At 42.6% G+C, this 237990-nt stretch overlaps 6 protein-coding genes across 17 annotated transcripts; 4 read left to right on the forward strand and 2 right to left on the reverse strand.

Annotated features, from left to right (window-relative positions):
* Positions 1–10529: 10529 nt before the first annotated feature.
* Positions 10530–131673, reverse strand: LOC107385003 (plexin-A2). Of its 3 annotated transcripts, XM_054731852.2 has the most exons (33): positions 131323–131673; positions 130743–130897; positions 108247–109597; positions 105794–105976; positions 76496–76630; positions 62687–62787; positions 56711–56834; positions 56111–56264; positions 55556–55652; positions 45366–45480; positions 43993–44193; positions 43285–43381; positions 41215–41414; positions 39595–39746; positions 37597–37714; positions 36688–36824; positions 35089–35256; positions 31419–31512; positions 29861–30100; positions 29038–29181; positions 28401–28635; positions 28019–28161; positions 26781–27049; positions 23791–23857; positions 23315–23461; positions 21434–21593; positions 20705–20808; positions 16403–16499; positions 15413–15612; positions 14326–14495; positions 13434–13646; positions 11755–11905; positions 10530–10826 (listed from the first exon to the last, which is right to left on the reverse strand). In XM_054731852.2, exons 3-33 carry the CDS (start codon positions 109468–109470, stop codon positions 10731–10733), a joined length of 5736 nt encoding a protein of 1911 aa, XP_054587827.2. In that variant the 5' UTR covers positions 109471–109597; positions 130743–130897; positions 131323–131673; the 3' UTR covers positions 10530–10730. The 3 variants fall into 3 exon arrangements, with proteins under 3 accessions (XP_054587827.2, XP_015814047.3, XP_070405598.1); XM_015958561.3 differs by lacking the exon at positions 130743–130897; XM_070549497.1 differs by lacking the exon at positions 131323–131673 and having other exon boundaries at positions 130743–131315.
* Positions 131674–181887: 50214 nt separating this feature from the next.
* On the reverse strand, positions 181888–184878 carry ora2 (olfactory receptor class A related 2). Its single transcript, XM_054731871.2, is given in 2 exon segments — positions 181888–183407; positions 183410–184878. Coding segments are annotated over 2 exon segments (963 nt in total). The 5' UTR covers positions 183738–184878; the 3' UTR covers positions 181888–182772.
* A 2192-nt stretch (positions 184879–187070) lies between these two features.
* On the forward strand, positions 187071–188038 carry LOC107385001 (olfactory receptor class A-like protein 1). The gene has a single exon (XM_015958559.3). The coding sequence runs from the start codon at positions 187071–187073 to the stop codon at positions 188010–188012; it is 942 nt and encodes a 313-aa protein (XP_015814045.3). The 3' UTR covers positions 188013–188038.
* A 799-nt stretch (positions 188039–188837) lies between these two features.
* Positions 188838–201311, forward strand: phtf1 (putative homeodomain transcription factor 1). Of its 2 annotated transcripts, XM_070549499.1 has the most exons (18): positions 188838–189055; positions 189206–189306; positions 190707–190763; positions 190843–190912; positions 191144–191302; positions 191535–191715; positions 193556–193676; positions 195834–196025; positions 196130–196360; positions 196543–196671; positions 197323–197592; positions 198244–198375; positions 198451–198537; positions 198682–198837; positions 198926–199021; positions 199100–199225; positions 199304–199356; positions 201147–201272. In XM_070549499.1, exons 2-17 carry the CDS (start codon positions 189277–189279, stop codon positions 199319–199321), a joined length of 2055 nt encoding a protein of 684 aa, XP_070405600.1. In that variant the 5' UTR covers positions 188838–189055; positions 189206–189276; the 3' UTR covers positions 199322–199356; positions 201147–201272. The 2 variants fall into 2 exon arrangements, with proteins under 2 accessions (XP_070405600.1, XP_070405599.1); XM_070549498.1 differs by lacking the exon at positions 199304–199356 and having other exon boundaries at positions 201147–201311.
* An 815-nt stretch (positions 201312–202126) lies between these two features.
* Positions 202127–218099, forward strand: pfkfb2b (6-phosphofructo-2-kinase/fructose-2,6-biphosphatase 2b). 7 transcript variants are annotated; one of them, XM_015958555.3, is made up of 17 exons: positions 202127–202294; positions 202585–202713; positions 203212–203337; positions 205748–205844; positions 209235–209301; positions 209442–209516; positions 209809–209865; positions 209937–210061; positions 210139–210346; positions 210608–210754; positions 211456–211560; positions 211708–211837; positions 211930–211992; positions 212071–212135; positions 215739–215906; positions 217349–217371; positions 217797–218099. In XM_015958555.3, the coding sequence occupies exons 2-17, from the start codon at positions 202626–202628 to the stop codon at positions 217864–217866; spliced, it is 1614 nt and encodes a 537-aa protein (XP_015814041.3). In that variant the 5' UTR covers positions 202127–202294; positions 202585–202625; the 3' UTR covers positions 217867–218099. The 7 variants fall into 7 exon arrangements, with proteins under 7 accessions (XP_015814041.3, XP_015814042.3, XP_015814043.3 ...); XM_015958556.3 differs by having other exon boundaries at positions 202135–202294; positions 202613–202713; XM_015958557.3 differs by having other exon boundaries at positions 202150–202294; positions 202625–202713.
* An 8507-nt stretch (positions 218100–226606) lies between these two features.
* yod1 (YOD1 deubiquitinase) lies at positions 226607–237307 on the forward strand. 3 transcript variants are annotated; one of them, XM_054731928.2, is made up of 4 exons: positions 226623–226702; positions 229928–230059; positions 233251–233459; positions 234599–237307. In XM_054731928.2, exons 2-4 carry the CDS (start codon positions 230025–230027, stop codon positions 235291–235293), a joined length of 939 nt encoding a protein of 312 aa, XP_054587903.1. In that variant the 5' UTR covers positions 226623–226702; positions 229928–230024; the 3' UTR covers positions 235294–237307. The 3 variants fall into 3 exon arrangements, with proteins under 3 accessions (XP_015814036.2, XP_054587903.1, XP_070405602.1); XM_015958550.3 differs by lacking the exon at positions 229928–230059 and having other exon boundaries at positions 226607–226702; XM_070549501.1 differs by lacking the exon at positions 226623–226702 and having other exon boundaries at positions 228946–230059.
* Positions 237308–237990: the final 683 nt, after the last annotated feature.

Raw genomic sequence — 237990 nt, forward strand, 5'->3', positions numbered from 1 at the left:
TGTCCAGGATTATAACTACTTGTAAAATACTACTGATCACAGTATTATAATATCAAGTAATAACATTGTCATTTCACAGATTGATTGAACATTGGGCTCACATTATTATTGGTAATAACAAAGTTGTTTAATTATGCGTTTATCAAGAGAATTCTTTGTCTTCGTCTTGAGCTGTAACAGAGGTGAATCAGTTCAGATGATCAGAGTGCATGAAAGACCTTGGCCAATATCTCATGTAGATTAGCCTGTGTCAGAGACTTTATGTCTCTGCTTGAGCAGACACAGCAGATCATGACCTTTAGGTCAAAAACAGGACATTCATGATGCTACACTATTAGCCAGTCAGGAAATAAGACTAAATCCTGCCGTCTGAAACTCAACTCTGATGTGGCTCACTTATTTTTCCTTAAACAGTCACACCACAGCTTTTTTACCCAAAGCACAATGCACAAGGTACTCATTCCTACCAGAGACTGCAGCAAATGCATTTAAAATGTGAGTAAAGTTGATATTTAGAATGGTTACAGCCCATGGTTACATTTGGACTAACGGTTAGCTCATCAATGCCAAAGGACATAGATGCTGTTATTTCTAAACAGAGGCTGAAAGTTTCTAAACTGATAAAGTACATGTTTGAAAATTGTGCCCAATATGCTTCAAAATGGTGAAAATATAATGTTCAAAAACAGTTTCAGTTCTGCTTTCCTTTAATCTGACACAACTTGGCATGTTTGTACCGTGTCTGAAATAACTGGTGTTGTTTTTGAGTGATTTTTGCAAATTACAATTAGCCTTATATATGTTTGTGGAATATTAGGCCACAGCAATATGCTAGTGTGGAAAGTTAAATGGCTCTAGCTGTTTCTCATGAAAAAATTTACATGGATCTGGAATTCATCATTAGTTTGTTCTGATCTAATCTAGTCATTCAGATATTTATGGGACAGTAGCTGAAATCAGGTGTATCTCAAGAATCTGAGTTTTGCTATTGTATTAGTCATCGAACTAATAAATTATTTCAAGAACCGTGTAAAATCTCAGCAAGTGAGAAATTACTGTTTTTAAACAGATTTTTAATACATGGATGGAAAGTGCTTTTCATTGAAGTTTGTCTCTGAGATTTTTGAGTTGGTAGAAAAATATTTTATGAGCCGAAAAAAATGTTTATGTTTGGATCAAAAAGAAAAACAACAAGTGGTGTGAGTCTGTGATTCTGTTAACACAACTGAAGATGTTTTAGTGATAGGAACACATTTGGAACAAAAAAAGATTATGACTGATGGGAATCATCAGTTAGTTTGACCTTAAAGGGGACAGAACCCACCTGTTGCGTCATTTTGTGCTGCCACGTGGGTCTCTACTGCCTCTATAAACATCCCAAACTTCCCAAGAAAACGTCTCCATCCATTTTCTGTCAGTGCCTAATTTTAGGAATTATGTGTCTAAAACAGGCTGTTTTCCCTATTGGTGATGTCATAAGCAGGGCCATTTTAAAACAGCTTTATTTGAAATGGGATAGAATAGACTTTATTGATCCCACAGTGGGAAATTCACTTGTTACAGCAGCACCAACACTTACAGAATAATTTGAAGAAAAATAACAAAAGTATATACACATAGTACACAATTGTAACCTTCGACCACTAAAAACCACAAATAAAAATAAAACTTGGACTCCAGAGCTATGCAGCATACTGTAAGGACACAAACATCATTTGTAAATCTGGTATTGCACAGGTATTGAACACATACTGTTATTGTGTAACAGGATAATGCCAGTACCAGTTTAACTGGGAAGTTATACAATCTTACTGCAGAGGGGATGAATGACCTACGGTAGCGTTCTGTTTCACATCTTGGTTGTCTCTGTCTGCCTTAGAAGGAGCTGTCCATGGTCTCCACAGCCGAATGCAGTGGGTGGGAGTTTCATTCATTTATTTTTTAACAATGGAGCTGATCTTCCCACGTCTTCTCAACTGAATCCATGGGCATCCCATAACCGAGCTATCTTGTTCAGACTCTTCCTGTCTGAGCTAGAGCTGCCTGCACCCCAACAAACCACATCAGAGTGGATAACAGAGCCAACAACAGAGTGAAAAAAGGATTTTAGATGGGAATTAACTCCCTCAGCCTCCTCAGGATGTGGAGGAGGCTTTGGTCCTTCTTCTTGAACCACCTCTCACATTGCTCTTCGCTCCTCCCCGCTGCCAGAGAAGCAGAGGCTCGACTTCAAACTCCTCCTGGAAATCAGAGTTTCTCAGCTTATAGCAGCCCTGTGCAGATGATGGGTGGGAGTTGCCAGTTCCAGAAATGTTTTCTTAAAGTGACAGAACTCTGAACTGCCTCATTCTGGAAGGTACTGAAAATGTCTAGAATAAAACTTCACAAATCTGTTTATGCGAGAGGGATTTAGTACAAATTACTCCATGAACATGTTTCTATTGACCGTAGAACTATTATGATAAATGCAATTTTACAGCACTTTTCTGCAGTAGCTCAAAAGTTTGAGTGGGCTTTCAAGTACTCAGAAGGTTGCAGGTTTCGATCCCGGCTCTGGACAGAGAATTCTGCTGTTGTGTCCTTGGGCAAAAAACTTAACCCGCCTTGCCTGCTGGTGGTGTTCAGAGGGACCGATGGTGCCTGTGCTCGGCAGCCTCACCTCTGTCAGTGCGCACCAGGGTAGCTGTGGCCGCAATGTAGCTCATCCCCATGAGTGTGTGAATGGGTGTGAATGGATGAATGATGGATGTAGTTTTAAGGTGCTTTGGAGTCCTCTGACTCTGTAAATTGCTATTCAAGTGCGGGTTATTTATTATTTACCATCTATCATTTCTGAGTCAGAGGACTCCTATGATCATTATAACTAACGTAATGTAAAGGTCAAAAGTCACTTTTAAAATATATGTTCTATTAGTTAGAAATAATACTTTTGAAATACTTCAGTTCTACATGTTCTAAATGAAACAGTGGCAGCCTTTTCTTCTAGCTTTGTTTTTCTGCTGTTCCAGCAGCATTTGGTTTTCATTCTGTCTGAGACGCCCAGCTGTCAGAGCTTACCAGTAATGCATCATTTCTCAGAGCTGTCTGAACAGGAAGTAGTAAAACAGCAACTTGGTTCTTTGGAGAAAAAAAGCATGTATTTTGCTCTGAGTTATTCATTTACATTTTGTTTTAATAGAATAATTAATTTGTGGGTAAAATCACAAGAACACCTTTTTTTAGGGGGACAGTTTTATTTATTTGTCCAAGCAATATAACTACAAACACATTGTAATGCTGAATTTATGGAGCTTTAAAAATGGGAGCCATAAATCCCATAAAACTCAGTGACTGGCTACGTAGGAGGGTGTCTGACTTAAAGTGATTTCATGAGTGCAGAGCGGGAAGCTGAGAAGGAGGTAAAGTTGAGGAGGAGGAGGAGGAGGAGGAGGAGGAGGAGGGGATAACGTTTCAAACAGCAGAAGATGTTTGTTCCCTTTTGGTGCTGAGCAGCCAGTGCCCTTCAAGTGAACAGAAAAAAGGAGGGAGCAAAACAAAGGAACCTACCAGACCAATGAAATCATCTCTTCTCAAAACAAAATGTGCTTGAGGGACGTCCCTGTGTGGGTTTGCTGTACGGTCTGAAGGTTCGGTTTGGCTTTGCTTTATGCAGGCACCATGACCTGCAGGAATGCAGTCAGGCACGCACGCCTGTGCACGCTTGCACACACACACACACACACACACACACACACACACACACACACACACACACACAAGCTAACAACACTCTCCTTTGGGTAACTGCATTTGGTTTTTCGGCTTTCTCACATTTGCTTTACCTTAAATTAAAAATAAAAATAGGTGTTTCTCATTTTTCTTTGTTTCCAGGGCATCTTTGCTGTAACACGTTTGGCCAGAAGATGGCATTAGTGAGCTGCTGTGCAGCTCAGATCCACAGACAAGGTATTTTAATTCAAGTTCATTTTTTCATCAGTGTCATTCAGTGTTGCTTTTCCATTTGAACATATTCAAACAACAAAGCTGTTGCTCTCATTTGGTGGCCGATTAAGGTCATTTCAACCATAAATGGAAGAATTGTAAAGCTACTTTTGGAGAATGAAAGACAAATTGTGAAGAATGTTCCTGAGTCCACCTGTGATCAGATGTTACTGACAGATGTGATTTATTTTATCAAGTAGCTTATTAGATTTTTCTTCACACGGCAGCCGCAAACGAAACGTTGCAGGTAAATAAAACCTTTCTGTGGTTTAAAAAGAACTAAAAGATGTAACTGAGTTACCATTTGGCAAAGTAATTTGTAACTACAACTGATGACTTTTTTCAAAGTAACGTTCCCAACACTGCTTATTGCACCTTAAAGCTCAAAAACTAAAAGTCAGTTGAGGTGAGGGATTTTTTTCCAATATAATATCAGTTGCGTTTAATCCACTGAAGATGGAGACCTCTATTTTTGACCCCTTTCTTCATAATTACTATAGCACACAATGCACTTGCCGCTACGGCCAGGTACAAGGGCTGGACAAAAAATAGGGGAAATCAGCAACGTTTCAGAATAAGGCTCAAGAGTTTAAAACTCACACTGCTGCAATAATTCAAAGCTTGGATCAAAGGGAAGTGATTAAAAGGAAAAATCCCCAGTTGTTCACTTTTAGTAAATATACATTAATTTGTTCCCATCTTCAAATCTGGTTTCTTAGATTAAACTAATCATTTCTTTAATCATCGGAGCTTGTGTTCAGGGTTGTGTAATGTCCTTCATTTTAGCACGTGATAAAATAATAGCCCCGTTCTGAGGAAGAGCCACATCTGCATTTTATACATTTATTCATGTAAATAGAAAGTCCAAGGACTTTTCACTTCTGCATTCGTTCCACAGATCAGCCCACAGCCTGAATTATTCTTAAAGATGCAAGCTTTGTGCATGAGAACATTTTCTTCTTGAATCAAATGTTTTGCTCAAGAGACAGAAGCTGAAGATATCTTCAGTGAAGAAAAATAAATGGGTGATTTCTCAGAAATAAGTTGTCACACAGTTTTACTCAACATCTCGTTTTTATAATGTAGTCACGGCGGCCTTGGGTCAGGGTGGGATAAAATATGAAATCTGCCACGACTGGAAGGATAAAATTATTTCCGACGGGTGTAGTAGCCCAATAAACCTGTCTGATTTCCTCCTACCAGTCTATCAGGAGCCTGTCCTGCAGACACCTCAGCTGTCAGTTGAAATGTCCTGAGTCCTAATGATCCTTCTTCCTGTGCGTGTGTGTGTGTGCTGGAAAAGGAAGCGAGTGGGAATACTGAGTGTTGGTTCTCTGACAAGTAAAGAGTGGAGAGAGGCAAGACGAGGGGTTAGAGACTGGCAGCTGTACAGAAGACTCTTCAACACTGTTGACACCCTACCTGGATCTGACAGGTCATATGGGTGGGGGAGTCCTGGCGGTTCGGACAGCCCTTCTGACCTCCACCCTCTTCTGCTCTTCTTGCCACAGAACCCGAGGGTTGCGCATGAATTATGGATTCGAGATCCTTATGGTTAGTGTTCAGCTGTGCTTATATGCAGCTTGCACGCTGTACCTAATGTTGTCACGGTGTGAGCTCCTGTTTATCACATGCTTTTATTTACACTTTCCACAAAATCTTTGTTGTTTCACAAGGTCATCTGTCCCCTTTTTTAGATTTTCATCTCTTTTGGGTGTTTTTTAATGTTGGTGCACTGCAAAAACTGATTTTCAAGAAAGTGAAAAGGATTTAGACGTTTGATCTAATTTTGAGTCTTTGGGTAAAAAATGAAATAAGGTAAATGTTCTTGAATATAATTCTCAAAACTGGCAAATGAATCTACTGTTGGATTTATTTAAAGAACAGGTTCACTAATGATCCACTTTTTACAATTATTTTTTCAGTCAGTCTGATTTTCAGTTGAAGGCTGAATGTGACAATACTCTTCTACCCCTATTTCCTGTATTAGCCGCTGACAGAAATCAGACAGAAAAAGCCACACACAGATCTATGTCAAACTATAAATTTGCATTCATGGACTCACCCAACTTGACTTGCGACCGGGAAGGATTACATTGAATTTTGCGTCTTGGCTATAGTAGAAGCTAACCGTTAGCATTAGCAAGTCCACAATATGGCAGAACTCCTTCAGGCTTGTGAACATCAACTTTTCTGAGCGAAGGGATTTCGTCCTGGAGTTGCATTGCTGTAACGCTTCGATCACACCGAGCACAGCACGAATGCGGTCCAGTTTCTGTGCGGCTTCCAGATGAACCGCCATTCACACTGACTGCAGTTCATGTACTTTACGTCTTCGGAAATCTGCTCCCACAAGAGCACCAAATGATTAGAATTTTTACAGAATACATTTAAAAATATTCATGTAAAAATAAGAGTCATACACAGTAAACTGATAACACTTAATAATAAAACAAAAGCCAGAAAAACGATCCAAAACCTGTTTTGTTTTGAATTAAACTGGATGTGTTTTACTAAATATCTCACTTCCTGTCTGGCTCATATAATTTCTTTAACTTCATGACAATCCGAATGCGGCGCCTGGATAAAACAGACTCCATGCAGAAAATCTTCACCGAGATCCACACCACAGCCGATGTGAATGCTCTGATTGGACTCAATGATTTTTGGTCTGTGTGAAATCTGTACAAAACTGGACTGCATTCATTCTCAATTCAGCGTGAACGAGGCCTTAGCCAATTAGACACAAGATGATATCATGGATAATATTGAGTTGGACTCCAAATCCTGCTATTTATGTTTATGTTTATTCATTTGGCAGACGCTTTTATCCAAAGCGAATTACAATTTATAACCTATAGGGCATGTTGTGATCTGTGGGGAAACCGGAGTACCCGGAGGAAACCCACGCATGCATGGGGAGAACACGCAACTCCACGCTGAAAGGCCGCAGCCGAGTTTCAAACCTGCAACCTTCGTGCTGCGAGGCAACAGTGCTAACAACTGCGGCACCATGCAGATGTGTTTTTTCCCAGCACATCTCCAGCTAAAGTCTACTTGCTGAAACAGGAACAAGGGAGCTTCCCACAAGTAATGACTCACAAGGATTCCTTGTGACCACTGAAAATTTTTGGGGGGAAAAAATGAAAGAATTTTATTTAAGAATTCTAGCCAAGCAACTTTAGCTTCAACCTTTGGTTATTTTTTTTAATTTAAATTTTATTTTTTACCAAAACCAAAACAAAAGTTGATTCGTCATAATATTAAATGCTACTGCCATTATTTCAATTAGTGCTGTTTTTCCAAATGAAATTTTAATTTTTTTAGATGAAATATAAGATGAAATGTCTAGAAACAAGGCCTTTTTTATAAATTTTTTTTACATGAAAATCATTTGTTGCAGTGAATATTCACACGAGTCGTTTATAATGACTAGAACGCGTATTTGAGATGAGAACTAGCCGACGCTCATCCACAGCAGTGAAGCTGTGTTTGAAAAATGAAAATCCTGATTTCCCACATGGAGACGAAACCACTTGGTCACCATCCAGTCACTGTGTACGTTTGTCTTGCCTCCCGAGCAAGATCAACAAAATGGAAGACTGTTCCTTAAAGGCTTTACTTGTGTTTGGCCTGGAAATACAATGCCCTTTTCTTGCCGACGGATTTACAGGAATCCAACACATGTGCATTTAAATCCTGCCAAATGCACTAATAAATCTGCCAAATGTGAAGAAATTTAAAAAGCATTTTGTCTTTTTTTTAATTTACATAAAAATAGGATCATACGTTTTCAGGAAATTCTCTAAAAATATAAGCCAAAGAGTTCAAATGAAGGCAACCGGACTTCTGTCTGACTTTTGTCAATTCTGACTAGAATATGGGAGTCAAGCCACTGCCTGTTGTTGCTTAACAAGCTGAAATTACCCATGAATCCCCTTCCTCCTTACCCCAGAGAAGTCATTAATGTCATTAAGTTTTATGATTGTTTTGATTAGTGTGACCTACACTGAAACTCTTTTGTAATAGGTTTAGAGCAACATTTTAGGTGCCGGAAAGGTGAAATTCAATTCAATTGAATTCAAAAATACTTTATTAATCCCAGGGGGAAATTGATTAAATCTGAGGCCTAAAAATGTTGTTATATGAATTTAAATTTAACGCAAGGAAAATAGTACAAATTAGAAACCTACATAGTCATTTGGTATTTGCTAACACCTTTATTTGGTCTTGTATTAAACCGGTAATGTATTCTCCATAATTGGTGGCATCACTGGCGTTTCAATATAATTTGTGTGTGTGTGTGTGTGTGTGTGTGTGTGTGTGTGTGTGTGTGTGTGTGTGTGTGTGTGTGTGTGTATGTGTGTGTGTGTGTGTGTTTAATTGAGTTTAACATGAGCTTTAATGGCTGAATGATAGATTTACTCCTGAGATTTCAGGTCATCTCTGACATCTTGCATTTAAAGGCTTTCTTGTGAAAACTCAATAAGAGTTTGAGAATTAAATTAGCATGCTAATTGTCCGCTAACATGGTAACAATGGATTATCCCGTTATGTGTGGCAGGGTTAAAGTTTGCTAGCCTCCAACTGCATCAGTGGAAGACGTTCAAACAGAAATAGCAAAATATAAAATATATTGCAAAATATAAATAATTTTTTTTGTTTTTTACACTTTTTGTTGTACAATAACTTAGCAAATAATCATAAATAAATCAAAGCAAAATTCTTTGTCATCAGCTGCTTATTTAATGTATAACAACAGTAAAAATTGAATCTTTTACTTGCAAAATAGGAGTGTTTTTATATACAGTATTTGTACAGTTATATATAGTTTAAAAACATTACAGTTTGAACATCTGACTGTTTATTGCACAACACATTTATAAATTATCAAACCACAAATGAAACAGATAAGTTTTGTATTTTAACACTTAACATGAAATGCATTTCTTTAAAACTTTCTCTTCTTTTATAATAACACGAGTCAAGGTCCTGTGAGGAGTTTAATAACTCCACGAATACTGACCTGGTCACATCAGCAGCGCTACGGATGACTCAGAGCTTAAGCTTGTGATGAATCGGACTGAAGCACACAAAAGCCTCCCTCCGTCATCACTCTGTTAGGTGAAAAGATCAAAACAAAAAACCCTGAATAGGTGTGACATTAAGACAGATATTTTCTTTTCTACGATGATGATAAAATTTTAAGGTTCAAAAATGGCACCGTAACTACAGCAGCATAAAGACATGAAGCCAGGTCAGACATTGCAATGTGAAAATAAAACATGGAATACCTATACATGTATGATGAAACACAAGAACCGTCTATGTAAAGCAACAACAGCGGCGTGATGCAACAAACGCATTTATCGAGGACCAAAAACCAGATACATATTTAGTTAAATAAACATCCACTCTGTTTACAAAATGTAAGAAACACTTCCTTTACAGTAAACTACAGCTCCTTTTTGGTCTTAAACCAAAATCCTTAATTATCTTCCTTAGATTTGATTTCCAGGCCATGCTTAAGTTAGATGTATTGAGGAAATCAATAAACTATCAAGGCTTTGGTCCAACTTAATCCATCCAGATTACTTCATAGGAGCTGCAGGTGTTCCTAATATTTTGCACACCGGGTATATTTCAAGTATTAAGCTGGAGGTAAACAATAGCTGATGAGATGGAAGGGAGGGGGGGTGAGTGGGGTTTGGCTAATCTGATCCACAATAACGCTTATAACATCATTAATCATGCGTTCTGCTACAGCTCAATTTGGGCTCCACTTATCTGTGAATGGCTGAATTAGTGGTCCATAGATCACCGTGGAAGTGTCCCATCTCAAATGAGATCTCTTCCCTACAATGGCATGTTTTATTAATCGCCTTGACAGGAGCGTTTAACTTGGATAAAACACGAGATGCATTATATTTGGCACTAAGAGCCAGTAAGTGGGCCCAAAGTAACTCTTCGAATGTTTAAAATTAGAAGTCCGTGATCTGGATTATTAAACGCCTCGTCGGTGGCGAAGTTTACTACTTTCTAAAGCTAAAGGTACAGGTGATCAGGCCTCTTAAAGCCCCAAAAGAAACATGTTACACCAACAAGATCTCTTCTGCAAATTGCTGCAAACAGTGATATGTGGTGAGAATAAGTGTCTGATGTACAAAAAAGGTACTTTGAATCTCATCTGTCCAGATGTTTTGTCCCATTAAATTCGGTCCTCCGGTGACTTTTTCACGTTCTTTTTTAAGTGCAGCTTTCTCCTGAGCTCCAGCCATGCCTCACACACACTTAGTAAAAGCATCAACTACAAAGACAAACCATTGCTCGGTGGAAAGGAGCTGGCAGTAAATTCTGCAACCATTATGTCCCCAGTCCTTTTTTCACTCCTCTCCATTGGGAGTGTTTTAGAGGCTGAATGTTGGTTTCTTTTACAAAAATAAAAATAAAATTTAAAAATGTCAAGTTGGTTTCATAAGTCAGGCTTTGGGACATTCTGCTGTTTGATGTGTGTTGTGGTTTGTGTATGTACATTTGTATTCATGTAATTATGCATGTGTGTGGGTGGATATTGTCTGTCTGTTCACACAGTAGGTCCATTTTCTCTAAAGTCTGTGTGTGTGTGTGTGTGTGTGTGTGTGTGTGTGTGTGTGTGTGTGTGTGTGTGTGTGTGTGTGTGTGTGTGTGCGTGTGCATGTGCATGTGTGTTTATTTGCGTAAGCTGTATTATTGTTTTTTTGGTGTGAATCTCAGCTCTCTGCAGACATGGCTAAGATGATCTGTTCCACTTTATAGGCCAGCTTCTGCCTCTGGGCCTGCTCGTCCTGCTCCAGAGCCTCAGTGATCTGAAACAGAAAAACAAATGTCACATATGTTGGACAGTTAAACCAAAGTGAGGAGTTCTTTTGTGAATCGGCTGTGGGAATAGCACCAGTTGCACCAGTTTTTTTTATATATATTACAGAAATTTGATGTGCAATCCACTGAAATGATCACATCTAATGGCAGGAGTCCCAAACAAGTTAGCCTAGTTTAATGATGTTTTAAATGTAGTCCTACATTTGTAAGAATTTGTTTATTGTCTAAACTAATTGCAAGCATTTCTCGACTGTTGGTTGAAATCTGAAAATACCTTAAAGCTCAGAGAATTTATAGTTTGTATTTTGGAGTATCTGATCATTTAGAAGCCACCCTGAGTACAACTTACAAGACATTCATTCCTACTAGAGACCACTGAAAAATGCATCAATTAAACAAGTGATCCACACCTTTATTGAAAACCCACTCTCAGTCGGCCATTGCTCCTTGAGTGGATTTGCCTTTACAAGCTGAAGTAGACAAGCTGTCACCAGAGACATCTCTGCAATGGTAGTGAGACCCACCAGAACATGTCTACATCCCCTGCTGTCCTGGTGGACAATTACTTTGCAACGCTGACACATCAACAAAAATGTATAAAAGGAAAACACCTCAGTCATTATGTGCTTGTGTGAATGCAAACTAAACTCAGCTTTCCAATCAACTTTGTTCATAACAGTTTGAACAAGTGGGCAACTCAGTTTACCACAATCCGTTAAGTTCAAAAGAAAACAGGAAACTTCAAATTGCCAAACCCAGTTTGGAAGTGTTAGAGCCGTGCTGTGGGTGATGGTCCTCGCAGTTTTAAACTAAGCAAAGCAAAATGTTCAAGTGTTTACAGACAAACACCTATTTATTATATGCAAATGGAAGATAAAGCCCATTAAATCCTGCTTTGTGTGGACGAACCCTCACCTCTTGGCTGTACTTGCTGACGTACGCGTAGATCTCATGGAGGGCACTGAGCACATTGAACTCACTGGAGTGGAGGCGAGCCTGTTCAGCCAGATAGGCATTCATATCCTGATCACTGATGGCAGGTAGGCGGCTGATGTCAGCGTAGTATCTGAGAGGACACACACACACACACACACCATCGGTGTCAAGGATAGTCATGTGTGTCAAAGCTTCTGATCTCATTGTGAGTCAGCTGGTTGTTGTTGAAAAGTCAAAGGTTATTCAGTGTTTAAGCTGCAATAGCAAATCTGCAAAACAAGCTAGCTTTTAAATGCAAATACAGTCACAGAACACTCGCTACTCCTGTCAACTATCATCATTAGGCCACAACTGCAGTATACCGGAACCCGCATTGCTAGAGGAAACGAGGTAGGACTAAACACCAGTCGCCGTTTTCAACATCCAAACGTCTTATTGTTCATGACGTCAAATGGTGTTTTTCTTTTTGGGACTCTGGTAGCTTGTCCTAAAGCTGAAGTGGTAGCAGTCGACTGTTTCTCCTTCTCTAATATTATTGAGCAGAGAGCTTCTCACACCAGTGGTGATTTGTTGTTAAATATGCGAGTAATGAATAGAGGTCCAAGGTGAATGCAGAAGTGCGGTGGTTTGGATGGTCCAATCGTTGGTTTTGGACTGAGCCGTGTTATAGGAGGAGGTCTTTAGGCAAATGCAAGAAACTCCCCCAAATATTTATAGCTACACTGTGTTAGAATGTTGTTAAAAGGATACTTTGCAACTTTTTCTTATTTTTAGATCATTTTCTTGAGCCAGTATGTGCTAAAATGACCCTTTACAGCAGGGCTATTCAATTCTGGGTCTTGAGGTCTGGTATCCAGCACGTTTTGGTGATTTCTGTAGTCCAACACACTACATTCAGTGTTTGAATCACCTGTGCAGCAGCTCATCAGGCTCTGCAGAAGCCTGTTAATCGCCTGCTGCTGGAAATCAGGTGTGTTGAAGCAGAGTTAAAACCAAAATGGTGCTGGATACCAGCCCTCAAGGCTCAGAATTGAATAGCCCTGCTTTGCAGGGTTAATGAAAGGCCACCCCGCCCCTATCGCCCCCGTGGCCAGAATATTCCACTTGCAACTTCAGACTGGTGGGCCGCTCTGTTGGGATTTTAAAAATGGAGCTGACATACCTGACATTTCCTGCATGTTTTAGATCATGAACACAGCTGATGTGTTTAATTTAGTGATGAATCACTCCTGTAGACACTAATGAAGGCTGGGAGACATTTCAGCTGTTAGATCAAGGTGTTAGAAAGACGAACACACAACAAAGAGAGATGTTTTGCTTTCTGCTCTACAAGCAAACACTAGGGGGTGCTAAAAGCAAGCCAAAACTGCCTAGTTCCCCTTTAAGAGGCATGAAAAAATGTTTTAAGCTAGCTTGTTTAGCAGATTTGCAATTCTGGCTTTAAAAACATCCATACATCAGAGGTGTTTGTGTGGAAAAATATAAAATAAATGTGTCATTCATGAGTTAAACCATTTATTAATGTTAATATTGTTCAAATAGAGATCATGCTCTTCTATATGGAGATATACATTGTCAAAGAAAAAAACATAATTTTATTACTAAAAGCATAAACCTTATTGGTCACACATTTGTCTTGTGTGATTTCAGACACACACCTTTCTACCCAGCTTTTGTAATGTGGTATGTCCTTGGCGTAGAGGAGCTTGGTGGATGGGGAGTCTTTGCCCAATCGGTGTTCGGACGTTGAGCAGGAGTCCATGAAGGTTTGAGCCACCACAGAGAGACAGGCATCTGTGATGCTGCTTTTATGGATGTCGAATACAAACTGGGGATTCTTGATTACGTTCACCCAGAAGCGCAGCGGGAGGCTGAAAACAGAAATATAAACATTTCAGGCTGCGGATGTTTACTGCAAAACACAAATGTTTATTTTCAGTTTGTAGTCGATTCATCTTACTGGAAAAATAATAATAGCCAAGATGAGTCAAGTAGCTGAGAATGGAGATGTGAACAGTGTTTACTAAGAAATGTCAAGATTCTTGCTTAAATCTGCTGAATTTCAGACGTCAGTCATTTTTATATCTCATTGGTAGATTGGCTCACATTTTAGGTGAAGACGAAATCACAGGGTTTCGGTGTTGAGGTTTAAGATTTTAGGACTTTGAAGATTTTCCTTTTATCTCTGTAACATTTGCTGGTGCTTTTCTCTGCTCTTCAGGTTATTTAGCACCTTGCACATCTGTCCTTCATCTGCTGATCAGCCAGCTGCTTCTGCTTTCAGTGTAGAAATAATCTGCCTCTAAGCCTGCATTATAAGTCCTTCTACACCACAATGTTGTATAATATTTTAATTGAAACCCCCAAAAAATTCTGCATCAACATGCATGTAAAAATTCTACTTTTAGACATAATTATGTATTGTTAACATAGTGAAGTAGACATTCAAATGCCCATTTTTCTTCAGAATATTGGAGTTTTCCAAATCAAAAGTTATGTTTTATTTCACAACTTATAACAAAACACACAGAAATCATAGATGGTTCTCACCAGTTGCTCTTCCACGTGTGGCGAACATCCATGTCATGGATGCCATGCCTGTCAGCCTGATCATCCAGGAAGTCGAACATGTATTTGATGGCGAGAGGCAGGGCGGTGCCCCGACACACGGTGCTGAATAGAGTCTCAAACAGGTCGTCCACAAACTTCTGCAGAGTGCCCTGAAGAAGAAATCAGTGGAAACAGAACATCTTTGTACGTCTGGTTCCAGATTGTTGTTGTTCTAGGATCATTTTCAGTTACGGATAAACAAAGTTTGCATCCAAGATGTTTTTCCCTGGTGGAAAATGTTTGATGGTTCTAAAAAAGGCTAGAAAATGTCCACTGACTGTTTTATCTTAGTCATTTTTCTTTTGGTGCACAGCTTACATTGAGTTACATCATGGTGTTTAACATGATGATGTTGATTCTCAATATCTCTACATCTATCAAACCCTCCTGCTGAGCGATGATGTAAACGTTTGACACCGCTGGTTTATTAACAAAACAAGCCTCCACCAACTTTAAGATTCATCACTTTTCCCACATTTTATCATTCTTGGAACGTTTCTTTAATTCCACATGGATGCTGCACAACAAAATCCCCGCAATCCAATTTTCAAATCACATTTTCTCACATTAATATGTTCGGGAGTCTTTAAAGAGCAAGTCACCCACGGATAAAATGTTTTGCTGATAAACTACATAAATGAGTGTGTGATTGTGCTGTAAACACATAGTAGTCAATAACTTGGCACTTTACTGCTTCTTAGTTAAAATTAAATTATTCTGCCTACAACTATGAGTGCTGTGCCATCTTCAGGTAAAAACTCTTTACTACATTTGAATTTAAATCTGCCATCGCTATTGGCTAAGAGGTACCCTTTGACGTTAGCTGGTACCATATGTCACAATGCCTGTGTGTGTATTTGTTAGTGGCTCCGCCCTCTTTGTCTGCCAGGCAATGCCTCCTTGTAGCACGTTTTTCAAACAAGAAATGGGAGTGGAGCTAGACTCTGATAGGAGGTGACTTGCTCTTTAACGTTCTGTCCAAGGCTTCGTTATTCAATTTCTAATTAAGTAAATTCTTATGTGTCACCTTTGTTGCCAGTAGTCTCGTCAGGTAGATCTCAGACACCATCTTGCTGCCCCGTTCACCCTCCTTCTGGTCCCCGTGATCGTGGTTTTTGACCAAGTGCCAAACTTTGACGCCGCTCTCCATGTCAGGAGTGAGCATGGGCACTCTGGAGTGGGGGCTGTCGGGGCTGGTGGGGGTGGAGCGGAATGGGACATCCACACCTTGTTTTCAAATTTGAGAAATAATCATTTTAAGCCGGTTTTCTTGTAACTCTTAAGTCAAATAAAATAAGCCCTTTTTTCTTCTTCATACATCTGAAATTGTATGTCTTTCATAAACATACGGATGACGTCTCGTTTAAAGACTCATTTTTATCTGATTGCGTTTTAGCGCTAGGGTCATTTGAATTGCCCTAACATTATGGTTTTAACTATTCTTCTTTTTAACCCAGATGCTTGATTTTATTTTGTCCGACATTTGTTTTTTTATCGATTAGTCTTATTCCGATACATCTTATCTGTAATAGTGTTTGCTTGATATTTTATGATTTTATGTTTTTATCCTGCTTTTATGCCCATGTACTGGGAATGTTTTTCTTTTAATGATGTTGTTCAGCACCTTCGGCTTCCGATAATGTTGTAGAAGGTGCTATACAAATAAAATTTGATTGATTTGATTGATTGACTGTCTTCATTGCAGAAGAGCAGGTTTGACACACGTTTAGACTTCGTAATCTGCTTCTGTCATTATTTCATTGGTTGTCATAGTAACGCCTCAGTCATATATGCATTCTCACCGAGCTTAATTCACTATTTCACGTTTCAGCTCTTCTCATCTGAGAAAGACTATATGTTTGATGCTTTTACTTCAAACTGCAGTTTCTGAGATGCTTTTTATTAAAAGCTAAATTGGGATGATTAAACCCTACAGTTTTCCCTAAGAAAATGTGAGGCAATGATCTGAAGAGTAGGATTAATATTAAGGTGCTTGAATTTCTTCCACAGCTCTGACCGTATCTGCTGATGCTGCGTGGGAAGCTGGCCGAGGAAGGGATGATGAAAGAAGACATCTGTTTGGGTACCAAGGCCACCACACAGCGGTCAGACACCTGAGAGACAAGAGGTGCAGAAATACTAGTCAAAATAATCATGGCAGGAATTTAGATTATTAATTTAGAAAATAAATTAATATTTTGCCTAAATGTAGAAAAAGTGTTTAAAACATGAATGAGTCTGACAATCGTTTGGTACGGTCTTGCTGAGATGCAGGTCTAATTTGTTAGATTTTAAAAGTGCTTCTGGTGAAAAAGATCCTTGAATTGATTCTGCACTCTGTGTGTGTGTGTGTGTGCGCGCACGCGTGTGCGCGTAAAGCAGTTCCAGCATAATGGTGAAGGCAGTAACAATGTCTAGAGGCCGAGTCATCCAAAGCATGAGGCGAAAATGCTGCTGCTGCTTTGTACAAACCACATATTTAGTTTACACCAAATCCATCTGAGCAACACAACACTATTACATCTCCCATATGAAAATAAAATGAAAGCGTAACGTTACTGATCTCATTTGAAGGTAAAGCAAATGTGCAGCCTTTTAGTGTCAAAGCATGGTTTTGCTGCCGGAATATGCAAAAGATTTTTATGTCCTCCTTTGTCTGAATTTCAATAAAACCTTTGATGAAATGTCAGCTGTCTGAAGAAGCATGAAGCTGATCCAGTTGTGTGACAAAAGATCTAAGAGTCCATGTAGGTTTGACTGAAACTGATTTACTACAACCTTGTGCAAAGTTAGGTCTTACTTAAATGTCACTATGTATCACTCAGATGAAATGCGCCAAGGAAAAAGAGGATAGTTAGACTTTTGCCTCTGACATGATGGTGTGATGCTCAGTTTTGTCTCCTTTTCATTTTTACTCATTTGTGAGCTATAAAAGTGATGCGTCTGAAATCAAAAGGCAAAGTTTGGTGACACTGATGTGGGAAAGTATGGATTTTCAAAGCAGATCTTATGAAAAGCATCTTTTAGTCTGAGCTAAAGAATGTAAAACACACGAGGACGGGAACCAGTTCATGCTTTCATCACTTTAAACCAAAACAAGCCACATGTGTCAATTAAAATGATTTACTGGGTCCTGATTATCTAGCCTGGCCTGCCAGACTCGTCCTCTGTTTAGTTCTGCACAGAGAAAGGGTCTGGGAACTCTCCTATTCAAATAACCCCACCCCCCTGAGAATTCTAACGGAGCCAATCAGCGCTGAGTAGTATTCGTCACACACCATAACGCCGAGTTTGTCATAAACATGGCGACTGAAGCGGAGTTTGCTGCGGCTCTTTTCTCTGTTCTAAATGACTTGGACACGTCTTTAAAACAACAAGTAGAAGCCCTAAAAGCCTTTCTTATAAAGAAAGATGTTTGTGCCGTCGCCCGGCACCATTTTTAACTACAGCTAAAATACTACAGCATCGCAGACGTCGCACACAGCGACGGTCAGTTTCTCATAAACAACGAAGACAGCGGCAGAGTTTGCTGTGGCTCTTTCCTCTGTTCTAAATGCCTTGTCATGTCTTTAAAACAACAAGTAGAAGCTCTAAAAGTATTTCTTCAAAAATGTTACAAACCCTGAAGTTATTTAGGCGTTGTGGTAGAGGGGTAACACAAAAACTGGTGCGGAGAAAGAGGGGAGTGTAAATAAAATGTATTTTTATTAACAAGGGCAAACACAATCACTCAGTCCTTGACTGGAAAATACAAAACGCAAAATATATTCGGATGTAACTAACGAAGGCAACGGAGAAAACTCAAAACACCTGAGACAAATGGTCTCAGGGAAAAAAACACAAGAATATCGGTGCTAACAAACAAAAGAAAAATGCCAGAACTAACTAACTAAAACACATCTCGACGGCTATTTCTATTCTAAATATTACTACTAACGAAACTTAAAGTGCGCTCTAAAGCGGAAAAACAAACTGAAATTCAAGCACTATGGCAGACAAAACGGGATCACTAAACGAAAATGACTAATAATTACTCGAATGTTACACAAAAGGAACGATCTATCTTAACTACCACGCTTATCCAAGTTCTTTACCGAATTTCGCCAAATCTAAACCATATGTCACAAAGATCAAAACTGAGGAGAAAAAGACAGGGTGTTAAGCTGTCAATCTCTCCACGAGAACTGAAGCTGCAGTCCTTTTAAACCATCTGTCCTCATTAGTTAATGGTTTGCAGCCGGGACAGCAAAGGTGGGTAGAGGTGGAGGCCAGCCTGATGAAGGACCTGTCCAAGGTCCTGAACAGCATGGAGGGAGCAGGACTGGGCCATTCAAGGTGCGGGAGCCCATGATCCGTAACAAAAATAAATAAATAAATAAATAAATAAGATGTTTGCGCCATTGCCAGATGCCTTTTTTTACTACAGCTAATAAACTACAGCGTTGCTTGGTACGGTTGGCATTTCCGTCTTTTTTCTGATTGGTTATTTTTGAGCTGCCTAGTCCCGCCCCTCAAGTGCCTCTCTGCCTGTGAGTTACCAGACTCTTTCTCTGTGCAGAATTAAACAGAGGACGAGTCTGGCAGGCCAGGCTAGTGATTGTCACCAGGTGCTTTGCTTGTGGCTCATTTCTGCTTCTCCCACGGGGACAGCTGTTTGTAGATCAGGTCACTTTCCTCACCCGCAGAAATCAGGTGAATCTGGATGGCGTGGTGGATTTCTGAATTTTAGGACTACGTAATAAATTCTGTGCTGCCTTTAAGCTTTTGTTACAAAGATAACATTTGATGGTGGCCGGGTTTTGTTTGACAAGTCTGCTAAAGCTGATATTTGTGAAATTTTGCAAATGAAATAATTTTGAACATTTTAAAAACATAAAATACAATTTTGTTTGGCAAATTCTTCTTTTTTTATCATAACTTGTTAATTTTAAACATTCCTTTAAACAATCTATTTTTATGTTATTGGTAACTTTAAGTCCGTTTCTACTATTGGAACTCACGAGTAGTTTTACCAGACCTTCGCAACTTGTGTTTCCATTTCAACGTGCTAGCCCGAGACGACCATTTTCCAGGCCACTTCAGGAACCAGTGGAGTACCTGAACTGGGGTATGTACCCAGAAAGGCCTGGTAGGATTTGTCTGTCTGACTTGTGGTTAACAAGTCATGCTGATTGGTTGTAACTCAGTAGGAAATGGCATCACCAAACATCCAATTTGTCATTTTTGAAGAGTTGCCGGTGAAGTGGAATGTAACGAAAATAAAATAAGTAGTGTTCATGCTGCTTTAAAATCACACACACACACACACACACACACACACACACACACACACACACACACACACACACACACACACACACACACACACACACACACACACACGCATACGCACACGCACAAACGCACGCACGCACGCACACACACACACACACACACACACACACACACACATGCAATGTCGTAATTCACAGCACTTGTGGTCTCACTCAGTACTTCTTCTGGTCATTTTACGTCACACAGCTACTCTCCCTATTCCCCAAATGGATAAAATTACAGCAAACTTTGAGATAATAAAAATTTTAACGTTAATAAATGGGCTGCAGTAGCTCAGCAGGTAGAGTGGGTTGTCCAGCAATCGGAAGGTTGCAAGTTTGATCCCGGCTCTGACCAGAGAATGCTTCTGTTATGCCCTTGGGCAAGACACTTAACCAAGCTTGCCTGCTGGTGGTGGTTGGAGGGACCGGTGGCGCCAGTGCTCGGTAGCCTCGCCTCTGTCAGTGCGCCCCAGGGCAGCCTTAGCTACATGGTAGCTCACCCCCACCAGCGTGTGAATGAGTGTGTGTGAATGAGTGAATGACGGATTGTGTTGTAAAGCACCTTGGGGGACTGTAGAACCCTAAGAAGGCGTTATACAAATGCATCACCATGATGATGTCTGTGTATACCTTTTGGTGCTGATCAGTGACATCACGCACTGCTGAGACAGTGGCGATATGCTGACGTCTTACCAAAGACATACTGCTACTTTAGCTGCGTCTTGACCAGGACTCCTTTAAAAATGAGGTTTTTAACTCAGTGGGACCTTCCTGGTTAAATAAAGAATACATTTTTAAAAGTCCTGAAAAGGCCGTTTTTGAGATGCAGAGGACAAGAGGACTGAGCAGCGGTCATGTTTCCCTTTCGCAGAAATTTCCCAGAACTCCCATATTGGAAATTGGGCTACTAGGCATCGTTCAGTGTTCTTACAGTAAAAATTGGAAATAATGTGCAAACTCCACCGACAATCACAAAAATCCCTTGTGCTGCTTCATTTACTCACCTGGTAGTGCATGAGGGTGTTGAGTCTCTTCCAGTCGCCTTCGATCTTCGTTGTGATGTCCTCATCCTGCAGGACCACACGAGCTGTTCTTCCCTGCCGCCACTCTGGAGAAAAGAGAAGCCAGCTGTGAATGTGTGGTATTGTAGGTAATGTTTAGACCCGGCCTGTCCGACACATATTTTCTCATGTCTGATATGGATTGTTTGTCTGCACTACCCACGAGGTTACGTTATCCTGTTTTATTCTTTAAAGAGTTGTCAAGCGTGGCCGACAGAATGTCACCAAGGTTGCATCTCGTCCTTGAGAATTACACATTTTTATCCTATGAGCTGAACAAAAATGACAGCGTGTTTCCTAAAGTGATCCGAACCAACAGAACTCCAAACACCCTTCACCCAAAAACCCCCCAAGGTGTAAAAGCCCAAAGCAGTATCAGCCACGACCAACAAGGTGCCTGATTTTCTCCCTTTGACGGTGAATGCCACCTGAATTTGTGCCGTGTCATTCAGTGTGCTGACGTGTGGTGGGTGTAAGCCTGGGTGGAGGTGTTCTGTCAGAAAGGCTTACTGTCATTCATGGGGTGTTGCAAACTGGTGTGGTGTGGAGTTCTCTGCTGATGTCGAACATCTTTGCTTATTTGTATTCGCATGGTCACTGTGAGGTGAACCTTTCCCACTTGTCATTACTCCAACAGGTAATGTGTCACAGCTGATTGTCATCCATGCTCACCCAGGTCCATGTATGTGGCTCGAGGTCGCTGGGAACATGGCGTGTTCTTGTACACCGTATCCAGGATCTTCTCCTTCACCTGAGTAATGGTGTCACAGTTGAGCACCTTGACAGGGATTTCTGGGCTGTTCTCGTTGTCGGGGTTCACACAGCTCAGCGTCTGGAGATCCCGAATGAAAAGAAGAAGGGAGCAGGAAAAAAAAGAGAGAGAAGTGAGCCCGAGAGGTGTTGCTTGGGAGGCCCTTTCATTACCTGCTCCTCACCAAACTGTCCTGGTGGAGAGCATCTTGGCTTGAAATGTAATTTCACACCTCCAGGATGTGGCTGTGCTGCTCTGGCAGGAGCATTAAACAAGTAATGAGACAGCGCCTCTCACACTCTCCGACACGGCGATCAGAGAGGTGTCATCTTGTCGCTGACTGGCTCTGCTCTGCAGCCAAAGCCAGAGGGAACACTTACTCTGATGCTGCGGGAGAAACCCAGCCAGCTCCGTTTTAATGGAAACACAAGACTAAAACATGTCGTTGGTATGCCACTTGACTGGGCTGATTAGCATACACAAAATTAGCTATTTGGCAGACTGAGTATTCTTAATTATTTTTAAGACATTAAATATATTGAGCTGTGTTTTTTCCTGTAGATTTTGAGCATCCAGATTTGATCATTAATCACCGGATGGGTGATGACGAAAAGCCAAATTCTGGACCGGTATGATGTCGCTGTGATGATCTGTCTGGGGGGTTCTGCTGGATGATTGGAGTGATCACTTTTGATCTAGAATGAACCATCTTCAATTAACTGGAAGTTATTTCCTAAATGATGAAACACTGTCTGTCTTGATGGCACAAAGATTTAACTACTACATGAGTAACCTTGGTGATGTAGCACCTGTAGTTTGGTTCCTATGATCTAAATCATAACATCATTATGGTCATTTATAGATTTTTCCTTTGGTTTAACGAAAACACATTAAGAAAGTGCCGTCCGCAGGGCTATTCAGTTCTGGGCTTGGAGGAACGGTATCCAGCATGTTTTAGTTTTAACCCTGTTTCAGCACATGTGATATCAGCAGGTGATTAACAGGCTTCCACAGAGCCTGATGAGCTGCTGCACACGATGATTTATTTGGCAGAAGCTTTTATCTAAAGTGAAGTACAATTGTTCCTATACCTATAGGGCATGTTGTGATCTGTGGGGGAAGCCGGAGTACCCTTAGGAAGCCCACGCATGCATGGGGGGAACACGCAACTCCACGCAGAAAGACTGCAGTCGGGTTTCAATCCTGCAACCTTCTTGCTGCAAGGCAACAGTGCAAACAGCTGCACCACCATGCAGCCCACTGAATCAAACAAAGGTTAGGGGAAACTTCTAAGTTATGCATTTATTTACAACATTTTTCTACAGATGAAGCTCTCTGACCTTTTTGAGTTTAAGAAGGTTGGATTTTTAATTTAATTGAAAGGAAGGAATTAAAAGCTTTAAATATAACTTTAAAGTTGATCATTTACGGTACAAACAGACGTTTGCAAAAACAAAGGTTGACACGAATCAACTGCAGCTTCATTAGACATTTTAAAACTCTGTTTAGATCTATAAAAATAGAAATCTGTGCATATGTTTAAATTTTGTTTAGAACAGTTAAACTGATTCCTAAGCGAGAACCTGAGCATTGCTTCTCTAAATTCATAATGACTTTATTTATATATATATATATATATATATATATATATATATATATATATATATATATATATATATATATATATATATACATAATTTTTTTTTTTTTTTTTTTTTTTTTACAAAACTACAAATAAATGAGTACAGACCAGATTTGGGTCTGTATATTTTCATTTTTCATTTCTGCTTTTTTTGACTCACCAGAGTCTTGTACTCAATCTGCTGGCGGATGAGTTTGTCCTCACTGAGGGAATATCTCGCCTCCCCGGTGATGGAGTCTATGGGTCCCTTTTCCATTTGCTGTTTGATGGCACAGAACAGCATGAAGAGAGGCTCGCCAGCACACTCCTGTAGTTTAAAACGGAAACTCAGGAAATGGATCAAAATGTAGGAGAAAAGAGAGAAAAGATCCCTACCCATCAGCAGATGCACACACATTCATAGCGTAGAAGATCACACAACTAGATGCTCACATATAGCAAGATATCTGCTTGGTGTGCATGAAAAGCATCAGTATTAGACATTTAACGTTACAACTAAGGTCTACAACACGAGAATACCCAGCGATCTATTTAAGAATCAATGCTAATTGCTTTTTTGCCATTAAACAGCACACTGACACCTGTAGCAAAGTAGCGAAAGAAGCTTTAAAAAGTAGGGGCCAAGCTTTATTTTACCTTGAGAAATTTGTGGAGCAAGAAGGCAAACCAATTTGTCAGCATCTTCTCTGCCACCGACTCCGTTCTGCAAGAGAGAGAGGCGTGCTCATTTGTTATTGAGATGTCCCACAGAGAGTCAGAGTACTCTGATTACTTTTTTGTAATTTTAGACTTTGAAGAGCCTGACAGAGTTGAAAGGAAAAGACCCAAAATCAGAAGTTAACAAGATTCTCACTCAGCTGCATGGCCTCAGAAGACAGACGGACTGACTGACACACACACACACACACACACACACACACACACACACACACACACACACACACACTTTTCTGTAAGCAAAGTGCCACAAGTGAACAGCATATTTGGGTCATGACATAATTATTCAGATTAAATGGTCACTTTAAGTTGCTCATGCTGGTGTTTTTGTAGCATCTGTGCTTTGCTACTTCACATTAGCATAGAATTAACAGATTTTATGATTTACTGTCATATTTTATTTAAAATGCTGTAAAACATTAGATTCAAACAGCTTTTTTCTTAAATCTAACCTAAAGCATGCAGGATCTTCTTAGATTCCTTTTGTCTTCCCTTGCTAGCCGTTCTACCACAACCTGTAATGACTCAGCAGGTGACAGGATCCTTTTGAACATTTCCATTTTTGATGCATGAAGCAGGATCTGACTAACACGTTTCCACACTGGCTCCCATGGGAACTCATTCTTACATAAAATAAGTGTGCTTTCATTTGAGACGGCATTTTTACACACACACACACACACACACACACACACACACACACACACACACACACACCCCTCCCCCCAGAAAAATGTGGAAAAAATCTGATAAAACATTCAGCAGGCTGGTCTTAGCGTAGGACCAAAAAAATCTATTGCCTGATAACTAGAGGTGGAGGAAGGAGGGGAGGAGGCAAAAGCATGGAAAAGGAGGAGAGGTGATGGGCAAAAAAATGTGAGCTCCAGCTGAATTCTTCATGAGGGGCAAACAGAAGATAAGTCAGACTGACAACGACTCTGCTGCCGATGCACTCACTCTTCCCCATTAGGTTCTCTTCCTCTGCCAGTCCCTCCCACTCTCTATCACTTTAACACGGCTGTCTTTCTCCTGTCTGCTCAGCCACCCTGTTTCTGAGACTCCTAACCATGCTCCTAACCAGTGTTTCACACGGCTGCACAAAACAACGCTGAGAAGAGGTGGACTTCCCTTCACTGGCCTACTTACTCGGCCATCGCAAGTGTGGTAACCGGGCTGGCAAGAACAATGCACAGAGGAATTATCTATGCCAAAAGATAAGCAGTGCTGATCACAACCAGTTGGGATTCTGCCAGAGAACTTCTCAGGTTTCACTTCTGTCAGTGCAGAGAAAAAAGCATGCTGTACCGTAGCAGCGGCACAATATTTAGCCCTGCAGGTTGGTCTAGCATGCTCTACTGTAGACTCACCAGGCCTACAATTGGCTCTGCTGAGTGTAGGACAGTCCAATTACAGCGCTCTGTTTGTAGAGAGACGTTGGGTGGGCTTTGCACCACCAGCAGTTATTTTTATTTACAAATAAAGGAGGGCTTGCCAGGCTACTACAGAACAGCACATTATTTGAAATGTGTACAAACCTTTAGCTTTAGCAGTGCAGCTGACTCTAACATTCAGTAGAGTGTTGCTTTTTACAACTTTGCAAATAATTTATAGTGAGAATGTGTATTTTTGACCAACTACTAACCCTTTACTAACCCATTCTTCATGAGCTCCTAAGAACAAAACGCATTTACTAATTTGTAACAAAGAGTCACAAAACTTTCGCCATCCATAAATGTTGTTTTACACTTTTGTCAGAAAAGGCTACAATGCCTTCTCCGGGTCAGAGATGAGGTCCTGCCCCAGGTGGAGGAGTTTGAGTATCTCTGGTTAAATATCTTCTTGTTCACAAGTGAGGGAAAGACGGAGCGTGAGATCAAAAGTCGGATTGCTGCTGCGTCTGCAGTGATGCGGGCGTTGTACCGGTCTGTCGTGGTGAAGAGAGAGCTGAGCCATAAGTCGAACCTCTCGATTTACCGGTCGATCTACTTTCCTACCCTCACCATGGTCACAAGCTTTGAGTAGGGACCGAAAGAACGAAATTGCGGATAAAAGCGACCGGAATGAGTTTTATCCACAGGGCGGCTGGGCTCTACCTCAGAGATAGGGTGAGAAGCTTGGTCAACTAGGAGGGGCTCGGAGTAGATTCGCTGCTTCTCCTAATCGAGAGGAGCCAACTGGGGTGGCTGGGGCATCTGGTCAGGATGCCACCTGGACGCCTCCCTGGTGAGGTTTTCTGGGCACATCCAACTGGGATAAGACCTAAAGGAAGACCCAGGACATGCTGGAGGGACTATGTCTCTCAGTTGGCCAGGGAATGCCTTGGGATTCCCCCAGAGGAGCTGGCAAAAAGGAAGTCTGGGCCTCCCTGCTTAAGCTGCTGCCCCCGCACACACATTTACATCTTCCCTCGTTGCCAGTGATGAGAGGGAGTCTGACGTGCTTGTCATTTTGCTGGAGTTACTCATTCAAAAATTGTGCTCACAGGGATTTTTCACTCTAACTGCCATCTGTTGGTGAGGTTTTAAACAAACACAAAATTACTGCTTGCTTGCAGTGATTTAGCTATGTACTGCCCCCCATCGCCTGGGAAAATACACACCGTCTCTTAAAAAGAACATTGAGAATGAGGGGTGGCCATGGCTGACCAGGGAGAGCAGTTGTCCTGTGATCCAAAGGTCTTAGGTTTGAAAACCCAGTCCTGGTGGTGGCAGGCCATGTGTTGAAGCATCCTTGGGCAAGATGCTAAACCCCAAAGCCCCCCCCACCCCCACCCCCACCCACCCACCCCCACCCCACCCCGGTGCAATAGAATCTGATACAAGCCAGGGCACTACAAATACTGAGGAAAACAATTTCCCCAAGGGAATCAAAAAAGTATAAAATGGTCATATTTAGTGAGTGAATTATACCTTCGAAGGAGCAGTTTCGGGTGGTTCTTGCTCTCCAGGTTGCGCTCTATAAGATCTGATAGCAGGTGTTTGAGGATGTCTGTGGCATACTCTAGTCGTCCTTGCAGGGCGGTCATGATGAGAGAAGCCATGTAGCCACGGTCACGCATGGAGAACGAACGCTGCAGCTCCAGCGTACGGATGAATGTCAACAGGAAAAGCTTATTATTCACCAGCTGAGCAAACTGCTTCAAGGCTTTCTCCACGCTCGCCTGTCCGCATCCTGGCACCTACAAGCATCATAGGGTTTTGCACACACAAAGATGCACACATTCATTAGGTAGTGCTTGCAGAAGGATGAGTCATAACAGTTGAAAATAGAAAGAAATATGCACAAAAAATTCTCATACACTGTCTGAAGAGCAAAGTGTAAAATCGAAGGCAAGTGGCTACATGCACTGAGCTCAAGCTGGACTCCTGACTCATTCGGACTTTCCATGAAAATAATTTTCAATAATGAAGGACCGTACTGAGAACAGTGGTGTGTCCAGGCCTTTCAAAATGGGGTGGCCCAGGTGGGGCCCTTGTTTTTCATGGGTGGCATGGCTATGCTTTTTTCTTCATTTATTTCTACTAACGAACTTGTGAGCTCCACATTGTGCCATTTATTCTGCTTCTCCTTCTTCTAACTGTTTTGTAGTGGTTAGCTAGCTATTCCTGGTGCATTACCACCACCAAATGGAGTGGGACTGGGATTCAAAATATGACATGAAAAAAAGGCTAAAGAATAAAAATAATACACAAATGATCTTTAGGCCTGAGGTTTGAAACCGATGTTAAAGGTATCTGCTGCCACCTACTCTTTGGGAATATTACCCCAAGCATTTGCTAATGTAAAGTCTATTTAAATGGAACTCAGTGGGGTGGCACCTGTGGTGGCCAATCACATTTTAGGGTGGCATGTGCTACCCCAGGCCACTTTCTGGACACCCCCCTGACTGAGAATAAGCTCCAATTAATAATAACAATAATAAATGTGAATTATGATCTCAATAATGGCTGATTAACTAGACTTTACATCACACACCATTTTTGATTTTGGGATCAATCATTTCAGATTTTCAGCTATTGTAGAGACCCTGAAACAAAGCAATCTCAAATGATACACTCTTCACTCTGATCTGTTCGGTTTGGGGTGTTTTGGGAGGTTTGAGCTCAAAATCCCGAAAGATGAGTGTTGCAGTGCCTCTAAGGCTCACCTCCAGCTCCCTCAGCACAGGGTGATCATCAATGCCAGGGAACAGGACCCTCATAGCATAAGTGCGATAGTCCAGAAAGGGAATACCGGCTCTGTCCAGATCGCTGGTTAGCTCGTTGATGTCTGTCTGTAGCTCTGCAAAGGCTTTACATAGGAGGGGCGGGGTAAATATTCTGCCTGATATACATGGTTCCAAAAGCTTCCCTGTAAACTATGCTATGCATGAAGCAGTGACATCTAGTGGGATAAATGGTAGATAGCATGCAACAACTCGCATATAAAGAAGAAAATGACAACTTGGCGATATGCAGCAGTTATGCAAGCTCTGGTCAGATATTCTTGAAACACAGCTGGAGATGAGAAGGTTAACTTGCAACTCTTACCTTCTTTACACTCGAGAGCCACTCTGGACTCCAGATTGTCCATCTGCATCTGCAAGCGCTTTAGAGTGAGGTCGTTCTCATGTGACTTTCGTCTATAGGCTAGCAGGACGATGATAACGATGATGAGGAGCAGCCCCCCTCCTGCTGCTATGCTGAAGATAGCAGGGAGAGTGAGCAAGCTGTCTGATCGGATGTGAACCTCTCCCGGAGAGATGTGGAGTCCACCTACTTGAACCTGAATGATGAGAATAAGGGTGGACACAATGTTGAGTAGTGAAAATATTCAAAGATAGAGGGTTTAAGAGGGTCAAACATCTCATTTGCCTTAATACTCAATTCTATTTTATTGAGTTTTTTATTGGGCTTTTTGCCAGGATGCCCGTCAATAATTCTTGAGGACAATGCTGTAATAGGGGAACCTAGCAGACCATGAGTGAGAGACAATGACAGAAAGTCAGTGACAAGCTGAAAGCCCATCAGTGACCCAAAATCACTGTGACGTCAAGACAAACGTTGACCTACAGACGGTGACCCACATTCATGCAGACACACACACACACACACACACACACACACACACACACACACAAATTCAGCAGAACAGAAAAACAGGCAGTTAGTTAGGCTTGATACTTACTAGGACTTTGTGTTGCCCTGTGAGGTTCGGGGGCTCGCAGAGTAACTGAGTGTCAGAAACGGTAAGGGAGCAGGGCCGATCTCCAATCAGAACCGTGTAATTGAGCCTGGCTCCACCAGAGGCTGATGGCACCAAATTACGGCCCTGCAACACAGTGAAGGTAGCTGGTATTTCATGCTGTTCCACCATGACAAATGCTTTATAAAGTGACATTTCGTGTAGTGGTGTTTGTGTTCAGGTAGAAAATCCTCACAAAAAAAAAAAAAAAAAAAAAAAGAGTGGTTTAGCGATTTTTCCTGTTCGGAAGTGTTAAATCACATTAGATGTGTAGGTATTTAATTACATCACTGGATATTTCAAACGTATTCATTAGTACGGCAATCAGTTAACAGGGCGGTCCTCCATACATCACTGAAGACAACGCAAATATGTCCATTTTCGACATAAATGACTTAAGTACCTCTATCTGGTCGTCTCAAAGAAAAGCCCAAGTCTAAATCATCCAAAGGGGATGCTAAAGCTGATTGAAGCAAGCGCCGTTTCTGAGCTGATGCTATCTTTCCCGTTTTTCTTTGTCGCAGCTTTGGAGCAAAGCATGCCCAACAAATGTAGAGTGCTGGGATTGGCAAGACACAAAACCGATCAGGTCAACGGTGGACCCGCTGAGGCTACAATGGACCGTGGTTAAAACGACCTGCAGTGCAAAATGCTACGGCTGGTCTGGATTTTTTTGCCAGAACTCTGCCTTATTTTAGGGGACTTTTAAATATTTTCTTTAACATTTTGCTGTTTTGAAGCAGTGCCCCAGAGTGCTCCAACTTACTTTGAGAATGATGGGAGCTCCAGGTTTCTGCTCCAGCACACCTGAGAGGCTGAGAGGCTCCAGGTAAGGATTGGGGTAGTAGACAAAGCCTGTGTTGTTATAGGTGAGCAGAGCTTGGACATTATTGAAGATGAAACCAAATTCATCCACATGTTTCATCGTGTCCTGGTCCATGCTGTACTCTGCCTTCAGAGACGGTGCAAAGCAGCTGATGGTGGTTGTGTTCAACACTTTGCACACCTAAAAAGGAATCAAATCAGGTGTCCTTGTGTTATTTCACAATGCATACCTGCACAACCAGAGGCAGTGCAAGAGAATTCATTATTTAACCATATTCATGAATCTTCTTGTTGAATCGTTTCATAAATCTTGTTTTTTTATGAATATAATAGAAGCTTTTACTTGTTCTGACGAAGGCCAGTGTGGCTGAAACTAGTAGACGTGTTTTATTTGATTAGCCGTGGAACATTAAAGGCTTTTTGACTATTATCATCCTCCTGAGTGCCTCAGTTCCTTTTCTTTTTTCCTTTTTTGTAAAGACAAAAGCTTAATTTAAAAATCACTTAAGATGATTTTTTTTCTCTGAGATCCATTTGAAGTTCCTAATGTTTTCTCTTTCAAAATGGCAAAAGAACATCATTTCATCCACATGTTTTCATCAGTTCCCATTTTTTGTATTGATTTTGGTGGATTGAGAGGAAATCAAAGGCCTTCAGGAAGTGCTCTCTCCTCTAGTAAAACTCTGAGTAGTCAGAAACTTGAGATGAGGGTGCCTGAAGTTTTGCCATCAGGGCTGCGACACTTCAGTCCAATCAATCACTTCCAGGAGCTCAGACAGGCCGTCTGAGGCACGTAAATCATTCCCTAAAACTTAGTTTTTCAGTTTTTAAAACGTCCTCTTCAAAGGAACCACTCATCTCCTTTTTAAAAGCAGATTCTCTGAATAAAAAAAACTGAGTTTAACATGCAGGCCAAATGTGATAATAATCTTCTACCCCTATTTCGGGCAATAGCTTCTGATAGAAGCTAACATTCATGGACTCACCCATCTTGACTCTCGACAGGGAAGGCTGTTGTTGGTTTAGCATCCAGGAAACAGCAGACATTGTCTCGGCTAGTAGAAGCTAACATTAGCATTAGCAACTCCACCATACAGCAGAACTCCTTCAGGTTTGTGTTATTTGTGAAGATAAACGTCAACGTTGCAGAGCAGTGTTGTGTTGCTGTTAGCCAATCAGAGGAGAGATGTCCAAACATGGGAAAATAAGAGTCCAAATCTTGCCGTCTGAAACTACTTTTAGCTCCAGCTGACTTCTACGTCCTCAAACAGGTGCACTAGAGCTTTGTTTCCCCAGAAGATGACTTACAAGGATTTAGTCCCACTAGAGACCACCGCAAATGTATTAAAAATATGAGTAAAGTTGACCTTTAACCTTTTCTTTTGTCAGCCTTTTTTTAGTGTACCTTCAAGATAAATGATGCACACTAAAGCACAATTTGTTTAAAACAAATTCAATTATTTTTACCACTTTGTTAAAGTTGAAGTTAATTCTCTTACATTGACTGACTCGCGGCCGGCGTATTTGACGCGAACCCGAGGTTCCTGAACCACATCCAGGTTTGTCCCAGTCACTGTCAGGGTGGTGTGTCCACTGTTTGGAGAGAAACATGCATTGAAATTACCATTCAGATCTTTTAAGCAACTGCTGAGTTCTTCGTATGGTGCTTCAAAGAATCCTGGATTTCTTGTAACATAATTTAAGAACTCTTGTGCAACAGCTTTGCAGGCTTTCTACAGACTTTCAAGGTTTTCTTTGAACACTCGTAGATGCTTTTGCCCAGTTTCCTTGTACTTAACAATTTTTTATTTGTTTGTTAAGCCACCTAACAGAGACCTTCCAAACCAAAGGGACAATAACCTCCAATAACAACAGTTTTCAATAGTAACTTTAGAGACTTAGAAAGGTGCAAGGAGAATATTTTAATGCATCTAGAAAACAACACAAAACTAAGTTTGGAACAAATAAAATATTAAACTTTTTTTGACTCTACAGGGTGAAGGACAAAATCCTCGTGACATAAATCAGGGCACGTGTCCGATTTTTGCAGGATTTCTTTTAGTCATTTCATAAAATCATTTCATTTAGATTTATTTCTTTGACTGCCAGTTATATTGCAACCTTGCTATTTTATGCAAATCAAATTAGCAAATCTTTTAAAGTAATAATAAAACTTGAACCTAGAGCTATAACATTGATCTCAGTCAGTGTTGGGTTACAAACTTGACCGGTTTCATATCTGACAATCTGCAGCCCTCTGCTGACCCAAAACCACACTAGATAGTTTTGTGGAGTGGGTAGGCGCTCTATGGGGGCAGTCTTTACCTGCATTACGGCTGTTAGCTGTAATGTTAGCAGTTAGCTTTTTCAGTTTGCTGGTCAGTAAAAAGAAGAAGAAAAAGAAGGTTTTTCTGTTGGCATCATGGTGGAGCCTGGAAGTAAAAGTATGACTAATGTTTTTGGAGGCAAATCGTGGATCATGGGCTGATGGTGACCTGGCTTTGTTAATACTGAACTCATAAGTAATAATATTTTTTGTCCAACAGTGTGGATCTTTTTACTTTGTGGTTTATAATAGTATTAGTTGGCTCATGCTAGTGTTAGCTTGTTGTTGGTGTTAGCTACAGCAGGGTTGTTTATGACAATTGTTATTTGGTTTTCAGCCAGTAGGGCAGCGATGCTGGAAACTGCTCTATGTTACTTTAAAATCAACAAAAGACGTGGCAGTTTAATGTCACTCTATAGATGCAATTCTGAAAAAGCTCTCAAAAACATTCTAAAAACCATGTATGGACAAAAGTTGGATAAGACACCAAACCAAATCAACCTTTGGGTTTGATACATTTGACAAATAGATTGCCCACAATTATGCAGCTTAAATAAGTAAAATATACATGTCTCCTAAAATAATCTGCTACCAAATATCAAATATTAACTGAAACACGTTCAGAAAGCCTGCAAACATGAATTAAATGGTTCATGTAAGATTGGCTCATTAGGAGCGAACATAAAGAGGTGAAAGATGTCTTAAGACTTGTACACGCTACTCTGTTCCAGATTACCATCGGCTACAGCGTGCACACAAAAAGCAAACTAAACTCCACACAGCATGCACAAGAATACAAGTTGCTTTTTTCCCCTCATCAGGATTTAATTAGAGCGGCAACTACTGAGAGAACAATCTTTTTCATCAACGTTTTCCGGAGAATTTGCATTAAAGCACGTTTGAGGAGGTATAGCTGGTAGCTCGTCTTTTGTTATTGGGCAGAAGAGGCAGATGAAACAAAAACCAGCTGGCTGCTGTTTTAAATTCACCCAGGACCGTGAGACTGCAGCATGAATACAGGTGCTGCTTGTTTGCTTATCTGTGCTAGATGTGATTAGAATAAACAACACTCAGATTTTTCATAACCTGCACTGCATAGAGCATGTTGCAAGGCAGAAGGTAGAAAAGAAAAAGAAAAGAAAAGAAAAGAAAAGAAAAGAAAAGAAAAGAAAAGAAAAGAAAAGAAAAGAAAAGAAAAGAAAAGAAAAGAAAAGAAAAGAGGGAAAATGCTGCTTTAAAAACTGTCCAGGCTAGTGGGACTGACACGGAGCCAATCCTTCTCTTCTCACACTTCAAAGGCTACCTAAGCTTGTAGGGCCTCATGGTGGGAATGCACATTCACGATGAGGGCTCTTGATTGCAGCTCCACAAAGCTTCTCCTGTCACTCGGCTGAGGGCCAAGGTGTCTCCGAACTTTAATCTCCTGGGACGCTGTGCTAGCTAATCCCAGCCAAACCTGAATTAAGTGACATCTTTTTATCATGGTGAGTGTAGGTAGGGCACTGCTCAGCTGTTGTTTGTTTTACAGTAATATTAATATGAAACCAATGAGCAGTTTTAAAGATTTTTGTGCAACACAGCTTCTATTCAAAACAGCATTATCTCCAGTCAGTTAGTCGAGAGGTTCATGAAATGTACACGGAAAATGCAGTCGGATCACTAACTTGTTGATCCAGCAACACTAGCATCACTTTTGCAAGGCAGTGTATTTCTTTAAATTCCCCTTTTCAAAAATATCTTAGTTTTTAATTTTTGAGAATATTTTGCGATCATAGCAGACGTAAACCCTCAGACGCTTTAGATCTACAGACAAAGCAGAAATCCAAATCTCAGAAGGCACCATCTAAAAGTGGAAACAACGTGCTGCATTTTAACACTGCTGTAACAAATTAGGAAAACGGAATAGCTTAAAACATTTTTTCATGCCTCTTAACATCATTCTAACATCACTATAACCATGTTGTGGAGATTAAAAGACACAAAACAAATAATAAAGTGGTTCTCTTGCATTTGTCTACAAAACTCTACCAATAACACGTTTCGGACCGAAAGCAGCTGTTGGACCATCTGTTGTCGGTCTCACTGAACCACTGAACTTCCCACGGTCCTCCATTCATCACACACTCACGTATTTAGCTACAGAACACCACTGGAGTGTGAGGTTCTCCGCTCAACAATATCAGAGAAGGAGAAACTGCCAGCTATTACCACTTCAACTTTAGGACAAACTACCAGAGTCCCAAAAAGAAAAACACCATTTGAAGTCACGGACAACAAAAGACGTTTGGACCTAGAAAACGGCGACTGGTGTTCAGTGCTCCCTCGTTTTGTCTGACATCGCAGGGTTCTGGATCTGGGAGAAGCATCTCGTGGAAGATACCCGAGGGGAGGGAGGAATGTTTTGTGACCGCTTTCAAAACCTAGCTTGTTTGCAGATTCGTTATAACGGCTTTAGTAACTGTCGTTGACCACCACTTAGTCATTCCACATCCAAGAAATGTTTTTCAGCAAAGACGTCAACAATGTGGGGAACTACTACCACCTTTAAGACCATCTCCCTAGATTTATGATTCCGGCTAAGTTTCTTTCATAAATGCACACCTCTAGCTGTATAACAAAGCTAAAAACCATAGTTTTAGAATTATAATTCTGAAATTATGTTGTTTATCTATAAATAAGACCGACTTGTCCAAAGAAATGTCATCACCTCTGCATCAGTCTAGTTACATTAGCAGATGCCTTTCCCTTTTTTGGAATTCTAAAAAAAATCATCCATAATTCCTGAAAGGGGGAAAACTCTGGATTGCTGCTTTAATAGGAAGTTTTTAGTGATGCTAAGTTACCTCGCAATGCTCCAGAGGGGTTCGATGCGCTGAACCGTGGGGTCTTCGATGTACTCAAAGGCCAAACTTCCTGGAGCTGTGGCCTGGTCGACACTCAGACCGACCTGCACAGGTCCCGCTCCCGTCACAGAGGGAGCAGAGAAGCACACGATCTCAGACATGCTCCTCCTGGTAGATGTACCAAAAAAAGTAAGTTATTTGTGTTCATGATCCCAGCTATCCTCTCACTGCTGCAGCAGCAAACTCCTACTGTTAACCACATGAAGAGGGAGGATTCATCACAGTCTGGCCCATCGTCTCATTTCTTACAGATGTTTTAGTGATGAAAATTGTAATTAGTATGCTGGTTAATGATGTCTGGCCTTAGATACCCAACTGCTATTATATGAGCAATTTAAATAGATTTCTATAAATACACGGGAACTAAATCTACTGCCGAGTTTCACCACTTCCTCAAGAATCATTACTTTTTAAAGTAACCTGTGGGCATTTCATTCTGAAGTGCACTTTTCCTTTTTTTAATAAAATGGTCTAGGATAAGTTTAACTATTTATTGTGCAATTTGCTTTTGGTGTGTTGTAGCTGGGAGCTTTCTACAGCTGAATGAAGATAAGACTGAGATCCTCATCAGTGCCCCAGACAAGCTGGTTTCCAAAGTCAGAGACTCCCTTGGTCAGCTTGCTTTCCACACCAAACCTTCCGTCAGGAATCTTGGCGTGACCTTTGACCCAGCTCTCACCCTGGATTCTCATGTCAGTTCTCTTGTTTGCTCTTCCTTCTTCCATCTCAGGAACATTGCTAAGCTGAGTCCCATCCTGTCCTGCTCTGAACTTGAGACAGTTCTCCACACCTTCATCTCCTCACGCTTAGACTACTGTAACTCTCTTTTCACGTGTCTGAGCAGAACCTCCCTGAACCGTCTACAGGTGGTTCACAATGCCTGTGCTCGGCTTCTGACCAAGTCCTCCAAATACACCCACATCACCCCGCTTCTCCTCCAGCTTCACTGGCTGCCAGTCAACTTCAGGGTTCATTTCAAGATCCTGGTTCTGGTCTATAGGGCCTTACATGGACAAGTACCATCTTACATTGGTGATCTTCTTAGTCCCTACACTCCCAGCAGGTCCTTGAGGTCCAGTGATCAAAGCCTTCTGGTTGTGCAGCGCACCAGGCTAAAGACCAAAGGTGACAGATCATTTGCTGCTGTGGCCCCCAGACTCTGGAACTCTCCCACTGAGCCTGAGATCAGAGGACTCAGTGGACTCCTTTAAAAAGCAGCTGAAGACTCATTTGTTCAAGCTGGATTTTGTATGATCTTCTTCACCACTCTCTTTATTCTGCTCTCCCCACCTATTCCACCTTCCTCAGGATCCACCGATTTCCTTCTTTCCTATTCACTCTCTCTCTTTCTTAACATTTTGTTTTTTAATCACAATAGTCTATTTTTTGCTCATTTTAAATATATTTTAACCATTTTCTAAATTATTTTTTATATTTTTACATTTTTTGTTCTTGTGAAGCGCCTCGTGATTTTTTCTTGAGAGGCGCCCTAGGAATGATACTTTCTTCTTATTGTTTACTGAAAATGCCTAAACTCACCTGTACAGCTCACATGTCTGATTCCCGAAGTACACATTAACAGTGCTCCCTGCACTCAGATTCTCCCCAACGATGGTGACCTTAGTGCCTCCAGATGCAGGCCCTCTGCTCGGGGTGAGAGCCAACATGGTAGGGGTCTGAAACAAATTAAAACTCATTATTTCATCCCATAATAGTCAAAGAAAGAGTACAGAACGTCTTTTAAATTAGGGTTGGGATCTCTCTGTGGATCCCATAGAATTAAATGAAAAATCCAACCCAATACAAGCAATGGCATTTTAATCACTAGTATTCTTAGAAAATGGGGGGAAAAAAATCATAAATGGATCATTCTTTAGTCATTGTTACTGAAACAAAATGTCACAAAATAACAAAAACAAACACAAACAAGTTATAAATCACAAACACAACAATATACTACAAAAGAAAACAAACATCTCTAGCATCCCCAACCCACCCTGGGCCCTGTTGTGACTCTAGTTGCAGTAGATCTCACACAGTGAGAAAAGAAACATACAGTGGGTATGGAAAGTATTCAGAAGACTTTTCACTTATTTTGTATTGCAATCTATTAAATTCATTATTCTCCTCATTAATGTTCACACAGCACCCCATACGGACAGAACATTTTACTAAGGAATAAACAAATGTACTGTTTAAAAAAGTGTTTCCTGCAACTATTTTATTGTAAAATGTTGTTTAATTTGCCAAACAATGACAATAACTTCCAAAATGAACAAAGATTTCAACTCTGTTATCTACGATCTGTTTAGAGATTATTATTATTATTGTTTATTTATTTATTTATTTATTTTTACTGGGGGCTGCATTTTCAGCCAAGATGCTAAAAAACATGCTAACATTGTTTACTTCACAACAAACGGACAGAAGTGTTTTGTATTGAATTACCACAAACGAGTAGAGCTGGGAGGACTGAGTGCTCAGCTCTGGTCTGCATTCACCGACACACAGCTTAACCGGACCTGGAGCACTTCCATCAGGAGCCGCAGCCATCTTGCACACAATCCTGTCCAAAACAAAATCATTTTTGTTATCACCCACGAGCGTGGGGAATGTAAATCACGCTAAAGCCTAGAAGTGAAATCCAGTCAAACACACACAGAAGCATGGCTGTATGGTATTTATCACGAGCGGCGCCGGTGGAGGACGGCCTCTTTGGTGGCTGTGATTGAAGTGGACTTTCATATAAGTTGCGGGTCAAAACAAGGCGCCATCTTTCTTCCTAATGGAAAACCTATAACAGCAATATAACTCAAATGATAAACTACCCTCCCCACCTCAAACAGACCTGCCACCCACCATTACCCCCGCTACCATGACAACACAGCGGTGTCTTCAGTAAATCAGCATCGCATGTCAGGTCAATAAGATAAAGCATGTCATGTACAAGTCATTATAGCAACTGACCCCGCGCTCAAATGAATGGTTGGAACATCTGTAATGCCATGTTTTTGAAGCACGCTGAGCTGAATGAATGACATAAAAAACCTACAACTCCCAAACACAGTAAAAGCACCCAGTCGTTCCAGCCCAACCCTTCTGTTCATAGATCACGTGGCTTTTCCCATTTACTGCTGGCATGTTTTTTATTTTTGTTTTATTATTTACAAGGATATAAATAAAGTCCCTGCAGCCTAAGTCCAATCGCATTACATGCCTGTGAGAGAAACACATGGCTGACAGATTGTCCCTTCAGTCAGCGACACGCAGCGCATTTCAATTACAGCTGTGCCGACAGCCTCGTAACGACGACACAGAGACCGTCTGTTTCTTGCTTTGTGTACGGCTGCATCAGAGCACCGGGAAGCCTCACAAAATCCTGCCACCTGATGAGGACTCTGTCAGGATCTGATCACAGACGGAACACGATGTTGGCTTAGTGTGTTTGGCGAGGACTTGCATGTGTCTTATTTGTTGTGTGTGCTTACGTACATAATAACTGATGCGCAGGTAAGAATGTGAGTCTTAGGGCAGACGAGGAGTAGCCTAGAAATCTAGACAAACCGTAGTTGTGGTAAAAGATTTAGCTCTGCAGGTTGTACAACCAATCCTCCATTGTAGCCTCAGCAGGTTTGCCTCTGGCCCGAGCGGTTTTGTCCTGCCAATCATAATGCTCTGTTTGCAGAAAGACATTGAGAGGGCTTAGCACCACTATCGCAAAGCTTTTTTTTTACGATGACAGCAGAGCTGCGACAGAGCAAAGCAGCAAAGGCAGCGGCTCAGGAACGGCTCTTGTTTAAAATGGCTTTGGAATGAACTTTGAATGATTTAGACTAGGGCTTCTCTTTGTAACATGAGCAGAGGGCGTATGTACGGTGATTTCCGTGCATGCATCACATTGATTGTTGCTCTGATCCACGTTCCACTGATGTAGAAAAGCACTTTGTTCTTGGGCATGAATTACATCTCACATGAAGATGATAGCCTTTCACCTCTTTAAAGATAAATAAAGCCAGTAGTTTAAACTACACATGTTGTTTTTAGTATGTCTACTACTCCTAATCTAGTAACAGCAAAACTCTAATCTAGAATTGGAACTAATCTGATAGAGAACATGAACTTGAAAACTTGGGTCAGACCCAAACGCAGAAGCACTGATGCTGGGCGGTAAAAACATGCGGCGTGTTTTCGTAACACCTGACGTGTTCTGACAAAATCTGTGTTAAAGCAGAGCTAAGAAACGGATCAGGAACACTAACTCGTCCCAGTTGGATAATTGGTGGATGATCTATGGTAATTGGAGATGGTGATGAGGAATGAACGTCTTACTCATTGCTCGCTGGCCGCGCTGCATCGGTAACGTAAACCGCTTTGTAACAATGGAGAAAGTAATTGCTAATACATTACTGTAAACACTAATTTAGTCGCTTATAAAGAGTCTCTTACTGCTCTGCTATAATGTAGCCATCCTCTTGTGGGGTGCACGACACTCCTGCCACGTCCACGTTACCCTCAAGCTCGGAAAAGGACAGTCCAAGGTTCAGACCCTGGATGGTGACGAGTGTGCCCCCCTCCACAGGACCAGCCACTGGACTCACCTATAGTGGAAGGAAAATACAGTGATGAATACACATTTAACGCGATTTTAATTGTGCAAAGAGTTTGGATCTCTGCTATCATTTAGTATTACGATTTTTAAACCTGCTTCTAGTGATTTCAATGTTTGCAAAACACCAAAATGTTAGTAGCTATATGCTTCTGAATCTGAAGAAACCTTTAACAGGAAGCACAGTAGGTGCATGCAAAGGCATAACTGGTATTCTGACTGAGTTTAGTAGAAAAAAAGGCAAACCTTGACATTGACTCTAATTCAAAATAAACTTCACTGAATAATGCAGTGACTCACAAAACCTTGAAAAACTTCTCCACAGCTCTTTTCAATAGGAAGTTAAACCATGCCAGCAGGTGCATTCGGACCTACAGAGCTGATCAGGAGCAATGCCGGAGCAACTCAGTCAGCTCTGAAGCAGTGCTTGCTGGTTGATTCATTCTGCTGCAGATCCTTCAGAAACACTAATAATGTGACGGGGACATCAAAGGCTCCCGGCTCTTTGAAGTGGAAGAGCCTTGCATCTCTGTGCATGACCCACTGTGTTCATTCAAGAGAATGAACACGGGTTTGGGACATAAAAGATCCATCACTTCTTTCTAAACAGACTGAATTCGTTTAGCTGTCAAGAACTTCAGGTGTTCAGCTGGCATGGATGAAAATGTTAGACGGTCTCAGGTAAACAGACATCTGGCTGGGAAAGCAGGAGTTGGCCAGGGGAAAAATGTGTTTCTCATCTCAGAGGCTACTCTGCATCTGTGACGACGTGATCTGGCTGGCATTTCTGATGAGGTACTTTGACTTTGGAGACAACCTTTTCCTTTTTTTAAATGTAGCCTCTACATTTCCAAAGCAAGACTTGGAGTGTGTGTTTAATAAAAACAAATGTGGTTTATAATCTCCAAGAAACGTTTGATTTAAAAGAATATAGGGAAATTATTGCGAAAATGTTTATGTTCTCCAACTTTTGACTAATGCAAATTATACCAAATAAGACTGAAAACTCACGAGGAACCTGCAGGAGATACTTGAATGGATTCATTTTCAGTTCCATTCCAGAATTGACAAAGATTCTCGGATGAGAAATGAAACGTCTTCAAGAAACCAAAGAAATCCAGTTGCCTTCATTTGAACCCTTTGGATTACAGTGACCTGGATGACTGAGAACCTTCACCAGCATAACGTACTTATAGTTTTTACTTTTTGAACAAAAAGCTGTAATCTAATAATTTAGGGTTTTGCTCAGTTTGAGATGTATGAAACTATATTGGAGAAATATAAACTGGAATTATCTTGTGCAGGCCACTGGAAGGCAGTTACAGAGAACATGTTGTAAGGTCATTATGTTGGCGTGACAAAGGTTGGGAAAAGTCATGTAAACAACTAGATTGATGTTAAAAATCTTACAACTCAGTGTCAACACTGAAAGTTTCAAAGGTAACAGCTAAAGAGCACACCTCTGTGATGCGAGGGTTGGTACACTTGACGCTGCTGGCAGAAAGGTCGAGCCACCGGCTAGCGTAAGGCGAGATGGGGGAGCAGTGCTGCTTCATGGTGCATCGACCTTCACCGCTGCACCAACCACACTGGAACTTCCTCTCTGCCCGCAAACACATGCCGCAGCTGTCTCGCTGAGCGCTGCACTTGTACAGATGAACTGCAATAAAGAAAACAAAATGATGCATTTAAAGGTAATATTAGGTAAGACGTGCTTTTTCTTTTTCAGAAAGCTTCTAAAACGTATGAAAATCATAAATATGATTCTTACCAGCAGGTAGTACTATTGTACTTCAGCTAAAACTACATACACATAAAAAAAGGCTAAAATTTACAGTTACAAAAAAAAACATTCATCTTGTGAGTTCAATAAAATGCAAGGTGGTGGTGTCCTTTTATAAGGAGCCTGTCGAAGCCCATTTAAAGCAAACTACACAACTCTATTCATGGCTGCACTCTTCAGAGCTAAGTATGCAACGGCTGTTATTATCCCATTTATTTTATGTTCTTATAAAACAAAATTTAAAAATGACACTTATCACCTGCAGTACTTCAATCGTCAACCAGAACGCAGGGGAATTGTATGGAACTGAATGCAGCAGCTATTTGAGGAATCTACTAATCCTGTTAAAGAGGTAGGGGTGTTCAGATTGTGTTTTTTTTGCTCCCGATCTGATTCGAAGTCATTTGATTTTGAGAATCTTTCAATCCCAAGTCCCATCTTTTGTACGTTCTTTCTGTGTTTGGCTTCAATTTCCATTTCTGGTTCTTTTTTAAACACAAATAAGGTTTTTCTTTACCTTGCTGACGTTTCGTTTGCGGCTGCAAACATCTTTAGAGCTGACGCTGATGGTGGCGTCACTTCCTACTCCGTTTATCCGCAGGCAGCAGAGGACGTTGTCGCCCTCTGCTGCCCGCTCTCCCCTCTCCGATGATGCAGTCCCATGCGCGATCCAGTAAGTAAACTCCATCGTCTCTGTTCATGGTCCCACATCCACGTCTCCTTATCTCTATAGCTTCCTGCTGCCCGTGGATAAATGGAGTAGGAAGCGACGCCACCATCAGCGTCAGCTCTGAAGATGTTTGCAGCCACAAACGAAACGTCAGCAAGGTAAAGAAAAACCGTATTTGTGTTTAAAAAGAACCAAAAATGTAACCCCAAGTCCCCATCTGAAACTTTCCAGGAAAGCATTAAAATGACAAGAAAAGGGGAAACACTTCAAAGTTTCACTTTCACTTGTTGAGGAAGTACATTTATAACAAAATGTGTTAATGTTATGAATATATTTAAAAGTAGTGGCACATTCCCGTGACCATGTAGGCAAGAGACTCAAAGGCCGGCAGGCTAACTTTTCCCTGCACAACACCTGTGGCGGCCATGCAGCTCGGGTGCTGCAGGAGACTGAGAAACCCACACATTTAGCAGTTTGTCTGCAATTTATCTTTATTAACATATCTGTCACTGTGAGCTGGCTCTGTGCTTTTGTCCGAGTTGCCGCTGTGAACTGGGACTCTTAATGGTAAACTGGGACTTAATGGAGACTGGTGATTTGCTTTGTTGATGCCTAAAGGAAAAAACCAAAAGAGAAAGAAACCGTTGTTTAAAAAAAAGTAATAGGTTAAATCCAATCTTTTCCACCGGATTCCAATGCTTTTAAAGTCACGTGATCAAGCCCGATATCTGGTCACATCTGGTCGGATCACAGCATCCCTAGGTCAAGCTAGTTGTATCAAATATGACACAAAAGGCATTAAAGGAGAAAAGGCCTCTATAAAATCTTATTTATTTTGCTCAGTGACTGAGAATAAAAGATGGGATCCAGGTAAGAAATCATAACGATTAAAGATTTACCCTTCACCCCTCTGGGAAACACAAGTGATTTGGTGCTTTTGATGATACTGCCTACTATTGTGGACTTTCTCTTGAGGCCTTTTTGGAAACCTTGAAGTGCTCTCTATAAACTGTCTATTGCCTGTGGATTGAGTGCTTTACACTCCTTTGGCTTGGCAGTGATGGATGGCAGAGGCACCTTTAATCTTCTCCGGATTGTCGATGATGAAGTTGCCATTCCATACGATGGAGAGGTCTACTGCCAGGTCACTGATCTTCACACCCTCGTACATGTACTGAAAAGAAGAGAGATCAAGAGATTGTACTAAAAGTGGAAGCCAAAATAAAGGAGGAGAGAGATGGAGGACGGAATGCATAAAAGGATACGGAGAGAAACAGAGTGGAGAAAACGAGAGGATGAAAGGGCAGCAGAGACACGATGCTTTTAACCATCTGTCATTTTCTGCTACGCTTGTCTGCTCCTCTCCTCTTTGACATGTAGGGACGCAAACTCTGGCTGGGGTGACAAATCATCCACATCTGAGGAAAATGGCCTTTTCATGCATTGTCACAGTGCAGCAATATATGCCATACTTTGGAATCTAACCTATCATTTGCATTTTTGTTTAAAATAAATAAAAAGTATTCCAAGGAATCTTTTGTGTTCCTCTCAAATTAATTTGTCTCAGAAAATCCAGTATTCCAGATAAAAATAGCATTTTATTCTCATGCTTCCCATTTTTCCTCAGCGTGTTCCCTTCCCTTTACTTCCTTGTCCATATGATGAACACCTAAGGCCTAATTCACCCATGCTGATTCACTCTAAACAGCTTGACTGCACGGCGTGCGGGCTTTGCACCTCGGCTGACAGCTGTGAGACTCCTGGTGAGAGTGTCTGCGGTCATACCGAGCTGTTCTGGCACTGCACGCTGGTGCTGTTGAAGCGCAGCGCTGTGACACGATGGCTGACACCTTGAACGTTAACCACACACTCGTAGCCTCGCTGGCCCGACTGAGGCTGGGGGAGGTTTCGAGCCCTCAGGGTAATTGGTCGAACTTCACCAGCCGGTATGAGAATTTCACCAGAGTTGAGGAGCTGAGGGCAATCCTGTAAATTAATAAACAAGATTACTACACATTAAAATTTCACACTCATTCTAAAAACCAAGGATCAGCAAACTGTAGCGTTAAAAATAACTCATTTTTGTCATATTTTCATACACATCCATCTGCCTGTGCTCATTTATGTAAAAGAAGGAATAAGGCAAAAGTAGAGCAGGGATTAAACGGGCAAAACGGGCAAACGCAATCTAAATATAATCTGCATTTATGTGGTCGGCTATCCACTGCAAAAATCTAAAATAGATTTTATTAAAGACACATGACAATGTTTTGTTGTTATTTCTAAGCAGGGCTATTTCAGTTCTGGAAACCTTTATTTTCAGAATGGCATCAAAATTCCCTGAAACCCATCAGCTGATTTACCATAATGGCAGCTCTCTGAGGCCTTTCACCGATTTTATTTAATGACCATCTGATTTTTTATTTTTTGTTCATCGTCAGGACAGTGCAGACGGTTGTCTAATTTTCAGAAAAATTATAAAAAATTATTATTGTAAAACAGGTATAGGGAACCCTGGTCCTCGAGGGCCGGTATCCTGCACGTCTTTGCTCCAACACTTCCGATTCAGTGGTTAATTCACCTGTTCTGCAGCTCATCAAGCTCTGCAGAAGCTTGCTAATCACCTGCTGATTGAAATCAGGAGTGAGGATGCAGGGTTGAAACTAAAATTTGCTGGATAGTGGCCCTTGATGGACCAGGGTTCCCCACCCCTGCAGCAAAACTTCTCTTAAATCAGAAAATACCCACATGTCTTTTTATTTTTATTTTTTTAAGGTGGACAACATAGATGTAAATTAGTCTGGTAAATTTTGTATTTTTTACATACTCAAATAAAGATGCTCTTATTTTACAACAAAGTAACAAAATCAGGGCACAATATGGTTTATTCATTAAAGATCTAAATTTGATGCTCAAAGTTTTGTCAAGCTTTTTTAAAATGTAGACATCTTATCTCGGATTTCTTTATTTAGCCGACTTTAGCTTTCAGCTCCAACCCTCCCTGTCCTCGTTCCACCTCTCAGTCACAAGCACGCTTGTAAGCCTTTAATCCTGTTGATTCTTTGTTCTGGAGCTCTGTTTTCTTTGTTCTGTTTAGGCAACAATGTCACATATCAGCAGGTCAGTTGAGTTCTTGAGGTGTTTCTATGCTGATTTACCTCTGACCCGTTGACTCTGCCCTCCTGGAAAGAACAGCTGCTTGGGTCGTGGGTGCAAAGGTTTCTGTATTTACACCAATGGCAGCGAAAAGTGCTGTTCACACACGACAAACACCTGCAGGAAGAAATAAAGATGTGACTGCAACCTGAACTGTTTCGATCAGGTCACATACATGTTTTATTGGAACAGTGTGGAGCAGTGCTACATCAGCATCTTATAGAGGATTATAATTTATGAATGGATCGTGTCAGTTTGCTTTAACAAGAAAAATGTCATCGGTTTATGTAGCCAGAACTAGAGCTGCCTTTTTGTGATGACAATATTTGATCACGAGAAAACAGGTCTGTAAAATGTATCAATTTTGGCTCTGAAAGATGACAAAAGCATGACTGATTAAAAAGGTTCTTGGAAATACTCCTCATATAGTCAAACTTGCATTCATCTTGTGGTTTTGGGGACCTTATTTTAGACGTGAAAAAGACAGAAGGAGGGCAAAACACACTGGTCAGTCATGAACCCCATAGACGCTGGCATGGTTTCCAGAAGAATTTTTCCATGCAGACCGTTTTCCAAGCTTTAGGTATTTCAAAGATCATCAGTGTTGATTTTCCTGATATAAATTAGTACCCACAGTCTCTAAGTTGTGAACTCTGGAAATGTTTTGGGTGATCCATAATCAGAAAACTTCTGACATGAAAAATACGCTTTCAAAACATTTGCTATTGGTGGTCACAATAAATGTATTCATTCAACAGACTCAACAATATCAGGGAAAACGTGCACCCAGGCAGGGTGGCGATTTAACACTTTAGGACATTTAGTTTTTAACACTTTAAGCTTTTATTTTAAAACATGTTTCAGTGGTTCTTGAGCCATAAGCTTAAGTAACGCCACATTGAACTGTAGCACTCTGCTGATCAAAAACTGAGCTTAACAGTTTTGTGGTGAGAAGGGTATCGCTGCAGACCCGGAGACCGCAGATCCAGGCTTGTATTGTTTTTGAGAAGGCGCCACCTACTGTTTGATAGCGTAGGCTAAGCTAGGAGCTAACTTAGCTTAGTGGAAATGACTGGTCTGAACTACACCTTTAGTTAGATTATATCTTTCACACTTTGACAAATTAAACAAAGCATTAAATTAATTGTGGATTATGTGAAAGAAAAAGAATAGGCCAACTTTTTCAGAAAAGTATGAAATAGTTATTAATTTTTGAAAGAAACAAACCTGTTACTTTAGGCTACAGCTTTTTTTATTACACAAAGGTAAAGGTTGAAGAAAGGAGCTCTGTTCAAATAGTAATAGTGATGTTAATGTACATATAGTGACTTGTGTTTGCTGCAGAACATCACAGTTCACACTGAGATAGCTATACAAAAGTGTTTTCAACTTTGTGCTCAATACCTTTCTTTTCTCTGCAGATTTACACATGCATAGGCGTCATTTTAACCGGGGACGCCGGGGACATGTCCCCGGCAAAATTTGTGATTGGCAGCTGTGTCCCCCCCACTTTCAAAAAAGCCTGCCTTTATTGTCCCCAGCAATTTTTAAACCCCACTCAAGTGTATGGTTATTGTCCCCAGCAATTCTGAAAACAAACTGACGCCCTTGTACACATGTAACATGATTTAAAGGCATGTTTTGAATCTACAGTTGCAATTAAACACTCATCCTTTAGAGGACGCTGTCTCAAAAACAATACAAGCCTGAATGAGCGGTCGGCCGGAATCTGCGGTCTCTGGGTCTGCAGCCATTCACTATTGGGTTGGGCTAGGAACACTAGAACCTTCTTTATGGCAAAAGCTGTTTAATGTACCAGTGGCTAATATAAAGGCTGGCAGTCTGCTTTTTTTTAGTTTGCTGACCGTCAATAAAAAGTGCAAGGGAGCTGAAGGAGGCTACAAACTCCCAGACAGATGTTGACCTGGCTTTGTTGCATCTGGACTTGTAAGTAATATAATGTTTTGTTCAACAGTGTGGATCTGTGGACATCATGGCTTCTTTTAGCATCAGACGGCTTATGCTGGTGATAGCTGGTTGTCAGCACAGCGACAGCAGGCTGGGGAAGGATTATGGCAGTTGTAATTCTGCTTTCAACCAATAGGACGGAAAAACTGAAAACATATTTAGTATCACTTTCATTCCCGAGCTCAGCCCTAGCTGCAGCTCAGCACTCCCCAGAGGGATGGGTCTAATGTGGAGATGAATTTCACCAGTGTGTGAGGACTAATGGGTCTTTAACTTTAAGAATAGGAATAAATGCAACACACTTTTTTCCTGCTGAATAAGTGTTTGTGTTGAATAAGTGTTACTTACAATGTGCTTTACATAATATTTCTTATTTCTGAAGGTCATGAGAGAATGCATGTAGTAGTCCTTTGTTATGTGTCACATGTCCAATGCTGGATCATGTGAAAACAGATCTGGGTTGGGAGTGATAACTGAATAATAGAAGGGAAGAGTTGTGCAACATCCGTGGCTCTGATTCAATCGCCTGCAGCAAATGGTCAATTGTGGATTAGAGTTGCTCTTAAATAACCTCACTGGACTCGATGTAATCACATTTTAAACATCAAACACCGAGGCTGTGCAACAGAGATGACTGATGCATATCAGTGTACACCAACAGAAGAATTAAAGAGATTGAAAGGCGGGTGCATGAAGGGGTGTGGATCCATGCTTTACTCTTCTGAATAAAAAATGTGTATGTATTTAATAGGATACATCCACAAGGGAGCCATAAAACTAATCACATCACTCTGGTGCTTATAGCTCAGAATGAGCATCAGAGTGATGTTACTGGTTAGGGTGCGGCATAATTAAATGTTGATATTAATTAGCTGTCCTAAGCTAGTATGGACTTAAAATGACTGCTGGTGTGTAGGAAAATTAAAAATTAGGGGGGGAGGGGGGGGGGGGGGGTACAGTAGAGCTGGACCAGCAGGGTGCTGCAAACACTGGATAATTAATTACAGAGGCTGGTGTGGTACTGAGGTGATGGTAGGAGGTGGGGAGGTGAGAAAAGGGGTGCAGTGTTTGGAGCATGTTTGGTCTAAAATATTAATCACACCAGTACACAGGGTCAGCTGCAGCTGATGGAGGCCATACTGATGTGGAGCAGACATGATGAGCTCCCAACTCTGTCTCTGCATTGGTTTAATGTGTATATATTGGAGCTCTTGTGTTTCAGCTAAAGTGATTTGTGAGAAAATGAATGTGTATACTCAATGAAGTAATGTCCTGGGCTTAGTTATGAGTGTTGTATCATTTAAATGTTTTAATTTAATGTAATGCTGGATCCAAGTCAGGGGTAGTCTATATGTAAGCAACCAGGTCACGTTTCAGTACTAACGACCAAAATAGGTCTCCATTTGCTGGCTTTTGTTTAATTACTTTTATAGAAATTTGAGGAACTTCAGATTGCACCAATGCCTTTTAAAAATGATGCTGTTCATTAATCTTCAGCTAGGGCCGGAAAGATGTATAAGCGACCATAAAGAAGCTGGGATGAGGATCAGCACCTCCAGGTTTGGAGGACTTCAGGTATCTGAGGTATATGAGTGAGGTAGGTGGGGATTGGTAAACAGTTTGGTGCAACATCTGCTGTGATGCAGACACTGTACTGATCTGTTGCAGTGTTATAAGGCAAAGCTGTCGATTTACCAATCAATCTATATCCCCGAGCAGTGGGTATTGACCAAAGAAACAAGATCACAAACACTAGCGGCTGAAAAGGGCTTTCGTCACAAAGTGGCTCTTCTTCTTTCAAGGCAAGTCAAAAGCTCAGCTTCTGCTTCTCTACACCAAAAGGAGTCAGCTAGAGTAGCTTAGGCATGTGGCGTGGACGGATTCTGGATGCCTTCCCTAAGAGTTGTCTCAATTATATCCCAGTTGGAGGAGACCTCGGGGCAGAACCAGGACTCAGTTGGCCTGGGATGTCCCATGGCTGAAGGAAATTGCTAGAATATGGAAGGCTGAGGATTTCTGCTTAAGCTGTGGATGGATGGATGGATGGATGGATGGATGGATGGATGGATGGATTTTAGGAGTGAATAGAAACTAGTTGAAGTGATGCTCGACCACTTTGGGGTTTTGTTAGGCTACAGTGATGTCTTACCATAAGAAGGTTGCAAGTTTGAATCCTGGCTTATACCTTTGTACATATAGTTTTATGTTCTCCCAGTGCATGCGTGGGTATTCTCCAGTTTTTTTCTCCAACAGATACAAAAATAAACATTAGATTAACTGGCAATTTCAAATTAGCTGCGAGTGTGTGTGCAAAATTATCTGCCACCATGTCCGTCTCATGATGGGCGACGTCCAAGCTGTACCTGTCTCTCACCAGTTGATGACTGGAGATGGATACCAGTAACCCTGAATAGAAAGTAGATGGATTGAATTTTGTCTGTTGCTGAATTCTTTTTTTGAAATTTTCTGTATAACTGAAGGAATTTAAAGCAGACAAATGCAGCTAATTGACATTTTGCCTAATAAGATCCACCTGTAAATGTTATTCACAAAGAAAGAGTCTTGTCATAGTTTACTGGTGTGATTAATACAGTTGACATTTGCAAAACGACTTGCAGTCTAAACAGCTTCCGTGCCCAGTTAGAGAGTTTATATTGGTTGCCATTTAAATAAAGTGCTCTTTAATTTACTTGATTTTACCTACCCTGGAGGCACTGAAAAAGGACAAAAATATAGAGCGTCATGTGTTTTGCAAACACAAATCTTCAGCAGAGTCCTTTAAGACAAATTTGGGGTCAGAAGAGGGTTTGTGAATCTAATTCTTATCTATTTAGCAGCCCTTAAAGATTGCCAGCCCACACGGAGCAGCTTCCTCATCTGCATATGTATGAGGGCTGCAACTGATAATGAAATTTATTGCTGTATAATCCAACAATGATTTTCTATCTTAATCACTTCATTTTCATTGAAAATGTTACGGCACAAATAATAAAAGTCCAAGCTCAAATGTCTCCTTTAATCACGCTCGAGCTTCTCTGCAGCACTCGTGCTTTTCACTCGATCACAGATAACTGTGTGTTGAGTCTCAATGAGCTCACGAAAGTTTTTAGCAGGATGCGGTTGTTTTAACAAGTAAAAACAAGCGATGTTTGCACATTAAGTATTCACAAATGAGTTGACGGAAATAAAGTATACCTCCTTTAATATGGAGCTATATTTTATGTGAATGGCAGATAATACAAGCATATCTGGCGGTAAGATAAATTGGTGAGTGGTGTTAAAATAACCCTTTTCTGATGTCTGACTCTTTAAGCAGAAGCCATTTTTATTCATCTTCAAGGAAATTTCCTAATTTTTAAATTCCAAAAAGAAAATCAAAGCTACAAGTTTTTGGCACAAACATTTAAAGTCAAAGCACAAATCATTATGAAGATGTTTGTAGCCATTTAGTGTAAAGAGATGCATGTGTCTGTTAAAACTGATTTTAATTTAAAAAGCTAAGAAATTACATTTTTCTGAAACATTTAATTTTTATATTTTATTATAATTTCTTTAAAAGCGTAAAAATTCATTATCACCAGTTCTGCCTCAAGGCCAGAAATGGAGTGAAGTTCAAATATGTGCTAAAAAAATGAGAATTAGAAATATTTTCTTGCTATTCACAAAAGTTTTAGAATTTCTCAAAATAACATTTTACATTTTAGAAATATAATTTCCCATGGTCAACTTTACTCATATTTATAATATATTTGCAGTGGTCGTTCTCTGGGGAATAAAAGAACATTATAGCGCCTCTCAAGATAAAAATTACTAGGCACTTCACAAGAACAAAAAAATAAATAAAATAGGAAAAAAGATTTTTTTAAATGATTAAAAAATAAGTTTTAAATGACAAAAAATAAAAAATTGTGATTTAAAATGTAGACGATGGGAGGGAGAAAAATTAATAGGAAAGAGGGAAATCATGGATCCCAGGAAAAGCGGAATAAGAGCAGAATAAGGAGAGGGTGGTGATGAAGGTCCTACCAAAGCCTGAACAAGTGGGTTTTCAGCTGCTTTTTAAAGGAGTCCACTGATCTCAGGTTCAGGAGGAGAGAGGTCCAGAGTCTGGGGGCCACAGCAGCAAATGATCTGTCACCTTTGGTCTTTAGCCTGGGGTGCTGCATAACCAGTAGGCTTTGGTCACTGGACCTCAGGGACCTGCTGGGGGTGTAGGGACTGAGAAGATCACCAATGTATGATGGTGCTTGTCCATGTAAGGCACTAAAGACCAGGGGTCTCATTTATCAAACATTGCGTAGAATCCTTACTAAACCCGTACTTAAGCTCAGCAAAACAAAATGTACTTACGCCAAGTAGGTTGTAGCGGAAATCCACATTTTTATCCTCAGATTAACTGTTTGCATTCACACGAAGGAGAACATAACTATTTTCACAAAGTTTTTCCTCTCACATTTAGCAGAAGAAAATAAAATGGGGAATTTGAAACTGGCCCGCAGTTGAGCATTCTGGTTAACTCCTACATTTTTCTCCCAGGAACGTAAATTTTACCAAGTGACTTGTTAAGCCGGACATTATCAGGACTTGGTCTGTCTTACTTCAACCTGCCAAAAACGGACTCTTCCCCAAGTCCGGGTGCTTGTAAAACTTCTCAAGGGTCATTCTGGAAGATTCCAGGATCTAGCCTTTAACAAAACCCTGGTATTTTTCTGTTTATCTATAATCAAAGAAGGTGTTTAGGTTGTTCACCCTTAAAATAGAAATCAAGGTGCTCTAAGTTAAAATCTTATCAGCCACAGACCTTTAACTGTTTGTTTTGTGTTTTCTTTTATGTTAAACCTCTGTCATTTGGTGTTTCTCCCGTTAAAATTCATGCTAATGGTAAAACTGTTCAGTTTTAAGACATGAATTTTATTCTTTCCTGTTTAAAGTAATACTTTGATGCTAAAGTAATACTTTTGAGGCTTTATGTGAATAACTGTGTTAAATTGTGATCATGGACTTTCCATCTTGGAGAAGGTTTATTTGGAAGAGCCACATTGCCCTCCAGTGGTTTCTGAGTGAGATACAGGTGGGCGTGCCCAAAAGGTTATTTAAGCATCCATCCAAACCTTGTGAAAAAGGAACAAAGGACGCCTTAAGCACACCCCTGCGGGCTGTTTTCCATCTGGCCCAGCAGAACCCGGCACTTTATAGTACTTAGCTCTCAAAAGTCACGGTAAAAACTTAGAAGCAACTCCATTGTTTTGTTTGGACTTCCTACGTGAAACCGGAAGTCTGCATTTTCGTCGAGTTTTCATATTAAGAGCAAGAGCAATTTGGAACAGTTTGATGATTCGCCTCCGCTTGGAATAATTTAGGGCCCATGATCTGAATTCCACGTTTCGAGGCCGCTGAAGTGAAGGAACCTAAAGTCCAGCCACACCCGGGGAATGAGATTCTCCTGAACCACAGACACCGTTGGCCTAAGATGAGGTGCCAAAAAGTCCTACAGCTCCTGAAAGCCTCATTCAAGCTTCTGGACTGGCTGAATCAGCCCACAGGACACCTTTTTACGCGACGGGAAAAGTTCTGTGAAGCATCTCATCTGGCTGACTTTTGTGCTAAGCCCAATTAGTGAATTCAGATTGGTCCATTTCTTTATGGCGTGTTTTTATTTCGATCCCAGATTCACGTTAGCCTTCAAGATCCCCTTTCTTCTTCTGCCATAACGAGCCCCCTGACCACACTCACACACACACAAACACACACCCTCCTGTATTCCTATACCCATAGGAACGCGCGCACACACACACACACACACACACACACACACACACTCACTTGTTCTCCTTACAGAAGCTATTCCTAATAATCCTATGTGTCACCAAATTTCCACTTTTATTACAGACTAGTTATGTCATGGCACTGCCATAAAGCCTTGTGTTTATCCACTTACTTATTCTCATGCATGAAACAATAAGCTGTGTTTGGTTCTCTTTATCAAGTGTCACATCTGATGTTTGTAATAAATTCACAAAACTTAAATCATGCCTGATTATTGCCTAGCGATCTTGAGAATCGCCGGCGCATTCTGACAAGAATTCAGCTTTCAGATTAAAATGTGGTGTTAACTTTGAGACTGATTACATTGAGAAGATATAAATATTAAATCCAGTGCCCCAGTTCACACAGGCAAAACTGGGTGGTGTCCCAATTAATTAATATAAGATCATAAACAAGCTAAATCTACATCACATTTGAAATATAGATATAAATCTATATGCATCGCTACAAGGTTTGTGATCAATCAAACATGGAGTACGCACAGTTGCACGCAATCTCCGCTTCATGAATCAGAAACTATCTAGAAATGTTCTCATCTGCTTTTTAGTCACATCCGGCCCTCACCACACCCACTTACTGCCATAAATAGTCAATGCAAAGTGCCTTGTGGATCTCATGCATATACATAAGCCGGCTGTTGCAGCGCTCTGCCAATGACATGGCGACCGCAGATAAAGGCAGTTCAAGGAAGCGCAATTTCACACAAGCAGAAGTTGAGGTACCTGTGGGTGAGGTGGAGAAATAAAAGGCAGTGCTTTTGCAAAACAAATAAGAGAAAATCCACAGAGTGGCGCAGCGTTGCTGAAGCCGTCAATGTTGTGAGTTCTTCAGAGAGATCTGTGGCGGATATAAAAAAATGATCCAATCGGGATTCAATCCCCAGACTCCCTGGTGAAAGTCACGTGTGCTAACCAGTCACCCAAACGGAGATCTCCCTCGTCCAAGTAGCCAGGGCGCATGATCAATCGAGTCACAGTGACAGGACGCACACACTGTCACAGACGCATGACATTCTGTCTCAATCTGTCCCCCTGCTGATATTCTGCTTTCCGTATTCTGTGCTTCAGGCTGTGTGAGTGTGCGCGCATGTGCGTGTGCGCGTGTGTGTGTGCGTGTGTGTGGGGGGGGGGGGGGGTCTTGTTCCATGTGAAAACGAAGCAGTACAAGTGATAATGCTGCAGGATTTCATAATTTTATCCTTCTCAGCAGCAGCACTGCAGGTGCTCTCCATGTCCAAAATGTGCGTAAGCCAGGTCCTTAGTCAACTTAAAGTTGCGTACATTTTTCCGCTAAGTTTTCTTTCATAAATCCCAAAGTTTGCATGGAAAGTTGCTTACGCAGTTTTCCGACCCCGTTTTGTGCGTAAGCAAGCTTGATAAATGAGGCCCCAGAACCAGGATCTTAAAATGAACCCTGAAGTTGACTGACAGCCAGTGAAGCTGGAGGACAAGCGGATTGATGTGGGCGTGTTTGGAGGACTTGGTCAGATGCCGATCACAAGTATTCTGAACCACCTGTTGACGGTTCAGGGAGGTTCTGCTCAGACAAGTGAAACGAGAGTTGTGCACCTGTTTGAGGACATTGTTCAGCTGGAGAAGAAAATGGCGGCAGATGACAGGATTTGGAGTTGTATTTCCTAATATTTTTACATCTGACCCCTGACTGGCTATCAACACAACTACCACTGACTTTGTTTGCTCTGCAACGTTGATGTTTTATATCCACAATTAACACAAGCCTGGAGGAGTTTTGCTGTGTGGTGGAGTTGCTAATGCTAACAGTTCAGTTTCTACTAGCTGAGACGTCCTCTGCTGTTTCCTGGACGCTAAACCAACAAAAGCCTTCCCCGTCGTGAGTCAAGATGGGTGAGTCCATGAATGTTAAGTGACAGTGTGACGTAGATCTGTCAGGCTTTTTAAATCCTAGAGTCAGAAGCTAATGCAGGAGATAGGTGTAGGAGACTATTGTCATGTTCAGCCTGCATGAAACACTCAGAGCGACTGATTATAATCAGAAATAAAAATCAAATGTTTTTTTCAGTGAAGCTGACCTTTAAATCCTGTAATTGGGTAGGACATTTGTAAAAAGTTATGATCTCTAAATGAACACAGATGTGCACAAAAAAAATCAGAAAACTGTTGTTAGGCATTGTCAAATATGTAATCAGTGAGCCTAGAAGCTGCCACTTAAACTGGAGTAGAAACAAACAGGCCGCGACAAATGCTTCATGTTGATTTAAATGAAAGCTGACAGATAAATTGAATTCAGAGGTTATCTAACAGAACAGTCTTAAGTGGGGTTGTGAGCATCAGTACATCATTGCCCTAAATTAAGTTGTGCTTCTCCATCTATTGAACAAATCAGTGGTGGTGGGAGGGGTGGGGGGTGCTGAACTCACATTTTATGCGTGCTGCAGTTGTAGAACTTCACCTCTGTGCTGGCAACCGTTTGACCCGTCTCGTTTGAATTCAGACGAAGCTCAACACTGGCCCAGTCTGAGAGGAGAGCCGACAGAGACGGAAAGCTTAGTTAGGAGTGAAAAGAATGAAAATAACAGGTTAAAGGGGGAGAGAGGGAGAAAAACTGGTACAAAAGACAGGTAGAAGGACACAATCAGATGAATCTGAGAGCCACAACGACAAGAGGGGAAAAAAGAACTCAGAATGAGGACAGAAATGTTAATACTTTTATCATTTTCCTGTAAAGAGCCACCTGTGTCTGAGTTCATGGAAGGTCACATTGCTGCTGTTGTGAGAAAAGCTTCAGTCAGAAACTTCAAATGACGGATTACTGTATACAGTAGTAGGAATTTCTACGGCTCCCTGTACTCAACCCTCTAGCTGGATAAAAAATGTGGGAACTAAATTAAATAAAAATAGAAATGTCTGCTATTATCATCAACTTCTAAAATGTATCATATTTGATGGTTTTCGGGCCTGATTCCCATACTCACCTTGTCCTTCTGGTATCCGAGGAACCTCCTTCCCAGCTGGTGAAAGACACATGACCCTGTTCCCGTTGACATGACCCTCGGCTTGAGCCTGCTGGCCGAACGAGCAGGTAATTCCAGCAGAAAGGTCGGGAACGTTGTTCACCTCCAGCAGCAGCTGAAAGAAAAGAGCATGATGATGTTGAGATGTTGCGCTGCTGGTGTGGAAAAATAACAGCCTGGATGTAAATGACCTCATATTCTGCAATTGAGCTAAAGGACTCATTTGGATAAATGGTATAGTGAGAGATGTGCTTAGTTGTGTTTTAGTGCACGGACATTTTCCAATCTTTGTGCAAAGCTGTGCAGATCAGCCTCTGGCTCCAGCAGCAGATTTGCAACACATCACATTAGTCTCCCTTCACCAAATACAGATAAACGAAAACAAACACGGCGGATTCCCCACAGGGAGGGCCAGCCTCCTGTTTCGTTTCACTTCTCACAGATCTAATCTCTCCCAGGCTTACCCTCGCAGAAGACGGGGCTACTCAAGGTGATTGCTCATGGACACTACAGCACTGTGAGTGACAAAGCAATGATCTGTGGAATGATAAGCAGACTCACTGGGACGCTGTGTGCCGATACAGCGATGCTGTCTGGGTGAGCAATAACCTTCACACAGCAATCAATGTCGGTGGCAAAACGGAAACTCTCGTCCGCACGAGGACATCGATCCCTTCTCGAACACCTGTGACAAAATGAAAGAAATCATGACAAATCATTTGTAGTTTTTATTAATCATCTTAGATCAAGACAAAGAAATTGTTTGAAGAGGGCCTACTCTAGCCATACTCTAGAGAAAACTCTTCCACTAGCTTTGTTTGCTTTGCAACACTGATGTTTTATCTCTACAAACAACACCAGCTGAAGTTCTGCTGTTTGGCGGAGTTGTTAATGCTAACAGTTAGCACTGCTAGCACACACAGCCTTCCCTGTCGCAAGCCAAGATGGATGATTCCACAAAGGCTAAGGGTGTTTCTCAATGTCAAGGAACCTTGCATTGATGTCTTGGCCCTGCCCCGGTTGCCTAGGAGATACGTAATCAGGAGCCGCCAAGACGTGTTCCAATCGGTTCCGATGTTCATGCTCTACCGAGGCGTGTGTTCTCCGTTTGTTAGCCGTTTAGCTAGCTGAGCAAGGACACACGGGAGGTGTATTGTAGCCTAGCCTTAGTCAAAAATTACACACAATACACCACGGTATTTTCAAAAAGATGGCGGATCAGAAGCCACAGGCTACTTCGGGGACAATTTTCAAGTTTTAAAGTAAGTCAGCTAATTTAAAATGTTTTTTTAGATCCAAAGAAGTTATCTATTGTTGGTTAGTTGCTTAGTAGTTGCAGCTTCGGTGGCTAGCGGGTAGTAATTCGCTTATATTTTTAATTTAATAAACAGACGCAATTTAAAAGGTAAAAGCCTCGTTATGTATTTACATTGAAAGTAATACATATAAAATATGTTATCTCCCATGACGTTACGTGACCGCCGTCGAAACCGCGGTCACGTGCAAGTCTGTTCCATTTAATCGTTTTCTTTAACCAAGGAAGGATAGTGTCCTTGTAAGCAAGGCGTCTGGCCTCGCCTTTTCAGTGTGACATAGATCTGCGAGGCTTTTTCTGACAGAGGAACAGAGGGGGGCTGGTTAGCTCCATAGAGGGGTTTCTGCGCCCAGCTCTCGCATGACGATTCATGGACATTACAAATAATCTCTCTCTCTCTCTCTCTCTCTCTCTCTCTCTCTCTCTCTCTCTCTCTCTCTCTCTCTCTCTCTCTCTCTCTCTCTCTCTCTCTCTCTCTCTCTCTCTCTGTGTGTGTGTGTGTGTCGTCCTTTAAGGTAATATGGGATAAATCTAAATTACCTATCAGATACTTTATTAATCCCAGAGGGAAATTAGAGTTTCAGTGCACACAATTCTGAGATCAGACATACATACAGGCATAGAAACATGACAAGAATTGGTGACTGTGGTCATTCGCAACCCGAGTCACGCTACCTTAATAGAGGTCAGAGGGTTTACATGAGGAATGGGTCAGGTGAAAGAAAAAAGGCACTTCAGAGTTACCCTCCACAGGGAGGGCAGCTTTGCGATGAGAAAAACACCTCAGACAGAAATGCAACAGACTTCAGACATCACACAACATAAGTGACCACTAGCTGGGGAGGTAGGGTTGGGGACTCTCCTCACATCGGTGCATGCAGCCATGATGAGCAGCACTCGTCACCTCCATTTGGACAGGGGGGGGGGGGGGGGTAGTTGGGTTTAGAAAGCACAGTGACTCCTGGAAACGATTCAATAGCCTTCACCAGTCGCAGTCCCGCCCAGGCTGGGATAGGGAGACAGAGTTGCCATGGCGACGGCAGCATTCCACATTTCTTCTGAAGGGGAGTATTCACTTCAGCCTCACAGGCTCAAGAGCACCAGATTCAGATAAGAACTTGTTTTGGGGCCAGACAGAGATCATTTCCTCGCTGCCTTAAAGTTCCGTTGGTCCTCATCCCCTCTAAATCCAATAATGGCGTAATTAATCTATCCCAATCCGTGCTGATCTGTCAACTCTATCCTTGATGGCATCAACCTTCTGTGCCAGAGTCTGAATCTCAGTCAAAGTTCCAAGCTTACGACTCATCTCGACAATTATATGCGTTTGTGCATTCACAGTATGGTGTAATCCATCCCTGAGCTCTGGGACTGAGCCAATATTCCTCGACAGCTCATTAAATTTCTGGTAAGCCAGGTAACCACTCAGGCCGAAAAGCAAGAAACCTGACACCAACACCATGTCTTCAGAATCCTCTACAGACCGTTGAGAGAGGCAGATCAGGTTCCACTGTTTCCAGGAGTCCATGATATGCCCAGCTGGCTCTGTCCCAGAGGGGCATCCAGGAACCCCTTCTCCCGTTCTCATCGTTGAAAAAAAAAAATTTCAATCGTGTTGAGAGACCAACTGACCAGATCCATTTTTAATCATTTCCAGCTTCCATAAAAAATGCAGAAGCGCTGCACACCCAAAGACAGACAAAGAGCCTTGGGATAAGATACGGAGGAGAAGAGAGGAGGAAAAAAGTGTTTGTACTCTCCAAGAGCCAGAAGAAGAATGACCACATAAAGGCCAGCCTGAACATGCATCTGTGGCCAGAGCTTTTGTCACGGTCTGCCCTGATCATTCCTAATAACAATCAATATGCTGCAGTTGTCTCAGGTTTGTGTTCACAGGTGGGAGTGTCTGAGAGCCAGCTGTGCCTGAGCTCCCTGATCAGAGGGCCAGGGGATATTTAAGGAGTGGTGTGACACAACTCCAGTGCCGGTTGATACTCTCACCTTGGGTAACTACTAGCCAGCCACAGTCTTAGTCTGCATGCTCCAGCTTTAATCTTTTGTCTGCCTGTTCCAGTCTCAGTCTTGATCTGCTTGTTGTCGAGTCCTGAAAGTTCCTGCTCGTCTGTCTTCAGAACGAACCTACCGTCGCCTGGAGTTGTCTACCAAGGTCACATCGCTCAAGATCCGCTGGCCTCTGCTCTCCACCATCCACTTGTCCTGCCTGCCTCACAGCTTGTCTCACTGCCAACCTTCGAGCCTGCTTCACAGCTTGCCTCACTGCCAACCTTCGAGCCTGATTCACAGCTTGCCTCACTGCCAACCTTCGAGCCTGCTTCACAGCCTGCCTCACTGCCAGCTTTCGAGCCTGCTCCACAGCCTGCCTCACTGCCAACCTTTGAGCCTGCTCCACAGCCTGCCTCACTGCCAACCTTTGAGACTGCTTCACAGCCTGCCTCACTGCCAGCCTTCGAGCCTGCTCCACAGCCTGCCTCACTGCCAACCTTTGAGCCTGCTCCACAGCCTGCCTCACTGCCAACCTTTGAGCCTGCTTCACAGCCTGCCTCACTGCCAGCCTTCGAGCCTGCTTCGCAGCCTGCCTCACTGCCAGCCTTCGAGCCTGCCTCTCAGCCGCCTCACAGTCTGCCTCCCAACCTGCTTCCCAGTCTTGTCCTGGATCTGAACTCCTGCCATTCGTCCATTCCCACCTGGTCCCAAAGATCCAGTCCATCCTTACCAGTCCTGGTCATCAACCGTAAGAATAACCTCCAACAACAAATCATATTCTTGATTCTCTGGTTTCGGGTTTATCTTATATCTATCTGCTTCTCGTTTTAGATTCCGGTTCATCCTGTTCCCGTTTGGAGCAGCACCCTTAGTTTACTCACCTTTCTTAATAAAAATTATTATATTAATTTTACTTACCCCGTCTCCGTAGTGTGATTCTTTCATGTCTTGGGTAAAACATCTTCCCCATAAACATGACAGCCTTCTTCTCTTTCCATCGCTCCTTTTCTGCTCCACCTTTCCTGGTCCATCTAGGTCAATTTTGCCTCTGGAGCCAAAAGTGTGGTGGTGCTGTAGCCACTCTGGGGTGGTGGGTGTCTGCTGCACTTTGCCAGACCCCGACAAAGTGAGAGGAGGGGGTGTCTTTGTGCCCAGTTTGCTCCGTTTGTGCGAGCATTAGGACAGCAGATGCCCTGATGAGCTAAATGACGGATTGCTCATTTAGATATTACGCACGTCATGACCGGCAATCACTGAGCTGGCCTGTTTAACGGCCAGGCCACCGGGAAATCTCCCGTTTCTCCCGATTACCAGTCCGCCACTGAAGAGATTTGTGTTAAGTTAGAAATGTGGGCGCAATTTTAATTACTTGTTGAGTCTAACTGCTTCTGTAGTACTATTATACCATATTGACTATCATTTTGCAGGAATTTGTTCTAAATCCTGTGTTAGTTGAAGAATAAGCCTAAATCCTTTTTAATTTCGCCACCAACAAAAGGATTTTGCATGTTAATGAGACTTTTTTAAATTACAGAGCCACTGTTATATATATAAAAAAACTTCAAATCCTAGATCTCCAAAAAGCAATTAAAAGCAAGAAGTGATTGGGTTTTCTGCGCAGCAGGACCTCGGCGTGATGTTGTAGGAGACAAGAGCAAATGTAAAAGCACTGCTGGGGAGGGCAAACCTCAAGCAATTTGTTCAGTTCAACAGATGGGGATTAGCTGCAAAGATACTTTCTTTTTTAGCTCCACTGATGCAGATGTTTCATCTACTCATGCTAAAGTGGAAACAGCCTGAGTGTCTGCTGTAAAGCTGACCTGTAAGAGCAAACTTTGGGAATATTCTAGCTTGTTCTCTGAATGTGAAGTATTATCAGTGAGGAAGGACGGCATTTAAAGCGAGCTCGGAAGCAGCTGAGGGGGAGGCTTATCCTCAGAGGCCTCTGCTGTAATTACAGCTCAGAATAAAGGTGAATTGGAAACCCAGCGGCAGCTGTTGCTGGCGTGGCTCCTTGAGGTGGACCCTAGCCACAGGAATACAGGCAGTCACCGTCTGACCGCTCATCGTGTGAAGTGCCAGAGAAAAAAGCACCTTTCATCTCTTTCTTTGCCTTTTTATTTTTCATCTCTTTCATTGGCTGTGTTTTGTCTGATCAAACCATTTGTTCCCTTTCCCTTTAGGCTTTTTTACATGTTCACAAACACCCCCTACCCACTCTCAGATAGGTGCTTTAGGACAATTCACCATGGGTGGGAAAGTGAGATCCTGAAAGCAGTCAGTATGACAGTGTGAGAGTCATTCAACGAGCTGAAAAAGACCCAAATCTGGATTTAATAGGACAGAAAAACAAAGTAGCTTTGCTCTGCAGTGTGAGGGATCATGAGTCTTTTGTGGTAACTGAAGGAACAGAAGCCCTCCTATTCACAGATAAGTGTACGTCGTTTATTCAAATAGAGTGTAATGAGACTCTGACAGCGTGCTCTCCAAAAATACAGCAAATCTTTAATGAGGCAATTTAGATTTTAAAACTTGCCCTTTTTCTGCACACTATCCTCCCGCTTCGATCAAATTAAAAGCTGCAATTTAAATAATGCTGATCAGCATTGAGATATTGCTCACCAACCTGCAGACGTTAAATGGTGAGACAGGGATACCTCTCTGGCTGAGGTCAGCTTCAAACACAGTGGCTGGTGCAGAAACACGGGCTTTTAATATTCTGAATCCCTTTGCTCCATATTGTGGTGTTATTCAAGCTAACCTAGGGGTCAGATAATTAAGACGGAGGAGATGAAGCAGGTCCAAAAGTTTCTGCAGGTGTGTGGAGGTGCAGCTACGCTCGCAGTGACTGCAAGGCTAATCCCTCCCTTTTCCATTAACACCCGTCGTCCCCTCGCTCAGCAGACAATAAAATCTGGTGGTCATGCAGCTTCTGTTATCCAAAGGGTGCTACTTAGAGGGGATCACAAAGTCCTGCAACCACTTACAGTTTTTTTTTTTTTTTTTTTTTTTTACTGTCCCTCCAAATGTTGATAACGGTTCAGCTCCAGGAAGAACAACATCAGTTATATTACTGCTCAGATCAGAGAAGCTTAAACTGACTCAGCTTTCTGTCCACGGTTTGGTAAACAGTGAAGTAATGGTTTTAATCTACTTTTTTTTAGTAGGTTTTAGTCTACTTTGATGTGTGTACCAGAATATGAAGGCAACAGACTCACATGTTGTACAGGACACACCAGCCACAGTGGGGGTCACCAGAGCTGAGGCACTCGGCACACGTAGCATGCTGCTCACAGGCCTCCACGGGAACCTGGACCACCTGAGTCAGACAAACGACACAATTCCAACAATTCAATACAAATCAAAAGATTTTCTCATGAACATTCAGCTTCAGCACCTTCTGGTGTTTAAAATGACTACATTTAGAGTTTGGAGCATTTTTTTTAAGTACAACTCAACTCTTTCTTATTCATTATCCATTTTATGTTATTTTTTCGGGAAAATTTCATTTTCCTAAAAGGCCATCTTGACTCTCAGATATGCAAACGTTTCTTTTCATGCAAAATACATGTATTATTTGTCGCTCTGTGTCACACCCTGCCAGGAGCCATTTCATCATACTCGACCCGGTCGTGAGACCGCCCAGGCTCTTTGCAGATTACAGCAGGGAAGGAGAAGGGCCTCTGATTATGCCATCAAGTTCCGGACCCTTTCTGGAACCAGCCAGCCCTACGTGATGCCTTTTTGGAAGGACTAAATAATGATTTAAAGGACTGTTTGGCTCTACTTGATCTCCCTACAGATCTAGACGACCTCATTGCTCTGGTCATTAAGTTAGACAAGAGATGACAGGAGGAGAGAGTGGGGCGGCTCCATCAATCGGCCGGTGGGTTGGAGTACTGAACCTGGGATCGTCGGTTTTGGCCGTCAGCCGCCTGTCTCAACATTCACGCCAACACACTGTCCCACGTCATCCACCAAGACAGACAAACCCATGGAACTCAGCCGAACCCGTCTCTTGCCAGAAGAATGACAGCAACAGTGGAGGCTGGGCCTGTGCATGTACTGTGGCCAGGCTGGTCACCTTGTGGGGAACTGTCCTGTCAACAGGAGAACACTCCAGACCCAGAAGACTATTGTGAGTCAAATCACTTTTTGTCAGTAAAACGAGTGAATCCTGTGGTTACCTTAACCAGTTCAGACAAGACTGTTAGACAAACTGTTTTAAACGATTCTGGATTCCGGATGCCAACTTGATGGATACATCCCTTGCAGCACAACTGAAGCTTCAGTTACAGACTCTCGAGAAGCCCCTTCAGGCTACTGCTGTGGATGGTCGCCTCTTGTGCTCGGTATCATGACAGACTCCTCCGGCGCTGCTTACCTTCCCAGACCAGTACACTGAGTCCATCGTTTTCCTGGTTTCCTCCTTCCCTCTACACCCGGTGATATTGGGGTTCCCATGGCTGGAGAAACATGGTCCGGTCATCGACTGGGCTACAGGCTCCATTAGCTCCTGGACTTGTCGCTGTTTGGAGAACACATCAGGTCAGTCAGCCACGGCTGCTATTTTGGACACGGATTATCCTTGCTTGTCTTCTGTCCCAGACTGTTATCACAAACTCAAGGAAATTTTTAGCAAGTCCAGGGCCACTTCATTTCCTCCACATCGTCCTTATGATTGCTCTATCGACCTGCTACCAGGGTCGACACCACCCAGGGGTCATCTCTATTCTATCTCCAGCCCCGAACACCAGGCCATGAAAGACTATGTGGACTCTGTACTTAAGGCTGGCCTCATCCGTTCATCATCCTCTCCTGCAGGAGCGGGGTTCTTTGTAACAAAGAAAGACAAGACCCTGCGCCCTGCATAGACTATCGAGGACTCAACGACATTACAGTCAAGAACAGGTACCCCCTCCCGTTGATGTCTACTGCATTTGAGATGTTACAGGGTGCTAAGATTTTCACTAAACTTGATCTGTGAAATGCTTACCATCTGGTTATGATACAGGAGGGGGATGAGTGGAAGACTGCCTTCAGTACACCTACTGAACAATATGAATATTCAGTCAAGCCTTTTGGTCTTGTTAATGCACCCTCTGTGTTTCAGGCCCTAATGATGTGCTTCGTGGCATGCTGAATGTGTTTGTATTTGTTTACTTGGATGATATCCTTGTGTTTTCTCCTGATGAGCAGACCCAGAGAGTGCATGTTCGCCAGGTACTCCATCGTCTCCTCCACAACCAGCTTGTTAAGGCTGAAAAGTGTGAGTTTCATGTCTTTTCTGTGTCTTTCCTTGGTCCTTTGATGGGGTAGGTCAGAGCCCAGATGGACCCCGCTAAGGTGGCAGCTGTTAAAGCTTGGTCAGTACCCACCTCCAGGAGGGAGGTTCAGCAGTTCCTTGGCTTTGCCAACTTTTACAAGAAGTTCATTTGTGGCTTCAGCACCATTGCAGCCCCTCTGCATTCCCTGACCTCACCGGCTTCCAGGTTTGTCTGGTCTCCTCAAGCAGAGGCAGCCTTTCGTAGGTTGAAAGACTGTTTTGTTTCTGCACCTATCCTCATCTTGCCAGATCCCACTCTTCAGTTCGTGGTGGAGGTGGATGCTTCAGCCACGGCGGTTGGCGCAGTCCTCTCGCAGCGGCCAGCCAAGAATGGCCGCATCCATCCCTGTGCCTACTTATCCCACAAGCTGTCACCTGCGGAGACGAATTACGACATGGGAGACTGAGAGCTACTCGCCATCAAGATGGCACTGGAGGAGTGGCAACATAGGTTTGAGGGCTCCTAGCAGCCTTTTTTGGTTTGGACGGACCACAAGAACCTCAAATACCTTAGGAGTGCCAAGAGGCTCAACCCACGCCAAGCCAGATGGCTCTGTTATTGACACGTTTTAACTTTACTGTTTCCTATTGTCCAGGGTCCAAGAACCAGAAGCCAGACGCCCTCTCCCGCTTGGACGAACCTACCTCATCGGCTCCAGAACCACCTGCTAGTGTCCTTCCTCCTTCCTGTGTTGTTGGGGCCATAACCTGGGGAGTAGAGGAGAAGGTGAGACAGGCCATCACCGGGACCCAAACCCCAGTCGGTTGTCCTCAAGGGCTGCTTTTTGTTCCCCCTGACCACCGCTCAGAGGTTATCCACTGGGCTCATGCCTCTGGTTTTGCTTGCCATCCTGGGGTACGAAGAACTCTCTTCCTGGTTAAGCAACGTTTCTGGTGGCCTGCTATGGAGAAGGAGGTCAGTGAATACGTGGCTGCTTGCTCAGTTTGCTCCAGATACAAGTTGTCTTCCAAGCCCTCTGCCGGTCTGCTTCAGCCACTCCCTGTCCCGCATCGTCCCTGGTCCCACATCTCGTTGGACTTAGTTACCGGGTTACCAGTGTCCAGAAGTAACACTGTAGTACTCACAGTGGTGGACAGATTCTCCAAGATGGCTCACTTCATCCCATTACCCAAAGTACCCTCTGCCAAGGAGACAGCCGAGGTCATGCTCTCGCAGGTGTTCAGGATACATGGGTTCCCCACCGACATAGTGTCCGACCGAGGTCCGCAATTTGTCTCACGGTTCTCGAAGGCTTTCTGCTCCCTGCTGGGTGCCACCGTGAGCTTGTCTTCCAGATACCACCCCCAGTCCAATGGGCAGTCGGAGCGGATTAACCAAGTATTGGAGATGGTCTTACGCATTCTGGCTGCAGGCCGGCCTGCCACTTGGAGCTCTCAACTGATCTGGGTGGAGTACGCTCACAACACGCTTCCCAGCTCCTCCACAGGTTTGTCCCCTTTTGGCTACCAGCCTCCCTTGTTCCCTTCTCAGGAGCAGGATGTCCAAGTGCCCTCAGCCCTGGCTCTTATTCGCAGATGCTGCACCACCTGGGCCAGAGCTCGTCGCACCCTGCTTCTGAGGTCGAGGCAACATAAGGACGCTGCGGACTATCGACGTTCTCCTGCGCCGGTCTACAGGGAGGGTCAGAGAGTCTGGCTGTCGACGTGAGACCTTCCCCTGCGTCTGAACTCATGTAAGCTCGCCCCTAGGTTTGTTGGCCCTTTTCCTGTGTCCAAGGTTATTAAACCTGTGACTGTGAGGCTCCGACTCCCCAGGTCCATGCGTTGTCACCCTGCTTTTCATGTCAGTAGGCTCAAGCCTGCTCCTGTGAGTCCCTTGGTTCCTGCTGCCCCCCCCCCCACCCCCCCCACCCCTCCCGGTTCATTGGTGGTCAGCTTATCTATACCGTGCGCCACCTGTTGGATGTCCAGCAGCGCGGCTGTGGGCACCAGTTTTTGGTGGACTGGGAGGGTTATGGCCCTGAGCAGTGCCAGTGGGTGGCAGCCCGTGATGTCTTGGATTCCTCTCTTATTTGGGACTTCTACGCCCGCCGTGCTGCTCTCCCTGTTCTGTTGGGGGCTGGACGTTGAAGGGGAGGGTTCTGTCACACCCTGCCAGGAGCCCAGCTCTTTGTTTCCTGTTTTACTTTGACATCCTCCTCTCTCCTCTGTGTCACTTCCTGTCCTTCGTTAACTAGATTCATTCCAGCTGTGTTCACTTGTATTTAACCTCTCTGTTCTCCTTTTCAGTTGCCAGTTTGTTGTTGTCTTCTAGATCTTCATTCCAGCTGTGATATTCATAGTAAATACAAAATGCAGTTTTAAGATTAAATTGTATTTATTAATAGGAGAAACATTTAAACAGAAAACTGAAAAAAAATTATTAGCCCTTAACTTAATTACTGTTTGTAACCACATATAAGATGGATGGACCCTCCACGCCATCACCTGTAGATTTCTGGAGAGCTGAACAGAAGCCCAGCTGTCATCTTGACCACACCACACATCTCGACACTCCCGGAAAATACAAAAATACAACTGAGAGTAGGGCTGTGAGGGTAGGAGGGATGTTTGACATCCATCAAACTGATGTAGCTACAAGCTAACTGAGCTAACATGGAGCTAGCAGAGATTGGCAGGCACTTTTAGCCAGAAAACCGTGGCTGAGCGACCCTGCGTCCCTCTGCCTTCTAGGCTGTAACAATTTTAGGCCACGGCTGAAGCCTTCCCTGGAGTAATCAGGAGGGCAAGCTGCTAGCGCCGACAGCTCATCTGCTACCTGTCAATCAAAATGACACATTCCTAATAATTAGTATTTTAAATTACCCCCCTAAGGTTTAGAACCAGGCTCTAACCATGTTTATTTCTGTTGTGAAGTGGACATTTTTAATGTGAGAGTCAATAGAAACTTGCTCCCTCTGGAGTCAGCCCCTAGTGGATGAGGGGTGAACTGCAATTTTAGTCACTTTGGCATTGGCTTCACTTTTGGCAGGCGAGGTTTGTCTCTTGGTTGTAACCCTTGATGGCAATAACTCCAATCAAGCACTTGTGATAACGGTGGAGGAGCTGTTTTTCTCACTCTTCTGTGCTGAATTGTTATTATTTGGTTTAATTGGAAGGTTTTTGAACATGAACCTTTGGTTTGTGTGGGTTTTTTGTGGAGCCATTTAGAAAATTACTTGCTAGTGGGTGATGGTGAAACAGAAATGCAAAGCAGCTTCATGACCATCACACTACCACCACCGTGCTTGACTGCTGGTGTGATGTCCTTTTCTGAAGTGCATAGTTACTGCAGATGTAAACCCTTTCTGTTTGCATTTCTTTAGAAGAAAGCCTGGTGTGTTGCTTCCTGAGATAGTTGAGCTTACTTTACTTTAACAGACATGTTCTCTGGAACTTCCTAATTCCATAAAAATAATCAGACCTGAATGTGGCTAGAACAGTTCAGAGTCCAGCTTACCAAATTATGACAGCTCACTCGTATGTTTAACCAAGGGGAAAACCATTTTCCCAGATGGTTTGAACTGCATTTTTTCCTATAACAGATGGCATCATCAAAATAAAAAAAAACTTTCATATTTACTCATTTTTTCCTTTTTGGCTTTTATTAAAACTTGATTACTTTATCTAAAAATATTTAAGTGAGAAAAAAGCAAAACAAAAGGGATGAAAACTTTTTCACATCTGAGTATTCGTTCACTTATAGCACAAAGCTACATTTATTTAAAAGTGACTTTCCCTGCTAATTAAACTGGTTTTTGTGATGTGACTTTGTGGCTCTTACATCTTTTTCTGTTCGAGGAAATGAATCAATCTTATTTTGATGGACACTTTTGCGGCATTGCATTTGCACGACTAAATTATAAAGATGTATGGTTTATGTCTTTTTTCAGCACGTACAGGAACAAAGGCCATTCTGACAGGGAGACAAGCACTTTACTACTGCTGCTGCCCCCTCCTTGAATAAATGACTGGTAAGGCATAAACTCTCCATTAGCTGTCGTAAGATTCGCACCACCCTTGCACACCAAACCCGTCAAAGCAGCAACCTGAGCTTGGCCATTTTCTACTTGGTTATTATTCTAGGTCTGTACATATGATGCAAGCAATTTCCTGATGTAAGCAATCACAAATGAAGAGTGGATTATGGATTAGAGTGTCTCCGGTGCTCTTGATAGCATAAGTGGGTGCTCTCTCAGGTCTGTGTTGGCAAAATGGATTATCTGTTGCTCCCTACAAATAACTTTCTTTTTTTTTCCAAGCAGTTCAAACCCGCTCGGTGCATTCCATTAGCAAAATGATTTTGCAGCAGGGGAGGGGCATGGGGCTCTAATCCATGAAGTGTTCTTCTAAACCAACATCATGGCTCTGTGTACGGAAAGCAGCGTGACCTTTACAAGGGGAGAGCTATGGATCTGCTTGATGTTGACTTCCATGGAATAAAATGTGATGCTTGCTTTGCACATCAGACTTGATTTGTTTGGCGGAACTGAGCGGATGATCAGCTGCATTCAAAAGTGATCAGAAGAGTCATCTTTAGGTGTGGTCTGAGTTTAACTGGAGTGTGTGCCTTCAGCTATCATTTAGTATGAATGTCTTAGCAGAAGGCAACAGCTGCTTCTTTAAAGATCCTTTATCTTTATTTTTCTGAGTTATGTTAACACATCACAGAATACATCAGCATTTATGTAAGTGCTTATTCTTGATGACATTTATTAAATCAGGTATATTTGTGACCGCTTCTAAGACAAAAACTAAAATAATCTAATGTTTTTCATGCTTTACGTCGGCGCTTGTAAGATCTTTGCTCTAAATCCTTTTTCAGTGCTCCCTGGATGAGCACATAAGATGTGGCTCTATTCTAATTCATCCATTTGTGACATCACAAAATGGGATGTTTATAAGGATGCAAAAGGTGAGTTTTGCATACTATGTCTTCTTTAAGGGAATGATAAAATATATAAGATAAGTTTGCCAAATTTGAGACTTGGTAAGTATCAGAATGTTTTTTTTATATCGTGATTGGATAAATATTTTATATTCCAGGTATACTAAAAATCTTAATCTAAACAGAAAACTGCTGCCCTTGTTCTATTTCTGCCTCAAAACACAATGCATACATGTGAATCCTTGTCTTTCTACATTAGCTGTTCTATAAATTCACCCCTCATTCATATTTAATTCACTGTATCTGTTTATTCAAATGTCTGGTTAAATCATTCATCACTACGGGAAATGTTTGAAATTCAGCAGGATTGTATTTTTCCGTCTGCTGATCGGCTTAAATAAATATGAACAAACAGAAATCAGTTGCTTTAAAAAGATAAAATCTCTGTTTACCTGCTGCTGAATGTCTACAAGTGCTGTCAGTAATAGCTGGGAAGGTTTGTTATTACATCTACTATTCAAGCTTTGGGAATTTAAAAAAACTAAATCATTTAAAACATCTGGAGCACCATTAAACTAATGTGTAACTAACTTTTAGATTTAAAACATATATGGACAGATGCTGTCATCTATCTGCTTTTGAAAAATCCTCCAGTATTGCATCATGTGAAAGCTAAATCTCCCCAAAGACGGAGGATACCATGTTTTATTTAAAAAGTGTGCCTAAAAGTGATGACACCTCAACTCAACATGCAAAGTTGCAGCTCAGATGCAAATCTTTATAATCTATATAATTTAACATACAGTGATTGTGCAAAGAACTTCTACTGCTTTCACAAGGGCAAGGACCTGCTGGTGTGGCAAATCAAGTGCACTTTAACAAATTATTGTCAGAAAATTTGAACCACTCTGAAATAAAGGTGTTTGCTGGCTGGATGTGTTGGCAATGCCAAGAAAAGACATCACAATTGCTTGTAAAGGAGAAGCCGTTGCTATCACTCTGAGAAGGGTTGGAGGCCATTTCAAAGCACTTTAAAGTCCATCATTGTACTTTTAAAGAGATTATTCACAAGTGGGAGACATTAAAGACCGCATCCAATCATCTTAGTTGTGAGAAGTTCCCATTAAGGTCAGATTGTGAAGAGAAAATTACAAAAAATCAACTTACCTGCCAGACTCGACAGACCACAGTTAACCCTCTCAGGCTCAAAATAAGTTTTGATAAAAGGATGAACGACTAAGTCCTTCGGGGATACTCATGAGTTAAAAAATGCTCATGAAATGCGTATGTGGAGTAACCAGGTAGATAGATTTTAATGTTGCAAATCTGCAATGCCTGCCTCTAGAGGGTTATTCATGTTGAATGTTGAAGTTCAGTTAGATAAACACTGAAAAAACATGGTGCGTTTGGAAGCATCACCAGAGAAAATTATTTGTCTCTCAAATAGTAACACAACCGCAAAGCTTGGTAAATGGCCTGTATTTAAAAAGCAACTCCCCAAGGTGCTTTACAATAACCTGTCATTCACATCTTCACGCCCTGGTGATGATGAGCTACACTGTAGCCATAGCTTCCCTGAGGCACACTGACAGAGGCGAGGATGTTGCCAAGTGAGCCAAGGAGAAGGAAATCAAGTCCACCTTGAGATCAAACTCCTGAAACTGCAGTTTGAGGGCTAAAGCTGAAAATCGAATCTGTATGGATATAACGTTGGTGTGAATTCAACAGTAATTGTTTACTCATCCTGCAGAATACAACTTCAGTGACACAATTAGCTTTATCTAATATGAACTTACACTAATGGTTTTGATTTTACTGTTTATTTAAAAATGTGATCATCTGTCAGCTAAAACATAGTTAACACGTAAGTGATGACAAAATATACAAGGCAACAGGTAGCGTGAAACAAAGATGTGCATAGCAGAGATTTAGAGCGATAATTTAGCGTTTTACAGAGTGGCACTTTGAGAGATTGCCCTGCAAAAACCTTGCAGCAGCTTCCTGTCTTCTCTGAGGTTTAAAGCCTCAGCCATCGCTTCACTGGCAGAAGAATAAAACTCTGAGTTATGTGTTTGGATTCTAAGCATTTCTGTTCTTAGAAATGATCAAACTAAAGGCACACAGGGAGGGGGAAAAGACTGCTGCAAATTACCTGTTTTATATCACTAATGGTCCTGAATGATGTTCTGGTGAAAACACTCATGACCACACACACACATGCGCGGATTCTCTCCCTTTTATTTTATTTTGCCTCACTTGTCATCGCCATGCTAACCCTGCGTGTTTTACTTAGCGGGAGACAGAGGAGCTCATTGTCATTCCAGAAAGGTTGGCTGATCTCAGCCAAATCTGTCGGTGCCTCGTTCCTCATTTCGCATCATTCTGATATTGTGTGGCTCCAATGAATCTGATGAATCTCTCATCCCTGGGATCTACCAGAAATGTGGGAAATCTGCAAGTGAAGTCCTCTCTCTTGGGAAACTCCTTACCAGAGCTGCAGGGAAGTCTGAGGGGACGGCTCAGCGCACATGGAGATGGAGACAGAAAGAGGAAGGCTTGACTCTCCTCAAAACTCATGAAGCTGTGCTAATATTGAGAGGGAAAAGCTCGGTCAAGCTGGGATGGGTTTTCTGCTCAGTTATTGCACACCGCTCAAGGAGATGTGAGTGGAGAGTGGCTGATGATCTCCTTGAAGGAAGCTCACGTCTCTCCTTGAACAACTCATCAATAAGTGATGCCCTGTCTCTTCCAGTCGATCACAGGCAGAAGTGCAGCCTTGATTTGTTTCAGAAAACACTACCCAACACAAACCGTCTCTATTCTCCGTAAGCTTTTTAACTTTTTAAAGATAGATGTATTTCATAGTAATTTGTCATGCTCCCAAACAGCCTGTGTTAGTCTATTATGGCTTTCAAGAATGCAGACCAGTGTCACATTCATTGGCCTTCCAGATTTTTCTCTTTCCTTATGCCTTGTTCACACCGAGTGCAACGTATGCAGTCTTGTTTACGTACAGCATCCAGACAGGCTGCCAGTTTGGATGCTAAACATCTCCACAGATCTGCTCCCACAAGAGCACAAAATGATTAGAAATTTGACACCTTCAAAAATATAGCTGAAAAAATAACGTGAACTATCATACACTGTGGACTGGTCTACTTGTCGTTTTTACCAGATGCACCTCCCTGTTTTGCGTCTCACTTCCTGTCTGGCTCATTTTGTTTCTTTAACTTCATAACGAACCGCATGCGGCATCCAGAAAAAATGGACACCACGTGGAAACTTTCTAGAGCTCCGGATCAGGATCTGCACAGCACCACAGCAGGTGTGAATGCTCTGATTGGACTCAATGATTTTTGGTCCATACGGAAACTGGGCCCCATCTGTTGTGCATTCGGTGTGAAACGGGCTTCAGTATGGTGTGTTAGTCAAAATAAAGTTGATATTGTTGTGTCCGTTTACCATTGGCACACTTAAACTAGCTCAAACACCCAAAGAAAAACGAGCTGATCCAGTCAAGATAAGGAACTGGACTCTTGTTGAGGCCCATTTCATAGGCTACATTCACACTGCAGGCCAAAGTGCATCAAATCAGGGTTTTTTTTTTCTCCCATATGCGACCTATATATACCGTTTTTTCTGGACTATAAGCCGCTACTTTTTCCCACGCTTTGAACCATGCAGCTCATAATGAGGTGCGCTTTAGTCAACCAGAAAGGATGGATGCTAGAAAGTCTAATGAAGGAATGGTTAAAGGAGTGTTACAGAAAGCGCCCAGGAGGATTTTTTTCAAACTAAAATGGCGCTGCTTATTTACCCAGCTTCACCCGGGGATGATGACAGCAACACGGAGAGCGACACTGACATCGCCACAGTAAAGGTATGTGACGAAACTCTTCTGAGGCTGTTCAACTCCGACACTGAAGAAGAAGATGACTTCAGTGGTTTCAGTGCGCAGGAGGATGATGAATAAACTAATCAATAGCTTTTCTGTTTTGTTTGATACTGATCAGTTCAGTTACGTTCAGTTAAACTACGTTTTCAATTCAGTAGATATTTGTGGCTTTTAGCCCGGTGCGGCTTACATTGAAGTGCGCTCTATAGTCCGGAACTTACGGTATTTTTGTGCTACTCAAGGGGGCAGGGTTGGGTTTTTCCATGAGAGCAGAGTGTAGCATAAAGGTTGACGCGTCCGCGAGGTTCGCACGGCTCCATGCGGAAAAGTTGCATCATTTTAACAACCATGCCCCTCCACCGCGCCTCCGCACGGCCCAAACTTTCCGCACTGCGCACCTAGGAAATTTTCTAACCACGCGGACGGTCGAGGCAGAAAAACATGGCGGACTGGCAAGAACTAGTATGGCTGATTCAGCTCTCAGAGATCACCGTGATCAACATGTTGTTAATAATTCTTGGAGAGAAATAGCTCGCACTGTCGGAAAAGACGAGGACGCTGTTAAAAAATGCTGGAGTGCCATGTTGTAAACAACAGTAATTTTAACTTCTACTATGGTGTTGTGTTGGATGCATGCCGTAGAGCTCCATGCTGCCCTGTTCAGCTTGGGAGAATATTGGCTCACCGCAGAGACGAGCCGCATGAACCATAAACGCTGTAAGTTGTGAAGCGCGTTCCATCCGCGAGCCGCATCGCCAAGTGGAAAGTGAATGCGTCAAGCATAAACCAAGCTTAAGAAAGGGAGAGCATGCCTAAAGGTCATCAGTGTGCTAAAGGTCAACTGTGTGCTTTCCAAACGGGGAATTTCTCCATGTGCGTCTTCTTGATGTCTTCTATGCAAGCGGGTCGCTTTGGGGTCGTGAAACTTTCACACTGGAGAGTGTTTGCTGTCGCATTTTAGTTATCATGTGAACAACCACACAAAAAAATCTGATTTAGTCAAAAATTGCAATTGAGCATTAAAACCTGCAGTGTGTCCTAAAGTGGTAGCAACCGGCTGTTGCTCCTTCTCTGATGTCATTGAGCTGCAAACCTCTCACACTAGTGGTGTTCTGTTGCTAAATACATAAGTGCGTAATAAGTGGAGGACCCAGGGGAGTGCTGCGGTTCAGCCAGAACGATAAATGGGTGGTCCAGGGATGTAAGAAAATATCAATATGGCAATATATTGTGATTTTTTTTCCTGCGATATTACATCGATGTTCATAAGCTGTGTGTTGAATTTTTGGAAGAATTCACGTGCAAACGTTTGCGCATTTTCTTTTCTTTTGGTGCAATTCAAACGCCAACCGCTAGGTAGCAGCAGTGTGCAATGGGTTTTGTTTCCACCACTGAAATGAAATGTAAATCCCTCTATCATGGTTAGGTATATACAGATACCTCATGTTACGTATCAGTTTGGACAGTTCAAAAATTTACAGTTTTTTAAATGTTCCTACAATTAATTCAGTCAAAAGAAATCGCAATATATCGTGATATATCGTACCGTCTCCCCTGTATCGTGATATGTATCATATCGCCAGAATTTCACCAATACACATCTCTAGTCTAATAGTCACTTTCAACTTTACAAAAAATGTATAGCTATGCTATTTTATAATGATAAGAGGCATGAAAAAACGCTTTAAGCCAATTTGTTTTCCAAATTTGCCATTGTAGCCTTAAGTCTGCTTTATTAGTCTATTTTCGGTCAAATCATAAGGACTCCAACATGCTTCTCCTGGGATCCAAAAGAACCGGTTAAGGGCGGTTTAGCTGGATCACTTTTGGTGACGGACCGAAATAAGGTGTTTAAATGTTATAACTGACACAGCTTCAGGTCTCCCGGTGCCGTTTTCTCCTCCATCCGGTGACTCTAGTACATTCCAGCAGTTTGAAAACAAATGAAAACAGTGATATTCCTTATTTTTTTGGCCGCACTGAAACCTAATCGCATTTCACAGTGGCGTGGCGCTCTGCCAAAATAATCACTTGATGGGAGTTGAAAGTGATTACCACTGTTCCCTCTTATCTGCAGTGAGTTCAAAGAGAGTCTCGTCCAGCTACAACAACTGTTCACGTCTGTGAGGCTGGGCCAAGTGACGAATAGAGGGGGGAAACAGCCTTCGGAGGCTTTCTACGGTCTGTGTGGCTGGAGTACTTACAAAAGAGACACGTAATGTCAGTCGATTCGCTTGGATAAGTAATTAGAGCAGTAGTCCACCGCCTTACACACGCCCTACATATTAAACAAACCAATTTGAAGACAATGTGAGTTGGTCTCCCCATGAGTTTTGTGATAAATCAGGACAAATCTGGTTTTATTCCAAATTAATTGCGTACATTTATTAGTCATGTTGCAACATTTTAAAATGTCTTGTTTTTATTTGCACACAAATACTATATGAATAATTGTTTGTGCAGAACAAGGGCTGATGTGTAATGGGCTGTAGTCTGATGATTTAATCCAAACAATTTTTAAAAAAACAAGTTCTTTGTATTTTTTGTAACTGAAAAGTTTAAGCAATGCTTATTTTTGTTTTTCAAAACCCTATGCAAGAAAAACAAACAAAAAATATGAACCAAATTCCCATACAGTAAATTTTGATGTTGAACATCGTTCAGCTCCAGATTTTCACACCAGCACATCGCCATCTTGCTCAAGGACACATCAGTATGCTGAATGCTTGATTTCAAAAGCTATTTCAGCTTCCTTTCAGATTAATGCAGTGACTCACTTCGTGAAGTGCCTTGAGATGACTCTTGTCGTGATCTGGCGCAATATAAATAAACCAAATTGAATCCTTTAACCACTTGTCCTATCACCACCCAGCTGTGTGTCTCTTGACAACTCCACCAAAACGAGGGTGTTTCCTCACCTGATTGTCAGACATGACATAGAGAGAGTTCCTGTCCAGGGAAAAGGCCATGTCCCGGAGGACGTTGCTGCTGTCCTTCATCACAGTCAGTGTCTCATATAGCACTCCTCCATCCAGAGCTCCATCCACCCTGATCTGCAGAGACGACAGAGATGAAGAGACACTTTATATCACATAGGAAGTGCTGACTCTGCAGTTCAATTGGTCGTCTACCGTTTCTCTTTCATTTTTTATTGGCAAAGAATTAGTTAAATGCTAACTGTAAAAAAAAAAACCTCTATTTCTTCCACTTTTTATCACCAAATGTTTTTTTTTATTTGACTTTCAGCACACAAAACCAGGCAAGCACAAATTTTGATGCCAGGAACACGCTTATGTTCGAATAGGCGGAAGAGTAATTTCAGGTTTTGTGTGAAAATACGTCCAGGACTACAAATCACCAAATTGACGTCATACTAGTCACGGAGAAAAGTTCTATGAACTTCAAATCCTTCCCTCAGGAGGAAGACCCACCACACATCTGATCATGTGGTAAGTAGCAGCTATGCTAGGAGAGAAGAGATTCTGTGGTGATGTCATATACGTGACGTACCGACGTCTGACTTGTAGGCATGCTAAGTACAAACGTTTACAAGCTGATGAATCTCAAACTGGCGTGGTCGAAACACACATCATTAGGTTTCATTTAAATTGAAGTACAACGTCGGTGTGATCCAGGGCGTAAGGCTAAGCGGATTAGAAAACAGCTCTTTAAGTCCCGTTGACTTGCATTCATTTCTTTGTTCTTCCGGGGACCCGTGAGCCGACAGGAAAGGGAGACTTAGGCTCCCTCTTCTGCTTTGAGAAAGATTTGGTCTTCTGTTATTGTCTGTTTGCACATTCATGCGTTATGGAGCTGTGCAGTAGTTCTGCAGGGGTCTTGATGAGCGCCAGATGTATCGGGGATATTGATGAGTCAAAGCAAGTTATTTTTTCAACAGTCAAACTGCTCTACTCAACTTTGACCCTCACGCAGCCCTGAGGTTGAAGCTGGGACGCTTGGGTTTAAAAACATCTATGCTGAGCCCTTTGCTGTAAATCTCTCACAGAAATCTTTTGGGGCTCATTAAAAGCAAAAATAACAAATGCCCACTGGTGATGCGTTTTCAATTTTTTGTTTCCACCTTAACAAATAATGTGAACTATTTCAACAGAGCGCAAAAAACATGTTTTCCTTTGCACAAAAGTGTCTCACTGGTGTAGGAGGCAAACGCAATAATTAGTGCTACTCACTACAAAATGAAAGTGTTTAAACATGTTATCAATTTGGCACAATGACAGACTTCTTTGAATGTCTCTGACTTGAGTGTGTGTTTGTTCTACTTGTGCAGGGATGTAAACTGTAGAATAAATGAATAACACCACACTGAATTTAAGTCAGAAAATGCAAAACAAGGGAGAAAAGTATGACTAAAACAAACAGTAGCTTGGGAAAAAGGCAATCCTCATCAACAAAGTCTTTTTTAATTGAATTGAAGCTATGCTGAAGCAAGCAGAAGCTCGATTGAAATTCCGCTAAAAGTGGATCATTACTCATGTGATGCAATTATAGTAAAGCTGAATTAATTTTCCAATCATAAAAATTAAAAAAATGCAGGATTATGAAAACCTAGAGGGGAGAATTGTGTGAGTGTTTCTGAGATTGTCTGCGTGACTATGCCACACTCCTCTGTGCATCAGCGCCCAAATCAAATCTGACAGAAGATCTTGAACGTGTGCCAGGTCTGGCTCGTGCATGGTGGCGGGCAGAGCCTCGGCGTTCCCTCAGAGGGGACAGTCAATCAATAAAAACTGATTACATTTTTGGATCCCCTAGGCGCCAAAACTTCATCAATCAGGGCTCCACCTTCCAGGCAGCTGTGCTTCTCCAACAGTAACAGTCAGGAATGACAAACGGAGCAGAACAGGGTTGGTTCATGTGGGAAGGAGGGAACTTTAAGGGATGAGGCAACAGTGTGGCTCATTTCCCACAGGTCGTCTGTGAAATTTTAAATGCACAGTGTTCTCTTTAAATAGATTTATCTCTGGATTAAAGAACACTGAATGCTACTCTTTCTCATCTCCTTTTCCCCCTAACCCTTGTAGCGTCTAGCAATGGTCAGTTTAGGTACAGCCTGACCTTTCACCATCTTTTCAACATCTGGTCAGAAAGAAGACACAACATTGCATGTGTTCCCTTTAAATGAGCAGGCCTTCATACCAGCTGGGATTCACAGACTCCGCAAGTCTGAAAGATAAACAATCACTTTCTTTCCCAAGGTCCCATCTGTCTGCCTCCACAGAAGAAAGAACTCCAGCTAGAATCAGTTGTTACATTCAAGAATGATTTCCTAAATCAATATGAACTTCTTCTATGACTAATAATCTAGATTATCATTAAATAAACTTTTGTTTATTACTACTTATAGTAATTATAGTAAAGTGAAATGCTTCATTAATCTGTGCACAGTGAATGGATGTTATATTATGTGTGTCTACTAGAACCTGCCATGTGTTCAACATGTTTTGACGACAAGGTACTCACACCTGCATCCATGCAATAACAAGTACGGTTAAGTTAGACTCCAACACATAACTTGTTTCTTTTACAAGTCAGGACATCCGATATCAAAGAAGGTGTGTTTCTGAGTTGTCTTGGTAAAACATCTCCAAACTTGTCAGCCTCTGATTGGCTGTGCAAATCATAACAGCTAAACCTTAAAACTAGATCACTCTGAGAGATTCAACAGTTCTAGAATCGCTCAGACCGGCCACCTGTAGTAAACTTCTTTAACCATCAAAGGTTTTGACACATCGTCAAAACCTTTTTGCACCTTCCTGCATAAACAAAGGTAAGATTATTAGACACCTTAAGAGTCCGCCAGACGCACGGTTCCATCCAGCCGTTGTGACCCGAGACATCTCTGGACTGAAGAGTTGGTACCACGGTATTCTACAACCCTCCGGTGCCAACGGTCAGCCGACCCCTGTGACCTTCGGATCCACTAAGAGGGTCTCCCCAAGACGGATGAAGTAGACATGACAGATTGCGTCTGAATGTTCTTCTGATGATAACAACTTCATAGTTTATAGCAAACCAAATTCTTTTCATCAGAACTCAGCTTATTTTGATAAGGAAGCTGTGACTGACACCACACACACACACACATAGGTTCCTTCCTCACGTTTAGCTACATCCACCCGCAGTAAATGCTTAATTAATTAGTCATGTTTTAAGTTGTTTGTAAAATAAATTCTTACTTTTATAAACCTGACTCTTTCTTGAAGTAACTCAAAGTGTGGTTGATCACTGAAAAAGCAAAGAACCTAGATCTTCTGAACTAAATCCTAGAATCTTCTGATTAATTACAGTAAAGAACCTAGCAGGTTAATATTTTATAATTATACAGAGCATTGCATCTTCCTGGTTATAACAAATAAAATCATCAAATTTGCCTCCGCTACACCCTGTACCAAAATCCCACTCGCTAACAGACCGTTTTCATTGTGTTTGTATTCCCACAGTTCTCTGTTCGAGAATACCACAAATAGAAACCAGAGATCGTGTGCATGTCTCTTGTGAAACTATGTTTATGAAAACCAAACACAGCCACAGAGAGGGGGTGGGGGTGTTGTGTGATTTTAGTTTGGTATATCGAGACAGCTCAGGGGCCAGAGATGCAGGAATGGGCTCAGATGAACGCTGACCCGTCATGAGTGATCCGCGGAGTTTGATTTCAGTCCATTTAAAAGTGTTTTTATCATCTGAAGACTAACTGACCAGGTGGAAGCCCTCTGGGAGTACAAGGTCCTCAATCTCCTCCAAAGTCCAACAGCTTCATAATGAGAGTAAGGCGGGTTTAATTAGTTTTATAATGAGCCTGCTTGTTGAAGGTGACACACCGAGGTACACACCAGATGCCTGCACACGCAGGCTTGCAAACAAAAATAAATTAAACTGAAGACTTGTTTGCACTTTCTTGAATTCTTTGTGCATAATCCTGCAAAATAATTTAGAGTGTAGTTATTGGAAGCATAATGGCCATTGTCACCATGTTGGAAGGAAGTTTAGATTGAAACAGATTTCATTCTCATTCGCCTGGGGGGATGTCAGTTTATCTGTTTACTATCCACACCTGCAAACTTGGAAGGTGTGAAATGGATGACTAGTATTAATCTGCTTTAGTGCTGCAGAAATGTTGAAACATGAAATTATCCCATCACGTCTTTGTACTACAGCCTCCTCAAATCTTCCGGTGCCCAGATCAGTAAACAAGTAAGGCTGTAGCATATTGGTGGCCATTTCTTAACAAAAAGTAAGTATTTATGTTGCCAATATTAAGATTCAACAGCATTAAATGCTGTCTGTTGTTGTCAAATGCCGACCTCAACTCCCCAAAAATAAATAAATAAAAACCATGATGATCCTTGGGAAACATCTTTGAAGGCTGAAAAAAGGCAAATCTAAGAAAGTCCTCGGCTGAAAACTGTGTTTTTACTGGTGGTGTTGTTTGATTTGGCAAACTTTTAGCTCAGAACTGTAGCAGTGCTCCTGTAGGGTCTGACGATGTATTTATCTACTTATCAACTTACTTTGCATGACTCGTCTTTGTCATCTAGAATCTTCTTGTGCCGATTCATATCTGGCAACAGCCGTGAAACTAACGGAAAAGCAATGAGACGGTAATTCTGTTTAGAAAAATGGACTGCAGTACCCACATTTGACCACAGCATGTCATTCTTACTCCATTTTTACATATCGCACCTTTTAGGTAAACAGCTGTTTACATACATAGATCTGATCAATATTAAAACATGCCTGCAGTTAAAACCCAGTGGAACTGAGGGAGGAAATAAAGACGACTTGAATTTTTCAGCTTCTTTGAAGATGTTTTACCTCTTACCTGAGAAACTGAGGATTACCAAGCTTTCAGTCTGTGGTGAGATCTTCATTAATGCAAGCAAAGTCTGCAAATCAAACCCAAATCCTCCCTTCACTGATCTTTCATGTCCAAAATACGAACAACCCTGTCGTCTTATTCTTAAGATGGAAGTGGATAGCAGAATCTTGGCCTGAAGGCTTTGCTGTAGTGTCCATGCAATGTGTTTTTTACTCTGCTTGTTTTTATGAGTTCAAAAGTTCAAGCAATGGCTTGAAAGATGAGTCAAAAGATTAAAATGAGGGAGAAAGTCTGAGGTTTCAGCTTTCCAGAATTTACACCACTTCTCCAGAAATGGGATAAAACAAATATTGTGTGCCAACCCAGGAACACTGACCCAATGACTCTCCAGAAGGAGGATCAGGGTTTGTATAAGAAAACTACCTCACGTTAATGAAGCTCTAACTGCAGGCTAAAAGACATTTTTCACTCTACGCGTTTCTTCTTGACATAAAAATGTCATCAGATGATAAGAAAAACATCCTAAAGAAGATTAAAAAAATGTTTTTTGAACGGTTAAAGTTCCTCACTCACACTGATCGTTGGGATGTTTGACTGACTTGGTACTGAATACAAAAGCTCAAGGAATCATCCACATGTATGGGTTGCAGTTGTTTCCTTTTGACATTTTAAACAAAAGGCAAAGTACTTTTTCAAAAAGAAAAGTAATTCGAACTGCTTCAGGATGCATTTTTTTTTACCTATAATTGAATTGAGTTTATGCCAGATTTGTTAGGTTTTTGTTTAAGCGTTCAGATAAAAGCTTTTTTCTTCCCTCATGTAAGAGAGAAACTACACATTTCCTTCTTTACGTGTTTGTGTGAACTCAGATTTCCTCTCATTTCATCTCTTCTTCCCAGCGTTGTACAGCTGACAAGGAAATATTTAATATTTAACCCGCGATGTAAACCAATACCAGTGGTATCCGCTCTGCTTCTTTAGTTATCTTGCAGGACTTGTGGTGGTTGTAAACAACGCAGCTTAGCTTGGCTTCCGTAAACACTAATGCAACCTGAGCCTGCGTTTAACAAAAACCGCTTCTTTTCTCATGAATAGGTTTGCATCTTGGCCACGCTCTAATCCCATGAGAGCCAACGAAAACAAGAAGTGACTTCTTAGATGTCATTTGGGTTGAGCCGGGTGGCTCTGTTGTACAGCTGCCAGAGCCTCTATGAGGAAATCACCTACCAAAATGTGTCTCCAGTGACTGTTTACATCTGGGACTAATGGGAAGCGATGGTTTTAAAGCAAAACAGGAGTTTGCATGTTAAAGTCTGGAGTTTGATTAACGTTACTGGTCATTATGTTTAATAGGAGATGGTGAGTGTTCGTATCCCGTATGACCAGCCAGTGTGTGCCAGTTAACCTAAGCACACAGATGATAACCCAGGAGGCAAAGAGCAATCTGTTCAGTGAATCCTTCCCAATCTGCCACACTGAGAAGGTTTCGTCTGCAGAATGCTGAATCAAAAAGAAAATGTTCAACAAAAGTTTTGGTTTTTATGAAAAAAACACACAATTAGTCATCCATTTCCTCCAGTGATTAAACTTTAGCACAACAAAGCTTTCAGCGCTACAAGGTAAAGGCAAGACTACTTAGACCAGAAGTCTATATATCCAGCTCATAAACCGAGACAGACTTTCATGCAGACTTCAGAGAGATCGCTTTCAGGCCTGGCTCTGTATGATGACACGAACCCCGCAGCGACATAAGGGCCCAACAACTGTTCACCTTTAAGGTTGAGTGGCTGTGCATATGGTCCGATTGAGGGTGACAGCTGAAGAGAGTGTGCATTGATTAACCCATAAATTCATCATGCCTCTGTGAATGTTAAAGAGGCAAAGTGAGGTGGAGCTGCAGCAAGCATTTAATGACCGAAGAGAGCATCCCTGATGCACAGATGTGTATCGCAGGACTCCACAAAGAGAGCCATATTGATTGTTGCTATGAGAGATGACATGTGTTGGTGAACAATGATTAACAACTGGACAAGGGCAGGAGAGGTGAAGTCACTAGTGTGTGTGTGTGTGTGTGTGTGTGTGTGTGTGTGTGTGTGTGTGTGTGTGTGTGTGTGTGTGTGTGTGTAAGCCAGTTCTGACTGAATTTTCTGTTCTAAGCTTTCAGCTGCATGGCAAGCCTCCATTTCTCCAACTTGACCAGTCTTCTCTCCATCTGTGTGTGTGTGTGACGTCTAATCTCCCTCCTCGAGGACACGGTTTCCTGCTCTCCATTTCCTGTCCTCCTCCGTGTGGCTTCTTCCCCTACAGTCATTCCCATTGTTTGTCAGGTTCCCATGGCCCACCAACAAAAGCAGAGGGAGGAGGACAGTGGAACAATTCATGGCACCCGTATGGTCTTAATTTTCCTGACCGCAGTGCAGTCTCTGAGCTCTTGTGTATTTCCATTTGTGTGAGCAAACAGACGGAGGAAAAAAAGTGAGGGAAAAGAGGACAAAGAGTTGGAGGGAAAGATGAAGCAGCTCAATGAAAGTCTGCCAGGAAATGCAGAGTGACGGACACCTCCCTGTGTTATCACAAAATTGCCTCTCTTAATACCTTTTACTATTTGGGCTGCACTAAGACACGGAATGACAATCCACTCTGCAGACCCTGGGCTCATGCGGTTATGAAAATCCTTCCAGTTTAGACCGAAACACACCTACTCAGCTTCTCCCCTCCTTAGAAACCCAATTTTAGTGATTCCAATCACCAAATCAAATCTCCTTTTCTCCGGGACCCTTTACAAACCACGACTTAGAAAAGTTCAACTCATTTAGCCAGGCACTGGAGAATTTCTGCTCTCGCTTAACACTCCCAATAAGCTGTAATGAATTCACTATTTGCTCATGGACGTATTTGACTTGGGCTTTATTTGCTGTTAGCTTAACATTTCCAGCCTTTTCCCGGGGAAAATGGTTGCGGAGCAGCTGGAGCCACTGAAGTAATCCGACGGCTCATTTTTGTATTGTTCAACACCACTCCTCACTTCATAATTACAGCCTTCAAACCATATATACTGTACCAGAACTGCAGGTTGATATCTTACAGTAGCTAATTAGTAAGACACAACTAGATGATTAAAAAAAAACTGTCTAGATGCACCTAGTTCTGATTTGTGATCAGCCTGAAGATTAATTCTTCTGTTGCGCAACAAGAGTTCATGCTAAAGGGCAGCAACAGTCTTATCATTTAAGGTCACCTGAACTTAAATGTGCACCATAAACCACAATATCACTGATCACAAGAAACGTTTTAGCTCCAGTTTGCACAATTTCTTCAAAAGTGCTGGCTTTATCAGAGGAGCATCCAGTTCCACTCTTTTTAGTGTTGAAGTACGTCTGAGCAGAATTGTGGACTGCAGAAAATCAATTCCACTCAGCAGCTGTAATGTGTTTGAAGCTGCCACGGGGCTTCCAGTACAAATGCACTATGTCATTTTGCAGTGCTTGCTGCTTATTTGCATGCCTGCTTCATCTCGGCTAAAATCATCTGTCCTACATAGAAAAAGTGAGAATTACAGATGTCAGGAAATAGTACATAATAAATTATACACATGCAACATATGCAGCCATTATATGTTGCAATGCTGCAGTGAAATATAAAGCTCCATTTAGACATGCAGTCTCCAATAACACGACAGCAAATACACATGATTTCATTTCCGAATGGCTCCAGTGGCAACACTATGAATTACAGATCTAAACAGCAGTTACATTAACAAATATGCACAAACATTTAGTGGTGAGTTTAATTTGCTTCACACCAAACATAAGGAATAAATGCTCTTTGTTTGTATCCATCCCATTTATGTAAACATATAGTCTGACCAAATCCATAGACAGAGCTCAGTCATTGGGAGAATGTTCATTTCAATTTCAGTTATCCCAGAGGGAAATTAGAGTTGTCTTCCTAACAGGACCAATCAGAGCAATAATCAACATTATTCATTGCTACAGAAATCGGTCAACGGGGCAGTCTGCCATACACCGTCGAAGAAAAAGAAGCAAATACTTCCTTTTTTTAAATAAAGGACTTCAGTACCTCTATCTGCTCAAAGAAAAGCTCAAGTCTAAATCGTCCAAAGTTGATTCCAAACCTGTTTCAAACAAACACTGTTCCTGTGCCGCTGCCATGTTAGTAGGTTTCCTCTGTCGCAGGTCTGGTGCTAAGTCCGCCCAACGTCTCTCTACAAAGAGTGAGTGGCAGACTGGCCATCGGAAGCATGTGGACAACACCCAGTGGCCTGACGGGTGAGGTGGTTCTGAATATCCGCCATATTATGCATCCATTAATCTAGTTTCAACCTGTTAATTGTAACTGAAGTACCTAATTTTTCTAGTTATTCAGTAGATGATGTCATGACTTATGTAACTGAGAACACGATGTGGCAATAATATTAGTATTCATAAATGCGCAACACAATAGCACCATTATGAAAGCATGCAATCACTCAGTCACGTTCTGTCCTGTTTACTTCGATTCAGGGTCATTCAGGAGGCTGATGCCTGAATAACAGGAGTCATTGGGTGAGAGGGGGACAGGTCCATCATGGACACTCAGGGTAGACATCCACAGACCAAAGCAAACAACAGTTTAGAATCACCACCAAACATGACAAAGGGCCAACATCGAGGCTCATTGTCTTTAATTTAAATAATTATGTCACTGGTCACTTTTCTATAGTAAAAGTGAAACTTTAAATTAGAGTATGGTGCAAAAGTCCATTTGTGTCAATCGTTTAGCTCAGACTGCGAGACCATCTAAAGCAGGGGTGTGAAATTCCAGGCCTGGAGGGCCGGTGTCCAGCATGTTTTAGTGGCTTCTCTGCTCCAACACACTTGATTCAGTGGTTGAATCACCTGTGCAGAAGCTCATCAGGCTCTGCTAATTAGCTGCTGACTGAAACCAGGTGTGTTAAAACTAAAACGTGCTGGATACCGGGCCTCCAGGCCCGGAATTGAATGCCCCAGATCTAAAGGCTCAGGAACCCTTTGCAGGTGTTCTAGTTTCATTAGCCGATTAGAGTGTAACACTTTGAGTCTAGAATATTGAACCTTTTATATTCTAAGTATCTCAGATTTTGAATGTGGGGTTTTCATAAGCTGTAAGCCATAATCATCACAGTTAAAACAAACACAGGCCTGAAATATCTGGCTTTGCATCTAATGAGTCTCTCATATTAGTTCCACCTTAGAATTGCTGACACATATGAACTTTTGCACCCTTTTGAATGAATTTACTTATTTTAGAGTTAAACTTTTATATCAGCTCATTAACTGAATTTATTAATTTCATTTTCTTGTTTGAATTGTTTCTTTTTTGTTTAGTTTTTTTAGTTTGATTCAACTAAAAATTATGCCTCTCCCTGGGCTGTCACCTTACCGTGGTGGAGGGGTTTGAGTGTCTCAATGATCCTAGGAGCTAAGTTGTCTGAGGCTTTATGCCTCTGGAATGGTCACCAATGGCAAAGATGTCCTAGGTGAGGGATCAGACAAAGAGCAGCCCGAAGACCTCTTATGATGAATTATATAAATGGAAACCATGCTCCCTCGCCCGGACATGGGTCACCAGGGCCCCCCTCTGGAGCCAAGCCTGGAGGTGGGGCGCGTTGGCGAGCGCTTGGTGGCCGGGCTTTCACCCATGGAACCCGGCCGGGCACAGCCCGAAGAGGAAACGTGGGTTCCCCTTCCCATGGGCTCACCACTTGTGGGAGGGGTCAAAGGGGTCAGGTGCAGTGTGTGACGGGTGGTAAACGAGGGCAGGGACCTTGGCGGTCTGATCCTCGGCTACAGAAGCTGGCTCTTGGCACATGGAATGTCACCTCTCTGGTGGGGAAGGAGCCTGAGTTGCTGTGTGAGGTTGAGAGGTTCCGACTAGATATAGTAAGACTCACCTCAATGCATGGCTCTGGCTCTGGAACCAGTTTCCTTGAGAGGGGTTGGACTTTCTACTACTCTGGAGTAGCTCCCACTGAGAGGTGCGGAGCAGGGGTGGGCATACTAGTTGCCCCCAATCTTGGTGCCTGTACATTGAGGTTTACCCCAATGAATGAGAGGGTAGCCTCCCTCGGCCTACATGTGGGGGGACGGGTTCTGACTGTGGTCTGTGCTTATGCACCAAACTACAGTTCAGACTACCCACCCTTTTTGGAGACCTTGGAGGGGGTGCTGGGAAGCGCTCCTTCCGGTGACTCCCTTGTTCTGCTGGGGGACTTTAATGCTCATGTGGGCAACGACAGTGAGACCTGGAGAGGTGTGGTTGGGAGGAACAGCCCCCCTGATCTGAATTCGCATGGTGTTGTGTTATTGGACTTCTGTATCAATCATGGATTGTCCATAATGAACACCATGTTCAGACAGAAAGGTAAATGGTATGTGCTCTTGGCACCAGGATACCTTAGGTCGCAGCTCGATGGTCGACTTGTTGTTGTTTCATCTGACCTGCGGCCGCATGTCTTGGACACTAGGGTGAAGAGATGGGCGGAGCTGTCAACTGACCACTACCTGGTGGTGAGTTGGCTCAGATGGTGGGGGAGGATGCCGGTCAGACCAGGCAGGCCCAAACGTATCGCGAGGGTCTGTTGGGAATGTCTGGCAGAGTATCCTGTCAGAAGGAGCTTCAATTCCCACCTCCAGCAGAACTTCCAAAATGTTCTGGGGGAGGTGGGGGACATTGAGTCTGAATGGACCCTGTTCCATGCCTCCATTGTTGAGGCGGCCGACCGGAGCTGTGGTCGCAGGATCATCGGTGCCTGACGTGGTGGCAACCCCCGAACCCGCTGGTGGACACCGGCGGTTAGGGATGCTGTCAAGCTGAAGAAAGAGTTCTATCAGGTCTTTTTGGCCTGTGGGAGTCCAGAGGCAGCTGACGGGTACCGGCAGTCCAAGCGGAACACGGCTCGGGTGGTCGCCGGGGCAAAACCCGGGCATGGGAGTGGTTCAGTGAGACCATGGAGCAAGACTTCCGTACAACTTCGAGGAGATTCTGGTCCACCATCCGGCGCCTCAGGGGGGAAAGCAGTGCGCTAACAACACTATCTATAGTGGGGACGGTGTGCTGCTGACCTCTACTCAGGACGTTGTGGATCTGTGGGCAGAATACTTCGAAGACCTCCTCAATCCCACCGACACATCTTCCAGTGAGGAAGTAGAGTCTGGGGACTTTGAGTTGGCCTCTCAAATCTCGTGTGCTGAGGTCACTGAGGTGGTTAAAAAGCTCCTCTGTGGCAAGGCTCCAGGGGTGAATGAGATGCGCACGGAATTCCTTAAGGCTCTGGATGTTGTGTGGCTGTGTTGGCTGACACGGCTCTGCAATTTCGCGTGGACACCAGGGGCAGTTCCACTGGACTGGCAGACCGGGGTGGTGGTTCCCCTATTTAAAAAGGGCGACCGCAGGGTGTGTTCCAACTGCAGGGGGATCACACTCTTGAGCCTTCCTGGTAAGGTCTATTCAGGGGTTCTGGAGAGGAGGGTCCATCGGATTGTTGAACCTCAGATTCAGGAGGAGCAATGTGGTTTTTGTCCTGGCCGTGGAACACTGGACCAGCTCCATACCCTTAGGGGGATCCTGGAGGGTGCATGGGAATTTGCCCAACCAGTCTATATGTGTTTCATGGATTTGGAGAAGACGCCTGACCGCATCCCTCGGGGGTCCCTGTGGAGGGGTACTCCGGGAGTATGGGGTATCAGGCCCTCTGATATGGGCTGCTAGGTCCCTGTATGACCGGTGACAGAGCTTGGACCGCATTGCCGGCAGTTGGTTGGGCTCGTTCCCAGCGTGAGTTGGACTCTGCCAAGGCTGCCCTTTGTCACCGATTCTGTTCATAACCTTAATGGACAGGATTTCTAGGCGCAGCCAAGGTGCGGAGGTTATCCGTTTTGGTGGCCTGAGGATCAGGTTTCTGTTTTTAGCAGATGATGTGGTCCTGTTGGCTTCATCAGAACGTGATCTTCAGCTTTTGCTGGAGCGGTTCGTAGCCAAGTGTGAAGCAGCTGGGATGAGAATCAGCACCTCTAAATCTGAGACCATGGTCTTGATTCGGAAAAGGGTAGAATGCCTTCTCCGGGTCAGGGATGAGGTCCTGCCCCAAGTGGAGGAGTTTAAGTATCTCAGGGTAGGGGTGGGCAAAATAAATTATATAAGGTAGAAACGATATAAAATTGGGTAATGATAGAGTTTTTGGCTGTATCACAATACCCCAATATCGCGATAACACATGACGTCACTAAGATGTGCACCCTGCTGTCATTGGGGCAGCAGAATGGCAGTGACTGCAAGCTTGGAGTTTGTGGAGGAGGAGGCGTATATGCCTCAAGTGGCATATATTTGCCACATGAGGATATTTAAAAGCATGTCATTTTGACATATATAAACAGAAGAAAAAATATATTGCAATATAGATTTGAGGCCATATCGCCCAGCCCAATCTCGGGGTCTTGTTCACAAGTGTGAGAAAACTGGAGCGTGAGATCAATAGGCGGATTGGTGCTGCATCTGCAGTGATGCGGGCGTTGTACCGGTCTGTCGTGGTGAAGAGAGAGCTGAGTCAGAAGGCGAAGCTCTCGATTTACGGATCGATCTACGTTCCTACCCTCACCTATGGCCATGAGCTTTGGGTAGTGACCGAAAGAACGAGATTGCGGATACATGCGGCCGAAATGAGTTTTCTCCGAAGAGTGGCTGGGCTCTCCCTTAGAGATAGGGTGAGAAGCTCGGTCATCCGGGAGGGGCTCGGAGTAGACCCACTGCTCCTCCAAATCGAGAGGAGCCAGTTGAGGGTGAAATGGGAGCGTGGTAAGATGGCGCCGGTGTGCATGGCTTGCCGTCTGTCACTACCAGTGTTTTGTTTGGTTGTTTTTATTTTATTGACTATTGTAGGAAATGCCAACTCTCTCTTGGTATATGATCGCCTAACCCTACTGGATCTCCGACCTTCTGTCAAAAGCTGGGCAAAATGGAACCAAGCTGGACATAAAACTCTGCCCCCGCTAATATCGGAGATCCCGGCTCACCTGTGCCGTGTTCCAGATCCACCACCCCGGCATAAGTGCCGTCGCCGGGGTCGCCGGGCCGGCTTCCTGGTGAAGATGAAAGCTTCTTTAGGCTATTCTCACAAGCCCTTATTTAGAAAACAAGGAGCGGTGCCAAACATCTGCTTCTCTCGGCGATCGTTGGATCCTGTCTGTGCCTGGCTGGTACCTGTCTTCGGCCTGGATGGGACGTCCCAGCCTCGAAAACCCTGCTCTCCTCGTCCCCGCCGGCGTGGTGTGAATCCGCAAAACCTGCGGCCTCTGTGTCGGGCTTCTATGGCGGCTAGCGACGGGGACCCGCCGCTTACTGCCAGGTTTGGCCTGGTAAATGCTAGGTCGCTAGCGAATAAAACATTTATTTTGAAGGATTTTTTTACATCCCGAGGACTGGATTTTCTCTGTGTCTGCGAGACGTGGCTGAGCGCCGGTGAGTGCAGCATCTTCTCAGATCTTCTACCTGGCGATTGCTGCTATTTTAATGCCCCGCGTTTGTTGGGCCGAGGAGGAGGAATAGCCACTATTTTTAAAAGTCATTTTAGATGTAAACAGCTACCAACCCCGTCGCTTACCAGCTTTGAACTGTCTGTGTTTGAGCTGGGCTGCTCTCACACAGTGTTGTGTGCGGTGGTTTATCGGCCTCCTAAATACAATAAGGACTTTTTGGATGATTTTGCTGATTTTTTGGCTGAATTCATGCCAAAATATGATCGTATTCTTATTGTTGGGGATTTTAATATTCACGTGTGTTGCCCTGATATGCCCATGGCGAGGGGCTTTTTAAACCTTATTGATTCGTTTAATCTGGTGCAATGTGTGGCAGGTCCCACACATGAACGTGGACACACACTTGATCTTGTTTTATCTCATGGCTTCCCTAGTTTTAACATAGAGATTTGTGATGCTGTGTTTTCTGACCACAGTCCTGTGTTGTTTGAAGTTCCTCTTGTATGTGCCTCAGTTAAACCTCGCGCTGTTGCTCAGTGCAGACGTGTTTTTAACTCCTCCACTGCTGAGCACTTTTCAACAGTCTTTAACCAGATTTGTCAGATCCCGGATTTTTTATGCAGCCAGACTGATGATCTGAGCTCTTGGTTTTATTCCACCTGTCGGACTGCTTTGGACACTGTGGCTCCATTAAAAACCAGGCGGCCTAAAACCAAATGTGAGCCCTGGCTGAACGAAATGACCCGAGCTGTCAGACGCGACTGCCGTCGAGCTGAACGCAAATGGAAAAAGGACAAACTACAGGTGTCATTTCAGATGCTGAAGGACTGTTGGCGTCAATATCAAAGAACTGTGAAAGAGGCCAAAAGAAAACACTTTTCGGACATTATTTTGTCTAACTGCCACAACCCGCGAGTGTTATTCAAAACTATTAACTCTGTTCTTAGTGCACCATATGCTGACTCTATTGAGCCCTCATTAGAAGCATGTGAAAATTTGTTACTCTTCTTTATTGAGAAGGTCTCCTCCACAAGGGCTCAAATCTGTCCTTGTGCTCATGACCCCTCAGTCGTTGTTTCCTGCTCTGCTGTCTTTGACAGGTTTGAGCCTGTGACTCTGTCATCTCTACAGGAGACTGTTGGTCATCTTAAGCCTGCAGGGTCTCCAAATGATGCTGTTCCTCCTCGACTTTTAAAAGAGGTGATACCTACAGTTGGTCCTCTGGTTCTTGAGCTGGTAAACCATAGTCTGAGGTCAGGCGTTGTCCCTAAAGATTTTAAACATGCAGTAGTCAAACCCCTGATTAAAAAACCTGCTCTTGATCCGCAGGATCTTGCGAATTACAGGCCTATCTCCAAACTACCGTTTCTTTCTAAAATTCTTGAAAAGGTAGTTCATAGCCAAATATTGGCCTTCCTGGAAAAGCAAAATGTATTAGAGGTTTTCCAATCTGGTTTTAAACCCTTTCACAGCACTGAATCAGCCCTTTTAAAAGTTTTTAATGACATATACTTAGCTACTGATGCTGGGGACTGTGTTGTTCTTGTGCTTTTAGATTTGACAGCTGCTTTTGATACTGTGGATCATGCTGTTTTATTCTCTCGTTTAGAGCACTGGGTGGGCATTAGCGGCACAGCTCTGGAGTGGTTCAGGTCCTATTTGGCGGGGCGAACTTTTTGTGTCAGTCTCGGTGACTATGTGTCGTCCTCCGCTCCGCTCTTGTGTGGTGTCCCGCAGGGCTCAGTTCTAGGCCCCCTCCTCTTCTCTTTGTATCTTCTTCCTCTCGGTTCTATATTGAGAAAGCATGGCATTGCTTTCCACTTGTATGCTGACGACTGTCAGATCTATGTCCCTCTAAAGAAAAAAGGCAGAAACCTCATACAGCCATTACTACAGTGTCTTGACGACATAAAGGCTTGGATGTCTGTGAATTTTTTAAAATTCAATGATAAAAAGACTGAGGTGATGATTTTTGGTAGTCCTACTGAGACACCCAATGTGTTTGTAGATTCCTTGGCCCAGTTTGTTAAACCAACTGTCACCAACTTGGGGGTCAAAGTGGACTGTGATCTGAAGTTTGAACATCAGATTAAGGCGGTGGTAAAATCTGGCTTCTTTCACCTCAGGCAGCTGGCAAAAATAAAGCCAATTCTTTCACGGCAGCACTTTGAGACAGTGATCCACGCCTTTGTAACCACTCGGCTGGATTACTGTAACGCACTCTACATTGGGGTCAGTGCATCATGTATTAGTCAGCTACAGAGAGTGCAAAATGCCGCAGCTCGTCTTTTAACTGGCACTCGAAAGTTTGAGCACATTTCCCCTGTTTTAGCTTCACTTCACTGGCTGCCCATTTCTTTTAGGATTCATTTTAAAATTCTTTTATTTGCTTTTAAAGGTCTTCATGGCCTTGCCCCCTCTTATCTCTCTGATCTGATACAGCCTTACACTCCCTCCCGCTCTCTCAGGTCTGCTGATCAGCTGCTCCTGATTGTACCCAGGACTGAGCGTAAATTTAGAGGAGATCGTGCTTTTGCTGTTGCAGCCCCAAAACTGTGGAACGAACTTCCTTTAGAGATAAGACAGGCCAGTTCCTTATCTGCTTTTAAGGCACTCCTGAAAACACACCTCTTTACCCTGGCTTTTAATACCTTGTGAGATGTTGGTTTCTATTTTTTATTTTATTTTAGCTGTTTTAGGTGATTCAAATGCGGTTTTATCAAGTTTTATCAAGTTTTTATTTTTAATATAGGGCTAGTTTAATTTTATGTATCATGTGTTTTATTTATCTTTGCTGTTTTCTTTCTAGTCAATTGTTTTAATGTACTTTCTGTACAGCACTTTGTTCCTGTGCTGGGTCTTGTAAAGTGCTTTATAAATAAACTGGATTGGATTGGATTGGAGGTGGCTCGGGCATCTGGTCAGGATGCCTCCTGGACGCTTCCCTGGAGAGGTTTTCCGGGCACGTCCAACTGGGAGGAGACCTAAAGGTAGACCCAGGACACGCTGGAGGGACTATGTCTCTCACCTGGCCAGGGAATGCTTTGGGATTCCCTCGGAGGAGCTGGTCCAAGTGGCTGGGGAGAGGGAAGTCTGGACCTCTCACCTCAGGCTACTGCCCCCGTGACCCGACTCCGGATAAGCGGATGAAAATGGATGGATGGATGGATGGATAAAAATTATGACATGACATTTGATTGAATCGTTTCAAATTATTAAATTTATTTTAGTAATTTATTAAAACATGTTAAAAACAAATTGAACAAATGTGAAAGTCTTTAAGCCAGATTTGATTTCCCTGTTTTTCTCTCCTTCATCATCAAAGAAAATGTGATGGATGACAGCTGTTTTTGTTTTTTCATTGTAGGATTTATGGTTTGCATGTTTATGTCCAACATCTGTGAGAATTATAAGAACATTAGTTGTCGCAAAAATGTAGAAAAACAAAGAAACCACATAGATTTGACCCCAGTCAAAGCCATGCATTACACCTGAGTATTACCTCGAACACAAAAAGATTGCAAGCCAAACTTGTCTTCTCTATGAAAACAAGTCAGTGATGATGGTTGTTAGTCTCCCATGGTCATATTGGATGAGCCCATTTATTCTTCTGTAGTTTATTTGATTCCACACAAGATAATAAGAACTATTTATAAAGATATTACAGCCTAAACCAGTTACAGAAATGGCAGCATGATTGTTTCTGTGCTCCAGCTCCAAAGTAGCACATCGGAGACAGAAAATGGCATAATGACCAAGTCACAATGACTCAGAACGTTAACGCTATCTTCATGGATCAATGTTGGTCAATGTCATCACTTTGCCTGCAGCACATTAACATATGCCTAGCATGAGTTATTTTCTTCTTTTGTGTTTATTTAAATACACTAAAGCAGTTACAGAGGTTACAGAATAAGCTAACTGAATAGTGAGTTGTGTTTTGGTGGTTTTGATGCTTGTTTTAGGGCTCAGGTGCAGTTTCTGTCATGTTCGCTCAGACCTTTATCCAGAGCATCCAGCTTTTCTCAGATACGCACCAGTGTTGCAATTTCTTGTAAAAACTTTGATGCAACCGTGCTTATTGAAATGCTAATTTTGGATGCCTTTTTGCCTTTTGCTCAAAAAATGGATTCTGTGCCACAGAAACCTGGATGCCCTTGAGAGTGGAACAACAAGGATCAGTGAAGGATAAAGAGTTTTACCTGGATGTTTATCTCCAAAGAGCAAAAGCCTCCTTTTGGTCTGAGTACAGAGTTACCCAGCAGGGTCACACCACTCTGCCCCCATTATCCACTTAAGGTAACAAAGCGGAGGCCTGTGATGACAGAAATGCCCTTTTATATCAGGAACACAAGCAGCCCAATCAGGCATCATTGATGAGCACATCCATATGCTGCACAATGAGTGAGACTGTTGCCTAGCCTCATGACCTTTCACCTTGTTGACACCCTTTCAGTGGCAGACCTGACCTTTGCTACTGGTGATCTGCTGATGGCATGTGCAGCCATGACCCATTTCCACCAAGCCTGTCCATTTGGGTGTGATGGAATAGGATTGGAGAGGTGACCCCGTGCTCCTAAGAGGCTCCTGGGAGTCTGAGATCATGGCTGCTCGTTCAGTCAGTGTAATGACTGGAACTCTGGCCTTTAGATGCTCCGAACTCAGCTGCAGTCATGATGGATGTTTTGTTCTGCTCACACAAACCCTACAGCTCACTTGCTGCACACATGCAAAAACATATCTTTCTCCAGAGGTTTCTTCTCTTTCCTTTTGTTCGTTCATCCTAAATGTTTTTTCTCATGGACTGTCTTCCTTCCTCTGTATTTGTTTCCCTTCTTTTCCTTTGACCCCTCAGTATGTCTCTACCCCACCGGTTCTCTTTACTCCTTTTCTTCCTTTCTTACTGTCAGGCCATCTTGTCTAATTCCCCAGTGGCTCCTCAAATGAAAAAAGCTGCAGTGATGCTATCTGTGCCCCCAGTCTGGACCTGTGTGTGTGTGTGTGTGTGTGTGTGTGTGTGTGTGTGTGTGTGTGTGTGTGTGTGTGTGTGTGTGTGTGTGTGTGTGTGTGTGTGTGTGTGTGTGTGAGGGTGTGTGTGTGTGTGTGTGTGTGTGTGTGTGTGTGTGTGTGTGTGTGTGTGTGTGTGTGTGTGTGTGAGGGTGTGTGTCGGATAGATTGCTCCTCATAAGACTCAGGCCCTCAGGCTATTGTCACAACAGCCCTCTGACACATTTCCCATGTCAGCTGTGTGCACTAAGCAGAGCCACAAGTCCTCCCAAGTCGGTTCACTTAGATCGGACTTCAACAGGAACGTGATCACAATAAATCTTTACAGATTGTACTTGAAATGACCGTGATGGACAGTGAGCTGGACCACCTGCATGGATCTCACAGAGATGTCATCCTTGCATGCCTTCAAGGAACAAAAGGACATTTTTTTAAGTTTAAAGAGCAAATTGCAGGTAAAAAAAAATTCTAATTCATATAAAATGCTGTCCAAAAATACTATTTGAAATGCTTAATGTGGATATTTGGTTTTAAAACAGCAGTTTTCTAGTAGAAAGTGACCTTTCTCAGCAAATCATCTAACAAGGCTCTTTTTTCTAAATGTGAACCTCTGACCTAACCAAAGAGAGTTAGAAGCTAGGCTGCCTCAGCTCAGTGTGGAGATTGGCTTGTTGTAGGGTAAAGAGGTCATGTGATCCAGTCAGTGTGTGTGTTTACTAGTGTTGGATTGTGTTCATGTTGATAAACTAGAGTGTGTGAAGGCTACACCAACTCCAGCCTGTCTGGACATCGAGTCCACGGGTTTCCAGATCAGAGGAACAACGCCTCTATCTCCATGCCGACTTCTGTAGCCCACATCGGTCGGTACCGGGTCAGGGAGGTCCGCACTGGACTACAGAGATCCGTGGCGAGGTTTAAAAAATTAAATGCGGATTTCTGGAGCTCAGATCACCATCAGAACCAGGTCAGAACCGACCACCAGAAAAGATGTGTGGCTCAGTGGGCCAGTCGAGCTGGTTTATGAGTTGGAACCGGATCAGAACCGCCACCTGGACCACCAGGAGAGGATGCACAGCTTTAAACAATACCATCTCGACTGGCTCGCTGGTGTTTGGGTTGGATCCAGCTCACAGAAGTCCGCATGAGCTCCAGAGCCGAACGACAGGCGTCTCTCTCAGCTCAGAGGGCCACCCGGGCGAGCTTTCTGGGTTGGAACCGGATCCGAACTGCCACGGACCTCTAAGGAAGGATCATATGCAGCTTTTAAAAATATTAGCTCTACTGGCTCGCTGGTGTCTGGGTTGCATTCAGCTCAGAGAAGCCCTCATGAGCTCCAGAACCGGATCACACTAGTCACTAGACTAGGTCTCTCTCTCTCTAAGCACTAAACTACGTTACGTGAACCAATATTAACGAGTATGAGACCGCTGACAGATGTTCATTAGTATTAATATTATATTAACTGACCGATACTATTTTAATTGTCTGGTACATGATAGTAATCTGTACTATATTTTGATGTTAGCACACGAGTTTACGCTAGCATCGTTAATTATATTTTTCTCTGGATTTAGCTAACAGGACTCCCTCAGCTGACATCACTTGGTTTGCCCCCCCCCCCCCCCCCCCCCCCCACACACACACACACACACACACAAAATAACTTTCTCAAAAAAATTACTCTAAAAGCCTAAACAATTTATGTTGTTGTAAAAAAATGATTAAAATGAGTTTCTATTATGTTTATCTAAACATTGGTTCATGGGAGTCTCTAACCTGAAATTTGCTCTTTAAGCTAAAGCTTTAAAATTGATCTCAGTGATTGTTGAGTTAGATTATAAACTTGACCAGTTTCATATTTGACACCAATCTGCAGTCCTCTGCTGATCAAAAATTGCACTTGATAGTATCGTCACCTTATCGTGGTGGAGGAGTTTGAGTGCCCTAATGATCCTAGGAGCTATGTTGTCTGGGGCACTTTGTGCCCCTGGTAGGGTCTCCCATGACAAATTGGTCTTAGGTGAAGGGTGATACAAAGAACGGTTCACAGAATCTTTCATGGAAGTAAATTCAAAGAGTCGGAGTACCTGGCCCAGAGGGTTATCGGGGTCCCACCCTGGAGCCAGGCCTGGGGTTGGGGCCCGTGAGCGAACGCCTGGTGGCCGGGCTTTCGCCCATGGGGCCCGGCCAGGCCCAGCCAGAACCGGATTCATGGGCTCATCCAACTGTGGACCCACCACCCGCAGGAGGAACATGAAGGATCTGGTGCAATGTGGATCGGGTGGCAGACCAAGGCGGGAGCCTTGGCGGTCCGATCCACGGACAAGAACACTGGTTCGTGGGACATGGAACATCACCTCTCTGGCGGGGAAGGAGCAGGAGCTTGTGGCAGAGGTTGAGCAGTACCGGCTAGATATAGTCGGACTCACCTCGACACATAGTATTGGCTCTGGAACCCAAGTCCTTGAGAGGGGTTGGACACTCTCCTTTGCTGGAGTTGCTCCAGGTAAGAGGCGGAGGGCTGGGGTTCGCTTTTTGTTAGCCCCAAGACTCTCTGCCTGTGTGCTGGGGTTCACCCCGGGGGAAGAGAGGGTAGCTTCCATGCGCCTTTGGGTCGGGGAACGGGTCCTGACTGTTGTTTGTGCTTATGGGCCAAATATCATTTCAGAGTACCCACCCTTTTTGGAGTCCCTGGGACGAGTGCTAGATAGTGCTCCATCAGAGGAATCCATTGTCATGCTGGGGGACTTCAATGCTCACGTGGGCAATGACAGCATGACCTGGAGGGGTGTAACTGGGAGGAACGGCCCGCCTGAACTGAACTCGAGTGGTGTTTCATTATTGGACTTCTGTGCAAGCCACAGTTTGGCCATAAGGAACACCATGTTCGAACATAAGGATGCCCATCGGTACACTTGGTACCAGGGCAGCCTAGGTCGCAGGTTGATGACTACTTTGTAGTCATATCATCTGAACTGCGGCCGTATGTTTTGGATACCCGAGTGAAGAAAGGAGCGGAGCTGTCAACTGATCACCGCCTGGTGGTGAGTTGGATCAGATGGCAGGGGAAGATGCCGCGTAGACCTGGCACACCCAAACGCATAGTGAGGGTCTGCTGGGAACGCCTGGCAGAAGAAACTGTTAAGACGGTCTTCAACTCCCACCTCCGGCAGAGCTTTGACCACGTCCCGAGAGCAGTGGGGGACATTGACTCTGAGTGGGCCTTGTTCCACTCTATGATTGTTGAGGTGGCTGTTGCTAGCTGTGGTCGCAAGGTGGCCGGTGCCAGTTGTGGAGGCAATCCCCATACCCGCTGGTGGACACCGGAGGTTTGGGGAGCCGTCAGGCTGAAGAAGGAGGCCTACAGGGCGTGGCTGGTCTGTGGGTCTTCGGAGACAGCAGACAGGTACCGGATAGCCAAGCGGGGTGCAGCAGTGGCAGTTGCCGAGGCAAAATCTTGGGCGTGGGAGGAGTTTGGTGAGGCCATGGAGAAAGACTTTCGATCGGCTCCAAAGAGGTTCTGGCAAACTGTCCGGCACCTCAGGAGAGGAAGGCAGCAACTCGCTCACACTGTTTACAGTGGGGATGGGGAGCTGCTGACGTCAACTGGGGCTATAGTCGGACGGTGGAAGGAATACTTTGAGGAGCTCTTCAATCCCACCTATGCACATTCCAAGGAGGAACCAGAGCCGGGAGACCTGGGGATGGACTGTCCAATCTCGGGGGCGGAAATTGCTGAGGTAGTCAAACAACTACACAGCGGCGGAGCCCCGGGGGCAGATGAGATTCGTCCTGGGTATCTCAAGGCTATGGATGTTGTAGAGCTGTCATGGTTGACACATCTCTGCAACATTGCATGGTCATCGGGGGCAGTTCCTGTGAAGTAACAGACCAAGGTGGTGGTCCCCATCTTTAAGAAGGGTGACCTGAGGGTGTGTTCCAACTATAGGGGGATCACACTCCTCAGCCTCCCTGGAAAGGTCTACTCCAAGGTACTGGAGAGGAGGGTCCGATCGATAGTTGAATCTCAGACTGAAGAGGAGCAATGTGGTTTTCGTCCTGGCCGTGGAACTGTGGACCAGCTCTATACCCTTGCAAGGGTGATCAAGGGGGCATGGGAGTTTGCCCAACCAATCCACATGTGTTTTGTGGATTTGGAGAAGGCTTATGACCGTGTCCCCAAGGGCACCCTGTGGGGGATGCTTCAGGAGTATGGGGTGGGTGGCTTTCTGTTAAGGGCCATTCAGTCCCTTTACCAGAGGAGCGTGAATTTGGTCCGCATAGACGGTAGAAAGTCGGACCTGTTCCCAGTGAGGGTTGGACTCCGCCAGGGCTGCCCTTTGTCACCAGTTCTGTTCATTACCTTTATGGACAGAATTTCTAGGCACAGCCGTGGTGTGGAGTGTGTCAAGTTTGGTGGCAGGAGAATCTCGTCTCTGCTTTTTGCGGATGATGTGGTCCTCCTAGCTTCATCCAGCTCTGACCTTCAGCTCTTGCTGGGTAGGTTCGCAGCCGAGTGTGAAGCGGCTGGGATGAGGATCAGCACCTCCAAATCTGAGACCATGGTTCTCGACCGGAAAAGGGTGGCTTGCCAACTCCGGGTCGGGGAGAGGTCATACCTCAAGTGGAGGAGTTTAAGTATCTCTGGGTCTTGTTCACGAGTGAGGGTAGGAGGGATCGGGAGATTGACAGGCGGATGGTTCAGCATCTGCACTGATGCGGACGTTGAGCCGATCTGTCGTGGTGAAGACGGAGCTGAGCCAGAAAGCCAGGCTCTCGATTTACTGGTCGATCTACGTCCCAATCCTCACCTATGGCCTTGAGTTTTGGGTAATGACCCAAAGAACGAGATCGCGGATACAAGCGGCCGAAATTAGTTTCCTCCGTAAGGTGGCTGGGCTCAGCCTTAGAGATAGGGTGAGGAGCTTGGAGATTCGGGAGGGACTCGGAGTAGAACCGCTGCTCCTCCGGATCGAAAGGAGCCAGTTGAGGTGGTTTGGGCATCTGGTCAGGATGCCTCCTGGACGCCTCCCCGGGGAGGTGTTTCGGGCATGTCCTGCCGGCAGGAGGCCCCCGGGTCGACCCAGGACACGCTGGAGAGGTTACCTCTCCAATCTGGTCCGGGAACGCCTTGGGGTCCTGCCGGAGGAGCTGGTGGAGAAGGCCGGGGAGAGGATGGTCTGGAGCTCCCTAGCTGGGATGCTGCCCCCGCGACCCGGACCCGGATAAGTGGAGGAAGACGAAGACAACGACAACGACGAGTATTGTGGAGCAGGTAGGTGCTCTATAGGGGAAGCTCTTCACCTGCTTTACGGCTGTTAGCTGTAATGCTATCGGTTAGCATTTGTAGTTTGCCGATCGTCAAAAAAAAGCACAAGAAGTAGAAAAAGAAGTTTGCTTTTTCTGTTGGCATCATGGTAAATAGCTTGTATTTGTATAGCACCTTGCTTCACAACACAATCAGTCATTCACCCATTCAGTCATGGTGGGGATGAGCTACGACGCAGCCACAGCTGGCCTGGTGCGCACTGACGGAGGCGAAGCCACTGGCATCACTGGTCCTGGAAAATCTGTGTGTGTGTGTGTGTGTGTGTGTGTGTGTGTGTGTGTGTGTGTGTGTGTGTGTGTGTGTGTGTGTGTGTGTGTGTTTGTGTGTGTTGGCTTAACCATCACAGTTATCCATACATCCATTGTCTGAACCTACATGTCCATGTAGGGTCGCGGGGGGAGCTGGTACCTATCTCCAGCAGTCAATGGGCAATCAGGCGGGGTGCACCCTGGACAGAGTGCCAGTCCATCGCAGGGCAATCACAATAATCCTTTTGAATTAAGTAGTTTCCTGATCATAATTTATTTTTAAACAAATTAGTCACATATTCTAACATGCAAACAAAAAAACAGTCTTTAAATTAATTCTAGCGTTAGTTGCTAAGAAGTGCATTAGTGTTCGGGGATTCTGAGTATTATTACTTCCTTAATCATCAGAGAAAGGCTGGAAGCCAGGGCTTAGCTCAGGATTTTAGGGTGATTAAATGAGCAACACAAACATTTTTAACTCTTAAAATAAATATTTTTTTCTGTTGAGATTTGTGACAAAAATGACTAAATTGTTATTTTAACAGAAAACTGGAGAATTGTGCAAATGATTTTCTTTTAGGTTTGATTAAAGACAAAGTTCCTTCATTTTTTCCAGAACATCTGCAGTGGTCTCCAGTATAAAGGCATGCCATGTGGGGGTCCAATGCTCTGGCGCTCCTGTTTCAAGAAGTAAACGGGAACTGGAGCACAAGACGGCAGGATTTCTTGAAATGTGGACATCTCTCCTCTGGCTAACAGCAACATGGCTCTACCACTGACTCCATTTGCTCTGCAACGTTGATGTTTTATCTCCACAAATAACTCAAGCCTGGAGGAGTTCTGCTGTGAAAGTTACGATTGGAAACACTGGATTGGAGCACAAATGGAACACCTGTCTCGTATCTTTTAACAATAAAAGGTAAAATATTAAACACACAGTATAATGCTCTATTTTTCAGAAGTAGTTCTTTGAATTATTTAAAATGCATATAATGGGGCCAAAGGTGATTAATGCTCAGTTCCTTTAAATACAAATGAGCTAAAAGAACGTGTGTGTACTGAGCTCAAGTGGTCATGAATGGGGATTTACATCCATTTGTGTTCTAAAAGCAGCTGCACAAAATGCAGCTGCACATGATTACTGTTCCTTTTGTGCAAATGCATAATGTCCCAACGTGATCACTGAGTTATACTTAACAAAGTCAGTTATGCTAATTAGATAATATTTGAGCTTATTATTGCTTTAATTACAGTTAATGGATTAAGGATCATCGGAACATCAGAGAATAGGAGACACAAAAGTGGCTCCAGATTATGTCTCGTTTGAGGGCATCTCCACGACGACAAAGGTTTCACATGTTGTAAAAATGTTCTAAAGAGGCAAAGCAGCAAAAATCATTTGTCATGTGACAAACACTTTGAAAACGCTGCCTAAAATGAACTGGGATGGAATTTTTGACCTCAATGACGATGTGAAAGTGCAGGTTTAAAGACACGGTCTAAGGTCTGAGCCTTCACAACAGACAGAGTAGATTCTGTGTTTTTGTGCAATCCTTTCATGGTCTGTCTCTCCTACATCTTGAGACTTTATGAAAGTGCACTGCTGAGTCACTGGTGTGTAGATTTAATCTTAGAGTGTCAGAGCTTTGATGTCAGTGCTTCAGATTCACAACGAAACTCATTATTGTTTCATGGACACCATGCAACCCACGGGCACCCAAAAAGTTTTTTAGTTTTAATCAGATTACAAGGCGAAAAAGGAAAGAAGCAAAAGTTTTGGAAATCACAATATTGATATCATTTATAAAACACCCACACTTTAATTAGCTTTTCAGTGGTACTCATGGTCATCACTAGAATTAGACAGGAGTCCATAAATTATTTCTAACACAGAGGTAGACCAAAAATAAAATCATTGCCACTTAAATTAATAAAGGCTTGTTAGTTACGTTGTTTGTTTGTTTTTATGAGAAAATTTAGCAGTGATCTGGAATGAAAGGAAACCAAAAATCCCAGGTAATGACTTGTTTGAAAAACAAATGTTGTCTAAAACCATCAGAAACTCATAAAATTTTCACAACTCTAAGTGGTACCTCTTAAAAATAACTAACTTTTATAGAGACAGTATTTAGTTTTTACCATCAGTCTCTGGAAATATCCACAGAAATGTTGTTTCTTTGTGTTGCTTTGTAACATATGACCATAAATATTGGGTCTAAAATACATGGAAGCAGGTCCAAATTTCTGGGCGACGCTATTGTAGATGTCATGTTTCCTTCTAAGGAACGCCATGAGGACAAAACACATTTACTGATTTGTAACAGTTACAAAACTTTCGACATTCCTAAACTTGTTTTACACGTTGACCTCTTCAATCGTTGCCGGTGATGAAAGGGAGTCTGATGTGCCTGTCGTTTTGCTGGAGGTTGCGCTCCCAGGGATTTTTTTACCCTGACATCTATCTGATGATAAGGTCTTACTCAAACTCAAAAATACTGCTTGCTTGCAGGAATTTGGGTATGTACTGCCCCCCATCGCCATGGAAAATACTTATTGTCACTTTAAAGGTGAACAAACGGGAACTGTGCTAAACGATGAATCAAAGAATCAAGCAATTATTAGAGAGATGAAAATGGTTTTAGAACTTTAAAGACCTGATTCATTTTCAGTAAATCTGCTCTTTTCTAGTAGGGATGAATGCCTCATGAGTCATTTTATGTGGAGAAAAAGCTCTGGTGCTCCAAGAAGTTTGTTTGGAGAAGTGTGTGTGTGTGTGGGGGGGGGGGGGGGGGGGGTTGGATGATTAAGAAGTCTTACTTATTAACATTCATGAAATGCAAACGTCTTACTCCTGATTGACTAACAAAGGTTCAACTCTTCAGCTGCCTTTGCCTCTGCAACGGTGATATTTTATCTCCACAAATAACACAAGCTTGGATGCGATTTTCCATGTTGTGGAGTTGCTAGCCTCTACCAGACAAGACACACTCTGCTCTCTCCTGGTCACTAAAGCAGGTGTACACTGTTCAACTTTTACAGTCGTATTTAGCTCCATCTCAAACTGTACGACTTCCTCTCAGAGCACAGCTTATGAGTCACGTTGTCACACTGTACGACCCAAAGCTTGAATTGAAAAACACAGCATGCAGGTGGCTTGTTGATGCCACAATTCTAACCTGAAAATGTGCTGAATATAGTCATTTTACACCACACGTCAAAACTTTAATTTAGAAAACTCAGAAGACTAGGACACTCTTGTGATGTTATTGGTGCCTGTTGTCCTTCAGGCTTGCCGTAGTTGTAGGACACACAGAGGTTTATACGGGTGGGAGGAGGACGACGACTGAAAGGCAGTAAACCAATTTTTGTGGATCTTTTCTTTTTCACACAAACGCAACAAACATGCTTTCTTAGCAGTCTTTGCCATAGTGCACGGAGAAAAGCGTAGAAATAAAAATACTAGACATGTATGGACACAGAAACGGCTGGGCAGCCGTGTAGGCCCATGCATTGTGTTAGTGCTTCTGGTACGTTTGGATCACAGTACTGCTTCAACAGTGCAATACCCTCCTGTGGGATGAGCAGAATATGGATGAGCTAGTTGTGAGGTGTTCCCCGTATACTTCACGACACACAACTCGCCCTTAACTAGAAGAAGCCATGAGTACAAATTTTCCCTGTCTGACCTAATCATTTTTCCTTCCATTTCTTTTCTGTGGCTAACACAGACGATAGCGGTTGTAGAAAATGTTCACATTCAGCGTCCAACTGACCTTATTTCAAAAAGATTTTCTTTTTGACCTGGAAACAAAATCTGTTTAGCATTTTCATCTATTTTCAAGAACTAATGTGTGCATTTCTCCTTTAAGGTTCTGGAAGCCCAAAGTCGTCTTGCTTCATATTTTTACTTTTCTTTTACTTTTGTACAGCTAAGCTGCTCTGTAGGAAGGCGATACTCATGTTCCTAATCTTACATTGTCAAACAAATAATCACATTTTACAGAAACACATAAATAGCTCTTTGTGTTCATCACATCAGACTCATTTTAATCTAAACAAATCTGCAACGCAGGAAGTGATTCAGAGATTTGGGACATGACTAAGCTATATTTTGTGTGAGGATTCGGAGGCAAAAACTGGAAGGTAGAAAGATTAGCGGATTGTTTACTGTTGTGTTTTACGAACGGAAATGATGATAAAAAATATCCGGTTTTATCTCCAGAGAATAGAAAATATTACTGTAAAGAACTAAATGATGCTGGAGGTGGATCTGCTGCTCTCACCTTCTTGAGCCGTCCACTTCTGGTGCCCAGGAAGATCACGCTGTGCCCGTTGTAGATGTAGGAAGTGACCGAGGTCAGCCTGTCTCTTCGTTCTGTGAAGACTGTCCGACCTGACACCAGCTGGGAGCCCCCCAGGGGTTGGTTTATATCCAGGCCACAGAAATGGTCATCAATTGGAACGGGCTGTGCGAAGAAAGGCCAAACGTGAGGGTTAGGAAAACATGGAAAACAAAGAAGGGTGTGTTTTAGGGAAAACGAGAGGAAGGGAGGTGAAACAAGGGAGGGAAAAGGAAGATATGGGGGAGAAGAGGTAAGTAGATGTAGAGTGAATGATAAAAGTGGAGGACTGGGATCAGCATAGACACTTGTGAATATTAGATGGGAATTCAGACTGACTTATGGTAAGCCTAAGAAGCATTAAGTGTGCAGCTTTTAGGGTTAAAACATTACATCAAAAGGTTTGGGGCTGCCGGGCTTCACAGTGAGTCTGCGAGGGAAGCAGGTTCATGGAGCAGGTTTAACTGCTTGTGGCAACCACCAGTGGTGTGTATTTTCTGCCCATTTCTGTGATTTTTCAGATTGCTTGATCTGACATCACACAAACACACTACAGAAGATGTCAGGCTTTGGTTAGGCATCAAAGAAAGTTTGCACTCATAGCTGTCCAATTGGATCTACTTGCATGCACCTCAAACATTTTGCTAATTGCCTGTCACTTGGAATATAAAGACACCTCTTTTTAGTCCTGATGATTTCTTATTTCACATCTCCTGCGTCTTATGCTCATGTCGGCCCTTACTGAGCATTTCTATCATCAAACGATGCGCCGGAGCTTTACTGAATGTGATCCGTGATGTGAACTTAGCATAAATAAACTGGATGTTTTTTACCCCTTCAAACGCTTTCCCTCCTGACCACCAATTTTGTTAATGAAAAAAATAAATGCATTTTTTAAAGTGCTCAGATATTCATCAAGAGAATCTTTTGATCCTAAATACTGCACATGTAAATATTTGTCAAATTCTTGAAATGAGCATGAGCTACCACATATAATCTAATATTACCAGTTTCTCCACTGGGTTCCAGTTAACACTTTCATGTTCCCCAAAACAGACGATGCCCACAGCAAGGGCTGTGCAGTAAATTGGCAAAATTGAGAAAAGGACACACACCAAAGAAATAAAAACTAAGTCGGAATCGATTGTTCCGTTAGTTCTTGACTTTTGGATTTTTAAATGTTACGTTGATAATGCACAACTGTTGGTTTTATTCTCAATTTAATTAAAGCAAAACATGTAAAGTTTTCATATTCATCCCGTTGAGTTAAAAACTAACTTTTCTGTTTATATTCAACCCCAAAATAGCTTGAAATAAGTAAAAATCAGTCATTTAAAATCAAAACTATTATTGGCTAATAGAAAAAGTTAAAAAGCCTTTATTGTAATGGCTAGGTCACATGTGGCCTTTTAAAAACTCCAACGCGTTTCGACGAGTGTACCCTTCGTCAGGGAGCCAAACAGTTCTCAGCAGGAAGGAGAAGTTCTTAACCAAGACAAACACCAATCAGAAAGCTCCGCATAGCAGATGTGTTAGACAGGTGACAAGTGTCAACAATCACCAGCAGGTGTAATCCTTACTGAATTGAAAGAAACAGACGTAGTAAATAAAATACAGCAAATATCATACATTATAAGGATGACATCTGCAGGATCGTTTACTAGGTAACTGATTGTGTCTCTAAAGAAATACTCAGCAGAACCTGGCAAATTATTTTAAATGTCATATTTAGTAACAAAACCCTTTGGTTAGTGGCACAGCGAGAATGAATGATCTAATTTTTATGTTTCACTTTACTACTTCAGTTTCCTTTAGGAATAACATGTCTTATTTGAACAGCTGCTCGGTGGCATCAAAGTACACATTTAGAATCATTAGAGCAATTTATGTGATAGATTTTGTTTTGAGTTTTTTCTTTTTTTCAACTTCTTTCCATGAGAGCCACTCGTTATGCAAAATTATAGCTTTCACAAAGGCACAGACTTGGACATTTACAAGAAAGCCCTTTTCTCGAGATCAAGAACAGGTCTCAGAGGGTTGAAGTACTGCTGACAGCGACAAGAGCGAGAAGCCGGGGAAAATGGGAGAGAAAGAGGTAAAGAAGGAGGTGGGAATCAGTTCCCAAACCTCTGAATGAAATCAAAGCTCTATACAAAACTCCCTGATTAGCATTGTGGAATTAATCTCCCTCGGCTCTCCTGTTAAAATAGGACCCCAGACCTGAATGTGTTCTTTAGCCAGGCCTGGGCTGCCTGCCTATTTGCTGTTAAAGTTGCAATCACAGTAATGGGATAATCAAATTGCCAGCTTTTGTGAAATTTGTAGCAATGCTCATCAGTGCTCTGTTATCACAGCTGGCCCTAGTGTGTGTGGTAGGAGTTGGTGTGTCCACCTACCGCCTTGGTGCACTGCACGTCCTTTCCCAGCAACCAGTGTAGCTCCAGGTTCCCCTCTCCTTGGTAGCAGGACTGCAGCCGCTCCTTAATGCGGGTGTTGATGTCTTGGATTGTAAAGATGCAAAGCGCAGAGTGATCTGAAGGGTCGTGGTACTGCTTTTGTCCTTTGGAGAACACGGCAAAGAGCACATCCTCCTGAGCACTGATGTTGAGTGACTTCGCCAGCACCCTACCGGCCTTGGACAGGTGAGCCGCCTGCAGCAGACGGTACTCCTCGCCTTTGTGTATACACCCCATGGGAAGTGAAACATACGAATGGAACTTCTTGTCACCTTTACAGAGGCGGATGATGCGAGATGTGTAGAACAGATCCCCAGGGGAACCACCTGCAGGCATCCCATTCTCCGGAGTCTCTGGCTGGACGGTCATGAAGTAGACGAAGCTTCCGCTGGAGAATCCGTAGATATAATAGATGTCAAAGTGTGGAACGAGAGCCAGCGTGTCAGATGGAATTTTGATCAGGGATGAAACAAAATCTGTGTGAAGCTCATAGTCCAGCATGGCAGAAGATTCTGGGTCACGAGGGAGCTTACGACTGGAGATGGTTGGAAAGTAATCCTGTTTGCCGCCAACGGCAGTGCCGATGTACAGAGTAGCATCCTGACCCTGGGAGGGAACAACGACCCCGTACATTGTCCCTGTCTGGTTGTCGCTGGACAGGTAGTGCTCTTTCTTATGTGTGGGTTCCACGAGGATGAATAAGTCATCAAGCCTCATCAGCTTACAGATGCCCTGATAGAGGCTGCCACAGGCCAGCAGCCGATTGTGGGAGTAGTCGATGAGCAACAGTTTGTTAACGTTGTCGGTAGAGGCCAAAGGCTCGGAGCACGGCTGGACGATCAGTGGAGGATAGCACGCTTTGTTGTCGTACTCCGGCCCGGTGTCATGAGACACCAGGAGGGTGAGATTAGCAGACAACCTGTAGATTCTGTTAACGGCTCCGACGTACAGAGCCCCGGTGGACTGATGCACAGTGAGATGGTTCAACGACCACTCCCTCCTCTCAGACTGGAAGGTGTTCATAGTCTGTCCCAGAGCCGTCTTCGGATTCACAGGGATTAGAGTAAATAGCCACAGGGCCAGGGGCCATGACATGACCTTTAGAGGGCGGTGACCTTTAGGGAGACAGCGGTAAGTCCATCCTTTATTAGAGCATGTCCCCATCCCAACACAACTCCAAGAAAGCCAAACTCAGAGGAACGGGGGGATTGCGTGGCAGCAATGAAGATGGCTGTGGTGAAAAGATGAGCTAAAAAGTGTTTCTCCCTCTTTAACAGATCTTCATATCATTCTGAAAAAGAGAAAAAACAGAAATGTGCTTTAAAATGAAAATAATGGATTCTTTCAAGAGTGAAAAGCTGCTTTGAAAGTATTATTAGGCACTTCATCTAAAGAGCTGAAAATGTGTTTTCTCCTTCATCTACGCTTAGTCACCGAAAAACATAAAACAAATAATCATACGTCGTGTCTTCTAACTGGAGAGAGGAGCAACTGTTCCCTCGTTCAGTAAGAGAGCTCATTATATGCGCCACATTGTGGCGGAAAGCTAACCATCCTGCCGCTTGAACAAAGCACCAACACAAAGCTGTGCCTTCCTTCGGTTTGGGTGGCTAATTGAATGATCTAAATGCATTATGAATGCATTCGTATTTTGGGCTCTGTGTTTTCCCTTCTCCCCTCTGCCTTGTTCTTTTAAACGGTTGAATCCAGGAGGAATTAATCACTTTCCACTGCGGCCGATTCCTAAATTAATCAGTCTTTTTTTTTCCAGTGATGGCAGGGAGTCATTAGAGATTCAGAGCCTGGAAGCTCCAGCCCTCGCACACTTTCCTGGTTAATTTTATTAGCATATTTAATGCGGGGCTTTCTATAGGACAAGTAACATCCAACAAGCACGTGACTGACCGCAGGATGGATTAGTTACACACATGAATCTTTGACGGGTCTAAACATTTTACACTCTTTTGTTTCTTTGTTGTTTTTACTATTTAGCCCGATTAAGATGCTTCTGCTGAACAGAGACGAAAAGCACAACCCTCTTCACTTAGATTCCAGCCAAACGTTAGAAGGCTTCACCACAAACCCAAATGTCCTTTTTGGCTGGCGCTATCACAAACAGGGGGTTGTCTCAATGAGACTTCATGGTATAAGCAAAGGTTAAATGAAGACAGCCATGTCAGCACCTAATACGGGGGTCGTGATGCAGCGGGTCCTCTCCATTAGCTGGCTAACAGGACGTCCAGCTGAGTTGAGCCAGAGCCAGGAAACGAGCAGCTGAACTGATACTAAGCCGACTGAAGCGCCGCTCCAGCATCTTCTGTCCATCTGTCCTCACCACACTAACAGGGGCACAAGTCACTCAAGTGTCTCGACCTTCTCTGCTCAATTTAGCTGTTAGCATGAGCAGCTCCACCGGTAATTGCCCGCCAGAGAGTCACACCAGTTTGTTTTATCTTTGTTAGACGACCTTCACGTGGATCTAACACAATCAGTTTGACACAATTTTTTTCTGCCTGATTTGAACTTTAAAATGACAGGGGTGTATTTTGTGTGCTTAAAGGGAACATATCATGTAAAACTCACCCTTAGCATCATTTTGTGCTGCCGTGTGGGTCTCTGCTGCCTCTATAAACACTCCAAATGTGGGAAAACAAACCTGTCCTGTCATTTTCTGTTAGTGTTTGGTTTTAGGAATGATGTGCCTAGAACAAGCCCATTCAAAATGTCCATTTGTGATGTCACAAAAGGTAAAATACAAGGCAGAGTTGCAGCTGGGGGAGCAGTGGCTCTACTCCCAGCCCCTCCGAGATATTGGAACTTCCCAGCCTATAGCAGCTTGAGTGGGGTTCTTATTCTGGAAGGTATTTAGTGCAAAGAACTTCATGAACAGGTTTTTATTGATCAGAGAACGATCATGGCTTAAAGTCTAAATATGTCCCCTTTAATCTTTTTTTCTGACTAGAAAAACACACAAAAAAGGATGTTTGTCTCCAGAAAACCCAGAAAAATACTCTCAAATCTTTATCTTTTAAAGGTGAAGAGTCCCTGAACCTGTGTCTGTGTTCATTTATTTTTCAGATGAAATTGTTTTTGCTGCTTTTTTTTGTTGACAAAAGCAGCTGCAATATGCATGCATGCAAATGGCTACTTGTAAAGTATACAAATATTTAAATTTTCTGTATTTTCATTAGGCTAAAAGCCTAAACCTGTTATCACTTCAAACTTTTCTAATTATTGTTCTAAAAAACACTTCAGCTATTTTTCTTTGATGCCGTAGATAAAGAGATGCACTACAAAGTGGTTTCGGATTGGACTGGATTAAGTCATAAAAATCAGTCTGAACCTTTTGTGCCTGCAGCTGGGCCACCAGAAAAAGCAGCAGAAATGTGTTTTTGTGCTTCCTAACTGAACCCATATTTGGTCTGTGTTTGAAATGTTTTGCATTCGAGTCAAAGCAGCAACCAGAAACGAAGACTTGCAGATAAGTTTGCCTTGTGCCCTTATGCAGACTTTGAGCTCTTTCTCGTTCTTATCTAGGGGGAGGAAAAGCCATCCTCTGGAGATTTAACTGTAAATAGCAAACCAAATGATATTTGCAGAGCTATATTTGAGTTGGGCATGACCTTAAACAATGGACACCAGCCAAGCCACCCAGAGGTTAATTCAGTGTTGAGAATTTACGTCTCAAATCCTCAAAGGTGTTACAAAACATGAGGAAACAGGTGCAGAAGTGGGCAGGCATGCAGGCAAGCAGCAGCCTCATCATTTCATCCATTTCTGCTCTGCCGGCTTTAGTCACATCTAAAGCGTGCAGTCATGCTGCTCAGTGTTTACCCTGGATTATGGAGACAGCTCTTCGCCCTGCACAGTCCTCCCCGCTGAATTCTCCGCCTCACCACTCTCAGACACGCTCCAGCCCAGACGTGACTCATTCACACACACACACACACAAACACACACACACACACACACACACACACACACACACATCCACAGGGACACGGTTTGCCAGGCCCTCTAGAGACACAAACTCTCAGTAGGCTCCAATCACAAAGCAAAGCAAAGCAGGGAGAAGCCGGCCTCTCGTTCACCATAAACATAACCCTTTGACCTGGATCAAGATCAGTGGAGTCAAATCCGTCACTTAGATCAGCTTTTATTGTGGTGAAATCCTGTCGCAGCTTCTGCAGCACCATGTTTTTCATGGGAGTAAAGGGGCGGTTGCTTGTTTTTTTTGTTTTTTTTTGTTTTTTTTGACCATTCTGCCAGTAGGAATAAAAATGTGCAAATTTGCCATTTGCCCATCTGCACTGATTTCACAACTGTATTTTAGGTTTGGCTGCACTTAATGAAAAACAACAAAATGTAGTTACACGTGAAACTCGGAAAAATTGAAACATGTTGCAAAAGTTCGTTTATGTCAGTATGTCAACTTGAGGTGGAGTCAGTAGATGCAAAGCCAGATATTTCAAGCCTTTATTTGATATAATTATGATGATTATGGCTGACAGCTGATGAAAACTCCAAAGTCAAAATCTCAATTGGATCCAACCCAATCCACCTTTATTTGTATAGCACTTTATACACAGCACTGTCGACCAAAGTGCTTCACACACAGATCAAAACATACCGACATAATTAAAAACATGGATAATATATCAAAACATACAAAAACATTGTAAAAGAAATAAAAGGCAACGCTGCTTAAAGACAGGAGTGGATAAGAATAATCAGTCAATGTTAAAAATTAGTGAATAATAGTGAGTCTTGAGGAGCAACTTAAAAACGGCCAGAGAAGTTGCCTTTAGAGTATAAAGGTTCAATATTTAGGGCTCAAAGTGTCACAATCTAATGAGATAATGAATCCAGAATACCTGCAAAGGGTTCCTGGGCCTTTAGATGGTCTCTGTCTACGTAGAATTACTAAAATTACTGAGTTTTGCACAAAATTTAAATTTTTGGGAGTTTCATTTGTATATAAAATAAGGAACTTAGCTTCTAACTTCTACAGTGTGTGAATGTGTGTGTGTATGGATGAATGACACACTGTAGTGTAAAGCGCTTTGGAGTCCTCTGACTCTGAAAGGTGCTATACAAGTGCGGGTCATTTGTCATAGAATAGAATAGAATAGAACAGCTTTATTGTCTGACACCAAACAGTTACAGAAATGTGTCTTTCAACAGGGCTCATCATTATCCACCTCATCATTCACACTTTCATAGAACAGTAAATGCAATAAAATTGTAGGGTTTGGCAAATGGAGTGCTTTAAGAGCTCAAGATATATTTTACCTCTACTTATGACCAATAAGCTGTGATTCTCTATCTAAATATAGAATATCAACCTTGCTTGTGTGTTTATCAGAAGATTCCAGGATTCTTTATTTATTAAGGGATTGTACACACTTCGTTTTGATTCAGAAAAGAGTCAGGTTTATAAAAGTAAGAATTTATTTTACAAACAATTAAAACATGACAGGTTAACTAAGCATTTACTGTGATGGATGGATCTAAATGTGATGTATGAACCTATGTGTCAATGCGATGTTAGTCAGAACTTCCTTTTCTAGGAGAGCTGAGTTCTGGATGTAAAAGAATTTGGTTTGTGTTAAGCTATGAAGGTGGTTGTTATCAAAACACATCAAACGCAATCTGCCATGTCTACATACCCACTCGAAGACCATCGTGATAGATCCGGAATGTCCAAGTCCTCGGACTTCCAGGCACCAAGGTCCGTAGAAGAAACTGCGGCACAACTAGACCGGTCTTAGAGTTGTCTCCAGGTCACAACAGACGGCTGGAGTCTGGGACTCTTAAGGAGTCTAAACAATATCAGCTTGTTCAGAAGGAACTGTTGCGGTATCAGCATCGCAGGTGCGAAAAGGTTTTGATGATGTGTCAAAAGCTTTGATGGTTAAAGAGGGTTTTGCTTCAGGTGGCCGGTCTGAAACTTTCTCTAGAACTGAGAGATCACCCGAGAGTGATCCAGTTTTGATGTTGACATGTTATGATTTGTGTAGCCAACCAAAGGTTGACAAGTTTGAGAAATATTACCAAGACAACTCAGAAACACACCTTCTTTGATACGGAGGCTCTGACTGGGGTAAAAGACTATTAATGTCAGAGTTTAACGTAACCTTATTTTGTTCTTGTGTGAGTGCAAATGGTTATGACCTTGTCATGTCAATGTGCTGAAACATATGATATAACCATAACCATGACATTCATTTAACACTTAAGTCATTGAGCAGTGATTAATGAAGCATTTCATTATATTATAATTATTATAAGTAGCAATAACAAATGTTTATTTAATGATTATCTAGCTTATAAGTTGTAGAAGTTCATATCTGATTTAGGAAATCATTCTTTGACTTAGCAACTGATCTGAGTTGGAGTGTTCCTCATATGGAGGCATGAAGACCTGAAAGATTGGACCTTGAGGAGAGAATGTTATTGTTGACATGTCATTATCTGTGTTCAGAGCTGCAGAGGCTCTGAGCTCCAGCTGATGGGATGAAGGCAGGCCAATTTAAAGGGGACACATGCAGTCTTGTGTCTCCTCTTTGACCAGATGTTGAATGGTCAAACTGTACCTAAAAACTGACCATTGCTGGACGTTACTGTCATGGTCTGCGTCTGCGTCTCCCCTCATGTGTCTCCTTGTGTAATCCATCCCTCGCTAGGTTCTCCTTTTGTGTCTCCTAGTGCCTCATGTGTCCTTGTCTGCATCTCATTTATGTGTCTCTTTGTGTTCTTCATGTGTCTCCTGTTTGCAGCCCTCCAGATCTTTCCTCCCAGGTCCTGTGTTCCTTCAGTCATCCCCAGCCCCTCCAGGTGTCGCTTCACGTTCTGTGTCCTTGTAGCTCCATCCCTTCTTGTCCCCAGCTCCCATCTGGTTTTCTTCATGTTCTCTTAGTCTCCCAACCATAGTTTCCATAGGTCTAATATTTCAGTTGTGTGTGTGTGTGTGTGTGTGTGTGTGTGTGTGTGTGTGTGTGTGTGTGCGCGTGCGTGCGTGCGTGCGTGCGTGCGTGCGTGTGTGTGTGTGTGTGTGTGTTGTGTTCCTTCCCCAGTCAGGTCTGGTGTCCTCCCCTGCTCCTTTCTGCTCCTCCTCTCGGTCATTGTTTTCCCCTGTGCCAGTTCCCCACACACCTGCTCCTCGTCTCCTATCACTCCAGCCCCAGTGTATAAAACCCTGTCCTTGTACAGAGTTGTGTCGGTTGATGTTTTGTTCTGTCAGTCTCGTCTCGCTTTGGATCTCTAGTGTTATTAGTTTCTCTTGAGTCTCTAGTGTTTTTGGATCTCCAGATCATTATCTGGATTTTTGGTTTTTGGCTTTCTGCCCTTTGGATTATTTTGTTTTTGGTTCATCCTACAATAAAAGGATTTTCTTAATCTTCCACCCCTGCCTCGTGTCATCCTGGGTTTCTGCATTTTGGGTCCTAACCACCTCCATCGTGACAGAATGGACCGACCAACCAGGACCCAGCGGACCCAGATGTACCAGTATGATGGTGATCCTGAGACCGGTCGGGCCTTTATCCAAGACTGTGCTGGTTGCCTGGACTTAAATTCTTCTGAATTTAACAAGGTATCGTTCATGGTGCTTTGCCTGGGGGGCAAAGCCCAGCGGTGGGCCGCCAGTTATTTGGATCTACACCCCATCGAAGAGGTCTCTTTTTGGACCTTCACTAAGGATCTCTTCTTGTCCTTCGGCTCCACATCACCACCACCTTCCATCCACATCTCCACGACCCGGATTTATCAAGCCTCCCTACCCTCACCCAGTCCTGACAGCGCCACCTCTCCATCTTCGGTGGGCTGTCACCACTCATCTCCTACTGCTCCTGCCGGCTGCATCGCTGAACCTCCTATGGTCTGGGTCACCACACCTCCACCAGGTCCAGTTGGCGTCACCCACGTACCTCCGAGGAGCCATGCTCGTCACAGACGCCACCGCCATCACCAGCAGTCTCCTGAAATCAGAGTTGTGCCGCCTATCCGAGAGGCCCCTGCTCTACAACCCAAATCTGAGCTCATCCAGTCATCTGAAGCCAGAGCTGTGCCGCCTGACCAAGAGGCCCCTGCTCTGCAGCCCAACCCAGAACACCTGAACCCATCTGAAGCCAGAGTTGTGCTGCCTGACCAAGAGGCCCCTGCTCTGCAGCCCAAGCTAGAACTCATAAGACCATCTGAAGCCAGAGTTGTGCCGCCTAACCAAGAGGCCCCTGCTCTGCAATCCACGTCTCAGCTCCATCTGCCATCTCCACACCCTGTTCCGGCGGGGAATCCAGTAGTTGCTCCACCCAGTCCGGTCCAGCCTGTTCCGGAGTCTCCAGTCCAGCCCGGCCATGAGGGTCCAGCCCAGCCCGTCCAAGAGGCTCCAGTCCAGCCCGTCCAAGAGGCTCCAGTCCAGCCCGTCCACGGGGCTCCGGTCCAGCCTGTCCAAGAGGCTCCGCCCAGTCCAGTGCCTCCAGTCCAGAAGTCGACGCCTCCAGCCCAAGGGTCGACGCCCCCTTTACAGTTTACAGTTTAGCAGTTAACAGTTTAGCTTCATGGGCTCGCCTCAAATTGCATCAAAAACATAAATAAATAAACAAGGCCCTCTACATTTTTGAAGAATTAAGTCTCAATATTATATAATATATCCTAAACATTTCAGATTTAGCCCAAATAAAGTAAAGTTTTCACATTTATCTCATCTATTGGGTGAGTTTTTTTTTAGACTGGGAACTCTGTTGGCAGACTGTCCCGCAATCTTTCTAAAGGTCAGAAGCCAGATCTGTGCGCTCACACTTAGTCAACAATAGAAGTCATCGTCACTCACATCAGTGGTGTTAAATTTAAAAGAAACTGTTGTTATTTTGCTGGCCTAGATTTATAAGGCTGCACAAAGGCAATAACAGCACAAGATTACGGGGGCAGAAAACTGTCTGAACTGCAGGAGGCCAAACGGTTTCTGTCCACATGATCACCATCTGGCAGCGCAGAAACATGCAGGAATTTAGTGCCGGTAGGTTTTCCGTAGTTTCCACTCATAAAACAGGATTTTAAAAAAACACTACAGTATTTGTAAACAAATGTGTGCACCTAACAGCTATAAGCTCAAACAGGATGCTTTAGTTTTGGGTTTAAGCAAATATACATACGTGGGTGTACTGGGGGGGGGGGGGGCAGAGCTGTACACATCACACATGAATGGGCTGGGACGGCGCCAGTTGCTACAGAACCTCACTTCCAAATGAATAAATGAAGGCAATTAGTAGATCTGTTTACAATGTTATGGAGACAGAAGTAGGTCAAACGTAGTTGACAGGAGGGAGGAGGCAGCCAGCGAGCCAGAGCCGGGGGCTGTCGCCGGTACCTACAACCATCAGTCGAGGAATTAGGACGCCGCTTTTATTAATGATGACTTTTAAATGAATGTCATTCTGAATCACAGGAGACCGGTGGAGTTTATTAGAAAATGCTGTTTAGTGATCAGCTCAGCGTGTTTTATCTGTGTGTGTGTGAGGGGTGGGGGGGTGGGGGGTGGGGGGGGGGCAATAGGCTTCCTGCCTCATCGCAGAAGTACAGAATTAGGCCTCAGAGAGTAGAGTGTAGGACCCTCACACTGCTGATCCCCCAGAGGACATGTTCGCTTTGATGCCACATGGAGGAATCTCAGTTTAATTTTCATCATCTACAACGTAGTCAAACAGCAACAATTTCCCTCCAGACATGTTTCCCAACTCAGATTTTAAAAAAAAGTCTCAAACACACTATTAAAATTGATCACACTGATACCTCTGAAACTCAGCAAGTTGCTCCTGTGTTTTTATTGTTACTGGGAGCTTGCTGCATGCCCCGGTGTTATTTTTATACCGGCAAACATGACCCATAGCTGCCTTTTTTCTGCACGCTTGTAGTTTAGTTTATTGGTCAGCACAGATATTGCAGGCTTTAGGGCTCTCTAGCCAGCCACTAATCTTGCTGTTAGAGTAGAGGAGGCAGTCTGCAGGGAGCAGTAAAACGGCACTACGTCATCACAACACGCTGGGCTTGTATTAAGTGCAGGAAGCTGCAGGAGACCCGAACAGAGGCAAATGTGACATAGGGGACTCATTCCAGCACATCATCAACACCGTAAGCAGCCCGCGCTGCGATCCATGCCATTATCTCCGAGCGAATGCATAATACATGCAGATAGGCCGCTATGTCTGAGATAGCTGTAAAGAGCAGGGACCAGATGAAGGGCGCTGCTAGATTTATCTGTGCATTTCTCCTCCTTTTTCCTCCTCTTCTCTTCCATAAATCTCATTGTCAGCTTTTTCTAGGTTGACCTAAAACTGGTTCGTCTCAACTGTCGAAGCCCTCCCAGTTGCATATATGATAAGCAGAGAGGGGAAAGTCAAAGTGACCTTCAGTGCCGTGACGAAAAACTGTGCAGTTTGAGTGCAATAGAGGGTCTTCTATAATTCAGTGATCTCAGAAGAAGACAGACAGAGCTGTGTTTGCTTTGGAGCTAGACAGCTTCTGTGCTGCATCGACTGGCCCTTAACCTCTAGGTGAAAGAAGAGGAGCGAGGAGTAAATGGAAGAGCCTGATCTGGATTTATAATCATAATTGTAACTTAACAGGTTTAAGTCTGAAAACAAATAAATGTGCTTCAGTCTTTAAACAAATACGGAACGGCTCACTATCTCTAAGCTGTTCTGTCATTCTCTAAAATAGCAGCAAATTTATTGTGTTCTCCCGGTTATCTTTCTCCGTCTTTTCTTGTCTGAGTTGACTTTTCTGTAAAGCAAAGCAATACTTCCGCTCAGGCTGATTCACTTACAGATGTGCAGGGCTAAATTGCTTCTGCATGCATAAATCATAAGGATCTGACAGGGAAAATTCATTGCATTTGGCAGAGACTGGACCCCAGCAAGGGTAAGAGTGAGAAAAAAAATAACTCCAAAGCAGAAATGCAGCATGTCCACATAGAGCTGCGAAGCACACATGTCCATATTTCTCATGCCACTGCACACGGAAATCAAAGAACTTGTCCCATAGAGGAGCGATCGCATGTTTTCTCTGCTTCCACCATCTCTGGCCATATGGCTTCATGGGGTAGAAGATGCCAAGGTTAGGAGTAGCTGGCATGAATAACTCCCATCAAATAAATTACAATGCAAAAGGAGCAGCTGCTGCATCCTCTGCTGACAAATAAGCCAACAGAGGCAGTGATGGACAGCGAGTGAGGTGCAGGGAAGGGAACGTTCAAAGGTAGACGTTTGACTGATTTCACAACTTTTAATTCAATCTCTGAGCTTCTGTTGTTAGAAAACCATCTATGGATTTCATCCAAGGTGCAAAAAATTGAAACTAAATATCTCATTCAATCATTTTTCTCAAAAAGGTCCCTCAGCATCCCTGTGTGGTGGACAACGTCCTGGCGTTCTCCTTAAAGCTGGGGAACCTAGTTTAGAATTTTTAAAGTAGCTTTGAAAATATTTAAATGTGACTAAATCTGACCCTGTGGGTAATGTTTCATAATTTTAATTCCCCTAAGCCCCGCCCCTGCCCTCTACAGCCAAACAAATCATCTCCGTCAGCCCAGAGCATCAACTAATGGAGTTGCATATCCACTAAAGGGAGCTATCAATCAATGAGAATGTGCTCCAGTACCCAGCATGCACTGCGGGGTGAATCAACAGTCAGCTTGGAACACCAACCTAGTTTAAGGTGGTTTTCCAGGAACACTCAGAGCAACTTGGACTGATGCAGCTCGGCCCAGCCGCTGTTCCCAAGGGCAGGGTTTGGTGTTGTCCCTCTACTCAGATCACAGGTGGCTCAGGAGTCTTTTGCTTTCTGTTTCACTGCTTGCAGTCATTTCCTGGTTCAGAATCTGATAAAAAGCCATAAAACTGAGATAAATGTCCAGCGACACCAACGTTTTTCAGCTGAGTTGTGTTTCTGTGGAGCATACAGGTTACCTTACTCTGTTTAATGATCCCCTCATGCTATTTTGTCATGAGTAAAAATCGTGCACCCATCCCCGCCCCCCATTACCTACTTTCTGTCATGTAGCATGGGAACATATCTACATTCAAATGGGCTGACTCAAACCACGCTGTACAGAGCCGGTTTAGGATGAGTAGTGTTCCTAGAAAAAAAGGCTTTAGAGTAGCGTTTAACCTTCTGCTACATTGGACTATTGTAGCGTTAGCATGGGTGTGCTAGCCTCGTGGGTACCAGGTTCCTGCAGGTTTTAGATGTTTCTCTGTTTGAACAATGCAGGTTTGACTAAACGTCGTGTTTAGCAGCTCCTGCAGAACCTGATAAAGGCAGAGGAGATAAATCAGCAGTATCAGGTGTGTCTGAGCAGGAACAGAACAAAAACATTACTTGTTTGTTAGTGCTACAAGGCTATTTGTCTGCATGGTATGAGGTGTGGCTTTCAGCTCCTTCCAGAAGAGAAGGGGGTGCAGGGGTGTGAGCCACATTCATCCAAATTTCAAAATCTCCTCCTCCTTGATGATGATTCACCATCTTTACGCCAGCTTTCATAGTCAGATAGCCCTGCTAAAAAAAGCCGTCATATGTAATGTTTTGGATGCCGATATGTTTATGTCGATGTTTATTCATTTAGCAGACGCTTTTATATGCTGGTCCAGCATGGGATCCTGGTAATTTGAGTCTGGACCAACATGTAAGACCATCATCCCATACTGGACCATCATGGTATAGTGGTCCACCAACTACACCAGCATTAAACCACAACACATGCCGGTGTTCCGACTATCCGTGCTCCCCGTCGAAATGTGCTACTTTGGGGAAATGCGCAGGCCGACTATTGCGACACAGGCTGTTTACAAGTCGAGACGCGCTACCTGTGGAAGTTTATGTTTAATCTTGTCACTTATCCAGTTACTTTCAACTCGTCGAAGGTCACAGTATTTCTTTAACTTGTTTTATTAAATTACTGTTTACTTGACAGTTAGCTTGTAAATGGCTTCTAAAATATCGTTATTATACTGTAAACAAGAAATTTCTCCCATTGTTTACGGTCATTCACGGAATACAAACACTGTATTTTTCATAAATAAAACACGACAAACACTGTATATTTTTGCTAATAATTATACTACAGTGTTGTATTTTTGAGGAATATCATCTATTTAAAATAAACAATTCTTAATAAGCGTGTTCCTTTACTGTAAACAAGAGACTTCCATTGTTTCTTCACAAAGGCGGTCATTTTCACGGGCTAGTTTTTGCCTGAATCTAAAAACTTTCTACTTCCTATTTAGGCTATGGAAACAAAGTGGGAAGACATTTTCAACTTTCTATCCTTGTGAACCTACCCTGATGGATACAGCAAGTCTCAAAACAGAATCTCCGGAGATATTCCTCTAAATCTGCTTTGAAGGGTTAGTGTGTGTGTCTGTCCTTCCTTCCTTCCTTTATTTCTTGTAAATAAACACCATTAATTTTTTTCATTTTGAAGGGGAACTTTTCTTTGGAACCAGGAGGGTCATCAAGACCAAAGAGGAGGCGTCGTCGTCGTCGTCTGCTGTTTGGGAGCTGGTTGGCATTGACTTGACGGGTCCATTGCCCAGAACATCAGATGGTCATCAATATATTCTGACTGCCACAGACTACTTCTCAAAGTGGGTTGAAGCATTTCCACTTAGAAGCAAGTCAGCAGCAGAAGTTGGAAGGCATCTATGCTCAATAATCTACAGGCATTGATGCCCAAAACATATTCTGTCCGATCAGGTGAGAATGTGTTGGATCAGGGCAGAGAACTTGTAAATGAAGTGAGTGAGTGAAAAGCTTAGAAAAGCTGTTTGCAATATGTATTACATGCCAAATGATTTCTGTTTATTATTGACCAACCAAAGCTAAACCAGAAGATGGGTCAGCTGCTTGGTATTGAGAGGAGTGTCACGGCTGCATATCATCCCCAGACAGACGATCTAGATGAAAAGAATAACGACAACATCAAACAGGATATTCTATTACGAGACTTTTGGATTAACACACATTTTCCTGTTCAGCAGTTTATTGTTTTTGTCTGGGTTCTATGCTGACATTGTAGTCCCTAAAGAAACTGGTCAATGGGCAACAGGACAACTGGGATTTGTTTTTGGAACCAACATCATTTTCTCTGAGGTCAAAGGTTCACACCACAACAAAGTGCTCCCCATTCCTCCTGATGTATGGGAGAGAAGCTGCCTTCCCCTCAGAGGTTCCAGTGAACTTACCGGTGAGTGTTTGGTTTGTATTTGTAAAAAAAAATATGTTGTCCAGTTTTATGGCTTCTTTGCTTGATAATCTGTCAAGAATTAATCAGTATGACATTCATTTCAGTAAAAAATGGTTAGCCGTAATTGTAAGTATGACTGAATTATTACTATATTGTAAAAGACACCAACTGGTCCTGTTTCCTTAACTATTTAGATTTTCCCAGTTCATTCAATTCTATTTTCCTTTCCACGTTTAATTTTAGCTCACCAGCATCATCCTTCCCAAGGAAAACACACATTTGGACTTTATAAAAGAGAAAACTCAAAATATGGATGTTGCTATGAAAGCAGCAGAAGACAACTCAGAGAAATCACAACAAAAACAGAAGGAGGCATATGCCAAGAGGTCCCAGAAGAAGTACAAGAATGTGGTGTACACCGCTGATGATGAAGTTCTTCTTCTAAACATGAGGAAACGTAGAAAAGGGGGGAGAATGGAGCCAGATTTCTCTGGCCCATAAATAATATAATCTATTTGTGGGAAACTAGCTACCCTAAAGAATTCAAAATTAGTTTGATTTGATTACTGAAAAATGTCCTGTTGTCCTTCTGTCTAACATTAGAAATTTCCTAAGAGTGCGGGGGTCAGTGATGGTGCTGAATGGACAATCAAGACTCTGGAGCATAGTGTCCAGCAAGACTCCCACAGCTGTGGAGTTCTTGTGTTGAAGGTGGTTTTAATTTAATAACATATTAATAAATAAAATAAAAAATAACTAATTCAATTGGAAAGTTTTATGATCAGAAGTTTGCAGCTAAGCAGAGTACAAACTAGGATAAGTATCGGATGCTATCTCAATACGGTAACATACTGGTCAGAATAAAGCAATACTGTAAAATGTTCTTCTTCTTGCTAATGAAAAGAAAAAAGATCCATAAATTGTTGAGTGAGTAGTTATCTGTGAATGTTTTTGGCACTGTGCAGGAGTACCTTGTTGTCTGATGTTTCAAATCATGTTTTTCGGGGTTTTTTTTAGTATTCTGAGCGCTACCTTACTCAGGGCAACATTAATGGTGTGCTGACCACTCTGCCTGAAATGAAAGTGTCAAGGATGGCAATAGTCTGTGCTCTTCTTGAGTACTATGGTAATATAAGACAACAGATGGTCATTATAATGTGCATTACAGTAGCTTAATAGTTTTCTCTGAATGGTGTATTTATTAGCGATGAACTGTGACTGATAGGAAATAAGAACATTTGTGTTTACAGACAATGCAGTGGATTACTGTTTGGTTTGTTCAACACTGGAGGATGATGCGTACAAAACCATGGGTGAAATGGTAAAACAAAACATTTATGATTTTTAGAATTTCTAATATTCTATTTTTTATAATGATCATCATATTAAAGAATACAGTTGATAAGTGAACTGGCTCAGAAGCGGTCCCAGTCAGTATTGCTGATTCACCATTTGTCACTCATTTCAGGTGCAGTGTGAGCTGTGCAGTCAGTGGGCACATTTTGACTGTGTCAGCTATAACAAAGACTGCCACACAACTTATTCACAATAAAAATGTTTGCGGGAGTGACTGGTATTGTTAGAGGTCTATGTTTATTCACAACAAAAATGTGTCTCCGGTCTAAAACTGGTTCATTCCTACAGTACGCTTAAAGTAAGGTTAAAGTGCTAAACGTGTTTTACCTGAAGACAGCTACTGTCGATAGTGTTTTAGTGTAGCCCATAAATGTGTCCTTTAAAGTAATACTTACCAGGACAAAACAAAAAAGGAAAACAACACAAACAAAAATAAGGGTAATAAGAGGGATTTACATTCATCATCAAAATATGTATCCAAATAAGAGGGTAGAAATGAATAATTCTTAGTTGGCAATAAGAATAAGAATACCTTTATTTGTCCCTCAGTGGGGAAACTGCATTATTGCAATGGCTCAGGTACAGCAGGATTTCACAGTAGTACACAAGATATCACACAAGAGTGCATAGTAATAGTAAATTAAGATAATTAGAAATAAGAAATCAAAGCTAAGAAACCAAATAAGGTTTGTACTTATGTCTGATTTGTTTCAATGCATGACATATGCTATTTATGATAGGATTATTATTACATAGACATTTGTTTATATACCTTGGTCCAAGGAGTGTTGCACTTTAGGCATATAGATATGAGTCCTCTTCTCCCATCATCATTAACCAGTCTGGTACTAATAGTGTTTGCTCTCCCTTTGATTTTGCCTTGCAGGTGTTTATTTCATTTCCTCTAAATGCTTTTACCCCCCCCCACCCCCACCCCACCCCCCCACCCCAAAAAAAGAAATAATTTGGAGTTACAGGTTCTTGAGCAATAGTGGGATATTTTGAAATAACTACAGAGGTTGTGGAAGAAAAATAACTTTCCCTTTAAGTTTGTCTACTAAAGGAGTAAAAAATTACTTTCAAAAGCGAGATGAAGTCCCTTAAACTAATAACAATCCCTAATACCTAATAACTTTGGTATTGAAGTAACAACTGTAACTTCAGTATCAAAGTTATTTTCTCTAGAGAAACTTTAATAGGGGAACCATATAAAGCGACATATGAACTGGCATCAAAACACTCTCAGACCAGTTGAGTCGGTATCCTGAAAGAGTCCCAAATTAATATCCAAAAGTTTTATATTATACATATAATAAATGTATCATAGTTGTATAATAATCTCCAAAATTATACAATCAAACAAATAACTATAAGAATTGGGGGAAAAGCATGTTTGTTCTATGTGGATTAATTTGCCTAATAAAGGATTAGGTAGAGAATTAGAACGGTAAGAGCTAACGTCTCACAAATCTCCATTTTTATTAATCACTTTCTCAACGTGGGTGAAAGTAGTTGGTAAATCATCATTGTTCTGAGAATATTCAAACGTTTTTAGCAACTAAGGGGTTATTTTTTACAAAATGACTAAACTGCATCTTAAACTATCCACTTTTTTCATAAAATAAATTAACAGTAGCTACCGATTTTCAGTAAACCTGGACATACTGAATCAGCTGTTGAAATGAGCGTTGGTAGGAAAATTCGACGAGGAAGCACGGATAGTCAGAACACTGGTCTATGCTGGTTTTTTGGTCAGGAAGAAAGTAATCTGAAGCTACAAAGAGTGGTGAGATCTGCTAAAAAAATAAAACGACCAGGAGTGGCCTCCCTGCAGAGGACATTAACAGCAAAGTCAGAACCAGAGCAAAGCACATGACTTGTTCACCCTCTGCCCTTCAAACATAAGGCTGAGCAGCCTGAAGACCCTCATTAGAATATGAAGGAGCAGTTTCCTCCCTGAGACTGTGAGGTTCACGAACTCTGACCCTTAAGCTGTCCTCTTTAATTTGTTACACTATGTTTGTAGGTGTTTATTAATAGCTTTGGTTATTTTTTTATGTCTAAGGCTTTCCCGTGTGACACATTTTGTTCTGTGACATGCTTTTGGATAAGAAAATTAACCAGAACGTGAATTATCTTGACTCATCTCCGTGGTCTGTTCTGCCTGCTTTGTTTCTAATTTTAACTCCATCAGAAACCATTCTGTTTCCCCAGCTAGTTGCCCATTCATGTCAAAGAAAACCCACAGAAATAGTTGAAATGCAACATTGGTGGATTTTTCAAATAGGAGCTCCCTGCAAAGGACGCTCCTTTGTTACACTAAATCTCAATACAACAAAATATTTCTAAAACAGCATTAGTTCCCTTCATTGCAACCTGTCCTTCTTAATACAGCTTGTTTCTAAATTAACATAGAATTCCCAGAGTCCGTTAAGCCAAATCCTGTCTGATTTGCAGCTGCCAGCGTCGGCTCATGCCGCGGCCTCAGAAGTCCAGTTTGGTGCGATATGTAATCTAATGAGAACTATTTTGCAGATGTTCCCACTGGGTGATCACATGGGCATTTTTCTGGAAACTGCTCCCTTCTTTTCCTAAACAAGCACAAGCAGGGTGGTAATTACTCAGTCTTAAGATACAAAAGAAGAAGAACAAATTTCCTGTAATGCTGCAGCTTTTCCAAATGCACAATGTTACAAATCCAGAACTTCAGAACACGCTCTCTCATTCTGAGAATCTGCATGTTCATTGAGGTGTGAAAATATTCTTTCATGTTTTGATTTCGTTACAAACAAAACCTTTTATAAACAACATTTGCAAGAATTTAGTTTGTTTATTTTTAATTAGGATGAAATAATAAGGTTACATAAATCCCTACCTTTGAAATCTCGAGAAAATTTCTTCAAATCCATAAAAAATAAATCTTCCAAGACTACATTAATTTACAAGCATCTTAAAAATATTGCCAAGTACTAGAAGTGTCATAATCACGTCTTTAGTCTTTTGGTGTTAATGATGGGCTGTAGATAATCAGGCAGTCACACTTCAGTCAGAACTTGTAAAGCATGTGGTGTTTCAAAGCTTATTTAATTTGGACTTTTTGTGTTAAAATAAAGAAAATGGAAATCACATTAACTCCTATATTTTAATGGGATTTTTTTCCACATTACCATGACCGTGAAGTGTTATGTTTTTAACATTAACATTGCTTTAATTTTAAACTGTTTTTCTCACATCCTGATTTGTACTGAAACGAAAACTTGATTTGAAGACACCAAATCTGATGTGAACTACTTGTTAAAGGAGTAATCAGAGTTATCTATCATGTTTAAAGGTCCAATAAGTATGAATTCTGCATTGAAAACAGTCTGGCTTAATACATGTTGGAAGGAAGGTTACATTCAAATAGAAGTCCTTCTCAACTCAGCTGGGGGGTTGTCAGTTTTATTTCTTTAAAAAAGGCCAAATAGGAGATGTCACTGTTTACAACCAGTCCCACCTCTATACTTCCTGGTTCCAGAGCCAATCATATGTGAGCCTGCTGGGCTGCCAAGTCTGTGCTGGCGCTTGTAATTCTACATTGGCTAGCAAAAAGCTGCAGGATTGTGGACCTAAAAGTCATTTCTCGTACCCCTAAAAAGCCACAGCACTTTTGTTGTACTCTAATATCGGGTAAAGATGTCTAGAAGCTAATATTAAGCTAACATTAAGCTAACGTTGAAATAGAAAAAAAACTGGCGGCTCTAAAAATGTCTCAAGTTACTTATTTGCAATTACCAACACTTTGACGTGACAGTGAGATGTATTTATCTATTCATCAACTTCCTGTGTATGACTTATCTAGAACCTTTTGGTGCTGATCCTTAACTGGCAACAGCTGCTCGGAGCGGACTCATTTGTTTTGGTACATAGACTGCAAGTTTGACCACAAGATGTCATTCTCACTAAATGCACCTTTAATGTAGAAGTGCAGAAGAAGCTATAAGTCTTGATTTTTGTAGTACTTATGCAAACAGTGATGTAAAAGACATAATTAAAACATGACAAAAAATAAAAGTTATACACAAATCAAACAGGTTTCCATCTTTCAAAGATTTATCACATTCCTAATTTTTAAGTTCTGCATCAAAATTTTTCAGCGAGAAAAAACAAACATGACATCCTTCAACTTTGTCAGCTTTTCCAAGAACCATATGCGGTCGGCTTAAATCAGTGCCAAAGAAAATTATGCAAAACTCACACATCAGCAAAGTTATTGCTGTTTGTATCGACAACAGAGTGCAATCTGGAGGCAGTGCACCATATTGCAAGAACGACATCAATGCATGCCGAGTGCTGCCAAAGCCGCCATCTGGCAGGTGAGTTTCCACTTTCCACTTGCACGACTCCTCCTCCTTACTCCTCTTCTCTACTGTTTAGTTTCCAGTCTTTAAAATTCTTCTTCTCTCCCTCTACACGTTTCCACCTCTCGCTCTTCTCTACATGCAAGCTTCTTTTCTCCATCTGACCATTAAAACTCCCTTCAGGCACAAATAGTGCATTGAAATAAGCAGAAGTGTGAAGATTAAAAGGGGGATGGAGAAGAGAAAAGAGTGAGGGCAGCAGCCAGTTTAGCTGCACCTAATGATCTGCAGTATTTTTGTTCTCTACATTTGTCTCTTCCCATCTGCCATCAGTGACAGCTGGATCTTTTTGTTATCTCTCTTCTCTCTACTTCTGTCACTTTTCTCTTTTCTCTCCAATGTACACACTTGTATGCAAAGTCACATCAGGTGCAAACACACACACACACACACTGGGGCCTCCACATTGTTTCCTTCCTCAGGCTGTGGTGTCTGAACAGTCGTGTTCAATCAGCGTTTCCAGGGGCAACCGGGGAAGCGAAGGGTGGAAACGGTGAGGCTTTGAGGAAGGGGGCTCTCCATCTATGGGTGCTAAAAGCAGGTTTCTGTGCACTCACACCACGTAATTGTGTTACACACACTAATTTGTCTGATGTACTGTTGCAGACGCTGCTCCACATTTGCCCCTGACCCACATCTGCATTCCCAGATACCGTATTTTCTGGACTATAAGCCGCTACTTTTTCCCACGCTTTGAACCATGCGGCTTATAATGAGGTGTGGCTTTAGTCAACCAGAAAGGATGGATGCTGGAAAGTCTAATGAAGGAATGGTTAAAGGAGTGCTACGGAAAGCGCCCAGGAGGATTTTTTTCACAGTAAAACAGCGCTGCTTGTTTTCCCAGCTTCACCCCGGCATGATGACAGCAACACGGACAGCGACACTGACATCGCCACAGAAAAGGTATGTGATGAAACTCTTCTGAGGCTGTTCAACTCCAACACTGAAGAAGATGACTTCAGTGGTTTCAGTGCGCAGGAGGACGATGAATAAACTAATCAATAACTTTTCTGTTTTGTTTGATACTGATCAGTTCAGTTACGTTCAGTTAAACTACATTTTCAAATCAGTAGATTTCTGCGGCTTTTAGCCCGGTGCGGCTTATACAAGTACAGTTCCATGTTTTTTTAAAGAACTTAGCAGGTGGGGCTTACAGTGAGGTCCGTTCCATAGTCCGGAAATTACGGTACTTAAATGACCTCATAATCAATGAGACGGATTCAAATTGAAATCAAAAGCAGTTTTTCTTTTTGCTTTGCAGTTAAGAAGTCTTTTGTTCCCCAGCATTTTTTTTTTTTTTTTCGTTTTCTTCGATCCCCTCAAACTTACAGTAGGTCATTAATCTCTGCAGAGGTCTAAGATAACACTTAACTCCTTCGCTTGTGGGTGAAAGTGACAGAGACAGATGTTCTAAATTACTTCACCTCCACTGGTCCAGCAGACCCCCCCAGGGGGGACAACACTCAACAATAATGCACTTTCACCTGCATTCCTTCTACTCTACAAAGTGCTATAGTAAGCTTGGCTGAGGATTGAAAAGTTAAACCACTCCTGGAAAGATCGATGGGCAGTTTGGCTTTTTTAGTGTGAAATAACCGGAATTTTTGTACGTTATGCATTTTGCACGTAAAATGTCCAAAGGCTGATCGTTATTGAACAATCTGCCTCTGAAAGACCAATCGCTTTAAAAAAAATGAGTAAAAAATGTCATGTGACAACCTGAAAACCAGCTTCTCCTAGAAATTATTTCTTCCCTTCATTTCAGTTTTGTGAGACTTTTCTAAGTAAAATTTAAAAAACTTAAATCTTTGTGCATCCCAGAAAAAAAAAGGAAGTTATTATTATATTGGTCATGATTCTCAAAATATGTCCAAACTAAGGCGTTGCTCTTTATGACTGAAGTGATGCTTTTCAGAATTCATCACAGGCTTAACCTTAGTTAAATTTTTGGTTATCAGTGCAGCAGAGACAGAAACAGAGAGAATGTGGAGATTTGTTTAAATCCTAAAATTAGCAGACGGCTGATAAAATGCAGAAGCACATGACAGGAATGAGAAGAGTACATCTCTCTCTCTCTGTCTCTCTCTCTCTCTCTCTCTCTCTCTCTCTCTCTCTCTCTCTCTCTCTCTCTCTCTCTCTATGTCTGTCTCTCTCTCTCTCTCACGCGCGCGCGCGCACACACACACACACACACACACACACACACACACACACACACACACACACACACACACACACACACACACACACACACAGTCTACCCAGTCTGGAGGGACCAGGAGAATAAAAGCTCGTCCAACTGGCTGGCCAGATAAGCCAGACCAGAAAGAGTACACAGAGAAGAGGGGCTCATCTGGCTTGCATGAGGGGTGAGAGTCAAACAGCTGTGAATCCAACTCACACTCCTTCTCATCCAACCACACACACACACACACACACACTTGCCAGGCCTTGGGCAAAGATGCACTTGGTCAACAGCATTGTTGAGGCTGGCACTGATTACAGCTCTGTGCGCTCTCTGACTCAAGCTTCATCTCAGCTCCTGCTCAGCCTCATCAGCATCCCAGTGGCTTGCACTCTGCCCCGGCTGTCCAGGCTGTACGGGGAAGCAAGGCAACAGTGATGGTTGAATTTTTCTCCAAACCTAAATACCCCCTATTTCATGCTATTTTTATTTTGGCCAAGCGATCCGATCTGATACACAAGCTCAGGAAAAGATCCTCACAAGCAGGCTGTTGCAGTCTTTGTCTGGAGTGAATGAACTCTTGTGAGTCAGATCTGATCTGCCTCTTGTCTGAATTTGTTTCAAGCTTAAGCATTTACTCTGATTTCAGAGCAGCAGCTCACATCTGCTGCAGCTTGTCACTGCTGGTCAGCAGATATTCTGTTCCCCCCCCCCCCCTCCTCCTTGGCTCCTGCATGCTCAGTCTTTTCTCATCTCCCAGCATCAGGGGTGCATCAAGTCGATTCAACTTTCGCCGTTTGCAAAGTGCAGAGAGAAATGAAAGATAGACTACTCACCTTGGCACAGCAGGAGATCCATTCATGAGGAGCGCGGGTTTTGCTGCGGGAGCGTTCGGGTGGAGATCAGAGACAGCTGGATGGATGTTTTCTACCCTGGCGCGACGCGCAGCTTGGACCATCCGGAAAGCAGCGAGCATCTCCCTGTCGGTCAGGAGCAGGAGTCGGTATCGAGTCACTCCCCCTCCTCCTCTCCTTCCGCGCTCAGGGACTGATCATCTTCTGTAATTGACTTCCGCTGAACCTCTGGCTCTGTCTCCGGTGCTACACGGAGTCACCCATCAGTTCACTTGCACCTCACGTACGGTGTGCGCTTTTAGACCCAACCTCCGACGCGTCATCCCGTGGCACAACTCGGGGCGTTTATTTTACGCACACAGCAGAACTAAAGTCTCTGTGAATGTAATAGCCATCGATATTAAATTTCATTAACATAAATGACCTAAGCCTTGTATTTAAGAGTTTCGAAGTGATAAAATGATCAAAATAAGAGTTTATTATGTGTCACATCAGATGGTGACTTGAGTCAAATTGCTCGAGCTGCCGTTAAACATGCATTCACATATTTTAACTATACGCCAAAAAAATTCCCCTGAGCAATTTTTTTTCCAATGACTGATTTGATGCTTGACAAGAAATGAAAAGTCTAATCCTTAAAGGACGTAAGTGTAGTGAAACCAGAAGCGCATTTTAAACAAAATCACTGCTTTTTATGTTTACAAAATACCAAATGAATGCATGTTGCAGCTTGTACCAGCGTCCAGTGAAATACTTCCATCTGTAGGCAGCGCTTAGGCACTACAGATGGTTTGGTGTCCAAACTTTTGAAACCGAGAACCAAAATCACCACCGTTCATAATCCCCATTGCCCACTAACATGAGGTTTTATTTAATAACTTTTTTCTGCTCCTCAAAATAGAACTAAGATATGCACAGAAGTCAAAATATGAAGAAAAAACGATTAGAAATTGTTCATCTACATAAAAAGCTCACTAGATGACATTTATAAATCTAAAGATGCAAGTTGGAGCCGCAGAATATCAGCCTGAGGGCCACAAATGGCCCCTGGGCCGTGCAATGGACATCCCTTCATCTAGATACTATCAGGCTTTTCCTTTCTTTTTTAAACAATAATAGGAAAAAACAAAACAAAAAAAATAAATGACAAGAACAAAAAGCAGGGGATGCAGGTTACAAAAACAAACAGATTTTTTTACATCTCTCTCAAAAATGTCATATATTTTTTGCTATTTCCTCCAATCTGTTCCCTCAATCCTTTATTCTGATCTCACATGTAATTTCTTACTTTCTTTTATTTTCCATATTACCCATCGTTTTTGTGTGTCCACCTTAAACCGTGTTTGTGGTAGTTTTCTTTGCAGCAGCAATATTATTCCATGTAAACTAGCTACAATACTTTGCTGCAATAAATAAAATTCTTTAACTTGTGGAGAGAAAAGACTATGGTGAGGAACTAAATGCAGTCACAGCTCCAGAGGCAGGTGCACTACATAAATAATGGATTTTGTTTCTTGGGCTGAAACAAAAAAGAAACTTGATGTGATCGGAACACAGCAAGAGATGGATGACGAGCTGAGAAAGAGCAACCGAAACCTGGGGTTGTATTTAATGAATGAGGGGAACAGTTGGGGGATGCTATGAGCTGAATGAGACTGGATGTGAATGGGCAGAAAATAGGAAGTAGGATACAAAACTAGAGTTATGTTTCACTTGAACCTTAAAGAGCAAATCACTCCAAATCAACATTTTTTTGCTGGTAAACTATATAAATGAGTGTCTGATCGTGCTGCAGACACGTGTAGTCAATAATTCGGAACTTTAGTGCATCTTAGTTAAAATTTAAATATTCTGCCAAAAACTGTCAGTGTTGCACCGTCGTCAGGTAAAAACTCAGCACTGCATTTGAATTTAAATTTGCCGTCGCTATTGGCTAAGAGGTACACTATGATGTTAGATGGTACATTATGATGTCACAATGTCGTGAGTGTGTGTATTTGTCAGCGGCTCCACCCTCTCGGTCTGCTAGGCAACAGCATTTGTTGCATTTTTCAAACAGGAAGTGGGAGTTGAGTAAGAATCTGGTAGGGGGTGAATTGCTCTTTAAAGATGTGATTATGTGAAGTGATACGTGGTTCTGCATGATGCACAGAAGCCCCTGCTTTATGGGCAAAGTAGCAACCACTTTCACAGAAGTGCTTACCTTGCTGTAAAGCTCAGTCAGTGCTTCTGACAGTTCTTCTGAGGGTGTGTGTGTGTGTGTGTGTGTGTGTGTGTGTGTGTGTGTGTGTGTGTGTGTGTGTGTGTGTGTGTGTGTGTCTGTGTGTGTCTGTGAGGTGAGGGAAGGGGGGGTGGGGGGGTGGGCTCCCAGGATCCATCGGCCAGCTGTCTCCCTGTCTCATTATTTGTCGTTTGTTGGGATGGAGATGAGTTGGAGATGACAGACAGTCTACCTGTCATGACCCAGTAGCTGCTGGACTCCCTCTGGGCTGACCAGATGGCAGCTACACTGTCAGGCACAAACACACATATGCACCACAATGTTGTAGTTGGAGAAAAAATATATACAAACAAGCCTGAAGAAAAACAAACAAACAGAAATGTGACAACCTGCACCAGAGGTAAAGTATGAACATAAACAGTGCCAGCAGTAGGTGTGCAGATGCATCCGGAGCTGGAGGGAATCTGAATAATTCAGATTATTTGAATGCCTTCATTCAAAGAAGCGCACACTAAAATAAATGATGGCATCACATTCTGGATGTGTGCAGCAAACATCACTACTAGCATTATGAGCCAGGTTTTTAGCATTTTGCTGTGGACTGTGAATGCATAACTGAGTTGTTATCAGCACCCCACAGGTCTAATTCGAGGGCAGTTGTGAATTGGACTTCAAGATGCTGTCCAAATCAGAGTAATCATTCCTTTTAGAGCAGCACTTGTTCGCTCATAACTCTGGAGTGAGATTGGCGAGAGAAAAAGCCACAGGTTAGCTACTTCTGTAAGCAACAGGACAGCAGTCTCTTTGGAAAACCTCATTATGGCGCCCTGATTGGAAACCGCTCATTGAATCCTAATTTACAACCAGATTAAAGCAAGCAGGTTTGTGACTTCACCACGCAAAACTCAAAACAAAACAACCTGTTTTCATTTTCTCTGTCAGTTTTAATTAATTATTATATTGTTCAATATTATTCCCTGGATTTTTAATGGATGCAACAATACACTGCACTAGAATTCCTACTCAGACCAGGTGTTTGTGTAAAAATGGTCAGTCTGATGGGGTTAGAACATTTTACTAATGAAAAATGGAACAAAACAAAGGAGGAAAGCAAGCATCAAGTGCAGTTGAATTAAAAAATATCTAAATGTTTATTTTGATCAACAAAATTGTTGAACTTAGTTCTGAACTTCTATTGAGTAGTTTTTATTCTCTTGTTGGAATCACAAATTTCAGCTGAACAGGTCTCTCTAGTCATCGACTCGATGCAATCAGCTGGGTTCCTTATGTAGGAAACTTTTTACTAATTGGCTTAATGAACCAATTAGAACGTTTACTTTGGGAAGTGCCTTGAGAGACTCCTGTCGTGATTTCTGGAAATGTTCAGTTATCAAAATAAAAGTAATGCTTCAATCATCCAGCTTTACTAATTTGCATTTAGTTCTTTATTTTTCTTTGTTTTCAACCTCTCACCTTTTAATTCAGCTGGTCAGGTCACTACATGCAATCAAAACCACAGCTGAGGAAACCTAAAATAGCATCCCTGAAGGCTGCGCTGAAATCTAATCCCAGCAGGGGAAGGATATTGGCGTGCAAAGACAGGAGAACCGGTGTGTTTATTGGGAAATGTAAACCACGAGTTTCCATCACACCAGGAAGAAGCTGTCCAGAGGGCCTTTGACTCAATTTTTTAGTTTTACAACTCCAGTGGCTCTAAACCTAATTACAAACCTGACTGGAAAATTTCGCTCTACACTCCACAGAGGTGCAGAGTTTTGGTATATTAGTACAAACTGAAGCTATAATGGAAGCACAGCACCTGAGGGCAAACAGATCCACAGCTTCATCAGCGTTTGCAATTAGTTACTTTGGTAACCACAGCGGTCATTCAGATGGCTCCGGTGTGTCGCCGTACGTGATGTTTAGCTCTGGCATTGTTCTGATGTGTTCATTATGATTATTATGCAGTTGCTCAGGGCTTTCTCTCACAGACGGGACCCAAGTGGAGCAACCAGCGAGATGCAATCTACTTCATGAAAATTACCATAACATTTCAAAGCTGTGGAAGGAGGCAAGGCGAGATGCATGCAAACCAAGCAGCAATGAAAGACGACTGCAGGCCCAATCAAGCTGTCATAACATAGAATAATAACTGAAAGCCATTAAAACCTTTCACTCTGAAGCGTCAACACCTCAGTGTGTAAAATAATAGAAACAAGAGGCTCTTACGTTACTCAGTTTGTCGAAACACACACACACACAAGGCTACAACCAGCTTGCACCCATTATCTTTACGTTTTGAGAGACATTCCTGAAACGGAGGATTGTACTGGAAAGCAATGAATAATTATCTTTCATTCTGCATCATTCTGAGTTAATAAATTGCTTTCTTGGATAATTTTGTAACAAACAGATGTTTTCTTTTATTTAAAAACACACAAACAACGGGGGCAGAAGTTGCTGAGGTAGTCAAACAACTACACAGCGGCGGAGCCCCGGGGGCGGATGAGGTTCGTCCTGGGTATCTCAAGGCTATGGATGTTGTAGGGCTGTCATGGTTGACACGTCTCTACAACATTGCGTGGTCATCGGGGGCAGTTCCTAGGGAGTGGCAGACCGGGGTGGTGGTCCCCATCTTTAAGAAGGGTGACCTGAGGGTGTGTTCCAACTATAGGGGGATCACACTCCTCAGCCTCCCTGGAAAGGTCTACGCCAAGGTACTGGAGAGGAGGGTCCGATCGATAGTTGAATCTCGGATAGAGGAGGAGCAATGTGGTTTTCGTCCTGGCCGTGGAACTGTGGACCAGCTCTATACCCTTGCAAGGGTGATGGAGGGGGCATGGGAGTTTGCCCAACCAATCCACATGTGCTTTGTGGATTTGGAGAAGGCTTATGACCGTGTCCCCAGGGGCACCCTGTGGGGGACGCTCCAGGAGTATGGGGTGGGTGGCTTTCTGTTAAGGGCCATTCAGTCCCTTTACCAGAGGAGCGTGAGTTTGGTCCGCATAGCCGGTAGTAAGTCGGACCTGTTCCCAGTGAGGGTTGGACTCCGCCAGGGCTGCCCTTTGTCACCGGTTCTGTTCATCACTTTTATGGACAGAATTTCTAGACGCAGCCGTGGTGTGGAGTGTGTCGAGTTTGGTGGCAGGAGAATCTCGTCTCTGCTTTTTGCGGATGATGTGGTCCTCCTAGCTTCATCCAGCTCTGACCTTCAGCTCTTGCTGGGTAGGTTCGCGGCCGAATGTGAAGCGGCTGGGATGAGGATCAGCACCTCCAAATCTGAGACCATGGTTCTCGACCGGAAAAGGGTGGCTTGCCACCTCCGGGTCGGGGGAGAGGTCCTACCTCAAGTGGAGGAGTTTAAGTATCTCGGGGTCTTGTTCACGAGTGAGGGTAGGAGGGATCGGGAGATCGACAGGCGGATTGGTTCGGCGTCTGCAGTGATGCGGACGCTGAGCCGATCTGTCGTGGGGAAGAGGGAGCTGAGCCAGAAAGCCAGGCTCTCGATTTACCGGTCGATCTACGTCCCAATCCTCACCTATGGTCATGAGCTTTGGGTAATGACCGAAAGAACGAGATCGCGGATACAAGCGGCCGAAATGAGTTTCCTCCGTAGGGTGGCCGGGCTCAGCCTTAGAGATAGGGTGAGGAGCTCGGACATTCGGGAGGGACTCGGAGTAGAACCGCTGCTCCTCCGGATCGAAAGGAGCCAGTTGAGGTGGTTTGGGCATCTGGTCAGGATGCCTCCTGGACGCCTCCCCGGGGAGGTGTTTCGGGCATGTCCTGCCGGCAGAAGGCCCCCGGGTCGACCCAGGACACGTTGGAGAAGTTACATCTCCAATCTGGTCCGGGAACGCCTTGGGGTCCTGCCGGAGGAGCTGGTGGACAAGGCCGGGGAGAGGACGGCCTGGAGCTCCCTAGTTGGGATGCTGCCCCCGCGACCCGGACCCGGATAAGCGGAGGAAGACGACGACGACGACGACAAACAACGTGCCGTTTTCAGGTTAAACTCAATGATTTCAGACAATTTGCAACATGCATGTAAGAATGTTTCATTCTGCTGAAAGTGAGAAAATCTCAGATTATTATGGAATTTGACTTAAATCTAATAATTCTGACTATTTGGATTATTTCCTAAAAGCAAAGAAAGATGCCTACGTTTTAAAGGAACAGTGTAACTTTATGTGTTTCTTTGTCACCAACACTAAATGTTTTAAAGAAATGCCCCAAAAAATATTTGCTTGTGAAAAACTTCATTGCATAAAATTTAAGATAATTTTGCACCTGATTAAACATTTTTTCAGTGGAAAGGTTGACTTGAAAGAGTGGGGAAGGCACAGGGCTGCATTCCATTTAGAGAAAGTTATGTTAGAGACTATTTTTCAGAGAGCAATGAGCATGTGCATGAGTTGGAATGTGGCCCTTGTCAATAAACAGGTGTGTTCCCTACTTCTCAAAGGTGTCTGCTGTAACATAAACCTTTTACTAGCTCCTTTAACATATATTTCTCTTCATAACTCAAGTAAATTCAGAATGTGAAATCTAAGAAAGGTCCAATTATCTACTTTTCACTTTTTAATGTAAACCTTTTACCTATCTGCTGCACTGATGAGTGTTTAAAGTGACAATGTGTAGGTTTTTTTTAACCAATGTCTGGAAATATCCATGAAAATATTGTAGAAAATTAATTAAATGATGCCCAGTTGTTGAAAAATATTGTTGGCCTCATTACATTTAACCATAAAAATTGTGTCTAATGTAACACACCAAAAGGGTCAATTTTCACCTATATATTGATCAGCATAATAACCTTTCATCTACAGAAATAAATCCACTTTCTATTTGGCCTTCCAAGCCCAGAAGGTTCTGCTCAGAGCATGTTTCCATGCGTGAAGACAAACGTCCAGACAAGCATCCTCTCCCAAGGGTCCTGCACTCTCTGCGTGAAAGCCAGACATCAACATTCTTCACTCTGAATAAGGGAAGACTCCATGACTTTACAACTCATAAGCTTACAATAATCATATGTGCTGAATGAACAAGATGTTTAAATCAAACGGATGAATAATCTGTGCCTATGTCAATGATGGCTTTAAAATGAATATTGCTCTTACAATTATCCATTTATATCACAAATTAGTTTGTGTTTGACTTAACAAGTTAATCATTGTTTACACTCATACACATTACAATAAGATACATATTAAGGTCAATATTCACCTCACATAAGAGTTGTGATCATTCTCATTCACAAAGTGTATCTGAAGGAAGGCGTGGCTTTCTGAGGGATGATGTAACTACTCAGAAACGTGTCAAATTCTGATTTGCCAAACTTGGCCAGAAATCATAACAAAGTAGTTTAATAAAACAAGAATTACTTCCCGGTTCATTCAGTTTCCAGCTAGGATAAACTTTCACTGTTATGCTGACGATACTCAGTTATATTTATCATTAACCCTGATGAACCTAATCGGTTGGGTAGATTACAGGCTTGTCTTGAGGACATCAAAAATTGGATGACTCTAAACTTTTTGCTTTTAAAGGAGACATAACATGCTTTTAAGTTATTCCTTTTTACATCTAAATCCTTCAGTTGGGGGTCTAAATACAGTGGAACTGCAGTTCTTTGGTCTGATTTCCTCATTATTGTTGCTCTACAGACCCTCATCTACCCCTGTTCTGAGGAGAGTCTTGAGAACGAGCCGTTTTTGGGTACTGTCTCTTTAAACTGGAGAAGGAGCTGTAAACTCCGCCCCCCTCCATAGTGCAGACCTGTACTCTCCTCCCCCAGCCGGACTTTGTAGTTCTATAGAGAAATCATTATTTAGCATAGCAGATTTAGCATAGCATATTAGCATTTTTAAAACATGTGGGGAGAGTAGTTAATCAAGCTGTTTCAAGGCTGCTAATTCTCTCATGCATTTGTCTGTAGTCACTCACACACACCCGTCACGGCCGACGGAGGGACAAGTGAGCAGGCACGTGCGCACACACACACACACACACACACACATCCGTCACGGCCGACGGGACAAGCGAGCAGGCACGCGCACACACACAAGGAATGCTGCTTGCTTATTTATTTCTATAAAAATGTTTTAAAAAAAAGATACAGCTCATTAAAACACCATTAAAAATATATTTTATTAAGATCTCTATCTATCTATATATATATATATACATACATATAATTATAAATAATTTTATAAGTAGTCTTATTTAATATTGGGTGTCTTAATGGCTGAAAATGGATAAAAAGCAGTTACATTTTAATTTAAAGATTTGAGATTCTAGTCAAAAATAAAGAACATTCCTCCAAATGTTCTTTAATGTGATTATAATTCTAATGCTTAGAACTTTGTTTTTATTGTCTGCAATGCGTAGCCTATATCTTTATTAAATGTGTTTAGCTGTAAAGTGGTAATTCTCTCTAATGTGTACAGAGAGGTGGACATCAGTGCTGCAGTGAAATTCCCAAGATCAGTCTGCTTTGCTAACAAATATAGTTAAATCTTACCTGCATTCTAAATAAATACAGTTAGGTGGAAACATCAGTAGGCATTGAGTTATTGATACAATTCCTAACAGCCAGAATGGAAGAAGAGCATGCTGGGTCATCCTGGACCTGAGCCTGTTCTGTGTATTTACCTACAGGATGCAATAAATGTCTACAAGGCGGAGTTTGGACCATTACATCTAAAAGAAAACATACAATCAGTGATTTTTTTATTGTTTACATTAAAATACAAATTTTCTAAGTATTAACCTCACAGCAAATAAGTAGAACAATATAATAAACAGGTTTTAGTAGTTAAACAGGCGTTGTGCACACAGGTGCTTTGTGTCCCGGTGCTGTGGTATCTAGGTCTCAGAGTTCCTGTCCTCCTGCCGTCTTCTGTTGTCCTCAGGATACGGATTGATGTTTCCTGATGATGAGGGAGGGGCAGTATGTGGGCTTCAAACTGGTCCTGGATAACAGTGGGAGACCTCCGTTGTCTGAATACTGAGGCCAGAGAGTTGGTGAGATGCAGATCTTCTCTACCTCATCTAGAAACCGAGTTGGTTCAGGGAAAACTTTTCCAAAGACCAGTTCCATGATGTCATCGCCATATTCTGCAATGATAGACAATAACATTAGTGACATATTTTGTTTACAAGCAGCTTTAGGAAAGTTGTTTCTTTAGCTTTCATGTTTATAGTCACGTTTGTGTTGCTGCAGTGACTTCATATTCTTACAAATGTAATAAAATAGTGACACTAAAATTATACAAATGATTCCTTATGAAAGGAAGCTCATTAGAGAGCAGTGCAGACAGACTTACTACATGCTGCAGCTGTTTTTGTAGGCCAGCTGCTGCTGAATTTGGGGAAAGTTATTCTGCACACATCCAGATCAGATGGTCGATTACAGAAAATAATGTAATTCAATAATTTCTAAACAGACTAAACAAGTAAAACATCAAATAAATCACTCTGCTGTCATCAGACGGAGTGATTCAGGGGGTGAGGTGTTCTTAATGATGAGGGTGGCTGAGGTGTGTCATCACTCACTTAGGTCTGGTCCAGACCGTCTCTTTACTGGTGGGTCTCCTTCCTCAGTAGGTGACGTGAGCTCCAACATCTGAGCGTTCTGTGTTCCTTAGAGGAGAAGAAAAGTAACATTAGCAAGCTGGCTAAATTATTTTTACTAGCATCTCAAGGACTTGGAGAAGCAGATCTTCACTTACCTAAACATCAGACCAGTTTGTCCCAGCTGAGCTCATCAGGGCGTTAGTCTGACAGCCTGTCAGTGAAACACGGCTCCAGTCTTCTGGATGTGGACTGTAAAAAGCAAAGGAACATTTTTACTTTGTTTTAATTATTTTACAGCTGATTTGATCAGCTTTCCGATGCTCACGCTCATACAGACGGTGAGCTTTGCTGCGTCTGACTGATGCAGAGTTCGTTTTTATATCTGCAGTGAGACAAAAAACTAACCTCACTCCACTCAGAGATTGTTCTTTAAAACTCTATTAAATCCACTGTGTTGACGCACTTTAATGACTTTGTCACGCTGCATTTTAGCTGATATGGGACTTTATTTACTGGGACTTTATTTACTGGATGCTAAGATTACATCACACTCACGTAAAATAACACACAGGCTCTCTGCTGCTACAATCAGTGGATGTAAATCTGGTGTAAAAGAAGGCGTTGATCAGAAATCACGTTTTATTCCACGAAAATCAGCCAAATCCACATTAATCTGGGTGCTAACTTTACTAGCATACTGTGCTAGCGATAGCAAGCCGGATGCTAACGCTTTAGTGCTGCTAATGCCCGTAAACCTAAAGTAAAGTTTGTCGACATTTTAGAGTTATATGAAGCTTACCGCTCTGCTGCTGTGTCCCGGTGCTGTCACATTCAGATGGAAATGACTCCTTTTAGATAGATGAAGCCCTCAGTACTTACTAGCCAGGAGACACGAACGAACCGCGCGCGCGCGCGCACGCACGCACACACACACACACACACAAACGCACACAAACACACACACTACTTTTTCTTCTGTTTTTTTTAGCAGTAGTGTCATCAGCTCCTGGGTTTAAATACTGCCCCACCACCCTTCCTTAAAACGAGGAACAGTTTTGAGCTGTGTGTGGCTAAAATAACCAGACATTCTGCATTTTTCCAATAGGACTACAAAAAATCTTAGCGAGATGAAAAAATGGCGGATTGGCTCTGTGTTTAGCCAAGGGCCATTACCATATTTGGTAGTTATCCTGACGAAATAAATTACTGATGTAATAGACAATTTGAAAAACTGAACGGGTGGACAAATATTCCCAAAACTTAATTATTAAATATCTGAATAGCAACTCCAGTGAATAATATAAGCCTTTTTGCTCACTTAGACACTTAAAATGTGAAACACACTGTGTTAACGGATAAAAAAGTGGGTTTTTCATGTTATGTCTCCTTTAAATCAAGACAAGACAGAAGTTCTCATCTTTGGACCAGAAATCCAGAAAAGGAAATTGCTTAGTCAATCACCTGACCTGAATGGCATTAAATTAGTCTCCGAGAACAAAGTAAGGAACCTTGGTGTTATCTTTGACCAGGACATGTGATTCAAATCCCAGATTAATCAGGTTTGTAGGATTTTCTTTTTCCACCTACGGAATATTGCTAAGATTAGAAGCATCCTTTCCAGGAGTGATGCTGAAAAACTAATTATGGCATTTATTACATCAAGACTGGATTACTGTAATTCATTACTCTCAGGAAGTCCACAGAATGTAGTTAAAAGTCTTCAGCTTTTCCAAAATGCTGCCGCTAGATTTATGACGAGAATTAAAAAGAGATATCATATCTCTCCTGTCTTAGCTTCCCTACAATGGCTACCTGTTAAATTCAGAATAGATTTTAAGATCCTTCTTCTCACATATAAAGCTCTTAATAATCAAGCTCCATCATACATCAGTGATCTGATTGTTCCATATGTTCCTAACCGAGCACTTCGCTCTCAGACTGCAGGTCTACTGGTGTTTCCCAGAATATCTAAAATTAGGATGGGAGGCAGATCTTTTAGTTATCAGGCTCCTCTCCTGTGGAACCAGCTCCCAGTCTTAGTCCGTGAGGCAGACACCTTGTCTACTTTTAAGAATAGGCTCAAAACATTTTTGATAGGGCCTATGGTTAAAATCTGATGTTAGCCTAAATCTGGACAAGTGGGGGAGTAGAGGGAGGTGAAGTGTACAGTCAGTAAAGATGGCTCTCCCTTGCCCTGCCTCCAACATGCCTCCATCTAAAAAGGCTAGGCTATCAGAGTTATCTCTGTAGTTATGCTGCTATAGGCTTAGACTGCTGGAGGATACACTGACCACTTTTCACACTCTACTACTTTCTTCTACAATCTGCTCTTTAACTGTATTATTTCCTGCTACTTCAGCTATTAACTTTATTTTTCTCTAAGTGTTTTTCTCCCCAGAAGAAGCTACAATGATGTTCTGCTGAGCTGTGGTGGCCTCGTGGAGGGGGCCATCGACTAGCACACTGCTGCTAACCACTTAAACGTTCTCCCTCTCCTGATAATAACTTTTTGTTTCCTTGACATTGGATGTGCTACTGCTAGTTTATCAATTTAATTATAGATCCACTAGGATAAATACAATAAAGTTTATCTCTCGCCAAATAGAATATTTTCTAAGCAATCACGGTGTAACCATGGACACATTGCTTGGTGTGTGTGCGTGTGTGTGTGTGTTCTGTCTTCTCAATCCCCAGTGAGTTGTGGAGGATGGCTGCTTATACTGAGCAAGGATCCTCTGGAGGTTTCTTCCTGTTAAAAGGGAGTTTTCCTCTCCACTGTCGCTTTATGCTTGCTTAGAATGAGCATTGCTGTATAGTCACTGACACTAGTCAGTGACTTGATGCAATTTGCTGGGTTCCTTATATAGGAAACATTTTTTCTGATTGGCTTAATGAACTGACCTGAATTGGAATGTTTATTATGTGAAGTGCCTTGAGACGACTTGCCGTGATTTGGCGTTATGTAAATAAACTTGAATTGAATTTAAAAAGAATGAAATTCGTTTTATAAACTATATACTGACTAAAGTGTGTTTATGGTCCCTGAATAAGCAAAGAACTGTAGAACCGTCTGACTAAACATTAAAAGATCAATCCGATTGATATTTCATATTTATAAGGAATCATCACATCTTTTGGTCATAATTAACATGTTTTAATTGCTACACTAAAATACACAGGAAGTGGTGCGGTGCGGTACGATACCATATATGATATATCATATGGTGTAGAAGCTTTTTATTTCTGACTTTGTAGGATTTGAACATGAGTTCGGCAACCGGAGCTCACAGCAAGAAGGATATGTCTGAAAGGTAAAACAACAGAACACAGTTTTTAACGGCTGGATCCTCCAGTTCTGTGTTGTGTCTTTACGAAGGCCAGTTAGATAACTCTCAAATCTGATGCTTTTATTTGCTACCTGAGCTGCAGGTGTTTCTGTCTTAGAAGCAGTTCTGTTGTGTGATGCAACAACAGGAGCTGTCAACATAGCTGCTGAAAACTAGAACAGCAGCAAAAATCACCAACAGAGTCCACAGAAGTATAAATCCTTTGCTTCTAATAAGTGAGTTTCAATTTTTAAAAAAAACTTACCACAGCTTCTTATAGTGTTTATGTGACAGCAATATAATCAGAGCTTTAAGTATTTAATTCACTATTCAGCAGAAACATAGCTTTGGGATCATAAAATGATTCTCCTCCAGTCTTGTCACGTCATATGAAGTTATATTTCTAATGTAGAGCCTGTTATCTCTAAAATGCTGCTTTTTGTTCTAAAAAACTGTCATCTGAGTCATTTGTAGATGGATTTCTGAGGAAAATCATATTGAGAAACTGTATAGCTTTGACGTAAATCCCTGAATCATAAATCAAAATGCTTTTCTTTTGCATAGCTTTCATTGTAAGGCTCTTTGTCTTCACATCAACCACTACGTGTTTAGTGTTCATTGCAAAATCTTCCGTTATATCTCTTTGTGTCAGCATTTTCAAAAAGCTCCTTTTGATTGAATTAGTTAAAAAAACGATCAAATCTTTCGTGTGTTTTCACATCTTCTGATCAGAAGTGACAAAAACGTTTTTGTGACTGAAATAAAAGAACAGATTGTTGAGTTACTGTCATGTTTGGGGGAAGGCGCCAAATCCAAGATATGCAGAACACAACACAAACCAGAACGGGGTTAAAATAAAATAATTTCATTTGTAGAAAAGGAAACTGAGGATGCACAGAATTGTCTGTGGCTGGTGCTGCTACGAGAGCTCAGCGTCTGGAGGAGGGAGAACACTGGTGAGCAAAGTCTTAGTTTCTGAAGTTCATTTCTGGATAGAATAGTTCAGCAGAACTTACAGTAGGACGTGAGTTGCTGGCTGGAGGAGGGAGCAGGTTGAAAGCCGGGGGAGCGCAGGAGAGGGAGCACAGGTGGAGGTCAGCGGGGCGTCCTGGTGGATGGGGCACTGAGTTGAGATGTGAGAGGAGAGTTATGGAGATCGGTGAAATGGTCCAGAGTTCTGAGTATCCAAATCCTGGAGTCCTGAGGTAAGTATCCAAAAGCTTGCGACCAGAGAAAAAACACAGGAATCCTGAAGGAGGGAACAAATCCAGAGTCAGCTCCTGGCGGTTAGCAACAATTCCAAAATCTAAAAATACCTAGCGCAAAAACACACAAGTAACATGAATCGTAGAGAACCTAGAGAAATTCGAATGGCTGGGTACTACCAAGCTGAGGCAATCTTCCGGCGTCAAATTGCGTCCTCCATCCACCTTAAGTAGGAAACACCCTGTTAATTGCTGATCAGGAACCGCTGGGCACTCCCTCTCCTGGCAAGAGACTCATTGATGTTAAGGGGAATGAGGAGTACTCACCCCGGCTCATGACAGTTACTGAGTTAAAGGTTGATTATGGAATATTTTACGACTCCAAATTACGCTCCCGGGAAATTCTCCACACTTGGCCGTGCTCCTCCATGCCTCCTAGCAATGCCCACTTTCATAGCATTTTTCAAATTTTGACTAGGGGAGGAGTTACGTTTTCTGATGGTGTGCAGTCCCTCTTTAAAGAGCGAGCAATGCCTAAATTAACTTTTTTTGCTGATAACCTGTATAGATGCGTGTCTAATGGTGCTGTACACATGTGTAATTATTAGTGTGGCAGTTTAGTGCAACTTACTTTAAATTTAATATTTCAGCCCAAAACCATAATTATATCTCCATCTTCAAATTAAAAACTCTGCTCCACATTCATGTAGAATCAGCTGTGGTTGATGGCTAAGCTGAAAAATGTGAAGTTATCAGCAAATTACTACGTGGCTGCACTGCACTGGTCTCCAGGTGAGGCAGCCGCACCTCCACCTGGCTCAGCCACTCACCTGCCGACATGACACATTAGCGCTGCGAGCCGCTCGCCTCCTTGAAAAAAAATGCCCTCCTCCCTTTATCATCTAATGATCGTGTTTAATAGGAAATCCTCCAGAATGCTGCAGAATCTGTGTCTGCTTTTCTCCTGAGCGGTAAGCCTTGTGTGAGTGTGTGTGTGCATGCACGCGCGAGTTCGCACGCGCTCGTTAACAACTCCTTTTTAGACTGAGAAACTCCCACAGCACACGCGGGGGGGGGGGGGGGGGTGTTGAGGGGTCTGCGATCTACCACTGCCTCAGTGCCGCTCTCTCGGTCCGCCAGGAGACGCCTCTTTCACAAGTGTTTTCCTAACAGAAAGTGTGGATGAAATATAACTCCACCCAGGCAGTGACCCTCACTTTAATAAACAAGTAAACCCCCTTTTTAATAAAAAGCTATTCTTTAAAAAATAAAACCTCCACAAGGCATATTGCGATGTGCAGAATGAAGGTGCAGTATTTCTTGTAAAAGCTGTATTTAGTTAAAAAATTGTAAAATATTTATTTTGACTGACACGGCTCTGGGTGTATGTTTACATCTACCAGCCAATAGAGGGCGGCATTGCTGGTCAACAAACGGTCCACTTGACACAGCAAGGCTGGCTCTGTGGAAAATGGCGAACTCTGCAAGTCAAGCAGTTGCTTCTGAGCCCATAAAAGATCTAAAACCAGAGTGAGTTTAGGTAAATTTTTCATGTATGGGCTGCAAACCTGGAAACCTTTTTCTATTGTTGCATCTACAACCTCCACACACTAGATGCCACTTTGGTGTTCCACATTGCCCCTTTAATGTGATCTGAAAGTGGAACATATGAGTGTAAAGGTGACGGTCCATGAGCAAACAACCTATTTCTGAAGTCACATATTGAGTTAGTTACATAAATTCATTCAATTAAGTCATTAAACATAATTATTTCGTTTAGTAGAAATAAACTTTGTATGTTTTTTGTTAGTCTTTGTTTCTCTCATTTGCCATAGGATATTCGTACAAAACACCAACTTCTACAGTTCTGCTTTGACAAACTCATTTCCTTGTTTACATTGGCGATTAAAATTCATTTAATTAAAACAAGTGTCGTCATTCACCCAGCAGCAAAAAAAATAATAAAGGAAAAGCACAAGACGTTCATCCAAACAACAGTTTTGTTGTCAAGGTTGTTGCTTTTGTATTCTCATTAAATGCATCCTTTTTGCTCTGAGGGGATTTTCTATTCCACTTTTAGAAAATGTGATAATTCCTGCTCTGTCATCTGCTCTCCTGCTCTTTATTTGTTTCTACATGACAGTGCTTCCTGTTTTCTTTGCTTTAAAAAAAACTACAAAGTTTTTTCTTCTGGCTGCAGATTAATAGATTCATGTAGGCTTTGTGGTGTTTTGTGAAGTCACAGTAGACAGAACAAAGGAGAGAATCAGTCAGAATTTCGTATTTATATCATACAATTCTGACTCAAAGCATTTTGTTGTAAATTAAATTGAATAAATACTAGTCACTGTTGCTTTGTAACCATATTTATTAATTTGTTCTATAAATGTATGTTTATTAGTGGCAGGTGCACTCAAGACCTAAACTAGGGGGCAAACTCCATCTGCCAAAAGTGAAGCCAACACAGGTCACAAAAACTGCAGTTCCCTCCTCATCCACTAGGGGCCCAAAGGAGCAAGTTTCCATTGACTCCCTTGTTAAAATGCCAACTTCACAGCAGAAATAAATATGTTTACATCCTGGTTCAACAAACATTTTAATTTTAATAGGTCAAGGTGATAAGTCTGAGCAGGGTGGATTTTTTTTTGCAACTCATCCATTAAGATATAAGTAAAGCTTGAAATTATAAAAAACAAAGGGCGTGGTTTTTTTTGATTGACAGGTAGCCATCAGTGCTAGCTAGCAGCTTGACTTCCTGCTTGCTCTAGGGAAGACCTCAACATCGGCCTCACGTTAAAAGTGTTACAGTCTAGAAGGCAGAGGGTAGCAGAGTCGCTCAATTGCGGTTTCCTGGCTAGAAGCACCCGCCAACCTCCATTAGCTATATAGCTCAGTTAGCTCGTAACTACATCTGCTCAGAGTTTGACGGGAGTCAATCACCTGCCTCCACCTTCACAGCCCTGCTCTCAGCTCCATATTTGTATTTTCTGGGAGTGACAAGAGGTGGCCAAGATGGGAACCACCCACAGGACCTCAATTCAGCTCTTCAGAAAACATACAGGTGATGCCACGGAGGGTTCGTCCACTTAGTCATTGAACTTAAATCACAAGTTCTTTACAGATAAGGAAATAAGAGTTTTATCACCTTACCCAATTTAATCAGATGACTAAATGAATCTTTCCTTTAGTTACAGCTGAGTGTAAATGTCCTATTTATTTGAACTTTCAGCTAACTTTATTATTGGTGTATTGCCATAATTTAACCTAAAGGTGTTTAGCAGCTTCCGTAGCCGCAGGAGGAGGCAGAATGTGAGATGTCATTTTTATCACAACTTTTTCCAACATTTTGTATTTTCTCATCGATGTGTAATACATGACTAGTTTGATATGATCTAAAGATCCTGGTAACACTGCATTTTTTTTACTTGCTGTGCATTTGCTCTTAACCAAAGAAAAAAAAACTCTGCTGATGAAGAACAGATATGTAGTGCATCAGCATCTATTCTGCATCATTTTATTTTTTATAGCGTCATTGCTCCGCCACACTGACTATGCTTGGCTTGACCGTAAGCCTCTCCTGCTGGGACGTCTGCCTGCTCCCAGAGGTCATTCCCTCTGTGAACAGGTGGGGAGAATGTGATCAGCACACTCAGCAGTAACCCCATGCTGCAGAGAAGGATGCACTTTTCAAGCCAAATAACTTTGGTAACCAGCCCAGTTCCCCTAATTTTAACTGTGTGCTAAATAAGTTAGGGCAAAACTTGTTTAGTTTATTAATAACTATTAACTCATTTTTGTCATCAGCAGGGAATTGAAAAGGGCTAGAAATAAGTTTTCAGTTTTAACACAAGACAATTTGCACCTCATTTTATGAGAACTTCCATATTAAGGTCGACACATGATTTATTTTCATAAAACAGGGCATCAAAAGTCTTGAATATGTTTGACCTTCTTTACTGGAGTTTATTTGCTTCTTGCTTATTGAGCAAAAACGATTTTGTATGCCACATAAATTGATGTCAAGCAAATACTCCAGAGGAATGAATTTAACATTTCCCTGGGGCACAAATTTATGTACAAATATAAACTTGGGTGGCTAAAAAAGAGAAGTGGACAAAAAGAGAAGGAAAACAAGGGAGGAAATTGTCTGTGGCTGCTGTTTAAACACCAGCTCAGTGAGATTTCTGTCTCTGCAGATGTTACAGGGGTCGTTTATTATAGCCTCAGTGCAAATGTCAGGGGCGATTTTGGCTTAATTTGCAAAGTAAGAAATGTGGCACAAGCCTTGAGTGATGATAATGCTCAAATTGGTGTCTGAAAATGGCTGTAGATGAGTCTGACTCAGAATATGTTGGACCTTGTGACAGTAGAATGTGTAGCTCTGATTAGATCTCTGCAGGGTTTCTTTCCCTTTCAGCCTTATTATTGGCTTCCTTCACAACACACTGGGTAGGTGAAGCCTGTGCTTAGAATAGTGTGCCTTTACCTCGGCACAGACAATCATTGCACAGTGGCTTAGTGAATAAAAGTAGGGCAACAGGACGACTGTATGCTTTACTTGTATGAAGTAAGAACCTTTATTATTATTATCATATTCTAAGCGCTGTCTAAACCCTGAAACTTTAGCTTAAAGGTGCAATTTGTAAAAATGAAAGAAGAATGGCATTCTGTGGTCAAATTGATTACTGCAATCACTTTCTCACTGTTGATCCGTGAGTTTTATGGCTGTTGCCAGTTATGGATCAACACCAGAGAATTCTAGATGGCAAGCAAAGATGAGTAAGTTGATAAGTAGATGAATACATTGTCCTATTTGCTGTTATTACTTTTGGATGTTTAAGGTCAGGAGCACTTACTACTCTTATTATGGTCAAATTCGAGGAAGTGTGGTTGTTTGCTGTCTTGTTAGCTGGCTGTTATTATTCACTTCACACACACACTTCACTGTAACATTGAGTTGTTGGTAACTGAAAAAGAGATGACTATGTGCTTCTAATTCGTTGTTAGCATTGTTAGCTCAACATTTGCCTCTAGCCTTCTTCATTCAATATTAGAGTAAAACAAAAGATGCCGTGGTACAGAAATTACTTCTGGGTCGCTCCAGTTTACTTGCTTCAGTTCTTTAAACAACTTTAGAGCTTTTTGCCTACCATAGTCAAATTACAAATGCCGACGCTGCTGTTAGCATGACGCAGACAATTAAAAAAATGTTTTAAGGAGAAAACCTGACAACCCTCCAGTCGGATGAGAAGGAAATTTGTTTCAACATAACCTTCAACATGACTGAGGCATTAGACTTTCCTGTGATTATTTCACTGTAGAAATCTTACATATCGCTCCTTTAAAGACATGCACAGTAGATATTTTTGTTAAATGATTTTAGACTTAAAGTCAACATCTAATCCCCCATTTAAAAAAGTACATTTGAAAAGGACTTTATTACACCGAAAAAAATGAATTGTAAAGTTTACTCAACCAAGTTGTGTCAACTGGTTCCACTAAAGAATACACATTGTTACTGTGAAAGTAAACATACATTACTCTTTAAATTTAAGCATCTAGGTTTAGTGGAACTAGTTTCTATTTGTGAGAAAAAAAACACAACAACTCATTTTATAATGACTAGGAGTTTAAATGCATCACCACATTTGTACTTCAGAAGAAATAAAGTCTGACAAATTGTCCCAAACACTCACCTCAAAATAATCTCCCTCCTCCTGGTTTAATTCAGGTGTTTTTGATCATTTTAAGATGCTTCTAAATTTTGCGTGAAACAAATACATTTTAAACTTCACTAAGTCACTTTAATCTGCTGCCAGATGATTCTAATATTACTCCTCCCATCTGCTAGTCGGGCACTTTGCCATGCATGTGTTACACAGAAAAACAGCCACTGCGGAGCATTGTTATTAGTCAACAACATCCCAGAATAACTGACATTAGTTATCTAAAACAATATTTTCAAAGCCAGACCCAGACACACAAAGAGCAAACACGTGTTGTTTCCAGCTCCATCACGGACACTTGCATCCCGTCACCTGCTTTCACGCAGCTCCTGGAATTGCCAGTCCAAAGCAATCACAAAAGTTTTGATAGGTATATATATCGTCGTCCGCAGAGTTTCGATGTGACACGTTTATTCACAGAACCTCCTTCAATACATGAAAGCACACACCTGAGGCCGAATCTTTATTTCCTTTTGGAGGAAAATAATTACTCCACTGACAGATCTGTCCAGCTTTCATATCACGCTCTCATCCCTGCAGTTTCTTATCTGCTTTGACGTTTGAATTAGGTGCTGCATTGTGCACGTTTTTGAGCGGCGCGTCCAGCTCGTGTTTGCTGTCACACAGAGTCACTCCAGGAGAGATGATGACCGATGTAGCACGCTCAGCTGAAAGTCCTAATAAGCGTAGCACCGCACCTGCCCCGAGGAAACCGGGCAATATCAACCATGTGATCTGCAGGTCAGCTGGGATTTGTATCCCAGGCCTTCCTCTGATGAATGAATCATTTCCTCTCATATGTGTCTCAAAACACATTGTATCCAACGGTTGGATGGTGGAGCACATCAAACACACACGACGATATGAAGAGAGGAGAAAACACAGACACAGCGCTGTCATGAATAAATGAAAACCTTCTTCAGGGAGAAAAATGCTGAGGGAAAGAAAATGGATTTATGTTGGATGTCTTGAAATATATATTTATATTGAGCTAAGGCAAGCCTGAAGATATTATCCCAAGTAGAATGACAATTTAACGTTGTAACTTGATTTCCTTTTGCCTCTCCCTCTTTCTTTGTCTCACTTTTCACTGATTTTATTTTGACAAAAACCTTAAAGTAATTGCTTCTCTTTCTTTGCAGGCTGAGTGATTTTTTTATCATTTATTTGTGATAACAGCCTCCTGTGGCCAATTGCTTTTTATGGGAAAATGTGTATTTCCTTCTGCACCACTGTTTAACGGTGCATGGCATCAGAGAATCTCCCAGTAAAAGTATTATCACCATTTATTTTATCATTTCATTTTAATTAAATTATTTTGCAAAATCTTTAGAAGTATCAGAAATTACTTTCCATAGTATTAGTAGTAGTAATAATAATAATAATAATAATAATAATAATAATAATAATAATAATGCACATAAAACTATAATCAATTCACAATAAGATATGATAAAATAAATCATGATTCACATGTAAAAATTGGAAATCCTTCAGTGTCCTTGTTCTACTCTCAGAACAAGTCTGTCAGAAGACATGTTTGGAGGCAGCAGTGGAGAGCGTCTGACTATTTTATGTCCGGTGGGAAAGAAATCCCGAGCAGTTGAAAGTCCAGAATCACACAATCGATCAGGTGGGTGGACTAGGATCAATATTTTTGGATCTGTATGTTAATGTGGAGAAGCTCTGTAGTGAAGTGATACCCTTGAAGGACAGTGTTGTGAATATTAGTCAGCGAATAATTTGTAAGCTTTTACTTACTTTTTGGATTCTTGAATAAAATTTGTAAACATGGAAATGTTTACCGATTTTATTACGTAATTAGGATAGCCGGAGATATGCCTCGGGGCACCACCCTTTTTAACAAGGGAAAATGGATCCAAAACCTCTTATCAGTCCGTCTTAAAGTTAGTAAAATTCGTTTACGAGCAGCAGTCATAAATTCATATTACATAAACAAATTCACTTGAGACAAAACTGAATTGGCAATACATTTATTAACTAATATAATCACTTCAGCTCCTTCTGAAGCGTTTAGCCAATCAATATTAACCAACTTATTTAATCAAATGAATAACAAGTAATTAAACAATGGAATGATAATGTGAAATAATCTGAGGTGGTGTAACTCAAGATGGAGGTAGTTTTGAAACAAAATGGCTGGTCCCTTTGTCTGAGGGAGCAAGGACCCGACCGTGTATGTGGGATGTGTGTGTCCTCCCAAACACTGAAAACCAGAATGTGTGTGTGTGTGTGTGTGTGTGTGTCCCAAACATGGAAAACCAAAATGTGTGTGTGTGTGTGTGTGTGTGTGTGTGTGTGTGTGTGTGTGTGTGTGTGTGTGTGCGCGCGCGCGCGCGTGTGCGTGTGTGTGTGTGTGCGTGGGCAACTTTCACTTTAAACTTCCAAAGCAGTTCAATCACAGTAAACCTTAACTTTCAACAGTGATGTGGTAAGTTTCCATGCACATTAACTTAAACAACTTCAAAACCACTTCACAAAGATCAATAAACAAAACAAAAGATCAATCATAAATGAAATATCTAATAGTTTGTCAGCCTGGCCACAGCATAAAACTTAAGATATTAGACAATGACAAAAACAAAACGGCTTACTCTTAAGATGATCCGATGGCGTATTTGGTACGGGAAATAGAAAGACCGTTTTTCTATTTTGAAGTGATCACGCGGTTGACCGCTCCTTCTGAACTATAGGAGAATAGGAGAGGAAGATAGATAAAGGAGGAAACAAGAAAAAAAACTCTTCTCTGAGCAAATTCAAGGCGTCCCTCGGCAATCGCGCTGAGCAGATGTGATGGTTTTCCGCTGCTTTTCAGCGGCTCTCCTCCGCACGCTGTCCGGTGCGGTAGCAAACGAGTGCGTCTTCACACCAGTTGAACTGGAAAAAAAGCCGAGTTAAGTTTCGTTCTGCTGGATTTTCATAGCTTCCAGCGGGCGGACCGTGGGTCCGGGGTTCGACGTTGCTTTGGTGACGTCATCACGTTGCTTCCGGGCAGAGAATCATGGGAAATGGAGTCTGCTGGCGCTGGAATTTATTATCTGCTTTTTCAGAGCGCAGATGACACAGTTTTTGGAGAAATTACTGCAAAGTAATTTTCTCATGAGGGCAGAACCTCAACAACAGAAATAATAGTTGGCAGATGATGTGATACTTGATAGGCAGCCGGAAGAGGATGCAGGACAGGTGTGATACGATTGAAGAAGGGAGTATCATAAATACCTGAAGAAGTGGGCGATGGTGGCACAGGATTTGAGTGCTAGCCCCGTAATCGGAGGGTTGCAGCTTCAAGCCCCGCTCAGTCTGTCGCTGTCGTTGTGTCCTTGGGCAAGACACTTAACCCACCTTGCCTGCTGGTGGTGGTCGGAGGGACCGGTGGCGCCAGTGTTTGGCAGCCTCGCCTCTGTCAGTGCGCCCCAGGGTAGCTGTGGCTACATCGTAGCTCATCCCCACCAGTGTGTGAATGTGTGTGTGAATGGGTGAATGACTGATTGTGTTGTAAAGCGCCTTGGGGGGTTCCAGGACTCTAGAAGGCGCTATATCAAACACAGGCCATTTGCCATTTACCAAAGAACTGAGCTTAAAGGCGAAGCTCTAGATTTACTAAGTTACAATCCTCACCTGTGGTCATAAAATTTGGATCATTACTAAAAGATCTCAGAGGCAAACAGCCGAAATGAACTAAAGAGCTTCGTCATCTGGACGGCCCTCAGAGCTGGAATCAGCTGAGGTCTAAGGCTTGGTTCACTCAACGTGCTTTTAGAGCTGTTAGACGACTTTAAGACACGATACGACAAACCTCAGACTACTTTGCCATGAATTTCTCCAGCCTTATGGACACCTTCGGCTTTACCCAGCATGTTTCTGGCCCCACACACACACCAGGGGACACACGCTGGACCTTGTTTTTACCCTGGGTCTAATTACTGACAGTGTTTGTCCTAAGGTTGTTTATATTTCAGATCACCATTGCATTTTCTTCAACTTGTCAGTTCCTGCATCCCCACCTCCTACTCGTCGTATGGTTAGTTCTCGTTTTCTTAATGAGAGCACAGCTAGCCACTTTTCCGCTGCTTTTAATCCACCCTGTTCTTCTGATAACGACCCAGACTCAACTTCTCAGTTTAATGAGCACTGCCTCTCCATTCTGGACAACATCTGTCCTGTCAGAACCAGATCAGTTCCTGCAGTGAACCCTACTCCCTGGTTTAATGACAGCCTTCGCAGCCTGAAGAACCAATGCAGAAAAGTTGAGCGTTTGTGGAAGAAAACCCATCTCCACGTCCATCTGCTGCACCTAAAGGATCTTCTGTCATCCTTTAACTCTGCAGACAGAGGCACAAGGGTTGCCTATTTTTCCAACCTGGTGTCCCAGAGCAAAGGGAACCCCAAGGTGCTGTTTGACACCATCAGCAGTAGCGTCTCTCCTGCCTCTCCTACAGCCTCCATCCACTCTGTTGCAGATTGTGAGAACTTTCTGTCTTTCTTTGTGGACAAAGTCAATAAGGTTAGATCTAGCATCTCTCCTTCAGCCTTGTCGCTGCCTCTCCCGACTCCAACCAGGCCCATCATCCTAGAAAGCTTTGCTCCTGTTTCTTTGCCTGAGTTAACCAAACTAGTTAACTCTATGAAGACCGCTGCATGCCCACTCGACATCTTACCCTCATCTTTGTTTAAAAGTGCTTTTCAGTCCATCGGTCCTTCCGTGCTCTCTATAATTAATGCTTCTCTGGTTTCTGGTCAAGTTCCTGCTTACTTTAAGAATGCTGTAATCCACCCGCTTCTTAAAAAACCGAGTCTCGACCCCTCTCTCCATAGCAGCTTCAGACCCATCTCTAAACTTCCGTTCATCTCCAAGATCTTGGAAAAGGTTGTGGCTAAACAACTCACAGCTGCTCTTGATGAACATAACATCTATGATAGCTTCCAGTCAGGTTTTCGTAGAGCTCATTCTACTGAAACAGCTCTTCTTAGGGTCTCTAATGACCGTCTGACTCACAGTGATGCAGGGGACTGTTCTGTTCTGGTCCTGCTGGACCTGACTGCAGCCTTTGATACTGGTGACCATCACCTGCTACTGGAGAGGCTGAGAGACTGGGTAGGCTATCAGGAACTGCTCTGGAGTGGTTCTCCTCTTATCTTTCTGAGCGCTCCTTTTCTGTGGCCGTCTCCAAGTTTAGGTCCTCCACCACCTCCCTCACCTATGGTGTCCCACAAGGTTCTGTGCTGGGGCCTCTGCTCTTCCTCCTCTATCTGCTTCCTCTTCAGCACATCCTGAGCTCCTTCAAAGGAATCTCCTACCATCTTTATGCAGATGACATCTGACTGTGCATCTCCTTTAAGCCCCATGAGATGTCTAAGCTGCAGCTGTTACACACCTGCTTAGACTCTATCAAAACCCGGATGGCTGGGAGCTTTCTACAGCTGAATGAAGATAAGACTGAGATCCTCATCAGTGCCCCAGACAAGCTGGTTCCCAAAGTCAGAGACTCTCTTGGTCAGCTTGCTTCTCACACCAAACCTTCTGTCAGGAATCTTGGCGTGACCTTTGACCCAGCTCTCACCCTGGATTCTCATGTCAGTTCTCTTGTTCGCTCTTCCTTCTTCCATCTCAGGAACATTGCTAAGCTGAGTGCCATTCTGTCCTGTTCTGAACTTGAGATTGTTATCCACACCTTCATCTCCTCACACTTAGACTACTGTAACTCTCTTTTCACGAGTCTGAGCAGAACCTCCCTGAACCGTCTGCAGGTGGTTCAGAATGCCTCTGCTCGGCTTCTGACCAAGTCCTCCGAATACACCCACATCACCCCGCTTCTCCTCCAGCTTCACTGGCTGCCAGTTAACTCCAGGGTTCTTTTCAAGATCCTGGTTCTGGTCTTTAGGGCCTTACATGGACAAGCACCATCTTACTGTTGATCTTCTTAGTCACCCCCAGCAGGTCCATTAGGTCCAGTGATCAAAGCCTACTGGTTGTGCAACGCACCAGGCTAAAGACCAAAGGTGACAGATAATTTGCTGCTGTGGCCCCCAGACTCTGGACCTCTCTCCCCCTGAGCCTGAGATCAGTGTACTCAGTGGTCTCCTTTAAAAAGCAGCTGAAGACTCACTTGTTCATGCTGGCTTTTGTATGACCTTCTTCACAACTCTCTCTTTATTCTGCTCTTCCCACCTATTCCACCTTCCTCAGGATCCACTGATTTCCCTCTTTCCTATACATGCTCTCTCTCTCTCTTTCTTTACATTTTTAATCACAATTGTCTATTTTTTGCCCATTTTAAGTATAATTTTAATCATTTTCTAAATTATTTTTTATATTTTTACATTTTTTGTTTTTGTGAAGCGCATCGTGATTTTTATCTTGAGAGGCGCTTTAGAAAATATCTCTTCTTCTTCTTCTTCTTCTTCTTCTTCTTCTTCTTCTTCTTCTTCTACTACTTCTTCTTCTTCTTCTTCTTCTTCTTCTTCTTCTTCTTCTTCTTCTTCTTCTTCTTCTTCTTCTTCTTCTTCTCAATTAGGCAAGAAATCTTGCAAAATCTCTTGAGATCAAAAGTGACTTAGACATTAACAAACATGGTGGAGGAGGAGCCCGCTACGTGTCTTCTGATTGGCTACATGTGACATTCAACAGGCAGCATGCTGGTTTGTCAAAGGATTCCAACACGTTTAGTAGCCCAGATTCACGATGAATGGTTTGCAATTATGAAAGCAGAATTAAATTGAGGAGTGTGAGACTCACCGGGGGATGAATCAACCTTTGTCACTCGGAGAGCAGAAAGTTACTGCTGGGTCATTCCAAGCCCATGTTATCTTATTGAGTCACTGATCGGTTTATTTCCTAGCAGCTCTGTTCTGTTCAGGGTCTCAGCGGCGCTCCTGCCTCCATCAAAGGAGACGTGAGGTACACCCCTGAATGTTACTCGTCTGTCACATGAGCTTGTGTGGGAGGTGTTAAAACATGGACTAATTAGAGCTTTAAATTAATATCTGGATCAGAGTTAATATACTGTTTTTTGAAGGCCTTGTCTCCTTTGTGAAAATGTTGCCATTTTGCAACATTAATTCCATTTTAATACCACTTTGGGAGATTTTAACAACAGTTCTTCTATAGGAACACACAGGTTTGGTGCGTCAACCCTGGAACATAGTTGGAAGTTTGTAGGAAATGTTCAATAACGCTGAACCAGATTGTTTTTTTTTTCTGTTTTTCATGAGAACTGTTAACATAATGACTAAATGAAGCAAATATAGGCAAATTTGTCTGGTTTAAAATAGAAAGTGTGTTGCTACATGAGTCATTAGAATATGCAGCAGCTCCACAATTAGGATTTCATGTCTTCATCACAGGATTTCAAGCCTCAGTCCATAATAACAATCAGCTCCTGATGCTTTTTTTCTGCTGGCCATCGTGAGACTAGGGAAGGTTATGATGTCTACTAGAAGGTGGAGGAGGAAGCAAATACAGAAGGACCAAACTGCCTTGGTGACAGGTAGACATCCAGCTTAAGGCTCCACCTGCTCTTCCCACTCCGTCCGAGCTACAATCTGTCTGATTTGTCTTTCTGGCGCTGCTTGTGTCATCACTCACAATGCTTTCATCCCAACTAATGCCACCCCTGACAATGGGAGGGCAAAAAGGGCAATCAGCCCACATTCCTCAGATGTGAAACTTCTTCTGCACAAAGGCAGCATCTGCTGGTGTGTAAAAATCAAGAGAAATGGATTTTACTCCCAACGCGCGTAACTTTCCTTCATTTTCTTTTATCACCTGAGGAGAAACAGAATGTCGAGGATTTATTATGGTGTTAGCCGTACAATGGTGGAGCAATTCGGCCAACTCCAGCAGTAAATTGGCTTGTCACATAGGATAGCATTACAGAGATGAATGGAAAATGCCAGGGAGCACATTAAATTAAGAATGATGGGAATTATATTAACATTTAAATGAGACAGTCATGCTCCAGTGGGATTACAAGTTTTGAGTGTTTATGGTGCGGAATGATGCATTGTAAGGAAATCAGAAATGGATTTTATGTGTTATTACAAGCCGACGGGGGTTCTTTTCCTGCATGAAACTGATGTGATTGCTGATCATTAAGATAAGCCCGTTGTAGAAAAACATCACAAGATGTGCTAAATAAACAAGCAGCAGTGGAGCAGGATGAAGTCGGTTGTTTTTTCATGTCCCTGTTGACTCATATTTTTGTTTATTTTTATGAGAAATGTTGTCACTGTGAGAGTTTTTCTCTGAAATCACAGTTCCTGATTCCTCCTGCAGCAGCCTAGAAGCAATTACAGCAAAGCATGTCCAGAGGGGATGGAGAGGGGAAATGAAAGCAGCAAATACAGGCAATGACCTTTGCAGACTCCTAGCATGATAAATGTCAAAGGTTTGCTGTTTTTAATTTGTCAGAGTTTCCAGAGAAGCCTAACCTATGCCTACTTTCAGCCATGTCGCTCCCATCGCAGCAGTCGCTGAAGCGGCACCTCAGAACCCATTACTACCCACTTTTGCTGAGGCTGGTGCTGTCAGAGCTGCAAATTAGCCCATTTGCAATGTTTCATAATGCACCATAGCAAGAAACCGCATGTTTTTCTCGGGGAGGGATGACGCTGAACAGTAAAATGTATTGCAAATGTACTTTGAAATGTGTCAGGTGTCACTTTTGTGGAGCTCTGCAATAGATCATGCTGTTTTCAGTAGATCTTGAACTTTTACTGTTTTGTTATATGAGAATTTATAAAACCAAACAAGTAAAAAAGCTGCAGTGACGTGAAATCAGTTCATAATTTGCTAAAATGCAAGAAAAGTTACATTTTTTAATTGACTTTGTTGTTGTAGTTGTCCTTATGTGTCAGATCCATCAAAGAAAAAGTTCACAGAGAAATAATTTTACAAATATGTTTGGTTACTCTGAGTTTAACATGCAGGCTAAACATGAAAATAGTCTTCAGCCCCTGCGTTAGCCGGCAATAAAAAATAAACGGAGAAAGGGTCAAGTCAGAAAAAGATCAAAGCACGTTCTGCTAGTAGAAGCTAGCCATTAGCGTTAGCAGCTTCACCACACGGCAGAACTCCTTCGGGTTTGTGTTATTGGTGGAGATAAAACATTGCTTCAGAGCAAACGGAATCAGTGAGAGCCGTGTTGCTGTTAGCCAATCAGGGACGAGATGTCTGAATAGTGTTAATAATATTGACCAGACTCCCTATCCTGCTGTTTTCTGCTCCCTCTCTTCCAGCTAACTTCTACGTTCCGAAACAGGAGCGTGACAGCTTTAGCCCCACAGAAAATCTCTCACAAGGCATTCATTCATAGGAGCCACTGCAGGTTTATTAAAAATAAAGAATGAATGAGAGCTTTTTTTGTTTTTCTTAAGGGTCTTAAAAGTAAACAATAAAGTATTAAACCTTGTAAATATACAGAATGTGGCCTCACTTGCATTGTTTTATTTGCATTATGGGTTTGTGTCTGATGAGAAAATGAAAGATCTTTGACATTCAAATATCAGCTAAATGTGTTTGTTTTAACATTTTTGCAGACAACCAGCTAAAAATGGGCAAATCTGCTGCTGTGGGAATTCTGGGAATTGAGGACCACCTGTGATGTCACATATTGTGCTTTATTTAATTAAATATTTTAAATTAAAAGTGAATGAATTCATGAATCAAACTTTATTTATTTATTTGAAGAAGAAGAAGAAGAAGAAGAAGAAGAAGAAGAAGAAGAAGAAAGTATCATTTCTATAGCGCCTCTCAAGATAAAAACTGTGAGGCGCTTCACAAAAACAAAAAATGTAAAAATATAAAAAAGCATTTAGAAAATGTTGAGAAATATATTTAAAAAGAGCACAAATCGGCAATTGTGATTAAAAAATGTTAAGAAAGAGAGAAAGTGAACACGAAAGTGGGAAATCAGTGGATCCTGAGGAAGGTGGAATTGGTGGGGAGAGCTGAATTATCTTTATTTTATTGGGACCTTTTTAATCTGGGTTCACCCGTTTCCTAAAGCTTGGTTTATGCTTGACGCATTCACTTTCCGCTTGGTGATGCGGCTCGCGGCTGGAACGCGCTTCACAACTCGCAGCGTTTATGGTTCATGCGGCTTGTCTCTGCGGTGAGCCAATATTCTCCCAAACTGAACGGGGCAGCATGGAGCTGTATGGCATGCATCCAACACTACACCATAGTAGAAGTAAAAATTACTGTTGTTTACAAGATGGCATTCCAGCATTTTTAACAGCGTCCTCGTCTTTTCCGACAGTGCAAGCTATTTCTCTCCAGGAATTATTAACAACATGTTGATCACGGTGATCTCTGAGAGCTGAATAATACAAATGTCTGTATTAACGAACCTCTGCCACACTAGTTCTTGCCAGTCCGCCATGTTTTTCCGTGTCCGACCATCCGCGTGGTTAGAAAAATTCCTAAGTGTGCGGTGCGGAAATTTTGGGTCGTGCAGAGGTGCGGTGGAGGGGCGTGGTTGTTAAAATGACGCAATTTAGCCGCGCGGAGCAGTGTGGACCTCGCGGGCGCGTCAAGCATAAACCAACCTTAAGACTCTAACCTCTCTACTTACATTTAAAGGCACACTTGATGGTTTTGCTTGCTTTTAGCACCCCCTAGTTATTAGTTATCTGTGGTCAAAGCAAAGGTGAAACTCATCTCCTCACTGTGCGTTTGTCTATCTAACACCATAGCCTTCATTAGTGTCTACAGGAGTGAGTCATCACTAAATGAAACAAATCAGCTGTGTTCATGATCTAAAGCAAGTATGCTGGAACCAAACTGCAGCACCAGGTGTGTAAGTGTAACAGGCGTCAGACCGGCACTCTGAAGTTGCAAATGTGGTATTCTGGCCACAGAGGGCGATGGGGGTCTGAGTGACATTTCATTAACCCTTTAAAAGATCAATTTAGCACATAAGAAAATGATGTAAAATATGAAAAATAACATCCTTTTAGTGCAAATGTTTCTGACTATTTCAAAAGGACGTTTGAATTTCTATATCTACCTTGAGACGTGGCAGATGTGTTAACTTCAGCTCCTACTTTTGTTCTCTAATTCCTCTTAAAACCTGTTTTTTCCTGTCACTGATCTCTGAATTTTGTGATTTTGTTGGAACTCTGTTGGACCTTTGTTTGATTTTTTGGATTCTCTGACTTCTTGGACCTTTATTTGGAATACAGATTTTTCGGATCGGACAGAGGCAGCTCAGCTAAAGTGTAAGCAACGTTGAAGCTGTCTTGAATGTCTGTCCTCCCGTTGCTTCTGCCCCACAATGATACCTTTATGCTTTCTAAAGCAAATAAAATAATTGAAAACCTTACAGAGGATATCGACGAATCTCTGCTGATGACATCATGATGGCTGCAGACAACGGGGAATTAACAGTGTTAGTATTGTTAGATCTTTCTGCAGCTTTTGACACTGTTGATCACAGCACCTTAATTAACAGACTTGGTGACTCGGTGGGGATCTCTGGAACTGTTCTAGACTGGTTTAGATCGTACCTTTCTAACAGAAGTTACAGTGTCTGTACAAACCAAATCACGTCAGATTCTACTGATCTGTTCTGCGGGGTACCCCGAGGCTCTGTTTTGGGTCCACTGTTGTTTCTGCTGAACATACACCCTCTTGGACAGATACTTGATTATTTCCATAATGTCCATAATGTCTCTTATCACCTATATGCAGATGACATTCAGCTGTACTGCTCCTTTAAGGATTCTGAGTTCTACAAACTGTCTGAATTACTAGTGTCTGTCAGCTATCACCAGCTGGCTAGAAGATAACTTCCTTCTGTTAAACTCTGAAAAGACTGAATGTCTGATCATTGCCCTTGAGAGCATGGTTCCCCTGATTAGTTTAAAACTTGGTCATTTATCATCTACCTTCAAGACAAACTTAAGAAATTTGGGTGTTATTTTTGGCCAATCATTGTCTCTTGAAGGTCACTCAAAAACGTTGGTCCGAAACTGTTTTTATCATTTAAGAAATATCTCCAAACTGCGAAGGTTGATGTCAAAACATGAACTTGAAATGGTTATCCATGCCTTTATCTCCTCCCGTCTAGATTACTGTAACACACTTTTCACATGTTTTAACAAAAAAGCCCTTGACTGCCTTCAGTTGGTCCAGAGCTCTGCAGTGAGGCTCCTAACTGGAGCAAACGAGCACACATCACTCCTATTCTGATGTGGTTACCCATTAACTTTAGAGTCCATTTTAGAATCCTGAGTATAACTTTCAATGCTCTACATGGTCAAGCTCCTCCCTATATTACTGAACTTCTAAAGCATTATGCTCCAACCCGAGCCCTCAGGTCCACACACCAGAATCTAGAAGTTCCTCCTTCATCCTTATGTAGCATTGACAGTCTGGACACTTTTTAAAAAACAGCTAAAGACCCTTTTATTTAAAGCTGCTTTTACCTAAACCTTCTATTTTCTTATTTTTAACTCAAAATTTTAATCTTTCATCTGTTTATGAAAATTTATAATTTAATGACTTTATTTTTTCTGATGTTAATCTATTTCTGTTTTGAGAGCATTTAGATTTTATGACTTTGTTTTATTTTGTTTCAATCTATGTGAAGCACTTTGTGAATCTATGTCTGTGATAAGTGCTATATAAATAAAATTGACTTACTTACTACTTACTATATCGTGTTTGTTGGTCCAAGCTTCTGAAATTATAGCAAACAGCAGCATTCCTCCTGAGCAGCAGTTTTTTTCTTCACTTTGAATTTCATTATTTAGTCAAAATGGCTCATTGCAGATTGAATAGTCTGCAAGGTGCTGTGTATGAAAATAACAGTTTACATCCAGAGTAAAAGCCCCGGCTTCAACCTTTTTACCTTCACAGCCGCAGGACACGCTGTAACCTTGGCTCTTCATGACATGAAAATGATGTGTTCTAACTAATAAAACAATAAATTGCATCAGCATTGCTCTAAAGTCTTGGTTTGAAGCCCCATGGTGGCGCAGTGGTTAGCACTGTTGCCTCGCAGCACGAAGGTTGCAGGTTCAGAACTCTGCTGTGGCCTTTCTGCGTGGAGTTGCGTGTTCTCCCCATGCATGCGTGGGTTTCCTCCGGGTACTCCGGTTTCCCCCACAGATCACAACATGCCCTATAGGTTATAAATTGTAAGTCGCTTTGGATAAAAGTGTCTGCTAAACAAATAAACATAAACATAATGTCACGTTGCTCTTAAATATTCACTTTTATTACAGAAAAACATTGCATTCATTAGCTTGTTACATGCTGAAACTTTTATTTAAACTCTCCTTCTCTTTGTAGCCACACCAGACAGATAAAAGGATAAGTTTGTAAGAACCTTGAATGTGTGTTGAGACACAGTTTATGAAATTAAACATTTGAGAGTAATACCTGCAGATTTTATGCTGGTGAAAGTTCTCAGTCATCTAGCTCATGGTAATCCAAAAGGGTTCAGATGAAGGCAAATGGTCTTCTTTAGTTTCTTGAAGATGTTTTGCTTCTCATCTGAGGAACTTAGTGAAATCTGACTGGAAGAAGGGAGAGTCAAGCTTATAAACTGTAGCTGTCTATTGTTGCTTAATGAGCAGAAACTCCCTCTTCCCTATCTTCTGACCGGGGGGACAATAGACAGCTACAGTTACAGTTTACAACAATAGCCAGGAGACCAAGCTTTCTCGGTTGTAGTGCAAAGGCTGTGGAAAGATCCTCTTCTTCTTGTTATGCAATCTTCTTGGTGGCTGTTTTTAAGTTCAGACTGAAAATGTGCTTTTATGCACCGGATTTTAATGCAGTGGGAATCTGACACTGCTATTTTATGTTGAATGCTTTTTTTTCTTTTAGTGTTTTTTATAGTTTTTACTGTACATTTTATATATAAAACACTTTGGTTGACTATGAATTGTTTTAAAGAACTATTATGGTAAAGTATGGTAGGATTTAACACATAAGCTGATCTGTCATTCTGGTGTTGGGTCTTAAATTGGCTGATCAATGTAAAGACCTGCTGGTCGATTCCACATCAGACTCCATCGTCCTTAATCATGGACTTTTCTGTTTGTTCCGCCACCTCTTCTGTTTGGAAAAAGGACAGTCGTCTTTTCAAATAAAAATGTCTGAGGATGGCTGTTTGAGTTTTATTCAGATGTAGTTCTTCATGCAGCTAGATGGAGTTTCAAAGATGCAGCCAGCTGTGAGGATGTTCACTTTTCAAAGCTCATTGGGGGAAACAACAGCGAGATAACACGTAACATCTCTGGTTCTTCCTCATTAATGAGGCATCAATTATGAATGCAGGATGTAACCAAAGCTGAACTGCTCGGAAAAATTTGAATACAAGAAGCCAGAGTCTTAAAATGTTGTAATCTTAAAGGTTACCTTCCATGTAAGTGAAAATCCGTGCAGAGTCCTCGTGTCTCTGAAGCAGCAGAGCTCTTTAGCATGCAGCTCAGCGACCTTCATCGTGTAACTTGAACTTCTCTTCCCTTCTGAGGGCCTTAGTGCCGCAGGCTTGGACCTTTTCCAAGGTTAGGGGGAGAGTCCTGGTCCTGTAGGGAGGTGAGGAGGTCACATGTTCAATGCCCTCTGCTGTTTATGAGGGTGACCTGGAAAAACCGCAGGAAAGAGGAAGGGTAGTTAAGCTACTCTCCCGTGGTTTGCCCAAATCGGCCAGATGTCGGTGTTTTCAGAGTGTTAAATGTCAAGAAGTGGTTCGTGTTAACGGGGCGACACAAAAGAGTCATTTCTCTTGTTGCGGTGTTAAAAACTTGATGGGTAAGGGGAAATTAAAGGCAGCTGTTTGCCTCATCTACACAGGCACAGAACAAGCAATTAAATGAATTTTTTAATGGTGAAAAAGTCCTAATTTTGAAATTGCTGCTCTGCTGAGAAACAAGCATGATCTCATGTTAAATGAACTGTGTTTTTAAAAAGTTTTAAGTAGTAAATGATTATTTACCAGCTGTGACAAATTCAAACAGAATGTTCATCTCTATGGAAGAACAAAGATTCTGCTGCCAACCAGAACCTTCTGGTTCATCAACAGAACCGCTTTTCTAATGCAGTGCTAAAAGAGGCTGTTCTGAATGCAAAATAAAGAATAAAAAACTGTTAATTTTGTAAAAGAAGGTCCTGGCAGCCTTGCTGTGTAATTGATCGTCCAGCCTACTGCAGCGTTCATCCAATCAATACTTCTCTGCATTAAGATGCTCAAAAAGACTGGGACACTTGAGAAAACATTGGTGATTTATTTTCTCTGGTTGTGTTTTTTATGTTTGCTTCTTTAACTACTTATGTTTCAGGGTTTAAAGCATAAATCACTTTTTAAAAATATCTGCATTCTGCATGACTATCCTTTTTTTGTGTGCATAAATAAACAGTAGAGTGCAAAGCAACATAGTTTTTTGTAGTTTTGTGCAATATCTTCATCTGGTTCTCTAAGTTTTCAATGTTTGTTCCGGGTTTTCAGACGTTTGCTGTCCAGTTCGTGACCATTTTCAGTTAAATGTTTCTTAGGACCCTTAGGTAGAAAGCCTTCTCCGGGTCAGGGATGAGGTCCTGCTCCAGGTGAGGGAGTTTAGGTATCTCCGGGTCTTGTTCATGAATGAGGTGTAAAGGGTTTAATTTGCATCTATTTAATGAACCATAAGGCATGAGATTCTATAGTAAATATGAAATCAATCTTATGGATCCTTGGGTACTTTTAACCAGAAGATTGGAACTTTTTATTGCAGGGATTATGTAACAGCTTTGTATTAACTCAGAGACAAGAGAGAGAGAGTCAAGTTTTAAAAGTTTCAAGATTTATTACTAAACAAATTAAAACTAGACTAACTTTAAACACTAAATGTATGGTGTGACTAAGGTGAATTGAGACGGAGAATGGTGTAGTGTGGAATGTTGTTCAGAACCAGCAAATCTGGAGAAACGATTAGTTCTGATGGGGGTGAAGATGATGTCTTCACGCTAAGCTTTGATTTGGAGATTTATAACACACATTGAGACGCCATTCTGCCAGCCTACGTACCCTTTCGGAAGTCCCCGTTAGATCAGGAATGTCGAGGTCCAGCTTGACCTTATCTGGAGCCGAAGCCGGTAGAAAAAGCAACGGTTGCCGACCAGACCAGTCTTGAGATACTTCCGGGTCACGACAGTTTTGTTGGCATCTAGCGAGACCCAAAATGGGGTTGTGATGGTTCAGCTTTTATTCTGAAATGAACCGTTGCAGCAGGTGGAACAGCAACAGATTTTATCCAGCTTGTCATTAGTTCTTTTGGCTGAAGAGGAAAGTTACGGATTGGCCACTCCGACAACTTTTCTAGAAGGCTTTGAACTGAAGTTTAAGATGACGTGGACATAGTTTTATAATTTGGATGTTTTGATTCACGGTCGAATGAAAAGATGACCGATTTACCAAGCACCACCAAAACCACGCCTCCGTCAGACCTGGAAGATTCTGATTGGATCAGTAAAAGCAATGTGTGATGTGGCTTAACCTTATGTGTAATCAGTCTCTAGTGGAAACATTTAAAGTTATATTACTTATTCTATTCTGTAGGATTATAATATCAACTAATTAATATTTTCATTTCACAAATTGGTTCACATTTTATTACTGACTAACACTTTGATTGGCTTATTAAAAATAGAGTTCTTTGATTTATTAAAATAGAGTCCTTTGTCTTCATTCTTCTCTTGCGCTGGAAAGGAAAACAGTTTAGAAGCAGATGCCTGAGACCTTGAACAATACCTCATGCAGATTTGTTCTTGCTGAGAAGAGGGGGGAAATGACTTTTAGGTGGAAAGCAGTCATTTCTTTCTGTTACAGAGGGAAAGATGTAGCGTGAGATCGATAGGCAGATTGGTGATGCGTCTGCAGTGATGTGGGCATTGTACCGATCTGTCGTGGTGAAAAGAGAGCTGAGGCAGAAGGCAAAGCTCTCGATTTACTGATCGATCTATGTTCCTATCCTCACCTATGGTCACGAGCTTTGGGTAGTGACCGACAAAACGAGATCGCGGATACAAGCAGCCGAAACAAGTTTTCTCCGCAGAGTGGTTGGGCTGTCCCTTAGAGATTGGGTGAGACGCTTGGTCATCCGGGAGGGGCTCAGAATAGATCTGCTGCTCCTCCACGTCGAAAGGAGCCAGTTGAGGTGGCTCAGGTATCTGATTAGGATGCCTCCTGGACGCCTCCCTGGTGAGGTTTTCTGGGCATGTCCAACCAGGAGGACACCTAAATGTAGGCCCAGGACACGCTGGAGGGACTATGTCACTCGCCTGGCCAGGGAACGCCCTAGGATTACCCCGGAAGAGCTGGCTCAAGTGGCTGGGGAGAGGGAAGTCTGGGTCTCTCGACTTGGACTACTGTCCCCGCGACCCAACTCCGGATAAGCGGAATAAAATGGATGGATGGATAGATTGAAGAACTATATTTTTTTAAAGAATTACATTTCACTGTAATATCAAGTTTAATTGAAAAAGTAGATTTTAAGTTTTTGGAGCTGGCTATTTGCTTCTGATTCACCGCTAGCATTGTTAGCCCAGTGTCAGGGACCGAACTGTTTTAAATGAGCCACAGGAAAAAGGAATCAGAAAAATCAGGGTTTTATTCACACAATTTAATAAAAATACGAGACTGACTAAATGGGGCCCTTAAAAGAGGTCAACTTAACTAGAAAGCTTTACAGCAACATAACCTTAGCAAACAAAACACCAACTGACCTCCTACAGGAAACACTAGGGAGGTTTTTATACTGGCTGGTCAGTATAGAAATAAATGACTAGTCATTAAGGTTACATTTACTGAAAATTAAAGACAATTAATTAGCAAACCAATTTCAATAAATGGGAAAAAAAAAAAAAAAACAAAGCAAGACCAAAATAAGCCTTCTGCCCCCCCCCCCCCCCCCCACACACACACACACCCAAACTTGTTTTTATATGTTCATATCTGTAACCAAAAGTTAACTGTAAATACTGTATAAATAAAGTTGAGTTGAGTTGAATTGAGTAAATCACTCATCTTCCCCCTGTGTGGCAGATCCTGCCATCACACCCAGCATGAGCATCTAGCTTTCTTTACCTGATATTCGAAATAAGATGTTGTGGCTTCTTAGGGGTACAAGAAACAACTTCTGCTCCTGTTTGCTTTGTTTCTTTTAATAACACTGCTGCTTTTTGCTGGCCAATGTCAAATGCCAGCACTGCAGCATTTTCCAGCACATATTTGAAAACCTGGAGGGCTCAAATATGATTGGCTCTGGAACCAGGAAGTATAGAAGCTTTACAGATTATGAACAAAAACCACATCCTTCTCTGACCTTTTTAAAATGAGACAAACTTACAACCCCCAGTAGGCTGAGAAGGTAATCTGGTTCAATGTCCCCTTCCTTCTAATACAATTGAGACATTAGACTGTTTTGTGATTATTTTCATGTAAAATTCTTACATATTGCACCTTTAAAGTAATTATGTATAGATGCTATTGCACATTAGAACAAAGTTATTTAACTTTGTTTTCCTGTTCTCCTGCGAGAATGTGCAATACTAGATATTTGGTGTATTTTTTTTTCTCTGTAAGGAGAAAGGGCCAAAAATTCAAGCCTGAAAGCAGTTCCAACTATTTAGCTGAGGAGTCACTTTTTGGGGGGAACTAGGACGACCACGTTCAGGAAAACAGTGCTTCAAGCAAGGCTGGAGTGCTCAGTCTGCCAGTTTTCTCTGTCAAACCCTCAGACAGCCTGCAGAGCTCATGTCATCAACACAACAACACAAACTTGAATTATTAATAAATGCTTTCACCAACGGTCCAGATTATGTAATGAAGCTGTGTTATGTATTTGAAACTAACGGTGAACCCTGTTGGTAACTGAAACTTGCTCCTACGATCATTAGGATGAGCTGAATATTCTCACATCAAAGTCATATTTTTTAAATTACAATTATTTAGTTTAAATTGTGATAAAAGTCCAAAAATGTGACTTACTGTCAAACACATCACCATGAACTGCCACTTTTCTTGAAATACCTCAGAAAAATCAACAGGTGGCACCCTGCCCTCTCCTCATCAGTGCCTCAAAAATGCTCCCAGAGCAGCCAGTGTTTAACCCTCTCAGGTTCAAAATAAGTTTTGATAAAAGGACGAACAACTATGTCCTTTAGGGGTACTTCTGAGTTAAAAAATGCTCATGAAATGCGTATGTGGAGTAACCAGGTAGGTAGGTTTTAACGTTGCAAATCTGCTATGGCTGCCTCCAGAGGGTTAACATCAGCACAAAAGTCTAAATGAAATCTGTTTGATTGTTTGAAACTATAGAAAGCTTCACCAGAGCCAGTGGAAGAGCTGTTACTTTGTAGGGCAAAATGTGGAACTTGTTAGTTTAATGCCAAAACGTCTGTATGAGTGTACCATTCATGTCTTTTGTAATTACACTGACAGCAGCTGAATAATACTCAGAAGATCCATCTATGAATCTATTATTCGGCTTCAAGTGGGTGGAGTCAGTGACACTACTTTTTATGAACAAAAAACTCAGAGACTCAGAATTCAGTGTTCTGGACTTGGTGTGACGAGATCTTTCTTGGACCATTGAGTTTGTTTATGTGTCCTGAAAATGAATTTATTACCCAGAAATGTCTTTTGAATTTCAATCTTGAAGCACTTTTAGCACCAAATAGATATTTTGTATCTTTGATAAACTGTAATGGAGTACAAGTACTTAATTACTGTAGGTTTTTAAGCACAAGTTCATTGTAACTGTACTTAACTTGAAGTAACATTTAATAAGATAAGAAAAGCTTTTTAGAATATCACCTAATTTAAACTGTAGTTAAACAAAAAGTTAAGCTTAATAAAGTAGAATTAAAAACACCACCAAGGGTATCAGACTTCTATAATCTCAAACCCCCCAAACTACTGTCTAAAGTGTATAAGACACTGTCCAAAATAGACGATAGAATAGCAATCCCTATTGAAAAATGGGAGGTGGATCTATCAGTTAGCTTTGACCAGAAGTTCTGGTCCCAAACTTGTTTAAAAACTTTTAAAATGATCAGACACCCCAATTTACAATTAATTCAGTACAAAATTCTACACAGAGTACACTATACAGGTCATCGGATGCTAAAGATGGGGTTTGTGTCATCTGACACCTGTACACACTGCACAAACAACATTCCTGACAATTACATCCACACACTGTGGTCCTGTCCACCTGTCCAGGAATTTTGGGGTAGAGTATGTGAAGATCTGTCAAAGTGTCTGAAATGTCATATCCCAACTTCCCCCTATCTTTGGACGATGTCCCGATTGAAACATCTTTGGTTCGCGTGGTTCTGACCGCCATATGCATTGCTAAGAAAACTATCCTCATGAACTGGAAAAATAGAGATACTCTTTGCATTAGCCAGTATAGAAATTTTTTGTTAGATCATATTACACTTGATACAGTCTCTGCTTCCACTTCAAATTAATCTCTCTGGGCTCCTTTGATCTGTTCCATCACATAGCGAAGATGAGGGATCATTGATATTGTCCTGCGGGGGGATCTGGGTGATGAGGTGGAAGGTCTGAGTTCGAAGTATCCGGACGCTGCCTGGAGGTGGGTTCACTGGGAGTGTCTGGGACTGGGGGGTTACTGCCCCCCTCTGGAGGTGCTTGGGTTGCCTCGTGGGGTGGACTACTGGTAGTTGTGAGTGGGGCTCCTTGGGGGTCTTGGCGGTGGCCATGGGTCACTGCCTGGCAGCTGCATTGTCCCTGGGCAGGTCTGGGTGGGGGCCTGGGGACTCAGGGTGTGGTGGTGGCTGGCCCCGTGTGGGGATCTGGGCGGGGCTTTGGGGGTCGGGTCCTGATATGTACGCCACCAGGAAAAAGGCGGGAACATGCGGCAGTGCCTGGCTCTGGGTCAGGGGCCTCAGGTAGACCTTGGCTCCTCTGCCAATCAAAGAGGAGGGGGATGTCCAGGAGGGGGAGGACCCAACCTTATCTGGATGTCCTATGTCTTATATATTCTGAAAGTTGTGCAAATGCAGGGATGGGAGTAGATATTCTGCTGGGGTGGGGCTGGCTTGGTGCCCTCGGACTCCGTGAGGCTCTGCAATGCTGCTGCTTTGGGCCCTGGCAAGATTGGCTAGGGTCTCCATGCCCTGGGTGGCATTTTGGCAACAGAGGTGCCTATTGGGGCCAGTGGGGGAGCTGGCTCCCTGGAGGGCTTTAGTCCAATCAGCCATTCCTCCCCATCCCCACACATTTTCTCCTCCTGCTATCTCACATCATCACACAAACATGCACATAGGACCTTGGGGGGTGGACAAGTCAGGGGGTGCGGGTATGGACCCCATTTTTGCATTCCTGTGGCAACCTGCCCCCAATTTTATTTGCACCTTAAACACTTCCACCAACAACATTCCACGCAAACACACACTTAGGACCTTGGGAGTGAGCACATTCAACGGCATTTGGCAGGGTTTTTTTTCAGCCTCATCCTGAGTGCCGGTGCCCACTTCCAATTTTAAACTGCACTTAGACACTGAGGGTTGTGGGTGCAAGTGGGGTGGGGTGGTGGCATCAGCTGGCGTAGGCCAGACGATGCCCGCACTGCCCGCTCACCACAGCGATGGAATACACCTCATCAACACGCACTAACACTATATTGAAGCAGGTGGAGGGAGACTAGGGGTCTTAGCACACCTCTGTTGTCGCTTGGCTTCCTGGGGCTGGAGGCTAGGAGGGAGATCTGGCCATTTGGTTGGGGTCTGGGGTGGTGGGTTGCTTTGTTTGGCGTTGGGCGGGGGAGTCTGCTCATCAGCACCCCAGCAGAAAGGGTTGAACTCTGGGAACCGGTAATGGTTGTACCCCATGTCCAGCAGTACCGGGACAGAGTGAATAGGGTGTGTATGGGGAGCATGAGTCCGGCATGCCTTTTTGTAAGTCTTTGGTTGTATGTGTATGTGTGAGCATGAGGAAGGGAGTGTGTGACTGTGTCTGTATATGACTGGATATGTCAGGTGGGGTCTTTGACTCCTCCCTTCTCCTGGGACTTCTTTTGATGCTATACATCTTCGTCTCCCCTCCCCCTGCCACACCTGGTGTGGAGTGCAGTGCGTTGGTCTGCCTGAGTGCTCGTGGCTCCAAGGTCAGGGGGTTTAAGATTTTTGGCATCTGCCTGATCAATCCCGATGGGATCTGGGTCCCTGGGCTCTGCTGGGTCCCCGGTGGGGGTGGTTGGCCCTGGGTCCTGGGTTTCTGGGTCCTGGGCTCAGCCAGCTGGGGGGTGGGAGGCTGCAGGCGGGCCTGTGGGCTTGCTGCTGATATCTCCCAGGACTCTGCCGGCTGCTGGTTGTGGGGCAATCCTCTGCGCCTCTCGAGGAGGGCAGGGGCTTTTCTGGTCGCAGTCTCCTTGGGGTCCCTGTGCCCTGGGGCAGCTCCTGGATCTCTGGGACTTGGAGCTCCCTCCGTCTCCTACACGTCTTTGAGGGGCAGATCTGTGGCCCCTCATACTCTCTATTGGACGCTCCTATAGAGAAACCTTACTAATAATAGCGCGTGTTCACACACAGGTGCTCACATGGTGCTCTCATAAGTATGGACTTGGGCACGTTCAACACATGTCTGAAGGCTGTGGTTGACGCAGTGATAGCTTGCTCCTGTTGTACTGTTGTGTATCCCTTTTCTGCAGGTCTAGAAGCAGACTCTTGTTCATCATTGATTGTTTATTTTTGTGGACCCCCAGTCCAGCTTACAAGTCATTCCTACTAGAGACCACTGGAAATGTATTGATTAAATTTGTTCCACACGTATAAGCTATTGTTTTCATGTTGGTTTCTGTGGTTCTTCAGCCAGAAGCGTGAGCAATTTTACATGGGGCAGCACGCTGTAGCCTTCTGCTGATCAGAAACCCAACAGTTTTGTGTTTTGGGTTGGGTGACACTTGCCACCGGTTACTGTGTTGGTAGCTAATATAAAAGCTAGCAGTTAGCTTTCTCACTTCACTAACCATGAAGAAGAAGAAAAAGTGAAGAAGAAGAATACATATATATGGCGTGGTGGAGATGGGCGTCATGAGCTACCGAGCTACTAGTTATGGCTAGAGCCGGGGAGGCGCTGTGTATGCTGTGTGTAAACTCCCATGGATTACCAGCAAAAGGAGACCAAAGTCTAAAGGTAACGTTTGAGAAGAAGCCCTCTGAGTCAGAGCATCTCAGTAATGTGTGGAGATCTACATCAAATTCAAATTCAAAGATACTTTATTAATTCCAGAGGGAAATTAGAGTTTCAGTACACACAATTTTGAGATCAGACATACATAAGCAAAGAGGCATGACAAGAATTGGTGACTGTGGTCATTTGCAACCCGAATCGCGCTACCTTAATACGAGATCAGAGGGGTTTACATGAAGATTGGGTCAGGTGGAGGGAAAAAAAGGCACTTCAGAGTGGAGGAGTTTAAGTATCTCGGGGTGTTGTTAACGAGTGAGGGTAGGAGTGATCGGGAGATCGACAGGCGGATTGGTTCAGCATCTGCAGTGATGCGGACGCTAAGCTGATTTGTCGTAGTGAAGAGGGAGCTGAGCCAGAAAGCCAGGCTCTCGATTTATCGGTCGATCTACGTCCCAATCCTCACCTATGGTCATGAGCTTTGGGTAATGACCCAAAGAACGAGATTGCGGATACAAGCGGCTGAAATGAGTTTCCTCCATAGGGTGGCCGGGCTCAGCCTTAGAGATAGGGTGAGGAGCTCGGACATTCGGGAGGGACTAGGAGTAGAACCGCTGCTCCTCCGGATCGAAAGGAGCCAGTTGAGGTGGTTTGGGCATCTGGTCAGGATGCCTCCTGGACGCCTCCCCGGGGAGGTGTTTCGGGCATGTCCTGCCGGCAGGAGGCCCCCGGGTCGACACAGGACACATTGGAGAGGTCACATCTCCAATTTGGTCCGGGAACGCTTTGGGGTCCTGCCGGAGGAGCTGGTGGAGAAGGCCAGGGAGAGGACGGTCTGGAGCTCCCCAGCTGGGATGCTGCCCCCGCGACCCGGACCCGGATAAGCGGAGGAAGACGACGACAACGACTTCAGAGTTACCCTCCACGGGGAGGACAGCTTTGCTATGCAAAAAACACCTCAGACAGAAATGTAACAGACGTCAGACATAACACAACAGAAGTGTCCACTAGGTGGGGTGGTAGGGTTTGGGACTCTCCACACGTCAGTGAATGCAGCCGCGACAAGCAGCGCTCGTCACCTCAGTCTGGACAGGGGTGGGAGGTTGTTGGGTTTAGAGGGCACAGTGATTCCTGGAACGATTCAGCGTGCTTCACAGCTCATAGTGCCGCCCAGGCTGGGATAGGGAGACAGAGTTGCCATGGCGATGGCAGCATTCCACATTTCTTCTGAGGGGGTATTCGTTTAAGCCTCACTGGCTCAAGGGCACCAGATTCAGATAAGAAATTGTTTTGGAGCCAGACAGAGATAATTTCCTCTCTGTCATAAAGTTCTGATGGTCCTCAACCCCTCTGAATCCAACAATGGCGTAAATTAATCTATCCCAATCCGTGCTGATTCGTCCACTCGCTCCTTGATCGCATCCATCTTTTGTGCCAATGCATGAATCTCAGCCAAAGTTCCAAGCTTACGACTCATCTCGACAATTATATGAGTCTGTGCATTCACAGCGCGGTGTAATCCATCCCTGAACTCCGGAAAAGAGCCAAAATTCCTCGACAGCTCGTTGATTTTCCGGTAAGCCAGGTAACCTCCCAGGCCAAAAAGCAGGAAACCTGACACCAATACCACGAATATCCAGACGTCTTCAGAATCCTCTACAGACAGTTGAGATAAGCAAATCAGGTTCCACTGTTTCCAGGAGTCCATTATATACCCAGCTGGATCTGTCCCAGAGGGGCACCTGGGAGCCCCTTCTCCCGTTCTCATCGTTGAAAAAATGTTGCCAATCACATTGAGAGACCAACTGATCAGGTGCATTTTAGTAGTTTCCAGTTTTCCAGAAAAAATGCAGAAGCGCTGTACACCCAGAGACAGACAAAGCGTCTGTGCTCTCCAAGAGCCGGAAGAACAGCTTTCTGAGCATTGTCTTTAGTAGAGTGTTGTGGAAATATAGTAAGCAATGCTGATTAGCCACTGGCTAGTGCTGGAGCGTGTTGGGCAAGACGGCAGGCTGCAGGAAGAGAGGAGACTTGAGTAGAAGGACTTTGGTACTGACACGTTGGGACCAGATCGGGAGTTCTGGTACTGACACGTTGGGACAGATTCGGGAGTTCTGGTACTAGGAAAAGACGGATGAACAACTTGAGGTGAGTTTGCGAGTCAGAGACACTAATCGGAAACTGGCATCCAGATAATAGCGGGCAGGGGTCTGAACATATGCAGCTTCCTTTTGTTGGACATGATGACGAACTGGCAAATTTTGTGTCTTTTGATTTAATTGTTTTTTTTACTCAAACTAACAAGTACAGCAACGGTGTAGCTATTCTTTTCTATTTCTTATTTGAATTAGCTGACTCCATGCTTCCAGGACGCACTGCTGCCCTCTGCTGGTTCTTTCAGGTTACAGTCAGTCCAAACGGGTAACATGGAGCTCGTATGTCCCTAAACACCTACTGTATTTTAAGATGGTGGATGACCATGGACCATCGACCACAGTTTATGTATATAAAAATGTATAATTTCAAATTGAGACAAATATTTAGAATTGATGTTGGTGAGAAATATTAGTGAAAAAGAACAAGTTTGTGAACTAGAAACGCAGGATTTGATAGTAAACTGGTAAAAATATCACACACTGTGCCTTTAAGTGTTACAAACTTTCTTGAGCACTACTTTTAAAATTTTCTCTGCTACATTCAAAAGTTATTATCTGTACTTTCTACTCCACCACATTAACTAAAAATTTCAAAAGTAGAAGTGCTTTCATTTGTGTTTTATCTGACCCCCGCCTCCCTTGGTCCGATGAAGACCAGGAGTACGCTCCCTCATCCGTGCTGGACTGCAGTTTCAGAGGCAAACCTTTATTTTGGGTTTTGCTCCCTCACCCCCAGTTTGACTGCGCACTTCTACACACATCACATATATATGTTAGTCGAACACTTTTACTTTTTTACTTTCACATACAATCAAAAGTGCATCCTTTAACACTTTAACATGAAAAATAAAAATCTAAGATACTTCTCCTTTTACTTAAGTAAACTTTACCCCTTTGTCTGTACTTTTGCTCAAGTAAAAAAAAATCAAGTACTTCCTCCACCCCTGCATTTTGTTCTCGCTGTTTCCTTCACACATCCTGATCTTTCGTCTCCGAAGGGTGTTGGAGGCAAGATGAGATACGTGCAGCTGCTGTGTTCCCACATGCCCCGCGTTGTATAACTTTACAAGGTCTGTTACTTTGAGGCACAGATTACAGTCTACAGCTGTTTAATAGAGCAATCGTAAACGTCTCCAACACCTTTTGAATTTAGTTTTCTCTTGCTTTGCATGGGAGCAGCAGGTTGAACGCTTCATCTAGATCATGTGTCTCCAAATGTGGAAAACTTAAGACAAAGACTTTGAGGTTTTAGAACAGAGCTCTCAGCCATCAACAGCCTCGCAGCAGAACAGAACTGTGCTTTGAGTGATAGCTTAGCAAACCCCCTGAGGGAGAATTAAAGAGGTGGGCATGATGTGCACTAGCTAAGCACCTCAACACATGATTACATGCTGAGATGCCGTGCTCTGCAGGCTTGCTGAATCTTGCCTGAATTCCACAACAAACTCAAGGAAGCAGTTCATGGAAAATTCCACCTTTGTGGCATTTAGAGGGCAAGATGAGAAAGATAAAGGGCAGGTTCCTTCCTGTTGGAGACAAAAATCTAACGTAATATGGTTTATTTTGTTGATTTGTTGTCTTGTTCGGTGTGAACATGGATTTTCAACCAATTTTCTTTCAATGTCATTTCTTCTTTTCTTAGTTTTACCATTTATTTTGATTTATACTTGATGGGGAAAGTGTCACAATTGTCAATAAATAGGAGCTGAGATCTGAGTTGTTGTTTTATGACTCCAAGACTCCAGAAATCCACTCCTTTCCCTGGAAAAGTGGTGCAACACAGAATTCCTGCTTTTTGGGAGGATTTTTTGTTGGACAATTTTTTTCTATCAGTTCCATTCAGTTGTGATTTATCCTGTTAGATTATACCTGAGTAGAAATCATAATAAAAAATCTGCTTCATTGTCATTTTTAATGACTTTTGAAACTTGGTTCATTTCAAATGATGAACGTCATTTTAGGCTGCAGAACTCATGTTACTGCAGTCAAGATTTTAACATTTGGTGCTGCTTTCAGAAACTGAACTTGACGTAGAAAACAGAATTATGTTAGAGGAAATATGAGGATGATGATTATTCTGAGACATCATTTTAATTTGTGAAATGTAATTTGTGTTCTGAAAAGCAAAGATGTACATAAAAAAGATAATTATACCCTCCAGGAATTATTTGTTTGTTTTATAAGTTTCCTGTTTTGTTTTGTGCCTTTTCGACTGTTTAAAGCCACCGACTCCTTGGTGCTGATTTAAAGACACTTTGGGAGTTAAACGTGTTTTGGGGTTTTTACAGCAGGAAAATCTTTGTTTAATGACAGAAATGTGTCCCTTACTGGATCAGTTTTGCACACTGCTCTGCACTTACATGATTTAGAGCGTGCACGCCCCTGCATGTCGAAGCTTTCCCTGTGTGAGAGGTGCTACAGCTGAATTTGGTTTAGGACAGTGTTCTAAATTAAAAGAGACAGTTGTTGTTTTACTAACTTTTCTAGAGTTTATTTTAGCTTCCAAGTCCTCAATTGGAGCTCCCATTGTGCTGGCTGCCTTTGAACTACAATCGTTTCAACAGATTAAAATCTGGGTGCTGGGTTTATGCTTTCACACGGCATTCAGCACCATCTAGATGATTCAGAGTCCCTCAGGGATCCGGGATTGGCTCATCAGCGTATTAATCTCTTCAAACTGACATGCCACCGAAGCCTGTTTCTGCCTGATATAAACTTTTATTCTCTCTTCTTGTTTTTTTTTTTTGTTTTTTGTTTTTTTTTTGCTTTAAAAAAGGTTTCTTGTTCTCCTCACCTGAAAAAAGATAAAAGAAAAACTAAAGCACCTTTGAGAAATAAATCATGAGCCCCTTTCTGAGAGAATCCTTATGTAGTTTTTCATCGAGTCAGGAAAGGTTTGTGCTTTATTTCCACCAATTCAACCTGTCTTTCTTATATAGCTGGTGAAAGATGCAAAATATTCAATTATTTCTTAAAAGGTCACATGACAACATCTCCATGCTTGACTCAGCAGCCCAGCATTTTTTAAACTCATTATTTTCTTCCTGTCGCTCTCAGTGTGATGAACAGTTTGATAAGAAGTTTGCACGGTGAAAGTCAGTCAGGCGTCAGCACAGCGGTGCATCTCTTACCTGAGAGGGGAGGGGTTGCAGGAGGCTGTGAGCGGCCATCATTCCACCCCCACCCTGTCTGAGTCCTTGCTGCTGATTGTAGCTGCACCACGTCAAAGACAGCACAAATAGTTTCAAGGTAGTCTTGTACCGTCATGGAAAACTCAACTGCTTTATCCGCCTGCATGAAAGACATGTCACTGATTCTTTACCTTATTGTGTTAAAGGACAAGAACTAGACCAATGTGCTTTAGAAGTGATTCAGGTTTTTCTAAGAAAGGCTGTTTTCTTCCCGTTCTTTAAGCCTAATTAATCATTTTGCTGGCTAAATTTACTGCAGGAACTGTTTGAGTCCCATTCGACACCCGCTGTAATCCAACAAATTAGCCTCATTTGTTGCTTTTTACAGGAAAACTTGCATAAGTTGTAAATTTTACCAATAAAATTAACAATTAAACCACAAAACCTGCAGCTTTAAATGGAAAATGAGTCTTCTCCAAATAATTTGGGTTAAATGAACATATTTAATCAGATACAGGCAGAACTTTTATCTAAACCAGTGTAAATCTTCCCTCTCGCCGTCTTCGCAGCTAAACTCTTTGCTTTCATGCGGCGCAACATTCCAGACAAGCTGAAACACGATCATGTGTCTTCTCTGTCTAAAGGAATCGGTTAAACTGGGTGGATGCTAGAAAAGGGGTCAAACACATGAAACTAACTTTGAGAGAGCAAAAAGGTAAAATTTGTAATTCATGGATTTTAGTTTGAGTTTATTTTGTGTTTTAGTTGGTTTTCTATACCTGACTTCTTAAAAACTCAAGCTTTTATTTTGAAGGTGTTTGTTTTTGTTTTACTTTGAGCTCAGGTGCACTCAGATATATTCATTATTATATTCTAAATGTATTTATTTGTTGCTTTTATTAGATAAAAATTAAAATCCTCCAAACAACTGAAGAAACTAATGGAACAAAAACATTCTTATCTCTGATTTCCATTAAATCTGAAAGTTTGATACAAAATAAGACCTCACGTTTCAAATGACCCTTGCATCTCTTCCATAATGCACAAAACTCAAACTCTAAACTACATCACTGTGCACGATGAACATCATCACACGATCATTTTAGACTTTTATGAGACTTTTGATTTCTGGAAGTTTTTGTTCAGTCATGCTTGTTTTTTCTGTCGGTGTGAACATCGTGAAATCTGCGAGGGAGGAGACGGTTAACATTCAGTTGCAGCAGGGTGTGGACTTGCTCTAAGGCAGAACGAGAGGGGGGGGGGGGGGGTTAAACCCTGCTGCTGCTTTGCTATTGGTGGACAGGAGAACAAAAATGCCCGCACCTGGTGCAGGTAAGCAGACACACTTCAGTCACAGGAGAGGTCTGTTGGGATAGACGGAAAGGATTTAAGCACATTGGGGATTTCAGAAGGTGGTTTGTGTATGTGTGGAGGGGGCGGGGGTGTTCAGGTTTGTATTATCTGCTCCCTACCATGAAAAATGGGAGAGTAGAGTTTTATTTAGAATGTTGTTGCTTTGCTGTTATCATGTTTGATTTGTCTGATTCCAGGCTGCTTGCGTGTCTGTTTTTATCCTACATGTTCTGTTTAATATCCAGAATGAACCTGGAGGATGATAGAAATGGGAACAAGACAAAAAGCGTGAGGGTTTGGTTTGATCCGGCTCTCAAAAGCATGGAAAACCAGTGGAAACAGGTCCTGTCTTGTGCAAGGAGAGGCCTCCCGCCGCGCCCTCGACTCACACACAAACACCTTAATGGAACCAGTTTCTTTAATGGATTTGTTGATTTCTTTTTCTTTTTTCTTTTTTGTTTTTTTACAAACCTGCCATTTTTTTCCGATAGGAAAATTAAAATCTCTGGGAGCAGAAAAGGGAAACTTTTGCGCCATCGTTCCCGACGACCCCTCACCAGAGGAAACGAGCTGCTCGTCTGAAACCATCCGTGTGTTTTATCCTTCATTCCACCGGAGTCTGTCTAGCGTGCCAATCAGATTTCAGTGGTTTGAAGAGTAAGACACCCGGAATTTGTCGCCTGACAGGAGCTTTGGAAAAACGAATCAAGGTGAAGATTTGCAACTTTAATTTACAAGGGGATGTAGCATTTGTGATAAAACACACATTTTTATTGTTCTTTGACAACTTAAATGTAAGTTCTGCACAAGCACTGAAAGATGATTTCTCCTCCTTTTCCTCCTCCTCCTCACCTGCAGCTTGAAAGCGCTGCACTGATTGCACTTCAGAGACGTTGCAGGATGACAGAGTGCTAGCAGGCCCACTTTATGTCTCTGGGACTGTCAGTCACAGAGGTTGCTATGCCCTCGTCGCGTCTCTCTGCCCTTGAATCTTATAAGTCATCTCAATCACCACGTTCACAGCGAGCTCTTCGAGGCTCATGCCAACATGCTCGTGTCTCCACCATCACAGGCAGGGTTCTCTTGGGTCACTGGTGTGAAATGAACATATTTCATCACTTTGCCACATAGAGAGGCATTTTCCTGTAACGATTTTAAATCAACCAACCTCCCTTGATGAGTACGAGACATTTCCCAGATCTCATTCAAAGCATTTGTCATAATTAAATAAGCAGAAGGAATTCATTTGACATGAAATAAATTAGTGGCTGTTTTTTTTTCTACCCAATTAAGACTGAGGGAACATAGTGAGTCAACAAACAACCAGAGAAAACTCAGCCCTGAATCACTGGGCTGTTGTGACACAATCACTTTTGTCATTTACAGTAACAGATGAACTTTCAAAGCCTGTCTGAATATAATTGTGTTACATGTAAAATGAATACAGAAAAACGAGTGACGACATGAAATGAGTGAACGACCAACACACCACCCAGGCGTGGGAGGGGGTGTTTCAGCTCAGCTTCAGCTTCCCCTGCAGCCCTGTGAGCAACCGGCCACCTCAGCAGGCCTCACACAGCAGACAGACATGAAGTCTTCCCCACAACAGGCCTGGCCTGTCTCACACACCTTAGCGTGCTGTTCACCTTCCTGTTCGACATGATGATGATCAGAGGGCTTAGTGCTGCGTACAGAGAAGCAAAAAACACACGCAGGTCGGAGATCAGAGATGAGGTCATTGTCTGTTTCAAAGTGAGGGTGTACACCCACAGTCCATTATCCACCCCGTACAGGACCACGTACATCGTCACGAGAACCACCACAACTTTGGCAGCCCTTTGCTTGGCCCCTCCACCACCAGCACCACCGCCGCTGCTGCTGCTGAGCCCCTTCATCTGCTGGCTGTGCTTGTAGAGGAGGAGTAGTATCATCAGGCTGGCTAGAGTCATGAGAGCCATGGGCACCGCATCTCTGCTCACCTGCAGAGCCCCGTAGGTCTCTTTGAGCTGCTCTGTAGGAAAGTTTACGTAGCAGAATTGTGCATTGATGGCGCTTCTAGTCAAGTTGGAGCCATTACTGGAACTGACTGAGAACATTATCGCTCCTGCACTGAGGCTGGTGTTGAGGACCCAGAGAAAGAGAAACACAAATACCAAATTTTGGGCAACTAAGGCGCGAACGAAGGCCCAGCGCGATCCAGGAGGGTGATGCTGAGACACTGGTAAGCACTCAGGAGGAAGGTGAGCCAGATGGAGGGGGCTCGAGATGTTCTGTAGATGAAGATTACAGCTTTACAGCCCACGTCTCCAAAGACATTGGTCAGACTGAAGGATGCGATGGTCTCCAGGAGGCAGCGTACGGTCACCACCAGCAGGTTGACACAGGCCAGGTGGAGGACGATGGCGTCTGCTGTGAGGAGCCCTGTGTCCTCATAGATCAGGTGGAGGAATGCAGCAATTACAGCAGTGTTACCTGGAACTCCCACAACTGTGAGCGACAGATAAAGAGTCCCGCGAACACCAACCTCAGATAACATTCTACAGAGAGCAAAGAGGTGCAAAAGGAACGAGAAAACCAGGTCAACACTAAAAGTTTCAAGTTCAGTACAAGTTAAAAATTGCCCGAGAGCAAGCAAATCTGAGATTTGTAAAGAAGAACTCGTCCCTGACACACTCTGACGCCTGCATGAAGGAGCCAACTTGTTGGTGTCCTTATACCTGCAGACAGGTAACAGCTGTTAGGTCCATTTTGCACTGTCCACCGAGTTCTCTTCCCTCTGCCTCCAATTACCTCAGATCAATTCAGATGAGTGATTTGGTCTCTTTATGGGTTTTAGACAGACACAATGTGACACAGGTGACAGAGAGCGTTCAGTCATTTGGTACAGAGTTACCTTACAGGAACAACTCGTTTAATCAGAGAAAAATGTAATCATCTTACTCTTCCTTCTCGTGGAGTCTGATTAAAGAGTCCGCATTTTACCAAATCAGGACAATTCGAGTTTGTTCCATCTATTGAATCAAAAGTTTAAAATGTTCATAAGCTCCTTTATGTCTTTTGTATTTTTCTTTTCTTCAACTGGTTGTGTTAAAGACTGGTTGTGTCAGACACCAGCACCACAGTGACCCCTAGTGGAGACAGTCAACCCACACAGAAGAACATGTCATCAGTGATAAAAACAGATTTAAACCTAAACTGAAAAACATTCCAGAAAACAGATTCACGAGAGTCGGTCACATGATTCAACTGAAGGTCTAAAGGTGAAACAAATCTTTCGGTATAACGTCTCATAAGAGTACGATGTCTCCAGAAATGAAAACTGGTTTTTAATAAGATGTGACACTATGGGTGTGCATAAAAGTAAAATGGTTGCTTATGTAACATGTTCACATTATGGAGAAATTCTGCTTTTGTCTTCAGATTGTCTTGCAGTTAAATCTATAGACCTAGAGACAGATGCTTAAAGCATGCATATATGTGTGTGTGTGGATGTCTGGCATCTATCATCCATTTACCCATTATTATTCTTTATGTCCTTGTTATAATTTGACCGTGTCATCATGCTATTAAGTGCAGAAGAAAATTCTCTGTATGTGCTCAGTGCGACTTGAACAAATGGTGCGCTTCACGTTGTAAAGATGGATTTTTCTACTTGACTTGTTTTAATAATAGACATAAATCACAGTAAGGTGAAGAAAAAATAAGCAAAAGGCATCTTTAGGTTGCCTGGCTCTGTTTTTATTTTTGATGAACTACTTTACCATATTTAGCTTGTGCATTTTAACAGCTGTAGACAAAAAAGATTTTAAAAATGTAATTGAACATAAAGTCAAAGTAGGTCTGTTTTTGTTGCATCAGTTCAATGCAAAATTAACTTAAAAACAAACAAACAGCACCATAAGCAACATTTCTACTGCAGGAAAAATGAAATAAATTCTATTTGGGGGATGTATTTTTCTTTATTCACAGTGTTACAAAGCAAATAAGTCATATTTCACATCAAAATTCATGCTTTTTTTCCCCTACAGGACGTTACTAATATCTCAGAAAACCAAATTTGTATCCATCTAAAAAGAACAATCAGAAAGAAAGAAAATGATCCTTGATATAGTGCCTCACAATAGAAATAACGAGGCGCTTCATAAGAACAAATGATTCAAATTACAAAAAATCTTCAAAAAATGAAAAATTAGAAGAAAAAATACTAATTAAAAAATAGAGAATTGTGATTAAAAACATGCAAGGAAAGGGAAAGAGAAAATGAATAGGAAAGAGGGAAATCAGTGGATCCCGGGAAAGGTGGAATTGGTAGAAAGTGAGTGAATAAGTGAGTTTAGTGGATAAAAACTGGATCAGCCATGGTCATTTTCCTGATAAAATTATATGACAGTGGCAGAAACAAATCCTGTATTGAATAATAAAGTAATTAAATATTAATAAAGTCACACAGCAGCAAATGGCACACGCAGAAATCCCCTGAGATTGAGAGACATGCTTGAACTCGCCGCTTTAATTAGCTCTCTGAACATGTAAACATGTTAAAAACACACAGGAAAAGAGCTCATCTGACTGAAGTATTCCAGCGCGTACTCCCAGGAGAAAATCTGCTCATTTGAAAGAAAAAACAATTATTTATGTAAATTGCGCTGACCTGCAGAACACTTGATACTAAGAGGGGGAATTTTAATGCACTTTTGACTTCTGCATGTGTCCAGACTGAGATTTTTGGCTGAACTGGATAATAACTGTTGTCCCAATGCCCCTAATTAGTCCAACACACATTGTTTTACACCTGCAGCTAATTGTCTTGCACCTCTGCGTCTTTTAACACGCTCCCTGGACGTAAAGGAGGAAAGATTCATACAACCAAGCACCATCTGTGTGTGTGAAAGCTCCATGATTGTACCTTCTGCATCAACAACCACACACTATTTTCTTCAGTTGGCTGACTGATTTTTTTATTTTTTACTCTGCAGGGAAATAGCATTATAACGATTGAAAAACGGATTTTAAAAAATTGAAAAATCTTGTTTATTAAAAGCAAAGAAATGTCATTTCAGTTAAGCATCTGAATTATTCACATGTTCACCAAACGGCAGCTCAGTGCGTGTTAATGATGGTAAACATATTTCCAACAACTAATCTCCAATTTACTCAAATTTGAAGCCGAGACTTCCTGGATGCATCGTTCTGTTTTCAGGCAACAGTTCATGTTATAAAATGTTATAAAAGTATTAATTTGTGGGAATGTGTCCTGTTTAGGTTGAGCACTGGTTTATTTTTTCCTCCATTGAGGAAAATTCAACGGTGCTTGCATTGTGGATAAATAGGATGGACCAGGTGCTTATGTGCAGTGATTCAGCTAAATCTAATGGGATATGTTTTATGTTAAATGCAAGCATGTCTGCAATCCCTAGAAAACACTGAAATGTGTTTAAACGTCTTTGTGGATAAAGTCGGGTTACTGTATATAGAAAAGTTTGGTTTGATTTGTGCACAAATGTTGGATTTTACTCCTCATCATCTGTAAAACAGGAGAAAGTACATGTTCCATAACCTTAATGGTGAGCATTGTGTTGAGATTGCATTTCCTTTGTGGTGCAAATCCACTGAGACTGTGTGAGTTAAAGTGAGTTATTATTTGCTAAACTGGGGGCTGAACGGTGTAATCTTAGCCAACGGTCTTGAGGGGTATTGGGGGTTATAAATGAGGCCCATTTGACGGTAAATTCACTAACAGCTCACTTCAGCTTCAGGTGAGAATCGTATTCCTCCAGGTTTGTGCAGTAATCCAACAGAGACTTTGTAGTTTGGGGATTAGTGGTACCAGATTTACCTGTTTTTGTAAATCTTGGCTCCTGCAGGTGTCATGGATCTGTGTGTGACCATCAAAGGGGTCTCCCTTATCTTGCAAGCTGGTATAGGGATCTTAGGGAACGCTGTTGTGCTTCTGGCCTATGCCAGCATCATTTGCACTGAGCCTAAGCTCCTTCCTGTGGACATGATCCTGTGCCACTTGGCCTTTGCCAACCTGATGCTGTTGCTGACCCGCTGTGTGCCCCAGACCATGACCGCGTTTGGGCTGAGGGACCTTCTGAATGACCCTGGCTGTAAAGTGGTGATTTATGTTTATCGTATCACCCGGGCTTTGTCGGTCTGCATCACTTGCATGCTCAGTGTGTTTCAAGCAGTGACAATCGCCCCAGCTGGACCCCGACTGTCCAGGTTGAAACCTGCTCTTCCCTCTCTTGTCCTTCCTACTTTTGCAGGACTGTGGTTCCTCAACATGGCCATTTGCATAGCAGCCCCTTTCTTTTCCACAGCTCCACGTAATGGCACCATCCCTGCTTTCACCCTCAACCTCGGCTTCTGTCACGTGGACTTCAGAGACAACCTGTCCTATGTTATCAATGGGGTGGCTGTTTCTGGGAGAGACTTTGCTTTTGTTGCCCTGATGGTGGGCTCCAGCAGCTATGTCCTGCTGCTGCTCCACCGCCATAGCCAACAGGTGAAAGGGATTCGTCGCTCTCAGGGCGGCGGAGCAGAGACCAGAGCTGCCAAAACAGTACTGACCCTGGTGGTTCTCTACACCATCTTCTTTGGAATAGATAACGTGATTTGGATCTACATGCTGACGGTGTCAAAAGTTTCACCACTAGTGGCTGATATGAGGGTGTTCTTCTCATCCTGCTATGCTGCGCTTAGCCCCTACTTCATCATCTCCTCCAACAAGAAGGTCAAGAGAAAGATCGTGTGTGCAGCAGAGCACAGCCAACCGTTAACGGACACTCAGGAGTCTACTGATAAATGACCCTGTCTCTGTTTTGACAGGCTGCTGACTCAAATCTTGAATCCCATCACTTTGAGCACTTCTACAGAAGACTGGTGGTTAGCTCAACAACAGCGCATTCACAATAAGAAAATATAATTTGCAGTTTTTATTTGTACTCTATGCACAAAATAAGTAAAATGCAAAGACAAAAATGTTATATGTGTATTTGTGTCATTTTCTGGGCATCATGCTTGAGGTTTTGATAACAAAAAACTATTTGAGCATAGCTGCAGGCACAATATTGTTTCTTCTTGGTCTTCTGACCTACTTTTAATAGCCCTGTAAGAAGTTTATATTATAAAAGACATTTTCCTATAAAATGTTAATAGATTATATAGATCGTCTTCATATTCAATTATTTCAAATAAGTAAGTTTAAAAAAACTGAATTGTTTCATACATTTATGTGAGAGATTTAAAATAACAAATGCACAAAAGCGCTGACGTTTGACAGTCTGGCGTTTGTCTGTGCTTGATGTTGCTACGCTCTGATTGGCTCCGATTTCGTTTCCTAACTGTTTGCTAGATTTCTCCGCAGTTTGTCTGATCAGGCATCACATCAAGCTTGTCTGTGGGAGATTTACCTCTAAACATTTATTTTTCTAACACACAAATCTCTTTAAAATGAAAAAAATCAAATGTTTGTTGTGCATTAACATTACTTTGAGTCTGTTGTGAGATTTTAAACCTGTATGCGAAGCTTCGAATTTCTCCTGGAAGACGAAACTGGGGGTAAATTAATCTCCACGAAGAACTCGGTAAACCCGGAAAAGGGGAAGCGGAAGAAAAGCCAAAAGTACAGAACAGTTGATAAATAAAAAGCTAAATGCACACGAAGTGAACGATATTTACATTTACGACTCGTTCCCAGTCTTAAACCTTCGTAGAAGGGGTTAAACGTAGAAAGGTGATTGAAGATGCAGCAACGACTGAACTGAAGATGAAAATGTGGTTTTAGGTTAAGGAGATGGCTTCTGGAGGGGTTTTCTCTGTGGTTTTGTGCCAAAACTAACGTAAGACTTGGTAAGTTGACCATTTCATTCATTCCACGTTTATGGTTTTATTATTTTTTAATACGTAAGCTTGTTTTTCCCAGAGAAACGTTTTCTTAGATATTGTGTTGTTTGGATGCTTCAATGCGTTTGTTTACCTGGAACTTGGATATCTGCCCAGCCCTGTTCCCAGTGTTCCCAGTCCTGTAAAATGCCCTGAACCGAGTGGACTGGCTCCTGTAGCTGAGGACAATGGCCAGAATAGCCTGGTATCAAGAGAAGGTAAGTTTATTATGCCAACACTAACTTGTTAAAAAGCACATTTATTGGCATTTATTATTTTTTTAAACTTTGTTTTTTTTTTCCTGTATACGTTTTGTGCGTGTAAATGTAACTTTTAGTTGAATTAATTAAATTTTGAATGTGTTAATAATAATAATAATAGTAATAAAAATAATATTATCAGGCCAAAAACTGAAGCAGCATGAGCAAACTCAACATGAGTAGTTTTAGTTGACTTTTTTATATATATATTTAAAATTGTTGTTTTTTAAATCAACAAAACCAGATGGTTGCTGAATGAAAACAAGCCTAATCTAGTTTAAAATGAAAATAAATACATTTACATTGTCAGATCATCGTGTTTGTTTTTGGGAAGGAGTTTGTTTCTTTATACGCTCAGAAGTTCCCCTGAGTGAGTGAGAGAGTGAGCTACCTTGAATTCATATATATATATATATATCATTCATTCCACGTTTATGGTTTTATTATTTTTTAATACGTAAGCTTGTTTTTGCCAGAGAAACGTTTTCTTGGATATTGTGTTGTGTTTGGATGCTTCAATGCGTTTGTTTACCTGGAACTTGGATATCTGCCCAGCCCTGTTCCCAGTGTTCCCCGTCCTGTAAATATATATATAATCTAAAATAAAAACATGAAACAGACCATGTGCCCCAGGTCACCTGTGGCTCATCATCATCATCATCATCATCGGTGTGTGAATGGATGAATGAGTAAAGTACTTTGAAGTCGTCTGAGCCAGAAAGATGCTTTACAAGTTCTGGTCATTTATCATATCATTATTATTATTATATTGTTTTTTTTTTTCCTAGTGAACACGACTCATGATATCTTCGTTTTTATACACAGAGACGTGCCACTTATTTATTGATTTTATTTATTTGTTTAAAAATAATGATTGGTTTTTGAAAAAAACATTTTTTAATGATTGTTTCTGATTATAATCGATCACCTAGGCTGAACATAAAAATAGTCTATGTCTAAATATCAGGAAATCAGTCTCTATAACCTGCCGTCTGAAGCTCAGCTGTGATGTGGGCCACAAACAGTTCTGAGAATGGGTGCACTGGTGTATTGATTCCCCCCGAGAACAACTTAAAAGACATTTATTCCTACTATAGACCACTGCAGATGTATTGATTAAATAAAAACTATTCATAATTATTTAAACTATATAGCATTTCATGAAGAGGCATTTTGTGCCTTTTGTGTAGTTACTGTATTGGTATTTGCATTTTTTCTTACTGCAGTAGGAGCTTTATTCCATCTATTCATTATTTCTACCTGTCTGATAAAAAAAATACCTGTTAGGAATGATTGAAACTCTAAATATGGTGTCATTAAACAAACATTTCCTGTTTTTTCTTGCTGTTTTTTCATAGATTGGTACCTACGATCAGCAAGTCTGGGAGAAATCCCTGGAGAAGGCAGACCTAGTTGTAAGTTATGATATTTAATCAAAATAATATATGTTTGTCTTGCCAAACCCTGCTGGTTACAGCTATTTGTTGTCTTTAGGGTTTAGAGAGCAAGCCAAAGAAAACATATCGCATGAAGCCAGACCTCATTGATGTGGATTTAGTGAGAGGTGAGTGGAATGGACCAGAAGTGTTAATAAAACCCTTCATTAACGTTGTCTATCCTGTCTGTGATGTGCTTTTGTCTCATGTGGATTTAGTGAGAGGTGAGTGGAATGGACCAGAAGTGTTAATAAAACCCTTCATTAACGTTGTCTATCCTGTCTGTGATGTGCTTTTGTCTCATGTTTTGGGTTTATGCACGTTCTGCTCAGCTTTAACACGAAATCTTTATTTCTTAGGGTCAACGTTCAGCAAAGCCAAGCCAGAAAGTCCCTGGACAGCTCTGACTCGAAAAGGCCTGGTCAGAGTTCTCCTGTATCCGTTCTTCTTCCAGTGGTGGATTCAGGTCACGTCCAAGTCCATCTCCACATGCATCCTTGTGCTCTACTTCCTGCAAGGTGAGCTCACCGTTTTTTTGCTTAAATGATGAGAAGAGCTTCAGATTTGTCTGAATACATCTGAGTCTGAAATCACTTTATCATTGCATACATTCATGTGCTGTAAGAAACTTGTTCCACCTCACACCTGAGACACACAGAAGAGGCTTCATTAGTACACATGAATTCAGCTGTAATGTCTCCCCTAAGAGATCATTTTGTTTGCTGTTGCCAAATGTTTTGTTCTCCCCAGTGGCGGCGGCAGTGCTGTACCTGGAGGTCCCTCGGGCGAGTGCCAGCGAGCTGTTTCAGCCCATGTGTCTCATGCTGCTGCTGGGCACCGTGCACTGCCAGATTGTTTCGACCGAGTCCAGCCGGTGGCCCTCAGGCAGTCCAGCTGCTAGCAGTAGCGCCAGCCCTGCACGCAGGAGGAGGTGGGACAATTTTTTGTTTGTTTGCTTCTGTTTAATCTGAACAGATTCTCGCCTGCTGACTCAGACATAAACTAAGCACAAACACCTCGAGATGTTTCTTTTTCTGCTGTGCAGTGAACCCTGTCAGATTATGTCCCAACTGTAATTTTAGACCAACTTTTTTGCCACAAAGTGAATTATTTACTTGCTCTTTTAGAAAAAATGCAACATTAAGTACCCAGCTGATATTAGAAAATGTATCTAGAACTCCAAAACTACATTTGGACTTCTAGAGAAGTCGTTGAAGAATGATTGGTTAATTATTATAAGCAGGGTTTGGCATGGTTTTTCCATCTCTAGTTGCATTCTACATAAAACTGGATGTTAATGTTTATCATTAAAGATGCTGGAAACATTTTACACCTTAAACATGGTATCACTGTTATTAATTAATAAGTCTGTAACACCATATAAATGGTTAATTAGTGTTTATTATGCAGGGTGAGAAAGAGAGAAAACCAGACTAGTCTGATCATGATCCATTACCGGCTCTCAGTCGTGGGGCGGGATCTGCTGTCCCCACAAGCGACTGGATAACAAACAACGTGACGTACTCACAGCTACAGACGTCAGTCAACAAGGCAGTCCACCATACTTCGTCAAAGAAGATGTAAATGCATCCTTTTTCTAAATAAACTTAAGTACCTCTATCTGCTCTTGGCCCAAAGAAAAGCCCAAGTCTAAATGGCCCAAAGCTGAAGCCAAAGCGAGTTCAAACGTGCAGTCGCATCTTTGTTTTGTCAGTAACATCACACCTACCGAGTGGCCCACCAAACAAATCAAGCACTATGATTGGACCCCTATAGATGTCAGTCAAAAGGGCAGTCCGCCATTACATCATGGAAGAACTACATAAAACTAGTGATGCACCGATATGAAATTTTACGGACAATACCGATATCAATATCACTGTTATGGCCGATATTTGCCGATACCGAAATACTAATCAATAATACTTCTAAAACCAGCAGATTTTGTATAGAATGAAAATTATTTAAGCTAAATTTACTTTAATATGTACACACACCACACACATTTACGTTTCTGAGATCACATGACTGAACAAATACACATCACCCCCTCACCCTCTGAAACAGATAAGCAAATGGAAACAAGATGGAAAAAATATTGGTTGTTAATATCGGGCCAGGTTTACTTATCAGACCGATACCGATATGCTAAAAAATGACTAACATCGGCCGATACCGATATTAATGCCGATATATTGGCATGCCTACATAAAACATAAAGACAAAAAACATCACATCGTTTTTCGCGCCGTGATTGATCAGCCACAATCCTGGCAGGGCTTGGGGAGCATTTCTAGATCAACATGCAAAGCTAAGTAATTTTGCTTTGGCAAATGATGGTCTAGCCAACAAATCTGACCAGCATGTAGCAAAACAGTGAGCCAGCTCTTTTCTCTCTTATTCACCCTTTATTAATTAATAATGAACATGTGATAATTATTTGTTACAGATTAATTTGGAACATATCTATTGATAAGCCATTTATAGGGGGGCCTTATAGAAAGTGGTGCCTTGAATATCAAATCCAAATGTTCATATGTTTTTAGTTGATTATATTTACAAATCTGTGAACATCCGGTTGAACTTTAATGTTTGGAGTAGAGATCGAGCCACAATTACTTAAGAAAAACACAACAGACATTTGTACAAACGGACTGCTTTTGGGTTTTGTTGGTTTTTTCTTGACGGTTTGGAATCACAGTCATAGGGAAATATCTGTCCATCTATCCTTTCTGCCCCTTGGAGCCTAATTTTTATTCTGTCTTTCTCAGGCTGCGGAATGGCAGAGGGTTAAAAAAATCTGAAGAAAAGAATGACAGCAGGAGCACCGAGCTGCCGGAGCCCTGGCAGTTTGAAGAAAGCCAGCGATTATACAGAAGCAAGGAGAGGAGGGTACGGCCTCTCATCTCTGTCAGTCTTTGGAGTCAACAAACGTGTGTCATTGAACTGTGGTGGATGGAGGTGTAAATGCCTCATTCTCTGCAGCAGAAGCAATTTTCAGAGTGTCTATAAAATATATTTCATGCCATGTGTCTTCAGGAAGGAGCTTTTAGTTGTTTGTTTCCTCAGTGTCCACTCATCAATGATGCTGCTGCAGCCAGAATGCACACGGACAATCTATTAATGAGCAAGCATTAAATCTTCCCACCATGTTGTTGTTGTGGTCACAACATCACAGTGACATGGTCATTTATGTGTTCGTGCGTTTTGGGGCTCTCCAGTAATCTGATTGCAGCTTTGTGTCTGAATTAGGCTGCAGTTCATTTTCTAGTCTTTTTGTTCTTATATTCATTTCCTGTTAAAGCTGCAACAAGAAATGTTGTTTTTAGCCATTCAAGCTAGCTACTTCTTAAAAATACACATCCCAAAGATCCAATCCCTTTTCTTCAGGCTTCTCCACCTTGCAATGCGTTTCCCCAAGGGTTTAGTTTCAAGTGTTGTTGTTGGCACCTTGTCTGCCATAATTCCCAACATAATGCACTTATAAAAGTATAACAGTTTTGTATGCTAGCTAATATAAGGCGTGTTTCCATTGCTGGAACTACAAAGTCATTTCTGGGAGGGGAAATTTTTCCAGGGAGGTATGATGGCAGGTCCTCTAAGCTGTTGTGTCTCCATACAAATTCAGCCCTTTTAGGACTTTGCACAGACACCAGCATATTGTGACTGCTTCAGCAGTGAGTGACACCACTGATCAGCTCCAAAAGGTGTCCACAGTAACAATAAAAGTTTTATTTGTTGTGCTTAATGGCAATTTAATCCAGTCGGAAAACCGGAGAGCTGCTGTTTGATGAAAAATGTGGCATTCAATGACCAGAAGAAGTGCAGTTTTTTACAGCACTCTTCCCTGTGAATTATGCTTTGGGGAGAATTCTGCTTCTTTTTGTTGTTGGGAGTTTAGTAGCAGTGGTTTTAAAGCAGTGCGATCTTTGTTTATTTGCTTTTGCTTCCATTCTGCTTCACAAGCAACTATTTTAATTTTATTAATGCCGGTTGTTTTGGGCGACTCTACTGATGTAATTTCCTACTGAGTTAAACAAAGGTTCCACTCAGCTTCTCCAGCAGTTCATTCTGAGTACCTGCTCATGCTTAATTTCCTGAAAATGGCTCGTTTGGTCCCCCCGGTGAAGTGGAGACATGCGCATACCAGGAAATCCCAATAAATTTACCCTGAAGTTCCGATAGTAGAAACACACCTTTAGTGTGGTGTTTTTATGGTGAAAAAATAGTTATTTGCTTTACTAATTTATTCGTATAGAGCACATTCACTGAGAAACTGTTTTTAAAATTTATTGTGAACGAGATCAACATCAACGTTGCAGAGCGAATGAAGACAGTGGAAGAGGCGCATAGCTGTTACCCAGTCAGTGGCGAGATGTACAAATATCATGAATAATAATCGTCCTGCCATCTTCTGCTCCCCACTTTTGCAGCGATCTTCTACTTCCTGAAACAGAAACACGAGAGCAAAAACTACTCACAAGGCATTGACTTATACTAGAGACTACAGAAAATTTATATTGCCAAGGCAGCAAACTGACTGATGGCTCTGCCAGCTTACAAAGGCCAGGCTGCATTCACAGACAACAGGTCCATCACTTAAACATTTCCCAACAAGGACAGAACCTGGCTCTTAACAAAACAAAACATTTAGTCTGCTGGAGCAGCTAACGCGGCTCTGACTCTGATTCCTGTTCCTCTCACATGCAGGATAGAGCTGCTGTTGGAGGAGCAGCAACTCTACTCCAAGCCTCTCCCAGATATCAAATCTTCTCTATTTAGTGTAGCAGCCAATCAGGGGGGTGGGTGGGTGTGGCCAGCTCCAACTTGTTTTCTTAAAGTGACAAACCATGAACGGGGATTTGTGCAGGGGAAGGGCGCTCCGAGGGCATTTTGAGGAATAAATCAGGATCCAATCATAGTGAATTTCCTGTTCACTCTCATGTGACGTGAATTTCAAGTAATAAGCCAAAAATGCTCCAGAAAAAACATATCTTACCTCATCTTTAAATGCTTATTTAAGAGATGTTTCAAATGTGTGTTTTTCAGAGTAAAAGTCACTGTGGATTCGGAGCATCTGATGAGCTCTCCAGTGATGAAGAAGAAGGTGCGCAATCAGAGTCTGTTGGTCGACCGACACGTCGTCATGATTCGGCGAGGCTGAAGTCCACCTCTGCTCCAGCGTCTCCTGTTAGGAACAGAATCGTGAAGTCTAACCCGAAACCGGCACCAAGGCCTCAGGTACAACCCTGCTGCATCAGCGTAACATTTCATAGTGTGTTTTAACAAACGTCATTAGTGTGCCTGTAATAAATGAACACTGACTAATGTTGTCATGGAGACAGGAAGGGAGTGCAGCATCCATCAAGCTGAAGCCTCATGGAGTGGAGCGCTCTCATCCCGCCTCTGACACTGATGACATGATGTGGGAGGAGCTTCTCCAGGGTTCCTCTGATTCCGCCTCCACAGGAAGCAGTGATAGTGAAGGGAATGGGAGGTACAGCACTGGAATGAACCTCCCCAAAAACAGTGCTCAGAGCAGCGATGACGAAAGTCTGCAACAAGGAATCAGCAATGTAATTTTAATTCAGTCTTCATGTATTCTTCTCTTACTGGTTCAGTTTTAGTTGATGCATCTGGTATATATGTGAAAAATGTGAAACGCTACAATTTATTCTACAAATAATGGAAAATATGTGTTTTTCAGTGAATTCCACACCATTCCCACTCATTCCTAACTCCTGTATTTCATTCTTAGAGCCATCTGACTTGGCTGCAGGCGTGTCATCCGTCCAAGGACCGTGTTAGTGCTATAATATGGGAGAACGGAGAGTGCAAGAAGGCTGACATGTCAGTGCTGGAGATCAGCGGCATCATTCTCACACGGGTACGCATTCTCATCCTCCTGGATAGATTGTGAAGTTTCTGGATCAGAATTAACAGATTAATTCTACGTGTTGCAGAAACACACCTTTTGCATCCTTTTGTGCTATAATGTGGGTCTCTTCGTCCTCTATAAACACTCCAAACGAGAAAAATAGCAGACAAACGTTTGGCTGCCAGTGTTTCATTTCAGGAACAATATGCTTAAAATAAGCAATTTTAATACTTCGAAATTAGACATGAACCACATCTCACATGCAAGAGAGAGCTGCTGCTGGAGGAGCAGCTGCTCTACTCCGAGCCTCTCCCAGATTCCAGAGCTTTGTTGCATATAGTAGCCAATCGGGGAATGGGTGGGTGTGGCCAGCTCCAGCTTGTTTTCTTAAAGTGACAGAGCCCTGAAATGGCTCATTCCGGAAAGGGTTGAAAATAAAAAAAATACTAATAAAAACTGCTAAAACATTTTTGTATCGACCATAGACTACTATAATTTAAATAAAATGTCATAATATGTCCCCTTTAACACAGATATATGTGCACTCTGCCCACTATATGTCCTCTTTAAGTGCTGATTTGAAAAAAATACATCAGGATTATCAAAAACAATTTAGAAAAACCATCATGAGTTCTGTCCTAAATGCGTTTCCTGTTTCAGGTAAAGTTAGCGGAGCAGGGTGTGGGTTACCTTGTTCTCAGCAGCCTCATGACGACCACCTTGGCGCTGCTTCCGTTTGCCTTTCGCCTGGCTCAGCGCTTGGACATGTCCAGCCTCAGCTGTCTCTCCCTAAAACAGTTGGCGGAGCTTGCGGTGGGACCATACGATGCCCGAGCTTACGCCTTTTTCTTCATTACTGCGGTTCAGAGAGTCCTCCTCACAGGCCTGTTCTTCTTCCTGTTGTGTGTGGCTGAACGGACCTACAAACAGGTGAGCAGTAGGGTCTTGTTAGTCACCACAAATTAACCTTCATTTTCAAAGCCATGAACGGGCTGGTTCCAGCTTATCTGGCAGATCTGGTCGATCTTTAAGGGCCAAAACGGACAGTGAGGTCAGCTAATCTGTTGCGTTGTGTTCCCTCTATGGGATAAACCAAGAGAGGAGTGTGCTCTTGTGTTTGCTGGAACGCTCTTCCCCTCTCTGCGACTGGCCCCGTCCCTCTCTCGTTCACTCAAAGCCCGCTTTTATGATCTGGCATTTCCCCACCCATGAACTTTTATTGTTGCTATGTGTTTTATTACTATATTTTACGCTTTTTTATGTGCTTTTCTTGTTGATTATGCATTTATTGCTATGTGTGCTGTGTTTTAATCTGTGCAGCACTTCGGTCAGCTGCCGTGCTGTTTTTAAATGTGCTTATAAATAAATTTGGTACGGTACCACCAGTAAAGCAAACAAACCAAACCTTTCCTTTCAAGCTGATAACTTATCAGATGTTTTAAATTGTTTTAACATTAATTAGTCAGATACTAGAGACTGTAATTGTTCTGAGTTTTGTGCTGTTTTAACACCTCCTTCTATCCCCTATTACTGCTAAAGTACTTGGGTTTTCTGACAGCTTATGTCCTTGTTTCCCCACAGAGGCTTTCATTCGCCAAGTACTTCAGCCATCTCACATCAGCACGCAAGGCCAAGAAATCTGAAGTCCCCCACTTCAGGCTGAAGAAAGTCCAAAACATAAAGATGTGGTTGTCACTTCGCTCTTTCCTGCGGGTATGTCATCTCCAGGAGCTTCACTACTACTGGGTCGTTTTTCTAAGAGGATGTTGTTTTGTTTGGTCGTTATAGAGACGAGGCCCACAGCGCTCCGTGGACGTCATCGTCTCAACAATCTTTCTGTTGGCACTTTCCGTCTCATTCATCATTTGTGCTCAGGTCGGTCAAGCAGTTTTAACGAACAGATTTTCAGGCAACAAAATGAAATAACGCACTGATTTAGGGTAAATGGCAGGGCTCAGATGGTTCAGATACAGAGAAACCTCTTTGTCTCGACACATAACCGTCTCTGCTTCCCTTCAGCTTCTGCACAGTCACACGACGTTCCTGGAGTCTTTGATAAATTGGGAGCTTGTGGTGTGGTGCGCCTCCCTCATTCCCTTTCTGCTGCGGCTCGCGACACTGGGCTCAGAGACCAACTCCAAATTCAGCAACTCCTCAGTGCTCCTCACCGAGCAGGTGAGGCCGCCCGGCTAAAGAACACAGGAGGTGCAGTAACGTTCAGCTGCGTGAGGGTTTTGGTGTGTAAAACTGTCCTTGGTTGCAGATCAATCTGTATCTGAAGATGGAGAAAAAGCCTTATAAGAAAGAGCAGCTCAACATAGTGAACAATGTGTTAAAACTGGCTACAAAGCTAATGAAGGTAAGCATGAATTTGTAGTTTTATTTAAAATCCCCTAATAAGAGAAGGTCCTGCTTACCTCCGCCTTACCGTCTCCAGGAGCTGGACACTCCTTTCAGACTGTTGGGTCTGACCATGAACCCTTTAATCTACAACATCACAAAGGTTGTGATTCTGTCTGCTGTCTCTGCTGTGGTCAGTGATCTGCTTGGCTTCAACATCAGAGTGAGTTTTGGTCGTTGAAAAATACATCTCATTGTGTTTCACTGGTGCAAAAAGACGAGGTTCACGCATTTCTTCTAGATGCGGATGTCTTTTTAGAGGAAGAACAAGTTGATGAAATCCGACTTTTCAGGGTAATGAACCATAACAGCTAAAAGCAAGCAACAATGTCTCAGAATAGAACACCTTCACTCTGATCTAAACACTGTTGAACATCAGTGGAAGGAGCTGAAACGTCTGGAGAAGGGACCCTTCAGCAGGTGCAGAAGTCTCATTATGAGGTTGTGAATAGTAAAGATACTGAGTCCAGATTTGTCTGAGCCTGTTTTATTTAGTCATCTCTTTTATTTTTGTTTAAAGCAGAAATCTGGACTTATTTTCTCTGACTTCATCATCTAGAGGTGGAAAAGCTGTATTACACGTCTAAGCCCCTCTGCCTACTTCCGTGATAACGGCCAGAAGCACCACCTCTCGTTGGTGAATGCACATCTCTAGCCGGCCAACAGAGCTCAAATACATTGTTTTACAAATATTATTCTTATGTTGTATGGTTTAATAATTTATATACTTTTTAAAGGCCTATTTGTCTGTAGAAATCTCACCAACTCTGCTTCAGTCTAGGTACATCCTACTCTATGATTGACATCTGTACTTATGCAGATGTCTAACGCTATTGGCTAAGCAGCACTCAATTAAAGCTTCAAAACAGGCTAGTTTTATTTATTTTTACCATGTCCTGTCTGGCTGTGAAGCAAACAGAATTAATGACTGAATGCCGGTGACAAGCCTTACAGATTTACTCTCAGGTGGAGCATCAAAGCTAGTTTTTAAACACAAACACCGTCCTGGAACTCTCACCCCTCTCGTCAGACTATGTCCTCCTAGTATCGGAGCCCACATTTCCAGAGTAAACGAGACAGTGCTAAACACCAGTCGCTGTTTTCTAGGTCCAAACACCGTGATTTCATACAGTGTTTTCCCTTTTGGGACTTCGGTAGTTTTTCCTAAAGTTGTAGTGGTAGCGGCCGGCTATTTCTCCTTCTCTGAGTTTATTGAGCGTAGAACCTCCAGCGGAGTTCTGTTGTAAAATACCCACGTGTGTAATGAGTGGAGGACCCAGGGAAGTGCAGCAGTCTGGTGAGAACGACAACAGGGTGGTCCAGTAGTTGGTTTCAGACTGAGCCATGTTATTGGCTGAGGTTTTAATGAGAGAAATATGAGAGAACCACTTCATTCTTTTTTTAATCTCCACAAAACATGTATACCTAGCTATTCTACGTTAGAACATTGTTAAGAGGCATGAAAAATTGTTTTAACAAACTTGCTTTGCAGAATTACTTTTGTAGCTATAAATGTGCATAGGGCTCTATGGGACAGGCAGGCTTATTGTGTACTTTCTATCACAGAACAGGGTCAATCTTGTGTTTTACGGATTTCTGAAAGGGGACAAACTCTGGTTGCTGCTTTAAAACTGTTATCTCGGTGACCATTACTGTTGTTTTTATTTGACACCAGGGTGCCCAGTCCTAGCACGTTTTAGTTGCTGATTAATATCAGGTGTGCTGGAGAAAAGAAACATTAAACAGGTTGGTTAGCGGTCCTCCAGCCCCAGGATTGGGCACCCCTGCTTTAAAGGAAGGGGACCACCACTTTTATCCACATCAGTAGGTTACTTTTGATTTGAACTGAAAGAACCTCCAAATGCTTCCTCCTACAAATAATCAAAATAAATTTAAAGTTGTATGACGCTCGTTTTGTTTTTATTGTTGCTTTATTTGAGATCTTTTTTTTTTTAAAAACATGTTAGCCTGAGCTGTGCCAAACCTAACCAGTATCAAAACCAAATCTCTACTACTATTTTTCTAACTTTTATTGCATTCAAATGGTTTCTATAATGTAAATGTAACTCTTTCTTCATTTCCAGCTGTGGAAAATCAAGCCCTAATGTGAAGAAGCCACTAAATCCACCATCTGTTGCAGACACCTCCTCAAACACAAAACTACTGATGGTGCATTGTGCTGACGGAGCCTTTATGGGTCATTCAGAAGCCAGAGATGCTCTGACAATCACTCACGCACCATTACTGGCTGCTCCGCCGACGTGGCATTGAAGTTTCCATCAACTTTATCAACTCACACAGTGCCTAACCTCTGACCCTTGAATGTTTCTTTATGGTTTCATTAAAGCTGACAACAGAGGTCCATTCAAGCCTCTGTAGCATCCAGATTTAATTAATCACAGCTGTGTAGACTCAGCCTGACATGCACACATGCTGAACTTGGTTTTTTAGTGTTTTTTTAATCAATGTTTTATTTTTAGGATAATTGTGTGTGTGTGTGTGTGTGTGTGTGTGTGTGTGTGTGTGTGTGTGTGTGTGTGTGTGTGTGCGTGCGTGCGTGCGTGCGTGCGTGCGTGCGTGTGTGTGTGTGTGTGTGTGTGTGTGTGTGTGTGTGTGTGTGTGTGTGTGTGTGTGTGTGTGTGTGTGTGCAAAGTCAAAATCTGAAAATGGGCAGGCAGTTGTATTAAATCCTATTTCAAAGCTCTCTGAGGCAGTTGTATTTTAACTTGATTCTTGTGACTTAATTTATTTGTGTTTCTACTTTGTGATCGGATTTCATTGCGCTGTACCTTTTTTATATCGGAGGCCATCTTTCAATGGAACATAGATAATGTTGAATAAATGAGATTAAATTTGTTTTTGTTTTTGTTTTTTTTTTTCATCCAGTCAATTATTTATTTATTTATCCTCTCCACCTCATCAGACGACACCGAACTCGTGCTACGGCTGGTTTGTTCAGTCCATAGGTGTCTATGATTCAATCAAGTAGCGTGTATTATAAGCATTACGGTAGGGTTCAAAGATGTTGACGTAGCGGCGCGCGCCCGGCTTGGACAGACCCAGCCAGCTGAGGACGCACCTCCGCTCAAAGGACAGGCCGACCAGACGGTCTCATCCAGCCGCTGCCGCATGAGCTACCCCTCGGTTCAGCGGGAAAACGCAGATTCCGGTCCCTGAAGTCCGCAGAGGCGCTGCTGACGTGCAGGAGTCGTTATATTATTACACCGATTAGGTAATATAAATAATGAATGTACTGCGTCGTATGTCAAACTGTTACTTTAAACGGGACACCAAACCCACGTGAGACATTTCTTTTTTTATTATTAAAACAGCTTAAAACCAAACCTGTTTATTGCAGCATCTCTGGACCTCAAATGCTCTGCCTCCATGCGTGTTGCCAGGGAAACGTACAACTCCATAACACGTTTATTAAAAATGTTTTTCTGCCAGATGCATGGAGATAGCATCCCAAAAGTCTTTCATCTAATATATAATTCTTGCATTTGGCCACTTTTCTGATAGGGTTCTGATTGTTATTTTCAAATCTGAGGTCAAATTTCAGCATGTCAAGCACCCAAAAGGACACAGGAGCCTCCACAAACTCAACAGAGGCCAAGAAATCAGACCTGAGACTGAACGAGAAGAAATGTTGTAAGTAATCCTCTGAATTCATCCACAATTAGGTTTGTCTAAAGTTCTGCACGACTGCGCTGAGTCCACAGGTGCGCCTGAAACTTAAGAAGGTGTTTCTCTCTCTCCAGATCCAATTCACAAATGATTTTTTTAATCACCACTTTGTAGTGAAGCTTCTTCATTTAGGCTGGAATTCAACCAAAGGGAGGTCTGGTCCTTTTGGCACAAAAGAGCTCATCATGTTCCTTAAGAAAATAGCTTTTCATTCCCAGGATGTTTCTTTGAACTCAGCCCACATATAATATTTATGTCCAAAGGGACATATTATTCTTGTCCAGTAGACCTAGTTTGTCTTCTAGCAACAGGGAGACCTCTTGAAGCTCCTCTCTGAAAGTCAACACACCGCTTATTTAGTTTTTATTGCCTTTTTAATCATTTATTATGCAGGCGTCAGCGTGCATTACAGAGGATTTTTCTAAAATAGTCTGTCTTTTTGTGTGTGTTTCTCTTCCACAGCGTGGGCGTCTTATATGACAAACTCTCCTACAGTGATTGTGATGATCGGCCTGCCTGCAAGAGGAAAGACCTACATGTCCAAGAAGCTCACGCGCTATCTCAACTGGATAGGAGTCCCAACCAAAGGTAGTAAACAACCCGCAGCATTTTATTTATGACAGAGAGTTCACCACAACTATAGAAACCATGTCTAGGAGACATATACAGAATGAACATATTGCAAAAGTGATCAATCCTTCTAACATCAAAAGGAATTACTGAAGATAATTAAGAATATGTGCATTTATACTGGCTTTATTCACGAGAAACAGGCAGCATAAATAGTTGCATTTAACTGACATACATAAGTTATATTTTTTAAATTTCACATAACTTCTGATGATCAGCAGCAACGGAAACAATAAAAAAACAACAGTTGAGTTTATTTACTGTTTTTGTTGGTTTTTTAAAGAAACTGCGGAACATTTTTATACATTAAATGTGTGTTTTGTTTGCGTTAGCTTAGGGGTGAAGGAGGCCGCAGCTCTAGTGCTTTCACACGCCTGCATGTATAAATCATCTGATCAGATCCATATATTAGAGCAGGTTCACTGAGAAACCATTTTTTATTTCTTATTTTTGAAATTGATCAGTCACTCTGAGTTTAACATGCAGGCTGAACATGAAAACAGTCTCCTACATTTATTTCCTGCATTAGCTTCTGATAGAAAATGCTTGTTTCAGAGAAACCTGACAGATCATTGTCACTTAAAGGTGTGGTTCACAATTCAATTCAATTCAAAAATACTTTATTAATCCCAGAGGGAAATTGATTTTTATGATTTTTTTTATTATTATAATCATCACTCTGAGTTTTTCATGCAGGCTGAACATGAAAATAGTTTCCTCCACCTATCTCCTGCTATAACAGATGTTGAAACTCTAGGATCTACGTCACACTGTCACTCAACATTCATGGACTCACCCATCTTGACTCACAACGGTGAAGGATGATGTTGGTTTAGCGTCCAGGAAACAGCAGAGAAAGTCTCGACTACCAGAACCTAAGCATTAGCATATTCACCACACAGCAGAACTCCTCCAGGGTTGTGTTATTTGTGGAGATAAAACATCAAAGTTGAAGGTCAGTGCTAGAGTCGCGTTGCTGTTATCCAGTCCGAAGCAAAATTTCTAAATATCAGGAAATAAAACTCTAAAACCTGCCGTCTGAGGCTCAGCTGTGATGTGGGTCGCTACCAGTTCCTGGAAATGATGCACTGGTATATTGTTTATCCCCCAAGAACAACTTACAAGGCATCCATTCCTACTAGAGACCACTGCCAATGTATTAAAAATATGACTATACTTTATTCAGACTGTGGTCTTCACCGGGGTCATCCACCTGTTTTCATTTCAGAAGCCTAAATAAGTTGTTTCGATCAAATAAAAAATGAGTTTTCTCTCAATGCTACAATTTCTACTGTAACTTTTAATGTTCTTATATTGTTTTCCATCTCCATTAAACACAACAACAATATATCATTACCTATTGGGTTTATTTTTCAGCTATAAATCTGAGTATCAGAGCTCAGTGGCATGGTGGTATGAGTGTCCACCCTGAGGCTGGGAGATCGTGGGTTCAAATCGGTAAAACTTCCAGATAGTTCCAGAGCGCGGACGTGTCCGCAGCTCAATGCTCCCGGAGGGGATGGGTCAAATGTGGAGAACAATTTTAACTGCACACCAGTGAGTGATTATGGTGAAAGTTTAAGAATTTATGACAACAATGTAAATTAGCATTTGTGAATCTTTCACTTTGACTGGGTTCTCAAGGCAAGGCAACTTTATTTGTATAGCACCTTACAACGATGTAAAACCGACCAAAGGGCTTCACAGAAATTAAAAACATTAAAAACAATACACAACATAAAAATGCATAAAAACTAAAGCTGAAGAACTAACATTGATAAAACCCTAAAAAGACTCTCATGCTGGGTTAAAAGCCAAATCGTAAAAATAGATTTTCAAAAGAGATTTAAACCCAGACGGTGACGAGGCCGACCTAACGCTCAAAGGCAGCTCATTCCAGAGCCTAGAGGGCTGCTACAGAGGAAACCCTGTCACCTTTGAGCTTACGTCTTGTTTTTGGGACTTCTAAGAGCATCCTATCAGCCAACCTCAGACAGCGTGCAGGCAAATAAAAAAAAACAGTAGCTCAGAGAGGTACTCTGGAGCAAGGCCATGCAGAGATTTGAAAGCCCATAAAAGCACCTTGTACTGGATTCTAAAACGAACAGGCAGCCAGTGCAGTGAGGCCAGGACAGGAGTAACATGCTCCATCTTTGTCGTCCCAGTAAGCAGCCATGCAGCAGCATTCTGCACCAACTGTAGACGTGAGAGGTGGGATTGTGAAACACCAAGGAACAAAGAATTACAGTAATTCCTCAGAGTAGGAACAGGACTGTGTGAATTATTTTTTGTGTGCAGAAAAACAAAATTCCTCCCAGCAGCATTAAAAGTAAAAGTTTGCATCTTTCTGGTCTCCTTTATTTTGCAGTATTTAACTTGGGTGTGTACCGCAGAGAAGCAGTCAGAGCCTACAAGTCCTACGACTTCTTCCGCCACGACAACGAGGAAGCCATGAAAATAAGAAAGTAAGTTCCTGTTATGCAGTAGAGGCTGCATCTTTATACTCATTCTGAGGATTCAGCAGAAAGCTCTCCCAATGCAGCGGTGACTAAGCTGGCTTTTTTTTGGCCAGGAGTCAATAGTCAGCTAAGTTTGTGTGCTACCCTTCAACTGATGCACACAAACAGGCCCCTTAGATCAACACGAGCCCTGTTACCTGGTGGTTTAGCCATTGGAATAGTTCATGATGATCATGAAAATGTGACGCAGTCCCAGTGCTGATTTATGACCCAGATATCAAACAAGCAGCAGCTGTCACTCTGAAGGTGACACGAGGCCTGCAGGCTGTTCGTGGCTAGCTAGACGGTCTATAATAGTCCTTTGAGTGGCTTCAGGTGTTTTCTATTAGTTTTCCTACTTTTAAATATTATTTTGTAGTTTTTTTTCTTTTTCTTTCAAATAAGTTGCAGCTCATTGACTAACTTTACTTCTATGCCTTTAGGAACTGTTATTTTTGTAATATAATCTGTATCTTTGCAGCAACTTGAGGCAACAGTATAAATCTAAAAATACTAGTGAGCATGATCCAGAGTCTCTGGAAGGCGTGCATGCCCGCGTCTAATGTGTTCAGGGTGGTTTGTAAACCTTTTAAGTGAATAATAGATTATGATTCAGTATTTATATGTTTCTAGCTCTAACTTCATCTTTTTACGTATAGATCTGGAGACAAAGTATTTTATGCAGCTTAAAAAAACTGTAGTCTTTGATTAAAATCTTGTGCTGTAACTGAAATCCCTTGCTTATTAATGCTTAATTAATGTCCTAAGTGATGTTAACAAAGTAATGTGTTACCGTTATTTTAGAAAATAATCAGTCACTCTGAGTTTGTCATACAGGCTGAACACCTGTCTCTAATTATTGTCTCTGTAGAGGGTTAAATGTTGTTGCTTTTAAGCTTAATGTATTACCTTTACTTATGACCAATAAGCTGTGATATTCTATATAAATATAGAATATCAACCTGCTTGATCTTTGTATGTTTAATCAGAAGATTTTAGGATTCTTTGCTTTTTTCAGGGATCAAACACACTTCGTCTCAATTCAGACAGAGTCAGGTTTATAAAAGATAAGAAATTTATTTTCTAAACAAATAAAACATGACAAGTTAACCAAGGCTACTGTGATGGATGAATCTAAGTGATGTGACGTACAGTGACTATGTGTGAATGTGAGGTTATCAGAACCTTCGTATCTAGAAGAACTGAGTTCTGGGTGAAACGCATTTGGGTTGCATTAAGCTATGAAGTTGATTCTTATCAAATCGGCATCAGACGCTATCTGTGTGTCTACCTCACCCTTTCTTTGGAGACCCTCATCGCGGATCAGGAGGTCAGGGAGGTCGGATGACCACTGGGCACCAAGGTTTGGCAGATTAACCGCAGCACTGACCCTCCAGTCCAGAGATGTTTCCGAGTCACAACAGAGAGATGAAAGTGTTTGCGTCTAGAGCAGCTGTTTCTGAATAGCTGAAGGAACCGTTTTGCTGTGTCAGCTGTAGGCAGCTTTTAGTTTGTCGAAAGCTTCGGGTTAAAGAGGGTTCACTCTGGATGGACTGTCCGTAGCTTGCTCTAGAACTGACTCACCGTCTAGCAAGCTCTGTTTTAATATTCTCATATCATGATTTCTTGGCCAGCCGGGACATGCCATGTTAAGGGGTGTTAACAGGCAAACCTCAGAACATCACGCCTTGTGTCAGATACAGGAGTTCTGATTTGTGGAACAGAAAGCAATGTGTCAGGATATTAGCTTAACCTTGTCATCGTTACGTGTCTGAGTGTGTGAGCTGTCAGAAAATAGTGATTGACTTGTTAAACCAACATTACTGATCATAATATCATAATGTTTCATTTCAACCACAGTAATTTAAGCACAGATTCATCAAAACATTTCATTAGTATTCATATAACATTTGGTCACTCAATCATATTATTATTCAGTGATTATTTAACTTATGAGTTGTAGAAGTGTTCCTTTTCATGAGAGTGAGCAATCCTGCGGTGTTATCAAAAGAAGGCTTTGTTTGGGAACACAGGCTGATATCTTGTTCCTCCTGAAATGTCAACAAGGTTTGCAGAATGTAATGAAGGGATCTTCATTACTTAAGTTTTCTATTGTTTGTACATCACTTTAAATAAATACTTGCACTTTGGTGAAGGCACTTCAGCACTTTATTTAGCACTGCACTTTAAGCATGAACTTGCACATCAAGAAGTTTTTAATTGAGTCTTTAGCATTTTAATAATTAGGATGTAGCCTTTGTTCCAGGTCCTGCACAGGTGCTCCTCGTGGGGAATTGTGGTGATTGCCTGTGAGGACAGAGGATTGTTAATGGGGAAAAGGGTCTGCTGATTTTCAGCTTTAAGCAAAGGCAGTGTAAATTAGAATTTTGGAAGTGAGTGCAAAGAGGTTGCTAAAGTGTTTCTCACCTGTTTTTTTGTCCTCTACAGGGTGTTTGGTCAAATGTTTCCCTCAGGGTCCAGACACTCTTAAGGTTCCGGGAGTGACCATAGGAGAAGGGTGTGGTGTGTTTTGTATGTAGTTTGTTGTTGTTGTAAATGACACAGAACCGTGTTGGAAGGTAGAATGTAAAATCCACCTTAGAGGGTGGAAATAGGTCTGTAGATGACCAGTGGCATGTAGGTCAATCTATAGGTGAAAACTGACCATTGCTGGACGTTACATTATTATTGTATAGTTCTTATTTCTTATTTTTGCTTCTTTCTTTCTTTCTTTCTTTCTTTTTGCACCAAGTGCTGCAGCAATTTCCCAATGTAGTGATTTTGTCACATATATGGCAATAAAACCCTTCAAATTCAGATTCTACCTCCTGCATTAGCTTTTGATGACGGTGAAACTCTAGGATTAGAAAATCCTGACAGATCTACGTCACACAGTCACTGAATAGTCATGGACTCACCCATCTTGATTCACGACGGGAAAGGCTGTTGTTGGTTTAGCTCCAGGAAAAAGCTGAGAATATCTTCGTTAGTGGAAGCTAACCGTTAGCATTAGCAACTCCACCACACATCAGAACTCCTCCAGGCTTGTGTTATTTTTGGAAACGAAACATTTACGTTGCAGAGCAAGTAGAGTCAGTGGTAGAGTCATGTTGCTGCTAGCCAATCAGAGGCGAGATGTCCAAATATCAGGAAATAAGAGTTCAAATCCTCCCGTCTGAAGCTACTTTCTCCAGCTGACTCCTACGTCCTCAAACTGGCACATTGGAGCTTTTTTCGCCTTAGTACGACTTACAAGGCATTCATCCCTGCTAGAGACCACTGTAGATGTATCAGAAATACGAGTAAACTAAAATACTTGGTCTAAATGTGATTTGTGTTTGGCCTTGTCTCCTGCAGGCAGTGTGCTCTAGTAGCTCTGCAGGATGTGAAGGAGTACCTGATGGAGGAGGGGGGTCAGATTGCAGTGAGTCACCTCTCTGTTTTTATGCACACCTGACTTGTTTCCAACATCTTTTAAATCTTTAAACAGAAATAAGTCTGGGGTTAAGGCCTTCTCCACCCTAAACCGTCCGACAAGCTCTTCCTGTCTTTCTCCATTGTCAGGTTTTTGATGCAACAAACACAACAAGAGAACGACGAGACCTCATTCAAGCGTTTGTGAAGGAGTATTCCTTCAAGGTAAAACAGCGGGATTACCATATGATTTTTTTGTGGTATTTAAGCAAACAGGTAGTGCCGATTGGAACGGCTGTCTGGGAATCTTAGAGCTGACTAAACAGCAGTCAGTGTGTCCTCATAGAGAACCATCACAAACTCACAACCGCTCCTCAGCTGACCCTTTTCTGTGATTTTTGGCAATCAAAGGTTGAATGTAGATATTGATGCAAACATGTAAAAGGAAAAAGACATATTTGGAGTGTGTTTTTAATTCCAGGAATGTTTTGAATCATCCTTTTTTCCACCCCTGCAGGTTTTCTTTGTGGAGTCAGTGTGCGATGACCCAGACGTCATTGCTGCTAATATTCTGGTAGGATCTGATAACGGCTGAGCACGACTTCTGATCTGATCCAACGCTCACATTCCCAGCGTCTGTTTCAGGAAGTGAAAGTGTCCAGTCCAGACTACCCAGAGAAACACAGAGAGAGAGTGATGGAGGACTTCCTGAAACGCATCGAGTGCTACAAGGTCACTTATCAACCCTTAGACCCTGATGACTACGACATGTAAGAATTCCATATTTTTACAGAAAACCTATCATTGGTCCTCCTCCGACTGTGAACTGATTCATTTGCACCTGCAGGGACCTCTCGTTCATCAAAGTTATTAACGTGGGCCAGCGCTTCCTGGTGAATCGGGTGCAGGACTACATCCAGAGCAAAATAGTCTACTACCTCATGAACATCCACGTGCACTCCCACTCCATCTATCTGAGTCGACACGGAGAGAGCAACCACAACGTAGAGGGACGTATCGGAGGGGATGCTGAACTTTCCCCTCGTGGGAAACAGGTTCAGCAGCTTGTCTTCATCATCCGTTACCATAGAAACTATAAATCCATTGCATTACTAGGTTCTTTTTTTTAACATAGAAAAGCGTTGTTTTTCCTTCTTTTGAGCTGACGTTTCGACCACTCCTGCAGGAGTGGTAATAACAGTATAGTGACACATTAATGAAATATGGTCACTCACCCTATAAAGGGTTTCAACCTTTACTGAAGTAGAAGTGCCGTTAAAGATGAACAGACCTAAAATCTTCCCTCTTTTTCTCAGTTTGCTCGGGCCCTGCAGGAGTTCATCGGTGAACACAAACTGTCAGACTTGAAGGTGTGGACGAGCCAGCTGAGGAGGACCATCCAGACGGCGGAAGAGCTCGGTGTGCCTTATGAGCAGTGGAAAATCCTCAACGAGATCGATGCTGTCAGTCAGTCATGAATAACCTAATTCACTAATTTTACAGTTAAACCTTTTTAGACATTTTTGGTTTAGAGGGACAGAAATTATAGAGACCTTAAATGGGACATTTTTACCAGATTTGGTTTGATTAAAAAAATTCTGGAAAGAAAAGTCCCGGTGAAAACGAGAGTTGCTCACGCACATTTTCATCCTTTTCTGATTGTTCGTTCTGTGTTTTGGTTCATAATCATCTTCTTTTTTCTTATTGGACACAGTGTAGTAATTCGATGTTATGTTATCTTTGGCTGACATGTTTCGACCGGAACATCTGCCTTTGTCAGAGCCGCCAGCTGTTCGTGGCTTCACTTCCGTTTATGTGTGGGCAGCAGAGGATGATGTCGCCCTCTGCTGCCCGCATCCTTCATGCTCACACGGATCATAAACACGGAACAACAAAAATACAGAAGCGATGGAGATAAGGAGACGCAGACACAACACCATGAACAGAGATGGCGGTGTTAACACGTTGGATCACACATGGGACTGTGTTATCAGCATGAAGGATGCGGGCAGCAGAGGGCGACATCGTCCTCTGCTGCCAGCACATAAAGGGAAGTGACGCCACGAACAACTGGCGGCTCTGACGAAGGCGGAAGTTCCGGCTGAAACATGTCAGCCACAGTTAAAAAAAAAACTCAAATTACTTCATTTTAATCCTTTTTCAGGGGGTGTGTGAGGAGATGACCTATCAGATGATCCAGGAGACATTTCCAGAAGAATTTGCTTTGAGAGACCAGGACAAATACCACTACCGCTACCCAGGAGGGGAGGTGACCAGAAACACTCGTCATCGTCAACACTGCCTGCATTTCATTGGTCTTTTATGCAACTTATTCATGCTAGAGCAGATGTTTGGGTAATTATGCAAGCAGCATTGTCATCTCCTTTTACAATAAAAGTGGTTTTTCGTCATGTAGTCTTATCAAGATCTGGTCCAGCGTTTGGAGCCGGTTATCATGGAGTTGGAAAGGCAGGGTAACGTGTTGGTCATCTGCCACCAAGCGGTGATGCGTTGTCTCTTGGCTTACTTCCTGGACAAGGGTGCAGGTCAAACAATCTCACTCACACTCGCGCACACATGTAGCAGACCTCTCAGGACAAAAAGACATAAAAGGATAACTCTGTTCTTTACTCCATAGAAGATCTTCCATACATGAAATGTCCCCTACACACCGTGCTTAAACTCACTCCTGTTGCATATGGTAGGTCTTCGTCTGCAAATATGACTGCAGCAACACCCAAATACATTTTAAATTAACTTTTTTACTTTGTTCTCCTAGGATGTAAAGTGGAAATGTTTTATCTGAATGTGGAGGCGGTAAACACTCATCGAGACCGGCCACTTGTAAGTTTGTGGTAAAAAATAAATAAATAAATGCAGCCCAGCCGAAATCAGTTCATTACATGTTGGCTAAGAATGTGATCATTTTGCATGCCAGTTAATCGGAAATGACCTAAATCTAATACAGCATTTCTTGTTGTCGGTTAGCTCAGCTTGATTAACCTTTAAGCTCCAAAGTCGCACAATTGTGACAAGCAGCAATGTTGGATTTAATAAGCAACAGCAGCAGAAATGAGCCCTCATCCGGTTAATACATTACACTGCGGGGTGGCGGGGGGTGAAAACTCCGCTGGTGATCGATTCAGCCCCCGGGGTGTAAACCGCGGGAATTGCAGCTGGAGGGGGAGGAACCGCGGGAAAAAACTCACTGCTAGCAGGGGGGTGGCCCAACACAGCCTCAGTGACAATAATAATGATGATGGCTGGGTTAGTTTGGGAGAAGAGGAACATTATTCCAAGTGGATCAGGCATTTTGATGAGCCAGTTGGATACTGTGGAGACAGGGATCTGTCAAATTCGGAACACATTGATTTTCTGTCAGTTTTTTTTTTTTGGGTGAGGAATTCTGGACATATATATATGTATTATAAACAAAATAAACCAAAGAAGGGATGAGTGAAATGTGTTCATGACGCTGAAGCACCAAAAACAGTAAACATAACAAAATACCAATAAAGTAATAAATATTAGATATACATAGTTACATCTCTCTACATAGGAATATATGTATCATAAACAATAACAACACTAAGAAAATAAGACAAAAACATTAAAAAAATGCAAATGTGATGCAATCCAATATGGCTGCCACCTCATGATGTCACAATATGCAAATTATGTGAGTGAATTTGTTCCTATCACAAAATTTGGCTCATACTGAAGATTTTTCTATTTACAATATTCCTCTATCTCTAACCAGATTTAAGCTACAAGCTCTTTAAATAGTGACATAAAAATTCATATTTTCCTGAAAAAACTATGGCGTCTAAAGGGTTAAGTAAAAACTTTGGGATTCTTGTATCCTTGTTTTGTTTTGCCCTTCTTTCTTTAAAGTTGCAGTTCGTAGGAATTTTTACAGTGAAATAATCCCAAAACTGTTGAATGTCTCAATCGTTGGAAGGAAGGTTATTGAAACAGATTTCGTTCTCAGCCGACTGAGGGGTTGTCAGTTTTTTCTCCTTTCGAAAAACAGAAAATCGGGACGTGGTTATGTTTACACTCTGAGTTTGTGAGGTTTCCGAATCTGTAGCGAGCTAATGCAGCACGCAGGCATTTGTGATATGACACATGCTGACAAAAAGCTCCAGAAATATTTAAAAAACTGCAGCCAGTAAACTGGAGCGACCCAGAAGTTGTTTTTTGTTCCCCTAAGAAGCCACGGCATCGTTTGGTTTTACTCTAACCCCAAAATTCCACTACCTCCACTCCGCCCCCGTTCTGGTGCGGAGACCTGAGGTGCACAAACAGGCATGCGTGGGATTTTCGAGATCTTGCGACACAGTCCGAGCAATAAACGCGGAAGTTAGATCTAAACACCCGTTGTGTGGGAGAAGCATCAAAATGAACTGTTTAATCTGCCTATCATTTGTGTTGAGAGATCAGCAGTGTTTGGATCAACAAAGGGCGACTACTTTGATAGTGGAAACTGTATTTATGGCTTACTTTTGTGCATTTAAAGTTCAACCGCCATTGATAGTTGTTAAAAGTTGTTAAAGCTGTGCATATGAAACTAAAAACGCTTTTTGTTTATCGATTTATTGTGAAATAACGGAAGCTGTGCTTGCTCCCTTTCCTGTTGGGCGGTTGTGATTTCTGTCCATTGACTGCGGAGGTGCTCCGGCGTCCGGCAAAAATAGAATCGATCCTATTTTTGCCGGAACGGCCGCAGTAGTGGAACAGCTCTGATTGACTACAACGGGACCGATTTTGCTGCGGAGTTCGTGCCGGAGCGGAGCGGAGGTAGTGGAATTTTGGGGTAATCCTGAGTGAGGCAGGCTACAGACTAACGTTGAACTAACAATGTTAACGGTGAATTAGAAGCAAATAGTCTGCTCCAAAAGTATTTTAAGTTTCTTTTTCAATTACCAACAACTCAATATTGCAGTGAAATGTATGTGTGAATTGAATAATGAATCAATTGTGGCGTTTTACTTCCTTTAATTAGTCGTTCAGAACTATAACAGCAGTTGCCTATCGCCTACAGAGCATACGACGACCTCGCTTCCATCAGTGCGCCCTAGGGTAGCTGCTTTGCTCATCACCACCAGCGTGTGAATGGGTGAATAACTGGCTGTGTTATAAAGTGCCTTAAGCCTGATTTATACTTCTCCATGATCTCCGCAACGGAGACACACACGGAGTGTTGGAAAAGTTTTCACATTTGAACTTCTGTTCAGGCAGCGGAGTGTTGCAAAGAAATTCCCCGCCAGGACAGCAGAGGGCATTGCACTTTTCTTTGGTGTCCTGCCACCATAAAACTCATGTATCCGGTCCCCGATAGTGTATTTACTAATGTGTTTATATATTTCAGAAACTTTACAACATGGACAAATTTGTCCCTTGTTCTCCTCCACCTCTTCATGCGGTCGTCACCTCTAAACCCACATTTCCCGTCGTTTCCATCCACGTTTGCTCCATATTTTGTACTACTTCACTCACGGGTGAATAAATGTTAATATTTTCTGACTTTTTCCGCGAGGCGTTATTCAATCTGTTTGGGGTCTGCCGCTAAATATCTGTTTACTTTTTAACATTAGCTACAGCAGGGCTGGTGATGAATTTACAGGAAGCGGCATCCTGACCAATCACAAGCTTGCAGTCTCCCTCACTTTTGACAGATGTTTAAAATTTTGGGCATGTCTCCGTCACCCTCTGTGAGCCCGTAGGAAATCCCTTCCGCCGACGCATAATGGCGTTGCATGTCTCCGCACCGACGCAAACGGACAAATATATATCAGGCTTTAGGGGGGTGTTAAATCCTAGAAGGCGCTATATAAATGCATGTTGCATTTTTATTTAAGAAAATACATTTTACAATAGTCTGAGTTTTGTTATCAAAGTCAGCAGAAAAGTTGCATTGCTGTTAGCCAATAAGTGGTGAGACATTTGCATATCATGAATATTGATGAGTAAGACTCTTAATCCTGTCAATTCCTTCCCACTACTCCTCCGACAAACGGAGTGCCAGAGCTGTTTTCAACTCACAAGGCATTTCTTTACACTCGAGACCACAGTAGATTTATTGAAACAAATGAGTGAATGAGACTTTTATAAACAGCTTGGCTTGAGCTTTGGGCACAAAAATGAAAATAAGGAATAGTGTTAATTGTGTTTTACCTCAGTAGAAGCTGGCTGCTAATTTGCTTGGCTGATTGAATCATTTCCCTACTTGCATCTTGAGATTTAGATTACTGAAAACAAAACTTGACGCATTTGAGCCGTTACATCGTGTAAAATGTGCTTTGTTGATTCATTCGTCCAATTGTAATCCCTTCCTAACTGTTCATTAGTGCTTTTGTACACTTTGTATCCCATTTGGTGTCCCTGCTCTTACATTTCCCCTCATTTTAATCCTTTAACAACTGCGGTATTTCGTCCTTTAAACAGGGTAAAATTCCAAGGGACACGGCTCTCATACATCGTCGGAATAGTTACACGCCCTTGTCCAGTCTGGACCAGGTCAAGCGGCCCAGGCTCTACAGCGTTGGCAGCCAGCCGTGGCTACCGCTCGCCCCTACCCCATCGGCTCTGATGCCAGAGGGACTACAAAGTCAAGTCAGTGACAGAGTTACAGGCTAACCTCTAAATCTGTCACAGTCTGATGTAACCCATCCACCTCCCAGCAGAGTGTTATAGCATTCTCTTGCCTCAGTTTTGGATCTTCCTGGTGTAGTGTGTCTTGCAAGTGGTGTTCATGAGTTTCACCCGTGCACCTGTCTTTCTCTCCCAGGGCATGTTCTGCATCCTTTAATGTTAGGCTCGTCTTCCACGATCATTGCCTCATTAAAGCACTGTCTATAGCTTGTAGACAAGCATGCCTTTCACTGTGAACAAGCTCCTGTACTCATGTAGCTGGGTATCCCACAAAAGAAAAAAAAATATTTTTTTGTGATTCATCCTCATGAAAGTGAAGATGAATGGTACCAAAAACAATCCTTTCAAAAACTCCAACCAATATGGAGATCTGAGAATTCTCCATTTTTTTGCTTTTAGACGTAAATAATCTTTAGGTTTCACAACGTCTCTGCCTGCAGAAGAAAAAGCTCTGGCATTACATATGCAACATGTGTATACACTAACAGTTACTGCTCTAGAATAGAATAGAATAGAATAGAATAGAATAGAATAGAATAGAATAGAATAGAATAGAATAGAATTTACTGATCCCACAGTGGGGACATTCACTCTTTACAGCAAGGCAATAAGCTATTATTGCAACCTTCAGCCACTAAAAACAACGAATGCAAATGAAACTTTGGTTTACTGAACTAAATGGCATAAGAGACACAAACATACTGATGTACATCCAGAATTGCACATGTATTGAACACATACTGAATATTTCATATATTACAATATTGTGCAACAGGATAATGCCAGTACCAGTTAAACTGAGGGGTTATACACTCTTATTGCAGAGAGGATGAATGACCTACAGTAGTGCAAATCAGAGTAAGTATGACATTAAGGACGGGTATTGCCCACCACCTAGCTATTCCATACCCACGGAAGGTTTTTGAGAAAAGGCACAGATGATTTGGGGAACTCCTGCCACCTACAGGCTGCCAATGAATGTCCTTCAAAATTCATTAGATTTTTCTCCTGAAAACGAGGGTGGGGTGGTGTGGAGCCACAATTCTTTCCCAGATGGGCGTGGGAGGATATTGGTTTACAAAATGTAATGTTGTTTACAAAAACCCGGCTACATGTGTGCTCGGCCCAAGACACACAAACATTTTTTGCAATACTTTGCAGCAAATCTTTACACACACATAACAATTAGAAAACCTTTTTTACAGAAAAATGTTTTTATTAAGTAAATGCACTTTAGTTCTCATGGTCGTCATTCAAATCAGATACAAAATGAGTTATTCAATTAAAAACATTATTTTCATACTTGCCTGTGTAACCAGTGGCCTTGCAGGTGCAGTGCTTCTGCCTTTCTCCACATTTCTATCTCTTTCTCTGTTTTTGCTTTCTCCAAAACTGTCTTTCAGACTTGGACAGGAAACGGTTGTCTGTGAGTATTTTGGAGACTTAGTACTTGTTCCCAGTTTTTCATTTTCCTTCATCCTTCGACTCATGACATTTCATCTCTTTGTGTGTTAATGTTAATTATTTTTGATGCCCTTTTTTATGTTTATGGGTTTATGGGATTTCTCTTATGTTTTATCACCTTTGGAAGTTGGTGTCAAATTATTTAGCCTTCGCAGCCTTATCAGGAGCAGTTAATTATGTTAGTACATTAACAAATATCTGTTTAATGTTAGTGCTTATTTATTTTAAGACGGTGAAATGTGACCAGAAAACTGATTTTACATTAATTAGAAGTTAAACACAGATTAGAATTGAAAGCCAGCAGAGTTTATTTTTGTGCTGAGAATCCTAGTGGAGGTCCTTTTGTAAGGAACTAATGTCTGGATGATGGTCACTTTTTGTTCCTAGGAGTTCTTGTGTGAAGGAATCAACTTTGACGGCCCAGAAGAAACTAGTGGCTGTGTCCGCTTCTGAGTGAAGGTTGGATCCGTGTCCTCCTGTGCAAGCAGGTTCCTGGGTTTTTCGTGAATCACTGTGGAAGCACTTCTTTCTTTTGATTTCTGTAGCTTTGTTTTTTGATGATGTTCGGGTTGCAGGACGCAGAGTTCCTGCTGAAGGAGGGATCACTCGTGCACAACGTAACAGCTTCCTGTTTGTCTCAAGGCGACTCGCTTGTCTTTTCTCTGTAGTCTCTGAACTGGAACCTTATCCTCAGAGCCATAAGCACAACTGCATGTTTACCAAAAAATGTAATCAGTCAGCCAGAACATTGTGTATTACACATCTTGTCTTGGTAGATACTTACTGAGCTTCAAATATATCAACACAGATAGCTTTTAGTATTTCACAGAATGAATAGGGACAAATTATGCGTTTATCATTTCACTATATAAAACTGAACATAAATTAGATGTTATATAAACCTATTTTATAATAAAGATGTGTGTTTGTATCACACAAATGTTCTGTAGTTGTGATTTTTATGGACTGGATTTCTAAACACCTCATGGTGGTGCGCTGGTTAGCATCACAGTGAGAGTGGTTAGCCATTTTATGAAGTTTATCTCCGTGCATTTGTGAGGTTTCTCTCCACCATCTCCCTCTGAAGTGAGCGGACACTTAAATAACATTGTGTTTGAAGACAAAGGAAGCCAATCTGGAGCAACAAATTAACAGTATTCAAATTGCACATTAAACACCAGCCTGTTAAATTTTCCATCAGCAAAAGACTCTCAGAAAATGAATACATTTGGCTGAAATGATAGTGAGACTGCAGCGAATGTGCTTGTTAGTTATTGGATGTGATTGATGCACAGCTTTTGTCCTCTGAAAAAACTCAACCGCTCCCTTCTTTTTTATACAGTTACTACTGTGACGTCAGTTTTAAATATAAATTATAGATTATAAATATAAATATGTAGTTTACTTTGTTTGGCAGCACAGCAGGGGTCCCAGTTCTTATGTTTAAAACATAATACAATAAATACGGCGCAAGCTAAAACAATGAATGATTGACAGTTTATGTTTGGATATCTGAAGCAGGTGGATCATTCTCCCCAGAGCTGTATAGCAAGCCGTTTATTAGGCAAGACTTTTATTAATCAGACTGACATGCATAACATTCCAGATTTCCATAATAGCAGCCTATCCACAATGAACACTTTTCAGGTCTCTCAAACTCAATTCTGTAACAGGGTGACTCGAGCTGGGCGAGGGTTTGGATGTGGCGTGGCTTTTAACCCAAGCGCGGACTGACTGACGCCGGGTTGAATGGACACGCTGTTTAATCTGGGAGCCGGGTGCGCAGCTGTATGGTGGCACAGCTGAACACGACGACTCCTGGTCTGAAGCTGATCTGTACGAACAGGCAGGATTCTGAGGTCTGGCTGGTCTGATCTGAACAGGCGTCGTGATCTGAGCTGATCTGGTTTGGAACTCTAGATTAGGTTCTGTTAAAACGATGACTGAGTGAGCCGGCGTTGTGCGGCACTTCCTTATATAGATTTGGCGGGTGATCTTTCATGGCGGTTAAAATGAAGAGTCGGAGTACCCGGCCCGGAGGGTTACCGGGGTCCCACCCTGGAGCCAGGCCTGGGGTTGGGGCCCGTGAGCGAGCGCCTGGTGGCCGGGCTTTCGCCCATGGGGCCCGGCCGGGCCCAGCCCGAACCGGATACATGGGCTCGTCCAACTGTGGACCCACCACCCGTAGGAGGAACATGAAGGGTCCGGTGCAATGCGAATCGGGTGGCAGACCAAGGCGGGAGCCTTGGCGGTCCAATCCCCGGACAAGAAAACTAGTTTTTGGGACATGGAACGTCACCTCGCTGGCGGGGAAGGAGCCGGAGCTTGTGGCAGAGGTTGAGCGGTACCGGCTAGATATAGTCGGACTCACCTCGACACATTGCATTGGCTCTGGAACCCGAGACCTGGAGAGGGGTTGGACACTCTACTTTGCTGGAGTTGCTCCGGGTGAGAGGCGGAGGGCTGGGGTTGGCTTTTTGTTAGCTCCGAGACTCTCTGCCTGTGTGTTGGGGTTTACCCCGGGGGACAAGAGGGTAGCTTCCTTGCGCCTTCGGGTCGGGGAACGGGTCCTGACTGTTGTTTGTGCTTTTGGCCCAAATATCAGTTCAGAGTACCCACCCTTTTTGGAGTCCCTGGGACGAGTGCTAGATAGTGCTCCATCAGGGGACTCCATTGTCCTGCTGGGGGACTTCAATGCTCACGTGGGCAATGACAGCTTGACCTGGAGGGGTGTGATTGGGAGGAACGGCCCACCTAATCTGAACTCGAGCGGTGTTTTGTTATTGGACTTCTGTGCAAGCCGCAGTTTGGCCATAACGAACACCATGTTCGAACATAAGGATGCCCACCGGTACACTTGGTACCAGGGCAGCCTAGGTCACAGGTCGATGATAGATTTTGTAGTCGTATCATCTGACCTGCGGCCGTATGTTTTGGACACCCGAGTGAAGAGAGGGGCGGAGCTGTCAACTGATCACCACCTGGTGGTGAGTTGGATCAGATGGCAAGGGAACATGCCGCGTAGACCTGGCAGACCCAAACGCATAGTGAGGGTCTGCTGGGAACGCCTGGCAGAAGAACCTGTCAAGACGGTCTTCAACTCCCACCTCCGGCAGAGCTTTGACCACGTCCCGAGAGCAGTGGGGGACATTGAGTCCGAGTGGGCCTTGTTCCACTCTGCGATTGTCGAGGCGGCTGTTGCTAGCTGTGGCCGTAAGGTGGCCGGTGCCAGTCGTGGTGGCAACCCCCGTACCCGCTGGTGGACACCAGGGGTTCGGGGAGCCGTCAGGCTGAAGAAGGAGGCCTACAGGGCGTGGCTGGTCTGTGGGTCTCCGGAGGCAGCAGACAGGTACCGGATAGCCAAGCGGGGTGCAGCAGTGGCAGTTGCCGAGGCAAAATCTCGGGCGTGGGAGGAGTTTGGTGAGGCCATGGAGAAAGACTATCGATCGGCTCCAAAGAGGTTCTGGCAAACTGTCCGGCGCCTCAGGAGAGGAAGGCAGCAACTCGCTCACACTGTTTACAGTGGGGATGGGGAGCTGCTGACGTCAACTGAGGCTATAGTCGGACGGTGGAAGGAATACTTTGAGGAGCTCCTCAATCCCACCAATGCGCATTCCGAGGAGGAACCAGAGCTGGGAGGCCTGGGGATGGACTGTCCGATCTCGGGGGCAGAAGTTGCTGAGGTAGTCAAACAACTACACAGCGGCGGAGCCCCGGGGGCGGATGAGGTTCGTCCTGGGTATCTCAAGGCTATGGATGTTGTAGGGCTGTCATGGTTGACACGTCTCTACAACATTGCGTGGTCATCGGGGGCAGTTCCTAGGGAGTGGCAGACCGGGGTGGTGGTCCCCATCTTTAAGAAGGGTGACCTGAGGGTGTGTTCCAACTATAGGGGGATCACACTCCTCAGCCTCCCTGGAAAGGTCTACTCCAAGGTACTGGAGAGGAGGGTCCGATCGATAGTTGAATCTCAGATAGAGGAGGAGCAATGTGGTTTTCGTCCTGGCCGTGGAACTGTGGACCAGCTCTATACCCTTGCAAGGGTGATGGAGGGGGCATGGGAGTTTGCCCAACCAATTCACATGTGTTTTGTGGATTTGGAGAAGGCTTATGACCGTGTCCCCAGGGGCACCCTGTGGGGGACGCTCCAGGAGTATGGGGTGGGTGGCTTTCTGTTAAGGGCCATTCAGTCCCTTTACCAGAGGAGCGTGAGTTTGGTCCGCATAGCCGGTAGTAAGTCGGACCTGTTCCCAGTGAGGGTTGGACTCCGCCAGGGCTGCCCTTTGTCACCGGTTCTGTTCATCACTTTTATGGACAGAATTTCTAGACGCAGCCGTGGTGTGGAGTGTGTCGAGTTTGGTGGCAGGAGAATCTCGTCTCTGCTTTTTGCGGATGATGTGGTCCTCCTAGCTTCATCCAGCTCTGACCTTCAGCTCTTGCTGGGTAGGTTCGCGGCCGAATGTGAAGCGGCTGGGATGAGGATCAGCACCTCCAAATCTGAGACCATGGTTCTCGACCGGAAAAGGGTGGCTTGCCACCTCCGGGTCGGGGGAGAGGTCCTACCTCAAGTGGAGGAGTTTAAGTATCTCGGGGTCTTGTTCACGAGTGAGGGTAGGAGGGATCGGGAGATCGACAGGCGGATTGGTTCGGCGTCTGCAGTGATGCGGACGCTGAGCCGATCTGTCGTGGGGAAGAGGGAGCTGAGCCAGAAAGCCAGGCTCTCGATTTACCGGTCGATCTACGTCCCTATCCTCACCTATGGTCATGAGCTTTGGGTAATGACCGAAAGAACGAGATCGCGGATACAAGCGGCCGAAATGAGTTTCCTCCGTAGGGTGGCCGGGCTCAGCCTTAGAGATAGGGTGAGGAGCTCGGACATTCGGGAGGGACTCGGAGTAGAACCGCTGCTCCTCCGGATCGAAAGGAGCCAGTTGAGGTGGTTTGGGCATCTGGTCAGGATGCCTCCTGGACGCCTCCCCGGGGAGGTGTTTCGGGCATGTCCTGCCGGCAGAAGGCCCCCGGGTCGACCCAGGACACGTTGGAGAGGTTACATCTCCAATCTGGTCCGGGAACGCCTTGGGGTCCTGCCGGAGGAGCTGGTGGACAAGGCCGGGGAGAGGACGGCCTGGAGCTCCCTAGTTGGGATGCTGCCCCCGCGACCCGGACCCGGATAAGCGGAGGAAGACGAGACGAGACGAGACGACGTGAAACGGAAGCCTGGCGCTGGGGATGTTGGGTAATGGAGTCTGAGCGGCTCTGCGGTGCCTCCCTAGAGGAGGTTGACGGCTGAGAGGGAGGTTGTGTGACAAATTCTTTCTAGGATAAATGACGTCATGTTTCCCATTCGTGTGCACTGGGCTTTGCAGCGCCTCCATCCATCCATCCATCCATCCATTTTCCTCCCCTTTCCTCACCAGGGAGGCGTCCAGGAGGCATCCTGACCAGATGCCCGAGCCACCACAACTTGCTCCTCTTGATGTGGAGGAGCAACGGGTCAACTCCGAGCCCCTCCCAAATGACCGAGCTTCTCACCCTATCTCTAAGGGAGAGCCCAGCCACTCTTCGGAGAAAACTCATTTCGACCGCTTGCATCCGCGATCTCGTTCTTTCAGTCACTACCCAAAGCTCATGACCATAGGTGAGGGTAGGAACGGAGATCGACCAGTAAATCGAGAGCTTCGCCTTCTGACTCAGCTCTCTTTTCACCACAACAGACCGGTAAAACGCCCGCATCACTGCAGATGCAGCACCAATCCGCCTATTGATTTCATGCTCCAGTTTTCCCTCACTCGTGAACAAGACCCCGAGATACTTATACTCCTCCACTTGGGGCAGGACCTCATCCCTGACCCGGAGAAGGCAATCTACCCTTTTCCGAATCAAGACCATGGTCTCAGATTTAGAGGAGCGGATTCTCATCCCAGCTGCTTCACCAACACATTCTCACTCCCAGCGCGTCAAAAACAAACGCTTGGTCAGCCACCCTCCACGTCAGACCCCTGACGCCAAAAGTGCCCTTTTTCGTTACTTATGTGCGACAAGGGGTTTTTCCCTTATTTAACTGCCGATCCCAATGCAGCATTACACTGACGCGAAGGGATGTCCGCAGCCAGGGCGCCAAACAAGCTCATTGTACCTCACCTTAACCGTATCCTCTTATTTAACCTTCCCCTCACCCCTATCCTAACCTTAACCATCTTGCTAGCGAACACGTTAGTGATGTGTCAATCGCTCTAAAAGCCAGCTCTATGAAGCGAATGGCGGGAGCCTCCTCGTCATTGGTCGAGTTTGGACCGAGCCAACGTGAGGGGGAGGTTTCAACTACCGCGGTGGAGGTTAAAAGCAGAGGGTATTTGTAACCTCCCCCTCACCAGATGGTATGTTCTAACGTTCCCCTTGGGCTGCAAATACGAAAATTCACAGAGTCTGACTGTCAGAGTCAGAATGCATGGGAAACAAACGCTTGATCGCAGTGAGAGTAACGTTTTAGGTAGCAAGAGGGTTAAGGTTAGGATGAGGGAGAGGGGAAGGTTATAAATAGTGAAACGTTAAGGTTTAGGTGCGGTTAAATGAGCTGGTTTGGTGCCGCATTTAAGGTTTAGGTGCGGTTAAATGAGCTGGTTCGGTGCCGCATCAGCGGATATCTAATCACGTCAGTTTTACGCTGCATTGGGAACTGCAGTCACAAAAGGGAAAAACCCCTTTTTTCACATAAGTAACGAAAAAGGGCACTTTTGGCGTCCGGGGTCTGACGTGGAGGGTGGCTGACCAAGTGTTTGTTTTTGACGTGCTGGGAGTGAGAATGTGTTGGCTTCACACTCGGCTGCGAACCACTCGATCACATTCTGATGAAGCCAACAGGGCCACATCATCTGCAAAAAGCAGAGACCTGATCCTCAGGCCACCAAAACGGATGCCCGTCTCCACACCTTGGCTGCGCTTAGAAATCGGTTATGAACAGAATCGGTGACAAAGGGCAGCCTTGGCGGAGTCCAACTCTCACTGGGAACGAGCCCGACTTACTGCCGGCAATGCGGACCAAGCTCTGACACCGGTCATACAGGGACCTAACAGCCCGTATCAGAGGGCCTGGTACCCCATAGTCCCGGCGTACCCCCCACAGGGCCCCCCGAGGGACGTGGTCAAACGCCTTCTCCAAATCCACAAAACGCATGTAGACTGGTTGGGCAAATTCCCATGCACCCTCCAGCATCCCCCTAAGGGTATAGAGCTGGTCCAGTGTTCCACGGCCAGGACGAAAACAACATTGCTCCTCCTGAATCTGAGGTTCAACAATCCAACGGACCCTCCTCTCCAGAACCCCTGAATAGACCTTACCAGGAAGGCTCAGGAGTGTGATCCCTTGTAGTTGGAACACACCCTGCGGTCCCCCTTTTTAAATAAGGGGACCACCACCCCGGTCTGCCAGTCCAGTGGGACTGCCCCCAATGTCCACGCGATATTGCAGAGCCGTGTCAGCCAACACAGCCCCACAACATCCAGAGCCTTAAGGAACTCCGGGCGCATCTCATCCACCCTGGAGCCTTGCCACAGAGGAGCTTTTTAACCACCTCAGTGACCTCAGCACACGAGATTTGAGAGGCCAACCCAAAGTCCCCAGACTCTGCTTCCTCACTGGAAGATGTGTCGGTGAGATTGAGGAGGTCTTCGAAGTATTCTGCCCACCAATCCACAACATCCTGAATAGAGATCAGCAGCACACCGTCCCCACTATAGATAGTGTTGGTAGTGTACCCCCCCCCCACCCCCACCCCCACCCCCACCCCCCCCCGAGGCGTCGGATGATGGACCAGAATCTCCTCGAAGCCGTACGGAAGTCTTGCTCCATGGTCTCACCGAACTCCTCCCATGACCGGGTTTTTGCCTTGGCGACCACCCGAGCCGCGTTTCACTTGGACTGCCGGTACCCGTCAGCTGCCTCTGGAGTCCCACAGATCAAAAAGACCTGATAGGACTCTTTCTTCAGCTTGACAGCATCCCTAACCACCAGTGTCCACCAGCGGGTTTGGGGGTTGCCACCACAACAGGCACCGACGATCCTGCGACCACATCTCTGGTCGGCCGCCTCAACAATGGAGGCACGGAACAGGGTCCATTCAGACTCAATGTCCCCTGCCTCCCCCGGAACATTTTGAAAGTTCTGTCGGAGGTGGGAATTGAAGCTCCTTCTGACAGGAGACTCTGCCAGACATTCCCAACAGACCCTCGCGATACGTTTGGGCCTGCCTAGTCTGACCGGCATTCTCCCCCACCATCTGAGCCAACTCACCACCAGGTAGCGGTCAGTTGACAGCTCCGCCCCTCTCTTCACCCGAGTGTCCAAGACATGCAGCCGCAGTTCAGATGAAACAACAGCAAAGTCGATCATCGAGCTGCGGCCTAAGGTATCCTGGTGCCAAGAGCACATATGGACACCTTTATGTCTGAACATGATGTTCCTCATGGACAATCCATGACTGGCACAGAAATCCAATAACAAAACACCACTCGAATTCAGATCAGGGGGGCTGTTCCTCCCAACCACACCTCTCCAGGTCTCACTGTCATTGCTCACGTGAGCGTTAAAGTCCCCCAGCAGAACAAGAGAGTCACCGGAAGGAGCGCTTTCCAGCACCCCCTCCAAGGTCTCCAAAAAGGGTGGGTAGTCTGACTCTGAACTGTAGTTTGGTGCATAAGCACAGACCATAGTCAGAACCTGTCCCTCCACACGTAGACGGAGGGAGGCTACCCTCTCATTCACTGGGGTAAACCCCAACATACAGCTACCAAGATTTAGGGCAATTAGTATGCCCACCCCTGCTCGGCACCTCTCATCCACAAAAACATTCTTCCTATCTGGAATGGACATTTTGAATAGCCGGATCTAAACTCTCACTAGGTGATACATATACACTTCAGCCATTAATAGTAGAAATTCTACTATAAGTCCATGCCTCAGGTAAAATGGTAAACAGGTAAAATTAAAACATTTTTCCTATAGGGAAGTTGCTATTGTGGACTTCCTTAAATATAATTTCTACTGACAACACAACAGATCTGCTAGTATCTTTGTTGACAGTTTTGGATAATAAGAATACTATTACTAGGATAAATACTTTTTTTTTGAGGAATCACATGCTGCCAAATGCGGTTGATTATTAAATGTTAAAGTGGCTTGCCGTACTCCCAACTCTACGGCGTATAGCGTCATGACGTAATTTTAACGGCTATTGATATTGGTCTGTCGCTGGAGGTTTATTGTTTGGGGCTAGCAGGACTGCAGACAACGACAGGTATGAATATAATGTAACTGACTTTGTTGCTTCTTAAATTATATTCTATGTGAAATTGTTAAAATTAAAACTGACTTATTTCTTAGAGACTCAAATGATGCCGAGTCCAATAGTTAATTAACCAAAGCTAACTGCCAGATTAGCATGCTAACGTTAGTTCTAGTAACTTAAGTAGACAAGTGTTTTCTTTTTCTCCCTCGTCTGTTTTAAGGACAGCAGTTTGTAGCGAATTGACCAGACAGTTGACTGTTGTGAGTTCCTCACCATTAAGTAGTGTCCACTGACGTGAGACGGTGAGGTTTTAGCTATATGTGCTTGTTAGCTTGTTGTTGCTAATATTGAATGGAAGTCGTCAGTGTCCACTAGAACAAAGAAACAAACAAAGCAATACAGCTGTTGGGATTAAAATCCCCTCGTCGTCAGCACTTTTCTTGGTAAGTCCAATACCGGGAGCATTAAAATAACAGTAACAAAACAACGAGGAAGGCAATTCACCACCGTAACAGAGACTCACAAGCAACAGGAGAAAATCACTCTTAGTAATAATCACTGTTCGTTCGAAATATAGAAAAACTTCACCTAGATTTAGTGCGTGATATTAGCGAAGCATTGAACACAAACGTGGCATGGGTTTTATTCATAGGTTAAATTAAATTATATATTAGCAAGCGTGTTTTTATTAACACATTTTTAAGTATCTATTGTAACTAACTGAAGCAAATGTATACAGATTTTACTGTGATCATATTGAGAACATATAATTTATATTAACAAGATTACTAGATTTTACTTGAGAAAGGTGCAATAAGTAAGATTTTATAGGGAGCCTAAAGGCTGATTCATACTGACACTGCTCCAGCATGTCTGATCTGTTGGATCGCCATGATGAGACGCGTTGAAGACGTGTAGTTGAAGTAGTCACTCCCAGCATTCGGTGGTGCTTTAATGTTTTACATGCTTTTCATCGAGGCTACCCACAGTTTGGAAAGTTCCACAGTCGCCAAAAGTCCTTTGCTATGGCAGTCTACTGGCTTGTGGAGGGGCAGGTGAGAAATTCAGGCGGCAGTGCGGCCCACGACGCTTTGCAAACCTCGGTCACAATCCCCGAAACTGTGCTGGAACCCATTTTATAGCTCGCACCGACTGCCTGTTGGGGCGCACCAGAAGCGAAAACCCGCAGGGTAATGGCAAGTCTCTGTGCAGCATAAATTGGCATGGAATTTGTTCCCTGGTGCTGTAGAAGTGGTGCCAAACGACAAACCAGCTTATCGTATCGGGTGGCAGTCATGCGAAAGTATCTGAAATAGGGCTGCACCAAACGATTATTTGGATAATCGATTAATCGGATGGTGTCTCGACACGATTAATCGATTAATCGGATTACATGGGGAAATTTTTAAAAACTGCTAGGGAAACGTTATTTCTCTCCTTCCTTCACTTTATTTAACACAACATTATTAGAAAACAGTTCAATAGCAGAAAAACAACATGCCATCACCTAAATTGTCTTATAAGGTGTATAGACAGAGACCCTAAGCTACATCTATCTGTGACCTAAAATGCTTGGTCCAAGTTAAACAGCTTAAGGGCAATTCTCATCTGTTTTGTTTGATCTCATCTGTTGACATTTATTTTAAATGTAATTAAACATAGGCTGTGAATTAATCAAAATTGATCACTATTTCCAAAAATGACTGAAAAAATACCAAATAAAACAAAAGTAAATGAATGCCATCCTCCTTGCGATGATGCCTTGGGCAACTGCCATAAAGTCACATCAAGAAATGCTGCTGATCATTCCAATGATCCCAAATAGACTCACATTAGGCCACATGAAAGCAACTGAACCCAAAAATATATTAACCAGTATATAACTGCACTCTCACACAACACACCTGCAGCAACAGTTAGGACTCCTCCCTCCCTTTTAAAAGCATTTTTGCTTCTGAGGACATTGTGGTTGTAAAACCACATGCTAGTAGTCTGGCCCCGGTGTGATCAACCAGTTTCTGCGGGAATGTGACGGCGGAACCAGGGCCAGATTAACACTTTGTTGTACCCTGGGCAACAATATTCAAGGGCTCCATCATCACGACCCAAGGATCACCATAATGTGGTCACATACAGAATATTTTACTGTAATATGCAGTAAATATACTCAATACTTGAATTCCTGACAACACGTAACCCGCCCAGAGTAACCTTTGACCCACCTCGTGTGGACTGACCAATGAGGAGAGGGTCTTAACTTGAGGCCCTCTCTTCATTGGTCAGTCTGCATGAGACTGACTCTCAACTGACGTTCAGTCGTAGGCAGCGAAGCGTCTCTGTGCAGCGCAAAAGCCCGGGTGGACAGTTTGTTTAATGTAGGGTGATCATATTTCCATTTCCAAACAAGAGGACAGGGGATCTGTGCCTATGACGTCACACTATGGCAACGCCACACAAACCATGTTGGGACCCATTTTTTGTAAGAACTAAATTAATATCAGATTCTGCCAATAAAAGGGCTCTAAAACAATTCATATGTAAATATTTTGCATATTTAATGCAAAATCTAATTTTTCTGCTTTAGTGCTGCAACAAGGTTTTATTAATAATAAATTATTATACCTTTTGTTTTACTACAGCATCGGTAAGCTTCCTGTGCACAGATTATTAAGGATGCTTGTTTCAGCTGTGAGATTAGACGATAGGATCAATGAAAAAATAAGTTGTCCCACACTCCATGGAAACTTTCAGAGAATCCACAAATAGTGGCTTTCAAATGGTTTTGTTACTTTTTGCAAGTTTATAAAAGAAGCAGATGAGACAGCATGTCTGATAATTTAGTTTTTCATCTGATATATTAGAACATGTCAGTAATGTCTGAGGGGCTTTTATAAACACCATATAACTAACACTACTGGAGAGGGCATGAATTACACAGAGGCTTCTGGGGAGCCCAGTTATTTGGGGGGGGGGGGCATTTTGCCTTGGCCCCCAAAATGTCTTGAAACGGCCCTGGGTGTGTGACTGAGTTTTGAAGGTGATCTGAATTGTATCAGATGTATAAATATTACATGTGTATAACTTATTGTTTTTTACTGGTAAAAACGTGTAGTGGAGATAAATCTACCTACGTTTTACTTTTCAACACTTTGTTTTGTTTTCTTGTTTTTATTTAACTATATTTTCCTGTCCTGTCTGTCTCTCATCTTCCTGCATCTCCTCTTAATTCTCCAGAAAATCTGTTGCCTGGATTCTTACCTTTTCACCTCATCAGTTACTTTTGAGCAGATCAAAGGGATCTCCTGACCGAAAAGCGCAGAGCGCGTTTTCGATGCTGCGTGAGGTGACATCACGACCACAGCACAGGTGATGACCTCCGCAGTAGCCAGCTTCAGGCACAGATAAGACAGAAAATAGAGAACATGTGCGGACATGAACGATCGTGTGCTAATTATAGTTTTTTGGTTGCGCCACTTTGAGAATGGACCGTGCGCTGGAAGCAGCTGCCTGGATCGCTGTGCAACAATGCGGAACCGGTTCGCAGCAGCGCAAGTCTGCCGGCTCTCCCTCGCGCTGATCTGCCGCTACCGGCTCTCCCTCGCGCTGCTCTGCAGCTCTCCCTCGCGCTGCTCTGCGGCTCTCCCTCGTGCTGATCTGACTTGCTCTGGTCTGCGCGCAACGGCGGGCGGGAAGGGGGGGGGGGGGCGCTTTTGGAAGAGTTGTGCGACACAACGAATCGATGACGCAATTCGTTGCCAACGCTTTTAGTAATCGATTTTCATCGAATTTATCGATTCGTTGTTGCAGCCCTAATCTGAAATGCATTTCATCATCAACGTCCCTTATAGGGCGAACAAGAGTGGCATATTCGCCCGTACTCGGTCTTGCCATGTTCAATGGACAGACACTCCACCTACGCCTCTTCCTTCGTCGTTCTCGCTGTGCTCTTTCTAATAATAGTTGTTGTTCTTCTAGCTCAAGCAGCTCCTGCTCAATAAAAATTCGCTCTGTGTCTGTGTCGTCCATCTTTTCACTTCGCAAATAGTAAATAGTAGTAGGGCAGACACGTCACTACAAGAGTATGCACACCTGCAAAGGAGCGCGCCCTCTGTTGTTTTGGCGGAGAATTTCTTCAAAACTCAGGCCAATAAGTTAGGAATGCGCCTCCTGCTGTCCTGGTGGAGAATTTCTTTGCAACAGGTCGGGCCAGTATGAATAGAGGAGATTCGACATTGCAGCAGCGGGGGGTGCGCACAAATGTGCCTTTGCTTAAGCGTGAATCAGGCTTAAGTTTGCTCCCTTTCCAGTCAGCTCATGGGTGAAGAAGGAAAAGATGAATGCAAGTCAACGGGGCTAAAAACGCTATTTTCTAATCTGCTTCGCCTTAGGTCCTGGGTCGCACATATGTTGTACTGCAATTTAAATTAAAACAAATGATGGGTGTTTCGACCACGTCAGTCATGTACTTTAAGATTTATCAGCTTGCAAAAGTTCGTAATTAGCATGGCTACACACTAGAAATGGGCACGTCACATTAGTGACGTCACCACATAATCTCCTCTCCTCTAGTGTAGCTGCTACTCACCAAATGACCAGATTAATGGTGGTTCTTTCCTCCTGTGGGAAGTTCGCTGAACTTACAGCCATTTTCTATCTGTTTTTTCCGTGTCTGGTTTGATGATGTCACTTTCGTAAAACGCATATGTAGTCCTGGATTTATTTTCACACAAACTTAAAATAGTGTTTTCCCCCATTCAAATATAAGCACTTTTTTGGTATCAGAAAGATTATTTAAAATTTACGGACGTCATATGTGAAATCCATAGAACACAACAGGCGGAATTAGAAAATAGCGTTTTTAGGCCCGTTGACTTGCATTCTTTTTTTTTTTTTTTTTGTTCTTCCGGGGACCCGTGGTCGGGAAGTAAATGGGCGTGAATTAGGCTCTCTTTAGTGACATGATCACTAACAAATCTACTGTCTCAGTCGAAGGAAGGTTATATTGAAACAGATTTCCTTCTCAGCTGGGTGGGTGACTGCCAGGTTTTTCTCCTTTTAAAAAGGCTGCACAGGGATGTAGGGTGTTTCTCAATGTCAAGGTGCCTGGCCTTGCGAGGCGATGTCTTGCGAGACCAGGTGCCTTGCTTACAAGCACACTGTCCTTCCTTGGTCAAAGAAAATGATTAAATGGAACAGACTTGCATCACGTGACCGCGGCTTCCACAGCAGTCACGTAATGTCACGTGACATGGGAGATAACGTCATATTTTATATGTATTAGTTTCAGCATAAATATATAATGAGCCTTTTTACTTTTTAAATTGTGTATGTTTATTAAATTAAAAATATAAGTGAGTTACTACCCACTAGCCACCAAAGCTGCAACTACTAAGCAACTAGCCAACAATAGATAACTTCTTTGGATCTAAAAACATTTTAAATTAGTTGACTTACTTTTAAACTTGAAAATTGTCCCTGAAGTAGCTGCCAGCTTCTGGTCCGCCGTCCTTTAGAAAATACCGCGTGTCCTTGCTCAGCTAGGTAAGCGGCTAACAAACGGAGAACGCATGCCTTGGTAGAACATGAACATTGGAACCGACTGGAACACGTCTTGACGGCTCCTGATGATGTATCTCCTAGGCAACCAGGGCGGGGCCAAGACATCAAGGCAAGGTTCCTTGATATTGTGAAACACCCATAATCATTGTTTACAATCTATCCCGGCTATTTACTTCCTGGTTCCAGACCCACTCATATGTGAGCCCACAAGGTTGTCAAGTCTACGCCAGCATTTGTAATTTGGCAATGACCTGCAAAAGCAGCAGCGTATTGAAAAAAATGGAAACCATTAAAAGGAGCAGCCCAGAAGTTTTTTTCTTGTAAACCTAAGAAGCCACGGCATCCTTTTTGTTTTACTCAAATGTTAGGTTAATCAGGCTAGAGGCTAACAGTGTTAACAGTGAATTTGAAAATAATAGTTGGCTCTAAACCAGGGGTGCCTAATCCTGGTCCTGGAGGGCCAGTATCCATCATATTTTAGTTGTAACTGCTTCAGCACACCTGACTTCAATCAGCAGGTGATTAACAGGCATCTGCAGAGCCTGATGAGCTGCTGCACAGGTGATTCAACTTCTGAATCAAGTGTGTTGGAGCAGAGAACCCACTAAAACATGCAGGATACCGGCCCTCCATGACCAGGTATCAGCACCCCTGCTCTAAACTTGTTTCAAGATACTTTTTTTTCCAATGACCAACAGCTTGATATTGCAGAGAAATGTTTTTATCTACTCATCAACTTCCTGTGTTTGACTTGTCTTCGCTCGTCATCCCTTCTGGCACTGATCCGTGACTGGCAACAGTATTTGTTTTGATACATGGACTGCACTATGCATATTTGACCACAGGATGTCATTCGTATTTCATGTACCTTTACAAATCAAGCAAGTTCTTATAAACGTTAATTATTCTTTTGTCAAAAAGTGTCATTTCAGAATTCTTTGCTGATTACAAAATATTTAATGTGTTACAAATCTGATGCCACTTGTTTCTGTTGGCAGAATGTTGCGGCTTCGCTGTAAGACCAAAAATGGGAGCCACATAATGCAGGGTCTGACTCATCAGTCCTGCGTTCAGGAGCTAAAGACCAAAGTGGAGGAGCTGACAGGGATCGCCTGTGATGTGCAGAAAATAATGGTTGGGTATCCTCCATCCAGCCTTGACCTTCGAAATGGAGATGCACACCTAAAGGACTACCCCATTAAATCAGGTCTGTTCCACACAAAGTAGCTAAATACAAACATGTTTGTTTGTTTTCCTTGTATAAAAAGGAGGTATTTGTAGGGATGAGTACCGAATTTGGTACTTTTTAAGGTACCGACCGAATTCCATAGTACCGACCGAGCACCGATTCACGTCGTTTCAAACGGTGCCTCGTTTCGGTACCCGTCCTTCATAACGAGAACTTGCCAAGACAGCTGCGCATGCGCAAGAGCGTTATGTCGTCGGTCCCTGCGAGCGAGTTGTAAACAGCAGCATGGGTAGAAAGAACACACGCTAAAGCTTGGGTCCACTTCACTAAATGTGATGGGTAACTGGGTGATGATGAAACCAGCGACAGACAACGATCTAAGTGAGACATCCTCATCTTAATCTGCTCCGGTAGGTAAATAAAATGTTTAAGATAGCGTTACCTTGATATGTTAGCTTCCGTTTCGCTAATGGTGCGTTCGCTTTCTCCTCGGAACTCCGAATTTCTGACTAGAACATGAACGCGCTCTAAAGTTTGGCTTCACTTTGCTAAATGCGACGAGTGATTGGGTGAAGATGAAACCAGCGACAACGATCTAAGTGTGAGGCATCATCGTTTTAATCTGCTCCAGCAGTTAAATAAACTGTTAAAGATAACGTTAGCTTGATATGTTAGCTTCCATTGCCACCGTTGTTATCATCTAATGGTGCGTTCGCTTTCTCCTTGGAAATTCTAACTTCCCAGTAGGAAAAATCAAATGAAAAAAGACTGCAAAAGGATTGAAGATACGCAGTAAATTTAGTTCACAGTAAAGATGTTTGCTTCAGTTTAATTATCAGCTTATAAAACTACAAGGACGATGTTAAAATACAAACAGTTCAATGTTATTTATCGTGATATTTATCAAATATGGTTATATATTGAGAAAAATATATATTTAATTATAAAAGAATTAAAATAATAAACACTCAAAAGTATCGAAAAGTACCGGTATCGATTCGTAGGTACCGGGAATTAGTACCGGATCGATTCAAATATCAAAGGTACCCATCCCTACACTTGGTCAAAGATAAAGCCATTGTTTCCTCTTAGACAAGCGGCTGTGATAGTGCCACAGCGTGACCAGAATAAACAGTTTTGTGTGTCATTATCTACAGGAGACACGCTCATTGTTGAGGAAGAGCAAAACAAGCCAAAACCTCAGGATCATCTCGTTGTGAAAGTACCACGCCTGGAAGCCTCACCTGTGCTGGTACGTCGGGTGGTCCCAGCTGACAACTCCTGCCTCTTCACCAGTATTTATTATGTTGTGGAGGGAGGTGTGTACGACCCCGCTTGTGCCCCTGAGATGCGTGGCCTTATTTCCCAGATAGTGTCAAGTGACCCTGCAGCTTATTCTGAGGCTGTGCTGGGAAAAACAAATGAGGACTACTGCACCTGGATAAGACGCGATGACACTTGGGGAGGAGCCATTGAGGTGTCTATTTTGTCTAAGTTTTACCAGTGTGAGATCTGTGTGGTGGACACTCAGACAGTTCGAGTAGATAGATTTGGGGAGGATGCTGGCTACCACAAACGTGTCTTGCTCATCTACGACGGCATCCACTATGACCCGCTGCAGAAAGTGATGCCCGGTTCTGAAAGCCCCCCTCAGACTATCTTTTCCACAACAGATGACATAATCTTGGCTCAGGCTCTAGAGTTGGCAGATGAGGCTCGCCGCAAGCGCCAGTTCACAGATGTTAACCGCTTCGCACTGCGCTGCATGGTGTGTCAAACTGGCCTGGTGGGACAAAAGGAGGCGCGTGAACACGCCAAGGAGACGGGCCACACCAATTTTGGTGAAGTTTGAAGGTTTTATCGTTTCTCGCACTCACAATAACCTCTACAACTTTGTGTTTGATGTCTGGCAACAATGTTGGTGTGTTTGCTTGAGTGGTATTCTACCTCACATTGTCCCATACCGTAATTAAAGGATCTGCATACACTGTTATCAGCCTCTCACCTGTTCAGTATTACTCTTTTAACTGCTGAAAGCTCTTAAGGTCAGAAACACTGTTACAGTGCTCTGATGTAACTAAACTATGACGTTAGTTTGTTGGAGGTGGATTTGGACTTTTCAATTGAATTTAGGTAAATATGCAAACAATTCTTAGGATTATTTAGATCAAGTCATCAGCCTAACACTACAATGGCCCAAAAGGTTCAACAAGACACAAAAGTTATAAACTCACCAAGCCCGAACACTGTTGTCTCTCATTTTCTTAAGTTTTGGGTGCAATTAAAGTATTCGGATTAATTCTGTTATAGTGTAAACTTCATGCAGTGTTTTGTTGTTGTGTTGCAGCTTTGTATGGTGGCCCAAAAGGTTCAACAAAATACAAGCACCTCAACATTAGGAATAGGTACCGAATTCAGTACTTTTTAAGGCACCGACCAAATTCCATAGTTCCGACTCGGTACCGATTCACCTCATATGAAACGGCGCCTTGTTTTGGTGCCGGCGCCAGAGCGTAACGTCGTCAGTCACTGTGGACGAGCTGTAAACAAAGAAGCATGGCAGAGAGGAGCGTTCTGAAGTTGGGGTCCACTGGGTGCTAGTGCTGGTTGTTGTGATGCAGCGCTTGAATTTGCTTGAATCTTCTGAGCCAATGTAAAATAATATCTTCATTTTTTAAAAGTACCAAATTGCCACTAACTGAACCTTAATGTGCTAAATATGAGTTTCATGGCTCAAACACAGCAAGTGTGACTGTTATTCTTGTTAGCTTAGTAGCTTTTTTTCCCCCGGTTTGTAAACAATTTAGAAATTCTCCTGATGGTGGATTTATTTGGTTAGCTTTAGGTATTTAAACAGAGCCGTTGCCTGTGTTATCTGCCATCACATCATTCTAAGTTGATATAGCAGTGGGAACAGCGTTTATGCATTTTATCATAAAGCAACGTGTCCAAAAAGAGCCTCTTTTTGATTTATTAATGAAATGAATTTACAAATGAGCAACAGTGTTCTAAAATTCTGCTTTCAAGATTCAACATGTACATTTTCTTTGGCACATTTTGATGAAAAACAGCTCAAAACCTAAATGCATTGAAGTGTTTGAACAAATCAAAGGTGGCAGTAATGTGAAATAGCTTTATGGCATGTGTTCTTCTCTTCATACATTTATTTTTTTGGGTACAGTTCTTTTCTCATCAGCATCAACCATTTACCTTTTTATTGTCATATTCAGGCTGGTCTTTGGATAATTAATAGAGGAATTCTTGGTTTTAACATCTGATTGTGCCTGTTTGGGGGGTTTTAGGAGGCATCTTGGGTCCTAATAAGTTCATGTTTGGTGCACGTTATCCAAGCATTTCCACGGTTCTACTGTACGTTTTGCGCAACTGGAACATGTTCTCACATTTTTATCTGAAGTCAGGGTATGGGCTCTGCGTGCACTGAAGAGTTTGTCAAACATCAGTAAAGATTCAGCCGGAGGCTGTAAGGATTGTTGTTTTTGGTGCTTGTGAATTTCAGAAACCACATTAGTGTTTTTAGAACTGATTTTCTCTGATGTTGATTTTAGGTTGTTGCCAAAAGCAAAGAAACACGATTGGAGCTTTTAAAAAAAGATTCAAACTTTTTGTAATTAATAAATTAAAGTGAGGAGTTGGTGTTTGGTGAATTATATTTTTGTGTGTGTGAATTTGTACATCACATATTTTGTAGTCTATTTAGCAGCTTGCTTTAGGTGACACTATGAAATTGAACTGAACATGTTTTTTGGACTAATGGTAACACTGAATGTTGCACAAATAACTATGGAATAACTGGATTTACTTGATTTCTTGTGTTGTCACAATTAAACCTGTAACCAACAGCGGTATTATTTTTGTCTTTTTATGATTAATAACCCGCCAGAGTCAGAGGGCTCATTTTACACTAAAGTGCATCATTCGTCCATTCACACACTGATGGTGATGAGCTACGAAGTAGCCACAGCTGCCCTGGGGTGCACTGACTGAGGCGAGGCTGCCGAGCATCACCAGCAGGCAAGGTGGGTTGGTTATGTGTCTTGCCCAATGACACAACAGCAGAATTCTCTGGTAAGAGCCGGGACCAAACCAGCAACCTTCCGATTACTGGAACCCGCTCTACCTTTCAACTTTTCATAAGCATGCATCACTGGAGTAACACTTGTTGTAATTCAACCATTGTTTTTTATTTTTAAATAACACTTGGTTACAATTTATGGCCAAACACTTATGTGACTAAATACATCAATACTAAATGATACACCAACACAAAATTCCTACATTTTAAAGGTGCATTATGTAGAAAAGAACTAAAGATGACCTCCTGTGGTAAAATGTGGTTACTGCAACCACTTTAAACAACTCTGGAGCTTTTTGCCAGCTGTCATCAAGGTATAATTGTGGGCGCTGCAGCGTTAGCTTGCAGGAGACACGGCGACCCTATGCTCACTGATGATAAACAGTAGGGGTGTAACGGTTCACGGGGGAGTGTTAAACCGTTTCCGTTTATTTTTTCCGTCAAATAATGTGTGAC

Source organism: Nothobranchius furzeri, chromosome 3 (genome assembly GCF_043380555.1).
Source record: "Nothobranchius furzeri strain GRZ-AD chromosome 3, NfurGRZ-RIMD1, whole genome shotgun sequence".
Taxonomy (NCBI): Eukaryota; Metazoa; Chordata; class Actinopteri; order Cyprinodontiformes; family Nothobranchiidae; genus Nothobranchius; species Nothobranchius furzeri.

Coding starts and splice junctions, on each gene's coding strand:
- LOC107385001 (XM_015958559.3), top strand. CDS start 187,071: ATGGATCTGTGTGTGACCATCAAAGGGGTCTCCCTTATCTTGCAAGCT.
- pfkfb2b (XM_015958553.3), top strand. CDS start 202,307: ATGAATGTACTGCGTCGTATGTCAAACTGTTACTTTAAACGGGACACC. Junction 209,517..209,808: donor TGAAGGAGTATTCCTTCAAG/GTAAAACAGCGG, acceptor CCACCCCTGCAG/GTTTTCTTTGTGGAGTCAGT. Junction 211,561..211,707: donor ACCGCTACCCAGGAGGGGAG/GTGACCAGAAAC, acceptor TTCGTCATGTAG/TCTTATCAAGATCTGGTCCA.
- yod1 (XM_054731928.2), top strand. CDS start 230,025: ATGCTGCGTGAGGTGACATCACGACCACAGCACAG. Junction 230,060..233,250: donor ACATCACGACCACAGCACAG/GTGATGACCTCC, acceptor TTCTGTTGGCAG/AATGTTGCGGCTTCGCTGTA. Junction 233,460..234,598: donor GGACTACCCCATTAAATCAG/GTCTGTTCCACA, acceptor CATTATCTACAG/GAGACACGCTCATTGTTGAG.
- LOC107385003 (XM_015958561.3), bottom strand. CDS start 109,470: ATGGGGACATGCTCTAATAAAGGATGGACTTACCGCTGTCTCCCTAAA. Junction 44,194..45,365: donor GCAGAGTCAACGGGTCAGAG/GTAAATCAGCAT, acceptor ATTAATTTACAG/GATTGCCCTCAGCTCCTCAA. Junction 14,496..15,412: donor CGAGACTACTGGCAACAAAG/GTGACACATAAG, acceptor TTTCTTCTTCAG/GGCACTCTGCAGAAGTTTGT.
- phtf1 (XM_070549498.1), top strand. CDS start 189,277: ATGGCCAGAATAGCCTGGTATCAAGAGAAG. Junction 190,913..191,143: donor TGATGTGGATTTAGTGAGAG/GTGAGTGGAATG, acceptor TTTATTTCTTAG/GGTCAACGTTCAGCAAAGCC. Junction 196,672..197,322: donor GCGGCATCATTCTCACACGG/GTACGCATTCTC, acceptor TTCCTGTTTCAG/GTAAAGTTAGCGGAGCAGGG.